This window comes from Bos javanicus, chromosome 17, assembly GCF_032452875.1.
Source record: "Bos javanicus breed banteng chromosome 17, ARS-OSU_banteng_1.0, whole genome shotgun sequence".
Taxonomy (NCBI): Eukaryota; Metazoa; Chordata; class Mammalia; order Artiodactyla; family Bovidae; genus Bos; species Bos javanicus.
In genome coordinates this window covers 5,678,007-5,966,364 of record NC_083884.1, presented here as the reverse complement: position 1 = coordinate 5,966,364, position 288,358 = coordinate 5,678,007, and the positions used below count along the sequence as shown (strand labels likewise).

Here is a 288,358-nt window from a genome sequence, read left to right as displayed (position 1 = left end):
GAAATGTGAATTTTTCCCAGAAAAGGACAATGAATTTCCTTTGAAGTTTTTACTTGGAGATAATTGTAGTTGCACAGGTACTGTAAGAAATAATACAAAGACATTCTGTGAACGCTTCGTGCTGTTTCCCTCAATGATAATGTCTTACACAGCCATCGAACCATAACCAGGTAATCGACATTGAGACCATCCACCAGCCTTATTCTGATGTATCCAGTTTTACACGCTGTCTCTGTGTTTATGTGTGTGTTTAACTGTATGCAATTTTATTACACAGCAAATATTTTTGAAGAGTAATCCAGTCAACCCCACCAGGTAAAGTTCAGTTCAGTTCAGTTCAGTTCAGTTGTTCAGTTGTGTCCGACTCTTTGTGACCCCAGGAATCGCAGCACGCCAGGCCTCCCTGTCCACCACCAACTCCTGGAGTTCACTCAAACTCACATCCATCGAGTCAGTGATGCCATCCAGCCATCTCATCCTCTGTTGTCCCCTTTTCCTCCTGCCCCCAATCCCTCCCAGCATCAGGGTCTTTTCCAATGCGTCAACTCTTTGCATGAGGTGGCTAAAGTATTGGAGTTTCAGCTTCAGCATCAGTTCCTCCAGTGAACACCCAGGACTGATCTCCTTTAAGATGGACTGGTTGGATCTCCTTGCAGTCCAAGGGACTTTCAAGAGTCTTAGTTAGGAAAATTTAACTGGAAAAGTAAGGCTGACAATCTCTTCATTTAGTATCAATAGGATTCATGTCTTTGAAAAATGTGTTTATGGAGAACAATGGGACTAACCAGAGAAAACAAGAAGTTTTTCATCTGTCCTGAGGAGTCTATGAATGCATTTGTAGATTTGGCCTCCCAGCAGCCATCTCATCTTCTGATGGCAGAACTTGTAATTTGCTTGGCAAAACCTTCCCCACCGGCTACTCTCAGGCCACATGTGCAAGTGGTTGACCCCATTCTGAGCTTTGAGGGGGAGCGCTTGGCTCAGACTTGGCCTTTTTATCAACACTGGTTCAGGGATGGGCACAGTAGGGGCAGGCCACCCAAGGTGACTGTTCTCTTACTTTCTGTCCACTCCCTGCCTGACCAGTGCCTGTATCCCCTGCACCCTAACTCACATGGCTGACCTTCCTCAGTACTTGCCCCAGGCAAGTATTCCTCTACTGGTTTCCCTGGTAACCAAGGAGCCAACCTGATGTCAATTCCTCCCTCTATAACTTGTAACGTCCCTCTAAACCCAAGAACAAGGCCTGCCTACCTCATCCTATCTCCTGTCCACCACACACTGGGGTGTCGCTCCAGGACCTTGCTTTAGACTTGTAAGTTCCCCTATCCATTAAACCATTGATATCTCTCTCTGTTGCTGGCTCTGAGCTCTTTCTTTGACCTTGAAGCTAGGCAAGCATAGGCCTTGTAAGCCTGGGGGTTCAGCCCAACAGAGACCAAGCTGAATCCAGGACTTTTTACTAAATCTATTGAAAACAACACTCTCCTTTTACTGGAGTGACTGAGCTGGTAAGTGACTACGCTAAGACCTTCTGGGAGCCACCAGGTAAAGAAAGTCTGGCTGAGAATGAAATCAACACTCAAAGACCAAGAAAGGTGACCAAGCCTTGTGGCATTGTATGATTATGATCTCCTGTCTAACCTTGCCTGAAACTTCACAACTTTTAGACTCTTCAGTTAAAAGAGCTAAAGAGGTGTGACTTTTTCTTTTCATTGTTGTTTACACTGGTTTGAATTGGGTTTCGTAACACGTGTTCCTAAAGTCTTTGAATCCTGGCTTACCATAATTCCCACTGCTAGAGAGGTGTGTGCTTATTGCTCTGTCATGTCCAGCTCTTTATGAACCCAGGGACTGTAGCCCTCCAGGCTCCTCTGTCCAGGGTTTTTTTTTTCCAGGCAAGAATACTGGAGTGGGTTGCCATTTGCTCCTCCAGGGGATCTTCCAACCCAGGAATCGAACCTGTGTCTCCTGGGGCTCCTGCATTTCCGGCAAATTCTTTACTGCTGAGCCATCAGTGAAGCCCGGACACCCAAAGGAGGGTAGGGGTAGTTCTCCTCTTCCAGAGTGTTCAGATAGGTGCATAGACAGGAACACACATGTGCATATACACACATATGTGTGTGCATATGTATTTTTCCTACCTACCTAAGCCCTGTTCAGAAACTACCTAAAAAAATCAGACAACACTCCCAAGAAAATGGAATAAACCCTCTTCTTATCCTTTTCTTTGTTTGGTTTCCCCATACCTGTAAAAGAACTTTCAGATCTGAAAAAAAAAAAAAAAATTGTGTAGACGGACTGCTGCTGCTGCTGCTGCTAAGTCATTTCGGTCATTACTAGGCTCAAAATTTGCCCAGGAAAATCAGCTGTCTCACGACTATAATGCTTAAGATGATAGAGCTGATTTTACTGGGCAAATTTTGAGCCTAGTAACTAGGAAGGCTGTAGAGAAGGCTCAAAAATAAACTTTATTCTCAGTTTTGCAGTGTTATTTTGTCTCCAAGAGGTTTCCAAAGCAATCTAAGTTTTCACACGGTGACACAGGCCAGACTGATATTTTTTCATTCTTGAAAGAAAACCCATATGTGTGTGGGATCGATAAAATATGCAAACAAAGCCTCAAACTTTGGAGCATGTAGATGCGGTGTTTTAACTTCCCTTGACGTGACAAATGCAGCTCTGAGAGTTTCTTTGGGAGTTTTGTTGAGGGTTGTTTGCAGAGAGTAGGAACTTGGGCAGGAATTATCCCAGGAGAGGGGAGTATCAGCCACCAGCCCACAAAGACCCTTCCTCGGAGTTCAAGGAGGCTGCAGAGTGCTGGAAAGTGTCAGCATCAGCCACCTCCAAGCACACACAGATCCTCCCAGAAAGCTACTTGAGAAATGTAAAAGTGAGGTCTAAACCGTGAAAGTACACTTTGTTCTTCCACTTGCTCTAAAGAGCAGATATTTGGCTGCTATTGTGTTTTTGAAACTCACTGTAAGGAATGTTTATGCCACTGTAAACTTAAGTGTGGCCTGTTTTGAAGACACATCCTTTTGTGGGAAATTACAGCTGTGCTTTCTGAGTCCTGCCTTCGATGCTCCGTTACTTCGGCAGGGTTTTTCTCCTCAGCTGAGCATCGGAGTGGAGGCAGCAGTGCTGTCATGGCAGGTGTGCAAGGCCCATGGCCTGAGGATGCCCAGGCCCAGCCTGGCTTTGCCACTTTAAGCTGTGTGATCATGACACGCTGCTTATCCTTGTTTTCCTTCTATCTTTTTCTTCAAAATCTGTGCCAGGACATTGCAAGGATTTGTTTTTAATTCATTTATTCTTAATTGAGGGCTAATTGCTTTACAATATTGCGTTGGTTTCTGCCATACACCAACAGGAATCAGCATTCATTTTTTGAGCCTTGATTTTCTTATGTGTAAAATATGTTAATAATACTAATACCTAACTCATAGTTTTATGGTAAAGATTAAGAATAGCAAATGAATTCATGATCCTTTTGTAAACAAAAAGGCACCATAGACACATGAGATATTATTTTGCAGACCCCTAAGGTCGTGTTGTAGAAGGTGCCTAGCAGATTTTCATACACACACACACACACACACACACACACACACACACCATGAAGCATGTGATTTTCTATTATGGAGTAAATTGACTAAAAATGTAATGGGTAGGGACTTTCCTAATGGTCCAGTGGCTAAGACTCTGTGTTCCCAATCAGGGGGCCTGGGTTCGATCCCACATGTGGCAACTTAAAAAAAAAAAAAAAAAGGATCCCATGTACCACAACTAAAGCACAGTATAGCCAAAATAAAAAATAAATATTTTAAAAGATACATATATAGTAGACTTTCATATACCTTAAGGCTTATCTATTGAAAAGAATCCAAAAAGGACTCAATTTTGAAGGAGCAGAAGGATGCAAAAGGCTTCCCTGGTGGCTCAGATGGTAAAGAATCTGCCTGCAAAGGATGCAAACGATTTTGAGTTCTTCCAAATGCTGAAAAGGACTAGAGGAAGTTTTGGAACTTACTCTTGTGTTCCTTGTTGCTGGCTAGCTGTAGAACAGTTGTGAGTGCACAATTTTTGGAGCTAGAACAACCAGAGCTTGAATGCTTGCCTGTGTGGTCTTAGCACATTTCCTTCTATACTGACTCTGAGCTGTTTTCTCATCCGTAACACTGGAATTCAAATACATACCAGTGAGGGTCAGTGTGAGGATTAAGTGAGATAATGCAGGGAAAGCTTTTAGCTCAGTGTTTGGCAAGAAGTAAATGCCAAGAATGGATATTGTGTGAGGAAACTTGGGATTTCAGGAGAGTTAAAGAGAAGTAGTTTTTCCAAGGCAATGGAGAAAATAGAGACACATAAAATCTATCCAAAGGTTGTCAGCAGATTAAGCTCTATCTTTTCTGCTTTTGAGCTACTGATTATTTTCTCTCTCCTTCATTGTCCCCTCAGCTGCATGTTGCTCTGATTTTCTATAAACCCTGGATCCCAACAGGGGTGCCCTGTGGAAATGAAACACTTAATGATATGTCCTACTTTCAGAAGGACTTCAGTGAGGGCGGCTGTGTTCTGAGTGATGCTCTGCGTTAATCTGCTGGATGAAGAATCTATTCCCAGCATTGAGATTGTTAGAGGAAAGATGTGAACAGAGGAGCAGGCTAGGGAAACTGGATGGATTCCCAGATTCAACCGAGTCAAGTTTTTCCAGTTCTGCTTCATCATGTTGTTTGAAATAAATTCCAAGAACATAAGATGCTGCCACACTTTTTAAAAAAGTCTCAGAGTCCCATATAAATGTTACTTGACTGATCAGCTTCTTCTTTTTTTATTTGATCAGCTTCTTGAAGATGGTCAGAGCTTTTTTTCCTTGCAATCAGGGAGGAAATAATCAAGAGTTGATGCTGGTTAAATGGGGAATATTTTAGAAATTCCATAAACAGGATTTCTAGCATTTAATCTATCCCATTTTAGGACGGCCAAATATCATCTCACTTGCTTGCTTTCTCATGCCATGAATGAGCTAGACATCAAATTTATATAGTAAAATTATAGGTCTCCCCAGTGGTTTGAGGAGGAATGAAGACTGCATCTTATTCTACCTGATATGCATAGCCCAGCACAGTTGCTCGGATGGATAATAATCTGTGTAAGCAGATAAAAGAATGGTTTTACCTTCAACAAAAATACTGTTTAGAAAGAGTTGTATACATGTAAGCATGTGTAGATGACTAAAAGAGTTCCTCAAGCATTTATTGAAAACCTACTTACTATGTGCTACAAGTGTGCCAAGCGTTGCATGCATACATGCTAAGTCACTTCAGTCATGCCCAACTCTTTACGACCCCTTGGATTGTAGCCCACCAGGCTCCTCTGTCCATGGGATTCTCCAGGCAAGATTACTAAAGTGGACTGCCATGCCCTCCTCCAGGGGATCTTCGCAACCCAGGGATCGAACCCGGTCTCCTACGTTGGTAGTTGGGCTCTTTACCACTAGCGCCACCTGCGAAGCCTGTGCTAAGTATTAGGGATGCAGAAACAGATCTGGCGTGGTTCCTGCTTTCGTGAGGTTCAGTCTGATAGGAAAAAGGTCAAGGATCTTGGTTGCAGACAATATGATCCACTGTAGATAGTTTAAGCTGAAAGGGGTTAATTAAGGTTTATAAATATCTCACAGAATCATTGGAAAGAAACAAGCTCCGGGCTGGGCTTCCAAGACTCCACCAAAATAGCTTCTGCTAAAAGACAAGCTATCATTGACACAGACAAGAACCTCTGAATTGGAAAACCATGGCCACCACTGCTGGCTCTCTCACCACATCCCATCTGTCATTATTCGAAGCAGTAGAATGAATGGCCCGTGTTCTGCTTCTTGTCCCGTGAAAGTTAGATCCGAATCCAAGTCTTGCAGGAGCGTATCCGACTGGCAGGTTATAAATCAGTAGCTGTACTCTAGTGCAAGAGCTGGGGAAATGTAAGACATCCTTTAATGAGACATTGAGGTTTATACCAGGGGGAAATCAGCAGAATATGGAGAAGCAGTTCAAAAGATCTGAGGTCATTGTAAATGACAGTTGCTCACTACAACGACTAAATAAGCCACGACAGGACAAGCGGCGAACATGTGATTGATGCTCACCCACAATGCACTGGGGCTCCAGAGAAGTTGACATGACCTTCTCAAGTTGAGATAATGATGGAGGAGCATGGAAGTTAATCTGCTGAACTGGGCTTTGACTGAGCAGGACTTAGCCAAGCACAGAAGCACGGGGAAAAAACCTTTCAGTGGTGTTCAATATTCCAAAAAATATTTCCGTGAATGCAAACCAATGGGTTTTGTTCTATAAAATAAGGAGAGTTGGAGGACCCACGCCTGGTCCTGATGGACTTCAGTCTCGCATCTCTCTAGAAAACTTGAGTGTTCCTGACATGGACCTGACTAATATCTGGGACCTGACTAATGGTACTGGGCTTAGGGAGATGCCAAAGATGGCTTTGTTGTCTTCTGACCTAACTGTGGAGTGGGTGCTGGCCCAAGAATGGCTAATCCATATGTTGGACTGTAACCTCTGAGCTGGCCCAGAGCAGAACATGTCCCAGGCAGAGACTAGTGACCAGCTGCTGAAATCTGAGTATCTCTTTGCCAGGATTCAAATGGGGGAAATGAGATAATTCATCAGTGGAGAAATGGAACTGATGCCAAATCCAGGCTCTATACCCTGACATCGAATTAAATCTCAGAGATTAAATCTCAGGGGTGCCTCAGTGGTGAAGAATTCATCTGCCAATGCAGGAGATGCAGGTTCGATCTCTGGGTTGGGAAGATCCCCTGGAAAGGAAATGGCAACCCACTCCAGTATTCTTGCCTGGGAAATCCCATGGACAGTGGAGCCTGGCGGGCTACAGCCCATGGGGTCACAAGAGAGTTGGACATGACTTAGAGACTAAACAACAACAATAAGTGAAGAATAGCATTATTGCTTTGTCAAGCAAAGGTGGCCACAGCAGGCTAATGCTCTCAAAACTGGAAGGGGTAGCGAGAAGTTTTATTATAATGGTTCAAAGAGGAGGCTGTGATCAGCTCGTGGACATTTTTCTGATGGATTGGCGGTGAGGTTAGTGGGAGACAGCATCATCAACCTTCTGGTTCCAACTCGTCTGAAGTCCACATGCTGATGGGCAGCATACAGTTAACTTCTTCCACCTGGTGGGAGTTTCAGTATCTGCTGCTGCTGCTGCTGCTAAGTCGCTTCAGTCGTGTCCAACTCTGTGCGACCCCGTGGATGGCAGCCCACCAGGCTCTGCTGTCCCTGGGATTCTCCAGGCAAGAACACTGGAGTGGGTTGCCATGTCCTTCTCCAATGCATGAAAGTGAAAAGTGAAAGTGAAGTTTCTCAGTCGTGTCTGACTCCTAGCAACCCCACAGACTACAGCCTACCAGGCTCCTCCCGCAGAACAGCTCCAAGATATTGTTACGTGTCCCTTGAGGGGGAAAGAGGACCCCGCTCCAAGGCTGCACCACAGTTTCTTGACTGCTTCTCCCTAGTCTCTGCATCCCTTCCCTCCCTCGTTAGCAACTGTTTGAACCTGCCCATTGGAACTCAGGGAAGGTCATGGAGGCTGAAGGAAGCCTATCTTCTGTAATCAAGAGATGGAGGAACACAGAAAGACTTTGTGCCCAGAAGCCCCACAGTCTCAGAACCAGAAGCAGAAAAGATTGATCTGCACATCACATAGCTGGGACTGAGAGGCCCAGGGAAAACCCAAGTTAGCATAAAGAAAAGACACAAAATATGTAAGGTATCGGCTCTCCTGGCCAGAGGGCATGGGAATTCAAGGGAAAGGCAGGAATAATAGACACCGAGGCAGAGTCGGGCTGTCAGTAAGGGCAGAGAATCAGGAAACTCCTGCTGAGTAAGTGGCAAGAAGACCCAGTCTCAAGAGCTGTGCTGGACACTTCATGTCCTGAGCTGCCTTCCAGCATCTGCAAGGCTTGGCTGTGTGGCTGTGCCTGAGCTTCAGGGAGGTCCTGTCTCTCTAATTCCCACCTGCGTCCTTTCCTGGCCATCCTGGGAGGTCGCTTTCCAGCATCTCTGTTCCTTTCATCAACGAACACAGTGGAAGTTGAAAGGTCTGGAACATGGCCCATGCAGCACGCAAGGGTGAAAAGACTTTTCTTCAAGTGAAAAAGGAAGTCAGAGTTAAATATTAATATTACATTTAGTTTTAACTATATTGAATTGGCACCTCTGTGTTTATCTGTACCAAAATGCTGTATCATGTTTATTGAGTTGATATGAAAATGTTACTAACCAGGAGTCGAATAATGTGTGCTGTGATCTCATTCTCCACTCCACTATCTTTAGACCCCTTGCCTTTTCTGGAGAGGATATTCAAGTGTATAAGGGAGCTGGGGTCACCAGTAAAGTAGAGAGCAGGAAGACATTTTTATTCTAAAATTGTAAGGGAAACCTTCTTGATATTCACAACAATACAGTCCATCTTTCTTACCCTCAGCCTTTAGTGAAATGCTGAACACACATCTGGTGCTCTTAAATGCACATTGTTTGATAATGTTTAAAACCAAAGGACTTTCAGATAAAAGTTTTTTGCTTCTGTGTGAAGTTAGATGGAGAAGGAAAGGCTCCGGGTCGCTGTTCTAAACAGTGCGGCCTTACTCCACGCCCGGCCCTTTTTCCTTGGCAGAGAGTGTGCATTGATCCTCTGCCATGACTGAGCTCAGCCTGGCTGCCTGGCTCCCACTGTTCCCCAGAACCGAGGCCGTGCGGGTCCCGGTGGAAAGCTGGGAGGTGCACATGGGGAAGCAGGAGAGACGAGGCCCCCTCTCCCTGGAGGAATCAGAGCCCAAGGGACAGAGGAGAACGGAGCAAGTGGGGACCCAGCAGGAGTTAGAATGTGGAGCTGGGCAGTTACTTTTTGCATTCATTCATTTACTCAGCAGGAACTAAAAGACATCACCTGTTTCGAGTTGTTAAAAAACAGGGATCTGGCCATCAGGCTGATCTATATGAGGGGACAGAGAGGAAGGGTCTGGCCTTGAGAAAAGGTGAAAAGATTGCGCTATGAGATGACACTTGGCGGGCTTGCTGTGTTCGTGAACAGGCTTCCGCATATCTGAGAGCAGCCGGTGAGAGAGAGCTGAGTGGCAAACAAGACAGCAAACAGGTGCCAAGGATCCCAGACGGAAGACAGTCAGGACAGGTCAGTTACCATCATCATTATTAGCTATCAGTTTAGTTCAGTTCAGTTGCTCAAATCGTGTCCGACTCTTTGCGACCCCATGAATCGCAGCATGCCAGGCCTCCCTGTCCACCACCAACTCCCAAAGTTTACCCAAACTCATGTCCATTGAGTCAGTGATGCCATCCAGCCATCTCAACCTCTGTCGTCCCCTTCTCCTCCTGCCCCCAATCCCTCCCAGCATCAGTCTTTTCCAATGAGTCAAATCTTCGCATGAGGTGGCTAAAGTACTGGAGTTTCAGCTTCAGCATCAGTCCTTCCAATGAACACCCAGGACTGATCTCCTTTAGATCTCCAACACCACAGTTCAAAAGCATCAATTCTTCAGCGCTCAGCCTTCTTCACAGTCCAACTCTCACATCCATACATGACCACAGGAAAAACCATAGCCTTGACTAGATGAACCTTTGTTGGCAAAGTAACGCCTCTGCTTTTGAATATGCTATCTAGGTTGGTCATAACTTTCCTTCCAAGGAGTAAGTGTCTTTTAATTTCATGGCTGCAATCACCATCTGCAGTGATTTTGGAGCCCCAAAAAATAAAGTCTGACACTGTTTCCACTGTTTCCCCATCTATTTCCCATGAAGTGATGGGATCAGATGCCATGATCTTTGTTTTCTGAATGTTGAGCTTTAAGCCAACTTTTTCACTCTCCTCTTTCACTTTCACCAAGAGGCCTTTTAGTTCCTCTTCTAAAACTTTCCTCTATGACTTTCTGCCATAAGGATGGTGTCATCTGCATATCTGAGGTTATTGATATTTCTCCCTGCAATCTTGATTCCAGCTTGTGCTTCCTCCAGCCCAGCGTTTCTCATGATGTACTCTGCATATAAGTTAAATAAGCAGGGTGACAATATACAGCCTTGATGCACTTCTTTTCCTATTTGGAACCAGTCTGTTGTTCCATATCCAGTTCTAACTGTTGCTTCCTGACCTGCATATAGGTTTCTCAAGAGGCAGATCAGGTGGTCTGGTATTCCCATCTCTTGAAGAATTTTCCATAGTTTATTGTGATCCACACAGTCAAAGGCTTTGGCATAGTCAATAAGACAGAAATAGATGTTTTTCTGGAACTCTCTTGCTTTTTCGATGATCCAGCGGATGTTGGCAATTTCATCTCTGGTTCCTCTGCCTTTTCTAAAACCAGCTTGAACATCTGGAAGTTCACAGTTCACATATTGCTGAAGCCTGGCTTAGAGAATTTTGAGCATTACTTTACTAGCATGTGAGATGAGTGCAATTGTGTGGTAGTTTGAGCATTCTTTGGCATTGCCTTTCTTTGGGATTGGAATGAAAGCTGACCTTTTCCAGTCCTGTGGCCACTGCTGAATTTTCCAAATTTTCTGTTATATTGAGTGCAGCACTTTCACAGCATCATCTTTCAGGATTTGAAATAGCTCAACTGGAATCCCATCACCTCCACTGGCTTTGTTCGTAGTGATACTTTCTAAGGCCCACTTGACTTCACATTCCAGGATGTCTGGCTCTAGGTGAGTGATCACACCATCGTGATTATCTGGGTTGTGAAGCTCTTTTTTGTACAGTTCTTCTGTGTATTCTTGCCACCTCTTCTTAATATCTTCTGCTTCTGTTAGGGCCATATACCATTTCTGTCCTTTACTGAGCCCATCTTTGCATGAAATGTTCCCTTGGTATCTCTAATTTTCTTGAAGCGATCTCTAGTCTTTCCCATTCTATCGTTTTCCTCTATTTCTTTGCATTGATTGCTGAGGAAGGCTTTCTTATCTCTCCTTGTTATTCTTTGTAACTCTTCATTCAAATGGGAATATCTTTCCTTTTCTCCTTTACTTTTCACTTCTCTTCTTTTCACAGCTATCTGTAAGGCCTCCTCAGACAGCCATTTTGCTTTTTTGCATTTCTTTTCCATGGGGATGGTCTTGATCCCTGTCTCCTGTACAATGTCACGAACTTCCATCCATAGTTCATCAGGCACTCTGTCTATCAGATCTAGTCCCTTAAATCTATGTCTCACTTCCACTGTATAAACATAAGGGATTTGATTTAGGTCATACCTGAGTGATCTAGTGGTTTTCCCTACTTTCTTCAATTTAAGTCTGAATTTGGCAGTAAGAAGTTCACGATCTGAGCCACAGTCAGCTCCCAGTCTTGTTTTTGCTGACTGTATAGAGCTTCTTCATCTTTGGCTGCAAAAAATATAATCAATCTGATTTTGGTGTTGACCATCTGGTGATGTCCATGTTTAGAATCTTCTCTTGTGATGTTGGAAGAGGGTGTTTGCTATGACCAGTGCATTCTCTTGGCAGAACTCTATTAGCCTTTGCCCTGCTTCATTCTGTACTCCAAGGCCAAATTTGCCTGTTACTCCAGGTGTTTCTTGACTTCCTACTTTTGCATTCCAGTCCCCTATAATGAAAAGGACATCTTTTTTGGGTGTTAGTTCTAAAAGGTCTTGTAGGTCTTCATAGAACCGTTCAACTTCAGCTTCTTCAGCGTTACTGGTTGGGGCATAGACTTGAATTACCGTGATATTGAATGGTTTGCCTTGGAAATGAACAGAGATCATTCTGTCGTTTTTGAGATTGCATCCAAGTACTGCATTTTGGACTCTTCTGTTGACCATAATGGCTACTCCATTTCTTGTAAGGGATTCCTGCCCACAGTAGTAGGTATAATGGTCATCTGAGTTAAATTCACCCATTCCAGTCCATTTTAGTTTGCTGATTTCTAGAATGTCGACATTCACTCTTGCCATCTCCTGTTTGACCACTTCCAATTTGCCTTGATTCATGGACCTAGCATTCCAGGGTCCTTTGCAATATTGCTCTTTACAGCATCAGACCTTGCTTCTATTACCAGTCATATCCACAGCTGGGTGTAGTTTTTGCTTTGGCTCCATCCTTTCATTCTTTCTGGAGTTATTTCTCCACTGATCTCCAGTAGCATATTGGGCACCTACTGACCTGGGGAGTTCCTCTTTCAGTATCCTATCATTTTGCCTTTTCACACTGTTCATGTGGTTCTCAAGGCAAGAATACTGAAGTGGTTTGCCATTCCCTTCTCCAGTGGACCACGTTCTGTCAGACCTCTCCACCTTGACCCGCCCATGTTGGGTGGCCCCACACGGCACGGCTTAGTTTCACTGAGTTAGACAGGCTGTGGTCCGTGTGATCAGCTATAGGCTATGTTTTATTGGGCCCTTCCTCTGTGCTGGTCACTGTGCCAAGCACTCTCTGTGCTTTTCTCACCACCACCCTGTGAGGTGGGGAGTTAACAGGGGAGGGGCCCTGAGCCCAGGCGGGTGAGGTCACGAGTCAGTGGCACACAGCCTGCCAGTGCTCAGGCAGGAGTCTCCAGGTCAGGCAGGCTCCCGTGCAGCCCCTGGCCCCACGGGCCTTTAGAAGCACAGCTGGTTCTGATCCCCACTATCTGGTGAAAACAGCTACAGTCTGAATATGCTATGGTTACAGATGGGCTTCCCTGATTGTCACAGAGCCTGGGATCAAGGGCAGCAGCAACTGGGCTGGGCAGGAAGCATGGGACAGTTTTCTGAGGTCTCAGCTCCTGTCGTCAGTCTGCGCAAGATGTTCTGAATGTTGTGGCTTTGAACTGCATTCAGCTGGTCAATGCAAAGCAGAGGGTTGAGGAGGAGCCTAAAACAAGAAAAGTTGTTCTCACTTCGCAGGATTCAGAGGCTGCCTTTCAACAGTTCCATTCCTGAAATGAAAGATCAAAGTGACAGAGAAGACTGGGGAAATGCAGACTCACGTTGCTGCACAGCACATGGTCAAGCAGCAGAAAATTAAAGGGCTCAGTGTTAATTACACCAGAGTCCCCAACCTTTTTGGCACCAGGGACTGATTTTGTGGAAGATACTTTTTCCGTGGACCATGGGGTGGTGGGGAAGCGGGTGGGGAGAGATGGTTTGGGGATGATTCAAGCTCTTTACATTATTGTGCACTTTATTTCTGATCTATTGCCACTGCTGATCTGACGGAAGTATCAGTCCGTGGAGGTTGGGGACCCCTGAATTACACAAAGGAGCATCCTGCACGGGTAGCAGAAGGAAGCAGGGGGATGACCCCCTTGGAGGGACACAAGTCTTAGAGACGTGCATGAATGCAGTTGGTTTCACCCTTAGCAACGATCATCTTCACTGAACTTTCCTTCTTTCCTGCCATATTCTACTCCATCGGGATATTTTATTGAATGCCCACTGTGAAGAAACAGGCATATTTAAATAAAATTTAACATTAATGTGACAATTGATCTTTAAACTGGGAACTCAAGGGCCAGTTTATCTTGGTTGGTCATGCCGGCATTCAGATGCTAACTTATTTCTGTGCTTTTTCATTCTCTTTCTCTCCAGCTCCAGTCTAACTAACGCTCTTTGCTAGGATTTCTTATCTGCAGCTCCTGCATCCCAGCTGTGTTCATCCTTTCTGTGGCAGGTTCCATTGCGGGGCTGACAAAGGTGACTCCCACCCAGATCTCCTTTCCTAGAAGTCCAAGAGCTTGGAACAGGATTCAGACGGAATGTCGTGGGCATTGGGCAAAGGGATGGTCAGGGCGGACTTCCTGGAGGGGGAGATGATCATTAGGGAGACCCTCCAGGGCAAGAAAATCAAATGTAACGGCAGGAGGAGAGGATGGGAGAAGAGTGGGGAGCTTAGCGGGAGGGACCGGGGGGGCGGGGGCTAGAGTTCAGGGACATGAGCGTTTCAGGGCTGCCACTCGCTCTGGCCATTGGATTTTTTTGTTTTTTGGCTGCACACACAGCTTGCAGGCTCTTAGCTCCCCCACCAGGGATCAAACCCATGGCCCCTGCAGTGGCAGTGCTGAGTCCTAACCACTGCACCCCCAGGGAATTCCCTTGGCCATTGTGTTCTGAGTGTGCACTTGGGCCTCTGAGGACAGAGGGGTCAACAAGTTCTTTCGCCCAAGTCTCTCCCAAATGGAGCTCCATCAGAATGCTTCTCGCTTTTTTTGGTCACTCCTAGTCGCATCCACACATTTGTTTTCTAAAGCTCTTAGCAATTCGCTGTAGACTGCAGGCCACGCAGCACATCTGATTTTCAGACTCAGCAGGTCTGAGGGAGCCATGATGTGCTCTTCTGACAAGTTGATCCTGCTCGTCTGGGACACCCTTGGAGAAGCACTGCTCTGAAGTCTCCTTAAAGAGGATAAGGATCAACAAAGGGTCTGAAGAAAAATTATCTTTGTTTTGTCAAGATAATAAATTTATTAGTCTTTTTAAAGAGATCTCATGGAATTAGATAAGCCAACTGAAGTTCCAGGACGTCCTAATCCCACCTCCAAATTCTCAGACTTCGGATGACCAAGTTGGACCTAGAGCGCCTCTGCCAAGTGGAGAGGAACACCTGTTGGCCGGAGCCTTTGAGCCAAGCAGGGCAGGGTGCCCTGGAGTGCAGCCGTGCTCTGCAGCCGCTGTACTGGGACAGCCCCATCCGCCCATAGTGGTCAGCAGTAAACTTAGACTTAAACGCCTCCAGCACCCAGGAGGCAGGGGCGGGGCACCAAAGAAGTTGCCAGAAGCTGTGTTGTGTCTGGGCCACAAGGCCGCGCTGGGTCCTGAGCGGGGCCGACGCAGGCCCTGTGAGCCCATCTGGAAACTTGCCTGCTGCCCACCGAGGTGGAACCCCTGCCCTCAGTCGCCTTACTCTGCTCCTGTCCGCACGGTCTCCCCAGATCCATCAGCCTCCGGGACTGTTCCCGCAGATCTGATTTTCCTTCTACGGTTGTTCAAGACAAGAAAGAATCCTTTCAGAAAAACCTCCCAGAAGCATGGAAGCGACGGCCATCTGACAAGTCGTATCTGACAAGTCATGTGATAAAAGGAAATCTCTGAAATGTCTGATAAGATGGTCACTTCCTTCATGTTTATCACAGAGAACGTTCTCTAAAGCTGTCAGGTTCTCTCTTTCTCCAGTAAGTTCATGAATCTTCCACACGCGTTTTATTTGGAACAAATGAGTAAAGGAGGTGGAGGGGGAGGGCTTGGGAAGAAAGTTCCTTTAGAAATCATATTTTGAAAAGATGACATATGTATATGCCAAGGAAAACCACTAAGTATGTAGATTATCATGTTAGTCGTCCTTATCTCTGGTGGTGGAATTCTGTGCGTTTTTTAATTTCTTCCTGGCTCTGTGCTTGTGTGTATTTTGCAGTCAGATAAAAATAAAAAAGTGTGTTTTTAAAGTCAGTCTTAGGTCCCAGTGTCTTTGGGGTACGGTGCGTGAAGCAGCCCAAACCCGCAGGCAAGAGGTGGTGAGAAAAGAAATTTCAAATAGGAAAAGAGGGCCCAGGGCAGAGTCATCCACAAGAAATGCGTGCCTGCACATTCCTCAGACGAAGCACGAAATATGTCCAGTTCTACTTCTGCAATGAGAACTGGCCTTTAGCCCAGGAGAGGCCGGTGTGGAGTGTGAAGTTTGGGGGGCTTGGGGGCGGTGGGCTGGAGGTGCCCTCTGACCCCCAAGCTGCCCTCTTCTCCTCTGGAAAGGATTGGCTTTCTTTTCTTTCTCTCATCTGCTTCTTCTGTCCTTTTGAGTCTCTCCACAAGGAGGAAACGCACCATTCAGTAAAGCTTCCCTCCTTCGTGTCCTGCCCTTTCCCCCTGGGCTCCTCCCTTGCATGTCCCAGACCCGGCTCCACGGCCCTGGGAGATGATGCTCTCGCCTGACTCCCCTTCTCGGCTGGCAGGCGCCCGTCGCCGCCCAGGCTCCAGGGTCGGGCTCCTCTTCTGCTGGGTGTGTGTTTGTTGCCAGTGTCCTTTGTGGACGTTTCCTAACTCGTGGACTGCTGCTGCTGCTGCTGCTGAGTCGCTTCAGTCGTGTCCGACTCTGTGAGACCCCGTAGACAGCAGCCCACCAGGCTCCCCGTCCCTGGGATTCTCCAGGCAAGAACACTGGATCGGGTTGCCATGTCCTTCTCCAATGCATGACAGTGAAACGTGAAAGTGAAGTCGTTCAGTTGTGTCCGACCCTCAGCGACTATCAGCCAAGAAAGAAAGTAAAGAAAGTGAAGTCACTCAGTCATGTCCGACTCTAGCGACCCCATGGACTGCAGCCTTCCAGGCTCCTCCATCCATGGGATTTTCCAGGCAAGAGTACTGGAGTGGGGTGCCATTGCCTTCTCCGAATTCGTGGACTAGAGGTAACCTATAAAGTGAATGATGGCCAATCAATGACAAAGTGAAGGCACATTAGAACAATGAGATCCTATTTCCTACCTATCGATTGACAAATATTTTTTAAAATTTATTTTATTGACATATAGTTGACTGGCAAAGATTTTTAAATGATCAAGTGTGAATTCGTGGGCAACCCTCTTTTCATGGGCGTGTAAATTAATGCAATGTTCTTGGAGGGCAATTGGCACTGGTGTTTAAAGCTTTAAGACAACATCATACCACCTGACCTAGCAATTCCATTTCTGGTTATTAATCATAAGAAAATAAGCAGAGATGGACACAGACAATTATGCACAAGATGTTCATCATACCATTATTTATAATTATTTTTAAAAAGGACAAAAATAGGGGACTGATTAAGTAAATCGGCATTAAATGCATACAATGGAGTACTATGCAGTGATTATAAATCATGCTGTGAAAGCATATTTGATGACAAAGGAAATCATTCTTGTTAAATTGTCAAAGAAAATGCTGACTCCTGCCAGGCTGACAGGCCACAAGCCTGTCCTGAGCAAGCTGTCACCAGACATCAGCAGCCGCTTGCACGTGTGACATGTGATACTTCCTCCCTCCCCTACTACTCTGGTCCAGAAGATTGTGCTCTAGAAAACTAAGACAAAATCAGTTTTCCCCCAGTTGGCTCTTTAAAAAATTGCTGGCGAAAGAGAATCCAAACCAAACAGGCTTAGGAACAAAACGTATTTAATTGGCTAATCACCCAATCAATGGGTCAACAGTGTCACCTGGTTTCTTTCTGGGGAAATTATCTTCTCTCCTCCCAGTTTTCCTTTTGAATGGCCTCTGAGTTGGTCATTGACAGGGACAATTGCCACTTTTAATCTCTGCTGGGAACCTGCGGAGTCATCTGATATTTCATTACCCTTAGTTGGGTGGGACACAGAGGCTTTCTTTTCTGCCCTTGTGAGAGTGGATGGTGCAGATAGGCTGATTTTCACTTCATGGCTGCAGTAATTGTGTCTTTACTTCTCTTTTCTAGTGGAGGAGAGAGGAGCGAGAACACCTTTGGTGAGCTTTGGACAGGTTCTGGAATCAATGTCCTCCTTTGCCCCAGTTCTGTCACGAGACCACCCCTGACCCAACCACTGACTTCAAGGGGATGGAAAGGGGCACCCCAGCTGGCTGGAGCCAGGCTGCCTAGGGAAAAGGAAGAATCTAGGCAGAAAAGGGGTCCACCAAACATGTTACATAAAGGAAAAATAATCAAGTGAACATGGAACATGTCAAGTAAAGTTACTTAGATTGGAACTTCCCTGGCCATCCAGGGGTTGAGACTTTGCCCTCCATTGCAGGGGGTGCAGGTTCGATCTCTGGTCAAAGTGCAGGTTCGATACCTGGTCAGAGAGCAAAGATCCCACATGCCTCATGGCCAAAAAACCAAAATAAAAAACAGAAGGAATACTGTAACAAATTCAGTAAAGACCTTAAAAATGGCCCACATCAAACAAATCTTTCGAAAAGTTACTTGGATTTCTTTTCAGCCTTTAATATGCTAATGTGACTGTAAACCACCAAGAAAGATGTAGGAAGGCGAGGATATAAAATGTAGTGTTTCACACACACAGCACGTTTGGAAAATGCTAGAGTAAATCTAAGGAAAATCAGTAGCCCATAAGTAGGGTGACCATACAGCCTAGTCTGTCCGGCACAGTCTTGATTTACACCCATTACTCTGGCTCCATTACAATCAGCCCTCATATTCACTCTCAAGAGGGTCCCAGCTGGAATGCCAAATTATATGGTCACCTCCAGTGAGCTGGATGGAAGATTCCATGTTGCTTCATGTTGAATGGTGAAACACCAATCAGATCTTCTCTTGGAGGGTTGTGATTTTGAGACCTAGGAAGAGAGACATCGGGAAAAAAGCAAACAGAAGCATAAGCAGTCATGGCAGAGATGGCGAGAGGCTGAGTCCTGAGTCCAGTGGGCCGCTAGAGGAGGAACAGCAGAGGCATGCTTTCCTAAGACTGATAGGGGCTAGAGGGTGGCGGTGCGTGAGGAGGACCTGGCACTCGACACACCCTGACTCCCCTGACAACTGGGCTGCCGGGATGCCTTCCAGGAGAACTTACTTCCTGGGATGCTTGCACAAGTCTCATCCTCAGAGCTCATCTGAGCTCATCTGAACAGATCATGATGGCCTTTCTCAGTGTGGCTCTCAACTCTGGCTGCACATGAGTTTTTGAAACTCATGAAATCCCCTGCCCCTGGTTTTTGATTTACAAGAAAAAATGTCTCCAAAATATTTTGAAATCAGGTTTCAAAAATCTGGTTTACTCTAGATGAAGAGATTATAGCATGTTTTAACATATTCTTTTTTGTTGTTTATTGTATTTTCCAAAACTTCTGTGGTGAGCAAATATTTCTTATGTAACAAGAAAGTAACAGTTATCTTAAAATGAGGAAGTAGAAATAAACCCTTACATTTATGGTCTGTTGATCATCAATGAGAGTGGCAAAATAACTCAATAGAGGGAAAGAATAGTCCTTTCAACAAAGATGCTGGGGCAACTGGATATCCACAAGCACTGGAATGAAGCTGGATCCATACCTCACACCATACACAAAAATGGATCATAGATCATAACTTAAAATGGATCATAGATCTAAATGTAACAGCTAAAATTACAAAACTCTTAGCAGAACACATAAACAGAACCTTTCATTGTTGTTGTTCAGTCACTAAGTCGTGTCTGACTCTTTGAAACCTATGGACTGCAACATCCCAGGCTTTCCTGTCCTTCACTATCGCCCAGAGTTTGCTAAAACTCATGTCCACTGAATTGATGATGACATCCTACCATCTGATCCTCTGTTGCCACCTTCTCTTCCTGCCCTCAATCTCTCCCAGCATCAGGTCTTTTCCAATGAGTTGGTTCTTCACGTCTCGTGGCCAAAGGATTGGCGCTTCAAATTCAGCATCAGTCCTTCCAATGAATTTCCCGGGTTGGTTTCCTTTAGGATTGACTGGTTCGATCTCCTTGCTGTCCAAGAGACTCTCAAGAGTCTTCTTTAGCATCACAGTTAAAAAGCATCAATTCTCTGGTGTGAGCCTTCTTTACGGTCTAACTCTCACATCTGCACATGACTACTGGAAAAAACATAGCTTTAATCATACAGAGATTTGTGGGCAAAGTAGTATCTCTGCTTTTTAATATGCTGTCTAGGTCTGTCATAGCTTTTCTTCCAAGGAGCAAGCATCTTTTAATTTCATGACCACAGTCACTGTCTGCAATTATTCTGGAGCCCAAGACGATAAGATCTGTCACTGTTGCTACTTCTTCCCCATCTGTTTGCCATGAAGTGATGCAACTGGATGCCACAATCTTAGATTTGGAAGTTGAGTTTTAAGACAGCTTTTTTACTTTCCTCTTTCACCCTCATCAAGAGATTCTTTAGTTCCTCTTCACTTTCTGGCATTAGAGTGATATCATCTGCATATCTGAGGTTGTTGATACTTCTCCCAGCAATCTTGATTCCAGCTTGTGATCCATCCAGTCCAGGATTTTGTATGATATACTCTACAGAGAAGTTAAATACACAGAGTAACAATATACAGCTTTGACATACTCCTTTCCCAATTTGGAACCAGTCCATTTTTCCATGTCTTCTAACATTTTTCCTTCTAATTGTTGCTTCTTGACCTGCATGCAGATTTCTCAGGAAACAAGTCAAGTGGTCTGATATTCCCATCTCCTTAAGAATTTTCCAGGTTGTTGTGATCCACACAGTCAAAGGCTTTAGCATAGTCAATGAAGCAGAAGTAGATGTTTTTCTGGAATTCCTTTGATTTTTTAATGAACTGATGAAAGTTGACAATTTGACCTCTGGTTTCTATGCCTTTTCTAAAGCCATCTTGTACATCTGGAAGTTCTCAGTTCACATACTACTGAAGCTTAGCTTGAAAGATTTTGAGCATTTCCTTGCTAGCATATGTAGTTGTATGGTAGTTTGAACATTCTTTGGCATTGCCCTTCTTTGGGATTGGAATGAAAACTCAGCTTTTATAGTCCTGTGGCCATTGCTGAATTTTGCAAATTTGCTGCCATATTGAGTGCAGCACTTTAACAGCATTATCTTTTAGGATTTTAAATAGCTCAGCTGGAATTCCATCACTTTGTTCATAGTAATACTTCCTAAGACCCACTGGACTTCACACTCCATTTTACATTTGCCAACTTTATTTCCTTTTTAAAACTGTGGCTTCAGATAAGACTATTCAACTGCACAGATATGTGGTTTTTTTTCTTCTGCAGAGGTATAAATCCTTCATCCAGAGTAGTGTAGGTATGAAATGTAAATCATTTGGTGTAGGTATGTAAAGGTAAGTTATTCTACTTTCTTTAGAAAGTTAACTTTAGTCCTGTTTCTGTCACAGAATGATTTTCATGAACCATAAAACTATTCTAAAAAAAAAAGATATTTCTGGTCTTTGTGCTTTACTAATGCGTAAAATTGCCACAGAATTTTAATCAGTAGCAAATCATATAACAAGTTTGTCTTTTTAATATAATGTTGTGACTTCAATTATTATTTGAGTGTTCTAGGTGAGTGGCTCTAGGTGAGTGACCACATCACTGTGGTTATTCAGGTCATTAAGACCTTTTTTGTATAGTTCCTTTGTGTATTCTTGCCACATCTTCTTGATATCTTCTGCTTCTGTTAGTTCCTTGCTGTTTCTGTCCTTTACTGTGCCCATCTTTGCATGAAATATTTCCTTGTTATCACCAATTTTCTTGAAGAGATCACTAGTCTTTCTCATTCTTTTGTTTTCCTTTATTTCTTTGCACTGTTCACTACGAAGGCTTTCTTAACTCTCCTTGCTGTTCTTTGGAACTCTGCATTCAGTTGGGTATATCTTTCCTTTTGCCTTTCACTTCTCTTTTCTCAGCTATTTGTAAGGCCTCCTCAGACACCATTTTCTGTGACGTTGGGTTCAGCAGTGATTTATTACATACAACACATATAGTATGTGTGCATGCTAAGTCACTTCAGTTGTGTCCAACTCTTTGAGACCCCCTAGACTGTAGCCTGGAGAAGGCAATGGCACCCCACTCCAGTACTCTTGCTTGGAAAATCCCATGGATGGAGGAGCCTGGTAGGCTGCAGTCCATGGGGTTGATAAGAGTTGGACACGACAGAGTGACTTCCCTTTCACTTTTCACTTTCATGCATTGGAGGAGGAAATGGCAACCCACTCCAGTGTTGTTGCCTGGAGAATCCCAGGGACGGCAGGGCCTGGTGGGCTGCCGTCTATGGGGTCGCACACAGTCGGACACGACTGAAGTGACTTAGCAGCAGCAGCAGCAGAAGACTGTAGCCTGCCAGGCTCCTCTGTCCATGGGACTCTCCAAGCAAGAATACTGGAGTGGGTTGCCATGCCCTCCTCCAGGGGATCTTCCCAACCCAGGGATCAAACCCTTGTGTCTTCTGTCTCCTTTATTGGCAGACATATTCTTTACCACCAGAGCCACCTGGGAAGCCCAAGTACATAAGTGAAAGTTCAGTTGGTAAAGTTCATCCACCTGCAATGAACGAGACCCCGGTTTGATTCCTGGGTCAGCAAGATCTGCTCGAGAAGGGATAGGCTACCCATTCCAAGATTCTTGGGCTCCCCTTGCAATTCACCTGGTAAAGAATCTGCCTGCAATGCAAGAGACCTGGGTTCAATCCCAGGGTTGGGAAGATCCCCTGGAGAAGGGAAAGGCTACCCACTCTAGCACTTTGGCCTGGAGAATTCCATGGACTGTATAGTCAGACACTGCAAAGAGTTGGACAAAAGTGAGCAACTTTCACTTTCACCAAAATTGAAAACTTTTGTGCTTCAAAGGACACTATTTAAAAAGTGAAAAGATAACCCATGGAAATGGAGAAAATATTTGCAAATTGTATATCTGATAAGGGACATTTATATCCAGAATATACAAAGAACTTTTATCACTCATCAATAAAAAGACAATACAATTTTTAAATGGATTTTTAAATGGATTTAAAAGGATTTAATAGGCATTTCTATAAAAAAGAAGAACAAATATCCAATAAGCCCATGAAAAGATGCTCAACATCTGGAATGATGGAGCTGTAATTGGCTTGGTTGTGATCATTATTTCACCATTTTTATATATATATTAAAACATTAAGTTATACATGTTACATATATATAAGTTTATTTGTCAATTATACTATGATAAAGTTGGGGGAAAGAAGGTATTCAACATTAATAGTTAATAAAGTAATGTTAATCAGAATCACAATATGATTCATACCCACTAGGATGGGTAAAGTAAAAAAGACAGACACTAACAAGTGTTGGAGAGGAGAAATTGGGACCCTAATATATTCCCAATGCAAAGTCAAGTGGGCCTTAGGAAGCATCACTACAAACAAAGCTAGTGGAGGTGATGGAATTCCAGTTGAGCTATTTCAAATCCTGAAAGATGATGCTGTGAAAGTGGTGCACTCAATTTGCCAGCAAATTTGGAAAACTCAGCAGTGGCCACAGGACTGGAAAAAGTCAACTTTCATTCCAATCCCAAAGAAAGGCAATGCCAAAGAATATTCAAACTACCACACAATTGGATTCATCTCACATGCTAGCACAGTCATGCTCAAAATTCTCCAAGCCAGGCTTCAACAGTACATGAACCATGAACTTCCAGATGTTCAAGCTGGATTTAGAAGAGGCAGAGGAACCAGAGATCAAATTGCCAACATCCACTGGATCATCAAAAAAGCAAGAGAGTGCCAGAAAAACATTCACTTCTGCTTTATTGACTATGTCAAAGCCTTTGACTGTGTGAATTACAACAAACTGGAAAATTCTTCAAGAGATGGGAATAACAGAACACCTGCCCTCCCTCTTGAGAAATCTGTATGCAGGTCAAGAAACAATAGTTAGAACTGGACATGGAACAACAGACTGGCTCCAAATTGGGAAAGGAGTATGTCAAGGCTGTATATTGTCACCCTGCTTATTTAATTTATATTCAGAGTACATCATGTGAAATGCTGGGCTGGATGAAGCACAAGCTGGAATCAAGACTGCCAGGAGAAATATCAATAACCTCAGGTATTCAGATGACACCACCCTTATGGCAAAAAACAAAGAACTGAAGAGCCTCTTGATGAAAGAGAAAGAGGAGAGCGAAGAAGTTGGCTTAAAGCTCAACATTCAGAAAACTAAGATCATGGCATCCAGTCCCATTACTTCATGGAAAATAGATGGGGAAACAATGGAAACAGTGAGAGACTTTATTTTGGGGGGCTCCAAAATCACTGCAGATGGTGACTTCAGCCATGAAATTAAAAGACGCTTGCTACTTGGAAGAAAAGCTATGACCAACCTAGACAGCATATTTAAAAGCAGAGACGTTACTTTGGTGACAAAGGTCCGTCTAGTCAAAAGCTATGGTTTTTCCAGTGGTCATGTGTGGATGTGAGAGTTGGACTATAAAGAAAGCTGAGTGCCGAAAAATTGATGCTTTTGAACTGCAGTCTTGTAGAAGACTCTTGAGAGTCCCTTGGACTGTAAGGAGATCCAACCAGTCCATCCTAAAGGAAATCAGTCCTGAATATTCATTGGAAGGACTGATGCTGAAGCTGAAGGTCCAATACTTACTTTGGCCACCTGATTTGAAAAACTGACTCATTGGAAAAGACCCTGATTCTGGGAAAGACTGAAGGTAGGAGGAGAAGGGGATGACAGAGGATGAGATGGTTGGATGACATCATCAACTCAATGGACATGAGTTTGAGCAAGATGCATGAATTGGTGACGGACAGGGAAGCGTGGCATGCTGCAGTCCATGGGGTCACAAAGAGTCGAACAGGACTGAGCGACTGAAGTGAACTGAACTAAATATATTCCTGATTGGATGATAAAACAATGCAACTACTTTGGAAAACAGTTTGCAGCTTCTCAAAATGTTAAACACAGAACTACTGCATGACCCAGTAATTTCATTCTTAGATATATACACAAGAGAAATGAAAACATATCTTGCACATAATTTGCACATGAATGCTCAAGCAATATTATTCACAATAGCCCCACAGTGGGAACAACCCAAACATCCATCAGCTGATGAATGGATACACAAAATATGATATATCCATACAATCATATACTATTTAGCCATAAACAGGGAAGCAGTCCTGATGCATGCTACATCACAACTGGACCTTGAGAACTTTATGCTACGTTAATCAAGCCAGTCACAAAAGATCACATACGGTATGAAATGTGTTTATGAAATGTTCAGAATAGTCAAATTCATGGAGTCAGAAAGTAGATTAGTGGTTGCCACAGTGTGGGGATTGGAGGGAGTGACTATTGATAGGTATGGGATTCTCTTTGAAGTGACGGTAATGTTTTAAAATTAGTAGTGATAGTTATGCAACTCTGAGAATACATGAAAAATAACTTAATTGTATACTTTAAAATAGTGAATTTGGGGGTACATGGATTATGTAGCAATAAAGCCATTATTAAAAAAAAAACAAACCATCAATCAAAGAAGTCAGTGGTAAAAGAATGAACTGAGGGCATTTCCAGCATTGCTGAAGTTGAAAGCATGGGAAGGGCTGGGAGCAGATCATGCTGAGCGGAGATGGAAGTGTGGGGGTAGAGTCCTGCCTTGTTGATCCACTGGCCTGAATTCCTTTAACTGTCGTGGTGCTCTGGGACAGCTTTCGAAATCAAAAGATAATTGAGGGACCAATTATATTTTGCTAACTCATCTGCTCTATTTTTTAAAAATAAACTATTGTTTTTTAAAAGTTTTAGATTTACAGAAGAGTTATGAAGATGGTACAGAGAGCTCCTGTCTACCCTGCACATCTTAGTAACAGATTAGTATGGTACATTTGTCACAATTATTAAGCCAATATTGATACATTATTATTGACTCAAGTCTGTACTTTATTCAGGTGTCCTTATCTAGTGTCCTTTTTCCAATCCAGGATCCTTCTAGGATCCCACAGTTCATTTTACCATTGTCTCAGTTTCTCAGGCTTCCCTTGTTTTTGATGACTGAGACAATTTTAAAGATTACTGGTCAGGTGTTTTGTAGAATGTCCCTCCATTGGGATTTTCCCAAAGTTTCTCTCATAATTGGACGGTTGTTATAGGATTCTTGAGCAACATCACAGAGGTGAATGCCATTTTTATCACATATCAAGGGTACACATCATCCGCACGACTTCTCACTGTTGGTGTTGACCTTGATCGCCACCAGGATGAGGTATTATGCAGCAGTTTCTCCCTGTGTAAAGTATTGCTTTCCCCCTTTTCCTACTGTTCTCTTTGAAGAAAGTCACTCCGAGCAGCTGGCACCAAGCTGGGGCGGTGGGGTTATGCTCCACTCCTGGAAGACAGAGTAGACATTAACACGTATCAGAATACTTCTGCTTGGAATATTTATCTCCTCTCCGCATTTATTTATGCATTCAAACATTTTAAAATATCAGTATCAGTTCGGTTCAGTTCAGTCCCTCAGTCGTGTCTGACTCTTTGCGACCCCGTGAATTGCAGCACGCCAGGCTTCCCTGTCCATCACTAACTCCCGGAGTTCACTCAGACTCACGTCCATCGAGTCAGTGATGCCATCCAGCCATCTCATTCTCTGTCATCCCCGTCTCCTCCTGCCCTCAATCCCTCCCAGCATCAGGGTCTTTTCCAATGAGTCAACTCTTCGCATGAGGTGGCCAAAGTATTGGAGTTTCAGCTTTAGCATCATTCCTTCCAAAGAAATCCCAGGGCTGATCTCCTTCAGAATGGACTGGTTGGATCTCCTTGCAGTCCAAGGGACTCTCAAGAGTCTTCTCCAACACCACAGTTCTAAAGCATCAGTTCTTCAGTGCTCAGCCTTCTTCATAGTCCAACTCTCACATCCATACATTATCACAGGAAAAACCATAGCCTTGACTAGATGGACCTTTGTTGGCAAAGGAATGTCTCTGCTTTTCAATATGCTATCTAGGTTGGACATAACTTTCCTTCCAAGGAGTAAGCGTCTTTTAATTTCATGGCTGCAGTCACCATCTGCAGTGATTTTGGAACCCTAAAAAATAAAGTCTGACACTGTTTCCACTGTTTCCCCATCTATTTCCCATGAAGTGATGGGACCAGATGTCAGTATATAGACTTAGAGAAATTTATTTTATACTTTCAATTATAATCTAATGTTACTTTTCTTTTTCTCAAATTGTTCCAACTTTGGCCACTGGGAACTCTTTCAGTTAGCCTGATTCCATAATTGATGGTGTTTTGTTTTGTTTTTCTGAGTCCTTCTTTACTTTCTGACAGTATAAGATGAAATTTCATTTTTTTATTATTACCAAAAAAACTCAAACAGAAGAGTGAATATTTATAGTATAAAGAAACTTCACATACTCACATTTTAGACTAAAAAACTGTTAACATTTTTGACATATCTACCCCACCTGTTTTGTTTTTATTTTTAAATCTAATAAAGACTGAAAAAACATAAACATAATATCACTATCACACCCACCAAAAATGAATACTGATGCCTGAATATCACCTCTTACAAGTCAGCGTTTACTTTCCTCTATTTAAACAAACAAACAAAAAAGCATTTTTACAGTTAGTTTGTTCAAACCACTGGATTTGGTTAATTGTATCTTCATGTATTTTAAGATGACAAATACATGTATCTTCAGTGTTTCTTATAGAGTTAGATCTAGGAACTTGATTATATTTCCCCCAAAGATGACAGCACTATTAAGGAGGAGTTTGCCTTGACTCAGACTTTTCGTGTTGATAGAACTTATCTCCAGTGGGAGCAGACACCCTCTAGGACCTGTGTTTAGAAGGAAGTGAGCGCCCAGGAGGAGGGCTCAAAGGCTCGCTTTGAGGAATCACAGCTGGGGAAGCTGTGTAAATGCCAAGAGACCCACAGCCAGGTGCGTATTGTATGAGGGTTGTGATTGTTTCTGCTAGTGGTCTGGTTACCAAGTTCCGCAGGTTTTTTCAGACTGCTCCAACTCTATTTTTCCCGTAAGACTTATCATTCTTATAGCTTGCCATCTTGTAGCACTCAGGGTTTTTAGCAATGCATACATGACGATAGAGCAGAAATGTTGGTGCATTTGACTGAAAAGAATAATAGGGAATTGGGACAGTCCTGGGAATCTCAGAACACTCTCCCTATGACCAAGATGCCTCTGTTTTTTTTCCTCCTCTATAGCTCCTGACTGTCTTCTTGAGGGTCTCCTTTGCCAGTGGTTTCCTGGCTGGTCCCCAGGGAGGGGTTCAGGCCGGTGATGTGCCTCAGGCCCTACTTGGGGTCCCTATCCCAGCTTCTCTGGCCTCTCCTGGTTCTACAGGCCCCCAGTCCTCAACTAGAGCTGCAGGACTGGTTTCTTGTACAAAACACGATGAGTCAGCTGCCTGTCCTGATTCTGTCCTATTGCCCAGGACAGCAAACTGAGCACCCTCATCTGGTACGAAAGGGCCTTTCAGAAATGATGCGATGAGGCAGACCCAGCCCGAGAAGCGCTCGGGCGTGATAGGTGCCGCTGGTCCCAGGCCAAACAGCAGGTACGTGGCTGCCTTGGGAACTGTCTTAATGATTCATTTATAGAACTGGGAGACAGGACGTTTCCTTTGTCTTTTCCTTTGTCTCTTTTCTACTTCATTCCCCTGCCTCCCTGCTTACCCCCATCAGCATTTCAACAAGTGATTCCAAACTCTGGGTTCAAGGCTCTTGAGAGTCACTGAGAAGAAATTTAAAATATACACTTTAAATGAGACTTCCCTGGAGGTCCAGTGTTAGGATTTTGTGTTTCCACTGCAGAGCATGCAGGTTGGGGAACTAAGATTCTGCACAGCTTGGCCAAATATACACACACAAACATGTGTATATATATACTTTATAAAACAAACAAAAAAGTTTATGATGCTCTTAGGTAGAGGGACTTTGGTTGGAATCAAACCACCATTTATGGACAGAGCTCCGCTTTCTGTGGTCTGACCCTGGCGGATCCATTTCCTCTCTGTTCCTAAGGCCGGCATGGCCCTATCCCAGGGCCTTCTTTAAAGCATGGAGTCAGGTCCACAGCCCCTGGGCATCAGGACGGCTGCCTGGGGCTGTGAGGCAGCATCAGCAGGGAGCGCCCTCCTGTCCTTCCAGGGAGGGGAAATTTGGAGAAGAGCGTCTCAGGCTCCAGCTGGGGTTTAGTTGCCAGGCCAGTGGCCGCCACACTGCCCCGTGTACCATGGTGGAGGAATTTTTTCCTGGTTTGTGCGGTGTCCCTTCAGATTCCAACCAGGCCATGGTCCCCATACTCAAATCTCCAGAAGGTTTCTGAAGTTCTTGACTCAGGCAAGATCAGGAGCAGAAGCAGAACTTGGGAGCATGAATTTCCGTCCCCTCCTGACAGCGCATGCTCTCCTTGAGAGCCTTCCTTCTTTTCATTCCTTCCTCACTTTGCTGAATCTCCACTTCTTCCATTTTTCCTCACATTCTGCTGCCTCCCTCAGAGATCATGTCCCAAGTTTCTTCTTGTGTCTTGAAAGTGAAAGTGTTAGTCACTCAGTCGTGTCTGACTCTTTGGGACCCCATGGACTGCAGCCCACCAGGCTCCTCTGTTCATGGACTTCTCCAGGCAAGAGTACTGGAGTGGGTTGCCATTCCTTTCCCCAGGGATCTTCCTGATCCAGGGATCAAACATGGGTCTCCTGCGCTGCCGGCCACTTTGTAACTGTCCGAGCCACAGTGTTTCCCAGGTTTCAGAACTTTCCAGAACTCTGCAGGGGTGGGGGGAGTCAGCTTTAGTTTCCTGGGTGGGAGGCTATCCTCTAAGCTCTACTACCCTCTGTTTGGGAGACTTTAGGCAAATGGAAGGTGTGTACTTTGCTTCTGTTCATTCATTGGTGAAACAGAGATAAAACCCATCCACTTAAACTCACTGTAAAAAGAAGGTCTTGGAGAGGTAGCTATGATGCCTGGGATTATTTTAGTTCCCATTCCTGGCTCATTCAGTCACAGCAGCATCTTTCCTACCAAGTCCACGGCCTGCCCCCCTGGCCTTCTGGTCTACCACTGCCTTCCAGCTCCAAGGGAGGGACTTTCCCAAGCCCTTTCAACTCCCAGTGCCTGGGAAGAGCTGATGGGAGAGGATAGTAGATTGGGGCATGTTCTATCAGTGCAAACACGACTCAAAATTTCTAGTTCAGCTGCCTGAAAATGAAGTTTTATAGGGTAGTGGGAAAACTGGGTATTTCATTCCTTATAAAACTCTTGGAGCTGCAGGGTTGGTGCTACAATACGTCTCTTTGAGACCCCATGGACTGTAACCCACCAGGCTCCTCTGTCCACATAATTCTCTGGGCAAAGATACTGGAGTGGGTAGGCATTTTCTTCTCCAGGGGATCTTCCTGATCCAGGAAGCGAAACCGGGTCTCCCACGTTGGAGGCAGATTCTTTACCCTCTGAGCCACCGGGGAAGCCCTACAATGCGTTCCATGATATCGATCTTCCTCTGGGAGCTCAATTCCTTGTCTGTTTCCCTCAAGTTGTGCCTGGAATCCAGGGCAGCCCACACGGTGTCTCAGGAGCCACTGAGAACCACATTACTGCAGGGTGGCTGGGTGCAGGGGACAGGGAGCGATGTTTTTTTTCCAGCCAAATTGATTTTGCTTGAAGGATAACATCACTTCCCATCCTCTGATTTCCAGGAAGGTTCTGTTGTGGGCCCCAGCAATTTAGCGTCCACTTGGTAAAAATAGCTTTTTAATTTATTGACTGGCAAAATACTCTATTTATCAACCCATTCCGGGTCCCTCTAAAGATAAAATGGAGGTAAAACCCAAAAGGAAAATTAAAGCTTTAATGCCGCCTTGCCGGCTTCTGCTTCATTTCATTGTAAATTGAGTGCGATAAAACACAGCGTCGGCAGCCTGCATAAAAGCAGCTATATAATTTTCTTTTGTGGAAGGAACTAATTCCGAAGTATAAGATCTCACCTAAAAGAAGTCACACGATGGAGGATGGCTCCCGTGCACTAATTATGTCTTCTTTTATATCTTTGGCTTGAACTCTAATTTGCTTACAGTTTAATGAACATCAGTTTCCCGCAGCGAAATATCTAAGGCCCTCTGAGATTGAACACTTGGGCAGTCAAATGCTCTCATTGCCAACACTAATCTTCAAACCCTTCGCATTCTCAACAGACTTCTAAAGGAGTGTGGCTCTTCAAAGGCTGGCGACTCACTTTGGAGCAGTAACCGCACACTTAAATTAAAAGCCATGATCGGGAGGAGACGGGCTGCGCTGAAGAAAATAATCATCATTTTTACAAACCACTTTACTACTTTAGGTGCTGGCAGTTCTTGCCAGCTTCCATCATTGTGGCATGCAAAAGCTGCACGTTTATGACCGTTTGTTTCCCCAACTTTGCTTCCCTCAGAAAGTTTCATTACTTTCTTCAGGGGTTTTCTCTTCATCATTGAGAGTTTAGAAAATGAGGAACAGTAGAGGCAGGGGAGAGGGTTCCTGTCTGGACCTTGTGGCTCATTTCCAAGGTCTAACACTTTCCTCCTGGAAGCGTGATCCTGGAGCCACTTGGATGGCAGATGATCTGACTTCTATAATTATCACTAACAGTGATCATGTGTTTCACTTCTCACTTTTCGGACTTCAGTATCTCTCATGAAGGACCTTTCAGGTGAGTGCCCCCAAGGTCATTCGGGTGCTGATCCGCGTGTGTGGGGTGGAGCCCAAGGCCCGCATCTCGGAGCGGCTCACTGGCCACGCTGCTCCTGCTGGCCTGAGAACGCCGCTCTGAGTCTCTTCACAGTGATTCCTTGACATCCTCTTCATCACAACCTTTGAGGTAGATACCCTTTTACAGACGAGGCCTTTCAGCACAAGGAGATTAAGGAATATACCCAAGCTCACCTGGCTGTAGACAGCAGAGCCCGGTTCAGTCACCATCTGAAGCCTGAACTCACGGTCGCTGAACACACTCCCTCTCTTTTTCAGCGGGTGTGCTCATGAAGAGAAAGATAGGAAGTGAATGTGATACCTTGATTTTCATCCAGAGAGTTCTGTGGTGAGCCCTTGTTATAGAAGCCATGACGTCGTCTCTGCGTCATCGACGCTGGCAGTCAGCGTCTGCCTTCATCCAGCCCCGGCCGTGACGCACCGAGGCCACACGCCGGCCGCCAGCTCCAGGCAAGGCAGGAAGAATCAGCAGACATCAGACAGCTCCGGTCACGTCTCAGTGACACTTTCAGCAGCCCCCACAGAAACCGATGGTCTTTTGGGGTCAGATTAGTCAGAAGTGATGGCTGACAAGAGGTCAGCTTATGCACGTCAATTTAAAGGTTTCAAATGGCACAGTATACCTTCTAGATGTTGCTTCTCCATTTTGTGGAAATAACCCACCATCCTCTATTGAGTTGAGCCCAGTGGAAAAACGACATGTGGCAGTGAAGTCCTGCCAGGCTTCCTCAGTTCAAATTCTGACTTAACTAGTTGTTAGGGGCTCAGCCAGTTTGCATAATCTCTTAGTGCTTCACCTTGCAGAGGAGAAATGATGATGTCCACTGTCTGGGAGGAAGACTTATTCCTCTACCCTCCTAGCATCTTCTGGCTGATCTAACAATTAAACTGATACAAGACAGATGAATAGGAGAAAATCACACCAAAGTTTAATAATATTTATACATGGGAGAGACCCAGAGAAACTGAGAATCTCATCAAAATAGCTGAACCCCTCACATCAAATACCATCTTCAGCTAAAGACAAAAGAGAACGTTGGGGCTACAGGCTTGAGACTTCAAAAGAGGGAGGCAATTCACGTGGAGATGGAAAAGCAACTATTTGGTAAATAAATGTTTGCTGGGGCCTGCAGAGAAAATGGGACACAGAGTGGATCCGGATTTCTAGGTCATGCCCAAGATTTTGCACCACCGCTGCTGCTGCTGCTGCTGCTAAGTCGCTTCAGTCGTGTCCGACTCTGTGCGACCCCATAGACGGCAGCCCACCAGGCTCCCCCATCCCTGGGATTCTCCAGGCAAGAGTACTGGAGTGGGGTGCCATTGCTTTCTCTGATTTTGCACCACACCTCACCCATATTCTTGGCAGAGCTCTCAAGAAATAGTTCTATCCCAAGATGGCCCTCTGTCTAGATTTCTTTAGACAGTTAAGGGAAAGGTCAAAATTTCTTTCTGAGTCTTTGGACCTTGATTGTTTTAAACTTGAAATAATCTGCATGCCCAAGGGACATTTTAGGGTGGCAAGTTTTGCTCCCTACACTGCCTCCTAGGCTTATTGTAAAGACTACACAAACTGCAAAGCAGGAGACCACCGTTCAATTCCTGGGTCGGGAAGATACCCTGGAGAAGGGATAGGCTACCCACTCCAGTATTCATGGGCTTCCCTGGTGGCTCAGATGGTAAAGAATCCACCTGCAATGAGGGAGACCTGGGTTTGATCTCTGAGTTGGGAAGATCCCCTGGAGGAGGGCATGGCAACCCACTCCAGTATTCTTGCCTGGAGAATCCCCATGGACAGAGGAGCCTGGTGGGCTACAGTCCAGGGGGTCACAAAGAGCTAGACATGACTGAGCGACTAAGCACACAAATGCAAACTAGGGATTCGGAGATTCCCTGTTGGCTCAGACAGTAAAGAATCTGACTGCAGTGAGAAGACCTGGGTTTAATCCCTGGGTTGGAAAGATTCCCTGGAGGAAGGCATGGAAACCCACTCCAGTATTCTTACCTGGAGAAGTCCATGGACAGAGAAGCCTGGCGGGCCACAGTCCATGGGATTGGAAAGAGTCAGACACGACTGAAGGACTAACATGTAGACTAATTAATTGGAGGTGTCTTCCATGGGCATGGGAGAAGGCAATGGCACCCCACTCCAGTACTTTTGCCTGGGAAATCCCATGGACGGAGGAGCCTGGTGGGCTGCAGTCCATGCGATCACGAAGAGTCAGACACGACTTCACTTTCACTTTTCACTTTCATGCATTGGAGAAGAAAATGGCAGCCCACTCCAGTGTTCTTGCCTGGAGAATCCCAGGGACGGGGGAGCCTGGTGGGCTGCCATCTATGGTGTCGCACAGAGTCGGACACAACTGAAGCGACTTAGCAGCAGCAGCAGTAGCAGCCATGGGCTAATCCCTCAAGATATGTAAGCTGCCACTATTCACAGAGACCTGGAACAGCCTTGCTGAGACTGTCCCCTGAAAATATAGGTGATGTTCCTTTTTTCCTGTTCATATATTTAAGGCCAGGTAGCAATGGCACCCCACTCCAGTACTCTTGCCTGGAAAATCCCATGGATGGAGGAGCCTGGTGGGATAAGTCCATGAGGTCGCTAAGAGTTGGACACGACTGAATGACTTCACTTTCACTTTTCACTTTCATGCATTGGAGAAGAAAATGGCAACCCACTCCAGTGTTCTTGCCTGGAGAATCCCAGGGACAGAGGAGCCTGGTAGGAGGCCATCTATGGGGTTGCACGGAGTCGGACACGACTGAAGCGACTTAGCAGCAGCAGCAGCTAATTTTACAGATTCTTCTCAACAGGGAATTAAGGGGAAAGACCTGCCGCTCGGCACTGTCCAATCTACAACATCTGAAAAGAACTGGCAATACAAATAGTCCAAAGCAGAGAGAGTGGAAAATGTATAGATGGATGCTAGTACTTGTATGAATTATACTTCTGTTTACACACTGAGTCTTGAGGCCAAGACCGTGTTAGAAAACAAAATTCAACTGAGTAAATTTCAAAGATCTTACTGGATTTAATCAACAATTCATGAATCGGGCAGCAACCCAGCTAGCAAATAGAAAGCAGCTTTGAGGAGCTGTGTGAACGGAGACATTTATAGGCAGAAGGAGGCGGTCAAGGAAGTTTTCTAGCAGACTGGATTGTTCCAGGCAGGGTCCCAGGGGCGGCAGGGGTCTATCAGGTGAATTACCTCACTAGAGCCGACCAGGAAATTCCAGACTGACTTGGTTAAGATTACTTTGCTGCCAGAGGCTGAAACTGCAATTAGATTAGGTGTTAAGTCTCAGTTTGGTAGGCTTAGCACAAGTGACTCCATTTAGGACCTGTTGTCTGTTTTTTTAACAGCCTTCTCCTCTGACTACAGCTGTGTAGAGGTGGTACTTACTAAGCTCAGCTCCTGTGCTCTCAGTGCAGGACCAACATGCAAACATGCTTGTAAAGTGGAAACACACTTTTATTTCCTGAGGGCCCTGTAATCAAGGCAAAAGCTATTACTTGATCGCATAATTAACCTTAGAAATAGAAGTGTAAACAGCACAATTCATGAATTTGTTAATTGGTCTTTCCTGCTACTGATATTAGCCCAAGTTGATCTGTTATTCTCCTCTGTTGATTATCTTAAATGGGAAGTTTTCTAATTTGGATTTCTCCAGGATAAGCGAGGGGAAAGAGTGAAATCAGCTTTTCAGCAATCTGCGTCTGTCCTGTAGGTGTGTTTTTTCCCTTAGAGATGGATACAACTTGAATTGTTGAATGCCACCCTCCACCTTGGCAGATTTGGACCTCTCTCCAGGTTTCTGTTCTGTGTGCTGATTAGCCAGATTGCTGGTTACTGATGTGGGAGGCCAACCCCCGGGCAGTGGAGACATAAAACAACCAGTAATGCTCATCGGCAGTCATGCTTCCAGGACTCTGAATCTCTGTCTCATTTAGTTCTAATTTATTTTCCCCATTGCAGTGACTCCTTAGCTGAGTGGAAATAAATAGGAGCACTAGGGTGTGTGGAGGAGACTCAGGCCCTGTGGATAGAGTGTGTATGTGTGTGTGTGTGGAGGGGGGGTTGTATGTGTGTGTGTGGGTGTATGTGTGGGATGTGTGTGTGTATGTGTGGGTGTGCATTGGTGTGTGTGGGTGTGAGTGTGTGTGTGGGCAGGTGGATGAGTGTGTGTGTGTGTGTGTGTGTGTGTGTGTGTGTGTGTGTGTGTGTGTGTGTGTGTGTGTGTGTGGGTGTGTGTGGGTGTGTGTGTGTGTGTGTGTGTGTGTGTGTGTGTGTGTGTGTGTGGGTGTGTGTGTGTGTGTGTGTGTGTATGTGGGTGGGTATGGGTGTGTGGGTGAGTGTGGGTGTGGGTGTGTGTGGGTGTGGGTGTGGGGGTGTGTGTGTATGTGTGTGTGTGTGTGTGTGGGTGTGGGGGTGTGTGTGTGGGTGGGTGGGTGTGGGTATGCATGTGTGTGTGTGTGTGTGTGTGTGGGTGTGTGTGGGTGTGTGTGGGCAGGTGGATGAGTGTGGGTATGTGTGTGTGTGTCTGTGTGGGTGTGGGGTTGTATGTGTGTGTGGGTGGGTGTGGGTATACGTGTGTGTGGGTGTGTGTGGGTGTGAGTGTGTGTGTGTGTGTAATCAGGGATGCGATGGCTTTTGCCAGCACAGTACCAGGATCCACTCCCTAGGAGTTTTGAAGACTTGTCCTCTCCAAAGCCAAGGAACTGGTTTCTAAGAGAAGTGGAAACATCACCGGTTCTCTCGCTGTGGTTGTTTCTTTCCCAACTAGCCACACCTGTGTGGGAAGTCAAAACTGAAGAGAGCCTTTCACTGGAGCCCGGTTATGAAGCAGAGTTGCCTAATTAAATTATACCCCAGGCCTCTGATTACAGTGGTCATTTAAAATAAAAAGCCAAAATCTTCACTGAGGGTAGTAATAGTAGGCCCTATCTGTTCACATATCCTTAACGTTTGAGGATGCAGCCTATGAAGCCCCTGATGACTTCAGAAAAGGAAGGAGTCACCCACTGCAGCTGACAGCTGGTTTCAGTTGTCAGTAGATATCACAGCTCTCAGAAAAGAAAAGCTTGCTAATGGTTGAGTTGCTTTGAAATCTCCCAGAATCTTGTGGGGTGAGAGTCTAGATCATCAACCAGAAAGCCACCATAAAATGTACCCCAGTGACTAGCCTGGAGCTCAGGGTCTGGGTACCACAAGCTGCCAAGTGCGGACATGCAGTTGCGAGGCTTTCTGACCATCTGTGACATGCTCAAAAGGATCAGGTGGCCACCATCTGTCACGTGAATCTTAGGACTTAGCCTGAAGAGGTGAGCTGACAGGAGCCAGCCCATACCCCTGAGTCTCAGCCCCTCAATCCTGTGCTTCTCTGAGACTTCCACTAGTTCTAGAGTCTTTAGAGAGAGCAGCCAGGGCTGATGAAGAACTCAGGGCACTGCTGCTGTCTGATCCGGGCAGGCTTGGGAGGCCAGGAGCAGCTCCCAGAGACCACACACCTGTCACAGCTGTGCTGGGCCCAATACACACCCAGACTGATTCCCGCTGCACACTACCAAGGGAGGAAAAAGCCTTTGGGCTTAGGGGGAATCACACTCATCCTCAGTTCTCCATTTAGCAGGACATAGCTCAGTTGGTAAAGAATCCGCCTGCAATGCAGGAGACCCCAGAGACCCTGGTTCGATTCCTGGGTTGGGAAGATCCCCTGGAGAAGGGAAAAGCTACCCACTCCAATATTCTGGCCTGGAGAATTCCATGGACTATATAGTCCATGGGGTTGCAAAAAGTTGGACATGACTGAGCGACTTTCACTTCACTTCACTTCAATACACACACGAAGTCCTTCTGAATATTCATTGCAAAGACTGATGCTGAAGCTGAAGCTCCAATATTTCAGCCACCTGATGCAAAGAGCCGACTCACTGGAGAAGACTGAAGGCAAAAGAAGAAGTGGGTGGCAGAGGATGAGATGGTATTAGATAGCATTACAGACTCAACAGACATGAATTTGAGCAAACCCTGGGAAATAGCGGAGGTCAGAGGAGCCCGGCACGCTGCAGTCCCTGAGGTCGAAGAGTCAGACACAGCACAGCGACTGAACAACAAATCCTCCCAACTCAACCTTTCTGCTTTTTTTCTGGTCCCTCTCAGGCCTTTTTGAAACTTTGATCTAGAATTTTAAGGGAAGGGCAAAGTTTCCAAAAGAGATACTCTGGACTTCACATTACAAAAAGTTTAGTCATTTTTGTTAAGAGTATTTCCAAGTAGAGAAAACACTTCAGATACCTGAATGGGAGAATTTGGAAGTAAAACCCAATGCAAGTTAAAAAGAGACGATGGAAAAGCAGGTTGGGAGGGAAAGAGGGCTATGTACTTGGGGCTCCAGAAGCGGCCAGTCCTCCTGATATAAGATACGGGGGGCCTCAACTCAGCTTACCCATCCATCCTGCTCAAAAGTCAAAAGCGCTGGATCCCACTAGTCCCAGATCTTAATGGAAGTTAGTTTTCACCTTGAAACACAGGTCAGGTGATAAAAATAAATCCTCTTTAATAAGAACTCATGAGCCTGGGACTGCCTGTAGTCCATGGCTAAGAGGTCTCCTTCCAATGCAGCGGGTGCAGGTTTGATCTCTGGTCAGGGAACTACGATCCCACATGCCTCATGGCCAGAACTCCAGAGCAGAAAACAATGGAAGCAATACTGTAATGAATTCAATAAAGACTCTTAAAACGGTCCACATGAAAAAAAAAAAGAATCTTCAAAATAACTCTGAGCCAGAGACTCTGCTGGACACATGACATGCGTCATGTCTTCAGTCCTCCAGCAGCCTAACAGTTGGGCCCCTCACTCCAACAGCCTTATCACTGGGCCCCTTTTACAGATGAAAATTGGGGACAAAGAGAACCTAGGTCTTTTGCCCCTTCATAGTTCTCACCCTGTGAACCTCCTCCAGAGGAGCCTCTTACACCCCTCTTTGTGCCATTAAACTAGTAATTCATGGTGACCAGCTTGATCAGTCCCTTGTCAATGGATGCTGGCTGACATGAGTAAAAATTTCCATGGGTTCTGAAATCTGCCCTATACATTTTTTTTTTAGCGTTCTGTTAAAAATATATATTTTTAGCAAAATAATGCAAAAAAGTAAAGCGTATCAAAATGCTGCACTCACCTCCTTTCTCTGTGAGCACAAAAGCAAACATCTGTAACTCTTTTAGCTAATTCTTCTGGTAGCCATCTCTTATTTTTTCATCATATGCTTATCTTCTTATTTCTTAGGGGTTTTCCCCCTCATTTTACATATTGCTACTGCTGCTGCTGCTAAGTCGCTTCAGTCGTGTCCGACTCTGTGCGACCCCATAGACGGCAGCCCACCAGGCTCCCCCGTCCCTGGGATTCTCCAGGCAAGAACACTGGAGTGGGTTGCCATGTCCTTCTCCAATACATGAAAGTGAAAAGTGAAAGGGAAATTGCTCAGTCGTGTCCGACTCTTCCCGACCTCATGGACTGCAGCCTACCAGGCTCCTCCATCCATGGGATTTTCCAGGCAAGAGTTGCTGGAGTGGAGTGCCATTGCCTTCTCCGAATTATGACAAAGGATTTAACAATCTTTCCCTCCATCCCACTTCCCTCCCCTCCCCCACATGCATTTTATCACAGTCATCCATCAGTATTTACATTTTTATAGCTGTGTGAATATGGTTTACTGCAGGGCTCTGCAGTGTACTAACTAGGCTTCAGCTTTTTCACATACTATTTTGAACTAATAATTGCCTCATCTTGATGTGTTGCACAACTTTTAATGTAAGAACCTTTACAATTTTTTTCCAAATTTATCATTCAATGTCCTGAATTCTGAGAAGCGTTTCTTGCTAAACACTCCATCATAATAGTGAGATGATCTATCATTTCCTTTTGTATTCCTGGGGCATTTCTCCTAACTCTGTCCCTGCTCACACTTCAGCTGGTAGTTCTTGAGCCCAAATGTCCATCTTTCACCCTAAACTCCCTCTCCTGTGTAGAAATCCTGATTTTCTGGGTACTGTGTTTTCCTCTTTTGTGGTTTATTTCATTGTTCTGTTGGAGCATATTGTCCACAGCTTCTTAAGAAAGAATTTATCAGAGGTAGTGTTGAGTCCTTTGTCTGGAAGTGTCTTTATTCTTTCTCTCTCTCATTTGGTCAATACTTTGGTTGGGTGTACACCGAAAATAATTTGCCTGTAGAATTTCAAAGATCTTTGTCTTCTAGCGTCTGATGTTGCTGTTCGTTACTGTTGTTCGGTTGCTAAGTCATGTCTGACTCTTTTGACCCCATGGACTGCAGCACACCAGGCTTCTCTGTCTTTATCTCCCAGGCTTTGCTCAAATTCATGTCCATTGAGTCGGTGATGCCATCCAACCATCTCATCCTCTGTGGCCCACTTCTCCTCCAGCCCTCAATCTTTCCCAGCATCAGGATCTTTTCCGATGCATCAGCTCCTTACATCAGGTGGAAAAAGTATTGGAGCTTCAGCATCAGGCCTTCCAATGAATATTCAGGGTTAATTTCCTTTAGGATTGACTGGTTTGATCTCCTTGCTGTTCAAGGGGCTCTCAAGAGTCTGCTCGAGCACCACACTTTGAAAGCATCAATTCTTCAGTGCTCAGTCTTCTTTATGGTCCAACTCTCACATCCATACATTACCACTGGAAAAACCATAGCTTTGACTAGATGGACTTTTGTCAGCTAAGTGATGTCTCTGCTTATTAATACACTGTCTGGGTTTGTCATAACTTTCCTTCCAAGGAGCAAGTGTGTTTTAATTTCATGGCTGCAGTCAACATCTGCAGTGATTTTGGAGCCCCCCAAAAAGAAAACCTGTCACTGCTTCCACTTTTTCCCCTTTCATTTGCCATAAAGTAGAGGAACCAGATTCCACGATCTTAGTTTTTGGAATGTTGAGTTTTAAGCCAGCTTTTAAACTTCTCTCTTTCACCCTTGTCAAAAGGTTCTTTAGTTCCTCTTCACTTTCTGCCATGAGAGTGGTATCATCTGTAAATCTGCTGCTGTTGATATTTCCCCCAGAAATCTTGATTCCAGCTTGTGATTCATCCAGTCCAGGATTTTGCATGATGTACTCTGCATAGAAGTTAAATAAGCAGTGTTGCTTTTGAAAAGTCCGAAATTCTGATTCTCATTCTTTGTAACTCTGATTTTTCCCTCTACGATTTTTAAAAAATGTTTAATTACTTATTGACCACACTGTACCACACATAGGATCTTAGTTTCCCAACCAACACTGAACCTATGGCCACTGCAGTGGAAGGCCAAAGTCTTAACCACTGGACTGCCAGGGAAATTCCTCCCTTCACAAATTTCTAGGGCCTTCTGTTTAGCCCAGGTGTTCCAAACTTTCATAATGATGAAAAGTATATATTATTTCATAATAATGATGATATGGAGTTTTTTTCATTCATTTATTCAAAGGCCCTTTCAATCTAGGGGTTTTTTGTCCTTTAATTCGGATATTTCTTTCTTACATCAATTTTTGAATAATTTATTCTGTGCTATTTTCTTTTTTGAAAAAAGAATAATATTTATAAGTTATATGTCTCAGACTGATCCTGTCTTTTATGTTTCACTCTTTTCCATCTTTTCTTTTAACTTCTATTCGATTTGCTCAATTTTATTTTTATTGAAGGTTTTTCTTTTTCTTTTTGAATTTCCATCACATTTTAATTTTCATGAGGCCTTTAAAATATTACATCCTGTTCCTGTATCATAAGATGCAGTATTTTATCTTTCTGAGGGTATTAATTACTATTCCAAGTTTATTTCATAGGTTTTGGGCATCATTTTTCAAATTGGAGTTCTCCAGCGTTTGGTGATTCTTGACCATCTGCTCATATTTAAGAGACAGACACTGAGAATTGTTGAGGAGGCTCTCTGCTGGTTGGGGTCACTAAAAGAGGAGTTTCTCCTTTAATTGGGTGGGGAGTCAAATTTCATTGGAGGAACTCTTGTCTCTACTGCCAGTGCTGGTACATAGAGACCTTTTCCCCTGTTGATCACTTTTCTGGGAAAGCATCCTCTGGTATATGCAAGACTGTTGGCCTTCTGAAAGGTGGGGGAGAACTGCAGACTGTAATTTAGTCTCCATTTTCATTTCTGAGCCTCACCCCCACTGCCTCTGCCTGGGTCTGGGTACTCAGTCTGGGTCATCTCCCTTTATGTGCTGTGCTCAGCTGATTCAGTTGTGTCCGACTCTTTGGAACCCCATGGACTATAGCCCTCAAGGCTCCTCTGTCCAAGGGATTTTCCTGGCAACAATACTAGAGTGGGTTGCCATGCCCTCCTCCAGGGGATCTTCCCAACCCAGGAACTGAGCCCATGTCACTTACATCTCCTGCATTGGCAGGCAGGTTCTTTACCACTAGCGCCACCTGGGAAGCCCGTATCCCTTCATAGTCCTTATAAATGGTGTGTATGTTGGCGGGGAACTTTTGAGTGAAACCTTTGATTTACTTGGCTCTCCTCTCCTGCTCCCATTTTAGGATTACGCTTGTGTAATTTCTATACTATTATTTATTAAATAGGTCTTTCAAAAGAAAAAGAGAGTGGTCATCCTAAACTGGATTACTTTATAACAGGGGAGATGCTCTCTTAGGTACCTGGTGTATTTTGGATGGTAGTTGGGCCATAGTGTTCTAGAAGACTTAGAGGTCTGCTCTTTCCAGATTAAGCTTGAAATGATGCTCTGAAACGCAGTCACCATTCTCTACACTTAGAGGTAGAGATGAATCTAAAGATAACTGGTGTTCATTGAGTATATAATTACCCAAGACTGTTGTTTTCAGTCACTAAGTTGTGTCCGACTCTTTGTAGCCCCATGGACTGTAGCACACCAAGCTTTCCTGTCCTTCACTGTCTCCTAGAGTTTGCTCAAACTCATGTCCACTGAGGTGGTGATGCCATCCAGCCATCTCATCTTCTGTCATCCCCTTCTCCTCCTGCCCTCAATCTTTCCCAGCATCAGGGTCTTTTCCAATGAGTCAGCTCTTCACATCAGGTGACCAAAGTATTGGAGCTTCAGCTTCAGTCTAAGTCCTTCCAATGAATATTCAGGGTTGATTTTCTTTAAGATGGACTGGTTTGATCACCTTGCTGTCCAAGGGACTCTCAAGAGTCTTTAGTGTCACAGTTTGAAAGCATCAGTTCTTTGGCACTCAGCCTTCTTTATGGTCCAAATCTAACATCTGTACATGACTACTGGGAAAACCATAGCTTTGACCATACAGACTTTTGTGGGCAAAGTAATGTCTCTGTTTTTTAATAGGCTGTCTAGGTTTGTCATAGTTTTTCTCCCAAGGAGCAAGCCTGTTTTAATTTCATGACTATAGTCACTGTCCACAGTGATTTTGGAGCCCAAGAATATAAAATCTGCCACTGTTTCCATTTTTTCCCCTTCTATTTGCCGTGAAGCCAAGACTGTACCAAGTGCTTTATGAGTTATCTCCTGTAACCTTTACAACTTTTTTCTCTATAGAAGATGACAGAGGTTCAGAAAGATTAAAAAGAAATCTTTCAGGGTCACACAGTGGCTAAGATGGAATTTGGCTACAATTGTCTTTCTTGATAACAACAACAACTGCTAACATTTGTTGAGGATTTGCATTGTATCAATCCTGAGAGCCAGTCCATAGTTCTTCTGGCACTCGTCTATCAGATATAATCCCGGGAATCTATTGTCACTTCCACTATATAAAGGATTTGATTTAGGTCATACCTGGATGGTCTAGTGGTTTTCCCTACTTCCTTCAATTTAAGTCTGAATTTGGCAATAAGGAGCTCATGATCTGAGCCACAGTCAACTCCTGGTCTTGTTTTTGCTGGCTGTATAGAGCTTCTCCATCTTCGGCTGCAAAGAATATATTGATCAATCTGATTTCGGTGTTGACCATCTGGTGATGTCCATGTATACAGTCTTCTCTTATGTTGTTGGAAGAGGGTGTTTGCTATGGCCAATGAGTTCTCTTGTCAAAACTCTGTTAGCCTTTGCCCTGCTTCATTCTGTACTCCAAGGCCAAACTTGCCTGTTACTCCAGGTATTTCTTGACTTCCTACTCGCACATTCCAGACCCCTATAATGAAAAAGATATCTTTTGGGGGTGTTAGTTCTAAAAGGTCTTGTAGGTCATCATAGAACCATTCATCTTCAGCTTCTTCAGCATTAGTGGTTGGGGCATAGACTTGGATTACCGCAATATTGAATGCTTTGCCTTGGAAATGAACCAAGATTATCCTGTCTTTTTTGAGACTGCACTCAAGTACTGCATTTTTGGACACTTTTGTTGATTGTGAGGGCTACTACATTTCTTCTAAAGGATACTTGCCCACAGTAGTAGACATAATGGTCATCTGAATTAAATTTGCCCGTTGGAATTGGCTGTGGGGAGAACTGGGTCTTGCTCTGGTGGGCAAGGCCACGCTCAGTAGATCTTTAATCCAATTTTCTACTGATGGATGGGGCTGTGTTCCCTCCTTGCAGTTTGGCCTGAGGCCAAACTTTGATAAGGGTAATGGCACCCTTCTCCAAAAGGACTTACGCCAGCATGCCACGCCTCCCAGGACTGCTGCTATCAGATCAGATCTGACAGAGTGCCAAAAGAAATGTGGGTGGGAATTCGTAACATTGTGCAGAAGACGGTGATCAAAACCATCCCCAAGAAAAAGAAATGCAAAAAGCCAATATGGTTGCCTTACGAATAGCTGGGAAAGGCAAAGGAGAAAAGGAAAAGCGTACCCATCTGAATGCAGAATTTCAAGAACAGCAAGGAGAGATAAGAAAGCCTTCCTAAGTGACCAATGAAATAAATAGAGGAAAACAATAGAATAGGAAAGACAGATATCTCTTCAATAAAATTAAAGATTACAAGGTAATATTTCATGCAAAGATGGGCACAATAAAGGACATAAATGGTATGGACCTAACAGAAGCAGAAGATATGAAGAAAAGGTGGCAAGAATACACAGAAGAACTATACAAAAAAAGGTTTTAATGACACAGATAACCACCATAGTGTGATCACTCACCTAGAGCCAGACATCCTGGAGTGTGAAGTCAAGTGGGCTTTAGGAAGCATTATCACGAACAAAGCTAGTGGAGGCGATGGAATTCCTGCTGAGCTATTTCAAATCCTAAAAGATGATGCTGTGAAAGTACTGCACTCAATAGGCCAGCAAATTTGGAAAACTTAGCAGTGGCCACAGGACTAGAAAAGGTCAGTTTTCATCCCAATTCCAAAGAAGGGCGATGTCAAAGAATATTCAAACTATTGCACTCATTTTACATGCTAGCAAGGTAATGCTCAAAATCCTTCAAGCCAGGCTTCACAGTACATGAACCAAGACCTTCCATATGCATACACTGGATTTAGAAAAGGCAGAGGTACCAGAGGTCAAATTGCTAACATCCATCAGATCACAGAAAAAGCAAGAGAGTTCCAGAAAAACATCTACTTCCACTTCATCAACTACGCTAAAGCCTTTGACTGTGTGGATCACAATCAACTGCGGAAAATTTTTAAAGAGGTAGGAATACCAGAACACCTTACCTGCCTCCTGAGAAGTCCGTATGCAGGTCAAGAAGCAACAGTTAGAACTGGACATGGAACAGTGAACTGGTTCCAAATTAGGTAAGGAGTATGTCAAGGCTGTGTACTGTCACCCTGCTTATTTAACTATTATGCAAAATACATCATGTGACATGCCAGCCTGGATGAAGCTCGAGCTGGAATCAAGTTTGCTGGGAGAAATATCAATAACCTCAGGTATGCAGGTGACACCATGTTAATGGCACAAGGCAAAGAGGAACAAAAGAGCCTCTTGATGAAGGTGAAAGAGGAGAGTGAAAAAGCTGGCTTAAAACTCAACATCTAAAAAACTATGATCATGGCAACCAGTCCCATCACTTTATGGCAAATAGATAAGAAAAAAAACCAGAAATAGTGACAGACTTTATTTTCTTGGGCTCCAAAATCACTGTGGACAGTGACTGCAGCCATGAAATTAAAAGATTGGGAGAAAAGCTATGACAAACCTAGACAGCATACTAAAAAGCAGAGACATCGCTTTGCCCACAAAGGTCTGTATGGTGAAGGCTATGGTTTTTCCAGTAGTCATGTACCAATGTGAGAGTTGGACCATAAAGAAAGCTGAGCGCTGCAGAATTGATGCTTTTGAAGCAGAAAATTTTTAAAGAGGTAGGAATTCTTGGTGCTGAAGAAGGCTCTTGAGGGTCCCTTGGACTGCAAGGAGATCAAACCAGTCAATCCTAAAGGAAATCAACCCTGAATATCCATTGGAAGGATTGATACCGAAGCTCCAATACTTTGGGCACCTGATGTGAAGAGCTGACTCATTGGAAAAGACCCTGATGCTGGGAAAGATTGAGGGCAGGAGGAGAAGGGGATGACACAGGATGACATGGTTGGATGGCATCACTGATTCAGGGGACATGAGTTTGAGAAAACTGTGGGAGATAGTAAAGGACAGGGAAGCCTGACATGCTGTAGTCTGTGGGGTTCAAAAGAGTCAGACACAACTGAGCAGCTGAACTACAGCAACAACAAAAATCCTGAGAGCCCAAAAGCTTGCTTCTCATTTGCCTAGTTGTTCTGGGGCATATCAATGGTGAGTCATAAAAAAAAAATTCCTGTATAACTAAAGTGTCCATCTTTTGTAGAAACAACGTATTTTTCCCCTAAATGATCTGGAAACAATGTATGTGTTTTAATAATACACTATTTTATCCACTTTTCCTATAGTCTCATTATATGACCCTCTTATACAAAGTCTTTCCTTTTCAGACGACTCGCTCTCTTTCGACTCTGCAATTGGAAAAAGTGACTCTAATTTCCAACAAGAAGGTATTCGTTATAGCCAAACCATAGCAGGAATATACTATGCACTGTTCTTCGGGTCTCCCTCGGTGAAATCCAGGCTCACGCCTGCTTCTGCGGCTTTGTCGGTTCCCAGGTCAACAGGCTGGGACTGAGACTGCATCGTTTTCTGGTTTGATCTATGGCATATTACATATTCCCAAATTTGCAGGGCAGTTGTGGGTCAATACATAATAATGTGGTTAGGAGCTTGGCCTCTGTGGCCACACGCCTACCTCTGAACCCAAGTTTCTCCAAGTGTTTTTTCTTCTTCTTGACTTTGTGGCCACGAACAAGTTCCTTGACATATTTGTACCTACTTCCTCGTCTGTAAAATAGGGCTAATGATGAGATGTCATGGGGCCATGGAGAAGACTGCTGTTCTACTGTTGTTCTTGTCCTTTCAGCCCTTGTTTGTTAACCTTTTGGTTAAGTTCATGTCTGTTAAGCCCCAACAGTTTGAAGTAAGGCTCATGATGACCAAGGAATTGAGCCCATCCCAGGAGAACGTGGCCCAGGTCCCCACAGGTCCTTGGACCAGTCAGCGAGGGACTTCTGAACCTTGAGGGTAGCTCAGGTCTGCAGTCCTTGTCCACCAGGAAGAGCCTCAGAAGAAGAGAACTCAGGCCGCTCACCCTTTAAGAATAAGGGGCGTGAGACAGGCTGGGACCTGGGTCCTCCACCACAGCGTTGCAATGCTTGGACACAGCTCTCCTCAAGCAACAAAATTCAAAGAAACTATACGGGATTGAAAATAACATGCCCGCACAGTTGGACAAATTCTGGACAAAAGAAACAGAGAGACCAAAAAACCCAACTGCCACTGCTGCAGAGCCTAGAGCAAAACCAGGGTACTGCACACGCTCCCTGAACACAGCACCACCTAAGCCATCCCTGGACACACCCCTCCCTTTACCCCATATAAGGAACCAGCTTGTCTGCCCCCTCCTTGGGGAGTGAGCAAGTGAGGGAACTGTGGTGTGTTCTCCCTCTTATGCAGCAGGGGTCCCTATAAAGCCTTGCCTGAAAAAAAAAAAAAAGAATAGTAAATTATTTTTAATACACGTCACCATGCTGAATTTTAATAAGTGCATGACAGCAGCGAGCTCTCATGATCACTGGTGATATCTAAAGCCCTTTAATGAATCCTTACTGCAGACCAGGTACGGTGCTAAATGCTCAACATGCAATGTTTCCTGTAATCCCCATGACATGTTACTCCATTTCCAGATGAGGGGATTAGAGTTGGGGGAGCTGAAGAGGATTTTCCCTGAAACTGATGAGGCTGAGCTTCAGGCCTCCCACCTGACCAGATCCCTGAGAGCTGGGGGGTGCTGGGAGATGGAGGGTGGCGGGGGTGGGGAGAAGCCAGGCTACAGTCAGAAGCACTTCCATTAAGCGATTCTGGTGACTTCCTAGAGTTCTCACAAAAAAGGGATCCCCTTTACCAAGTCCTCAGTGAGTTGTTACAGTGTTTATCATGCTAAATGTTCATTTTGGGATCTATAATTATGTGAGATGTTTCTTTTCTTTAAGAAGGTTCTTAAGTTTATGAGCTTCAGTCCCCCAAACCCAGATTTGATGCTCAAAAGAGGTGCGTTTGGTCTTAATTTCTGTTCCACATTGTATCCTTGCTAGATTGATTTAAGCTACACAAAGCCACTTTACAGGAATGGAGAGAATCCTCAAATTGAAAGGCTCACGGTAGCACGGAATTAGACTGTCTAGCTGCCTACATTTAGTAAGGCCTAGGGTTTGGTGAAGTCTTAATGGGCTTCATCAATACAAGTTTAAAAAGTCTTGCAAGTAACCTTCCTCTTATGGTGAGCAGTGGTTTGATGTCTCTTTTATAATCTATGAATCTTCTAGAAAAGTGGTAAATTGGCAATATATTTCTGTGCTCTGTTTGAACATTTGATTTGCAAGAGTGATTTCAACATAATTTTCCTTTTGCAGAGCATGACTGCTGAAGCAAAACAAAACCCAAAGATAAACAGCCTTCATAGGTTTGACCACGATAGATTTTCCAAAGCAAAGAATAAAACATCAAAATGTCCGCTCAGTGGTTCCTTGTCCTTAAGAATCCTGGGGAGAATCAGATCATCTGAAATAGAAACTCTGCTATTTTTACACCCAATTGCAAACTGGGAAGTTGCCAGGCTTTGGTCTCAGCAATGAGTCTTCCTAGGAACTGGGTCTAGAATTTATTTATACTCTACACTTTGGAGAAAGGTACACTCTGAGTCGTTTCAGCTTTTGGTACTTTTACTTTTTTTGAAGAATCTTTGAAATTAATTTTTTATATTTCTGGTCTCCTCCACCTAGAAAGAGAAGGCAGCAGAGGAGTGAAACTGGCCAGAACCTCCCTTGGCGGGGCATCACCAGTATCAATGAATGGACAGTGGTGTGCGTGAGCCAGTCAACAGTGCCACGGTATGCTTGATGGCAACTCAGATGGACGGCTGGCGTGCCCCCAGAAGCAGAGCTGGGTGCAGGCCCTTTAGATCTGACTTAAAAATCCATCTCCTGGGCAAGAGATGCCAAAATGTAAAACTGTGCACCACCTTCTCAAATTACCATATGCTATTTAATGCAGGGCTCCAGGAGCACTGTGTGCACTCGCTCCCTTCACGCGGAGGTCACTGAGCTATCACAGAAGTCTTAGCACATCTTCTCTCGGCCACTAACATCTTCCCTTCACATGGCCCGTTCTTTTTTTTTTTCCATGGATGAACAAGAGAAAGGCTTAACAGAAATATAAGTTTGCATCACTGAGAACAAGGGCCTCTTCCCAGGTTCCAATATAATCTTTTATTTTTGCCATGGTGCATGTGATCCTAGTTCCCTGACCAGGGATCAAATCCGGGCCCTGGGCTGCCTGCAGTGGGATCATGGAGTCTTAACCACTAGACTGCCAGGGAAGTCCCTCCAGTATATTCTCATATGTTGTCTACACACACACACACCCCTCTATCTCCAAAACACAGTGAGGCAGGGGACATGAACGCAACTTGCGTCAGAAGCATTTATTCACATTCAGTCGCCAGCAACACTAACCCACTTTCACTATTGGTAGATTTCCAGATGGCTTTATAAACCAGTAGGTTCTCTGAAAATTGCTGCAAGGGACAGGTTGAATCCTCTGTTGCCAATGAAGCCGATGGAGTAGAGGTTACAATGTGGACTAGTTATACTGGGGGTGGGCATGACTAACAGAAGGAAAGTGAATGAAGCTGTGTCTGAGGGAAGGCATCAGTCATTGTGATGTGAATCTAATCTCCTCGTGCTACGCCAGTAACCTGTTTCTGGTTTCTATTAATACGGGTTGTTAGGAGTTACAGGAGCCAGGATGACGCCGGGCGGGCGCTGCCAGGCAGCTTCTCCGTCCACCTTAGTGTCTTCATTTCACAAAGTGTAGGGATTGCATCAGTGAAAGTGTGTGGAAAACACGGCCCAGCCTGGATCTAGGGACGCCTTCCCGGATCCCGGTTCACTTCCAGGAAGGGCTAGGCACAGAGGTCTTCGTTGTTGTTATTTGATTGTAGCCTCCAATCAATTCAGAGAAGCAGAAAGGAGACTGAACAGGCTAGTTCAAAAGGCAGAGAGAAAATGGCTTAAACGTTAATACAATGAACTAAATGTCCATTACCTTTTGAAACGAAACAAGTTAGGTAGGTTGAAATATTTACTTCACCAATTGGTGTGTACTAGCTGTTGCAAATTAATGAGATAGCTTATGGTTCTTAAAAAGCGATAAGGGAGCTTCCAAGTGTCAAAATTATGAACAATTCAAAACAATAATAATAAAATAATAAGCCATTCTACTGGAGATCAGCCCTGGGTCTTCTTGGAAGGAATGATGCTAAAGCTGAAACTCTAGTACTTTGGCCACCTCATGTGAAGAGCTGACTCATTGGAAAAGACTCTGATGCTGGGAGGGATTGGGGGCAGGAGGAGAAGGGGATGACAGAGGATGAGATGGCTGGATGGCATCACTGACTCGATGGACGTGAGTTTGAGTGAACTCCGGGAGATGGTGATGGACAGGGAGGCCTGGCGTGCTGCGATTCATGGGGTCGCAAAGAGTCGGACACGACTGAGCGACTGAACTGAACTGAACTGAACTGAAGCCCTCTTTGCTCAGTTCCACAAACATTTACTGAGCACCTGCTCTGGGCTTTTATGGGTTACTCTGTGTCCTAATTTTAGTTTTAGTTTCAGGCATTGTTTGATCTTTGGGAACTTGTCACATCTAAATTTGGGGGCTGCCTCTCTTCTGGTATAAACAACTGAAAATTCACAGTTATATAAGGTGGTGAATTTCTTCATTAAGGAGGCCACAAGCAGGGCTCCCTTTATGACCTTTCTTATTTTAATTCCTTTGGGATGAGGTTAAGATTTTCCTTTTCCTGGAACAGATTCACTGTAATGAAGATTATTCATTTATTCATAAATAACATTTAATGAACATCTAGGTATATACAAGAGCTCCATATTTGCCTTTTACAAGGTTTCTGTAAGACTCAATGAGAAATTTATGTGACTCCACTTAAAAAAAAAAAAAGTAAATTGCTATATAGAGAGAAATGCTATTTTTATTACATACCTGAATGAGTCACAAATACATTCAACTGCTCCCAAATATAGCAAGTTAGAGTTATCTGGGTCTATTTTCTTAAAGTTGTAAGAGTAGCTACCACTGAGTGCGATTGGTATGCTTCATAATATTTAATTTAATCCCTACAATAACCTTGGGAGGTAGGATTCTCTACCTCCTAGAAGATGAGGAGACATGAGGTCAAGTGATCTGATGAAGGTCCTGTATTTAGCAGACCTGGGCTTTGGATTCAGACCTATTTGTGAACTCATTCTGTCTATAATGCACATTCATTTTTATAGATGATGCTGTGCTTCAAGTGTATTAGAGTCAAGCCACATTCACATTATGAAAAATCAAGCAGTTTCAAGACTACCCAGCAGAGTCACAGCTTCTTCTTGATCACAGAGTTGTCTGTGTGAACAGCAGCTGTGGTGCTGGGCTAGGCCATGCTCACCCTGCAGCAGGCTGGGCCGCTCGCCTGCACTTCACAGCCTAACATGATTTTTGCCTTGGGTTTTAACCATGTGGTTTTCCTGTCTTTTCCCTTATCCTGTCACTTCTCTCTGATGTCCCTGTGCCTGTGATGTGCTGGGGACTAATACACCAAATAACTAGAGCAGCGGTTCTCAGAGCTGTGTCCACAACCTACCTCGTGAGCTAGTTTACATGCAGATGCTTGGGTCCCCTTCATTCCCAGATGTTCTGATTCAGCAGCCTTGGGCAAGTGAGGCCCAAGAACTGCTGCCCTAGGAGTGAAGAACACATAGTTCACGACTGTAAGAAATGTATCCTCTAAGTAGCCTCTGTATTGTCACCTTTCCAGTGCTCATCTCGGGCCTGGCTAGATGGGATTCCTGGAAATACACTCATGGCAGAAACCTGCCATCGGAGAGGCTACGTAATCGCAGTGACTGAACTTCATTTTTCTTCACTTACTGTAAAAAATGGTCGGCTTACTAAATAAGTCACAAAGAGCCTAAAAGTACCACAAAAATGCACCTCATCCCTAAAACTTTGCTTCAGTCTGTCGAAACTCTAGGTTTGTTTTTCCTTAAAAGGCATGGGTGTGAGTCCTGGTGCTTGGTTGGCCCAGTACCTGGCTCCTGGCAAACCCCTACCCCATGTGAGCCACAGTTCTGTGGAGTGGGGAGAGAGCTGACTACTTCCCAGGGGTGTGGGAGCTTCTGAGAGATGTATACGCAAAGTTCCTGGTAAGCAGTCGACATGTGGTCGGACTTTAACAATGAACTTGCCACAGGAATTCTAGTTGTAACCAGCACGCAGGCGTCTGGGAGCTCTGTGAGGGGCCAGGCTTCACGCGTGCTCAGCACAGCGCATCAGAGGTGAGCGCGGGCGCGTCTTCCCGGGCAGTCTGCCTGCGAGAGAGATACAACTTGCTCCTTGTGAGCCCTGTTCCCACTCTGGCTGCAGAAAACACAACATGGGGGATTAAAGAAATCAGGGCTCTGCTCTTTCATCTATTAGAGACAAACCCTAACTACTGATAATGAAGTGCTATTACCTCAGTAGAAGAAACAGGCATACTAACATGAAAAAACACATTTTATTGCACTTAAGTTATAAGAAAATAAAATTTCTAAGTGAATCAAACCATAGACACAATCCCTTTAAAGGTTGTTTTCCTCCATCATGTCAGGTTGTTACATAACTAAAATTAACCCACTTGAATCTGATTGTTTTAAATCAGACTATAAATAAAACAAACAAAAAATAAACAGGAGGAGGAAAAAAAAAAGATCACTAGGATACAGTGTTAAACCACTTTCACAGTTCAGCTTGAGTTGTGGCTCCTGGAAAATGAGGCAAACCATTTGACTTTTCCATTCATTTCGCTTGTTTGCACGTGACGCCTTTACTACAAAAACGGGATGGTTTCTGCTTTGTCAGTTACTCAGAGCAATCAAATGTAACAGTTGTTTTCCCAAATACTGTAAAACACTAAGACTGACCAGCAACTTTATTTTAATTTTGTGTTTTATATATTTTTAAAATATTTTGTCAGTTTTACTATGCACGTTCATCCATTCACCACAGCCCTCAAAAAGAAAAGTTTCTCCGCAGAACAGGCGGCAACAGCTCTGTTCCAAGGAATGTGTTTTAATTTTTGCCCAGATAAAAGAAAATAAGCTTTGCACACACTCTCAATTCCTTACTTGCAGGCAAACTTCACTCTTTATTTTCTGAAACTCTCCCATTCTCAGCCTCTTAGAGGCACAGATGGTTCAAGTTTCAGTGGCAAAAAGTCTTTTTTTTTTTTTTCCGTAACCAAACTAGAGCAAATTTGGAATTCAGTCTGGGACTAAAACGTCACAGCAGAAAAAAAATAAAAAAAAATAATTTGCTTTTTTTTTCTTTCATTTAGCAGCATAAATAAGTTTGGCCACTGGGAGTACAGTACAGGGGTGGGACACGATCCCATATTTGAAGACCTACTTCTAGCACCAGCATCAAGAATTAGATCCATCTCGGGACTCACAGAACCCAGGACAACTTGCCACCTTTGAGCAACATAGGCATTAAAGAGTGTATGTGGAAGCGACAGGAATAGATTAACAGAGGCTAATACTGTGATTGATTGACATTGGCAATGGTTTGGCAAAAAAAAAAAAAAAAAAAGCTTTTCATGATAACTGTACAAAAACAATTCACAGTAATTTTTTTCCTTTTTAGCTTTTCCACTCCAGAAAAATAACTTTTTTTGTTTCAGATGCTCTCTGGTGAGACAGTCCACTTGGTACTGTGTGGGTGTTATTGCAGCTTCTTTCTAGGTCTCAGTGGTAAAAGAACAGGCCAGCGGAATCTGTAAGGACGTCTCAGCAGTAACGCTGCCCAGCGACCACTGGAGAAGAAAATCAAGAAATAATTGCACCTGGTTTGATTTCGAAAGTCTCGTGTTGCAAAGCTGCCCTCAGTCCAACGTGAAGCCTCTTCCGGGAAGAGCCGGCAGGCGCCTCTCCTGTCAGCTGCGGTCTGTCATCGCCTCCTCTTTTCCTTCTGCGTCTGTAGGTCTTTTCGCTCTGTTGCCCCAAGCCAACATCCTGCACCACTGAGAACAAGGGATATTTTTTCTTTTTCTTTTTCTTTTTTTTTCTTTTGCAGGGGGAAGGGCAGGGAGTCTGTCGCCTACGCGTGGGGACAATGCCCCCTTTCCTGCTCCTCACTTCATGTCCACATCAAAATCCAGCACCAGCAGCTTGGTTTCCTCCGTCCCGTTGCGACTCCCGACAGCACACACCAGCTTTGTGTTCGAGGCTCTGATTCGCCACACAACTCCCCCGCTCCCCCCACTCTCCAATGTGACTAGGTTGCGAATAAATTCACCCGTTTTCAAGTCCCATAGTTTTACAGTTCCATCATCTGAGCTGGTAATTACAAAGTTCTTGTTGAACTGTAAACAGGTCACAGCACTCTGATGCTTGTTGGGACCTAGGCAAAACCAAAGGAATTTCATTACTGGTTAGAAATCATGGTTTCAGGTCAGTTAGATTGTAATTTGTGGAATCTACATTGGAACACACAATAAATGAAATATTTTAAACACTGCACATTTAGAAACTGCGTTCTGAGTATTTTAGAATCAGCAGGGATGTAGGAAAATCTGGTAGCTATTTGTAACTGGAATGTTAGTCTTTGAGGGTTCTGTCTTTCAGGAAGCGTGCTTCACTGCCAGGCACACATCGTGTGTTCTGGGTGTTGAAGAAGCCCATATTCTGCTTGTGGACCATCTACTATACTACCCTACCACTCTGAACTGACCAATCAAGGCAAAGGCTGAATGGACCCTATTCCAAGACTCTGAGAAAGAGACAAAAATTGTCAATGAGAAAAATGCTGTAGTACCACCTACCAAACGGCCCCACTGAAAACTAACACTTTCCAAGGGCTCTGACCAATAAAAAGCAGTTAGTCACGATAGAAGAAGTTAACAGCTTCGTGCCTCATTTAGTGCTAGTGGCTTTCAGACGTTTCCTCCTCTAGTTGAGTGGGCACTGTGATTCCCTCCCATCCTACTTAAGCAGATGGTTAAGGGTCTAAGTCAAGGCCAAAGCAATTTCCTATCAGATTAGAGGCTCCCCCTCCCCCCACCCCCAGTAAGGCAGCTCTTTAATTTAAAATTGGACGACAAATTCAAAATAAATGATCACTCAACAAATACTCAACAAACAAGCATGCTGCTTCTGTGATACAGCTAAGATCTCTCTTCACATTGTTCTTTCAGGTTAGGTAGAGTTAACCATACCTGTAGGAAGTGATTAAACACTTTTATATTAAAAACACAGTTTAAAACACTTTCTTAGGGTAGCCTAGTTCTGTCAGTTCAGAGTGGAAATGCTCAAAAACTTATCCAAAATCAGTTTTCCTTTTGTATGAGGTTAATCATTCTGTGACACAGAAGTTCCGCACTTCTCTTCTGACCACCTGTCTCATTTCTAAGGGACGCAACTAAAGGTGAGGAGCCAGTATTTACCTTGCAATGTTTGTAAACACTGTCCTGTTTTGATATCCCAGATTTTAACTGTAGAATCTGCATTCCCAGAGACAAGAATGTTGTCTTTGAGTTCCATTCCACTTGTTAACGACTGGTGTCCTGTTAACGTGTGAATGCAGTTCCCTGTCTCCACATCCCAAACACGGATTGATGTATCAAGGGATCCACTCACCACATGGATGCCATCAAACTACAACAGACACAGTTTATTAGACTAGAAGTGTAGATATTCTTGATATTATCTATTGACTTTAATCCTAAAAAGGGAGGGGAGCAAAGCATGAGAAACAGATAATGCCAGGAACAAAATGAGGTACCAGGATAAACTGCATGCAACCAACAACTCTCCAGTGTGTGTTCTCAGAAGCTTCTATCAGAAACGTGAATTTTTTATGACCAGTGGCTTCAAACTAGATGCAGAAACAATTTTTAAAGAAGCACAATGAACATATTATTGTCAGACCATCTGGCCATACTTGGTAGCTACATATTATGAATGATTCGATACGGACTACCATTTGAGTTTCACTTCCCAACAGGAAGGTAACACTACTGATGTGATTTATGATACAGGGTGTGCTCATCAACATCCAGGGCACAAAAAGAGCGATACTTCAAAGCAAATTCCATTAAACTGTATGTAAAATAAAAATTTCATTTACAGGAACCTAATGCTAGGTAGGAACTGTGCCAACAGATAATTAGAATTAGAAGTGGTGGCATTTTGATAACCAAAGCAAACTATCTATAGTACTCTTCTTCAGCTTCCCTGCTAAACCAGAAGTCAACAAACATCTACCAATTCCCAGACTGATAATAAAGTTCCTACCTATTTTCTCAATCTAAGGGTTTATTTAAATGGGCTACACATCACAAAACATACAGACAACTGCAGCCAATTCCCTCTCCTCCAAATTAATAACCTTTTCTAAGTTAACAGACATCTTTATTTTACGTCAATATTTTATGACATAGACATAATCCCATGAAGAAACAAATACTCCAAGGACTGAACTGTGAGCCCTAGGACCATGTACTAATTTGCTGATCACTAGTGGGCCGTAATTGGTAAACAAGCTGTGTAAGTATTAATAATAGGAAATACAGCTGACCCTTGCACAACATGGGTTTGAACTGGGAGGGTCCACTACACTTACAAATTTCTTTTGCTCAATGTCTACTATGTTTCTACACAGTCCCAGGTTGGCTGAACTCTTGGATGTGGGACTGCAGACATCAAGGGCCAATTGTAAAGTTACGTGAGGATTTTTGACTGGAGTGATGGTGGCAGGTAGTGCCTCTGACTCCTACACTGTTCAAGAGTCAACTGTATTTTTTAATGGAAAATGCTGTCTTTTCAGGAAACAAAGCAAGACCTATTTTTTAAACCTGCTAATAATCCAGTTACTTATGTCAAAATATGGCAATCTATTCTAGGATATCAGGTTCAAACAAAAACAAACCAAAAATGTTTAAGACAAATTTCCTCCTCCATGACCACAACCCAGCAGCCCTGTAACAGCTTTGTGCCGAAAGCGCCACTTCCACTTTGAATTGGGACAGAATCACAATTACGTGGTCCATCAACTTCCAGCTATCAAGGCAAAGGGGCAGCTTCTGGCCAAATTAATCCTGTGCTAAGGAGTTTATTAAAATCCAGGTTATTTTCCTATGAGACTATCTCCCCATTAACTAACACAGGAAAATTCAGAGCCCCCAAATCTCAGGTTCCAAGACCAATATTTGTATTTTAGAGGAAGATGAATCACAGAAAAATGGAAACATCATTTAAATAATTTCAAAATGTATGCTTTCTTTGTGCCAATTTTAAAGTAAATGTAAACAGCAGAATAATTAATCTGTTTCTGGACTGTACTGGATCAGCAGTTTGACAGTGATTACGGAATAAGACAACATTATAACTCGTTACGTAGCACCGCAGGAGTGAGAGAGCATGGTCTCTTACCTGTAGTGAGTAGACCCTGTTGGTGTGGCCCTGCAGCGTATGCAGACAGGTCTCTGTCTCTGGGTCCCACACCTTCACCATGAAGTCATACGCTCCGCTCACAACCCTCCTGCCATCATACTGAACACAGCGGACTGCTGCTACGTGACCCATCAGCACATGTAAACACTGGCCTGTCTCAATGTCCCAAACCCTAAGGGTGGCATCTCGAGAACCGCTAACAACTCTGTGGGTATAACAGGAAAAAATGTATGAGAACTTAAAATCATGGGAAAACAATACATACAAAGTCAGTGGTCATTAAAACTTCTTTTCTTTTTCTTAAGCAGAAACCAGCTGTTTTCAAAATAAATACACGCTATGGGAACTTGGAAAGCCTTGGAATTCTGCCTGTTTGGTTCCCCCACCTATAAGGGACCCAGGAGCACCTTGGCTTCCTGCGGTTTGAAGACTACTGTATTATAGCTAGATACAATGAAGATGAAGCAGAGGAAGATAAAGATAAAAAATTAGTAGAACACATGGCAAACTCGAAATACATACAACAAGATCTTGATTTTAGAAGTAAGATGCCAGTGTGGGCAGTATGTATAAAATGTTAATAGGTAGTAACATTAATATTTTAAAATTTTTAAATTTTTTCTTTATTCTTTCTGCCATTTCCCCAAATTCTAATATGAACACACATTCCCTTTATGACTAAGGAAAAAATTCAATAGAAGTGTCTCAACAAAACAAGCCAGAATTTGGAATTTAAACTGCTAAAGATATGTGCTTTATACCATATACTCTGGTTAAATTAACCAGTTTCAAATAGGTCCTCAAACAAAGGTTGCTTATGCTTATATTTTAAAATATTCAATAGGCTATGAGGGCACTAAGATATAGAGATTTTAGAAGATACACATGTAGAAGCAACAGAAATCCCTTAAAATTTTGACCCAAGATTATTAAAGTGATACTCTTCTGAAAACAAGAGTGATACAAATACTGTAATCACCTTTGGATTATAAAGGAGAGCTGAAAACTCAGCTGTCTTTAATGTTATTCCTAAGAGATAAAGAAAGACCACTTTCCATGTTTGAAGAGTAGAAAATGGAAGCATTGAGACATTTAAGTCAGCACATACTGAAAACTGAAATGCAAGGTCTCTTGACACTAACTCCCCCAGTTTTAATAGTAGAGCACTGTTAAAAGTAGATTCAAATCACAAGTGAAAAAGGTACTTTTCTTCATGTATTACAAACCTAGAGTGAAATATGCCTAATGTAATGGTTCTTAATGAAGAATGCCATGGACAGAATGAACAGTACAAACTGGAGTGGATTCACTCTAACGACCCTTCAGAGAGACTTTTTCTGACAAAATAGGTAGAAATCACATCTGTTTAACAGGAGTACCATGAAGACATGCCAATGGAAAACAAAAAGGACTTTTAATAGGAAGGCTCTGTAGCAGGAATTAAAAGCAACAGCAAAGATGCTGAGAAGAAAAAGGCTAGCACTGGCTGAAACTATTCGGAAAACTGGATTTCTTCCTTAATTCAGAGAGCAACAGAAGGCTCCCAAAGGCTCGTGGTCCTACCACAATCAGAGGAGGTTCTCAGCTGTGTGCAAGGTGACCAAATACGAAAGCTCAGTCACCAGTTCAGGTGCCAGGTAATGACAATGAGTTAAAACCCACAGCCTCACTCAGCTTTTCACTGGACACAGGGGAGACAGTGGAGACGGGGAAGGGTGGTGGGTGGGTAACTAGAGAGACTCAGAGGCTTGAAGCCTGAATAACTGAATTTGTCCTCCCAACAAAAATATATCCTCCCACCCCAAATATTTTTTTTAACATGATGAGTCATCAAAGATTTAGAACAATAAAGTCTAAGGTATCAGTCAAGATCACAGAACAAGGCGTTTCAAAGTGGAAGCCACCACCACCATTAAATGAGGAAGGAGACTTAATGACAACTGCCCGATTTTAAGGCATACCCCACTGCTTTCCTAGCAGAGAAACATCTGAAGCTGAATAATTAAAGTCTAATTTAAAAGCACATTAGCACTCACCCTCTACTAGACACAGTAAGTATTGTATAACCGAACTCCGCACAACAGGCCCCAGGTTCACAAGTGACAGAGGAAGCACCCCAAGTGCGACAGGACCCCACCTTTTCTCATGGAGGTGCATACAACGCACGGTGGACGTGTGGCCGTACAAGGTGTGTATGCACTCCCCCGTCTCTGCGTTCCACACTTTGAGAGTCCGATCCGTGGATCCACTAATGATAATGTTGTCTCTCATCTGTGATGACCACACTCCACCTGTGTGTCCCACTAATGTCCTCAGACACTGCAAAAACACTTAAGATGATTACTTTGAGGTAGAAAGAAAAACAATGTAAATGACATTTTAGTAGCTCATTAAAATCTGGATTAAAGTTATTTACTCAACTGGAATGTCTAGCACATCAGAAAATAATTTTCACACCAGAATAACATGATCCCATCACTATTTCGTTTGCTTTATTTACTTGGCAGCACTGCATTTTATACACGCACACATAAGTTAGGAGCACGGATATAGAAAGTAAACCTTTCTGACTAAAGTATGACAGCTCTGGCCTGGCCTCTTTGATAATAATATTAAAATTGCAACTTGGTTTCTTCCATGGGAATGGATTCAATGAAAGAATGCCAACAGGGTTGGGTGTGGCTACATACCACATTTCATCTGAATCTGCCCCAAGGCAGTAGTTAGGAGCCAGGCAAGGTACTTCTAGACAAGTAAAGACAAGCAAAACTAATACAATTATGTAAAATTTAAAAATAAAATAAAATCAGAAAAAAAAAACAGACAGACATTAAAACTCTGAAATAAATCCAAGACTAATATTACACTATGGAAATATGAAACTGTTTTAAAAAATTGTAACATCTGACTTGGAATATTTAGAAGATTTTTGCCCAAGAATCAACATTTTAAAACACAGGTTTTCCCCCTGCCAACACTTTTCTTTTATTATTTTTTAGGTGGTCAATTACTTAATTCACGAAAATATTTTCCATTGGACAGATAAAAATAAGTGTTCAGAAGAGAATCTTTAAAGAGTAACATTATATGCAGTGAGCCTGGACTGCTTTGTTTTCTTCAAACTCTTATTTAACTAAACAGCCCGCTTTAACTTCTAACTTATAGGGTTTGACATAAATCAAAATTAACACGATTTATTTAACTTTTAAACTATAGTTAGGTTATCAACAAAGTTTCAAAGGAAAAATACCCCTCAATCATATTTTTGGAAAAGATTAAAAAGGAAGAAGATATAACTTAGATGGTTAATAAAAGTGGGAAAAATTAGGCCAAAAAAAAAAAAAAAACCCACACCACCACATCTGTAAAATCTTAACCTAAGTTACAAACATAGACCAACTATTTAAATGAAGAAGAAACTAATGACATCCCTACCTTGAGAAACATCATTTTCATGCCAAGGAAAAAGCTAAATTAGAAGCTCTGATACTTGCTATCAAACTAAGCTAGAGTCAAAAACGAATCTTTGTTTTCAGCTCACTGGTTGATCCTTGCAAAGAATATGTACCAAAGAGTGACTTTATGAAGTGCAGAAAGAAGGAAACTTACTTTGCCTGTGACTGCTGACCAAACTTTTAAAGTGTTGTCATCAGAACCACTAACGATTCGGTTACCACAAAACTGCAGGCACGTGATCACGTGATCATCATGTCCCTTCAGCACCTACGACACAGATGTGCAGATCAGAAGCACGGTAAACACCGGCGGAAGGAAAGCGAGGCCATGAATAGCAACGGGAATGCACAGTCTACTTCTAGAACAAAAATTTATGCAAAATGCGAAGTATCCTTCCTGGCAGATGAATCAAGTATCAAACATCTTGTTTCCGTATTCTACTACCTATACATGAGACATCAACCACTAAAATCAGTCAAAACCTCATAAAGATGGTTTGAATGCAAATGTCTTTTATACCATCTATTTTATCTTTTCAAACCAAAAGAATATGCACTTCAGTTGTGCAATTTTGACACACAAAAACAAAAGTACCTACTAAGTGCAGAAAGACAATACTCACCAACCTTTTCAACTTAAAAAGTCTGTCATAACATGTATGTATTAATACAAAATGTCTCCCCAGATTGCTTTTATTCCAGTTAAAAAATACAGCCAAGAATTTCAAGCATTTTTGCCATTCTTTATATACTTGAAATGTTACAAGGCAGAAAATCAGAATTAGGCTTAAATTTATAAAATTAAAACACACAAAAGCTACCAAACAAGCCCCCCAAACATGCTGCTGCTGCTGCTAAGTTGCTTCAAGCATTCCTCAAAAAATCATGCTTGGTCAGAGAGAACAAATTCTTAGGTATAAGTATGACACAAAATTCAACAGGATATTCAGAAATTTTCATTTACATGCAATAGATAGAACAGGTAAATCAACTCATCTTTTATTCAAGTACAATTAGTCGTCAATTTTATTCAAGTACCAAGTACAATTAGTTGTCAGACTAGAGAAAAATTAGTAAAGAGGAACACTGTCAGTTACATTTTCTGTTATTTTAAAAATATATTGTTTTCCTTGTACAGAAGATGGGCTGTCAAATCACACGGCTTGCCAGGGAAAGAGCGCACTGTGTACCACAGCACTGATTAACGGTTTCTGTTAGACTGCACTGCGTTCAGTTACCTTAGGAGACTTGAGTTCTCCCCGCCTCCAGTTCGTATCAATTCTGTGCTGTCTGATGTATGCACTTTTCCAAGGACTATGGATGAAACCCGGTTTTATTACTTTTCTTCTCTTGATGTGCAATGGTTCATCAATACCTGAAATGTGGAACATTTAAAGAGTATAACTGCCTTTACCAATAATACAAATTACACATTTTATAATGTATCTAATTTTCTCCTATGCTCAAAACCACCGAAATGCAGAACACGAACACTGTTATGACAAAACAATCATGTAAATTTTGCATTCTGTATGGCATGTTGTATATTAACTGTTTAATTTCTCTCTTAGAATAATTCTATAAAATGTTGGTGAGGATGTGCATAAATTGGAACCCTTGGGCAATGCTTGTGGGAATGTAAAATGATATAGCTGCTATGAAAAACAGTATAGCGATTCCTCAAAATAAACATAAAATTACCACATGACCCAGCAATTCCACCCTGGACACAACACCCAAAAGAACTGGAAGTAGGGACTTGAACAGTTATTTGTCTACCCACGTTCACACCATCGTTCTTTATAACAGCCAAGAGGTGGAAGCAACCCAGTGTCCACAGATGGATAAATGGAGGGAAAAAGTGGTATATACATACAATGGAATGTTTAGCCTGAAGAAAGGAGGAAATTCTGACACATCTGGATAAATCTTTAAGACATTATGCTAAGTGAAATAAGACAGTCACAAAAAGACAACTATTGTATGATTATAATTACATGAGGTCCCTAGGGCAGTCAAATGTATAGAGACAGAAACCAAAATGGTGGTCTCCAGGGCTGTGGGGAGGAGGAATAAGGAGTTACTGTTAAATGGGCATGGAGCTGCAGCTGGGGAAGATGACGACGTTCTGCAGATGGATGGTTGTGACGGCTGCAGGACCAAGTGCAATGTCAATGGACTTAATGCCACTGCAACGTACACTTAAAAATGGTCAAAGTGATAAATTCTATTTGTGTGTAAATTATCACAATGTTTAAAAGGGTCATTAAAACAATGATTCTATGAGAGAAAGTAAAGCGACCATAATTAATCCTACTTTATGATGACTTGAGAAGGAAGGGTTTCCTGGGCAGTCCAAGGGGGTTCAGGGCAGAGGCAGGATGAGAAACCAAGGACTCTGGATCTTCACCTCCCAGCCTTACTAACCATCGGTGTTGCCCACTCCACTATGATCTCCGTGAAGTGGAGGAGAACCGACACTGCATCTGTCTTACCCTCTATGATTCTTTCTTAAAAAGTTTGCTTGTCGAAGGCAAATAATATTTTAGCATAGTTTTTTTCAAAAATAATACTTTTCTAGATGCCTGCTGGAAAAAACATGCTCTTTTTTGAATTAATATGGATGATACCTACACCATTAGTAAGAAAGGGGATTTTTTTTTTAATAAGTCTCAGAATACAAGCTCCATGGTGGGAAGATTACGGGAGTGATCTAGCACGTAAGAGGTGTTTAATCAATATTCGTGGAAGAAATGAAGAGACTACAATTTGAGTATTTAATTGCTAATTTAATTTGGGGGTTATGTTTATATTGTCTTCATCTTGACTTTCTCACTGTTTATTAATTCTACTGGAGACCGGGAAGCAAATCAGATATATTTCACTGTTAGTTACAATGCTCATTAAAGGGGTTAGTGCCAAGATTTGGCTCATCTGAACATGCAGAATAACCTGTGGGTTTTATATATTAGGTGAATGTAAATGAAGATGCAGTCTTGATTCCTTGATAGGCTGCCAAAGTTCTTTTTTAAATTGATTCACCACTTTATTCTACAAGCACAAAAAACTTACTATTTTTTTGTTGTGTTTTGTTTTCAGAATCACTCTGCTTTTTCGAACCACAAACATTTTCTCTCTGTGATTTTGAACCTTACCCTCTTCTTTGCATTTTTCTCTCCAGAGAAGGTTGTCTTCAGCCAAAATTCTCCAGTAGCGGCACGTCTGAGCCGCCTGCAGCAGGTCTTTGGGTTCCAGGAATGAGAGCACGTAAAGTGCCAGCTACGGAAAGAAAAAGCACAGCGTACCCGGCGCCTCTTTTTAATTAGGAAACACTCTCTGTAGGGCAAAGTGCCTATAGATAAACGCAATGTAATTTTACATTCTAGTTACTAATACTATGGAAAGGCAGCACCTCCTAATATTCAATTTTAACAAACACACACCAGACTTTAAAATATACTATTGATCTTTATGAACTTGATCCTAGTAACGCCTCACTTCTTCAAGGAATACTTATTAAACCCCTCTGCCTTTTCTCCTCCCTTTGCTCTGTGAGCCCTGACTCAGGAATTTTATCAAATCTATTTATATATATTTTTACTTTATTAGTTCTTTAAATGTTAACTTTTTCTGTCCTTACTAAAATAAAATTTCACTTAAAATGAAATTCCTATATACTCTGTGTGGCATGATTTCAGAATCCTTTGAAATGAGATAATTCATAGTTCTTTATCATATCAAAGTGTTTATATCAGAATGATGAACTTTTCAAACATTTACACCCTTTACTTGTAAATGACAAAGGCTTATAAAAGTGATTGGGTTCTCATTCCTTTATATTGCTTATGGGGACTTTCTTGATGGGCCAAATAGGGTTGTGTATTTGAGCTAGGTCTTTGACATATCATTGATTTAAAAATTTTGTTTACAATACTTGCAAACCATCAATTTATTTCCAGTGTGTAAAGTCAAGTAGAATAAATAAAAGAGCAGGAAAAGGGGAATGGCAGCTTCTGACTATGCTCATTCAATCAGCCTCACAAATCACATAAAAATTCAAATTACAATATTAGGACAGAATGAACTAAACAGAACAAAAAAGCTGACTTTTCATGTAAACTAACTTATAGATTAAGATAAATTATCATTTAAAGGGCCTAGGCTCATATAGGGAGTAAAAACATATTCTGAATAATTTTTTGATGTTAAAGAGGAATTACATGAAATAAATTACACTTTCCCAATGACTTTTTATATATAGAGTTCATCATTAATCACATATTTATTGAGTACATTCTTTATAGAAAGTATTTCAACCAGTCAGTATTCAATTTAATACTCCGATGGACAAATGACAGTGAAAAAATTTTTGTGGAATAATTATTTTTGGTCTATCAAAAAAGACCATTCAGTATTATATATGGAAGTTCATTTAAAATAAAAAGGCATAACTATATTCAACAATCTATATATATGTGCATGTTCATATATATACACTGCTGCTGCTACTGCTGCTAAGTCGCTTCAGTTGTGTCCAACTCTGTGCGACCCCATAGAGGGCAGCCCACAAGGCTTCCCAATCCCTGGGAGTCTCCAGGTAAGAACACTGGAGTGGGTTGCCATTTCCTTCTCCAATGCATGAAAGTGAAAAGTGAAAGTGAAGTTGCTCAGTCGTGTCCGACTCTTAAGAGACCCCATGGACTGCAGCCCACCAGGATCCTCTGCCCATGGGATTTTCCAGGCAAGAGTACTGGAGTGGGGTGCCATCGCCTTCTCCAATATATATATATACACACATATACAAATACACACATATATAATTTGACAATATATTTTTAATGGATACTCCATAAACCACTTAATTTTGAAATTATCAATCAATCAGCCTAGGCAAGTTTCTCAGTGTCAGTCTAATATCATACTATTAGTCTTCTATGTGAAATTGACATTTAACACAGAAATTATCAGGTACAAAGTTATATCTGTGGAAAAGAAATGCTTAATGCTCAAGATATTTAGAATAGTCAAATGAAAAAGTCTATACTTTAGTCATCTAGCTGAAGCTGAAAACAAGCATTTTACAGAAACATTCAATGGATCTTAAATGCTAAGAAACAAATCCAGAGTGGCTCAGATTTCAAAAGTTTATCTGCAAATTAACAGACAAAATTTCCTTTATTACTGGTGATTAAGATATCATCTAGTCCAGTGTCTGAATGCATTAAAAAGAAATGTAAAGAAACACTCAAGTGCTAAAGAAAGTTGAAGTGCTAACTCCACAGGTAACTGGCACCCATTCCTTTTAAAACAGCAAAGGCCCTAACTCAACAATGAACTTCAACTTATTAAATGCTTGTCTATTCCACCAAAACATCCTGATGTTATAGAAAACACACATAGCCAAATAGAAAAATATTAATAAGAAAATCAGAATCAGGAAAAATATAAATCAGAAAACGTTTAAACTACAGAAGAAGAACACAAAATATATTGGCAACAATATTCTACATGGTTTTTTAATTAGGCTGCCAAGCAAAAACAAAACAATAATTAGTTATACCAGTTTCTCAAAGAACACAAGGTTTTGGGTTCTTTATGGGAACAGATAGTGGGCAGTGTCCCAAACTACTTCTCTACAACACTGAAGAAGAGGGGTTACAGGCTTCTGGGAGTCACATCAAATGGTCTAGCGAATGCAATTTTCTATTCATTTGTATTAAAGGTAAACTCTGGAACAGTAATTCTTCCTAAGGACTACTTCTACACAAGAGAAGCTCTTAAACTGAAGATTTATTTCAGGTAATTTTATTTTCCTCGCCCAAACTTGTCATTTCAATTAGAGTTGCTAATTTTTGTTTTTTGCTATAACTTATATAAAAGACCACCATGTTATATTTAAAAAGTGGATAATACTTTCTCAGAATTGCTATATTTCAGTGAATTAAACTAATTAAAAAAAAAAGGAACAAACAAAATGTTGGCCGATTCTGTATTAAAAATTTAGGTTTTGTTGTAGATCATCAACTGTTACCATTCTGCTCTTTTTGGCATTTACTTATAAACTAAGGATAATGGTCTTTATCACAAGTCTCCCATGTGAGACTAGTGAGATATTTTGTCAAGGTTTTTGAGAGTAGTAAGTAAGTGTTGGTAAAGGACTTTGAGATCTTTTGAAAGGAATTATAAAAAATTATTATAAGTTCACTTCCTGACATTATTATTATTATTAAATAATAATAGTACTTAGTCTCCAATAAGATGTTAGTCTCCTTGACGACTTTAGATCTATACCATTATTTCTTTATATATAAAATAAAGCATTTTTAAAAATAGAAATTTTTTTTTTTTTAGCAGTTAAAATTATACTCAACATCTTGTGATAAGCCATAATGGAAAATAATATGAAAAATAATGTGTATGTATGTTTAACTGAGTCGGTTTTCTGTATAACAGTAATTATCACAATGTAATTCAACCACACTTCAATAAGAAATAAATTAAAGAGGGTGGGGGGCAGGGGGAGACAGGTGTCATGCTAAGCCAGGCTCACTCATTCTCCTGTCTAGCAACACTTCTTTGCCCTCAGGCAATCTCTCAAAGAACGCTTAATCCAAGAAAATCTTTATTGCCATGGTTATCAATAAACTATACTTTTTAGATTCTTAGCAATTTTTATAAATCATATTTTTTGTGTGTGTTACGAAGCTACTATAGAAATCAAAATAAAGCAAAAAGCTCACAATCTTTAGAGATAAGAGGAAAAACTAGACTCAGAGAGAAGTCTATATTAACAAAAATACTACCTTCTAAAATATGGAGGATTATCAAGGAAAACTATGACAAATATATCAAAGGTGAATAAATTCACTTTCAGTCAAATACATATTAAAGAGTTTCCCATTATTAGCACCCTTCTGGAAGTAAAGACAGTCTATGTCACTTTCATAAGCCAAATCTATCCAAAGGGTTCAGTTTTAGAATGAGCCAGCAAGAATACAAAATTTTTTTCTGGAACAATGTCATTTAAAAAAATCACTCCAAAGTAGCAACATTTCAGGAAAATGATGTTTTTTTCCACTTTGATTTTTCCTGGAGTTACACTTAATTTCATCCATTAACTATGATGGAACCAATTTTATAAATATCCAATGTGAAATTATCATCAGGACTATCTTTAATACCCTTAAGATATGTAGAATGGTTATCTGAAAAAGAAATCAACTTCCTTTCTCTTCAAATTTGAAGTTTCAGGACTGTTTGCATTTGTATTTATATGAACATAAATGGTATTTTATATTGTCTTCTGGCTGATCTATAATTGCTGCTGCTGCTGTTAAGTCGCTTCAGTCGTGTCAGACTCTGCGCAACCCCATAGATGGCAGCCCACCAGGCTCCTCAGTCCATGGGATTTTCCAGGCAAGAGTACTGGAGTGGGGTGCCATTGCCTTCTCCAGCTGATCTATATAAAAATTTTGTGAAAATATAAATCTTGGCAGCATTGATTAATGTTATTTCTGTTTGCTGACAAAAATGGAACTATGATGCCTACAACCTCAATGAAAGAACTACATCTAAACCATGCCTTATTTATGTAGTCAGGAATGCACATATGATCACAGTCTATGATACAGAAACAAAGATGCTTTATATTATACAAAGATATTAAAACAAATAGGTATAAGTAATTCTAAAAGAAATGCTCTAAGAAATGTAATTGGAATGGGAAATCTGTGATTTTGCATGTGTGTGTGTGATGGGGTGAAAGCGAGATGAGTAACAGAAGATACACATGTGAAATTTTATATATTTCAAAATAATCACATAATGTAACTCACAGAGAAGTACAATCCAACAGAATTATGAAACTATTACTCTTAAAGAGACTTAGGATAAACAAACAACAAAATAAGAAAAAATACTGCTGTTTTAATAAAATAAGAATAAAAAAAAACCTACTAATGTAATGAATACACCAAGACAATTAAAGGTAGGACTTCAAATCAGCTGGGAAAAAAATCTTGGTAAAGGAACAATCAAATTAATAAAACTCAATAGCTTGGTCTCATGTATGACTTCTTCCAGTGGTGGAGAGAAGATACTTACTCCGTAAGTATACTTTAATCGAAAATTATGCTAAACTATGGCAGCTTATCATTTACAGCCCCCTTTAACACTAATTAAGTGTTAAATTGACAATACTGAATACTGTAATTAGCACAACAACATCTAAAGAGGGTAGCTGTTGGTTTATATTTTCAAATAGCACCAGTGAAGAAGATAACTGACAATCCTTACCTCTTTAGGGAGCAAGGAAATGAAGTCTCGTTGAAACTGGGGTTCTATCACTTGCATCATGTGTTTTACCTGGGTTGGTTCACAACTATCAATAAGTTCATCTAAAGCAAGCAATTTCTCTGGTCCACTCCAGCTCTATCAAAGAGGAATTAGAAATTCTTATTATTTTAATAAATGTCTCAAATTATAAACTCAGAAAGGAAAATCAACATCTACACACAATATAAAAAGTGGCTACTTACAAGACACTGAAGTGATAATCACTGAGCCTCTTCAAATTTACTAGCTATCTTTATTTTGTAAAAGCTTTGAGCTTGACAGAAAAATACTTTTGCATATTATTATAACTGTGATATGTTCATCTACCACCAAGATACTGGTTGAGAAATCAAAATTTTATTCAGAAACATTGGTTTGGGCTATTGAGTAAAGAGAGAATTTTGAGAGATGATTTTCCTTTCTTCCCTTCCTTTCCAGTGGGCACCATAAAACTTCATGGTTTTAGTAAGGCACTCATCTGAGAGCAGACTAGCAGCATCGACTAGAGAAAAATTAATAACTGGCTCGAATGCCCATCTGACACATATTTTCCACAAATTAAAAGGGCTTTGATTTGCTATGTGAAAATAATTTCAAATAAAAAACAGCAAATAACAGTAAATGGCAGCTGACTTAACAGTAAAATCAGAATATGAAGAAAGGTTAAAATGAAAAAGAATAAGAAATAAAGTATATATTATGGAAAAACAAAAACAATTATACCTCAAAAATATGAGCTCCATTAACCTATACTAAGGGGGTTGCTTTAATTTTCCTTTCCCCTCAGTGAGGAACACCTGCCCAGAAATGCCATGATTCTTAAAAGGAAAACCCAGACAGACATGTGAATCATTTAAAATGTCAGGGCTCTCACGCACAAAAGTCAAAGAAAACATTTAAGTAACTCCGAAACACTTAAATGAAAAAACATTCTTGAGCAAGTTGATATAGTACCTTTATGAATTATTATATCCATTTTGGAAATGGGAGAAGAGAGAACAATATGTGAGGTTTGGAGCTAGAAAAATCTGGATTTTGACATTCCATTTTTCGCTCAAACTAGGAACCTGGATTTTGTCATATATGAAATAGACAACAGTTGAAAACTGAGATATTCTGAGGTCACTGAACACCTTTTTAAAGTATTTCTTAAAATATTTACCCGTTCAGAATCTGCAATGAATCCTCTCTCTTCTATCTTAAAGTGTAGACTAAACTAATAACTAGCAAACACTTCAGTAGTGCTTCCATAGTACTACTACATAATAATGTCACAAACATTATCTCACTTAACCATAAAAACTCTGGGGAGTATCTCCATTTTTACCTTCAAATATGAGGAAGCAGAAGCTCTAATAAGCTGTATTTTTTCCTTTTACCTTGACACACATACCCAGAACATTCTCCTGAGTACTCACTGTGTATCCTTTTTGGTTAGGGTGAAGATTTATACATAGAAATTAAAAATATCCATATATGTGTATATGCACATACATGACCAATTAAAGGGCTTCCCTGGTGGTTCAGTTGGGAATGAACCCCCGTAACGTGGGAGACCTGGGTTTGATTCCTGGGTTGGGAAAATGCCCTGGAGAAGGGAAAGGCTACCCACTCCAGTATTCTGGCCTGGAGAATTCCATGGACTGTATAGTCTATGGCCTGCAAAGAGTTGGACACTACCGAGTGACTTTTACTTTCTTTCTTCCATTTGACCAGTTAAAAGTAGTTAATTTGAAGTTTATTTCACTCTGTTTTCCTCACACAGCTTCAAATCCTGGCTCAAAAATTACCTCTTTGACAAAACTTATGCTGATCAATTGCCACTCATCCGTGACTTAGTAACAGTACTACAAACTCTGAGTTATTGATTTACATTCCTCACGGGAAGAGGTCGGTTCTTATAATATGCTGTTCTTCTCTATCTACATGATTAGGATTCATGGACACTAGTATAAAAACATGCCTTTTTTAGGTAATAGATAACTGCTGACTTGTTAATATACTACGCATGTTTAATATTTTTCTTTCCTTCAGCTAACGTATTATTTACTGTTTGTAAAAAAGGAACAGAAGAGCGGTATGAACACTCAGTATCTAAGTGCTGCGTGCATATGTGCACACTCAGTCGTGTCCAACTCCCTGCACCCCGTGGACTGCAGCCCGCCAGGCTCTTCTCTCCATGTAATTTTCCAGGCAAGAATACTGGAGAGGGTTGCCATTTCCTTCTCGAGGGGATCTTCCCGACTCAGGGATTGAACACTCATCTCCTGCAAAGTTCTTTACCACTGAGCTACCAGGGAAGCCTCTAACAACAACAACAACAACAACAAAAAATATATATATATACACATATATATATATATATCTTTTCAAGGATTTTAGGGGCTGCAGTATACAATGATAAAAGCTAGATTAGAAGATAAATAACTAATTCAGATCTTAGGTAAATGTTAGAAACTGTGCCACGACCTTAAATATATATTTAAAGCAAAGGCCATGGTGAAAATAATGCCCATATAGCAAAATGCTTCTAAGACTTAAAATATTTGTTTTAAAATATTTGATAAGTTATATAAAATTTAAATTATATTTCAATTTGAATTACATATACATTCAGCAGATGTTACTTTATGACATTTTACTGAAACAGATACTACTAACAAAGAATTAGTAACATAAGCTATAAGCTACAAATAAATGAGACTGTTTTCAAGGACCATACATATTTAACCTTCCAATTACTTAAGTCACATCTCTTAGACAGTTCCAACAAAGGTCTGGACTACACAGGCCCTAGATTTCCTCTCTCCAGCCTGGGTTTCTTCCCTGAATTCCAGACCTGTATATAAAATTGCTTATTCAACATATATTCTTGGGTATGTGATAGAGACTATATCCATGATCTTGCTCTTCAAATATGCAAGACCACAATCCTCCTCATTTCAGTAAAATGTTCTTATTAAATTAGTTTGGCCCAAAACTCTGGAGTCATCCTCAACTCCCTCACTCTCACCATCAGACAGCTCTGATCCATCAGTCTATTCTACAGTCATAAAATGCAAAACGTATCCAGAATCTGACTATTACTACAGTGGTACCTGGGTTACTCCTGTTTTGCCCTCCTAGTTCTATTCTCCACAGAACAGCTGGAGTGAGAGTGCTGAACGTCAACTCACTCTCCTGCTTGCAGCCCTCCCGCTTCACTCACAGTAAAAACCAAAGTCCTCAGGGTGGTCCACGAGGCTCTAATTTTCTCTCTCTTTCCCACGTGTGCTCTGCCTTAGCCAGAGATCCTCTTTCTGTGCCTCAAACACACCCAGCATGCTCTGCTTCAGAGCCCTGATTCCTAGACTATTCTTTCCCTAGGCACCCACATGCTTTCCTTCTATAACACCTTCTCTGTGCAATTTCCAAAAATTGCAAACCATTTCGAAACCCCCTCCCTTTCCTGACTAAAGTTTTTCAGAAAAGGGTTTTTATTTATTTTATTCATTATTGTATCCCAGATTCAAATTAGGGCCTAGCACCTGACAGTTATTCTGTAAATATTTGTTGAATAAATGAATGAATCCCCAAAGAGTCAGGAAACACTGCACCAATGCTATCTCAAAACTCTTTCCACAGAAAGCTTCTATTCTGTATACCGGATTGTATCACTGGGACTTGCTTGTTTAGTCTGCCTCCAAGATTGGTTCCCAATTTTGACACATATGTGGTTTACTAGCAAGGAAAGGATGAGAACTTTGCAGTTAATGAATATATTAAAAAAATAACAACAACCTACATGGATCTTTAATGAGGTCTAGAGGAAAAAATACGATATTGGGGATCAGGAAACTGTAATTTTGGAGAAGATATTGCCACTAATTAGGCATCCAGTCACATCACTTGATGGCAAATAGATGGGGAAATAGTGGAAACAGTGGCTGACTATTTTTTGGGGCTCCAAAATCATTGCGAATGGTGACTACAGCCATTAAATTAAAAGATGCTTATTGTGTTGGAGAAGACTCTTGAGAGTCCCTTGGACTGCAAGGAGATCCAACCAGTCCATTCTGAAGGAGATCAGCCCTGGGTGTTCTTTGGAAGGAATGATGCTAAAGCTGAAACTCCAGTACTTTGGCCACCTCATGCGAAGAGTTGACTCATTGGAAAAGACTCTGATGCTGGGAGGGATTGGGGGCAGGAGGAGAAGGGGATGACAGAGGATGAGATGGCTGGATGGCATCACTGACTTGATGGACGTGAGTCTGGGTGAACTCCGGGAATTGGTGATGGACAGGGAGGCCTGGAGTGTTGCGATTCATGGAGTCTCAGAGTCAGACATGACTGAGCGACTGATCTGATCTGATCTGATTCCTTGGAAGGAAAGTTATGACCAATCTAGACTGCGTATTAAAAAGCAGAGACATTACTTTGCCAACAAAGGTCCATCTAGTTAAGGCTATGGTTTTTCCAGTAGTCACGTATGGATGTGAGAGATGGAAGATAAAGAAAGCTGAGTGCCAAAGAACTGATGCTTTCAAACTGGTATTGGAGAAGACTCTTGAGAGACCCTTGGACTGCAAGGAGATCCAACCAGCCTATCCTAAAGGAGATCAGTCCTGAGTGTTCACTGGATGAAGGACTGATGTTGAAGCTGAAACTCCAGTACTTTGGCCACCTGATGCGAAGAGCTGACTCATTTGAAAAGACGTTGATGCTAGGAAAGATTGAAGGCAGGAGGAGAAGGGGATGACAGAGGATGAGATGGTTGGATGGCATCACCGACTCAATGGACACAGGTTTGAGTAAACTCCAGGAGCTGGTGATGGACAGGGAGGCCTGACGTGCTGTGGTCCATGGGGTTGCAAAGAGTTGGACATGACCGAGCAACTGAACTGACTGAATTGAATTAGGTTATAATGTACCTCTGCTAGAGCTTTGCCAAGAGAACTCACTGGTCATAGCAAACACCCTCTTCCAACAAAACAAGAGAAGATTCTACACACTGACTTCACCAGATGGTCAACACAGAAATCAGATTGATTATATTCTTTGCAGCCAAAAATGGAGAGCTCTATACAGTCAGCAAAAACAAGACTGGGAGCTGACTGTGGCTCACATGATGAACTCCTTATTGTCAAATTCAGACTTAAATTGAAGAAAGTAGGGAAAACCACTAGATCATTCAGGTATGACCTAAATCAAATCCCTTATGATTATACAGTGGAAGTGACAAATAGATTCAAGGAATTAGATCTGATAGACACAGTGCCTGAAGAACTCTGGATGGAGGTTCGTGACATTGTATAGGAGGCAGGAATCAAGACCATCCCCAAGGTAAAGATATGCAAAAAGGCAAAATGGTTGTCTGAGGAGGCCTTACAAATAGCTGTGAAAAGAAGAGAAGCAAAAGGTAAAGGAGAAAAGTAAAGATATACCCATTTGAATGCAGAGTTCCAAAGAATAGCAAGGAGAGATAACAAAGCCTTCCTCAGTGATCAATGCAAAGAAATAGAGGAAAACAATAGAATGGGAAACACTAGAGATCTCTTCAAGAAAATTAGAGATGCCATGGGAACATTTCATGCAAGATGGGCACAATAAGGGACAGAAATGGTATGGACCTAACAGAAGCAGAAGATATAAAGAAGAGGTGGCAAGAATACACAGAAGAACTACACAGAAAAGATCTTCATGACCCAGATAATCACAATGGTATGATCACTCACCTAGAGCCAGATATCCTGGAACGCGAAGTCAAGTGGGCCTTAGGAAACGTCACTGCAAACAAAGCTAGTGGAGGTGATGGAATTCCAATTGAGCTATTCCAAATCCTGAAAGATGATACTCTTAAAGTGCTGCACTCAATATGCTAGCAAATTTGAAACACTCAGCAGTGGCCACAGGACTGGCAAAGGTCAGTTTTCATTCCAATCCCAAAGAAGAACAATGCCAACGGATATTCAAACTACCACACAACTGCACTCATCTCACATGCTAGCAAAGCAATGCTCAAAATTCTCTAAGCCAGGCTTCTACAGTATGTGAACCATGAACTTCCAGATGTTCAAGGTGGATTTAGAAGAGGCAGAGGAACCAGAGATCATATTGCCAACATCCGTTGGATCATGGAAAAAGCAAGAGAGTTCCAGAAAAACACCTATTTCTGCTTTATTGACTACACCAAAGCCTTTGACTGTGTGGACAAGAACAAACTGTGGAAATTCTTCAAAAGATGGGAATACCAGACCACTTGACCTGCCTCCTGAGAAAATTTTATGCAGGTCAAGAAGCAACAATTAGAACTGGACATGGAACAACAAACTGGTTCCAAATCGGGAAAGGAATATGTCAAGGCTGTATATTGTCACCCTGCTTATTTAACTTATATGCAGAATAAATCATGAGAAATGCTGGGCTGGATGAAACACAAGCTGGAATCAAGACTGTGAGGAGAAATATCTCAGATATGCAGATGATATCACACTTATGGCAGAAAGCAAAGAAGAACTAAAGAGGCTCTTGATGAAAGTGAAAGAGGAGCATGAAAAACTCAACATTCAGAAAACGAAGATCATGGCATCTGGTCCCATCACTTCATGACAAATAGATGGGAAACAGTGACAGACTTTATTTTTGGGGTTCCAAAATCACTGCAGATGGTGACTGCAACCATGAAATTAAAGATGCTTGTTACTTGGAAGAAAAGTTATGACCAACCTAGACAGCATATTAAAAAGTAGAGCTGTTACTTTGCTGACAAAGGTCCTTCTAGTCAAAGCTATGGTTCTTCCAGTGGTCATGTGGATGTGAGAGTTGGACTATAAAGAAAGCTGAGCGCCAAAGAATTGATGCTTTTGAACTGTGGTGTTGGAGAAGACTCTTGAGAGTCCCTTGGCCTGCAAGGAGATCCAATGCATCAATCCTAAAGGAAATCAGTCCTGAATATTCATTGAAAGGACTGATGCTGAAGCTGAAACTCCAGTACTTTGACCACCTGATGCGAAGAGCTGACTCATCTGAAAAGACCCTGATGCTGGGAAAAATTGAAGGCAGGAGGAGAAGGGGATGACAGAGGATGAGGTGGTTGGATGGCATTACTGACTTGATGGACATGAGTTTGGGTGGACTCCAGGAGTTGGTGATGGACAGGGAGGCCTGGTGTGCTGCAGGGTAGTTGCAAAGAGTTGGACATGACTGAGCAACTGAACTGAACTGAATTTACTTCTGTAGGCCTTAGTTCTGATAATTAATTTATTTCTGCTCTGAAAAGTAGCTGTTCTTATAAAGAAAAAAGCATTTTCCTTTGGTCTCACATGGCAAAATTAGTGGAAACATATTGAAAGGGATAGGAAAAACATTCCAAATTCAGAAAGGATCAAGATAAACAGAATTTAATTTGTGTACAAAATTAAAATGCAGACTTGAAAATTCCCCATGAAAGTATTATTTGATTTCAGGTAATTAGAGAGTACACGAAAGTAGTAGAGAAGAGTAGAAGGAGCCCTGAACTGTAATCAGGGGCTTAGTTACAGGGAAGCCCCTTAATTAGTCTGCGTCTCAGAGACCCCACCTTATGTATAATGAAGGGCTTGGCCAGACCAGTGGTTCCCAGGTGCTGGCTGAGTGTTGCAAGAATCAGGGAGTCCTCCAATGCACCATCCAAGAGGTGGTCAAGGTGGGGCTGAGGGCATGTTATGTTTTAAATAACCAACGTCTCCAGTAGTGATGCGGGCGATTCACAAGCGAGCAGTGGTCATCAGTGGGGATGATCCTTGGCAGCATCTCATTCAGATATACATATTCTATGCTTTTAGGCAGTCCAGCGCCTAAATTTCATGTGATGAAGAACTCACTTCTCTAGTACCTCCAGAAGATGGTTATCTAGTCTGTTTGAACAGTTTCAGGACTAGAATACTTAGTATCTCTATTCTTCTCTGGGTCAGTTCTAATTGTTAAGTTCAAATTTACATCAAAATCCAACTCAAAGAATATGATCCAGGTTTTGTTTGCTGAAGAAACCAATAATCAGTCTGATTCTACTTTTACATAGAAGTCTTCAAGATGTTAGACAGAAACATTTTCCCTTAGTCCTCTCTGGCTACATACATGACCTTCTTCCACTCTTTCTCACCTAACAGGGCTTCTTGATTGGACAGTTTCAAATACAACAGCAAAGCAGTTCTGCATTCATTTACTTCTGGCACTATTCTGTTTTAATATTTTGTTGATTAGCAAATAAAAGAGATCCAAATAAGTTAGAAAACATGTACGATTTCTAAGTGTTACCATAAAACCTAAGTCCTCCAAAAGAGTAGTTTTTACTCCACTTTTAATTTCAAAACACAGAAGTATTTTCTGTTTTATTATTGAAAACATATTAAGGAGTGTAACAGGTATTTTCGAAGTACATATAGCTTTAATACAATACAAATATGCTTTGACTAAAATAATGCTGATACTGTTAATCTGATGACATTGGTGTGAAGCTAGTGTTAACAGCCTCTTCTCAGGCCTGAGAAAACTGAGGCTCACAAAGGATACTTCTCTTATTGAGTTCCTACTGTATTTTCAAGTATAGCTTTAAGCACATTTACACATTTTCTCTCCTTTGACAACTTTTTAGTGTTGTATCTGTTTCAAGGAGGATAAGAACAATGGCAAGAGTGGTTACATAATATCAATGAAATTACCCAGTTATTAAGAGGCAAATCCAGAATTGGTACTAAAAGCTTCTCCTTCTAAGTCGAAGTGCTTCTCATTATATCAGGATACTTCTGAATATCAATTTTAGAGAATGTTAATATACCTTTACCTAGTCTAACATCTGCAACTGAAAAACTATATATTAACACTCAAATGACATGAAACAAAAAAATGGCCAATCCTCTGCTCCCAAATTAACAATCTGAAAGCATCAATCTGGTGTTGCCAAAAAAAAAAAAGAATTAATGGCAACTGAAAATTCAAACAGTACAAAATTTTTGGACTTTTTTACTTTTGTTTCTAATTGGCGCTTCTATTTTAGAGTGGCATTCTGTTTCAATTTCCTTTTATCTAAAATGGTGTATCATTTGTTCTTATTCAATTTATAAATTGAGTACAGAGTACTTTGTCAGAATAGATGGAGCTGGACCAAAACAATGCTGTATCACTGTCTTAGGAGCAATAGCAGAACAGTAAGGGGACAAGTTCTCCCATTTTGCTTGTTATGCCACGGAAAAGGCCTCATTAAATGCCCCACAGCACATCTGTAGAAATCAAGCCAGTTTAATTATCCTTCAACTATACTACATAGGTCAACTCACGACTCCCCCACTTTACTATGAAATTATCTCTCTCCAAGTTAAGCATTAAAGCATTGCAAGCCTTTAGGCAAGTGATTCATTCCTAGTTACTCTGGCACCAGCCCTGAAAATAAAAGGCATGAGGCACCACAATGAGGCCATGGGTGTGTCAGGCAGACAACGTACTCAAAGGATTAAGGTCTTGATCTATCTAGCTAGCTGACCTTCTGCTGCTAGTAAATTTTTTTACTACAGAATAGTTATGTGAAAAAAATATAGTATTAAGCCTTCAGGGATAATTCTATATGTTAGTTTACTAAATACCATTGATTCAGACAAGTTTTTTTTTTTTTTTTTAATTTACAATTAACATTTCTGAAGTTGAGATGCATCTAATAATCTATGGTATCTCAGATCTGATGACCTCATGGTAACATGAGGACATTTCATTAAGAAAAGCATGAATGAGCTAAATAAGCAAACACTGAACAAAGGATTCCCTAAAACACCCTCAGTGCAAAATAGAGCATAAAAGCTCCCTACTATATAGATCAGCATTTGAGAGTGTTCTCTTAAAATTGGTAAAAACTACATAGCTAGCAAAGAATATTCTGGAACTCTGAAACACTGGGGGGGAAAAGGCCCATACTACATACAAAATAAGTTACAGTCTAGACTCCCTTCTGATAAGCTTTGCATATAAAGTAAATACTCTGCAGGGCATCTACACTGATGATGAAACTGTTACTGACAGTGTAATTTCCCATCGTGTTGGGACTTTCCTATAAAAATCACATGAACACCATGTTCTCGAGTGTTGTACTGCTCACACTGTATGTGAGTGTAAGCATGACAATGCACACTCATGTTCTGTCTCCTGGGCTCAATCAGAGATGATATAACCGTTAAAGCATTTCTTTAAGGCATTATAAGTGTTTGAGTTCTTTTTCACCTCTAATGGGGGGGAAGGGGGTGGATACACCTCTTTTTAAAAGAATGAGACAAAAAAATTTAGAATTCTGAGGGCATGTTTAGGAAAAGATTAAAATAAATAAATCATGAACCTAAGGTAAAAGAACTTAGATGAGGGGAGAGAATAATTCTTATGAAAGGTAAGTTTAATTAACAAATGACTATGAAAACAAAACAAAAAGCTTTGTAATTGTAGTGGTTCATAACATCTTAACAGTAAAGTGCAACTTTCATGCCTCGAAGCCATAGATTCTCAAGTTCAGTAGCTGCTATTCTGGGCTAGATTACTCTGTGTTGAGGGTGGCTGTCCTTCACACTGACCCCACCCATCAGATGCCAGCCGTGTCCTGCACCCCAACCTCGGCTGCAACGGCTAAAAATGTTTCAAGCACAGGAAAATTTGCCCCCTGTTGAGAAGTGCTGTTCTAACCTTTCAGTTATCAACTAGAATAAAAAAAGGTTATTCTAGTTTCTCTGAAATTACCTGAAGAGTAGAAAACAATTTTAAAAATCCATTTTAAAGAAACATTGCTTCAAGTACATATTCCAGCTACAGAAGAAAAAAACTGGGACATTCAGTATTTGCTCAAGTATTTAAAATATTGGGATTTACATAAATAAATAGGCACTTAAAAATCAGAAATAAATAAAATCCATAAAGTATCTTCTTTTTCAACCATTATTCCCCTAGGATTCAGAAAATACCATCAATCGAACAGTCAGACGTAAGGAAATATATCCATTTACACTAGTATGGTGAGTATAATCAGGGATACCTTCACTTTACATACTTTATATTATTTACTATTTACAAAGAATGTTTAATCCATACCAACGACTTTGCTAAATACTTGATTTCTATGCATTATCTCACTAGAAGAAGAGATCAATTAACTTAATATCACTATCATGAGTTAAAAAATTCCTAAGATTCAAGGTTTGGTTGTAACCAATCTTCCTGGTAAACTTCCCCAAACTTTATATGCTAGTAAAATACAGCAATCAGAATTCTGAGCACAATAAGCTACACACAAGCATGCCATCTATGGAGAAAAGCTGCATCAGCTCTTGGAGGCTATGAGGGTAACGGTGATGGATAAGTTACTACCAGTGACTAATACTCCTAACTGCTTAACTTCCAAACCATGCTGTTTAGAAAACAAGTACATTCATTAACACCAGAAATCCAAACACAAAAGAGAAAAGAAATACCTTATTATCTAGAAAGCAATGAACAGTGCAAATGGACACTTTACACAAAATAAGGATTGGACCCTCTTGATTAACACAGTTAAAATTTAAAGTGAGTTCCCTTGTATTTAATAGCATTTTTTAATTGAGATATACTTCACAAACATAAAATTCACCATTTAAATGTACACTTCAATAGCTCCCCACACATCCATCTTGTGTAACCATCACCACTGTCCGATTCCAGATCACTTCCATCACCCCTGAAAGAAGCCCAGTGCCTACTGGCAGTCTACCCTCCAAACATCACCTAGCGATCACTAACTATCTACCTTCTGTCTCCCATGGATCTGTCTGTTCTAGATATTTCATATAAGCACACATCATGTGGCCTTTTGTGTCTGACTTCCTTCACTTCGCATATGGTTTTGAGGGGTCATCCATGGTGTAGCATGTTCCTTTTCATGGCTGAATAATCCCTTATTGTCACAGCAACTAAGTGAAGCATTTCAAGTACTGTGTTTAGACATGTCACCTGAAACATTTTCAGCCATTCCTGGAGGCCTGTAGGTGGTTGCACAGATGTAATTCGGCGTCGTTGTTGCCCTTGACCATTGGCTGCTCTCAGGTCTCCAAAAGTTGTTGGTGTTGCTGAACATGGTACAAGCCCAGTGGTACTACAAAAATACAAGGGTGGAAGCAAAGACAGATGTTTATTAAGAATTATGGGCTCAAATAAGAATGAGATGATACGGTATATTTCAAACATCAAATTTTATTTTTACTTGCTTATTCCCAGAAAGCAAGGATACACAAAACCTATTCTGCTATTCTTAGGTAGGTTTCCTCCCTCCTACATAACCAGCTGTTTTTATCCCAGCACAGCTAATTGCAACCAAATGGTAGAATCTCTATGGCAAAACTTCAAGTTGTTGATAACATACAAATAATGTGAAAATACTTTCTTAGAAGATTCAGGTTCCACTTGTCCTATGACTGGTCTTTAGAACATTATTAAACAAAAGTTTAAATTTCTTTCATAAAAAGGTGTGTAAGACTTATTAATGCTCTAAAATATGGTTAAGTAGTAGTACGTTCAAAGGCTTTAGACATTTCACTGGTAACATTATTCCTTAAGTTTGCCCCTGATGCCTTCTAAATTATTTTGTATTTGTCTATGCTTCTCTAATTTTCTATTGTTATTATTAAGCTTAGTCTAGATAGTATAAGGAGAAGGAAATGGCAACCCACTCCAGTGTTCTTGCCTGGAGAATCCCAGGGATGGGGGTGCCTGGTGGGCTGCCGTCTATGGGGTCGCACAGAGTTGGACATGACTGAAGTGACTTAGCAGTAGCAGCAGCAGATAGTATAAAGAGTGAGCCTTGATTAGAAATGTATTTACTCAAACAGGTAGGTAGTGAGCACATATTATATTATAAGCAAAATTAAGTGAAATGAGATCATCAAAATACTTTTATCCAATAATTTAAATTCTGAGACAGTAAACACACACACACACCACAAATCTGAAATTCAATTAATTCTGCCAACTAATAAAATAAGTAAATACTCTATTTTAGAGACGTGTGGAAAAAAGGAACAGGAAGATTCAATTAACAAAATTACATTTGCAAAGTAATCTTCAGTTTATTGAGCTAAGACAGTACAGTGTTTAAAATCCAAAGAACATATAAATTGTATCCTGACAGTTAACTACTAAGGTCTGAAAAATTACTAATGAAGTAACCCCAATTCTTTTCTATCTAGCATAGCTCATTATTTTGCTTAAAAATGCATCTGTCACCAGAAAAATACAGAAAAATCTTCATATCTACCACTTTTAAATCTTTTAACCTTATTCATCGAAGATGGTCTCTTACATAAAACAATTAAATCTATTTTTTCTTCTATCAAATTTTAAAGGTAAGCTCTATTTTCTCCTCTGAAATGAAATAGAATGTGATTATAACTTAAATTTTCTAATAAAAATAATGAAAAATCATAGTCTCATTTTATTATTAGAAAATCTTTCAACAAAATTAAAGAACATCAAATATACACTGACCAAGTCTCTAAAAAGACATGGCAATCAATATGCTGTCTGGTTTTCTTTAGTAAGACTGTTAAAAGGTTAAAAATAAAACTTTCTCCTTTGCAGGTACTTTCTTAATAGAAAAAAGTGAGCGACGGAAGAAAAACTTTACTAAAACGTGTTCTATGGTAAAAATTCAGCATTCATTTATAAATGGCCTTAAAAACAACTGAACCATTTAATACTTCTGCCCCGGTATTGGTCTTATTAATAGAAGACCAAAATTATATGGTTAACTGAAATCTGTACACTAAAAAAATAGCTTACTTTAAACATTTAAACTCAGCATTCTCATCCAAATAACAGTTTACCAAGACCAATAGAAAAAAGCAAAAATGAAGTGAACAGTTTCACCTATCACTCCACAGCCTCTGGTGAAAGTGCCAAAACACAGTGAAATTGTCAGAAGGCAAAGCATAAGTGAGAGAGGGGGACAGTTAACATAGGAAAATCACAACAAAAAGCATTTTCTGAATAAGCAAGAAATAGCCTTATTGCTCTCTTCTGTATCATTTTTGCATTTTTGGTATATAAAACTGTTCTAATTATCATGATTTCTAAATTTCAACAAAAGGCATCTGAAAGGAATATTTTCCAGAACTGAATGAAATAAAAGTATAAACTGTTCCCTGGAAGAAAAGAGATGCAATCTGTGACAATGTTCAATCACAAGTCTGAGTAATGTTAATTTTATTGCATTTTAAAGAATAACTCTAAATAAAAATTTTGAGGGGAAAAAAAAGAAATGTCACCATCACGAAGTTCTTATGGTTTCTATATCTAATTTTCAATCATTTGAAGTGACAAATATGAGCCAACAAGACTCATAAAAAGCCCTTAAGATGCTTTTGTCATTTAAATGTTAAAACACCACATTCCAAATGACATACAAAGCCATTTTTAATTGGCTGAGTAATAGATACTGTGCTTAAGTTAGCCTAATTAGTGTGAGAAAGGAAAAGTTTTATACTGATGCAAAATCCAAAAATGATGGAATGGTGCAGGAAACAAGACTACAATTGTATTTAGTTGTTATGGAAACTATGCTACTGGTGTAGAAATGTATGTGTTAAAAACATAAGGCTTACAAAGCAAATAAAGGGTGGTTTCTAACATAGTAATCTCATGAAATAAGATTTAGTTAGTAACTGTGAGGTCTACTTCACTGCTACTAAATGTATCTTCAGTTACCCATGTATATCTATCTACCCTCCAACAGCTGTTGCTATAGAAACAAGATACATTTGCTCATATCCATATCAGGACTTACTTTTTAAGAATTTCTTCAAAATTATAATTTAAAACTTTTGTTGATAAGAGAACTTCTGCGTGTGTCTTACTTCAATGTATTAGTAACAAAATGTATACCCACAGTGGTAGTCATTCTTCTCCTTATTTAAAATGTATGTTTCCCAATTTTCAGTGATGGGAAAATGTGCTAAATAGTCAACAGTACTAGTGACATTATAACTCTATGAGAATAAAGTGAATGAAAGCTTTCCAGAATCATCAACTCTTTAAAGAAACATGAGAATAGGGAGAGAATCAAATTATACTTAATATTACCTTGTATATTCTGAGACTTTGCATGGTTTCTTTCCCAAAGAAAAAGAGCGGACCTCAGAACCATGGTCCAACTTTCTTTTCATCTATAAGGTAAAACAAATGAGATATGTTAAAAAAAAAAATCACCTGTCCAATTATTAAATCTTAATGTTAGCATCAGTAATACTGAAAAGAAAAAGCCCTTAAATTTTCGTATGTCTGCAAAATTAATTAGGCATAGCTAATTCATATAGAAAATAAATGTTTCTTCTATTATTTCTACTTTGTTTTACTCTTTACAAGACTGGAGAAGTGAATTTCTCCTCCTAATATTTGTGCAGAATAGGGTACGGTGATTTAAAAATTGAAACCCATCGTACATATTCCTTGAGAGTAATATACCTTTCATATTTTCTGGTTTAAGGACCAATACACGGGAATATGTCAAGTTAACCCACACAGAAAAGAACCTTATTCAACATGCTGTTCTTAGTGATTTTCATTTTCCTTTAAAAGACATATTTAATTTCAAAATTAGAATGGAAGTAACAGTCAGTGATTTAAAACACATTATTACAGAAGGGGAAAGAGAATAATGTAAATAGAATGCTCTTGAAAAGTAATTATGATAAGGCATAAAAAATGACTGTGGGCAATGAGGACAGTACAGAAAGTAAATCCATAGTAAGAGGGAAATCTAGAGATCATACAGGAAAGGTAGGAAAAGCCATCCATTGATATTCACACAGAATATACAGCTCTACTGACTATATATTATAGATACTCAGGACAAAACAGTCTAACTTGAAAACCAACAAGAAAAACAGAAAGATTTTAAAAGAATGAGTTATGCATCTTTGTAAGGTATATCCAACATTTGTAGTTTTAAAGTATTTCATTATGCTACATAGATATGTAATACTGTAAATATATTCAGAATTACATTGTCATCAATATTGAAATATCTTTTTATATTTTCCTGTTGGTTAATGGAGGTCATCTTACTATAGATATGTTATAAAACTATATAAAATAGGATCTGATGAGATTCAACAACTTATATTTTAGTAATCCTAAGATTTGTGCTTGCTAATTAATTACTATACTACTGAAAATGACGGGAAGCGGGGGATCCCCAGAGTGATAGAAAGTTATCCTCAATTTTATAATAAGGTGAAAACCCCTGCTTTGCAGTAGCCTTATTTTCTTACCTACTGCTTCACATGGGAACATAACACAGCATGCTACACTGTAAATACTAAAAAGAACCAATAAGACTCTAAAAATCTTTTTGAATCATATTCTAGATAATAAAAACTGTGTTTTTATCATCATGAAGAAAGTCTTCTAGAACACAGGGATTATTTTACAATGTTAGAGGCAAGACATGAGGGTATGACAAGCTCATCCCCAATTTATACCTTAGTTCACAAAAATACCGACTGAAGGAAATGGAACTGGTCTTATTTCAGCCCTTCAGAAGTTTCTGTACTTATAACATTGTTCTAAAGTGACTCCTCTCAAAACCCATTATTTTCTTTCTCCAAATAATTTTAATAAAAAGCAAAAATAAATGCTTCAATACATAGGGGTAGCCACGTGTTTACACGTATATAAATTATAGACATACACACACACACAAAAATTTATTCATCAGGAAGGTCAGTACAGATTACCTTAAAAATCTATTTTTTATAACTTCTATGGATCCTCATTTTCAAAATTATGTTGATAAATTTTGATATTCATTGTAATTAAGTTAGGAATACTGGCTTTCAGAACTTCCGGGATATCTTGTAAATACATTGGTGCAAATGCCATTTGCCACTAAAGGCAAACTTTATTTCCATCTTAGAAATCCTTCAGTGAATAAAAATGCCCGAAATTCATTTCAAGGGAACCACTGAGAAACGATTTTCAAATTTAGAATATTTGATAAAATAAAGCACTTTCTGTATGACTATGTAAGTCTTTTTTATTATATTGTTTACTAAAAATACTGACTTTAGAACCAAAAATTAATTCTGCAATTTTGAAGGGATGCAGAAAGTCAGTAAAATCTCTTTAAACATAAATCCCTAATATTCTAGTAAGAGAGGCAACTAAAGGGAAAAAAAAAAAAAAACCCACCCTAGATACAAGGCATAGAAAAATTAAAGGCAAAAAGGTTCACTGAAAGCTAACTAAGGGTAGAGTATTTCCAGGTCAGCATTTAACAGAGCCACGTTTCTAAAGTACGAATATATTTTTAGAGGAAAAATTCTCAGATTAAAATACTCATTTTATTTTAAATGTAAAGCTTTTTTCAGCTCACGTTGTCTTTCCATTATTTGCTTACATTCATGATATAAAACAGAATACCAGACATCCAGCCACCCACCAAAATTAGAGGATACTGCAGCCATCTCTGATGATACAGATTTTCCTTCTCAGGCAGGCATACACACACACACACACAATCATACAACACAGGAAGAAAACAGCTTACTTACTTTGTAAAAAATCATTTTTAGTGTGCCGTAGAAACCCATATTTTCTGGATTTTTCCCCTTCAGTGATTCTGTGCCCCCGTGTGTCCGGCTGCTTGGCAGTCTCTGACAATATAAACCTTTTTCAGGTAGGTATGTCACAGATTCTAATGTGGACATGCTCAGGCACGTCAGAAAAGGAAGATTAGGGAGCAGAACCGGCAACAAAACTCCACAGTAGAGGCAAATGCAGCTCAGTATCAAACCGCTTCTCGGGACACACATACATACATGCAGCTTGACTGAGGAGAACTCGAGGGAATAATGAGAGAGAACCGAGAAGATTATTGGAGGAGACTCTGCCCTGTCAAAGCCTGGACTGGAGAGATTCCTCCCTCAGCAGCAGAGGGATCAGATTACATCTTCCCTTGAACACAGAATGGTGCAGTCCAGGATTCAGCAATGCAGACTGCACATCAATTATATGGTGATCCGCTCCAGGGAACCCGTAAGCACACAGCGCGCTGAGCAGAGGGAGGAGGTGGGCAGTCAAGGAGACCGCCCCCACGCCACAGCCCCCCTCTCCCCTTTCAAACTTTCAGGAGGTTATTTCTACATTTTGTAAAACCTGCATAGTTGAAGTTTTAAACGGCAAGCATCATTTCTGCAAATGAATCCTTTCAGAAACATTTTGAAAATGGAATGTATTTTCATCTGGTCCTCCCAACAGAAGCCAAGCAGTCTATGTTCACTAACTGCTGCCCTATCGCAGTCCTGGCATAGGCTGATCAGATTTGTCAAGTAGCTTGGACAGTCCAAGATGGGCAGTTGCAGAGGGAAGAATGAGAGAGTCTTTGAGGGCAATTTACAGAAAGGTAAACCAGTTTGGAACATACCAGCATTTGCAGAAATTATGTAATAAGTTATATTTCAACCTGCATATTTCTTATATTAACATTTAATATAAATATTCCCTATGCTTTTCCATCCCATTCATTTAAAACACAGTCTTTAAAAAAAATTACCATACACTGTCAGTCCTTAGTAATCCTGAGAGTATCTTTCTATGATTAACAAACTAAGTATATAAAGTCTGGCTACACAGTTCTATTTCTCCAAAGAAAACAAAAACTCTGCTCATTGGAGAGTCTTATAATTACGTGTTCATTTAATTTTGAGTAAACAGGAGGCACTGGACTTCCACTTCCAAACTTATCTTTACAGTGTATACTGCGTGTCATTAAAAACGTTATTTTATATAATAAAAGGCATCAAAGTTTGCCTGAAGGCAACATTTTTCTTAGAATGACTACTACACACAAGTCTAGATATTTCATCTTGCAACCTGCTACAAAACTAGCTTCCGAGGCAATTATGAGATTCTTTGGAGTAGAAAGGCCCATTATTAAGGGTCTAGTTAATTAACTCCTACCCTCCCCATTAATGTTCTTTATTACAAGAAAACTGTGTCCCTTGAGTTATTTAAGCACTTAGAAAGTTTCTTCAGGAAAAAGGAAATAACATCCTGACTTACTACATTTTAATACTTTCTGCTATGGTAATAAATGACTTATGTTAGAAAAATGATTCTAAATGATGCATAAAGTAGTATCATTTTTTAAATAAATGTTTACCTTTTTAATTAAGACATTAAGTCAGAAAAAAAGGAAATTAAGTCAGCATAAGGTCTTTCTCTTTAAAACATAAATAACCTAAAATTTTATGAAAATGTATATCCTGGGTCTTCTCTTCGAAGTTATATTCTACATATTATTATTATTTTTTAATCTCCTTACTGGCTCTTAAACTAATTCTTACCCTCAGAAACAATATGTACATGTACTCAACAAAAGTTGGTCTTCTAAATAAACAATTAACTTACTTCAAAGGAAACTTCCTTTTAAAAAGAAATGTTACTCTTGTCAAAAAAAATTCCAACTATTAAGAATGGACTCATGAACCCTTTTTTTTTTTTTTAAAGCTTCAGAGCACTTGATTTGAAAAAGAATAAGAACCTCTCCCCATTCTGGGCTATCTGAAGGAACTAACTGTAAAAGGAACACCTGAAATGTCCTCTGAAAGCCTGTCAGATGACAAAGAGACTATCAGTCATGTAACAGTATACTCCGGGACTACAGTTAAAATCATGTCCTATCTCTAGCTGAACTAACCTTTTCAAATAAAGTCTACTCAACTGAGAACACAGACCAACTTTAATAAACCAGGAACACTGTCTCAAAATCTTGGACAGTTAAAGAAAAAAACATCTTAACTTTGTATATTCAATGGAATGCTCTTCTGGTTTTATGACTCTATGTATGGCTATGAAGTTACAGGAAAACCTGATTCCCACAAAAGTATGTTTATATGTAGGTATGTATATTCATTCACTTTTAAAATTTTTTAATAGGCAAAATATTTATATAGCTCAAAAATCAAAATGAAATACAAAAATAAACACTGAAAAGACTTTCCAACACTCCCAACCATCTATCTACCATGGTTTCCATTTGGAAATGATTTTTATTAGTTTGTTTATCCTTTAAGTGAGAATTAAATGTTTGTAAGTACTCATGAAGACTTAACATTTCCAGATATTTAAACAGGTTTCCCTAATATCTTGTTTACAATGCTGATTTGAACTAAAAGAAAGAATTTGTCAAGCAAAAGCTAGTCAACGAGGTCTTCAACTAGATTTCAATTTAACAGAATAAAAATGAATGATTTTCAATATTCTTTGAAGTACTAGTAATAGGGCTTCCCAGGTGGCTCAATGGGAATCTGTCTGCAATGGAGGAGACTCAGAAGACGCAGATTCGATCCCTGGGTCAGGAAGATTCCGGAGGAGGGCATGACAATCTACTCCAGTATTCTTGCCTGGAGAATCCTATGAACAGAGCCTGGTAGGCTGCAGTGCAAAGGGTCATAAAGACTCAGACATGACTGAAGTGACTAAGCACATATTCACTGAAGTACTAGTAATGAAAATTGTGATCTATTACATTATTTTCATCAAAACCTATTTATGAACAAAGCAAATGAAATCATTCTCAAATTCCTATTTCTAAGAATTCTGGCTAAAATACAAAAGTTTAAAACTTTATCCAGAGATTTTTTAGTAATACTAGTTTAACTAATAAGTGAAATTAACTAGTAAGTGAATTAGTAGTAGTAATTAACTAGTAAGTGAAAAAGCCAGAAAATACTTGTGTTTGTCACCCACATTTTTAGAATATCTCAAAGTAGTCAATAATTATTTTTTACTACAATAAACTAAATCTTCATATATCAGCTAAGCAATAAATTCCCCATTCTATAAAATATTATTTCTTGTGCTGACTGACAAGTTATAAACCTTACTGGAAATCTATTAGCAAGGGGAATAACTGACACCGAAGCCCTGGATTATAGCCTATCTGCTAATTCAGATCCAGTGCTCATCTCAACACAGATCCAGGGAACTAGGTGTATGAGGAGTGCATGAGAGCAGCAGTAAACACTAAAAACCAGCATAAAGATATGAAAATGTACTGCCCCGGAGTATAAGCCTCTGGGGAAACAGTGGTAGAAGAACGATTAACCTCTGAGCTACTGCAAGAGAAATGGCTCTTTCCAAGCAATGGGTGGCGATGACTAAGTTTTCAGAAGGGCAAGTTGTGGTTGACTAAGTTTTCAGAAGGGCAAGCTGCGGCTATCGGCAGAAACAAAAACTGACCTAGGGGTATACAGTGTGAAAAACACAGATAGCAAAACAGTCTTCACAGTACCATGTATCTTCAGAGAAAAACGTATCTATATACAGGGTGCCAACAGAGGAAAGAGTAGTTAAAAGATTACTTTTCCTCACCTTGACTCTCAGAGTTCATTATTTTCATTTAAAATACTTTCTTCCATTGGACTTTTATCATACCTCATTGTAAGTATTTTTATACTTCTCTCTCCCCTACCATGTGAAGGTTCACAGTTTTCTAAGACATAGTACAAAGATGATACAAAACAAATAAATAATAATTTTGAATAAATGGCCATTTAAGCAAACCATTAGAATAAAAACTTTCTAAAGCATATATATATACAAGCATATATATACATACCTAATACTAAATTATACTTGGTGCTAAAAAGTCCAACTGTTATAATCAGTTGATGACACTGTAAATACTATTGGTACTTTGCACTACTTTGCCAACATTTAAAATTTCATTTTCATTTTATAATAGTAGGATAATGTATTTATATAGATATATCAGTGATTTTCTTTATGACAACATTCTTCACTCTGATGTTACATTAGGAATACCACCTACCACAGTTAGCTGTCTTGCCCAAGCACAGAATTTAGATTAGAGAGAGTTTGGGATTTCAACATCCAAAAAGGAATGCCAAGCATGTTGAGGTTGAAACTAACTTTGGAAATCTCACTAACCCACTATCATTAGGTTTCTGGGGTACAAATTCTTATTAAAACATTCACAATTGATACTGGGAAGTTAATAACCCTGTTCTATCACAGGTATATTATCTATTAAAATAGGATGTATCCTTAGTACCTACATTTTCCCCAATACAAGCAGGTGGCAGTAGTGATCAATAAGCTATTTTTCACATTTATTCATTCATTAAGCATTTACACCTACTGTGTGTCAGGCACAGGATAGCACATAATTTAAAGAACTTATTTTCCCCTCCATTGAATTTATGGTCAATTTAAGACAGAGAATAGGGTTAGTTCCAAAAATTTTTTGAGAATATGTAAATATGTAAAATCAAACAAGGTAAGCCAGATTTAGTTTGAAATTACCATCCAAGGAAGCATATATTAAAATACTACTACATTAAAAATATCCAAAATACTATATACTGTACTATATAACAACTTGGTTTAAAATAACACTTGTTGGGAATTGAGGGGATGCTTATATATAAAATCTTAACCTCAGTAAATCAAAGTATCATAGCTCAAATTGTTAAAAAATTTTTAACATAATTACAATTGTACAAGTGGTACTTAATTTTTTTTCTTTTCCCTTAAGTTTAAAATATTTATAACTTTCTTTATAAAAATGCAGCCCCTGAGGCTCTGACAAATAAATTACAATAGAGATTCAAGACAAAGGTTTTTTTTTTAATCCCTTCAGTTCAGTCACTAAGTTGTGTCTGAGCTTTGCAACCCTATGAATCACAGCACGCCAGACCTCCCTGTCCATCACCAACTCCCGGAATTCACCCAGATTCACATCCATCGAGTCAGTGACGCCATCCAGCCATCTCATCCTCTGTCGTCCCCTTCTCCTCCTGCCCCCAATCCCTCCCAGCATCAGGGTCTTTTCTAATGAGTCAAATCTCCGCATGAGGTGGCCAATGGAGTTTCAGCTTCGGCATCAGTGCTTCCAATGAACACCTGATCTCCTCCAGAATGGACTGGTTGGATCTCCTTGCAGTCCAAGGGACTCTCAAGAGTCTCCTCCAACACCACAGTTCAAAAGCATCAATTCTTCAGTGCTCAGCTTTCTTCACAGTCCAACTCTCACATTCACACATGACCACTGGAAAAACCATAGCCCTGACGAGACGGATCTTTGTTGGCAAAGTAATGTCTCTGCTTTTGAATATGCTATCTAGGTTGGTTATAACTTTCCAAGGAGTAAGCATCTTTTAATTTCATGGCTGCAGTCACCATCTGCAGTGATTTTGGAGCCCAAAAAAATAAAGTCTGACACTGTTTCCACTGTTTTCCCATCTATTGCCCATGAAGTGATGGGACCGGATGCCATGATCTTAGTTTTCTGAATGTTGAGCTTTACGCCAACTTTTTCATTCTCATCTTTCACTTTCATCAAGAGGCTTTTTAGTTCCTCTTCACTTTCTGCCATAAGGGTGGTGTCATCTGCATATCTGAGGTTATTGATATTTCTCCCGTCAATCTTGATCCCAGCTTGTGCTTCTTCCAGCCCAGCGTTTCTCATGATGTACTCTGCATATAAGTTAAATAAGCAGGGTGGTTTGGGCCAAATTACTGATCTAACATATACACAAAATGTATATATCTACCAATATATGAATATACACACATACAGAACTTCACACAATAATGCAAGTTACGAGTTCTATTTATAACAGCCACAGAAGAAAACAATGAAAACGGCAGCTTCGCCTATTTGCTCTTTTAAATTTTATATTGTCATAGAGCTGGCAGAGACAATATGCGTACTAAAACATTCCTTACAACACTCCTTTGTAGACAAGCAACATCTGTAATAACTTGACAAACTTGTAAGTCACTCTGAAGTTTATCCTGAATTATCTAGAAAGCAATTAGTCTTTAAATATCATGTTCTAAACCCAAAATAAATTACCAGTAAGCATCTTGAATTCATATCAAAATTTCCTCTCAAATTTTCATTATAAATTTTTTTGTAGCAATCCCTTCAGTAAAGTAAAAAAATATCATGGGAAATTATTTTAAAAAGGTTCCAGGAAAATACAACAGCAAATATGATCCAGGAATGAATTTAATTAACATGGAGAAAGAATGAAATCAATTTTCCTTCCATGTGCTGTTAGAACCACATTCACTCTACTTTCTTTATCTAAGTTAATATTTACTGCTGCTATTTGTAAGGTTCAAATGTATTTACATGGCTTGAGAAAAGTTTCCTATAGATATGGTATATCCATCTTGCATTTTAATATTAAGATAACTTTTCATTTTAAGGACTGCTTAAAATTCTGAAACTAATTTATTAGCTATTAGTCCTCACTGAAAAGCTTTGAGAAAAGATATAAAGACTAAGAAGTAAAAAAGTTATATCCATTGAATCAACGAAAAACAAATAATAGCAGGAAGCCATACAGTGCAGAACTTGAAGGGAGCCTGGAAATCATCTAATTCTCCTTCATTTGTGGAATGAACCTAAGTTTTGGAATCAGAGTAGTCTGAGTTTAAACAACAGCTATGTCATCATTAGAGTGTAACCTTGGGAGGAGTTGTCTGACCACCATGACTTGTAGTTTTCTTTTATTTGTGCAAATGTAGTTGTAATACCATTTACCTTACCAACCTAAGTGTCACTGTGTCGACACAGAGGTGCCTGGCACAAAACACACTATGAAATAAGAACTATTACTTATAGGTGAGAACGGAGAGGCAGAGAGTTCAGTGTCGTGTTCAGGGTTATACAGCTACTTTAGAGCCACAGACTCCAGGCCAGTTCACTACTCGTAAGTGATTTCCATTATATACGTGATGGCTCAGGTTGAGCTAAATAAAATTAGACATTACCAAAGAAGGAAAAAAGTACTATATTTTGCAAATAGCAATTAAATATGCAAACCACAACTAAATCTTGATTTATTCAATTCATGGAATGATTATCTAGGTCTATATAACTGTGCTTCTGCTACACATGGCAAACTGGGGGCAAAAAGATGGTAACTGGGGGAAAAGTAACAGAAATAGAGAGATTTAGGGTAAATGGAATCAATCAATTAAGAAATAATCAAGATCTGCAAGGTGCTACTGAAGTCTAGTAAAAACATTACAATAACCCTCCACCCTTAAGATATTTAATATCCAACTGTCAAGACAAGAAGCTAATAAAGAAGGGTATTTGAATATCAAGGGCCAAACTGGGTAGTGTAAGAAGTCAGAAAAGGGAGAAATCATTTAAATAGTCATTTAAATAGATACAGTATTGCTTCTAAGTTTAAAAGACTGAGTCTGATAGATGTTGAAGAGATAGAAGGGAATTATCTGTGGACCTATGATACAAGTGGAAATGCCACCATCATTAACTTGAAGTACTGACAATATCTCTAACACTTCTAGCAGTCACTAGTCTTTATAAGGCCTATTTAGTATTATTATCTCCTAATTCAAATACTTAATACTACAGTTAAAATAGTCTTTAACTTACTAGTAATGGTTTCTTCAAAAGTACTTCCTGCCGTGATACATACTTCCATTTTAGGGCTCCATTTTAGGGCTAATATATGTCTTTCTGTACAAGGAGAACTTTACTGTGTGGGTGTGAAAACTTTAGACTTTTTATTTTAGTTACAAAGACTAAGAAGGGGTCCTTCTGTTTCCAAAGGTACTTACCAGAAATCCTACATAAAAGCAGGTCATACTCTTGAATGGGGGGTGGGGTGGCGGAGGGCAGGTGCATAGTAAAGAAACAAGAGAGTTCTTAAACATTCAAATGTTATATTCACCAAAAAACTTTATGAAAAGACAATAAAAAAATGTAACTCAGGGCCAAAGTGGACACTTGACTCACTGATTCTCACCAACATGTAGCCTCTACTACTGAAAAATGCAGCTCCCTTGGAAAACGAGCTACTTTGTTGGTCTTGTTCCACACCCAGTCCCTCCTTCCCATGCCCTGCCCCTCCAACCTCTAAACGTGAAGCCTCCTTCTAAAGAATAGATTTCAGTAGAGAGCATTTTCAAGTCAAAGAAACTGTTCATCATGTAAGAACTAAGAGAAGGGTTATTATAAGGCAGAGGATGGGAGATTCAAACACATGGTAAAAAGTACGATCCTTTTGAAAATGTATACATACATACATATACATACACACTTATATATAAGTGTGTGTGTGTCTGTGCACTCATGCATGTGTATGGATGGGCAAAGTCTACATAAATATAAAAAAATGTGCACAGTGGTTATCTAAGTGGCTTAATAAGAGATTTTTTTTCTTTTTCTATTATCCTGTTAATAAACAAGCATTTCTTACTATGTGCTAATAACTATTCTAGGCACTGGGTATAAGACAGCAGACAATGCAGATGAGGTCCCTGGTCTCATATGCTTGACATTCTAGAGTGGGGAAAAAATAAACTTGCTGTTCAGTAGCTCAGTTGTGTTCGACTCTTTGTGAATCCATGGAATGCAGCACGCCAGGCTTCCCTGTCCTTCACTATCTCCCGCAATTTGCTCAAATTCATGTTCCTTGAATTGGTGATGCATACTAATAAATGAGCTAATAAATGAACAAGGTAATTTCATGTAATTCTAAGCTCTACAAGAAGGCTGAATGCCGAAGAATTGATGCTTCTGAATTGTGGTGCTGGGGAAGACTCTTGAGAGTCCCTTGGACTGCAAGGAGATCAAACCACTCAATCCTAAAGGAAATCAACCCTGAATATTTATTGGAAGGGTTGATGCTGAAGCTAAAGCTCTAATACTCTGGCCACCTAATGCGCAGAGCTGAGACCCTGATGCTGAGAAAGACTGAGGGCAGGAGGAGAAGAGCGTGACAGAGGATGAGATGGTTGGATGGCATCACTGACTCAATGGATGTGAGTTTGAGCAAACACAGGGAGATAGTGAAGGGAAGCCAGGCGTGCTGCAGTCCATGGGGTCACAGTGAGTCAGACACGACTTAGCACCTAAACAACAGATGTGCAAATGAACTGCAAAAGGACATTCTCAAGTGGCTCTATGTTATTTTTTATATTTTCAAAAATGTATATAAAATTGAAGACCAATCATAAAGTAATTCTCACATGTTGAAATTTGATATACAGAGAAAATGAATAAAAATCTTTTCAATTCTTTCATGTACAATTACTTTTCTATTTCTCTTATCACCCATCACCTCAAACTAATTCTCAAATGTAGCACCCATTCCAAAAGATTCCTAAGGTTGGAAAAGAAGAGGATTGGAGTTGTAGGTAATAATTATTCTGTGCCATGCACCGAGCACTACTCTAACACCTTTGTATCTCGTAACTCAGTCCTGTAAGAATGAAAGGGCATCCACCATATCATCCCTCTATTTCCTTGCTCTTGCACTTTCTATGCCCTGATTCTATCTTTCCATTTGATAATTTGCTGTTTTTCAGAAAGAGATAGATTCTGGCCTCAGATCTCTACAGACTGTTAATGTATCTGCCAGCCTTACTTTAGCAAATGTCTACCATGGTGAAAGATGTGGTTACCCTTAGTTATTGGAGGCAAAATGATTTTACCCATGGTACACTTTTAAAGACTGCTTCCTCGTGATCATAAAGAAATTCAGAACATGATCACAGCATCTCAAGGTTGGAAAAAGCCTTCAAATAAATTTTACTACAGCCTCGGGTATGTTCTTAGGTAAACGTTCACTAAAACTCACTAGTTATCCAGGATCTTTAACCTAAACACATGTTATTCTGAACTCTGTGATCCTGGATCACTCATTTTGATAACTATGTTCAATTATAAATATTTGACTAGCAGATACATAAAATCCAGATTCAAACTTATTGTACTTTTTAAAACATAACATCTCTTCTCAAGTACCTTAAATATTTTACAGAAGAATTCAAAATAAGAAGGGAGAGCTTAAACCAATCTTTTAAAACTCTAGTTATGAATCAAGTTTATGAACTTGAACTTATTTCCCTTATTTAAAAACATTTATTAAGTATCTCTTCCATATTGGTGCTAGGCCAGGAAGAAACATAAAACACACTGCATTCTTCCTCTAGAAAGTGTACATCATACTGATCTTTAATCAATTCTTTACTTATTTTAGAGTAGCTTGCCTGCTCTTTAAGTATTCAAGTGTTTGATGTAGCTGTCAAGTGAGTAGGGAAGAACCTAGTAATCATGCCCCCACTACATTTAAAAAGGAGGATTCAAAATATTCATTTTAGAAACATCAATTTACATTTTAAAGCAATTACTGTATATATAATTTAACAAACTGCATTCTTTGCTTTGAAACTATCAGGAATTATATGACTAGCATAACACGTACATGATCCCTTACCATTTCAGGAGATTCCAAAAGGCTTGAAGAGTCCGTAAATAAAATCTGAGTACAAAGAAATACTGCTGGAAGTAGTCACGAGTGGGGTTTGACAGATTCTGCCTGTCGTGGAAACATTTTCAGAATAACTATTAATCTGAAAAGGTATGTGATCTACAGCAGTCCTTGACTGGCAGTGAACTAGAGGATTGATGTTTAGGAGCACGGTGATATCTTGGCAACACTACTATAACAGAAATATTTTACTTATAAGTTTATTTTATTAAAAAGTTCTTTAATATTTAACACGTAACTTAAAAAAATATTTATCTATAAATACTCAAGGTCTCCAAATGTTTACAAATTAACTTTCAAAGTTTGTCACACTCGACACATGACTCTATAAACATTTCTTTTTGTAGAATGGATATCATTAGTTTCCCACCAGTTACAAGGAAGCATGGTATGTAATGATGGCATGATGACTGTGAAACAAATCTGCATACAACAATTATGAACCGCTCTATGCCCACGACTTGTCTGTTGAAAACTGCTACATGGTGGTAGGAGAACATTTAAAAAAAAACTAAATCTAAATTTTATTTTTATTGAGTCAGTGCGTGTTCACGTGTCTACAACATGGAAAAAAAAATCCTGTAAGGAATAACTTAAGTCTACCAAAGGATATAAAGTCAAAGATAGCAAAAAGATGCTGAACTTTAGAATATTCTTAAAATTGTAGTATTTTTTTAGCTCTTGTGATAAAGATACATACAACCCTCTTCATTTTAAACTTTTCCTTTAAAGTTATTCTATCAAGACACAAAATAGCAAATCAAGAACTTAAAATATTTTTCAAGAGATGTTAAATGAAGACATATTTATCATCATGATCACAATATAAAAAAGCAAAGATTAAAATTAGATGGCCTTTTCTAATACTTTTACTCAACTAGCTTTTATTAAACAATTATAATAAATAGATTTCATTAGGCCAAGATATATAATTTACTCCTCACCAATTAATTTCAAAGACCTTAACTTTGTGAAGTTCACTATATTTGTTTATACAAAAGTAACAAAGGAAAAGGAAATTACTGTGAGGAAAATTTATGGTGATCTTCTAACCCCAAATTTCATTTTAACATTATCAGTGTCATCCAAATGAATCCTGAGTTGTAGAATGGTTCTCTACTTTCTAAACAATGGAATAAGAGGGAGAGAAAACTAAATAGTGACTTAAACATTTTATTTTTATAGATCTAGACTACCACATTCTAGAAATAGTTATCCAGAGATACTGAAAGCCAGACTCTAAGCAAAAAGTATACAAAACTGAACAAGATGCAGTCCCTATCCTGGAGAACTTCCCAACTGAGAAGGACAGACAAGCCAATAAAAAAATGACAAATCAATGTACCTGATAAATAAAACTGCCCAATTTCTATGACAACACCTAGACTAGAGAGAGAAAAAAAAGTTTGCACCCATGGCAAAATTTTAAACCAAAAGAAAGAAAAAATAAACACTAGATTTTAATCTGACTTGAGTGCTCCTTCAGTGCTATCAAAAATATTCAACTTTGAATAAGCAACGTGAAAAAAAAAAAAAGATGTTCTCCTAAGAAAATGAAGTATACAGGGAAGAAAACTTACTATATTCCAGGCACTCTTCTCGGTACTTTACTTATGTTAACTCAGTAAACTGTGCAACAACCCTATGAAGTAGGTATGATTATGACTTCATTTTACAGATACGGAATAGGAACAGTGAATTTAAGTAACATTCCCAAGGTCACACAACTATTAAATTGGTAACTGAGATTTAACCACATGCAGAGCTTGGTCTCCAGTTTACATAGGGTTTTCTATATATATATATAAATAAGAAGAAGTATTGTTAGTTAAGAAATCTTTAGGATGCTTCCCAGGCTATCTCAGTGTGCAAACACATGATGTGTAGATGAAGTTTATGTTAAGACTCACAGTGGGCACAGAGAAAGAAAAGACAAACTACACAGCTAACCGTGACTCTGGATATACTTTACTGTGGGAATTTACTAAGAGCAGCTAGCGAAAGAGTTAACATTCTACTGCTGATACTTCCTTGGAGGAGAACTGCTCCCATCATCTCGGACGCTGTACTGAGGCTCCACAGCCATCAATAGGCAGACAGGCAGAAAGTCTGATGGAAGGTGCTCAACAATACATGAGTTTTGCCTCCTTTTCCCAAATCCCTTAAGAACTTCTAGCTCCTGACCCTATTTCTTCATATTCCATGCTTTATTTCCTCCAAATGTGAAACAATGAAAAAGAGCTGAGAAGAGAATATGCAAAAGTATCTCCATTGGAAGGTCGTTTCAAAGAGACTACTGGGTTTTTCACCATTACCATAATGATGTGGACACTACAGCAAAACAGGCAAAAGTTATATATCATAGTACTTACCTAAGAAACTGCTTCAAGTGGTCTTTACTATTTACTCTAACCCAAATACACTTAACAGGGAATTATGACTTTTTCATTTTTAATTTTTTAGTTCAGTAGACAGCTTAAAAACATTTATTAACCAAGTAATGTATATGTGTGTGTGTGCATACATACAGATGTACGTATGCATATACACGTGCATATGTACACATGCACACAAACACAGCACTTTCCCATGTGAGTACATCAGAACATACTCTTCAAGACGTGATTATCACTCTGGCTGTGTTTCTTAATTTCATCACACGTGACCTTTTTCTAAGAGCCAGTCCATCTTCAATAACTATCAGTTTGATCTGTGTGTGGTTATCGCTTTCCAGCAGTAAACATCACTGGGGACACACGCATATCTCTATGAGTCTATCCTACATGTTATTCTTTCGACTGGCTCTAATTATCTATATTAGATATACTAGGATACATAATTATATTATCTATACTAGGATATGTAATTACAACAAATTTAGATTTATATGGTTATTTTAATGACCAGAGACACTCATTCATCCAGCATTCACTTGGTTGCCTATTCTCCATAAGCTAAATTAAGTACAGTGGCTGCTTCACGACTGGCGTTCACCATGTAGCAGGGGAGGAAGACGATAAAACAGAGCAGAACAGAAACCAGTAAGTAGGGTTTTGATTTAGTTTGGGGTTCAGAGAAGGCTTCTCTTCTTTAAAGGAACAACTACGCTGTGTGGTGGGAAGGGGCACGCATAGGGCTGCGGTACACAGAATAAGGATACCATGGCAGGTGCAAGATGAAGCTAGAGAAGTAGAGAACGACCAGACTGTGTAAGACCTCATACAGGATTCTGGTCTCTGTAATAAGAGTAATGAAAATATTAGTTAGTCAAGATAAACCTGCAATACTGTTCTGAATGTAATGTTAAGACAGAATGGGGAAGTGAGTGAGGGTGGATGTGGAGAGACTGAGAGGAAGCTATTCCATCAGGCCATGCAAGAGGAAATGCTGGCCTGGACTAGAGAGATGGATAGAAGTGAACAGTGAAGGTTTCTTACACAATCGGATGGAAGATGACACAGGATGCTGAACACGGTTAGTGTTCACTTCTGTTTTCTAGCGCAGGGAGGATCACAAGTTCTACTTTCAGTCTTATTTGGTTTGAGGTGTCTTTGTGACATCTAGGTCTCAAGTCATTATCACGTTCCAATCAGCTCTGGAGCTCAGAAAAAAGGTCCAGAGAGAAGATACAATGTGGGAATTACCTGTGCATAGGTCGTCTCTACTTCCCTTCACAGAGCCACCTCCTCCCCATTGTAAGGCTATGAATCACAGGGCCTGAACCCAACACCCTGTCACAGTGTGGACACAGTAATTGTCTCTCTTCCCCATTAGACGGTAAGTTCCATAAAAGCACTGACCATATCTATTTTGATTCCTATTGTACCTCAGCTTTTCACACACTTCCTGCACATATCAGAATATCAACAATATTTATATGAAATAATTAAGAATGTAAGATATCTAAGATGGCAGAACTACAGAGATTAATAATTGAAAAAGATTAATTTTCAGCATAATTTGAAAAACTCATAATTCAGAATAAGGCAAGATGATGTATAAAACACGTCATATATTTATTATTTATTTAGTATTGTATTATACATATTATTACTTATAATATTTTATATGTTTCTCCTCTCAGGAAAAATAAAAATTTCTACATATTTATCAGTTACACAATTTAAGTATAAATTAAATTGGAAGAAAATAATACAGTTTGATATGAGATGAAAATGTAGTTATCTTTATTGCCTGTGTTTAAAAGGCAACGTGGTTTAGAACTCCCTATACCTTTAAAAATGCACAATAGAATATAAACTTTTACCTGTAAAGGCATCATACAGTTTTAACAATATTTAGTACACCATTTACGACAGATCTCACCTATCAAGCGTTCTATTGATTCACAGGTATTAACCTAACAGATCGCATTTTTGTGTGTCTATTTTACTGACAGGAAATCTATAGCATGAAAGTTTTTGAGAGTTACCAAAAGCATTATAACTAATATATGCTTAAAAATAAAACCTTTGGCAATATGTATCTTAATCTCTATGAACAGAACAACAGGCTTTTCATTAATTTTAATTAAATTTAATTAATTTTAATTTTTCACTAAAATTGAATCGAAAACTGAATATCTTACATATAATTGCCTAGCCTTACGTGGCTTTACCTGCTTTTTATCACCATCTCCCATTGAGACAGGATGTATCAAGAAGCAGTATATTTAATCAAAGGGGTCAAAACACTGAGATCCTACTGAAATATCCTTTAAAGACTACTGATATTTTTTAAATTACTACTTTATTCATTTTGGTTTTGTGAATACGAAAAATATACAAGTACTAATTTTAACAAAAGATACATGTGGGGCATTCCACCACTTAATTTTGAATACAGATAGAACATATCTCATCTTAATCTTCAATGCGGTCAACACTACAAGCATGGATTTCGAAATCCTCTTTCGTTTTATTCTTCTAATCAAATTCTCATATATCAAAACTGAAGAATGGCATCACATTGCTTAGAGAATGTTTACATGTTCAGAGCACAGTATCAAAACACTTTTGTATATAAACATACTCTGGGAACATTAAATATATTTGAAGACTACAAAATAAAGTGCAAGATGATGGAAAACACTAGCTAACAGTACTAGTGCATTTCAAATCAGATTAAAAAGAAACAAAACACATTAAAATTTTAAAAAGGAAAACCGATAAAGAAAATTTTGGAAGAGGTTGTGGTTGGCCATTTATTACTTTTTTGCATTAGAGTTAATTAATATTCTAAAAAGGTCTAGGAAAAGCTGAACAACCTCTCAAGCTCTGAATTCATGGCACTGACCTTAGACTTTCTCAGAATGATTTTTAATGCATTCTGTTATTAGTAAAACCTGTTCAAACACATGCCCCATCTGCCAGCACCCCATCTGCAAGAGAGCTTCTTATTCTTGTAGACAGTGCAACTTCTGCTTGCTTCCTTCTCGTTTCTACATACCAGCTGTATGGTAATGAGCATGAGCAGCTGAAAATCCTGCATGATAACAAAGCTAATATGAAAACGGCAGAACAACAACTTCCCCTCAATGAAGCAGTTGTCGCATGAACAGAGCAGATAAGCTATTAAACAGGGAGGTGGTGGTGATGAGAATTTTATTTGTATGTATTTGTGGGATGTGTATTTGTGCCTGTGTATGCACATGTGTGTTAAATGTGGGGTTTCCACATAACTGAAAAATAAAAAGAAATAAGACCAGCACAGGATACTAAAGATAGACCTAAAATTTCTAAGTACTTTTGTTAAGACCTGTGAACCCATTCTTTAACTTTTTAAATCTCAATTCTTATATAGTAATAATATACCAGATGTCATTTGGAAAAGCCAGTTTTCAAAGATTTTAACAAGTTATGTTCCATTTCTTAATTAACATATTTTGGGGCCTTAAGGGAAAGAGAGAGAGACAGAACTTAAAAACCATTATGTAAACTTTTTCTTAGACATTCTAGCCACTAACATGTGAACCAACAAACTATGTTTTTAATTTTTATATAGAAATTTAATTTTTCAAAAGTTTATGATATTTGAAGCCAACACATTTGAAACTCTAAACAAAATACTAAGATGGCACATGTTACCTTCTTAATTCAGGAAGGCATATTGGGGTTAAGTTTTATATACATGAGAGTCACACTGAATGAATCTACGGAATATAAGTAGATACAGAGCATATTAATTTTTTATGTGCAGTATCTTTCCATTTAGAGATTAACAGTCACTCAGGAAACTGTTTAAGAAAAATGACCATTTAAAATTGGTGTTATGCATTTTCTCTCACAATCTAAAGAAACTAAAAATGAAACATATTTAAAATACAAACCATAGTGAAAGAAGTAAGTGCTATTACATGAGAATTAATTACAATTTTTACCAGCACATCTAAATATCTCTTATGTGGACTTCATAACTGTTCCTAAGCTCTTATCATATAACTATACTTTCTATACATTATTTCATTTAACCCTTAAAACAATCCTATGAAGTAGGTACTATTATTATCTCCATCCTACAGAGGCTTAATAAAGGATGAAGCTAAAAACTTCAGCCCAGTCTAAATGACTATCTCTATGCTCTTAAACAGTCTACCACTCTGATATTATCTCCATAAGGCCAAGGATTTGAGTCTGCTTCATTCATTGTTGTACTCCAAACGTCTAAAGAAGTTCTTGGCTTGTAAAAGTTGTTGAATAGATGGAATAAATAAATGGAATGGATAGAAGAGATAACTACTCAGTTGTTGCTTTTTAATTATTAAATGTAGATTGCCTTAAGTGGAAAAAAAAGCTACTATAAATTTTATAACAACTCAATCATTTTGTTATTGAAAAATTATTTACATAGTAAGGAATCTTAAAGTAAGTGTTTAGGAGTTTTAAGTTTTGTTTACTTACCAGGTTGAAAAATTAAGACTTAACTTTTAAAATTCTCATGATTAACCATTAATTTTGAAAGGCTGGTACAGAATGAATAAGAACAAAATTGCACTGATTTTAGTATTTCTGTGAATCTACTTGTCCTCTATTTTATTGTCTAACCATAAAAATGCATTTTCCCTGTTAACTAGCTTAACACAGTCTTTGACTTCAAATATAAATCAAGGCCATGAGCTTATATAATATAAAAGCTTTTTGTATAGTATAGTGTGTGTATATATATATATATATATATATATATAAAAGAACCCGAATTGAAAGAATAGTCCCAACTTAATAAAAGAGTACCAATTATCCTTTAAAAAATAAGATATGAAGTTGTACCTCCTCAAAGAAAAAGCTTCTAACAACACTTAAAAGATTTTTTAAAAACTCACAAATTCAGACAAGATTTATAAAAACAGTACTATACTGCCCCTACATGTTCAAACTAGTAGTAACAATGACATTTTAAAATCTGAACTGATAATGTAGAGATATCTGTGGATTATTGAAAAGCTGCTTAAGCTGTTTAAATTGCTCCCAAGTGAATAATCTGAGATCATCCACACATAAAAATGTAATTAAATATAGGAATAACCCACAGATTTCAATTTTCATTTTCAAGACTAGTAAGGAGAACAAGTTTAAGAGAATTTCATCCAACATTATCATATATATTTTTTTTCTCTCAAAATAGATTTCCCCAACATTACATGTAGTGTTAGTTGCCCAGTCATGTCCGACTCTTTGTGATCCCATGGACTGTAGCCCGCCAGGCTCCTCTGTCCGTGGAGCTCTCTTGGCAAGAATACTGGAGTGGACTGCCATTTCCTTCTCCAGGCAATCTTTCTGACCCAGGGATTAGACCCAGGTCTCCTGCACTGTAACTCGATTCTTTACTGTCTGAGCTACAGAGAAGCCACAACATTACATGGTCAATAAAAAACATAAGTAAATAAACAAATGGCTAATAAGCTATGTGCATTTGAGGTCAATACTTGTATATTAATGTCTGAGAAATACTGTTGAATTGTTTCCCCCAGATCTAAAAAAATTTCAATAAAGTTCATAAACGTATACATAAACACTTACACACATAGACATTACCAAAACCACAAGAAAAACTTTTATTAATCTAATCTTAGATTTACTTTTAAAAAACCTACTATAATTATTTTACCTTTTACCCATTGTAGGAATAAAGTGCTATATATGCAAATAAAGAGATGTGTTGCATTGCTAAGTTCTTGTAAAAGAAACTAAGAATGTCATTGGTTTTACCACAAATGGTAGTCCTTTCTAGTATTACTCCTATAGAAAAACATACCACATTTTTTAAAAATCCTACATTATAGTATCATTATTTACATCTGCCACAATTATATCTACCATTATTTAACTGATTTATATGTGAGACACATTCATTTATGCAAGTTTCCATTAAAAGGTCAGGGATAGGGTCAAGAACTCTAATTCTGACTTAGGAACAATCCAGGAAGAAATCACTGTGGCGAGCCTGATATTAAAGACTACAGTTTTCCGGCAAAAACATGAAAAACGAAATAGTATGGCATCATATTTAATTTTTCAGAGCCTCAAGATAATATTCTATGCTGGATACTACCCAGCAGTATTTGAAAACTTATAGATCATAATATTTTTCAATTAAGTTACCAACATAATGCTATCAAGTAAGGCAGAGTGTGTGCATATGTATTAATATGTATGTGTATGGAGGCATCCTTATATACATATGGAGAAACCATAACACAAATAAATGATCACCAACCCTCTTGGAAATGTGAAGTACTGATGCTGCTGCTGCTAAGTCACTTCAGTCGTGTCCGACCCTGTGCGACCCCATAGACGGCAGCCCACCAGGCTCCCCGGCCCCTGGGATTCTCCAGGCAAGAACACTGGAGTGGGTTGCCATTTCCTTCTCCAGTGCGTGAAAGTGAAAAGTGAAAGTGAAGTCGCTCAATCCTGTCCGACTCTTAGCGACTGCATGGGATTTTCCAGGCAAGAGTACTGGAGTGGGTTGCCACTGCCTTCTTCGAAAGAGAAGTACACAACTGAATAAAAGTGTCTGGTGACACACTCTATCCTGAAGCAGACCAAACATAATGTCCATAAGTGTGCCTGTGTGCTCAGTCATGTCCAGCTCTTTATGACTCTATGGACTGGAGCCCACCAGCCTATCTCCCATTCTTCCTCTAGGGATCTTCCTGATCCAGAGATCAAACCCACGTCTGTTGCATTGGCAGGCGGATTCTTTACCACTGAGTCACCTGGAAAGCCCATCCTGTCTACACTGAGGTGGAAATCTCAGGGTCTGAAATACTAAATTATAAAAAAAAACAGTATGTCTTTTTTTTTTTTTCTGTTTTGTTCAATACTGTATCTAGAACTGCGCCTGGAAACTAACAGATGCTTATTTACTGAATAGATTAATTAATCCGTGTTCCTCTGATTTTGATATGTGACCATGGAAAGGAGAAAATAAGGTAAGTCTTTCAGAGACAGAAAAGCTTCAGTGGCCTTCTTAAGGGAAGGTCTTTGCTGCCTCATTCATCTTTGTTACATTAGCATCACACGCAAGGAGGATGTATATGCCTAATATGCATTAGCAGAATGAAAATTAATTTAGTGGTGTTAGTATTTAGCAGAAAACTGAGAAAAATAAGCGGCTGACGTACTCCTTCCTCACTTCAAGTCTGCTAGTATGAGTTGCATTTAATCACTGAAGAAAAATAATACATAAGCTCTGAACTATCATCATACTATATGGAGCTGCCCATACTTGGGTTAATAAAATTTAGGTATTAATGTAAAGCATTTAAATATGAATGCAGACAGACTTAAGATAAGGCTTAGGTTACTTTGGCATTTCAAAGTATATTCCATTTTTTATATGTGGATGATAGCTGTCTGCAGTTAGTGCCACAATTTTGGAGAAAGCTGTGTTCCTGATTTCAAAACTTTCTGGAGTTTAGAAGGTAACATGGGACATATGCTGTGCATGGCAGAACACTTCTAGTATATCACATATGAACATTTCTGTAGCAAAATATACAAATATTCAGATAAACAATAAACATGAGTGTCTTATGTTAGTCAGGGTTAGATTTGGATAACTTGTTAAAGCATTTTGTTTTCAGGGCTTACTGGACTCTTGGTCTGCAGACAAGGGACCACAGGTTTATTTCATACTTGTTTACCCAGCCAGAAGCTTCGTAACCTGTTTATTTCTAGCATATTCTTCATCTGTCTCCCATACTCCACATCTTAAACTAAGTTAGTTTCTGTAAAATATGACCTACAAGTTTAAATAGGCTTGCCCTGATTGTTATCAACAAAAGGGGGTAACAATTCATGGCAGTTATTTCTATGCTGTAGTTGTAGATTTACAAACAATAATTTTCTTTGCATTAATATCTGACAACTGAGGCACAACATAATACTTTGACATCACAAGACGACAAAAACATCTAGAAAGCAATGTGATTGAGGTCATCATAAATTGTGAAAACAAAATATGAATTCAGTTCAGTTCAGTCGCTCAGTCGTGTCCGACTCTGCGACCCCATGAATCCCAGCACGCCAGGCCTCCCTGTCCATCACCAACTCCCGGAGTTCACCCAAACTCCCGTGCATCGAGTCGGTGATGCCATCCAGCCATCTCATCCTCTGTCGTATTTTAAAATCTAGGATTACATGGCCAAAGTTAACCCTTGAAACCATTCCTTCAACAAATCACTATCCAGTCAATATACCATAGTTTTTAATGATGCTGTAGCTAGATACCCAGGTTAGAATCTTAGCTCCATCATCTACTAGCTCTAGGGCAAGTCAGCTAAACTTCCTACACCTCTGGATCCTATATCTACAAAACAGGGAGAACATAATGCAGTCTGTTACTTCATGAAGTAATTGTAAGGATTAAATGAGTTCATATGTGGAAAGTACTTAGACCAGTGTCTTCCCTGCATCCCATTAGACCCTATTATACTGTTACCCTGTTTTAGCAACATCAAACATTAGCATTACTTTCCTGCTTCCCTGAATTAGAATCTAAGCTCCATGAGGGCATGGCCTTTGTCCATCTGCTTCACTGTTACATCTACAGATTCTAGAAAAGTTTCCAACCCTGTTCTAAGTTAATACATATTTCAGGACTCTTATTACTATTAATAAATCTCATATCCAGAAATAAGTGAATAATTTGCAGTATAATTAATGTGAAAAAAAAAAAAAACCAATATGTGAGACCAAGCAATAACACAAGTTTCTTCTGTCCACTTCTCTGATCATCTGCTTAGCAAACAACATCCTTCCAGTTTTAAAGGTGCTGTGAAGCCTTTCCTGAGCCATTGCACTGAGACCAAGGTGGCCCTCTCATGCTCCTACAGTATTTGGTGTAGGAGTCCATTTAAGTAACTACCCTTTTGTACTATAAGGGTTTATTTATGGTTTAACCACTAACTATAAAACGCTCAAGAGAACTGTGATTTTTCACTTTTGCATATCCACAGGAAGAAGGGAAGAATCATCTTTTTATTTACAGCTACTGCCTTGCACAATACAAAAAAATAAGACCACAAGAAAATTTAAGTTTATATTCTGCTTACTCATCTTCTGCATGATGTAGGAAACATTCTTAAGAAATTGACAGGATTTAAAACAAAATCTCCTGATATGTGGTAACCAGTTAATTCTTTTATTGATGAAATACAGTGACAGAAAAAGATATCAGGTGATCTGGAAATGCCAGTTTTTCCCCAAGTTCCAGTGGAATACATGTGTGGATAAAACTTTAGAAAGCTCCATTTTAGTTTATGCACTTAAAAAAAAAACAAAAACAGAGAATCTATTAAAATCACTCTCCAAACTTGCTCACAGCACCACTCTGTTCTTCTTTCTTTCCAAAGTTTTGTAATAGTTTTCATATTTTCTGACTTTTTTGGCTATGGCAGACTCTCATAAGTGCCATCTAAATGAGTATACCCTATGTTTGTTTCTCCTTCATTTTCAAAACTGCTAAGTAGTAATTACTTTTAAGATTAAGCATCAAACTGTATCTGAGTTTAGTTATATTTAGAAAATGAAATATTCAAAATCACAGCTGCACAGTCATTTGAAAGTATTTAGTAAACAAAAACATGTCATATTCTAACAGTATCAAAACTCCTTAAAGAATTTTCTAGACTTAACAAAAACTTCAACAAATTGGTCATACATAAAAAGATATTAAAGATAATTTCTGAAGTCTAACAGTTTATAGCCTCAAGTGAGGAGACAAGACAACTAAGGGAAACTTTCAAATACCACCACTAGACAGTCCATGGAAGTCTAAGAGCCAAAGGTAACGGCCACAGCTACAGTATGCTCCCCTCGTGGGCGAGGACAACGGTGGGAGCATCAGTGCCGGGAGGAAGGTTCCACCCAGAGAGAGAAGCTTGGCTGTGAGGTCATGGAAAGGATTTGGAGAAAGTGGCACAAATGTAACTGGCAGATACAGAATAGACCAGTATGGGGGAGGGGAACATGATGCTGGCTTTTTAAAGGTTTCATTATTTCTGTAGGTTAAGGAAATATCCAACTATTTCCTCTTGACTAAGAGTTCCATGAAACAAACTTTGAGTCTCGTGAAATCTCTTTTGGGCATCAAGACATTTTAGAAGAGCAGATTTGCTACAACTACTTTAAAAAAGAATTAATCATAGCTAGACTAGAATTAAAAAATAAAAATAAAAGGTAAACCTGGATTGGGGCAAAAGGCAAAGCTATGTCAGAAATGTAAGACCAAGTTGTAGTGCTTTAAGAAACAGGCAAGTATTTCTGGCAGCTGCGTTTGCTAGCATGAAAAGTACTCCTGTAGTAGAGATTATTAATAGCAATATACTTTGGGAGAGGCTGTCATTTAAACTGTACAAACATCACACTAAAACTCAGAAATATAAACGTATAAACTAAGATGACAAAAACTGAGATAACCATAAGACAGTAAAAATATATAAATCAATGATAAATTATAAAACTACACATATGGATCATCTGTGCAGATAAAAAAAGACAATAGCTTTAAAACTATGGGAAGAGTAGAAGAAAATTATAGCTAAAAATAATATACATGGCAGGTCAATAGAAAATATTATTTTCCAGAAATAAGTTTTTAAAATCACATTAGCAACAAATAATTTCTTGTTCTATTTGTATATTTTCCTATTGAAGTTTTAAGTATAACATATATAATTATTTTCTCAAAATGAAAAAACATTCCTTCAATAGAAAACTTAGAACAATAAACACTGAAATATATTATCAAGTAAAATCCATAAAACTTGGTCATACTAGAAATAAATTTGCTTAAAATATGATTTCTTTCTCTTGTTAAACAACATTGGAAGTCCCTCATGTTGGTTTTGATTTGATACAGTCTTTCTGGAAAACAATTTAGTAGTATTTATCAAGAATCTAAAAAAAAATTCATACTCCTTGACCCAATAATTCTACTTCCAGAATAAAGTGTATAGGGACATTAAAGATTTATATATAAAAAAGTTCAAAGCAGGTCACTGACCAAATTAGCAACAGTAGGAAAATGATGATACATCCACTTGACAGATTATAATACACTTTTGAATAACTACAGCCATAGAGAACTACCAGCGATACCTTAGAAATGAATTAAAGTATCAATTAAAAAATTATCTCCCTATAATTTTTATTGTGGCTATTTGTGAACAGTGGAATTACTGATAATTTAGGAAAATGAAAAGAAACACTTCTGTATTTTACATACTGAGCATATCTAATTTTTATAAAGAGAAGTAGAAGATATTAACTATTCCAAGAAAATAAAAATTCTCTATATCATCACTCAACTCAGAGGATTTAGGGGATTATCAAACTTCTCAGGAAGGTAGTACTTCACTAGTTTGCTTGAACAACAGAACTTATAATGGCTTACAAAATCTTCATACAAATGAAAATTATACTGTAGAGTAAATAATTAGAGAGGTTGTTTTCTGAAACAAAGGCAATACAACTGTCTGATAAAACTGGCAGATATTTGCTGAAAAGTCTATTAAAGGAGCCTAAAAAAGTATAGATAGCTTGAACTAACTGAAGATTATACATATAAAACAACAAAATAGATTATGCCTAAATGAGAATAAAATTTTGAATACAGGGTATTCTTAAAAATTAGTATCGTCAATAATTCAACAATGAAGAAAAAAACTTGAATCCAAGAGAATACAGAAGCTAAGAGACATATAATGTTATTTTAAATTTTTGTCATCACAGGCAAAAGTATTAATTGAACAAACTGATGAGAATGGAACTGCACTGCAGTTTGAAGATGGTTAATCTGTCAGACACGCTGTTCTGACTGGTTGCCTACCAAACACAGACCCGGCAGTATGACAAAGGTTCTCTCCTTAACCAAACTCTATAATCAGGCTCCTTTGAGCTCTTTTTCAACGAGGCCCTGCCCTTGGGCATGTTCTCAAGAACCAAATTTTAGCAAGAATCCTGCTAAATCATATTAACCAGAATTCCCCACCCTTGATATTGATCACACTCGGGACCCGAACCTCCCCTCCGTATCTGCTGGGTTCGCCAGTCTCCCGTCCCCCAGGTGATGTTTGACCACCTTGATTAGTTCATTTAACCAGTGTCATCCTGTTAGCCCTGATATTTTAGTAATTATCTACCATCTGACCTTCTAACCTGCTTTATGGCTGTAAATTCGTACTTGTAAGAGTTGAGCCCAATCTGCCTCCCCTACTGCAAGCCTCCCTAGTAGGAGTCCCTTCCCAGGTGGCACTAGCAGTAAAGAATCTGCCTGCCAATGCAGGAGATGTAAAGAGATGTGGGTTCAATCCCTGGGTTGGGAAGATACCCTGGAGAAGGCCATGGGAACCCACTCCAGTATTCTTGCCTGGAGAATCCCATGGACAGAGGAGCCTGTCAGGCTATAGTCCATAGGATCGCACATAGTCGGACATGACTGAAGCAACGCAGCATGCACAGGAATAGTCACAGTCCCTACATGTACCACGACAGTCCTCCTGAACATCTGTCTTGATTTTAACAAGGATTATGAATAACTTTTTCTTTATCAGGTACCATCCCTCAGCTTATAAAGACAATAAACATATATACTCTTTGAATATTTCTAGTTTTTTATGACTATAATCACTGCATCATCTGTGGGATAACTTTACAAATGAAACATTTTAAAAAGAGAGTACACAAAAAATACTCAATCTATAAAAATAATATGCTACCAAAGTTATCTTTAGGTCAATTATTTGAAGCTTTGAATGATTTTGTCAAAGAAACAATGTCAACATTGATATGTTCCCAGGCTTACCCTTCAAAATATAAACAGTGGTTGAAAACAGTTTAAGTTCATTTTAAAAAGAAGGTCAAAAAACATAATAGAAAGAAAATAGCTACTACCTGTAGCACTGGAGAGTCCTGAGGTTAAACACCAGCTTTACTATTTACCAAGAAAATTGGGGATAGGTAACTTGTTTGAGGCCTGGCTTTCAAGTATACCAAGTGGAGATAATACCTAACTTACAATATTAACAAACATTTAAAAATTAATTAAAGTACATAAAATGGCTGGAGAATACACAGTATATTTAGTAGGTTATTTTACAATGATAGCAAGGCTTTCCTGGGGCTCAGTGGTAATGAATCCTCCTGCCAATATAAGAGATGCAGTCTGATCCCTGGGTTGGGAAGTTCCCCTAGAGAAGGAAATGGCAAGCTCTCCAGTATTCTTGCCTGGGAAATCCCATGGACAGAGGAGCCTGGCAAGTTATAGTCCATGGGATCACAAAAAATTCAGACACAACTCAGCGATTAACCAACAACTGTATATTGAGAAGGTAAATTAATAAGTAGTATGTAAAAATTCTAGTGATTAGGCACATAAACATTTTTTTCTACATAGCTACAAAAGAATTAGAAGAGAGAATCAACATTTCTAAAGGAATGAAAGGCTTATGGCTCTAACAATCTTTCTAAAACTTTACTGTTAACTGAAACTTACATTCAAACAAAAAGATGTATGCACAAGAAGATTTACTATGGTAGTACTGTAATCCTAAAAACCTATGTCACTGTTTCATGAATAAAGTTTTATTAAAACACAATCATGTCCATTTTCAAACAATGGCAGCTACTTTCAAACAATGGCAGAGCTCAGTAGTTCTATAGTGACTATCTGGTCCACAAAGCCCAAAATAGTTGCCGGCCCTCTGCAAAAAAAGGACCCTTGTGGACCCTTGACTTAAACTAACGCTAAAGAATCTGCCTGCGATGCAGGAGACATAGGTTTGATTCCTGGGTCACAAAAGTCCCCTGAAGGAGGGCATGGCAACGCACTCCAGCATTCTTGCCTGGAGAATCCCAAAGACAGAGGAGCCTGGTGGGTTACAGTCCATAGGGTCACAAAGAGTCAGACACGACTGAGCGACTGAGCATGCATGTATGCAATGGTAACAATACACAGAGTGATATTAACTCAAATATTTTCTCAAATGACACAAATGTTCTATTTTAATTTTATCTCCATTTTCATTTTAAAGCAAAGCATTTATTTTTAAACATGGACATGGTACTTTAAACAGAACTTGGTATAGAATATAACCACTACAAAATTATTTTCGACTGTCAGAAAACTAGTCCTATATCTCATCGTTGCCTGAGATATATGGTCCATATATCTCATCCGCACCATACTGCCTGCCACTCACCTCCCTACAGCTTCCACCAGCAGTTTGACCCCATTCCCTTACTCAGCTCTGCTGCTGCTGCTTATGCTACACAACTGGCATGTGGTTCAAATCCAAGAATATAAATGCACTCTCAAACACATTTTTCTATAAACCAACAGTCAACCAGGTATCTTTAAAAGCCTGGATATAAACCATGAATTTCATGTCATTTGGAAATTTCTACCAAAAAGTAACACTGAAGAATACCCTCATGAGAACATTGTAAATGCTTAAAAGTCTCCGAACAAAAACAAAAAGAGTTCAAGATTTAAGCCTTAAAGTGAATTTTCTTTCAACATACTATTATTAATTGCAAGATACTATTATTTCTCTTATCATCAGAAAGCAAAAAATGGTGCCAGATAAGCTATGAAATTCCAACAAGACATATCCTAATTTCATATATGTTTAAAATGTAGAAAAATAATGTATCTTAGGATTTGGAAATACAGTATTACCATATAGGCATTCCAATTTCAAAGAAAAATAGAACAATTTTCCAGTGATTTTATAAACCAAGTTTTTCTTGTAAATTTTCTCTCCCTTTAAAGGATGATCAGTTATTTTAGAAACCAAAATCATTTACATAATAATAAATTAGACTAGCAGTACTGATAGTACTTAATGATGGAGTAAATTAATTCCGTGAAAGTATTTCAAGAGCTATAAATTGAAGTTGTAGTTATGAAAACTATTCCAAAGAATTTTTCACAATTTAAAAAATTATTTTATTGTGCAAACATTCAATAGATCAACACCTATGATGAATGGAGGGGCAATATCATATTTTTCAACTTTTAACGGGTCAAACCTACACAGAGTCTTGTAAGAGGTCACACAGTATTATCTCACTACTTAGAAGAAAAAAATGGCCTACAAAACAGAGAAATCTACACACATGTGGTCAGTGTATAATAATCTGATTAAAAATGAAAGATATACTGGATGTTAGATACAAAATATGATTAATTACATATAACACCAGAAGTCTTTTCAAAATCTTTGATAAAAAATACATTTAAAGTGTCTATCATTAACATTACTAAGGGAAAATAAGTAAGTTAAACAACAAAGAACATGTGAATCAATTTAAAGCTACTTAACCAGTTGCAAAAAGGAGGGGATGGGGATATAATTACACTAGCCCTCTAATATTTCTAGTAGTCAGAGTCAATGAGTTATGCAATAGTAAATTATTGGCAGGCAGTCTAAAAATGAGTGTGTTAATTCTGTTTTCTAACTATCTTCCCCTAATTTAGAATGATGTTCTAGTTCGAATTCTACTTTTCAAATTTAGTACTCTTCTGTAATTACAAATGCCAGGCTATAATTTAACGTTAACAGTAACCTAGAAAAGTCGAACTGAATAGTGACCCTAGGAAACCCTCAAGGAAAGCCTTCAAGTTGTCTATTAAATTTTCTTAATGGAATCTGCTCCTGATTCTTTTAAGTTTCATGTAAAGATGAAGACAGAAAACATGCATTGTGACATAATGAAGTAATCCGTCATACACTGTACTTAAGTTTATTAGAAATATTTAACAAGAAAAAAATTATCTGATTGACAGTATCTTAACCCCTCAATTAAAAAATTCCAATTTATTTTCCTTAATTTGATGGTTTACTTGTATTGATGAAGTATTAAAATAAAAAATAATTTATTAATGACCTTAAAGAGGCTACTAGAGGCCTCTGTGTAAATGCTTAAATCAGAGCAGTGACCTCATTCAGAAGTTATAAAAGTGACAAAGCGAAAGAAGAAAAGATTTAAAGAAAAAAAGAAACACTTTCTGAAAACATAGTAAAGAAGAAAATGAGGGGACAGAGAGATTTATATTTTATATTCAATGTTTAATTTGTATTACATTTAAAACCTACTTAAAATGCTTTTCAACATGGCTACCACTTATTTGGAGTAGAAGTAGAAACAGTTCAAAAACTAAAGTAATTAGAAAACGTATTTTTACAAAGACTATTTAAGTCCCAGCAAATAAAGAGGAAAAATATTTTTCAGGTATTATAAGTTAACCTATTTGTTTAATAGAATTATTTGTCTTTCAGTTAAAAGAAAAGAGGAGAGAGTTAAAAAGGACTAAAACACTAATAGTACGGATATGTGCATCTCTGACAGGTATTTTTTGGTTTAATGTATTCAGGATCCTAAACATAACTAGATCTAAAATATATTACTCTAGTTAATAATTCAAAATGGCAATATGAAGTAACTCAAAAAATACAACAAAACCATTAATTACAGGGTCAAAACTTGGAGGGGATGAGAATGTTATCCTGAAGAACATACAGAAAATCATAACCTGATTACAGATTAGTACAAATTCTACAAAATGTTTGTTACTTCAGGATTGTCTATATATAAACTATATCGTAACTGCCACACAACAGCACACTAGTTTTATTTTACATAACAGCAAAAAGTAATGTCTCTATTATGTTAAGTTTAATTTAAAAAATAGTGATTTAAAAATAATCTAGCTTCAAGTGCCAGATAAACTCTTTATAAGAGCTAGATACTGTAACTCCCATGTTAAAGGACAGTCCCACCAGCTCTTTACTTTTCCCACAAAATAAACACAATAAATTTGGGTTTTCAGCATTTGCCAACATATTTCAAAACATGGTTTTTAAATTTACTAATTTTAAGTAAGTTTAAAGAATTCTAACACCATAAAAATAAATGAGAGAGACAAAAAGGTAAATTAGGTAACCTTGCCCTCAAGACTCTCTATCATGTTACTAAAACTGTCACTTACAGAAGTTTTCAGGGGCGACATAATGCTCCAATAGTTTTAGTTATAAATATCAATTGAAATTTGAAGCATGTTTTCACCAAAAGAGGCAGAAGTAGTTCATTTAAACAAATATTCCTGTTTTTCAAATGTGTGAGACTTACCCGTCTTCGACAAAAGGGGAGGCCTTGGGCAATGATGCTAATGCTAAATATCTTCATCACGGTTTGATGTGGTAGAGGCTCTTTTGCACTTTTAAGATCAACAGGAACCAAGCCATGGTTTAGAGTAGCCTTTCCCGGTTTTGACATTTTAAAACTCCTCTTGGCTGATGAATACTCTCTACATGTAATACAGGCACATTACTAAAAATTCTAACCACCAAACTAAAATACAACTTTCTAATTAAAAAAAAAAGGCTGAGAACCCAAGGCCTGCTGCTTTTGTCTTTCAACCTTCTCCTACCAAATGTCCTGACCTGTCTGAGGCTTGGTGAAGTGCAAACTATCCTAGAATAGCCAGGAATTATAAACTACTGAAGTGAAAGCTCCTGCTCCTGCCAGTCAAACAGCTGGTGAACCTCCCTTACAAAGTCAGTAAGACAACCAGAGCAGGGCTGTGCTACAAGGTCCCTTTGAAAACTTCTCCAGTGACTAACCTAGGTATAGTCCCTAGAAAGTGAAAGTAAACTTTTCTCTATAAAAATCCAAAAGTTAATCACTGTATTTTCTTTAGAATATTTATCGCCTTTCTTAAGCAAATATCAGCATTATTATTTTAGGAGTGTTTTGAACTGTGCTTCAAATTTAAGGGCAGTATTTATGCATGCTCAAAAACTATAAACATACATTTGTCCTATCTTAGAATGTTCTCATTCAGAATGAGCACTGTATCTTCAAGTGTTTGTCTTTAGTAAGCTCTTTTCCTCTTCCATTCTTTATCTCATACTCACTAAGACATTAAATCAACTCTAGTTCTGGATAGTTAATAATAAACACTGCAGGTTAGTCTTAACACGTGACATTTTAGTTGTTTGCAAATTTCAGTTCAAGCTCTATAATTCTGAAATACTTAGCAATTCCACTTGAAAGTATAACAGTGCCGTGACTGATTAAATATATTTTAAAACCCAAATATTTATAAATATAACCTGTGGTGTAACTAAAGTAAAATGAATACTGACTAACCAGCTCATCACAAATACTTAGGGCCTAATTTCTCTGATATACCACAGTCAGATATATCTTTCTAAAACATGGAGATGGAATGTGCTATACAATCCACTTCTCAACAGCTCTGAATGGTTCCCCAATGCCTAAGATAAAGTTTGGAGATGAAAACTCTCCTCCAAGTGGCCCCAAACTCATCTTTCTAGCATTATCTCAAATAGTTTCCTAAATTAACCACTTATGCCACGTTAATCTTTATGCTACATTTCATATGCAAGCCCACAAACTAAAACGTTATGAAGATTTTAAAAAATCTTAGTGTGAGAATGGGTAGTAGTTTTGAAACAGATGATCGATAACAGATGTGAACTATGCATTCACAATGGTCAACCACTTAGCCTGTTCTCTCCTTCCATTCTATTTTCTTCTTCCAATAGCCAGTCATCTCACTTCTCGCTCTTCTCAACTATATTTATAGATTTTTAGAATGTGATATGGAGAGAATTAGAAAAGAGAAACGTCAGAAATGGGTGATTTCTTCTTTGATTCTGGAGAGACCTATCTTACTAAATATTACCAAGTGGGTTGCTGGGAAGGCAATCCACATACAAGAAATACCCCTGGTCCAGCCATGATGCTATTTTCTTAAAGTACACCCTTCTTTGACATCACAATTTAAAATGAATTAATACTTGAAAATGCAAAATCATTAGCAGAGGTGACATTTTTAGTTATACAAAAGTAAACAACTGCATTCATCCAAGTAGATAGATAGATATATCGGAGAAGGCAATGGCACCCCACTCCAGTACTCTTGCCTAGAAAATCCCATGGACAGAGGAGCCTGGTAGGCTGCAGTCCATGGGTCGCTAAGAGTCAGATATGACTGAGCGACTTCACTTTTACTTTTCACTTTCATGCATTGGAGAAGGAAATGGCAACCCACTCCAGTGTTCTTGCCTGGAGAATCCCAGGGACCGGGGAGCCTGGTGGGCTGCCGTCTATGGGGTCGCACAGAGTCGGACACGACTGAGGTGACTTAGCATAGCATATATATATATATAGACCAATAAGCACATGTAAAGATGCTCAATATCACTAAAAAAATCATTAGGGAAATGCAAATCAAAACCTGACCCACACTGCACATTCATTAATATGGTTATTACTTATACACACACACAGAAAAATAAGAGTTAGCAATGATGTGGAGAAACTGGGACCCTTGTGTGCTGTTGGTGGGAATGTAAGACGGACATAGCTACTGCAGAAAATAGAGAGATTCCTCAAAAAATTACTATATGATCCAGCAATTCCACTTTTGGATATACATCCAGAAGAACTAAAACCAGGGCTCACACAGATACTTGTACACCCGTGTTCATAGCAGCATTATTCACGAAAGCCGAGAGGTGGGGAAACCACCTAAGGAGCCACTGATGGACGAACGGGTGCAAACAAAGAACATCATTCAGCCTGAAGAGCAAGAAAATTCAGACATAACATAGGTAAATTTTGAAGATAAGTGAAATAACTCAGTCAAAAAGGAAAAATATTGTATGATTCCACTCATATGTGGAATGAGGAGCTAGTGTTCAAAGGGTACAGAATTTCTGTTGGAAAAGATAAAAACAATTCTGGAGATGACAGTGCTAACGGTTGCACAACACTGTTAATGCACTTAAAGCCACTGAACTGTACCCTTAAACACGGTAAATTTTATGTTATAGGTATTTAATCACAACAAAAACAATGTTTTAATAAAAAAGTAAATGACTAAGAATACTACTATAATCACTGGGGGAAAAAACCAATAGAGATCTAGGGATAGGAGAGAAGGTACTAGAAAACTGTAAGTTGATACGACAGAAAAAGCTGAGACTGATATCTAAGAAACACGTCTACGGCCCCACTGAACTATTTACTACCTTGCAGAATGAGTGTCTCTAGCCTCATTCTAGTCTTGGCATTTCATCCGGTGCTCACTTTATTTCTTAACACAAGTATAATCTTTAAAAAAAAAAAAATAAATAACCTTCAGTCGTATAGTGTTTTTTTCTCCTTATTAGGAAAATCCCTTCGTTGAAGCTGCTCACGCAGAATACCCTCCTCCAAGTTACTATCAGTGTCTACTTTGTTAATACAGCTTTATGCAGACTGACATTATTCTTAAAAAAAAAAAAAAATCTCTCAGTGATATCTCTGAAATTAGTTAATTAACCCCTCAAAATTCATTTCTTAGAACCACACAGAAGATATACTTTAAACTATGGTGTTATTTCAATCCAGAAAAATTAGAAGAGTGTACTACATTCCACTTGTTTAACTGTTTTGTAGAGAAAAACGAATCAGATCAACTCCAATTTCAACTTGCACTTAATAAAGATACCATAATAAAGATGAAAATCAGCTTTCCCTTTTCTATCCAAAAACTTTGTAATCACTGCATTTACAGGTAGATAGCTTGAAGGTAAGGATGACATGAAGTTCTCTAATCTTCTTGGATTCTGATCCTAAAGCCGGGAAAGGGGAGGAGATTTGGAATTGTAAGGAATTTGGACTGGGGAAATTAAAACTAAAATAAACAGGGCTCATTTTACTGCTTTTAAGAGGGCAAAATTATTAATTTTGATAATTAAAATGAAAAATGAAAAACTAGTTTTACTTCATCAGAAATTATTTATGGTAATAATAGAAATGAACATTAAAGCAGTTTTGTATATCACATGTTGTGTTTTACACTAGATATCAAGTTTTGGTACACACAAAGCGGTGACATTCTAATTTAACTCATTTTTAAAATCAGGAAGTAGCTGCCCTCAACTGGATAGTATGGAGCACTGCAACTCAAGCAAACACTTAAATTACGTGTCTACAATACACTTCTGTGAAAAAGAGACAATATTAGTGATTGAGCACAGTGAGTACTAATTCCCAAACTACTGTTTCATCTTTTTCCTGAGCAATCAGGTTAACAGTACTTGTAAAGCAATGTTCTAAATCAGCATGTGTGTGTGCTCAGTCGTATCCGACTCTGCAACCCCGTGGACTGTAACCTGCCAGGCTCCTCTGTCCATGGGATTCTCCAGGCAGTAATACTGTAGTGGGCTGCCATTTCCTTCTTCACTAAATCAGCATGGAAATGACCAAAATACAAAACCTTCAAATACAGAAGAAAACCCTAGTCAATGAAGGAAACTGTAGACAACATGTAGTAAAATCCCAATGGCTAATATTTTAAAATGCAGCTGGTTCCATGTGTTCAAGAAAAAGAATTTTTGGTCTAAATTATGCTTTTAGAAACATTAAAGATAATCTTAATTATGAACCCCCATCCAAACTGGGATTTTTCAAAACAGACAACCTCTTTTTAAAATGGTATCAAATATTACGGAAGTATCATAAGTCAGTCGAAATATTGATGCTGGAGTCAAACTGCCATAGTTCAAAGCCGGGTTCCATCACTTGTTAGTGCTATGTCCTTAAATTGATGCCTCTATGCTTCAATTTCATCTATACAGAACTTACCTCACAGGACAGTTATCAAGATTGCATCAGTTAATGTAAGCGAGACACAGAACAATGCTTTACATTAGTAAGTGCTCAACACTGCTAGCTGCCATTGCTACTAGGATAAAAAAAAAACCATAGAGCTTTGTGGATTACATTTCAACCTTAACAATCACTAAGAAAGCAAAGATGCAAAATCCAGCTATGATAATTTTGGACTAGAATGTTTTAAAACACAATCCTCAACAATTTTTACAAAGACTTCTTAAATTTTTTCAAAATTTTATTTAAAAACTAAGCTGGAACATCTTAGTAGTTGTGTTGTAACATTTTAAGATTCCAGATATCACTATCCATCCAAAAAGAACTCAATATTGGGGAAGCTGTGATAGAAGATTCTCTATTCAAGATATTTTGCCTGCTTATCACTCTCTGATTATCTTTCTTCTAAACATTTGCATTAGCCACAGATTATTAAAATATAAATGCTATATGTAACAAAATACCAATGACATGGTATTTCTAAAATGTATTACAGTTCCATACATTCCAATTCTCTTACAACAATGATAAGATTTACAGCAGCTTATTCTGGATTTTGACTGCTTCTTTCATTCATTATTATATAGAAGGCCTGTGATTTAACTGCTCCAGACCAAAGTCCACAGCATATGAGCAGCATAAAGATTTTCTATTTTTCATAAACTATTCTTGAATCAGCTAAAACAAATCACTTGGGAAGATACAAATTAACCTGTAAGTATTTCTAATTTTGTACCGTAAGTTTTCAAAGTCTCATATCAAAAACAGGGAAACTATCATTTATTATGTCTGTGAATTTAAGCAACAAGTGACTTACTCTTTCGTATGAACAGAAACAGAAAATTTCCAGATTCCAAAAATTATACTACCACTGAGCACCGAAGAATTGATGCTTTTGAACTGTGGTGTTGGAGAAGACTCTTGAGAGTCCCTTGGACTGCAAAAAGATCCAACCAGGCCACCCTAAAGGAGATCAGTGCTGGGTGTTCACTGGAAGGACTGATGCTGAAGCTGAAACTCCAATACTTTGGCCACCTCATGCGAAGAGTTGACTCATTGGAAAAGACCCTGATCCTGGGAGGGATTGAGGGCGGGAGGAGAAGGGGACGACAGAGGATGAGATGGCTGGATGGCATCACAGACTCGATGGACATGAGTTTGGGTAAACTCTGGGAGTCGGTGATGGAAAGGGAGGCCTGGCATGCTGCGATTCATGGGGTCACAAAGAGTTGGACACAACTGAGCAACTGAACTCAACTGAAAGAGGAATAAATCAGAATCAATATCCTTTGGAGATGAAAATATGGTATTATAAAGCATATTCATTTATTCTGGGATACAGAGTGAGGCAGATTACTCTCTGTATCTAAGTCATTGTTTTTTAGTCTTTCCTAACCGTAGGTTGTTCTTGTTTAATCACTATGTCATGTTCGACACTTTGCGACTGAAACATCAGGCTCCTCTGTCCTTCACTATCTCCCAGAGTTTGCTCAAATTCATGTACACTGAGTCAGTCATGCTATCTAACCATCTTATCCTCTGCCACCCTCTTCTCCTTTTGCCTTCAATCTTTCCCAGGATAGGGTCTTTTCAAATGAGTTGGTTCTTGGCATCCAAGCCAAAGTCCTGGAGCTTCAGCTTCAGCATCAGCCCTTCCAACAAATATTCAGAGCTGATTTCCTTTAGGATTGACTGGCTTAATCTCCTTGATGTCCAAGGGACTCTCAAAAGTCTTCCTCTTCAGCACCACAGTTCAAAAGCATCAATTCTTTGGTGCTCAGCCTTCTTTAAGGTCCAAACTCTCAAGTCCATACATGAATACTGGAAAAACCATAGCTTCAACCATACCGACCTTTGTCAGCAAAATGATGATTCTGCTTTTTAACACGCTATCTAGGTTTCTCACAGTTTTCCTTCCAAGGAGCAAGCATCTCTTAATTTCATGTTTACCAAACTGGCATAAATGGTGATATTTGGAGTGCATTTGACTTTTTTAAATGAGTAACTGACTTTGGATTTTGTTCCCATATTTTGCCTTAGAACTTTAGGTTGTTAATATCAAGATGATACTTTTCCTCACTATTTTCATTAAACGTTTAAAGAAATATTTGTGATAAAACAAAAACCCAACTCTTGGGTTGAATTAAGTATTTCAGAAATGTCTAGTATGAAGTTCTCAGTGACTATAACATAACTTGCCTCAAGATCAAGTTCAACTCTTATAGTCTGTGCTGGGTTACCCCAGCTGTTAAAACTGGTCTTATACAGCTGCTCTCCAAGAATTTAGCAGATGATTATTATAGTTACACCTTTAAGTCAACAATGACAAAAATGACATAGTAATTACAGGTATTTCAATCATCCAAAAACTTCATGTGATGATAGAGTAATTTAAAAGCAACTTAATTTTCTCCAATTCACAAATAAAACTTTAGTACAAGAAAGAAGACAAAAACTTCTTTAATTTCAGCTTTTCAAGGTCCATAATTTAACTTACTTTCATGAACAAGTTTAAGCACAAAAGTTTCATTAATCTTTCAGTTAAACTAAAGACATTTTATCAACCATTTATTTCTCTCGTAAAAACTCTGAAAAATGCTACAGACCAGGGAGTAATAAATAAGGACATAATACTATACTTCTTTAAAGTACCATAAGTAATATAGGGTTGTTGTTTTTTTCTATACCTTAAAAAAATTAAACTGAGCTATAATGCAGAAGTTCACCAAATTGATGACTTAATACATTGTAGGAATTTATCCTATGAAAAATAAATATAAGGTATTTGACAGTGTTAACAATTTAAGAAATTAAACAGTAAGGAGGGGGGAGATAATTATATTTCCTACACTGTTGAATTTTTGACGTAATTTTAAGTAAAAATCAGTTATTTTGAGTGAGGTAAACATAGTTCTATGATGTCAGTTATACAATTTATAGTAATATACTATCACAGCATCTGAGATTTAACAATATTCACTGAATAATTTATTCATTATAAATATTCACTTATCAATATTCACCTCAAATTTAAGTGCAGAATTATTTTGAGTATAGAAAATATTTTAATATCTTGAACGGGTTGACAGCTGATTCCATCAGCCCCTTTACACTGTCAAAATACATAGTCAACAAAATCATCATCTGATAAACATCAACATTAATTTTATAGCTGAAGTTAAACTAAACTGACAGCTCAAGTTTTCATTCTTCCCAATAAATAAAACACTGTTTATCAAGAAAGATTAAAAGCAAAGAAAACGACAAAATTCAGTCCCTACAGTAATGATTATGCCTGAAACAGAAAGCTCTCAGGATGGAGGGGGGCAGTCGAGGGGTGCTAGGAGACTCTGAGATCAACAGGAGAGCTAAAGGAAGTTTGCAGCTACAGAGCCTAGAAAAAAATATACGTATTAATTCAGAGTGGTACAGTGATGTGAGGGAAGGATACAACACTGACTTGAGTTCCTTCCTAGTAGGCCGTGATTTCTTTCACTTAAGATCATGACAAGACTGTGAGGTATCATTCACTTATATTTTAAGGAATTACACAAAATACAGATATTACATATGAAATCTGTTTTAGTTGAGTCTGATTTTTATGAAGTACAAATGAAAAACATAAAGTTATAAAAGCAAAGAAATGACCTCCCATAGCACACTGGGCTTCTCAAAGGTGGCCACAGCAATGCCCCCCATCTTTGCAATCTGTTCTGACAGCATACTGTGACACTACTTCAATGAGAAGTGAGTCTGTTTCAACCAAGACAGAATGTGATTTCCTAGGATAGGCTGTAAGCAGGAGACTCCATACCCCTCTTGCTTGCTGGAATACTCACAAGGTAGCTCTGCTGTAAGCAGTCTGACTGCCCTGAGGCACCATACCATGAAGCAGCCCAAACTAACCCAGGGGAAAAGACTGCATCTGGGTAAGTCCTGAGACCACACGAGGAGGAAAAGACTCTTGGCTAGCCCTCAGCTGTTCCAGACGCCTGGGATTTCATCCCCAGCTACCATCTGACCTCAACCCTAAATCGACAATTCCCAACTGAGCCCTTTCTAAATTCATAACCTACAAAAACAATGAGAAATAATAAAATAATTGTTATTTGCAAAACTTTGAGGTGCCAGTTAGGTGGCAATAGATAACTGAAACATCTTACCGAACAGGGAGCTCCAAGAACACTGGTTTACTGTTGTAACACGATAAATAGTCATCCTAGTAGAACTTTCATTTCAAAATTTAATGAGAATGGAAAAGATACCACGTGAGCTAGAATGAAAATTTAAATGAGTAAGTATTTGGAGATTGGTAAAAACTTTGGTGACAAATTCCCACCTTGATAATGCCCATTAGAAATGTGGCATTTAGCAAGTCTCTGGTTATTTTAATAATAAACTTGACAAACTGTTACATATTGGAGAAGGCAATGGTACCCCACTCCAGTACTCTTGCCTGGAAAATCCCATGGACAGAGGAGCCTGGTAGGCTGCAGTCCATGGGGTCGCTTCGAGTCGGACCCGACTGAGCGACTCCACTTTTACTTTTCACTTTCACGCATTGGAGAAGGAAATGGCAACCCACTCCAGTGTTCTTGCCTGGAGAATCCCAGGGATAGGGGAGCCTGGTGGGCTGCCATCTATGGGGTCGCACAGAGTCGGACACGACTGAAGCGACTTAGTAACAGCAGTTACATATTACTTTGACTTGGACTTATATCCAAACTAGTTTGATATGTGACTAAGAAAGGAAAAATCAACTCACTTTTTCTGTTTCCTACAATCACGCCTTTGTCTTCATTCTAAGCAAAATTCAAATGCCTAGAGAGGCGTGCAGGTAAAATAAAGGAGAGAAACAGGTCAGGGTTAAGGACTAGAGAGGCCACTTAAAAGGTATTTTAACTGCTGTCATGTAAACACATGAACCCAGTGAGGCCAGACAGTTTACATTTGCAAAAGAAGGTGAAGGATCAATATTTTCTACGTGAACTTTACAGACTTTCATGTATTTGCAACATATTTAAATTTGTTTTAAAAAATCACTACATAAGATATTAATTTGCAATCTCTGCTCTGTTCTTTTCTAAGGAAACATAAAAATATAATAAAGATTAAACATAAGATTACTGATTTCTAAATGATAAAGAATAATGATTCTAAATGTTTTAATCTTCTTTTCTATAAAAGGTAACAGAGAGAAATAAGAAATAAACCAGAAAACTGAAAATTTAAGTAATAAACATTATAAATGCACCTCAGCATATTTAAATTTTTTACCCATTAGACCCTAAAACAGATGGTGGTATATTGGTAAAGTACAAACAATTCATTCCTGACAATTAAATTTATAATGTTGACATATAACACCAACATCTATAGCTAACCAAATGAACGACTCTTGGCACTTAGTTCTTAAAATTGACCAGTATTCTCTTCATATGTCCATTTTTCATTTGCATCTGATTTCAAAACCTAGAAATTGTCATTTAAGGCCAATCAGAAACATGGGGGAGGGGAGAGCATTTTTCACTTTGAAAGTACAGCATCGTCTAAAAGCAACTGTTATTCTAAAGCACAGAAGTTATCTTTAATAGTAGCCTTAGCAAAGACCACTGAACAGAAGAACATGGTACATTTCAATGAAATATCCTTTTCTGGAACCATCCCGCTCAATCTTATACATTATTTTTAGCCCTGGTGACCTATAAATATAATCATCATTCTTCCATTTACACTTCATATAATTAGAGGTTAAAGTTTACAGGCAAAGTGCTACTCTGACAATAATTCTTATCATTAGGAGGAATTGAATCTATGTTCTACACCAGACACATCTAGTAGCTTACACCAACACTTTACAAAATGTGTTTGCTAAAATAGATTCTAAGGAGAGACCATTTTTACTTAAATTATTCTTCCATTAGTAAAGACTACTTTACAAAATGTGTTCACTAAAATAGATTCTACGGAGAGACCCTTTTTACATAAATTATTCTTCCATTAGTAAAGACTGCTTTTGTTTGTTTATAATAATCTTTTTCTTTTTTTTTAAATTTTATTTTATTTTTAAACTTTACATTAATCTCTTAACTATGAAAAATAAAGATATTTTCTATAGTATCAAGCAGTAATTCTAGAATTTCTACAGAAGTACCAAAGAGAATTTTCTCTTGCATATATTCCAGTTCCAGCTATTCAATTCAGGAACCTGCATTACTGAATACAACTAGTCCTCATCTGAGGACTCAAAGCCCCAGGATTACGAAAAGTACTTTTGGGTTTTCTTTCAAATCCCTTCCAAGTTTACCAACCAAATTAGGAAAACAAATACCTATCAGGGAGCAAAACCACTTTACAGTTAGTACTAACAAAATTTACAATATTTACAATATCAAACAGCTGAACTCTATGCTAAAAGTCAAAATAACTTAGACAAAAATTAGTGGAATAGTTTCAACCCACCTAAGACAGCTGATATCTTTTAAACTAAAAATATTTTGCAGAGTATTTTCTAGCCTGTACTAGTCTGTTAAGCTAGCCTTAGCACAATCTTTTTACATTACAATAGATCTTAGGAAATATAATACTAAACACTTCATTAAGGATTTATTATCTGCCAGTTACTTTCTAAGTACTTTACAAACATTATCTCATTGAATTCTCTTAATAATACTGACAATTATTATTATTATTAGTATCATAAAAACAACAGAATGAGAAAGACTAGGGATCTCTTCAAGAAAATCAGAAATACCAAAGGAACATTTCATGCAAAGATGGGCTCGATAAAGGACGGAAATGGTATGGACCTAACAGAAGCAGAAGATATTAAGAAGAGATGGCAAGAATACACAGAAGAACTGTACAAAACAGATCTTCACGACCCAGATAATCAAGATGGTGTGATCACTGACCTAGAGCCAGACATCCTGGAATACAAAGTCAAGTGGGCCTTAGAAAGCATCACTATGAACAAAGCTAGTGGAGGTGACGGAATTCCAGTTGAGCTATTCCAAATCCTGAAAGATGATGCTGTGAAAGTGCTGCACTCAATATGCCAGCAAATTTGGAAAACTCAGCAGTGGCCACAGGACTGGAAAAAGTCAGTTTTCATTCCAATCCCAAAGAAAGCCAATGCCAAAGAATGCTCAAACTACCGCACAATTGCACTCATCTCACATGCTAGTAAAGTAATGCTCAAAATTCTCCAAGCCAGGCTTCAGCAATATGTGAACCATGAACTTCCTGATGTTCAAGCTGGTTTTAGAAAAGGCAGAGGAACCAGAGATCCAATTGCCAACATCCGCTGGATCATCGAAAAAGCAAGAGAGTTCCAGAAAAACATCTATTTCTGCTTTATTGACTATGCCAAAGCCTTTGACTGTGTGGATCACAATAAACTGTGGAAAATTCTGAAAGAGATGGGAATACCAGACCACCTGACCTGCCTCTTGAGAAATTTGTATGCAGGTCAGGAAGCAACAGTTAGAACTGGACATGGAACAACAGACTGGTTCCAAATAGGAAAAGGAGTTCATCACGGCTGTATATTGTCACCCTGTTTATTTAACTTATATGCAGAGTACATCATGAGAAATGCTGGACTGGAAGAAACACAAGCTGGAATCAAGATTGCCAGGAGAAATACCAATAACCTCAGATACGCAGATGACACCACCCTTATGGCAGAAAGTGAAGAGGAACTAAAGAGCCTCTTGATGAAAGTGAAAGTGGAGAGTGAAAAAGTTGGCTTAAAGCTCAACATTCAGACAATGAAGATCATGGCATCCGGTCCCACCACTTCATGGGAAATAGATGGGGAAACAGTGGAAACAGTGTCAGACTTTATTTTCGGGGGCTCCAAAATCACTACAGATGGTGACTGCAGCCATGAAATTAAAAGATGCTTACTCCTTGGAAGGAAAGTTATGACCAACCTAGATAGCATATTCAAAAGCAGAGACATTACTTTGCCAACAAAGGTTCGTCTAGTCGAGGCTATGGTTTTTCCTGTGGTCGTGTATGGATGTGAGAGTTGGACTGTGAAGAAGGCTGAGCGCCGAAGAATTGATGCTTTTGAACTGTGGTGTTGGAGAAGACTCTTGAGAGTCCCTTGGACTGCAAGGAGATCCAACCGGTCCATTCTGAAGATCAGCCCTGGGATTTCTTTGGAAGGAATGATGCTAAAGCTGAAACTCCAGTACTCTGGCCACCTCATGTGAAGAGTTGACTCATTGGAAAAGACTGTGATGCTGGGAGGGATTGGGGGCAGGAGGAGAAGGGGACGACAAAGGATCAGATGGCTGGATGGCATCACTGACTCTATGGACGTGAGTCTGAGTGAACTCTGGGAGTTGGTGATGGACAGGGAGGCCTGGCGTGCTGCGATTCATGGGGTCGCAAAGAGTCGGACACGACTGAGCGACTGATCTGATCATAATAGTAATTACGATACTACCATCATCCTTAACACTGTATAAGTGCTCGCTTCAGAAGCACATATACTAAAAACACTGTATAAGAGAGGTTAACAGTTTGCCCAAGGTCAAAGTGCCATGAAATGACAGACCTAGTACTTAAAATCTTCACAGTCTTGACTTCAGAGATCACAATCTTGTGCTCAGTTGCTGAGTCCTGTCCGACTCTTTGCAGCCCCATGGACTGTAGCCCACCAGGCTTCTTTGTCCATGGGATTTTCCAGGCAAAAACACTGGAGTGGGTTGCCATTTCCTTCTCCAGGGGATCTTCCTGATCCAGGGATTGAACCTGCATCTTTTGTATCCCCTGGACTGGCAGGCAGATTCTTTACCACTTTACTTACCAGTATTTAAAAGCATTGATGTGTTTGTTATAGATGTTATGCTATTGAGGGCACTGCCTACTGAATCACTCACGAACCCCATGTGAGTAATTCTTTTTATATATTATTAGGGAAGGGGGTTTGTGTGTGTGAGAGAGACCAACATACTTTCCCTTGAGAGGACTCAGCACTTTCTCCTCTTAATTTTATCATAAGGAAGCAGACAGACTATCCAAGGTTACACAAACTTCAATCTGCATTAAAATCATGTAGGAGTTTGTTAAAAATACATATTCCTTGGTTAAGTAGTTCTGGAGTGTAACCCAGCAAGTTGCGCTTTTAGTAAGCATTCCAGATGTTTCTGATGGATCACACTTGAAGGAATACTAGTCCTTATGAGTGGCCAGTTTAGTTCAGTTTAATTGCTCAGTTGTGTCTGACTCTTTGTGACCCCAAAGGCCAACCTGTAACAGCTTAGTCCAACTCATCATAACCCACTCCTTACCTCTTCTCACAGCTTTGTCTTTAGGGTCTACTCTGCTATTTTCCCTGGTTCTGATCGTCATGTACACTTGATTATTGTATGTGTTTATATATATATGCCACATAAAATTCCTTGTGAAAGTTAGGATACAATTTCTTTTAAACAGGGCTAATTCATTTGGCAGTTCACTACCTAAAAAGGTCCTTGGGTTCCTGCTAAGACCCTGTGCTCTCTATATGGTGCTCTTCTGCTCCAGCCAACTCAAAATGTCCTTAACGGATGAAAACTATTTTAATTTTGCAATGACTGATTAACAGCACACTCTTCTTCCACATATCATGTCCACTGGAAATGGGTGTCTATGGGTCAAACCAACTCACAGAAATGCTTCTGAAAAATCTGGATGCCAACATACAAAAAATTAAGAAATTATCATTGAAAAATCTGGAATTACAGTGCAACTTGAAAAACTGGAAAATAGGCAATATTAGGATCCCAAGTTTCAGTCATCCCCTTTATTTAAAGATGTTTTGGCTCCCCAGGTAGTATACTTAGGCTATTTCATTAATTTCATTCATTTAAATTACCTTTCTGGCCCCTATACCTCAAGTCTGTGCCTCCTATAAACTGTGATGGGAGAAATGAGGTTAAAAAGATTTTTTGGAAGAAAATCATTTCAGCATAGTCAAGGAATCACTGCTGGAAATTAGTTACAAGACAAGTAAATATTATTATAGAAACGTTTCTAGTAATAATACTAACCTGATTTTCCCAAACCTTCTGACTTTTTAGAAAATCAGAGTAATCTTAACTTTACACCCTCAACCCCAGACTTGTCCCACCCCCACCACCCTTTTTGAAACATAATGCCCTTATAGCAGATGCAAGCACTTGCCACAGCAATATGCCCCCATGCCTTCCTCTCCCTACTTCCTTAAAAGCCAGTGTTAAATTGTGGCACATCTTAGAAGAAAAATGGCAATTCTTCTGGGGCTCAATAATATTGCTAAATTGAACCAAATTTTAACTATAAGCTAATGTTTTCTCCAGATACATGTTAAAAAGTTTTAATGTCTTCATTCCATCAATAGAATCTAATATCTCTCATTCTCTAGGAAGGAGATCATTTCCAACTGTATCGAGACTGATCTGTGTTTTTCTTTTTTTTTTTTTACACTACTGACCAATTAACAGTCACCAAAATATTAGCATAATTTATTTGGTAAATGTAGCTAATTTCATAATCAGAGAAAAAGATCAGAAATCTAGCTCAGTGTTCAATCACTGAGGCTAGTATCAGCCTGTTAAAATACAGCATTAAGTGTAATTTTCAAAACATGGTAACGATCCAAAAAACAGCAAACATTACACAAAATCTAACTTTATCAGAGAACACTGTCTATCAGAGCAGTGGCTAAGTTGAGAAGTTCATGAGGATTCAAGAGGACTAACTCCTCAGTATAATTTAAAACTAAAGATCAAAGTTTTTTCACTTATTTATAGTAACTAATTTGAGGAAATAACTTGACACTAAAATTAACAAAGATAAGGAAGAGAAACTAAAAAGATAAAGTTCTTTGAAGACTTGAACTGTATGGTTGCTCCTTCTCTGTCACATGATCAGACTCTCCTCTAGGGGTGTGTGTAAAAGTCACTCAGTCGTGTCTGACTTTGTGACCCCATGGACTGTATAGTCCCCGAAATTCTCCAGACCAGAATACTGGAGTGGGTAGCCTTTCCCTTCTCCAGGGGATCTTCCCAACCCAGGGGTAGAACCCAGGTCTCCCTCACTGCAGGCGGATTCTTTACCACCTAGGCCACAAGGGAAGCCCGAGAATACCGGAGTGGGTAGTCTATCCCTTCTCCGGATGATCTTCCTGACCCAGGAATCGAACCAGGGTCTCCTGCATTGCAGGCGGATTATTTACCAACGGAGCTATGAGGAGGTAAACACTGTTTTTCCCCTGAGTTCACACTAATCTTCCATTACAAAAAAGGAAGCATCAATAGTAGCTGAAGAGAAAATACTCCAAATATAATATAGAAATTAATAGTGACAGTTCAGTTCAGTCATTCAGTCGTGTCCAACTCTTCGACCCCATGGACTGCAGCACGCAAGGCCTCCCTGTCCATTACCAACTCCCAGGGATGACTCAAACTCATGTCCATTGAGTTGGTGATGCCATACAATCATCTCATCTTCTTTCGTCCCCTTCTCCTCCCACCTTCAATCTTTCCCAGCATCAGGGTCTTTTCCAATGAGTCAGTTCTTCGCATCAGGTGGCCAAAGTATTGGAGTTTCAGCTTCAGCATCAGTCCTTCCAATGAACATTCAGGACTGATTTCCTTTAGGATGGACTGGTTGGATCTCCTTGCAGTCCAAGGGACTCTCAAGCGTCTTCTCCAACACCACACTTCAAAAGCATCAATTCTTCAGTGCTCAGCTTTCTTTATAGTCCAACTCTCACATCCATACATGACCACAGGAAACACGATAGCCTTGACTAGACAGACCTCTGTTGGCAAAGTAACGTCTCTGCTTTTTAATATACTATCTAGGTTGGTCATAACTTTCCTTCCAAGGAGTAAGCGTCTTTTTATTTCATGGCTGCAGTCACCATCTGCAGTGACTTTGGACCCCCAAAAATAAAGTCTGTCACTCTTTCCCCATCTATTTGCCCTGAAGTGATGGGACCAGATGCCATGATCTTAGTTTTCTGAATGTTGAGTTTTAAGCAAACTTTTTCACTCTCCACTTTCACTTTCATCAAGAGGCTCTTTAGTTCTTCTTCACTTTCTGCCATAAGGGTGGTGTCATCTGCATGTCTGAGGTTATTGATGTTTCTCCCAGCAATCTTGATTCCAGCTTGTGCTTCCTCCAGCCCAGCATTTCTCATGATGTACTCTGCATAGAAGTTAACTAAGCAGGGTGACAATATACAGCCTTGAAGTACTCCTTTTCCTATTTGGAACCAGTCTGTTGTTCCATGTCCAGTTCTAACTGTTGCTTCCTGACCTGCACACAGATTTCTCAAGAGGCAGGTCAGGTGGTCTGGTATTCCCATCTCTTGAAGAATTTTCCACAGTTTATTGTGATCCACATAGTCAAAGTCTTTGGCATAGTCAATAAAGCAGATATAGATGTTTCTGGAACTCTCCTGATTTTTTGATGATCCGGCGGATGTTGGCAATTTGATCTCTGGTTCCTCTGCCTTTTCCAAAACCAGCTTGAACATCTGGAAGTTCACAGTTCATGTATTGTTGAAGCCTGGCTTGGAGAATTTCGATCATTACTTTGCTATGACTTTGGTCACAGCAAATACCCTCTTCCAACAACACAAGAGAAGACTCTACACATGGACATCACCAGACGGTCAACACCGAAATCAGACTGATTATATTCTTTGCAGCCAAAGATGGAGACTGTCTATGCAGTCAGCAAAAACAAGACCGGGAGCAGACTGTGGCTCACATCATGAACTCCTTATTGCCAAATTCAGATTTAAATTGAAGAAAGTAGGGAAAACCACTAGACCATTCAGTGAAGTTGCTCAGTCATGTCCGACTGTTTGCAACTCCATGGACCATTCAAGTATGAACTAAATCAAATCCCTTATGATTATACAGTGGAAGTGAGAAATAGATTTAAGAGACTAGATCTGATTGACAGAGTGCCTGATGAACTATGGACGGAGGTTTGTGACATTGTATAGGAGACAGGGAGCAAGACCATCCCCAAGAAAAAGAAATGCAAAACAGCAAAATGGCCATCTGAGGAGGTCTTACAAATAGCTGTGAAAAGAAGAGAAGTGAAAAGCAAAGGGGAAAAGTAAAGATATACCCATTTGAATGCAGAGTTCCAAAGAATAGCAAGGAGAGATTAAAAAAAAGCCTTGCTCAGTGATCAACACAAAGAAATAGAGGAAAACAATAGAATGGGAAAGACTAGAGATCTCTTCAAGAAAATTAGAGATACCAAGGGAACATTTCATGAAAGACGGGCTCAATAAAGGACAGAAATGGTATGGACCTAACAGAAGCAGAAGATATTAAGAAGAGGTGGCAAGAATACACAGAAGAACTGTACAAAAAATATCTCCACGACCCAGATAATCACAATGGTGTGATCACTCACCTAGAGCCAGACATCCTGGAATACAAAGTCAAGTGGACCTTAGGAAGCATCACTACAAACAAAGCTAGTGGAGTGATGGAATTCCAGGTGAGCTATTTTAAATCCTAAAAGATGCTGCTGTGAAAGTGCTGCACCCAATATGCCAGCAAATTTGGAAAACTCAATAGTGGCCACAGGACTGGAAAAGGTCAGTTTTCATTCCAATCCCTAAGAAAGGCAATGCCAAAGAATAGTTTAAAGTGTTCTCTAAAGTATGTCTGAAGGAGCAATAAAAATTTAATCAAGTTTATACTTTATATTTAAGATGTTGAATTTCCTTTTTAAAAGCTATCGAAGGTAATAGCAATTTGGAGGTCAAATGTGACTCAAGGTCAGTGTTTTTTGGAGCCTGCACAATGCTTTTTTTTTCTAACTGAAATGTTAGTACCTTTTAGGGCAGGCACGTGTCCTGCAGTTCATAAGAACATGAACAATCTTACAGGCTCAGTCAGGACTTTGTTCACTCATTCATACCACCTGTCTAGGAACTGTACATCATATTTCTTATTTCTTCATCCCAAGTGACTAAAAGAAATTAAGGAAGAAGAATCATCTGCTCAAATATTCTTTAGTTCAGGATGATCAGGCTATGTGCAAGAATATTACCTTCTATGTTAACAAAAGAGGAAATCTGAACAAGAAAGATAGCCTTTCAGAGGGATCATTCTTTTCTCACATCTACATCGAGGATGCCCTGAGCAACGGTGATAGGACGTTAGTTGTTAATACACTTAACTGCGGATATTTGAGAGCTTTTCAAAAAACATACACATATTCCCAAGGCACAGTAAGTTTGGGCACATATGTATTGTCATCCCAAGGCTCACTGTTCACTTTTTGTTATCACTGTTGTTTTAAAATAGCAAAATGAATATATGATAGCTTCTGGTTAAAAAAAGAAAGGGAACACTAGGTATCTCACATATTATATGACACTGCACACAACTACTCCAAATATTAATTTCTAATTCTGAGCAAGAAATAGTGTACTAGAACACGAAGTGTAAGATAAAAAGCACCTGCCAAGTATTTAAACACATTAAAAGCAGTAATAAGGTACCATATGGCCCTCTAGTGTTCAATGAAGAAACAGATGAATTTATATATGACATTTCATAGTAAAAAAAAAAAATACTTTCTCTGATTTACTAAGTATACTAAACATGTTAATGTATGACTTCTACAAAAATCCAAACAGGTTTTATTTTCTGTGGCTTTATTTCTACATGCTTTCTTTTGAACTATCATTTATGTTTAGACTATCCAAAAGATTCTGAAAGAACTGTGAAATGTTTTCAAAGATTTTCCATAAATCAGACATAAGAATAGCCCCTTTCCTCCCAAAAATTCCAATCTTAAACAGAGAAGAAACAATGCCTCTCAATTAAAACTAAACAGTATTAAATTTAAGGACATTTTCAAAGAAGAATCAAAATAATAGTGTCATGACTACAAATTAGGTAGGTATTTAGAACACAACTAATTCAAATTCTCTAATAGCATTTTCTTTTCTCTGTATTCTACTTCTATAATTCATCCAACTTGGTTTTCTCTTATCATAATTTACGGATGGCAGACATTCATCACAGCAGCCAAGGCAACGACACACATGGAAACTGTCTTCCCCAGAAGACACGTCACGGATGGGACCGAGATTCAGGACAAGAGTCAAAGTAAAGCAGCAGACTCACAGGGGTGAGTCTGCATATTTATCAGTTTGAAGAAATGAGGCACTGGGAATAGGAGAGGGGAGGAAAAGCACCGGTGACTTCCTGGGAAAGCAGTTTAGCATTGTATTTTAAAAGACAGTCTCTGAAATTGCTTCATCTTAAATGCAAGATGAGATGCATGCTTCAGGGAGAGCCAAACGTGCTGTCAAGGGGTACTCTAAGTAACTCTCTGAAGAAACCATATATTAAACAAATGTCTTAAAAACAAAGATACCATCATCCTAACTGCTAAGTCACTTCAGTCATTTCCGACTCTGCATGACCCCATAGACGGCAGACCACCGGCTCCCCCGTCCCTGGGATTCTCCAGGCAAGAACACTGGAGTGGGTGGCCATTTCCTTCTCCAATGCATGAAAGTGAAAAGTGAAAGTTAAGTCGCTCAGTCGTGTCCGACTCTTAGCGACCCCATGGACTTCAGCCCACCAGGCTCCTCTGTCCATGGGATTTTCCAGGCAAGAGTACTGGAGTGGGGTGCCATTTATCATCCTAACTACTACTCCTCTAATAATGTGGTAAGATGACCATAGCGAATTGCCAACGTGGCGCCTGAGTCCTAGAGATGTGAAGAATTAGTTTGAAATCAGGGTGTGTGACATTTCCACCTCTGTTCTTCTTTCTCAAGATTGCTTTGACTATTCAGTGTCTCTTGTGGTTCTATACAAATTTTAGGATTGTTTGTTCTATTTCTGTGGAAAATGCCATTTGAATTTTGTTAGGAATTGCACTGAATTAGTAGATTGCTTCCAATAGTTCGGACACTTTAACAATATTCTTCCAACTCATTAGCACAGAGTACCTTTGTATTTGTCTTCAATTTCTTTCATTAACATTTTGTACTTTTCAGTATTCATGTCTTTCACTTCCTTGGTTAATTTCTAGGTATTTTATTCTTTTTGATACAACTGCAAAAAATGATGGTTTTCTTCACTTCTCTGATATTTCAGTATTAGCACATAAAAATGCAAGAGATTTTGTGCAGCGATCCTCTATTCTAAAATGTTACTGAATTCATTTATTCTAAACGTTTTTTTAGTAGAGTCTCAAGGGTTTTCTACATAACGTGTCGTCTGAAACTAGTGGCAGTTTTAGTTTTCCTCCCCACTATATTCAGCTGCATTTTCATGAATAAACTACATAATGTCCTTCCTTGTGAGAGATGTCTTTCCATCCAGTCTTCCATTGGCACATTATACATTATGGAAGCTATCCAAAAGAACTAAGTAGAACAACAACTGGTTTCTAGTAGATATAGTTTTTCTCCCAATAAATAATAGTAATATACGTCTGTTGTAAGAAGCTTGGGAAATTCTGAAAACTATATAAGAAAAAATAAAAATAATTCAACCACATTCAGAGATAATTTCTAACATTTGATTTAATTCTTTCTGACCTTTTCCCATGCATATATAGATTACTATATGTTTGTTTCACAGTTAGAATCATATTATATACATAGCTTTGAGTTCTATATTTTAGTAAATATATTTATAAAGTTTCCTGTTATCTAATTTCCTTTAAAAACATGATTTTTAATGACTGTATGAGTTACCTTCAATTGATTTCTGCATCTTCGCAACATGGTTCTTAAATTCTCAGGGGACTCAATTGCTAATTGCAATATTAGTTAACTGCTAAATGTAATTGAAAATTACAATATTCTTCAAGGTAACCATCTTCGTATTGAATATCTGAGTCTTAAGCTAAACTTAAATGGCATGCTTATTTATAATTTATACTTTAATTTGGGTACATATTAAGAGGTGAAATGAGAATTGCTCAAATTACAATTTATGAAATTTCAATGTTCAACATGAATCAGCACTAGAGACAAATACATCAAATTTCTACTGTTCAAAAAATAAAAGAAGTAAATATCAACTCAAGACAACACTGACCCCAAAAGTTACAAGATAATAACACCAAATGAACTGCATAATGTAGAGAGCAAATAATGGGTTCAAGGAATTGAATTTTCTAGTTCTAGAAAGGTGTAAAGATAGAGACAGAATTCGGCCTGGATTCTGAAAATCTGGCTAGAGTTCATTAAAGGCAAGGGGAGAAATGGAGATGTAATCAAGTAGAAAGAAATTGGTAAGATTGCGAAAATCTTCAAATGTTCACTATGGATTTGGCTTCATCAGTGGGAAACCGAGAACCAGATATTTAGATTGAGGTTACTGATCCATAGAGAACTAAAACTGATTTTTGAAAATTCACCCAGTCAGGACTTCCCTGGGGGCTCAGTGGTAAAGAGCCAGCCTGCCAGTACAGAAGACACGGGTTCGATCCCTGATCTGAGAAGATCCCAAATGCCACACAGCAACTAACTAGGCTCATGTGCCACAACTGTTGAGCCTGTGCTCCCGAGCCTGAGGCTGCAGCTACCAAGCCCGCGTGCCTTAGAGCCCACGCTCTGCAACAAGAGAAGCCACCATAGTAAAAAGCCCGTGCACCACAATGAAGAGAAGCCCCTGTCACCGCAACTAGAGAAAGATCCATGCACCAATGAAGACCAGCACAGCCAAAAAGAAAAAAAAATTTTTTTAATTCATCCAATCATTCATATTGCCAAAACACTTGTCAAGGACATGGCATTATAGCTTGGTGGCAAACAGAAACATTAAGTAAAGATGCTCTTGAGATTTTTAAACCTGATTCTTCAATTTTTATCCTACAAATGCCTGGGGGTAAGAAAAAGGAAGATCAAGTGTTCAAATGTCTTAAACTCTTCACAGATCCACAGAATTAGATAATAAGAAAAAGTCAATTTTTTCACCCAATGAATAGAAAGCTGGGATGTTAAGAGACCAGAAAATCTGAAGAGGAAAATAAGAAGTTGGTAGGAAGAAAGAAATAGTAGTTTTAGTTTTCAGAGGACCACTCAGGTGACATTGTCCAACACGCAGCTAGAAATGCAGGACTGAGGCCTGGGTGAATAATGGGCCCTTGAGACATAATTTTGGAGTTACCTACCAAAGTAAAAACAGAATCCCGTTAACCTCTTCATACCATCTTCCCTATCACCAACAAAAACATTAATAAAGATCATTCATTTTAATTAAATACATATAAAATAACCTGCCTCAGGAATATTTTAAGTAAAACTATCTGTGGTATTTGTGCATACCTCAGAGAAGTTTTGGAGAAGGCAATGGCACCCCACTCCAGTACTTCTGCCTAGAAAATCCCATGGACGGAGGAGCCTGGTAGGCTGAAGTCCATGGGGTCGCTAGAATCGGACACAACTGAGTGACGTCACTTTCGCTTTTCACTTTCATGCATGGGAGAAGGAAATGGCAACCCACTCCAGTGTTCTTGCCTGGAGAATCCCAGGGACGGGGGAGCCTGGTGGGCTGCCGTCTATGGGGTTGCACGGAGTCAGACACAACTGAAGCGACTTAGCAGCAGCAGCAGCAGCAAAGTTTATCATTTGCATAAAGTACAAATCAATGGAACACTATCAAAAGTTTTTTAAATTCTCCATTCTGTGGAGAGATTCATTTTGGTCTACAATTAAAATCAATAATTAATTAATTATTTTCAGCAAATAGGATACAGATTTAAATATAATCAGCATTTAGAGCTATTATAGTTTAAAACAATGTTAATAAGTATTTTTTAAATTGCACAAAGAGGAGAAGGCAATGGCACCCCACTCCAGTAGCTTGCCTGGAAAATCCCATGGATGGAGGAGCCTGGAAGGCTGCAGTCCACGGGGTTGCTGAGGGTCGGACACGACTGAGCGACTTCACTTTCACTTTTCCCTTTCATGCATTGGAGAAGGAAATGGCAACCCACTCCAGTGTCCTTGCCTGGAGAATCCCAGGGACGGGGGAGCCTAGTGGGCTGCCGTCTCTGGCGTCGCACAGAGTCGGACACGACTGAAGTGACTTAGCATAGCACAGCATAGCATAGCAAGAGGAATTAGTCAGAAACTGACCATAAAGTTCATTTCGGCATCCAGTTGTAAAATTCACAAAGCATTTAAGTATACAGATGTTTGAGAAGAAGAAAATTTAGAGAAACTGACAAATTCTAATAGAAGGAAATGATACGTACTTATCAATTAGGAAGAGCTGTGAAAAGCATCCACTGGGAAATGGGTTCTATTTCTATTAGAGATGGGCCCAGCTTATTATAGTATGCTCCCACTCTTCCTGCATATCCTTTTAAAAGCATTTATCTGTTTCTCTATTAATAACTTTTTCCACTAGAGGGTGATATGATAACTGAATACTAAAGGTCATAAAAAGCACACAGATTGGTATCTTGCGTGGCAGAATGAAGTGTATTCTGAGAGATCAGGGATGAGGGATAACAGACAGACAGACAAAATGAGGGTGCAGGCTTACATCTGCAAATGACCTGCGTGTCCCAAGCACTACACTACTTGCTTCACGTAAATCATTTCACTCAATCCTTACAAAAAAACATGTGAAGTAGGTGTTATAGTCTTATTTTACAGATAAAGCAAACAGTTCAATGAGATTGCATATTTATGGCCATATAATGAGTAGCAAAACCAGAATTCCAGCTCAAGTCTGAAAAGCTCTTTTCACTCCACTATGGTAGGCAAAACTCATCTCCTCCGGTGTGTCCCCTTCTGTCTGCTTTCATTATCCTCTCCACACATTTAAAACTGGATTATAAACTGGGCTCAGTGAATGTTTTCCAGTCTGTCATCCTGCACAAATGGAGGAGGCATGGCTATTTGTTGGGCTGCTTCCCAGTATATGTTATTCAATATACCTGTCCTCTGGACCTCTCTCCAACTAACAGAATTTGAAATTCGGTTCTTTGTCTTACATGAAGACAAGGTCAGGGACTTCCTGATGTGGTCATTGTTTTCTAGAACTCTCCCTAAATACAGGAGAATTCAGAGCCCTATTAGATTTCAGATGTTAGCCACACTGTCCTACAAAGTTTGCCACTTACTCTGGCTCAAGGGAGTAGTTGGAAGATGCTGGACTAGAAACAAAACTGTAATTCTGATTCCCTGACTGGCTAGTGATCCTTGTACCTAGCTCCCTACTGTTTAGAACCTAGAGACAAGAAAATGTCTCAGGCCCCTAGACATTAGACACACTGCTTCTTTGAAGATAGATAGATAGATGTAGATATATACGTATTCAAAACAGTTATGTCTTTTTTGAGGGGGAAAGAACTGAAAAATAATCTGCTTAGGGACTTCCCTGGTGGTCCAGTGGTTAAGACTCTGGGATTCCATCGCAGGGCACAACTCAGGTTTGATCCCTGGTTGGGGAGTTAAGATCCCCCATGCCACATGGAGAGGGCAACACAGACACACACACCACTGCTTCACTACCAGGAGAAATCTAACAATCAGGACGGGGAAAAGGCAGATTAGAGGTGAGGAATGAAGCTATGTGAGAACAAACAGAAGGCGCTATGACAGGCGTGGGAGAAGCATGAAGCAGTGCTCAAACGTGGCTCTCTTCACAAAGGTCAGGACGGTACGAGACCTGGTCCGAAGGTAATCTTATTTGCTTTTCATTTTAGTAGAAAATGACTTGATACTCTACCTTAAATATGGGAAAGGAGTCTTTTGTATGGGCTAGACATCTCTTCAGAAAATGAGTTCTTGTTTTTTAAAAATATGGTAAGGCTGTTGACCCAGGGAAGAGTCGGGCATTCCTACCTGGCATTCCTACTCCTACCAAGTTGAATTTAGAATTTGCAAGTAGACTAACAAAATTCACAGAAAGAGCACACAACCCCTAATTAAGAAGCACATTTGATGGACTCCAGAGAGACTGGTACATTATCAGCTTCAAACTGTCACTTCTTCCTGTTACAAATTTAGCCCTGAGTCCTCGTAAGTTCAATACTCATTAAATATCACAAAGGAAAGCACCTAACTAAGCAATCTGCACTCTCTAAAGGACAGGTCTGTTGATTTAAAATGTGATATGGTATTAGAAAGTTACCACACTCCAGAGTCTAGAACCTAAACACATTTGTATTCTGAAAATCTTGTTTCGTAATGTTTGCCAAATTCTACCACAGGAGTCAGCATAGCACATGGAAAGAAAAGGGCTTTTTTTTAATTAGGCAAATCCGACTTAAAATCTCTTGCCACTTACACAGTGAAATTTTGACATAACTGTCATAGGAACTTGCACACAAGATGGACATAATAAACACCAATCTCTTGACTGCTACTACCCTTGACTTTTAACATTACGAAAGTCTGGAATTTTTAACTTATATGATGGATATAGGGTCCCATTAGAATAAATCTTTGGTGACTAGGCAGAAAACAGATTGTCCTAGGAGTTTTGATAGTTTCCATTATGCTTTAAAAAATCAATGCAATGAAGCACCAAAAATGGCTTTTCTCATTAATATCATATTTGTATATATACAGCATGTTCAGGTATGACAAATAAGTAAGTCTAGTGGTCCAAAGGTTATGTTTAAGAAACTGCTCCCCACCACACACACACAAAAAAACATTTGAAAGATACGCTGGGTAAAACTGTAATGGAATTCTTAAAATAACTATTACATCTCTACTCTTCTCTGAAGTCATGGTTTAAGAAGATTTCAAAGAAACCGTGGCTTAGGGTAATATCTGTAAAAGTGTCTTGTGTTATAATGTGTTTAAAGTGTCATGTTTATACTAATCAGTAATTAAGAGCTGCTCAAAAATAATTTTGAAATAATGAGAGTTTTCCCCTATTTACTATATTTAAAGGATTTATACACATGAGTGACTGATATTTTCTTTTGAAGCAACATAGTACTAGGTGATGCTTTTAAAATGTTGTTTAAAAAAAAAGTGTTGAGAATGATCTTGAAGAAGTGTTTCAAGAACAAACAAAATGGGAAAGAAGCTAATTTCAGACTGACATCCTACTTTGTAGAAGGGTACCTCTGTCTTGGCAATCAAATAGTTTTACATTTTTCTTGCCATATTTATGAAGGCAAATGACCTAAAAATGAATGGCATATCAAAAGCATGTTACACAAACACAGACACACTCTCTCTCATATACACACAATCACATCTAGCCCTACTGTTGTCACTCCTGTGGCCTTGTGTGTACAACACAATGATTTGTATTCACAACTCAAGAGTTGTAAGGGGAAACAGACTTGAGTTCAGTATGTTTGTTTTTAAGGAGGTAGCTACTGTATAAGACATATCTCAAGTTCTGTTTACCGTTTTATCTTGAAGGGAAAGGAAAGATAAAGCACCCATCAAATCTGTGTGCTGCAAGTTCTCCTACTGAACATTATGATGACTTCTCCTTTAGGACAAGGGTATGTTTCGTCTAGCTGCTTTTCTAGTTTTTCATTTAAAATGCAGCAGAACTCATTGATGGCTGTGCATTGTTGATAAAGGCTTAGCTTTGATTAAACTTCTTTCTTAAATAAGATAATGCAATTAAATACTAAACCCCTCTTCCTCCAACTGAATCCTCAGAAGGTGATGTACATAAACTCCCTCTTTTAAGACAGTAACCTCAAGGAACAGAGATCCAGAGATGGGGACATGAACTGAGCAAACTGCACTCTGAAAGATCTGGGCCTTACCAGCAAGGTGGGGCTGCGCTAGCAGTGTTCAAGCCAAAGCCCCACTCCAACACCTTGAGACAGGGGTGGTAAGAGGCATGAAAACCACCAGCTGAAGCCAGTTCCTTCTTAGGTCAAACCAACTAAACAGAATGTAAACCTGCAGACAAGCTAGGGAAATTAGGGATAAACATATTTTAGAAAGAGTTTAAAATTCACAAGGTGAAGCAAAAATGATATAGCAATGAAAGCATTTACGTGTCTAAGCTATTTCATTGCCGGTCAAGTCAGGTTAAAGAGGATGATGTTAAATCTGTTTGCATGTTGTTTATGGGCGAAATAAAATTTAAAAGTAAGCAAGTAAGAGTGTGAGGATAAACTACTTCAGTCAATATTTATTTTTAATGTCTGTAAAATAAGTACAATAATGAGTTAAAATGCTCCTTTCCAAAGATATGTTTAACTCACAGTCTATTCTATATGGATATTCATGATTTTTATCTAATTTTTAAGTAATAAAGAACCAGAAAGCATGCAAACATAAAGATCTATAAGCAAAGAAGCCTGAGGGGAAAAACAGGATAGAAGTTATGTTACATACCTCATTCATTCTGAGTATAATTCTTCTTAGTTTCTCTCCTCTTTATATAGACCATTAGATAGCAACACTGCCTAAAATATTGATTAAGATATATTCTAACTCCAGCAGAATGCATATGATGTCTTATTGAATTTCCTGTAAATTCAATAGCACCAAAATATAGAGAAAATAAAATTCAATGCAGAAGAGAAGTCAGCACTTTGTTGACTTAGGAGATAGTCAGTAAGACCAAGGTACGTAAAGAAAACTTCTATTTTTCAACTTTGGGTGTGTATGTATTCATAGTCTTTACAACTTAATTTTTATTACAGAAAACTTCAAACATACTTTGTAAACTACATAGAACAGCCACGAACTCCACGTCCCTGTAAACCAGCTTCAACAATTAGCCACTCATGGCCAATCTATACCCTCCTTCTTTTTCTTCCCTTTGGTATTATTTTGAAGCAAAGCCCAAATACTGTATCATTTCATTTTGACTATAATTTGATGGGGGAAAGGGAATGTAACAGAAAGACTGGGAAGTGAGAGAAATGCTGCTTTCTCTCCACAGTCCCTGCCCGCAATTTTAAGTGATACACCCAGGAATGTTTTGAGGAAATAAGCCCATATGCCATGGCAAAGAATTGGCACTGGCAATTCCTGATTTACTGCAGCTTCCCAAACACTTGCCCCTTGCCCTCAGACAGCAGCTCCCTGCCTATCCAGCAAGGATAATGCTGGGAAGCAGCGATAGTTGTGGATAGTAGGAGTGTATCCAGTCTCTAACTGGCACAGCCTCCAAGGACTGTGTAAAATGGAATTGTTGTCCTCAGCACTAGATTAGTTAAGTCCCTGAATTGATAGGATTCCTCCAGTTTAGACAGGAGTATAAATGTTCACCTTATAAAACATGTCTATGATTGATTTCATGAGCTACCAACCAACTAAGTGGGATAAGGAGGCAGATACAACAGAGCTATCTCCCAGGAAAGGAAAGGAAAACTATAAGCAAGGGAAACAGTGGCAGAAACTTGACAGAAAGTTGGGAATCTAAGTGTATCTTCATATTATCTCCTATTTTTCACAGTCAAATGCCAACCAAAATGGTGTAGTTACCCTATGGTTAGTATTCAAACTGTGTGGAGAAGCAAATGGAGTGCTCTGCTAACATGGAGTCAAGAAAAAACCCAATTCCTCTGGGGTTCCGAAATGTTTTCATTTTAATAAAATAACTAGAAGAAGAAGAGTAGCGAAGATAGCACCATACATTCTTACTGTTTTATAATGCAGAAAACACATTTCATAATCTTAAACATGCTGGTGTCTAAAGTATTTTAACTTTTGAAAATACTCAGATTTCCTCAATAACCAAATACTAACATTCAAACAGCAATTTCATCTTGTTTACATAACAAAGAGAAAACTGTTTACAAAGAATATACCTTAATAATTACCATAAGAAAACCAATTTGACGTAACTTCTGGTAACTTGTGCCGTGGGGTAAGGCCTGTGAGTACACAGCCCATCAGACCAGCTGCACTTGGTAAATGAGACCTTCACTACTTGATCCACACAAATCATGTTTCACTCCAACCCTCTGCACTGCACACAACCTATTAACCCCTGTCCCAGGGACAAAATTGATGATGAAATTTGGTATTAATGATTTTTCATAGTAATAGGCGCCTTCTCTCCATTTAATAATACTGCCCCATTACCAGGATTTCTAATATCTTCTGTTAAAAAAAAAAAAAAGAAAAACTGGTTCATTTTATTACTATACAACCGAATATTAATTTTGCAAAGATACAAAGACTGTGAGGAAAGTTTCACCACAATTAACACGGATATGTAAAATTTCCCAGGTGAAGAGCAGACTGAAGGTACTCACTTTTGTGGTCTTTGTATAGAACGGGGAGGAGCGCTGGTGAATAGGCAGGTCCACGATACTATTAGAGTTTGTGACACTGTTCCTATGTGTGTGTTCATCTTCCCTGCTGCTGTCATCAGACTGATCAAAGTCATCACTCTCCTGGTCCATTTCCTCTTCCTCTTCATCCTCCTCATCTTGTTCACCAGCATGTTCTTCGTCTTCCTCTTGTTCTTCCTGGTTTCCAGAGGAGTCCTCATCTACGGAAATAAACCGGTTGTTGTTCTCTTCCAGCTGCCCTTGCTGGGGATCGTTCTGGTCTCCAGGCCTAGGCTCCGCTCCCACGACTTCCCCATTCCTCGCCGCGTGCTCCTCCTCCTGGTGTCTGGGCTGCTGCTGCTCCTCCTCCAGCACACGGTTCATCTGCTCCTCATCAGCCTGGCTTGAGGAAGGGTTACCTCTCAGAGAGCCTCCAGTGCGTCGTCTTTTGCTGCCCACAGAGAGCAGTTCCTGATTCATTTCCAAAAGCCAGCTTGCTACTTCTTGGACCTTGGCTAGGCTATCAGAAGATGCAAAGGTTTTCACATTCTGTAGAGAAAAATGAGGGGGGAAGAAAGGTTTTTAAATCTACATTATATTCTACTTTCATGTTGTATGTCTGTACTCCAAATTTTAATACAGATTGTAAAAAGATTAGATGCCATGCAGACATTAAAATGTTCTTTTGAAATCAAGAGAAACTTTAAAAAGTTATGAGACTTTATAAAGATACACAAAAGTCATATAGTAAATAGCTTTATTTTAATCTCCTTTTAAAAATAATTTTAGAACGAAGGTTTATAGTTTATTTGCTTTGACCAACACAACACAATCTAACCAACAAAATATTCTTAAATTTTAGATCAGTAGCTCATAAACTATACCCTTAACCAAACTTCCACAAAATGTTAAAAAGTATATCAGAAAAAACCTATTCAATGCTCAGTTAAGTACAGGAAATGCTGAGATAAACCAAGATTAAAAGGCTTTTTTTTTTTTTTTAAACCTTAGGAATTTCCCAAACTTTTCTGATCACAGAAGTTTGCCTTTAGACAGTTTTCTGAGTTCCAAATATAATCACTATGATTTTTGTTTTTCATAATGAATATAAATCAACCAGACAGCAAATAAATTAAAAAGTTAATTTCAAAGAAAAGAAAAGAAAAAAAAAATTCATAAGTTCATACCCTCTGACCCAGTCACTCCACTTCTGGCAATCTATCCTAAGGAAGTATTCCTAAAACAGAAAAAAAAGGTGATGCAGAAGATACTCACTGCAGCTTTATCCACAAAAACAAAAATAAACATAAATGCAAATTAAAAGAATCAAAACCCAAATTTTCAAGACAAAGGAGCCCATGAGATGGGATATGTTTAGTATATCTAAACTAAATACCTCTAAACATGTTGCTCATAAAAAAACTTGTGAAAACATGGATGTTATACTATGTGAAGGGCAAAATGCAGGACATTATACGATCACAGAATGATTTTCAAACTGCATAATGACTAGATTGAAAACAATATTTCAAAATATAAACTGCATTTAGGCAGTGGTATGATAGGTGCTTTAACTCAATTTTTACTGTATTTCTCAAATTTTATGTGTCAAGCATGTTTACTTTTATGCTTTTAACAGTGGCTTTAAAATCTGATCTGATATAGAATCTTTCCATAACGTTCCTTCTTAGATTTCATCCTTTGCAAATATCTACATGGACATAACTGAGGTTACAGAAAATAATGCCAACACGTTACACAAGTCCATATAAAATCCCTTTAAAAAGTATCTTTAAGGATTTCAAGAGAAGGAAATACAATATTCATTTTCTATCATGTCCCAAGAGTAACTACTTTATGTTACAATGATCTTGAAATAAAACAGCCTTATCCACTTTCCCAGTCCTTGCCAATAGATGGTCACTCCCCCAAAGGTCCACAGGTCTCACTGCAAGCTTTAAGATGGGGTCAAGAAAGTCCAAAAGATAGTTTTAAAACAGCAGTATTTCATTTTCTTTTCTATAATCAATCATTTCTAAGAAATAAGCTACAGTTGGGGGGAAAATTCTTGCATTTTAATTACACTAGAAGTTCAAATAAAGAAAGAGCTTTAAAGATGGACCCCTGAGACACTCCATCATCCTAAAAGAAGAGGAATATCCAGCAAAGATGACTAAGTAGGAAAACCAAGAAAGAGTAGTACTGGTGAAGCCAAGTTGAGAAAGCTTACCCAGGAGGAGGAAGTAAATGATGACAAGAATGGCTATGGATGAAGTAGGACGACGACAAAGAACTGACCACTGCATTCAGTAACACACAAGTCACTACTGTAGAAGCAGTTTCTATTAGGTGAAGTCTGATACTGATAAAAGTAGAATTAAGAGACTGGGAAAGCAAAATAGTATTAATTAAATACTTTAAATTTATCTCTTTCACCACATTTCTTAATGTGGGAACAGTTGGAAGGAAGTCAGATGAAAAATAGCATAAAAATGAAAAACACACACACACACACCTGCACGCACACATGCAGTACCTCTGTGTACATAACGGGAAATCTGCTATACACAGGTTTTCTTCAAAGCTAGACTCAAACTCTTGCTTTAGTAACTGTGTCTAAAGTTTAGCTCTCCTAACACTAACAAGAACATTTTGTACTTGGATATTGATGCACAGAACAACATGAAGTAAGCGACACTGCCTGATATAATGCAAGTTCCAAAAAAGTTGCTCTTTGTGTACCCAACCTAACAGGCGTATTTTCACAAGATTAAAACAGGTTAAATGACATATTAAGAACAACTTACCAAAATAAAAAAAGAGAGAGAGAACAAAGGTCATAAAACAAATCATAAAGAATGTGTGTAAAGAAGAGAGGAGACTGTTGGTAAGCAGTTTACCTATCAACAAATAGAAAGTTTATAACTGGCATTTCTAAAATAGTATCAGTATTGATCAACAAAGAACACTTCTCAATTATGAATGACAACACAAATGACTATCGTTGTATAACTTGAGTGTTATATTGAGAACAGAGAAGAAACGTGTTAAGCCAGCAAAAGTTACTGACGCATACTTACAGTGAGGCATGTAAACAGATTTCAAAGTAATACAGATTCTTACAGATCAATAATGGTATATCCAAGTAGAAGAATCAGATTTAAAGAAAAGTCAATAAAAAACATGTAATAACAAAGTGGAAAGTCAAATTACAAGAATTCTAGAATATCTAAAGAGGCTGAAAATATCCAATTAATAGATTTACATAAAAATTTCTATGCATCAAATTTTATTGGATTGGATTTTTCTGACTCATTTTGAGAGTGGAAAACAGTAATAAATATATAGAAATTAAGAGAAAAAAATTTCACTTTCTGTTGGTATTAATTTAAAAAAACAGTATTTTAGGAAATTCATTCTTTCTAATAATAATCTATTAAATAAACCAATGACCAAATTAAAATAATAAATATCTAATAACTAACAAAATCAGAATCAACTATTAAACACTTTTAAGGGGGAAAAATTTTAAAGATAGTTAAAATAGTTTATTAAAAAAAAAAAAAAAACTTAAGCACCCATAATCTAAAACTTGAAAACTGCCATACAGGAAATGTTCATAAATGGGGTATTAATAAAAGCATATTTTTGCTTTTCAAAATTCTAATTTTAAACTTTTTTAGAGAAAACTTCTGTATGATTTAGGACACTTGTGTCATATGTAACACAACCACCAACAAACAGAATCCTATGTCCTAAAAAAAAATATGTAAACTTTAAGAGTGTTCTTTTATTTCTGAATCTTACCAGTATATGATGTCAAGATATATCAAATACATGACTTACATTTTTACCAACAACCAGTGAGACTGAACTTGAGGTCGATAAAACAAACTCTGATGGCCACTATATTTTGACATTAAATTGCATGATTTTTTTTGACAACTGAGCATGATGAGACTGGAAATGATTTAAGGTCAAGAATAATACTGATAAAAGAAAATCATGGAAATTTTAAATTGAAAACGCTCCGCACTTCACAGACAAAGTGAAAGAGTTCAAAGAGATTCAGTATTTCTCAAGTTTGCTAGCTTCAAGCTGCTGCTGCTGCTGCCAAGTCGCTTCGGTCGTGTCCGAGTCTGTGTGACCCCAGCAAAGCAGGAACCAGAAGGTGACATTCAACTGGGCTTTCTTTCATGTGCCTCAGTCTGCATAACTAAATATGCCAAAGTCCTGACACTGACACTGGCCTCTTCTCCAAAACCGGAATCACTACAATGCTAGAAGATTATTACTCTAAAACACTCACTGAGCACTCAGTATATATATTCCAGGCACAGATTAATTTTCTAGAGCATGTGTGCTCAGTCGTGTCCAACTCTTTGCAACTCGATGGACTGTAGTCTGCCAGGCTCCTCTGTCCAGGGAATTTTTCAGTCAAGAATACTGGAGTCGGTTCTCATTACCTTCTCCAGGGGATCTTCCCAACCCAGAGATTAAATATGCATCTCTTGCATCTCCTGCATTGACGGGTGCAATTTTTACCACTGAGCGACCTGGGAAGCCCCTAATTTTCTAGAGGATAATGTTTAAACATGTCAATCAATGACTTTTAACCTGAACCTATGGTAAAATTAAATTTTACAATACAACTCTTTATGCATGTATTTAAACAAATCTGAAACAATGGTTTCAGAGAGAAGGAATGATGAAATGGTTAAACCTAGAGTCTCTATAAATCACTATGCTTAATTAAATTTTATTATTCACAGTAATTGTGTTCTATAAAGTTGTCATAAATACCAAACAAGTGTTTCCAACAGAAATACAAGACTAAGTTCCTGCAAGCCTCTAGTCACGTTTTTGCCAACTGATCAATACATAATCTTTTCCTATGTGTATTTCTCAAGACGTGCTATTCATTAATAATATATAATACATTCATTAACACTGAAGTCAGTCAACTGAATGAAGCTTATCTAACAGGTATGCTCTCCATAAGGCACATCACAACACCAGGCAGCACCTCAAAGCAGCGTAGGGATCATCTTAAACAGCAAAGTCACCGTAACAAGTACAGCAAGCTTGTAGTGAAAATATTTCACTAAACAGACCACGAAATGGACACTTGTTTAGGATATGAAAGCTGAAACAAGAAAGCAGAATGCCACCTTGTTCAACCTCAGATGGGAAAGTCCATGAAGGTGACTCAAATACTTTGCCACTCTATGCATGCAAACATCTACAAATTACTGTGAAAGCACCATAAGTACTGAATTTTGGTGCTACAAATAAATTTTAATGAGTAGGCAAATTCACAAATGAAGACCCTTCAAATAATGAGGCTGGATTTACGTACTGTATCTAAATCCTGTAGATAGTACACCGATTGTGATTCAAGAGCCACACAGTATTCTGAGATATCTACCTGTGAAGAAGCCACAGCATTACTTATTTCTTGCTACGGTTCTGGTAAACTACAAAGGATAAATGACCAAAGAAATTAAAAGCTCAGTATAGGTATTCATCACTAAATTTTTCACATAGGAATCAAAAGAGAAGATAGCCCATATTAAGACTTTGTGTACAATAATGGCTGGAGACAGAAAAGGGAGCAGGGCTACCACTTCCCCTCCTATCAAATGGGGAGCACAGGCTTCTCCTGGCAACAGCAAAGTCCAGAGAGGCCTGAACTAAGGGCATCTAAAGGAAGAGATGCTCGTCAAAGCTACGGTTTTTCCAGCAGTCATGTATGGAGGCGAGAGTTGGACTATAAAGAAAGCTGAGCACTGAAAAATTGATGCTTTTGAACTGTGGTGTTGGAGAAGACTCTTGAGAGTCCCTTCGACTGCAAGGAGATCCAACCAGTCAATCCTAAAGGAGATCAGTCCTGAATATTCATTGGAAGGAGTGATGCTGAAGCTGAAACTCTTAATACTTTGGCCATCTGATGCAAAGAAATGACTCACTGGAAAAGACCCTGATGCTGGGAAAGACTGAAGGCGGGAGGAGAAGGGGATGACAGAGGATGAGATGGTTGGATGGCATCACGGACTTAATGGACATGAGTTCGAGCAAGCTCCGGGAGTTGGTGATGGACAAGGAAGCCTGGTATTTTTCAGTCCATGGGGTTGCAAAGAGTCGGACGTGACTGAGCAACTGAACTGAACCGATTATGATAACTGCTATTCAAAAAAATTCAATAATTAGGTTACTGAGATAAAAGAGAAATACTCTGACTTTCCCCAAGTTCCAAAAAATATAGGTGACTTTTAGTCATTATAGCTGGTTAATTTAACAGCACTTCAGACCTAATTTCAGTGTTTTTTTTTAAGTTTCTCATGAACTTTTAACAGATGCTTATGAACACTGTTTCACAAAAGACGTTTGATTATTCATAACCATTTGAACTGCTTATATTAGGCTGCCTAAAGGAGTTATAAAGCAGGCACAGTATAGCTGTTAAAGTGAGCTCTGAGAGCCTATCTCAGAGGGAATTAGAGTTGTGAGCCTCCAAAGAAGATTCTCAGGCAAAGACTAACTTTGAAATCACAGTAGTCACTGAGGAATACTGGTTACCTGACGTACAGTGGGTGATCTAAGAAATCTGCCAAAGCCTCCAAAGGACTGTGCGATACTAACATTTTCAGAAACCACTATGATTGATCTACAGGCATTTAAGAAGTTTTAAGACATAGATGGCAGGAAAAATCAACCAAACTGTACTCATCATCAAAGCTTGGAATCACTTTCTGTAAGCAGGTTCGGTTTGTCCCTGAATCCTAAAAGAGCCTCCGTAATCACCAAGATTTCTTCTCTGACCACACCACTTAGTAAAACTCCAACTTCATATTCTGAACTCTCTATATGACAAATTAATATTTATTATTAATCACTATGCTCAAACTGATTAAAAGTAAGTATCTGGAAAACATACTAAATACCACTTACTTAGTATCACTCTGCTACTCAAAATCCACCAAGAGTTTCCCATCTCACTCACAAAGAAAGTTATTTTTTTTAATTGTTGCCTGTATGATATATGCCATCCCATCACTCTGAGCTCATATTCTGCTATTCTCTTTTTCACTTTGGCACTCTTTCTGAAAGAGGAAAATATGCTGCTGCCTCAGAGTTTCTGCACTGGATAAAGCTTCTGCCTGAATGCTCTCCCTGACATATCTGCATGGTTCTTTCCATCATTTTCTTTAGGACTCTTTTCAAACAACCTTTAATAAACTCACTTTTCCTAATAATCTTATTTTAAATAATCATTTCCTTCAGTTCAGTTGCTAAGCCGTGCCCAACTCTTTGTGACCCCATGGACTGCAGCACACCAGGCTTCCCTGTCCATCACCAACTCCCATTACTCAAATTCATGTCCATCAAGTCAGTGATGCCATCCAACCATCTCACCCTCTGTCAGCCCCTTCTCCACCTGCCTTCAATCTTGCCCAGCCTCAGGGTCTTTTCCAATGAGTCAGTTCTTCACATCAGGTGGCCAAAGTATTGGAGTTTCAGCTTCAGCATCAGTCCTTCCAATGAACATTCAAGATTGATTTCCCTTAGGATGGACTGGTTGGACTTCCTTGCAGTCCAAGGGACTCTCAAGAGTCTTCTCCAACACCACAGTTCAAAAGCATCAATTCTTCAGCACTCAACCTTCTTTATAGTCCAACTCTCACATCCATACATGACTACTGAAAAACCATAGCTTTGACTAGACGGACCTTTGTTGGCAAAGTAATGTCTTTGCTTTTTAATATTCTGTCTAGGTTTGTCATAGCTTTTTTTCCAAGGAGCAAGTGCCTTTTAATTTCATGACTGCAGTCACCATCTGCAGTGATTTTGGAGCCCAAAACAATAAAGTGTCTTACACATTCCATTGTTTTCCCATCTATTTGCCATGAAGTGATTGGACTGGATGCCATGATCTTCGCTTTCTGATGTTGAGTTTTAAGCAAACTTTTTCACTCTCCTCTTTCACTTTCATCAAGAGGCCCTTTAGCTCTTCTTCACTTTCTGCCATAAGGGTGGTGTCATGTGCATATCTGAGGTTATTGATATTTCTCCCAGCAATCTTGATTCCAGCTTGTGCTTCATCCAGGCTGGCATTTCTCATGATGTACTCTGCATATAAGTTAAATAAGCAGGGTGACAATATACCGCCTTGATGTACTCCTTTTCCTATTTGGAACCAGTCTGTTGTTCCATGTCCAGTTCTAACTGTTGCTTCCTGACCTGCATACAGGTTTCTCAATAGCAGGTCAGGTGGTCTGGTATTCCCATCTCTTTCAGAATTTTCCACAGTTTGTTGTGATCCACAAAGTCAAAGGCTTTGATGTAGTCAATAAAGCAGAAGTAGATGTTTTCTGGAACTCTCTTGCTTTTTTGAAGATCCAATGGATGTTGGCAATTTGATCTCTGGTTCCTCTGCCTTTTCTAAATCCAGCTTGAACATCTGGAAGTTCACGGTTCGCGTATCATTGAAGCCTGGCTTGGAGAATTTTGAGCATTACTTTGCTAGTATTTTTCACTCCCTTGCATCACATTATTCCCCCTTCCCCTTTGCCCTGCTTCATTCTTCTCCACAGTACTGTATCAACACACTGGAATATTGTCTGTTATATACAGGGCCCATCTATCTATCCATTAATTTCTTCCTACATTATCTGCCTCCTCCCACTAGAATTTAAGCTACATAAGGAAAGAGACTTTCCTTTTTCACCAGTATTTTCAGGACCTACAAAAATGCTTGGCTTAGTAGGTCCTCAACACATTTACTGAGTAAATAGTTATTAAATCTTGTTAAAGCCAGCCATGTGCTGAGCAATTTTTCCTCATTAAAGAAGACCTACAAGCCAGATACAAAAAAGTACCAATTATTTAAAACACAGTATTTAAAGTTGTGATCTGTACTGAACAAGCACTTACAGTACTCTTGAAATTGAGAGGATATAAATCTAAAACCTTAACATTTTTTATAAATTATCATCCTCTAAGTCATAAAAATAATTTTTACCTTTATCAATTTTTTTGCTATTTTCAGCACATGCTATAAAAAATGTGTGACTAAAAAGATTACTACTTCAAAAACACATAATTTGTTGAGTATTTCTAGTTCCACATCTCACATAGTGCAGCCAACTGGGAAATCATATGTGCAGCTTAAAAGTGAAAGTGTTTTAGGGACTGCAAAATGGGCTGAACAGATTCTCAGTGCTGTAGATTAACAAGATAAACAACACAGGGCACATCATACAAGTATTCATATAAGCAGCCAGTATTCGTTAAGTTTTAGGGTTCTGAACTGAACATTTCAAATTCACACGCCTCATCAATCACATGCATCTTCACTAGAAAGGATGCATAACTATTTCTCAGCTCACATGACAATATCTACTTTTTATATGTTATTTAACTTACAGTACATATTTCTGTCTGGCCACATTTAATTCCTCATCCCCATTCAACTCCACTACATCTGCAATCTGGGTTTACTAAACTGAAACTGAATTTCACACTGGTTGCCAAATCCCACTGGGTCTTTTGCCATTTTTGTAGCTTTTTACAGGACTGGCAATGACTTCCCCTCTCTTTACAACTCTCACGCCTCTTAGTCTCCCTTGAGATCATCCTTTCCTTGGTATTGTCCCGCAGGCAGCTCCTTTGTTCTTCACTGCCAGCTCCTTCCTTCTCTGAAATTTCTTTGCAACCTTGGGTTTTAAGTATCACACAGAAGTTAATGACAACCAACTCCACTCTCTCCAGCTAAACTCCTCCACTGAGTCCACTAGCTATATCAAGATATCCCACAGTTGCCCCAAATTCATTATTTTAAAACCCAAATTCCTGTGCACTCTCAGAATTCTTAGATCCTCTTCCTATTTTCTCTCAGTGAATGGAACTGTATTCTAGTCAGTTGCAGATTTAGAAAATCTGAATGGCTTGCCCTCTTCAACTTCCTTCTACTATCCTCTCCCCTGAGCAATTCAATTCTAAAGCCATAAAGTGGAGTCAGGTGTGTGGGGGGGATGGTGGGAGGAAAGAGCCTGACCATGAAGGCTGAGGAGGGATCCAAACAGTGGAGAAGAAGGCAGGAAGGTGTCAGAGCCCACAGGGATATTCAGGGTGTGGGGGCCACTGCTCAGATACCCCTTCAACAGAATCTGCTATGGGAGCAGAGCTGCTCCATAGCCCCCAGGTACCTCATCCTGGAATCCACTCTAACAGTAATACCTGCCACGCTTCCTCTAGGCTTCCCCAGCAAAACAAATGACGGAGCATGGCAGGAATGCCCCAACAGCTAACTCTGTCTGGATGAGACTTCCTGCACATCTGTTTCTCTGGGGAACCTGACCTGACACAGAAGGTATTCATGTACTGTTGTCAAAAACACTTAGGATGATATAAAAATGTTCTGGAAGACACCACAAAATGGTTATCTTCATTAAACAAAGGCCATTTCACTCTAGAATATTTAAAGAATATCATCTGCTATGTAAAGAAATCCAGTGGCTTAGCTAAGGAAAAGTTCTCAACAGGGTATGTGAGCTGAAAGGGGTCCTTTTAAGACAACAGAAGAACAGAGTTTGTTTTGTAGTAATACTGTGAAGATGAAGAATGGCTGCAGATTTCACACTCTTCAGTCTCTAATGGTTTTGACTTCAAGGGACAAGATTTTTGGATTTAAAAGGAAAATGCCCTTCTGGAAAACACTGTGTTACAAAAAGGAAACTTGAAATGTTTCCACTGCTGCTGGAGCTCCAGTGAAGAAGATACCAGCAAGTCTCAAGTCTCATGAGAACCACCTGGGGAAGCCGCAGAATACACTGAACTCAGGTTCGTTCCCTTTCAAAACAAGTGTATCAATGAACAGGTTCTCTTTTCCTGAATCATCTGATAGCGAGAAACTGACTTGAAAAAAAAAAAAAAGAGTAAGCAGCAGCAGTCTAATACATTCAAGATGAGTTTTACTGATCTGCACAGAAAAGTTCTGGATTTCTGCGAAGAAAAGAATATCCTGCTATTCATAGGAAACAATGAACATTATGCTGTGGTTTCAACTTCTCATACATTTGAACAATCTTTTATTTATTCAGTGAACATTTAAAATAGTAAGCTAAAAAACTGCTCTCATTTCAGTTGAAAGAAAAATTTGTATGCGCTTGCTTATCTCATGTTTGACCCTGAATGGTATTTCTAAAGCAAAAACCAAGCAAAAGAGGTAAATATAATTTTTAAGATTCAAAAACAATACTTTCAGCATATATGAGCCTATAAAAGAAGTAATTTTCTAACTGTTTGGCCTATATTTGAAATAAAAGAAGTAATTTTCTAACTGTTTGGCCTATATTTGAACTTGACCATGTCACTGAATAAGCAAATGCTTTTTCAAAGTTTTATATAAAATTGTGTCTAGACAATATTTTCATTCATATTACTTTGGCTTATGGTTTTGGTTGCTTTACTATTCAACACTGTCAATAAATTTTCATGTTGTTAAAATTAATTTACAACCTTTATTTAAATTAAATCTGCTGAGTCTACATTAAGAAAAATTAAGTCCCATTTTGGTTTAAGCTAGTTACATGAAATGTATTACGTTTCTTATGAGTTCTCAAAATTCATGGAATGATAAGAGATTAACCTCTCTTTTCTTTTTTTGGCCACACTGTGTGGCTTGTGGGATCTTCGTTCTCTGACCAGGGATTGAACCCAGGCCCTCAACAGTGAAAGCAACAAGTCCTAACCACTGGACCACAGGGGAATTCCCTAAAATAGGTTAAGTTAAAGTAAGGGAAGCTTAATTACCAGGGTGTTGTATTTTTCCCAAGAAAAGTTGGCTAAAATGTTTAGTCCTGAATACTGGGGCAGAAAGGAGGAATGCTCTTACATGTACAGTAGCAAAAATCTGTGATAAGGCCTATTTGGACAAGGTTAAGAAGGTAAAGTTTAAAAAAAAGAAAAAACGAATTTCCTCTGTCTGCTCAATTAACTTGAATTGGAGCTGACATCCTTGGTAGGAAGGAAGAAACTACACAAAAAGAAGAGGTTAATAAATTTGCCAAATATAAACATGTTCACAGGGGGGAAAAAGCATCCTATACTCAAAAGAGCACTGACAATTATCAATGAATCACTGTATCTACATCTTAACTGTTCAAGCTACCGTGAGTCATTGATAGAATAAATTTTAAGTGTTTCCCCAGTGTAAGAATACTGAGGAAGGCTGGAAGTGAATATTAGTGTTAGGACAAACTGAAATTACGCTTACTTAATAGGAAGCAATGAGAGCAACACAGCATCACTCCTGGGATATTCCTGTCAACAAATCCATGAACTGAGTCCACAAATGAGGAAACAGGAAACAAACTCAAATTAAGGGTCCTAGTTCAAAATGGCCTGCAATCTTCAGGAGTTAAAGGGATGGGGGGAAAAAAAAACAGATCAGGGACTATTCTGGATACATGATCATAAATGCAACACATGATATTGAATGGACTCTTGTCCTTATACGAGATACTGTTTGAACAACTGGTGAAACTCAAATGGGGTCTAAAGAACAGACAATCTAATATACCAACATCCTGATTTTAATGGCTATATTGTGGTTATTCAGAAGAATGTCCCTGTTTATAAGAAACACATACTCAAGTGTCTGAGGGTGACAACATCATTTTGATGACTTATCAAACGGTTCTGGGGCAAAATAAATTCTGAGGACTGTACTTGGAACTTTTCTGAATGTTAAATAAGGGGGGAAAGGAGAAATCTGGATACTATCTTGCTTCCCATCATCTGTTACAAACTACCCTTGCCTGTCCCCACATCTCTGTCACCCACTTAACTTCATCCCTAAGTCTACGTGAGTCCACCTCTTAAATAGCCTTACACTGGATCCCACCTTTCTAGTACTGCTTAATAAGCACATGCTATCTGCTTCTTCCCCAAACGATTTGAATAGCGTCCCTAGTAATCTCCCTGTCATTGTCTCCCGCCCCTCTCATCTACCCTCTATACTGCTGCCAGAACAGGAAATGTCAACAACTTAGCAGCAGTTGCTAAACTTTTTACATGCCGAACTCTTTGTTCAAATGAGAGAAAAGCATTGAACAGGTGAAGAGAGAGCAGGGGAGAAGAGAAACAGCGTGCACAGAGAGAATCAGCAACCCTCGGGTGACTGCAGAACTTCTGAAAACTACTGCTCTGTAGGATAGATAAACCTAAACTCCTAAGCACAGTACACAAGACACACCTAATCTGGTCTCACTTCCATCCAGCTTCAATACACACTGGTCTGCCTTTATATTCAATAACTTTTCTCACAGCCTATAAACTAAAAAGCTTGGTGATTACAGATTTTTAAAACATAAAACTATAAGTGTCCATCTAAAGTTGTTAGTAGATATTTCTATTTCTTTGTGATAGTTTAAGACTGAAGTCTACTGAAAAAACTCGACGACTGTGCAGAATATCTCCTACAAGTCTTTCGGTGCTTCCCTTGTGGCTCAGTTGGTAAAGAATCCATCTATGATACGAGGAACCTGGGTTCAATCTATGGATTGGGAAGATCCCCTGGAGAAGGGAATGGCCACCCACTCCACTATTCTGGCCTGGAGAACTTCATGGACAGTATAGTCCATGGGGTTGCAAAGAACTGGACACGACTGAGTGACTTGCACTTCACTTTCACAAGTCTTTTAAGAGTGGTTATCATCACTGCTTGAAGCAAGAAGGGTGTCAGGTTTGGATATGAAAGCTGAAATCTGGGTTAGAAAGGTAAATGATCACAGAATTCAGTCAATATTGTAATTCAGCTGTTCACCATTCAAATATTTTAAAAGTGGAAAAAATGGGTAAAACACAAATAGTTGACTATTTACCCTCTATTAGTTGACTATTAGACAGTTGATAAACATATGAAAATGTACTCAATAACATCAGCCATCAAGGAAATGCAAATTAAATCACATGCAAAAACAACTTCTCATTCACAAGAATTACTAAAATTAAAAGCAACCAAACACCACCAAATGTTGGGGAAACAGGAAACAACTCAAACTCTTGTACTTGGCTCCTGGGCTTATAAAACGGTCTCACCGCCGGAGAAAACCCCTTGGTGGTTTCTTATAAAAACACACACTCTTTGGGCTAGCACATACACTCCTAGCTACCTAACCAAGAGAGATGTCTACCAGAAAGGTCGGTACAAGAATGCTTGTATTATAGCAGCTTTATTCAGAACAGCCAAAGCTGAAGACAACTCCAATATTCACCAGCAGAAGAATGGATATACTGAATTGTATCTGTACAATGGAATAGTACACAGAGACAAAAAAGAACGCACTCTGATACATGCAACAACACGGATGACAAACATACTATGTTGAACATAAGAAGTCAAACAGAAAAAGCAACACTATGTACTTCTACTTATATGACATTTACAAATACACAGAACTAATCTACAGTGATAATAATCACAACAGTAGCTGCCTAAGTGTGGACTGAATGGAATGAGCATGAGGGAAATATGGGGAGTGATAGAAATATTCTATGTCAAAATAGTTACATATACATAAGTATATACATTCGTCAAAATTCATCTGTACATTTCACTTTAGATAAAAGCACCTCAATTTAAAATGTACAATTAACTGAAGACAATGCAAAAACCTTTCTGCCTTCCTTGACTCCCAATATCAGACTGTTAGAGGCTGAAGAAGGCTTAGGTCTTTGCTCTGGGCCCATAGTTGATAAGATAGCAACAAATCCTGAAACATCCTGTGGCAAGTAGAGAGAATTTGGATGAAGAATACGATGTGGCCACATAAGCAACCACACTAGAGGAAACATCTGAAGCCACCACCTACAGAGCCAGTGATCACAGGATCAAAGAAAGCCAGAATCTGCTAATTTCAGAAATAACTCAGCATCTTTAAGAAAAGTCTCAACACCATCACAGTGAGCAAGCACCAACTCAAATCTTTTAACTTTGGCCTCTACTCTGCCTCACTATCATTTTTACAAGGTTTTAAACTTCAGAAAAAGCATACCACTATAATATAGAAAATGGATTGTCTATAGAAAACTAGTGAGTCTGTTTTTTAAACAGGGTTCCCATCTTGGAGAGCATATTTTTAGCATGGCAACTGTAGTAAACCACACGTGGTAAAGAATGTCATCTTGTTATTTGCTTTTTATAAATTTAGGGATCCTGCTCTCATCTGCTGTTGCTTGATCTCCTCATGCCTGGGTCCCTGGGAAGTTCCAGTCAGTATCTATGCAATTAGAACCCAGGTAACTCTTGCCTGGATTTCTTTTCTTGCTCTCAGGCAAAACAATGACCTCCTTTAGATAAATTTGCCAGAGAAACACTATTCACAGGTAGACTCTCAGAAACAATCACTCCATCTTCTTCTTCAAATTCCTGGCAGGAAGGCTAAGTGGACACAGTGGGGGAAGATACTGCCTGACTGCACTGCACACAAGGTGTCTTCACAAAATGTGTATTTGAACTGAAAAAACACAAGACTTAAACTCTAACATGTGCCAGGCACTGGGGATACAATGCTGACCAAAGACATAAACCATGCATCTAAACAACAGAGTGAAAAAGATACTATTTATAAAAAATGAGGCAACCATCTGCTCTAGCTAGACCTTTGTAAGATACCTGGATTAAAAATAAACAAACTTCTAAAAGTTACATAATTATAGTTGAAACCAGGTAAAATAAACTTCATTCTAGCCTGTTTGTATCACTGCTCACCAATGTCTATGCTGCTGCTGCTAAGTCGCTTCAGTTGTGTCCGACTCTGTGCGACCCCATAGACGGCAGCCCACCAGGCTCCCCTGTCCCTGGGATTCTCCAGGCAAGAACACTGGAGTGGGTTGCCATTTCCTTCTCCAATGCGTGAGAGTGAAAAGTGAAAGTGAAGTTGCTCAGTCGTGTCGGACTTCTAGCGACCCCATGGACTGCAGCCCACCAGGCTCCTCTGTCCATGGGATTTTCCAGGCAAGAGCACTGGAGTGGGGTGCCATTGCCTTCTCTTCACCAATGTCTATAGTGACTGAAAAGGCAAAAAAAAAAAAGCAAAAACCATCACCACTACTGATACCAAGAAACAAAGAAACAACAGTGAAAGTGAAAGCACTCAGTTTTGTACAACTCTTTGCAACCCCATGGACTATACAGCCCATGGAATTCTCCAGGCCAGAATACCAGAGTGGGTAGCTTTTCCTTTCTCCAGGGGATCTTCCCAACCCAGGGATCGAATCCAGGTCTCCCGCATTGCAGTGGATTCTTTACCAGGTACGCCACCTTAATTACAAGAAGCAGCCCAATCATAAATTCAAGAAGAAACAAATATAATTCACTCAAAACCATTCTTCCTTTTTTAGTAATGATTAAGCTATTATTTTTTAAATAATAAGAAGTATGATTTTCTTACAAAGACCTTTTCTGTGTACATGAAAATAAAGCAACACTGTAATAATGATTAAATCAGTAAACTAGAGCCTTACGTAATGACCTGTAATTTTTCAGACAAGAAATTTTTAAAATTTTTCAGGTTATAGAACAGCATTTCTGGGCAAACCTAACAAGGCAGCAGTTGTACAACATTCTCAAACTTCCAAACACCCTCAATTTCAGTACAGACAATGCTGTGTTGTACACTCAATCTAAAACTAAGAGGCAGCCTTGTGGCTTAGTCACAACTCGAATTCCTTATCACAATGACGACGGAATAAGGATTTTACCACTAAACTCAGCCATTCAAATAACTGGGAAGTCAATAACAATGGTTATCACTGCTCTCCAGAACTACTGATTTTCAGATTTATTTGAAGGAATGTTTCTTAGAACTTCCAAGTTCCTGGATAGGAATCTTTCATACTGAAGTTATTCCTTTCCCCTAGACAAAAGTAGAGGGTTAAGTCAAAAGAATAGTAATAATTAATTGAAAGCCATAAAATATGTCTTTGTTCTTCTACTATAGCAATTCAATTACTCCAGATATAAAAAATAAAATATTAGTAGGGAATCTTACAGGTTTCTTAAGAAGCCTGTTTTGTTATTTTTTTTAAATATTCAAATTAGTAAAGATACTTCCACTACATTCATGTCATCAGCAAACATTCCCAGAGTGTTTGCTGCTGCTGCTGCTGCTAAGTCACTTCAGTCGTGTCCTACTCTGTTCGACCCCACAGACGGCAGCCCACTAGACTCCTCTGTCCCTGGGATTCTCCAGGCAAGAATACTGGAGTGGGTTGCCATTTCCTTCTCCAATGCACAAAAGTGAAAGTGAAGTCGCTCAGTTGTACCCGATTCTTAGCAACCCCATGGACTGCAGCCTACCAGGCTCCTCCGTCCATGGGATTTTCCAGGCAAGAGTACTGGAGTGGGGTGCCATTGCCTTTTCCCCCAGAGTGTCTACTAGGAGCTAATACTATGCTATGTACAACACATTCATTTACTCTACAATCCTGACATCACTATTCCCATTTTATAAAATAGGAAACAGCCTTGGACTAAGGTCATTTGCCTGAATATTTACAGTCAGTAAGATTTAGTAACATGTTTGAAATTCAGATTATGTCTGAGCCAAGGTTTATGTTCATTCCACTAGACCGACCTCCAACATAATAAAAATCCTGAAGCACCAAGAAAAACAAAAAGGTCACAAGTGACAGTAACACAACACATTACAACTATCTCCTCAATATAAAAGCCCTTCTGTGCTCACTTCAGCAACACGTGTACTAGAATTGGAACAATACAGAGAAGATTAGCATGGCCCCAGTGCAAGGATGGCACGCGAACTTGTGAAGTATTCCGTATTTTTAAACCCCAAAGTTAGCAGAAGGAAAGACATCATAAATATCAGAGCAGAAATAAATGAAAAAGAAATGAAAGAAACAATAGTAAAGATTAATAAAACTACAAGCTGGTTCTTTGAGAAGATAAACAAAATTGACAAATCATTACCAGACTCATCAAGAAACAAGAAAAAGAGAAGAATCAAATCAACAAAATTAGAAATGAAACAGGAGAGGCTATAACAGACAGTGCAGAAATACAAAGGATCATAAGAAACTATTACAAGCAACTACATGCCAATAAAATGAACAACCTGGAAGAAACGGACATATTCTTAGAAAAATTCCTCCTGCCAAGACGGAACCAGGAAGAAACAGTAGCTATGAAGAAGCCTCACAAGCACCAACACCGAAACTGTGAGTTAAACAATCTCTCAGAACGCAAAAGGTCAGCACCAGCTGGCTTCACAGGTGAATTTCACCGAACATTCAGAAAAGAGCTAATGCCTATCTTTCTCAAACTCTTCCAAAAAATGTCAGAGGAAAAAACATTTCCAATCTCATTCTACATGGTCACCATCACCCCGATACCAAAACCAGATAAAGACTTCACAAAAAAAGAAAATTATAGGCCAGTATCACTGATGAAAATAAACACAGAAATCCTTAGCAAACAATTCAACAACACTAAAAAGATCAAGTTGGGTTTATCTCAGGTATGCAAAGATTCTTCAATACATGCAAATCAATCAATATGATACACCATATTAACAACTGAAAGATAAAAGCCATATGGTTATTTCAATAGATGTAGAAAAGCTGTCGACAAAATTCAGCATCCATTTATGATAAAAGCTCTTCAAAAGATGGGCACAGAAGGAACCTACCTCAACATAATAAAGGCCATATATGATAAACCCACAGCAAACATTCTCAATGGTGAAAAACTGAAAGCATTCCCTCTAAGATCAGGAACAAGACAAGGGTACCCACTCTCTCCACTATTATTCAACATAATAAACTACTATTATTGTAGTTTCATAAGTCCTAACTACAACAATCAGAGAAAAAAAAGAAATAAAAGGAATCCAGATTGGAAAAAAGAAGTAAAACTCATTTGCAGATGACGTGATACTATACATGGAAAACCCTAAGGATTCTATCAAAGATTACTAGAGCAAATCAATGAATTTAGCAAAGTTGCAGGATACAAAATTAATACACAGAAATAAGAACTTGCATTCTTATACACTAACAACAAAAAATCAGAAAGAGAAAGTAAGGAAACAACCCCATTTACCACTGCAACAAAAAGAATAAAATATCTAGGAATAAACCTACCTAAGGACACAAAAGAACTGTATACCAAAAATTGTAAGACATTGATGAAATAAATCAAAGACAACATAAACAGATGGAGAGATATTCCATGTTCCCAGGTTGGAAGAATCAATATTGTGAAAATGACTATACTACCAAATGCAATCTACACATTCAATGAGATCCCTATCAAATTACCAATGGCATTTTTCACAGAACTAGAACAAAAAATTTCACAATTCGTATGGAAACACAAATGATCCTGAATAGCCAAAGCAATCTTGAGAAAGAAGAATGGAGCTGGAAGAATCAAGCTTCCTCACTTCAGACCATACTACAAAGTTACAGTCATCAAGACAGCACAATACTGGCACAAAAACAGAAATATAGACCAATGGAACAAGACAGAAAGCCCAGAGATAAACCCACACCCTATGGACACCTTATCTTTGACAAAGAGGCAAGACTATACAATGGAGGAATGATACGCTCTTCAATAGTGGTGCTGGGAAAACTGGACAGCTACATGTAAAAGAAGGAAATCAGAACACTTCCTAACACCATACACAAAGATAAATGTTATCAAAATGGATAACAGACTTAAATGTAAGACCAGAAACTATAAACCGCTTAGAGGAAAATATAGCAGAATACTCTATGACATAAATCACAGCAACATCATCTATGGCCCACCTTCTGGAGTAATGGAAATAAAAACAAAAATAAACAAGTGGGACCTAATTAAACTTAAAAGGACAGTAAAGGAAACTATAAACAAGGTGAAAAGACAACTCTCAGAATGGGAGAAAATAAGAGCAAATGAAACAACTGACAAAGGATTTATCTCCAAAATATACAAGCAGCTCATGCAAATCAATACCAGAAAAACAAGCAACCCAAACAAAATGTGGACAAAAGACCTAAACAGACATTTCTCCAAAGAAGACGTACAGATGGTTAATAAACACATGAAAAGATGCTCAACAACACTCATTATCAGAGAAATGCAAATCAAAACTACAATGAGATATCACCTCACATCAGTAAGGACAGCCATCGTCAAAAAAAATCTACAAACAACAAATGCTGGAGAGGGTGTGGAGCAAAAAGAACCCTCTTGCACTGTTGGTGGGAATGCAAATTGATACAGCCACTATGAAGAACAGTATGGAGGGTCCTTAAAAAACTAGGAATAAAATCACCATATGACCCAGCAATCCCACTACTGGGCATACACCCTGAGAAAACCATAAACAAACAAGACACATGTACCTCAATGTTCGCTGCAGCACTATTACAATAGCTGGGATATGGAAGCAACCTAGATGCCCATCAACAGATGGATGCATAAAGAAGCTGTGGTACATACGTGCAATGGAATATTACCCACCCGTATTTAGAATGCATTTGAGAGAGCTCTAATGAGGTAGGTGAACCTAGAGCCTGTTAGAGTGATGTAAGTCAGAAAGAGAAAAACAAGTATCATCTAGTAAAGCATATATATGGAATCTAGAGAAACGGCAGTGATGAATCTATCTGCAGGGCAGGAACAGAGATGCAGACAGAGAACAGAGTGGTGGGCATGGTGTGAGGAGTGGGGGATGCGCCGAGACAGCAGCATGGAATCGCAAACACTACCGTGTGTGAAACAGCCAGCCAGTGGGGATCTGCTGCACGACGCAGACAGCTCAAGCCCAGGCCCTGGGACCCGCTAATGGCTGGGATGGGGTGGGAGGTAGGTTCAAGAGGCAGGGGACATATGCATACCTATGGTTGATTCATGCTGAAATACGGCAAAAACCAACACAGTATTTGTGAACCAATTACCCTTCAATTAAAAATAAGTTAATTAAAATGTTTTTAAAACAAAAAAGCCCCTTCTTAAGATAAGGCCCATTCTCCTTTCTCATATTTCTTCCAATTAGGAACAGGAATAGTGAGTGGGTCAGCTGTCCATTTGGTCAAAGCCAAATCGACAGTGAAAATAGCTGCGTAAAACTGAGGTCATAAACCCAGTGGTTAAGAGCCCATGTTGAGCAGTAGATGACAATACAGATTTTACTTCCAGCACTAGTAAGCTATGTAAACTTGGACATATCACCCAGTGCCTTTCCCTTCTCCAGGGGATCTTCCCAACCTAGGTCTCCCGCACTGCAGGTGGATTCTTTACCAGCTGAGCCACAAGGGAAGATCAACTCAGAGGTAAAGAGTTACTTAAAAGAAAGGATGGAGCTATGACTGCGTCAGGGCACATGGAGGTGCTTCTGGGATAGCTGACAAACTTCCGTGTATTGCGCACAGAGTCGGACACGACTGAAGTGACTTAGCAGCAGCAACATGCATACAAAAAGATGCTCAACATCACTAATGCTCAACCAGCTTTACACCCTTCAGGAAAAATCCTTTGTGATTGGATGTTTAATGTCTGCCAGGAAACTGGTTACCAAGATGTTGAAGCTACAGTTATTTTATGATAGCACATTTCCCTTATCTGCCTCTTTTTATTTCGTCACTGTTTACCCTTATTTTAAAATATTTTATAGCCATACTTATGATGCTCTTGATTTCTTGATTCCACAAATCAATTTCATTCAAATCCAAAGAGTGCCAAGTCCTTATGTATATTTTGTATCAAATTAAATTAGAAGACAAAAAAATTGAGCTTTCATAATTGCTACAAAGATAAATAATGGAGAAATTTGGTGCTAAACAACATAATACAAAAAATATATATTTATTAGCAATATACAGTATAACTAATAAAACTACCTGAGGAGTGTAATGCTTATTTATTTTTTGTGTATCTTTGCAATCTATTTTATATATATTGACAAAAGAGACTGTGAAATATTTAGCCATGCAGAATATATGCCTAGACCAGAGCACGTGTAGGAAGGCATTTTGGTAATCATTAACTGCCCTGAAATGACAGACTACAAGTTATGATGTGTGTCATCTGCACTTTAATCGTGAATATTAGCAAATCTCCAAATGTTAGCCACATTGGTTTGTTTCCCTTGGACATTCTTTATTCATGATATTTCAATGCTGTAACTGGGTAGTCCTTTTTAAACAAAACATTTGCAAAACAGAGGGATTATTTGTTTTTAAAGCTTTTGTAAATAAAGGCTTCAGAAATGTTTTCTTACCAAAAAAAAAAAAAAAATCAGACAAATGCAAATCAAAACTACAATGAGTTAACACCTCACATCTGTTAGAATGGCCATCACCAAAATTCTACAAATAGTAAAACACTGGCAAGGATGCGGGAAAAAGGGAACCCTAGCACACTGCTAGTGAGAATGTAAACTGGTGCAGTCAACTATGGAAAACAGTATGCAGGGTCCTCGAAAAACTAAACATAGCAGTACCATGTGACCCAGCAATTCTAGACCTGGGTATATATCAAAAAAAAAAAAAAAGACTAATTTGAAAAGATATATGCACCAGCATTATTTATAATTGCAAAGATATGGAAGCAAGCTAAGGGTTTATCAACAGATGAATGTATAAAGAAGATACGGAATATTACTCAGCCATAAAAAAGAAATTCTGCCACTTGCAACATCATAGATGGGCCTATTTAACACTTAGTGAAATAAGACAAACACTGGATATACATGGAATCTAAAAAATAAATGAATGAATATAACAGAACAGAAACAGACTCACAGATGAAGAGAACAAACTAAAGGGGAAAGAAGCAAGACAGGGATGGGAGATTAAGAGATACAAACCACCAACTATTAAATACATGAACAACAATGAAATATTGTATAGCACAGACAAATACGTTATTTTATAATAATTTTAAGTGGAGTATACTGTATAAAAATATTGAATCACTATGTTGCAGACCTAAAACTAAAACTATAAATCAAATGTACTTCAACAAAAAAGTATATATCATCTTAATGCACTGCTGCTGCTGCTGCTAAGTCACTTCAGTCGTGTCCGACTCTGTGCGACCCCATAAACGGCAGCCCACCAGGCTCCTCTGTCCCTGGGATTCTCCAGGCAAGAACACTGGAGTGGGTTACCATTTCCTTCTCCAATGGATGAAAGTGAAAAGTGAAAGTGAAGTTGCTCAGTCGTGCCCAACTCTTGGCGACCCCATGGACTGGAGCCTACCAGGCTCCTCTGTCCATGGGATTTTCCAGGCAAGAGTACTGGAGTGGGGTGCCATTGCCTTCTCCATCTTAATACACTAAAGTATATATTTATTTTATATAGTTACCTGTATCTATAATTTATTTTACAATAAAAAGAACAGCTTAAAAACTAGAAGATTATAGATAAGATTTGTTTATTTAATAAAATTCATCAGCAATGGTCCAGTGTCATCTGAATTATTTTCAACAATTTTCATTCCAAACTCTTACAGTAAACATTTCAAAATAAAAAGACAGAAAATTTGACAAAGTGTGTTAAAATGCCTGTGATTTAGTTGCTAAGTTGTGTCCAACTCTTGTGACCCCATGGACTGTAGCCTGCCACACTCCTCTGTCCATGGTATTCTCCAAGCAAGAATATTGGACTGGGTTGCCATTTCCTTCTCCAGAGGATCTTCCTGACCCAGGAATCGAACCTGGGTCTCCTGCACTGCAGGCAGATTCTTTACCGACTGAACTATGAGGAAAGCCCTAAAATGCCTGACGCGTATCTTAATAATTCTAAAAGAAACTACTTAGTACAATATCCACTCATTGCTCCTGTAGCAGTATAACAGCTGCCAAATTTGGCAAATTTAACAAATTTGGGGATGCAGCACATAGCTTGAAGCCAGTTAATTTACTCCTAGATACCTCTTCATTTCACGATTACACAAGCAGTATTCAAAATAGTAATTCACTTATGTAGCTGGGTAACAAGCTACAGCTGCCAGACTGTTGGGCTTTTCTGGATTTCTTCTACTCTCAAAAAATCTAGAAAAGTCACCTAAATTTCAGATAGTAATTTGAAGAAACCTTTGATATCTCATTTTAGAGTTACAAACTTTGATCATATTCCTCTAAAATTCAAAACTCCTGATTACATTAAACCATAATCATATAGATACTCTTTTGAGGTGGATGTGCTACTCATTTTTTCCTGCCATTCCAAATTAGCTTGAATTAATCAAGAAATTACAATACATTACGAAGTACCTGATAGGAAATGAAGCAGATGTGACACGTAAAGAAGCACTCTAGCCCTCAGAGAGCCTGAATCTAGCTGTCGATATAAGTATGTATTACTGTATGAAAGTGAAAGTGTTCGTCTCTCAGTCCTGCCGACTCTTTGCAAATCCATGGACTGTAGCCCACCAAACTTCTCTGTCCACAGAATTCTCCAGGCAAGAATACTAAAGTGGTTAGCCATTCCCTTCTCTAGAGGATCTTCCCGATGCAGGGACTGAACCAAGATCTCCTGCATTCAGTTCAGTCTACTCACTCAGTCATGTCTGACTCTGCAACCAAATGGACCGCAGCATGCCAGGCCTCCCGGTCCATCACCAACTCCAGAGTTTAATCAAACTCATGTCCATCCAGTCGGTGATGCCATCCATCTATCTCATCTTCTGTCATCCCCCTCTCCTCTCGCCTTCAACCTTTCCAAGGATCAGGATCTTTTCGAATGAGTCAGTTCTTCCCATCAGCTGAGCAAAGAACTGGAGTTTCAGCTTCAGCATCAGTCCTTCCAGTGAATACTCAGGACTGATTTCCTTTAGGATGGACTGGTTAGATCTCCTTGCAGCCCAAGGGACTCTCAAGAGTCTTCTCCGACACCACAGTTCAAAAGCATCAATTCTTCTGTGCTCAGCTTTCTTTATAGTCCAGCTCTCACATCCATACACGATTACTGGAAAAACCATATCTTTGACTAGATGGACCTTTGTTGGCAAAGTAACATCTCTGCTTATTAATATGCTGTCTAGGTTGGTCATAACTTTCCTTCCAATGAGCAAGCGTCTTTTCATTTCATGGCTGCAATCACCATCTGCAGTGATTTTGGAGCCCTCAAAAATGAAGTCTGTCACTGTTTCCATTGTTGCCCCATCTTTTTGCCATGAAGTGATGGGACTGGATGACATGATCGTAGTGTTCTGAATGTTGAGTTTTAAGCCAACATTTCACTTTCCTCTTTCACTTTCATCAATAGGCTCTTTAGTTCTTCTTTGCTTTCTGCCATAAAGGTGGTATAACTAGCCAACCTAATCACACAGACCACAGTTTGTCTAACTCAATGAAACTAAGCCATGCCATGTGGAGCCACCCAAGACAGAGGGATCATGGTGGAGAGGTCTGACAGAATGTGGTCCACTGAAGTAGGCAATGGCAAACCACTTCAGTATTCTTGCCTTGAGAACCCCATGAACAGTATGAAAAGGCAAAAAATAGGACACTGAAAGATGAACTCCCCAGGTCAGTAGGTGCCCAATATGCTACTGGAGATCAGTGGAGAAATAGCTCCAGAAAGAATGACAGGAGGGAACAAAAGCAAAAAGAACATCCAGTTGTGGATGTGACTGGTGATAGAAGCAAGGTCCGATGCTGTAAAGAGCAATGATGCATAGGAACCTGGAATGTCAGGTCCATGAATCAAGGCAAATTGGAGGTAGTCAAACAGGAGATGGCAAGACTGAACGTCAACATTCTAGGAATCAGTGAACTAAGATGGACTGGAATGGGTGAATTTAACTCAGATGACCATTATATCTACCACTATGGGCAGGAATCACTTAGAAGAAATTAGGTACCCATCATAGTCAACAAGAGTCCAAAATGCAGTACTTGGATGCAATCTCAAAAATGACAGAATGATCTCTGTTCATTTCCAAGACAAACCATTCAATATCACAGTAATCCAAGTCTATGCCCCAACCAGTAACGGTGAAGAAGCTGAAGTTGAATGGTTCTATGAAGACCTACAAGACCTTCTAGAACTAACACCCAAAAAAGATGTCCTTTTCATTATAGGGGACTGGAATGCAAAAGTAGGAAGTCAAGAAACACCTGGAGTAACAGGCACATTTGGCCTTGGAGTACAGAATGAAGCAGGGCAAAGGCTAATAGAGTTTTGCCAAGAGAACACACTGGTCAGGGCAACACCCTCTTCCAACAACACAAGAGAATACTCTACATATGAACATCATCAGATGGTCAATACAGAAATCAGACTGATTACATTCTTTGCAGTCAAAGATAGAGAAGCTCTATACAGTCAGCAAAAACAAGACCGGGAGCTGACTGTGGCTCAGATCATGAACTCCTTATTGCCTATTCAGACTTAAATTGAAGAAACTGGAGGAAACCACTAGACCATTCAGGTATGACCTAAATCAAATCCCTTATGACTATACAGTGGAAGTGAGAAATAGATTCAAAGGACTAGATCTGATAGATAGAGTGCCTGATGAACTATGGATGGAGGTTCATGACATTGTACAGGAGACAGGGAGCAAGACCATCCCCAAGAAAAAGAAATGCAAAAAAGCAAAATGGCTGTCCGGGGAGGCCTTACAAATAGCTGAAAAGAAGTGAAGCGAAAAGCAAAGGAGAAATGGAAAGATATACCCATTTGAATGCAGAGTTCCAAAGAATAGCAAGGAGAGATAACAAAGCCTTCCTCAGTGATCACTACAAAGAAATAGAGGAAAACAACAGAGTGGGAAAGACTAGAGATATCTTCAAGAAAATTAGATATACCAAGGGAACACTTCATGCAAAGATGAGCTCAATAAAGGACAGAAATGGTATGGACCTAACAGGAGAAGATATTAAGAAGAGGTGGCAAGAATACACAGAAGAACTGTACAAAAAAGATCTTTATGACCCAGATAATCACAACACTGTGATCACTCACCTAGACCCAGACATTCTGGAATGTGAAGCCAAGTGGGCCTTAGAAAGCATCACTACGAACAAAGCTAGTGGAGGTGATGGAATTCCAGTTGAGCTCTTTCAAATCCTAAAAGATGATGCTGTGAAAGTGCTGCACTCTGTATGTCAGCAAATTTGGAAAACTCAGCAGTGGCCACAGGACTGGAAAAGGTCAGTTTTCATTCCAATCCCAAAGAAGGGCAATGCCAAAGAAAGCTCAAACTACCGCACAATTGCACTCATCTCACACACTAGTAAAGTAATGCTCAAAATTCTCCAAGCCAGGCTTCAGCAATACACGAACCATGAACTTCTAGATTTTCAAGCTGGTTTTAGAAAAGACAGAGGAACCGGATATCAAATTGCCAACATTTGCTGGATCATTGAAAAGGCAAGAGAGTGCCAGAAAAACATCTATTTCTGCTTTATGACTATGCCAAAGCCTTTGACTATGTGGATCACAACAAACTGTGGAAAATTCTGAAAGAGATGGGAATACCAGACCACCTGACCTGGCTCTTGAGAAACCTGTATGCAGGTCAGGAAGCAACAGTTAGAACTGGACATGGAACAACAGACTGGTTCCAAATAGGAAAAGGAGTACGTCAAGGCTGTATATTGTCATCTTGCTTATTTAACTTGTATGCAGAGTACATCATGAGAAATGCTAGGCTGGAAGAAGCACAAGCGGGAATCAAGATTGCCAGGAAAATTATCAATAACCTCAGATATGCAGATGACACCACCCTTATGGCAGAAAGTGAAGAAGAACTAAAGAACCTCTTGATGAAAGTGAAAGAGGAGAGTGAAAATGTTGGCTTAAAGCTCAACATTCAGAAAACTAAGATCATGGCATCTGATCCCATCACTTCATGGCAAGTAGATGGGGAAACAGTCGAAATAGTGGCTGACTTTATTTATTAGGACTCCAAAATCACTGCAGATGGTGACTGCAGCCATGAAATTTAAAAACTCTTGCTCCTTGGACGGAAAGTTATGGCCAACCTAGACAACATATTAAAAAGCAGAGACATTACTTTGTCGACAAAGGTCTAGTCAAGGCTATGGTTTTTCCAGTGGTCATGTATGGATGTAAAAGCTGGACCATAAAGAAAGCTGAGTGCTGAAGAATTGATGCTTTTGAACTGTAGTGTTGTAGAAGACTCTTGAGAGTCCCTTGGACTGCAAAGAGATCCAACCAGTCCATCCTAAAGGAGATCAGTCCTGGGTGTTCATTGGAAGGACTGATGCTGAAGCTGAAACTCCAATACTATGGCCACCTGATGTGAAGAGCTGACTCATTTGAAAAGACCCTGATGCTGGGAAAGATTGAAGTTGTGAGGAGAAGGGGACGACAGAGGATGAGATGGTTGGATGGCATCACCGACTTGAGTTTGGGTAAACTCCGGGAGTTGGTGATGGAAAGGGAAGCCTGGAGTGCTGCGGTTCACGGGGTCACAAAGAGTCAGACATGACTGAGCGATACAACTGAACTAATAAGGGTGGTGTCATCTGCATATCTGAGGTTATTGATAATTCTCCCAGCAATCTTGATTCCAGCTTGTGCTTCATCCAGCCTAGCATTTCTCATGATGTACTCTGCATATAAGTTAAATAAACAGGGTGACAATATACAGCATTGATGTACTCCTTTCCTGATTGGAACCAGTCTGTTGTTCCATGTCCAGTTCTAACTGTTGCTTCCTGATCTGCAGATTTCTCAAGAGGCAGGTCAGGTGGTCTGGTATTCCCATCTCTCTTAAGAATTTTCCACAGTTTGTCGTGATCCACACAGTCAAAGGCTTTGGCATAGTCAATAAAGCAGAAGTAGCTATTTTTCTGGAACGGTCTCGCTTTTTCGATGATCCAACAGATGTTGACAATTTGATCTCTGGTTCCTCTGCCTTTTCTAAATCCAGTTTGAAAATCTGGAAGTTCACGGTTCATGTATTGTTGAAGCCTGGTTTGGAGAATTTTGAGCATTACTTTGCTAACGTGAGATGAGTGCAAATGTTCGGTAGTTTGAACGTTCTTTGGCATTGCCTTTCTTTGGAATTAGAATGAAAACTGACCTTTTCCAGTCCTGTGGCCACTGCTGAGTTTTCCAAATTTGCTGACATACAGAGTGCAGCACTTTCACAGCATCATCTTTTAGGATTTGAAAGAGCTCAACTGGAATTTCATTACCTCCACTAGCTTTGTTCGTAGTGATGCTTCCTAAGGCCCACTTGACTTCACATTCCAGGATGTCTGGGTCTAGGTGAGTGATCACACCATCATAATTATCTGGGTTGTGAAGAGCTTTTTTGTATAGTTCTTCTGTGTATTGTTGCCACCTCTTCTTAATATCTTCTGCTTCTGTTAGGTCCATACCATTTCTGTCCTTTATTGTGCCCATCTTTGCATGAAAGATATGCCCATCTCCCGCACTGCAGGCAGATTCTTTACTATCTCAGTCACCAGGGAAGTCCCTTTAATTACTTAATTTTTTTTAATGCTCTGGAAGTTAGACATGACTGAGCAGGCAGGTACTTTGTATATAATAGAAACTCCAAGGAGGAACAAATTTTATGCGACTTGAAAAGTGACACAGGTCTGCACATGAAAAGCATTCAATAAATACCAAAGGAAGCAAACAAATCAACACAAAGAATTGATGAAGTTATACATATATAGAGAATTGCATAGGGTCTCAACAACCACCAACATAAAATTTGCTCCTCACCAAAAAAGAGCCCTAAAATCTGAAAACACACACACCTGAACATTTCATAGATTCAAAATGTCACATTTTTTTCATATCTTAGTTTCTCTGAAATTGATAGCATGTCGTAGTTTAAATGGTAGCATTTTTTCTTCTCTAATAGCTAAAGTAATTGTGAACCTCAAGCTTCTTAGATTTGATCAAATATATAAATTGGTTCTAAGCAAAAATATGTACCATGACCTCAAAATTACTTACTTACTTCATGCAAATTTATATATAGAATTATAATTTTATTATAAATAACAATTTTAAAAAGTAATGAAAGCCAGATACTTTTTACTCTCAGGTCAAATCCTATGAGTTCTGATTCTTAAAATTTCAAAACATAAAAAAACGTAATAATGGCCACTACAAACTCATATAGCACATATTCCATAAAATATACAGCATGTATATTCTCTAACATCACTGCAAATGGTACTGTGAGGTAAGCAACTTCAGGTAAAGTTTCTCAGTTACAGAAATATTGAAGATACTCTTTCTTTTTTACACTAAAAGGCAGCAAGCTTGGGAAAAGAAAATAATCTTTGCAACTATATTTTTATCTATAAATGGAAGAGTAAAGTAATGACCATATTAAAGAATAGAAATTTTACTGAAAAATAAATAGAAAGGGAACAAAAGAGGGGTTATTTTCATATTAATCAAATTAACTTCATATTCACTTTTAAATTACTCCAAAGGAAAACTCATATGTTAACATAATGCAGTAGCATAAAACAAGCAATCTGGTGTATTTTGTTTTGACTGGGGGAAGATTCCATGTTTTTTTAAAAAGTAAGCAATGCCTTACTTTTAAAAAGTACCCAATGCCTCTCACCGTGTAGCTAGGGAAACAGTTTACAGTCTACTGGAGAAGTGCAAACAGGCATGAGTAAAACTGCTGACACAGAGGCTTAAGCACAGCATCTTTCACATGAAAGCATCACCAGTCTAATTAGAATATGAACTTACATCAAGTAAAGACCTTCCCTACCAATCTTTTACCATTATTGGCATCAATATCTAACTAGGAAAGATTGAAACTAATGAGATATCAATCAATTAAGGGAAGAATAAACCTTGAATCAGTAGGAGAATCTTTATGTATGAGTGCACTCACAAGTATGTATATATGCTTGTAGAGGAATTATGAGAGTCAGGATAGGAATGAAGAATTGGAATTACAGTAGTCGATGAATCTGACTTTTGCTACAGAGGTAAGTAACCTCAGAAAAGTCTTTGCAGCCTCATGTTGCCTCATTAGAAAAGGACATAATATTTGTTATTGCTTTATGCCAGTCACCGTGCTAGATGTTTTATGTGAATTCTCTCAATCTTCAAAAATATCCTATCAGATTAATCAGTAATATCCTCACATAATCAAAATCAGTCACTCAAACTTGACTTAATTTAACAAGTTAGCCTAACTCCAAAGCCCCTTTCCTTTACTGTACACGGTAATATACAAATACAAACTTGAATGTACACAAATACAGTCCAATACATGATTGATGACAAAGCAATGAAACAACTAGAGACTACTGTCTATTTTTCTACAAAACATGTTTTTGTAGTTGAGAATTAGTTCATTCATTTATCATTAAGGGATGAGGTCAGTATAATGTGAAAGTCACACTGGTCCAGAAAGAATTTTCTCCAGCACAGTAATGTTTTAAAGCCATTAGGGACAGGCATTCGCACAGAGAGAGCCTTAGCAACAGCAATATATGATGACCCAAAGGAGAAAAGGCTGTAGTAGAGGACAGGCAGAGGCCAGTTAATGACTTCAAGAACTGCCAGGAATTCTACAACGTTAAACTATCTGGCCAAGCTACAGATAGATAAACCATGAAAATATTTTCCCCATGTTTACTTTTTCTGAAGAAAAAGGGGGTTAGGTAGAGAGGACTGATAAAGAAGGCTACATCTTGGATCAGAATTTTTAATTTGTCTTAAATAGAACTGAATGCCCTTGAGGACCTACATTTCAAAGGTGAAGACTAACTAATTTTATTAGACTTGTTACCAATAAAGACAAAACGTGTTTTGCCTTACTTTATATAAAGGTCAAGACCTAGTAAAAATTTTAAAAATTGAGGCATGTAAAGAAATATTTAAAATTATCTATAGTCTCATCATCCAGAGATAATCACTTTATAAATTTGTTGCATTTGCTTCCAGTCTCCCTCACTACAATATGTAACAAATACGTATTTTCAAAACTGATGTCATGGTAGGTTAAACTCCATGAAAATGCTGACATTAAACCAACAGATCTACAAAAATGGCAGTTTCACACAGTTCAACTTAATATCATATGAACTATATATGTATGGACATATAAATACAATTTTATATTCTTTTTTTGAGACTTTATATTAAATCATGATTATTTTTTACATCTTCAATATTCTTCCCAAATATGACATTTTAAGGCTGGAAAGTAGCCCAAACAAATAGACGTAACAAATACTTTTAACCATTTCCCTGATATTTGAAATTCAATTATTTCCAGTTTTTCACCATTACAAATGATGCCGCTATGAATATCCTTGTGCCTAAATCTTGTGCCTAAATAAGTCTCTGACTTACTTCCTTAAAATAAATTCCTAGAAGCAGGCTTACTAAAGAATCAAGTTCATGAACAATTTAACAAGTTCCTAAAAAGCCTACCAACAGAAAATTTACATTACCAATTTATATTTCACCACTAGTGTATGAGATTGCTCATCCCATCTCAAAACTGTTTTTAACACTCTGAGAAACCTATAGTTTGCAAACCAACTTTTAGAGAAAGGAAAGCTGACAGGCAATACACAGAGGCAGAGTAAAATCGGAGCACATTTCCAATGTTCTCAAGACTTGGTATACATACAAATCACCTGAGCAGACTGTTTAAAAATGAAAATCCCTAGACCCCATTTTAGTGATTCTGTCAGTGGGTCTGATGTGTATTTGTGCTTTTAACTACCATCCTGAATAACACAGATGCAACTGATCTCTGAAGCACACTCTGAGAAACATTACTGCAAACTGACCACAAATGCTTTAAATGAATAATTACTGCAACAATGAAAAGTATATTCTAAATAACTGAATAAGAGGGTAATATACATCACTTTCTTCTTATTCAAGACACAAATATTAAGTAATCATATAATGTCTTTAGACAAAAACTTGGCTTAATCTCTGCAGTCACTGTTTAACTCAAAGTGCAAATACTTTGAAAACATATCAAAGTATGGTATTTTAATTATCACCAAAAACAAAAATATGTAGGTATAAGTTTAAACATTGATTCTGCTATTTTCTAGCTGTATGATTTAAGTTACATAACCTCTGAGTCTCAGTTTCCTCATCTTTAAAAATGACAATAAAAATATCTATCTCATAATGACATAATTAACATAAGACTGCTTAGCATAGCCTCTGTTCCAAGTTAAAGGTTCCATAAGTGTTTGTCATAATTATTATGATATGATCACCACTTCAAATGTACCTAATTCAATCAACCCACAAATCACTTTGCCCAGGCAACAAAGAGGACTGTGTTCAACTTATATGATAGGCCATACATGGAAAAAGAAATAGCAACATAAAGGCTACCTTTAAAATAAAAATGATGAATAAAAAATATGCTAGGTACTGAAATAAACTCTTTAACAACATTACTTTTGAGAGGATAAGAAAAACTGGCCGCTCTAGAAATGAATCCCAAATTTGTTTTTTTTAAAATGAGGGTAATTATCTAGAATATTGAATTTCAAGAAGATAAAAGTGTTCTTAGAAAAGCAAGTACCTCTCCTCATGCCTCCCCCCATCAAAAAAACATGAAAAACATCAATATCACCTAAAACCTGATTAAGAAATTTCATCCTTCCTCCTAACTTCAACTTGCTTCCAGGTCAAGTATTATAATACCTCACACTGGAATGAGTAAATTGATTTCTTTTTAGTGGACATTTTAGAAGCATGCTTAAGGAACCTTAAAAATGTTCGAGTATAAATTGATTAAGGTCATCAAGTAGATCAGTGACAGGAGCCTGACTAAATCCAAGTCTTTTAATGCTTGATCTAGAGCTCTAATAAAAGGTAGTTCCACTAGGGTTAGAACTTCACCAACTGAATTACCTATTTATTTTACATGAAATACTGTTGAATTACAAAGCACGCTTACCTCCTATCTTTTATAACCAATCTTCTAAAAAAGTAGTCAACACTTTGAGTATTCACTGCCTTTCCTCCTATTTGCTCACCCCATTGCAAAAAAAAGCTTTAATGTACACCGCTTCAGTGAAACTTACATCAATGATTGATTTGTTGGTAATCCACCATTCAACATTTCAATATACATGAAATTTCAACATATCTTTGACGAAATCTCATATGATATTCACATACTTATCTTCATGTTATCAGTGTTCATAGAGGTTTTTGGGAGGCAGGGGGCAATAAACTTGTTACCATTGAATAATAAAAGATTATAAACTCCAGTGTTTAAATTATATTACCATCTTCCATAATTAAACTTTTAAGTATCTGGATTTAGGATAAAGTACAGAATGATACTGGAAATATTTTCATCTTTCAAGGGCAAATATTTAAGTACATTACAAAGAAAATCTGCCTTCCCAGGGAGGTTTGACTGTAATATACAATGGCAATTTTATGCTCAATTTCTTCTATAGCAAATTACTAACATTGATTAATTAATGTAAATGTTTTAGATGTGGCTGAAAGAAATAGCATCTCTATCATGGCAAGAACAAAAACATGGTTAAATAATGTAAATTAGGGAAGGAAAGAGAATTCAGCACTTTTATATATCAAGTTCTGTACAAAACACTTAGTATGTCAGATAGTTAGACAGGTAGAGGAGTTATTGAGGAATGTAGAGAGGGGAGATAATTTTCTTTCCTCATGTAAAGCCCTAAGCAGAATTCTAAAGTCATCAAAATCTTCGGCACCAGTTTCTTAAAGTCTTTTACAGAACACTAGTTCTATTTTAAGCTTTAGTCTTATACTTCTATATTTATAATCAATTATTTAAAATGCATAAAAAATGAAAATAAAGATTATTAAACTATAATCACTAAAAATTCATAATTGTGGATAACAGGTTTTTAAATACTTATATCCTTAAACACTACTTTAAAATAGCTATTATGTTTCCATCAACATTCCTTAGAATTGGTCCAACTCAGATTTTCTAAATGGTGTTACATCTATGAGAACACTAAGAAAGCAAAAGACCAGAAAAGAATAGACAACTCTAACAAAGCAGGAGTACAAGAATTACCACAATGCCATTATCATAATTATAGCTAGAGTTTAAAACTGATGAAATTTACAAATATGAAGAATATTCTGTTTCACTTAGATGACACAGGTTAACATAAATTGTTATATTTTGAGATGTGTTCTCCTGATCAATACAAAGTATGTTGAAACATATGTTGACGCTCAACTAGGAGTAGGGAGCAGAGATTATATTTCATTATATTCAAGGTTACTTTTGATGAATTGATGGATGAAATAACACCTAATCTCTAAAATTTCATGGGGGCACTCAAACTAAGTATAAAATTTACTGAGGTCACCCAAAACTTAAAGCAAAGGAAACAAAAAAGAAAAACTCACTATTCATTTTAAAAAGACATGCTGCTGCTTTAAGTGGCCAGCAGTCTCACAGCAACTCCGGGCTGCAATCACAACATCCATTAGAGTGCTCCACTGCTCAGAGCGAGCAAGCAAGTGGTTGTCAGTGCAGCTAGTAAATCACCTGATCCTATTACAAAATCAATTACTGCAGTGCATTTCCATTGCTACACAATCTGATGATGACAAAATGATATTGGATAGCTACTGCAAGGTCAAGAAAACTGCTAAGAACATCTTTAATTGATCTTTTATTTTTAATTATTTGGTCCTAGTTATAAGGCATCCATTTTAATTGCATATTTTTATTTGAAATAAATCTATGTAGTTACCTTTGGTTGTCTAGGACATTCGGTGGATAATCTCTGCAACTGGTCTGATGTATGGCTACCCGAGAACAGATCGGAGCAGCAGGTCGAACGGCTCAACCTCTTCATTAAGGAAGAAACAACGCTGCAGCCACAGCCACACATTGACTTGTTCATCAGACAAGAATTTAACTTAAAAAATCAGAACTAGTAATGTCCCATGTATGCTCAAAACTGGCTAACTGCCTCATTCTGCAGCCCTCTGGCTGAAAGAAACACTGTTAAAAAAGAATAAAACAATAGCTTCCCTACAGAAGATACCAGCCACAAACTCATTGTCAAGAAGAACTCAAAATTAAAAACAGAAGTCTTCCGGCTACTCCTTAGAAAGAAGGTAAGGTGCTTTAATATTTCAAACTGTTTTATATTAAAGCCCAAGTACTTAATAAAGGAGCAAACTCAAGATAAAATACCCCCAAATTATACTAACCACTCTTTCTGTCTTCCATCAGTTTAGATCTGTTTGCCTACTCCTCCGGCTCAGCCTATCCAACCTGTTCCCTCTGTAAATGCCCACTGTCTCAACAACCAACAGGAATGAGCCCCACCCCTGCTTGTCCCCATACACTCGGTTCAAGAACCGCTCAATACCTGGAAAAGAACTGCTGCTGCATTGCTTTGAGAAACAACAGGGAGCAAATTACTGGACGGATTCTTTAACTTACCAATCAGAACTGCTGACCCTTTCTGACTCTACGATTCAGGAAGCCTGCCAAAAGCTCAAAGTAAGAATAACAGCTGATTTTACTTCTATATTGTAGATTAATTTATAGGATTGTTTTCAATCTTGTTATTCAATCTAAAATAAAAAAGACATAGAAATAACTTTTTTAAACAAAATTTATTTTTTTAACAAAATTTAGACAGTAGCTAATAATAATCTTTGAGTATGGCTTGAAGAGGGCAGGATGTGGTTGATAGGCAAAGTAAAAAAATTCCTTCTGAATACTGCACTTAAACTTGAGAATTATGGAGCAATAAAATACTATATCAAAGACAGTGGTGTCAATAATGATAGAACAACTAAGAGAATCCAAGGAGGCCTCTGCTATCATAAATGTTAGAAGAGTTAAAATGAGAAGGAAGGAAAGGGTGTGTGACTTTATAGACAGGTATTGATAATAGATGATAAGCCACCAAAAACCTGGTTGCTTTGATACTGAATCTTCTCCCACCTGTTTATCTGCATCTCATTAAAAAGATTCAAAAAACACAAACCACCCTGAAAACATAAACACTATTAAGTATGTTAGCCATCCTCTAGGATCTTTTGCCAATAATATATAAAGATATATACATATATACACACCATGTTATTATAATCCACATTATAATTTCTAGGACAAGAAAGGGTTACATTAATAAAAAATCTTTATAGTTTCTTCCCAAACAATCAGACTTCAAAACAAATGTAACTTCATGAACATTCATAGACCCACAATTATCAGTCTTTGTTAACAGCATCCTTTTTGAGGAAGAAGTCTAAGAACTAAAAAAAAAATCTAGTATTAAAAATGTATTTAAAAATTGTAAAATTATTTAAAATTTTTTTAAATGTAAAAAAAAAAGCATTAAAAAACTTCCTACTTTCTGTAGGTTCTTTATTTGCATATGTCTCATGCTCAATTTCTTCTTTGGTTTAAATCTAAAAAGAGCTAGTATCGCCTCTTCACCTTGCACTGCCCTTTTGAAATTCATGTAAACTTAAATCAATTTCCAGAATGTCTAAAAACGGGCATGCACTTCACACTGCATCTTTACAAAACCTTTTGTAGATAAAGGCTATGAAAACAAACAAGCAAATAATGCAGTAACCTTTTACTCGCCTGCTGGAGGTACTGTCTGCTGCACAGAATTTTAAATCCTCATCTGCAGATGCAATTGAGCTGGGATTGCCAAGAACCCTGCTTTTCCCGTGCTGCTGCCACACAGCTATTCATCGAAAGAGCATGTTACATGGAAAATGTGAAGTACTATCAGTTTAAGTTTCTTACATGATTTAACAAAAGAACTTCTAAAATCTAGCTAAAGCTCTGCTCTATCGCATTTTCAGAGGCATGTCAGACACGCTGGGGAAAAAGCTCTTACTGCTGTTAATGCACTCCTCCTAGCAAACATGTGAGATTGGGAAGCTTAGAGAGGCAATGAAAAAAATTAATACATATCCTAATGTAAGAACAATGTATTGAGTGTTAAAACCTCATGCAATTTATATCATCAACAAATATATAGCATGCCCATAACAAACCGAGGTTTTTCATTAGCTTTATAATTAACAAAGACTTTAAATAAATCATTGTGACTAATATTACAGACAAGCATGAATAAAAATCCCCACCAAATGATGCTAATGAAAGTAAGTTATTTTACTAACTACTCAGCATCAGTGTTGCTTCTAAACAAAACCATGAAACAAAAGATGCAGAAGTATAGATTACTACTTGTGAAATAACCTGATGTGCAGTGCTCCATTTCCCTCATTCCCCATCAATACCCTCTGGATCTTACACTATTTATAACTAAAAGAGAACGTAAGCAATAAGCGCTATTTTCATTATCTATTATTTTTCTTTCCAGGTCAGCTAATTTAATGCACTATTGATTCTCAGGTTGCATAATGACGGAGGCAAAAGGCAAACCAACAAAGAGAAAGCTTTACAAACTGTCAGAAAAGAAACACAATTTATGGGGAAAAAAGTTAATAATTATCTTTGGCCATAGTTCTATTTACCAAGAGATAGAGAAACAACATTAATATTTGCTCACTAATGACACTGAGCATCATGACTACTTTTTAATAAATTGATTGCATTTCAAAATTGTGCTTTCCCCCTTAATTGCAAGTAACTCTGAATATCAAAAACTTGTTTTAAAAATTTTAACCATCTATTACCACTGAATTAATTTCTAATTCTCTAAGAAATAAGGTGACCATTCTACTACATGGTAAGCTATAACATGAAATCTATAAACAACCCTGCAAGTCAGGGCTGCTGCTGCTGCTGCTGCTAAGTCACTTCAGTCGTGTCCGACTCTGTGCAACCCCACAGACGGCAGCCCACCAGGCTCCCTCGTCCCTAGGATTCTCCAGGCAAGAACACTGGAGCGGGTTGCCATTTCCTTCTCCGATGCATGAAAGTGAAGTCGCTCAGTCGTGTCCCACTCCTAGCGACCCCATGGACTGCAGCCTACCAGGCTCCCTCGTCCCTGGGATTCTCCAGGCAAGAACACTGGAGTGGGTTGCAATTTCCTTCTCCAATGCATGAAAGTGAAAAGTGAAAGTGAAGTCGCTCAGTCGTGTCCGACCCTCAGCGACCCCATGGACTGCAGCCTTCCAGGCTCTTCCATCCATGGGATTTTCCAGGCAAGAGTACTGGAGTGGGGTGCCATTCACACTTCCTCAATGCCCAAACATATTGATATATATATAAGTAAGTACCAGCTAACTTCAATAGCTCCCCTAAAGTAAAACATATGGAATAGAAACACTCAATTGATCCTATCATATTTTTAAAAATTTTTTCTTTCATTTAAAAGACTGTATTGCCCCGTATAGTAGCCCAGTGAGAAATTATTCCAGCAGTTCTCAGAATATGGACTTAGGGGTGGTCTTAGAGACTCTCACATGATCTGTCAAAATTATTTTCATAATACTAAGATGTTATTTGTTTCCTTCACTCTCAATCTGTCATGAGCACACGATGGAAGTTTTCCTTAGACTACATGGTTTGTAATATTTTAATAGACTGAATGCAGAAGCAGGTAAGAGACTTCAACTGTCTTTCATTAAGCCAGATGTATTTGCAGAAACGTAAAACAATGTCATCTTTCTTATTAACTTTTTTTGCTTGGAGAAAATATAGATAATTCCCTCAAAATGTATTAATTCCATGAACATGCCAATTAACAATTACCAATTATTTTTAAGTGAATTTAAAGAGCTAATACAGTACTTTTAAAACTTCTCAGTTTTACTTTCCAATAGGATAAATATTGAGAAATATAACCCAAATAAATCAAAGCTCTTTGGGGTCCTAAATAATTTCTAAGAGTGCAATGTGGTTTTGAATCCAAAAAAGTTGAGACTCCTTGCTCACATTTTTCCTTCAGTCAAAGCTTATAGTTTGGGGTTATAAAAATGACTTCATCAATTTTAAAAACAAGTCATTTTTAAAACACTCATTCTAGAATATCAAATATAAAAAGTTTCTGAATTTTCACTGTTGTCATTTTTAATACTCAACTTGAATTATTTAACACTTTAATTATTAATTAAATAATTATTTAATTAATACTCAACTTGAATTATTCATCTTAATTATTGAGTACAATTATTATCACCTGTGTGTCATAGTAACGTTAAAAACTAAAACAAATTTTTAAACATAGTAGATAACTGATCATTATGATGCTCATACAAGATATTAAAATCTAGTTTGAAACACATATACATAGAAAAAAGGAGAAAATCAGTTATTAGAAAAAGGAGAAATGTACGATTATATATTTTTAACACAAAAAGAAACCGTAAGAACAGTTTCTAAAATTCATCTTGCCCATATAAAATTACTAGTTTTAAATAATTTTTTTTTCCTGAGAAGAAATACATAACCTTTACATAAAACACAGCCAATCCTCCACATGGACAGAAGCGGAACCCACAGATACAGAGGGCCGACTGCATTACATCATTTACATGAGGGACTCAGCATCGTGAACTTTGGTGTCTGAAACAAATCCTGCAGACACCAAGGGACAGCAGTCCATCTCAAGACGTAATAATAAATCGATGACTGACAGAGGGGAAACTTTAAAGACTATATGAAAGACAATTACAGTAAGATAGCAATTACTTTACTACAGAAATTAATTCTAAGGTAACAATTTTACTGCTGTTACACAGTAAGGTAACAATTACTTTATAGCAACTTTTATTGCTGAGAAGATGTTGGATATTTGATACATTAAGGCTTTACAGTCAAACACGGAAGAGATGGCTTATCACCTTAAATTTTAATGTACTAGGCCACATTTTCCCCTCTTAAGTCCCATAAGATTAACTTTCAAAAGTTCTCTTTAGTTCTGTCTTTGGCCAAACCCCATGTCCCTAGTATTCAAGAGCTTTAGTTCCCGTTCGTTCATTCAGTCATTCAACTATATACGAAGCACCAGCCATATGCTAGGTAGGGGTAGGTAATGAAGAAGATGCAATGCACAAAACAGATAAAAATCCCCCCTACCCTCATTAAACTCATATTTCAGCAGGAGAAGACACATAACAACTACACATATTTACTAAAGGAAATGGTGTAACCCATAAGAAAAGGGGGGAAAAAAAAGAATGAAATGGTCAGAAAAGCCTCATTTTTCTACCAGAAATATACTTTGCAAGATTTAGGAATATTATTCAAGATATCATTAATATTGCTATATTTGTTATTTTATCAGGTAAATTCCAGATATCATGTCACTCTCCCCACCACACACACATATCTTTAATTTTATCCCTGCCTTATATAATCATAAAATCACCGTATCACATATCAAATTAAATTTCCAAGGTATTAACTAATATTAGTCAATACTCAAATTTCCAAGACTGCCTCAAAATGTCTATTTTAGGTAATGTGATCTAAACAGAATCCAAAAAGAGCTACTCTTGATAAGTGGTTCTAGGTTTCACACATCTCTTTGACTTGAGAGCAACTCCCCTGCTTATTTTCACACCACTGACTTGCAGAACCTTTTTAGTTTCCCTATATCCTGAAACAGTCTGTATGCTGCTTCGCTATGTCATTTACTTTCTCCCCCAATCTTTCCTATTTCCCACAAATAATATTTGATAATGACTATTCCAAATTCCAAACTCAATAGAAATATGAGAGATTTAGGTGGCAGACATTCTAATTCCAGTAATTTTTAAACACTGCTGAAATTAATTTGAAACATTTAACATGGTGCAATAGCTCTGAAAAGACAGAAGAGGGAACTATAATATTTAGTAATTCTACATTTAAATAGCACTAACTTTTGTTTTAAACTTAAACATTGAGTTTCAACTTGGCAATGGTTAAAAATATAGTAGTGATAATTGCTTTATACATCCTCCTTCCAAAAACAAAACTAACACAAACAAAAAACCATAGATTACAGAAGAAATCGATTTGGAAGAACAAAGACTGAATGCACAGATATTTATAAGTTGTATCACACTAATAAATAACAACCATTAACAGAAGCTACCATTTAAAATTACTCTATCAAACAATGCATTTCCATTTTCTAAATTATTTTCTTAATAATAAATGAGCACACAGAGTAAAACCAGTGTATGTTTTATAATAATAGTTCAGTTCAGTCACTCAAAGTTGTGAGACTCCTTGCGACTCCACGGACTGCAGTACGCCAGGCCTTTCTGTTCATCACCAACTCCCAGAGTCTGCTCAAACTCATGTTCATTGAGTTGGTGATGCCATCCAACCATCTCATCTTCTTTCGTCCCCTTCTCCTCCTGCCTTCAATCTTTCCCAGCATCAGGACTTCCCTTGTGGCTCAGCTGGTAAAGAATCTCTGCCTGCAATGTGGGAGACTTGGGTTTGATCCCTGGGCATTCTGGTCTAGAGAATTCCATGGACTGTATAGTCCATGGGGTTGCAAAGAGTTGGACATGACGGAGCGACTTTTACTTTCACTTTGTAATACTAAGTTTAGTTAAATATGTTTTAAAAAATAGTTTTCTTGAAGTCATAAGGAAAATCCAGAAATTAAGGGTTTTACAGCAAGTTATTTTTATATATCCATTTAGTCACAGGGAAACAGCAAAAAGACTTTAGTAATAATGACATTTCAAGAATAAGCATATTCTACTAAAATGTTTGCTCTGAAAAATACTAATATTTTATTAAAATGTAAATTTCATTTATATAAAAATACAATCTGTCACTTTAATTAAAGCTGAAGTACTTTATGCAAGTACATAAAAGAGCAAAATTTACACACACATGACTGCTACTCTACTAAGACAAGACACAACCGAGTTAGCCAGGTAACTACAGGGCAAAATTCAGGCAAGCCTTCTGTTTCAATCTAACAAGGATCTCCTTTCCTCCAGTTTCCAATAACACATTCATTTCCTTTGAAACCCCCACCAGCAGCATCATTAACGTTCATATTTCCACCAAAATTCTTTTTATGACAACTTAGATATTTCTTTAAGAAGCTACAGGCTTTCTTTGCCACTCTCTTTTCTTTCTTCTGAGTCCTCATCTTCAGCATCTTTAATGTCCATATTTCTGTCAACAGTTCGTTCAAGGCAATCTAGGCTTTTCCTATCATGCTCCACAAAATTCTCCTCGCCACAATTTCAAAGCCACTTCTACATTCTTAGGTATTGGTTATAGCAGCGCCCCCACTTCTGTATTAGCTTCCCATGTCCGCTACAGCACATTACCACAAACCTGGGGGCATATAACAGAGTGAAGTTTATCATCTTGAGGTCAGAAGACCAAACTCAGTTTCACTGGGCTAAATATCAAGCTGCTAGCAGGGGTGCTCCTTCTAAAGGCTCTAAAAGAGAATCTGTTTCTTTGCCTTTACTAACTTTTAGAAAGCTACCTGACTCCTTGTTCCTGGTCCTTTCCTCAATCTTCAGAGCGTACCACTCTAACCTCTCCTTCAGTCTCCCAACCTTCTTCAGCCCTCACCTTCTTACCTCCCTCTTGCAAGGAGTCTGTGATTATACGAAGCCCACCTGAGTAATTGAGCGCCTGAACAACCACCTGAGTAACTGAGCGCCTGAACAACCACCTGGGTAACTGAGGATCCTTAACCACATAAGAAAAGTTCCTTTCGCCACCTAAGAGACTATTGTCACAGGTTTTGGAAATTAGGACATGGATATCTTCAGGAATACTACTCAGACTCCCACAATGTATCACAAGAAGCATGAACTATAAAAGAAAAATCGGGCTTCCTGGGTAGCTCAAACGGTAAAGAATCTGCCTGTAATGCAGGAGACCTGGGTTCGACCCCTGGGTCGGGAAGATCCCCTGGAGAAGGGCATGGCAACCCACTCCAGTATTCTTGCCTGGAGATTTCCACAGACAGAGGAGCCTGTGAGGTCTCCGGTCCACAGGGTCACAAAAAGTTGGACGTGACTGAGCGACTAACCCAACATAAAAGAAAAAGATATAAACTCAGCTTCTTTAAAAAAAAAAAAAAAACTTTTGAACTTCAAAGACACTGATTTAAAAAAAAAAATGAAAAGGCAAGCCACAAACTGGAAAAAACCCGTGAACAGTTATCCAAAGAATTTGTTTCTTACAAAGGTTAACATACACCTATTTTTTGAATCCACTATTCCACTAGCAGGAAACACCAAAGTGCATGTCCACATAAAAAACTGCATGCAAATATTTATAGCCAATTTGCAATAGCCAAAACCATTAACAATACAATGCAGCAACAGGTAAATGGAAAACAATTTGTGATATTAAAAAAATATACACAGTATTTCATAATAAAAAGGGACAAAGTATTGCTAGTCCATCCAAAAATATGGATAAATCTCAGATTTATTAAGCTAGGGGAAAGAAGTCAGATAAAAAAGGAAACATTATATAATTCCACTTATACATAAGAATGTTCCAGAAAATTCAAACTAATCTGTGTAATGACAGAAAGGAAAATCAGTTTGTCTGGAAAGTGGGGGAGGTGAGGAAGGAATTGACCGAATTATAACGAGGGTCTGGGGGTGACATAGTCATTATCTTGAATGTGGTGATGGCTTCACGAGTACATACATGTGTCAAAACTCAAATTATGTGTTTACCTAAATAAAACTAAATTTTTGTTTTAATTTAAAAATCAGGACATGGAAATGAAGCAGAGAAATTAAAACCTGAAGCCTATTTTCCTTGTAGAATCTTAATAAACTGTCTGGAGACAAAGTAAAGAATCCCAAAGACAACGTGAAAGATAAAACGAGGTAACACCGACACTACAGTATAATTCAAAATACACACAGTATATATATTTGTCTTTGGCTCCAGTTTCTGGCAAAAGTCCTTAACTTTCCTAAGTGACAGAAATGTCTTTTGTTACTCATTCTCTGACACCAACCAGGTGTCCTACAATTCAATTCTGATAACCAGAGTTAGCTTCGGAATGCGCAAATTAAACGTACAAATCTTCAGTTTTGACACTAACTCTGCCAAAGTCCCTTTTCAACCAGGAGTGACTCAAAGTGGAATCTACATAGCTTCAGGATGGGGGCTGGTCACCAGAAAACCTTTCCATTCCACCTCTCAATCTCCAGGGAGGGGAGAGGAGCTATAGACTGCATTTAATCACACAAGCCAAAAGTTTAATCAATTACCCGTAACTACTGAGTTGCTAATAAACACTAAACTCTAAGGTCCACAGATGCACCAATATGGTAGGAGGCATCATGCTCAGAGAGCATGAGGAGAGGGCATGGAAGGTCTGTGTGGTCCCTACCCCCACCCCAGACCTTGCCTATTCCTCTCTTCCATTTGGCTGTGTCTGAGTTGTATGCTTTATAATAAAAGTGTAAGTACAGAGGTCTCAGTGAGTTCTGTGAATCATTCTAGGGAATTATCCAATATTCCAGTTGTAGAAACCTCTGAATTTGTAACCAGTTCAGACAAAAGGGCAGGTAGCCTGGTGATCACACCTGTGGCTGGTGTCTCAAGTAAAGGCAGTTTTGTTGGGAACCTTGCCATTTGATTTGTGGGACATAATACTAACTATAGTTAGTGTCCAAACTGAATTAAACTGAACTGTAGGTGACCAGAAAACTGGTGCTGGAATATCGACATTCAGTTCAGTTCCGTTCAGTCGCTCAGGCGTGTCCGACTCTTTGTGATCCCATGGACTGCAGCACGCCAGGCCTCCCTATCCATCACCAACTCCATCGAGTTGGTGACGCCATCCAACCATCTCATCCTCTGTAGTCCCCTTCTCCTCCCGTCTTCAATTTAGACATTAAATGTGGAATTTAGAAAGATTTCTGATGAGAGAATTAAGGGAAAGGGTAGTGGCATTCAGTTTCCACTAAACTTCACCACCACTCCTATCCTCCCCAACACACAAAAAAAGAAAGTTCAGGAGATTTTTTTGTAATTTGATGCTTAAAATAAACTTTCTAAGCAGACTGATAGAGTAGTCAAAAAAACTTTACTAGTTTATGAAGTACCTTTATTTTCACCTTCTAAAAGAGTGTCTAATGAATTTCTGACCTTAAAAAAAAAAAAACATTTTAACTCTCAGATGGTAAGATATACACCTACTTAGTCAGCCAAAAAGAATGATCCAGATGTGCATGATCCATCATAACACTGAGACACTATCAGGAAATCAACACATCTGGACTCTAGGTCAGACAAACCTCAGTAGGCAACACTATCTTCGGCAAATCACCTTCTCACTAACAGCCATTTACTCATTTTAAAATGACAGCATAATAATCTAATCTCATGCTGGATGGCTACCCTAGTCCCATCTCTGAGTAAACTAGCTCCAATAAGAGTCAACTGACTGTAGCTGGAAAGAACTGCTTACAGTGTGGATATGACAAGAAACCAGGCCAAAGAGAAGGGAGAGATGTAGAGAAAGACAGAGAGACAGAGGAAGGTGGGAGCTTGTAACTAGAAAACTAGCCCGGTTCTGTTTGGTTTGCGACCTCACTTCTGTGGGTCACAGCAAAGTATTAGCATGTGGTGACAGGTAAGAAATTCAGTCTTCTCCACTTTTTGGCACAGCCAAAAGCAAAACCAACACAGCCTGAACATAACTAGCCAACCACAGTTAAAATGTTCCCCAACTGGTGTAATCAGATTACGGAAATTAGGATCTAGTTACTCCTCTGCATGTTCACCCCAAGGTGAAGTGAAGTAGCCCCAAAAGAGAGGCGAGAAGCCCCTTCTAGGAAAGTGATATTCTCTACTAAGTCACTAGTCAAAATAGTACAACCAGTTCAGGCTACAATACAACTTTACTACCTAAAATAGCAAACAATATATCATCAATGCCGTAAGAAAAATAGTCAAGCCAGAAAGAAGTCTTCAGGATTGTCATATTCTCAAAACCATCAGCACATCCACTTATTCCAATCAAGCGTTGGGGCAAATCTCTTTGAGGCAAATGAGGTGATACAACACCGTAGCCGAATTATCTAAAAGAGTATCCAAAACATGCAAAGGGAAAACCCAAGAGTCATTTCTAAGATTCTGTTTATAGACAGTAGTTAATTCAGTTAACCCTGGTGACAAGTGGGAAATCATATCACAGGCCTCCTGAAGTGAAGAGCCAACTCATTGGAAGAGACCCTGATGTTGGGAAAGACTGAAGGCAAAAGGAGAAGAGGGTGGCAGAGGGTGAGATGGTTAGATAGCATTACCCACTCAACAGACATGAATTGGAGCAAACTCCAGGAATGGAGTCGCAAAGAATTGGAAATGACTTGGCCCTTTAACAACCCACAGTCATTCCAAACCATGGGAGGGGCAGGGCAGGAAATGTAGTTTGAAATCACACAGTCAATACTATAGTAAAAACACCAATTTTCTTCGTACTACAAAGTTCAATATGTAATACTTATAAATCCCTAATACTACCACCTTCCAACTGCCTGTGGATAATAACAGGCATAGGTAGGGTAGGGGTGGAAACTTCTGCCATAGCTATAAAATGGAGTGTAACAATGGTTTTGGTAAGTATTAAAGGAGGGGAAAGGAGGGTATGTGGAAAGAACAGCCTAGGGAATGACATGTCTATTTCAAAAAGTCAGAGAAGAGTTAAACTGCAAATTCTCTCCAATGGTATTCCTGTTTAATAACCGTGATTCAAGTGGGAAACCCTATGTTATCAAAAAATAAACTATGATTATGATATGCTACATTTTAAAAAGCAAAGTATATGATATATTAAAACAGTCATATCAAAATATTGAAAAAATTTTCTTACTCTTCAGAATATATTCTGTGAAATTTATATATTTATTTTGTATTTATAATAAATAAGGTTTTAATTTTATTGGAGCTAAAATTGCTAATTTCTATAACAAATATATTTAGAAAAGTTAGAAATACTTAAAAGCAAGATCTGGGGTGTAATATAGATAAATATACATTATTATATAAATACATACTATGCCTATCTTACCTTGAGAATCCCATGAACAGCATGAAAAGGCAAAAAGATACGACACTGAAAGATGAACTTCCCAGGTCGGTAGGTGCCCAATATGCTACTGGTGATCAGTGGAGAAATAACTCCAGAAAGAATGAAGAGATGGACCCAAAGCAAAAACAACACCCAGTTGTGGATGTGACTAGTGATGGAAGTAAAGTCCAAAGCTGTAAAGAGCAATACTGCATAGGAACCAGGAACGTTCGGTTCATGAATCAAGGCAAATTGGAAGTAGTCAAACAGGAGATGGCAAGAGTGAATGCTGACGTTCTGGGAATCAGAGAACCAAACTGCAGTCGGACACAACTGAGTCGGACCCAACTGAGCGACTTCACTTTGATTTTTCACTCTCATGCACTGGAGAAGGCAATGGCAACCCACTCCAGTGTTCTTGCCTGGAGAATCCCAGGGACAGAGGAGGCTGGTGGGCTGCCGTCTACGGGGTCGCACAGAGTCGGACATGACTGAAGCGACTTAGCAGCCAGCAGCAAAATATCACCCACAAGTTACCATAAACAGTAAGGGAGAAGTAGCTTAACAATGAAGAAATTTGACCATCACCACCTTGAGAAAATGATCAAACTTATCATGAATAATAATGAACCAAACTGGCATGTGTGATACATGTGAAAATATACTAAATACTGATACACTGAAAAGTATACTCTATCAACTATGTTGTAGTACTGTCAAAAATGTTTTAACCTGAAGCCAGTCATGAGGAAATACTCAGAAAAATCTGAGAATGTGGAACTGTCGACAAGGCAACTAGCTGGATGCTTTAAATAAAAAGGCAGTGTCATAAAATACAAAATAAAGGCAAGACAGTGTTTCAAATTAAGAGAGATTAAAAAAAAAACCATTATAGCTAAATATAATGAGTGATCCCAGATTAGATCCTAGACTGGGCAGGCAGCAAATGGGGGTGGGGATTATTAAAAAAAAAAACTTTAGAAAGCAATTAGGAAAATTTGAAAATGGACAGTATTATTAGATTTTTATCAAATCAAGGCTAATCTTCATGGGTATAATGATGATACTATTGTGATACATTTAAAAAAATTTTATTTTTACATCATACATGCTCAGTATTTGGAAGTTAAGTGTTAAAATATTTAAAACTTTTTTCCTTCCAGTTTTGAGATATAGTTGACATTAGTATCATAAACACCATAGAAGTTTAAGATGCACAGCAAAATGATTTGAGTTACATACATCATGAGATGCTTACCACAGTAAGTTTCGTGACCATATACCATCTTCTACAGTTGCAAAATTAAAGAAACAGGAAAAAAAATTTCCTTCTGATGAGGACTCTTAGGATTTACTCGCTTAACAATTTCCATATGTAGCACACAGTGACGTGTTAATTATATTTATGTTATACCCTATACCCTTAGTACTTGTTTATCTTATAACTGAAGTTTATATCTTTTGACTGCCTTCATCCAATTAGCCTCCCCACCTCTGGTAACCACAAATCTGATCTCTTCTATGTATGTATGTTTATTTTTGAAGTGTGACTGAACTACAGTACTATGAACATTCCTTTCAATACATGAATCAATATTTCTATACATTTCAGAATGATCACCATGTCAGTCTAGTTACAATATGTCACCATACAAAGATATTACATAGTTACTGACTATATTCCCCACAGTGTTCATTTCACACCCATAACTCATTTACTTTACAACTGGAAATTGTACTTCTTAATCTCTTTCACCTAGTTCTTTCCTGCAACCCACTCCCCTTCTGGCACCCAACTGTTTGCTCAAAATTTACTTTCTAAATGTGTAACCAAAAGAAGATTATATGTATATATGTAAATGTAGATATGGATATGAAGAGAAAGAGAGATACAGGCTAGAAAAAAATGTGGCAAAATGTTAACAATCGGTTGAGTCTATGTGAAAGGTATACAGGTTTCATTATAATAGTTTCTCAACTGTAGGTTTGAAAACAATTATTTTAAATGAGAAAATAAATGAACATCAAAATTTTTTAATCTAGAAAACTTTAGTCTATAGAATCTATACTTTTGCTTCCACAGGGTAGTTTGGAAACCAGTAATATAATTTATCAAAAGTTTCCATTTCTATATTGAACAATATTAAACACCATATACAATATAAAATACCATTTAAAAAGAATTTAACTGGCAACAAACTGGGACAATGTTTTTGAAAGTGACATAAAATCCAAAGTATTAAAATGATAGCCAGATTATATTTTTGAAAGACAATTTTAATAGAAAAATAAGAATATATAGACAGTTCACAGTAGAAAAAATTACCAAAAATTTACAAAAAGATATCCAAAACTTACCCCAAAAATGTATCTATCACATTTTTTTAAAGGCTTGTTATACTTTTTGTTAGCTATCCTAATACTGAAGTAAATGTAACAAGGTTTTGCCAAATATCAAAATGAATCTGCCACAGGTATACATGTGTTCCCCATCCTGAACTAATACATTTATGTAAACTTAAAAAAAAAAAAAAATGTAACAAGTTGCTTATTGCAGGTTTGTTTATGATATTGCTGCTGCTGCTGCTAAGTCGCTTCAGTCGTGTCCGACTCTGTGCGATCCCATAGACGGCAGCCCACGAGGCTCCCCCATCCCTGAGATTCTCTAGGCAAGAACACTGGAGTGGGTTGCCATTGCCTTCTCCAATGCAGGAAGTGAAAAGTGAAAGCGAAGTCGCTGAGTCTTGTCCGACTCTTAGCGACCCCATGGACTGCGGCCCACCAGGCTCCTCCATCCATGGGATTTTCCAGGCAAGAGTACTGGAGTGGGGTGCCATTGCCTTCAGAACTTCAAAATTAATCTAGCAATAAGAGGATGGATAAACGTCAAACTACAGTACAGCCTTCATATGGAATACGAAGTACAAGTCAGAATAAATCAGATTCTAGATCCTTAATACCTAAGTATTAATGTGGTAGTGACACCAGCTTTTCTAACCAAAATTCACCCTCACCTTCCATAGTAAAAGCAACATAGTAGGGCACATGGATCCCTTACAACTACACCTGAAATTCTCATCAAAGGAAAATGAGTTTTAGAAACAACGTGTGCCCTTCTACACTGGGCCTTTTAAGAGAGTGGGTATGCAGATTATTTCTCCTTCCTAATACAGTTGGGACATGAAAACAAAGCACAAGGATGAAGAACTGAAAAGATGAAAGCAAACAGGTCCTAAGTAAGCACTTGGAAAAGTTTCACTGCCAATGTGAAAATGTGAAAACTTCTCCAATCAATATCTAAATTCCTTAAATTTTTATCCAAACCATTTATAATTGCTTTCAGTATATAATTGCTTTCCTTTTCAATATCATGTCCAGTCACTGGGCTCCAACCTCATAGCCTTCTCTTAATAAGCGTAAGACTTATCCCCACAAAAGGCTTTAAACCTATGGTGCGCTTCCTTGAACTGCTCTCTCCACCAAACACTCACAGGGCTCTCTCCATGCCTTTCATCAGGTCTTTGTTCAAGAGCCACCTCTTCAGAAACAGTCTCTCAAAACCATTCCCCACCAAGCCCATCAGACCCTTGCATCTGAGCTCTACCCCCTTAATATGGGCATATCTAAGCTTCAAGGGTCTTGAAGCTTCTAAAACTTAGAGGATTGAAAAGAAAGGATACAGAATTGTAAGTATAAAATTAGAAATGAACATGAATACATATTAGAAATCTGAAAAAATTACAAAATATTAAAAAGACTGACAAATTTCATAAATAAATCCAGAAAAACAGCATTTTAATTAAATGCCTGACAACTCTGTTATGCCATAGTTCCTATATTTTTTGGTTGAGTACTCTTTCCTCGGGGCTTCCCTGGTAGCTCAGCTGGTAAAGAATCCACCTGCAATGCAGGAGATCCCGGTTCAATTCTTTGGTCAGGAAGATCCCCTGGAGAAGGGAGAGGCTACCAGAGAGTAGAGAATCCAGACGGAGACCTGGGTTCGATCCCTGGGTTGGGAAGATCCCCTGGAGAAAGACATGGGAACCCACTTCATTATTCTTGCCTGGAGAATCCCCACAGAGGAGCCTGGCAGGCTACAGTCCATGGGGTCACAAATAGTTGGATATGACTGAGCGATTAGACACAGCACAGCACTCTTTGCTTGGCTTTTCACGTGACAACAGCTTATAATGTTTCCTATACAGACATTAGGAGGATATAATTTAGTCTTTTCTCTAGCACAGTTGATCAAAATTTATTTTTTATTATTCAGGCTTATAAACTTCAAGTTTCACAACCTGTTCCCGGGAATGTCAAGTAAATTTTTGAGAGAGCCAACAAATAGTAGGAAACTCTATCAATCCTCTTTCATATATAAACTTGAGATTTTAATTCAAGTTTTCTTGTGCAGTAACTAATCTTACATATCCTAAATTTAAGGCATTCAGAGGTGATAAAACAATCATCAATGTCATTTTTGGTGGCTTATGAGTTTTATGCTATATTCACTGATCAGAGAATTTGTTTCAAAAAAGTAAGTCATTTAAATATTTTTCCAGTATTTTCATATGATTGTCTTTTTCATGAATTGTATTATCAAAAAACCAAAAGCCTATTACTTTTGTTTATAATTTTGTTTTTCTTCTTAAATGAATTACTACTTTTGCATGATCAGAACATTTTTATGTCACAATTCACTTTACAATGTCAGAATAACTTTTTAATTATTCATGGCACAACCTTAACCATTTTTGTTTCATATTCCATTAATTTAATCTTAATTTTATCTTAACTCTTAAATAAATGTAAATATAAAAGAATACACCTTTAACTTTACTTTCAAATCAGAAGTCTATCATTTCACACTTGCTTTACTAAAGTGCTCCAATAAGCAGATGAAATCACATATTTTAATTTGATTAAATATGCTATTTCAACTAAAATCAGAAAAGATTTGGTGATTATACAATCATACATATTATATTATCAATTATTTGCTATACAGAAGCACCAACATACTGAATGCATAGGATGAAAATGTAATCTTACAGTTTTAGATAGGTATAATCTGCAAACGGTTCCATAGACTTGATTCCAACTGTGTACATTTCAAATCTCAAACCTGGTGTCTCCTTTGCTACTACTAGTATTAGTGTACTCATACTTTTAGCAGCGGCCATCAGGACACTTTCATACTGTCTACGCCCTCTATGTATATTTCATACTGTATATGCCCTTCATGTGTATTCCTGTCATGATGCCCAGAGCCACTGGAGATAAGGACACCTGCCTACAATGGGAAACTTACCAGTAATTTAACAGGGGCATGTTAAATTTAACATGATCATGACTGATCTCCATCTAAGTATATACCACTACACTTACAGTAAATGAAATATACCCCCAACTCAGACTTTTTTAGCCAAAACCAATTATCTGCTAATTATTCCTACAAAAATCTTTAAATTTGTGTTAAAACATCTTTTCAGACATTTGCCAGGCAATAACTACATAACTGAGTAAGAGAAAGAAGTGGTAATATTAAAAGAATTACCCACTATTGCCACAGTTTTGTCCCAGGAATTCAAATCTTATGTGACATTAGGAGAAGAAGGAAAAAAAAAAATTACTAACAAATTTCAAGAAGTGTAACAGCACATAAAGAAGAGATCTAAAGATTTAAACTTTCAAAAAAAGGTTTTAAAAAGTTTTTAATTTCAATTAGAAAATTGAAATTTCAAAATAGGCAGTAACAGGAATTTTTTAAACTTATTAAACTACTGAGAACATATACTAAATAATTATTTTTTAATGTTCTGGGTATTTTTCAAATTTCCCTACTGTGTATACTGTGAGTTAGGTTAAAACTATTGCAGATCATCATAAGTTCACATTACAGTTTACGGAAGAAATTAGGCTGTGCTGGGGTCGCAGTAAACGTAGTGGGCAGGGGCGGGGAGAGGGGGTGTCTGGCATCCACCGACCTTAAATCAAACAAAATCAAGTGTTTTATGACAAGACTATACTACAACATAGGACCCCCCCACCTCCACCACCACACACACACAGAAAGCTACTATAAGGATTCTATAGTACAAAACGACAATAAACTAAAGTCCTCCTTAGCATTGATACCAAAATATTAAAACATACTTTATTTTTAATCTGAATCTCAAAATTCAAAGAAATTCAAAATAAATTCAAAACCTAGGTGACATATGTGTGAACAGAAGACAATTTATATACATATATATATACTTTAAAAAAATCACTAAAGCTTAAGATGTAGCTCTCTTCATTAGTTTAACCCAATGAAACTAAATGAGTAAAATTACTATTTTAAAAGAGAGAAAAAAATCCAATCCAGTAACCAGATTACATAACAGAAAAATGGATTAACTATGAAAGCATCAGTTACTAAAACAGCTGACTTACCTATAAAAAAATCAAACCATTAAGAATTTAAAAATCCATAAATCTAAAACCTCCCATCAAAAAATACTCTTGACCAAGATTATTTCACTGGTGAATTCAGTTAAGGAAACAGTTAAGGAAACAGTTAAGGAAAACATATACCAGATTTATACAAACTATTTGGCATACAAATATTCCAGTATTACACAAAATAGAGGAAAAGAGGACAATTTCCAGTTCTGACAAAATTTTCAGCAAATCAAATTCACTTATATATAAAACCAATAATACATTCTGACAAAGTAAAGTTTATCTAGGAATATAGGGTTAATATGAAAAATAATTAATGTAATTCAACCACATTAATAGTTTAAGAGAAAACCTATATGATTGTGGCAACAGATGCAGGAGTCAGTGATAAAACCAAATACCATTAATGATTTAAAATAGACAAAACCAAAAAAATAATAATAATAATAAAATAAAATAAAATAGACAAAACCAGTCAACAAAGAACTTTTTCAGCCAAAGAGTTATCTATGAAAGTCCTATCTATGATTATCAAAAAAAAAAAAAGACTGGAAGGAAGTAAAACTGTCTCTGTTCACATGGCTGTTTCTGTTTATGCACAAAATCCTAAGGAATCTGCCCCTCAAAGGTACCAGAGACAGGAAATAGCGAGCACTGATGAGGGTGTGGAGAAACTATAACCCTTGCAAATCACTGATGGTAATGTAGAACAGGGAAGCCGCCAAGCAAATCAGTTTGGCAGCTTCTCAAAAAGCTAAACAAAGAAGACCCAGGTACTTGTAACACCAGAGTTCACTGCAGAATTATTCACAACAACCAAAAAGTGAAGAGAAGTCAAATGTCCAACAATAGACGAAGAGATAAATATAATGTGGAATATTGCAATGGAATATTATTCAGCCATAAAAAGGAAGGAAATTCTAACACATGTTCCAACATGTACTTCGAAAACATTACGCCAAGTGAAACAAGCCCAACACAAACAACAAACACTGCAGGAGATTCCACAAGTACGAAATATCTAAAATAGGCAAATTTATACAGACGGAAAGGGCAGTAGCCTTTAGTTTTCTGCGGTTCACTTGCTTCCAGGATTTCCTTCAATAAATTTCCAGCTGCTTGGCTAGGTCTAAGTTCTGGCCTGTGTGACTGGAATTACACAGGAGGCTAGGACGCAGTCAAAAGCAAGGAAGCCACAAACATACCACTCAGAAACATTTTCAGCCTTTAAAGTACAACTTCTCTTCTGACTTTTACCTACTTTCAGTCATTTTCTGCTGCTTTTAGTTTTTCTTTCACTATTTTATCAGCATTTGATCATTGCTACAGTTTTCTGTGAAAACCATAAGACATGTGATGACATCACTTTAATTTTCAATTTCACCATTACCTGTGAAATTATAAGCAGATCACAGCCTCTGTGATCCTTACTTCTACCATCTGCCTCATTAGCTAAGCTTAGGACCGAAGTATGATAACTAATATTAACAGGTACAGACAAGAGTTGATCAAAGACCTTGATACTGAATGGTTAAAACTGTTGTCTTAAAAAAATAAAATAAAATAAACAGATTGGGAAACTTAATAAGAATTTCATTTACTACTTCAACAACTATTTACATGCATGCATCAACGCAGTATTGCAGAAGACAACAGAGAAATGAGTGGTAAGAAGAAGCAAAATACCAAATAATGGAAAAGGCAGAACAGGATGAGAAAAGGAAAGACACAGATTAGCAACTGGAACTTAGTCATATCTTGGGGATGATAGAGAACACTCTCATCAGCCTAACCAATGTCTACCTACCTGGGTAAGGTAAGAAAACTGGCTTAACTTCATTTGAGGAAGCAGAACTCTAACAGAAACAACTGTCAAACTGCAAGGTAAGTTGACTAGAAACTGAGAAATTGGATATCTAGAGTCAATTATAAATCAAACAAGTTCAGCGAGAATGGGAAGGACAGAGAAAGAGAAGACATTTTTCAAGGTAAGTGTGGTAAGGCAGAGAACCTGTCATGAAGTAAGTTCTGAAGGAAAAAGCTTTTAGGAAAACTTCCCTGCATAATGTGGTTACTACAGTAACTGTATTGGGAGAAAAAAACAGTCAATACTACTGTGTGATAGCTTTCAGACATTTGTGCAAAAAACAGTGTGACATTTAGAATAATTCAAGTCCAGCTGAGCTTTCCTGAGTAAGATTAGAGAGCAGTGAAAGGCCCTTCTGATAAGAACAGTTTATACCCATATAACCCTGACCATATCTCCAAGGTGCTATTAGAGAGCAGCGGAGGGGCAAACTCTAGCACGTGTGCTGAGAAGCTGCCCCTGTAGAATAAGGCTGCCCCTACTGACTTCAGAGACAAATTAATGGATTAACTAAAGGGCAATTCTTAAAACCCTTGTAAGAATAAGATGTCTCTACGAATATTAGAACCTCATTTCAAGTATATATACTAAAAGAGAATTAATATGTATTCAATGATCATGCTAGTAAGCTTAGAGAAAAGAAGGGAAGGGGGAAAGAAGAGTGTACAAAAGCCATTTTGCCTTAATTCAGTCATAAAAGACGTCATCAAAATCCTCTTAATCACCATATTTGACATACAACCATAGGAGGAGTTAACTCAGCTAAATCTTTTTTTCTTATTTTTTATCACAATTGAAATTTTAACACCACTATGAATGAGATGTCAGTTTTTATTTCCTTTTCCATTGCAACATGTCAGTGGATAGTACAACACAAACTATAAACGTAAAGAAAAGAATCACCCATCCAATGGGCACTTAAGTGACTGTTCAGCAATGAACACTATGATTTAAAATCAACTAACAAAAAGAATATAAATAATCTTAGCTCTATAAAATTTCATTAAAATAGACTTTTATTTGCAGTTAACATAAGTAAGTAAGTAAGTAAGTGTTAGTCGCTCAGTTGTGCCCGACTCTTTGCGACCCCATGGACTGCAGCGCACCAGGCTCCTGTGTCCATGAGATTTTCCAGGCAGGGATACTAGAGTGGGTTGCCATTTCCTTCTCCAGGAGATCTTCCCAACCCAGGGATTGAACTCGGGTCTCCTGCACTGCAGGCAGATTCTTTACCAACTGAGCTACAAGGGAAGCCCTTAGAATAGTACTAAATAATAAGGAAGATACAAAAGTAAATTCCCCAAATAAAAATTACTTGTTACACTGTATTACAATCTTGCCATTATACAGAAAGCCAATCTACTAAGAGTAGTGACACTCCATTGTTACATGCATTTCTCTAAAAAACTAAATTAGACAACATTAGTACTTTTGGCTAGAAAATCCCATGGACGGAGGAGCCTGGTAGGCTGCAGTCCATGGGGTTGTGAAGAGTCGGACACGACTGAGCGGATTCACTTTCACTTTTCACTTTCATGCATTGGAGAAGGAAATGGCAACCCACTCCAGTGTTCTTGCCTGGAGAATCCCAGGGACGGGAAGACTGGTGGGCTGCCGTCTATGGGGTCGCACAGAGTCGGACACGACTGAAGCGACTTAGCAGTAGCAGCAGCATAGGCTAATACATTGTGAAATATGCATTCAATTGATTAAAAAAAAAAAACCCATAATGTAAAAAAGTAAAAAACTAAAATGGTTCCATAAAAATTAAAAAGGCACATACTCCATAAAGGAGAAGAAAAATATATATGCTCCATTTGTAGATTTACAAAAACATCCAAATATCCCTGCTACAAATAACTTGCACAAGATTAAAATCAATAAGATTCTCAAAATCTACTTTCTCCTCATAGGAAAGATTAAAATAACCCTGATAATATTCTTAGCCTAAAAAGCAGTGATTTATTAAGGTATGAAATCAAATGTGCAACAAATACCATGATAAACTATTTAGTTCTCCAATCCAAAATACTATGAATTCATGAGACTTTTATCAATATACATATCACACACAGATAACGTTTTCATGGCAACATATGAGATCAAAACACAATGTTTTGCTTAAAACAATTAGCTGAGGAACTGAAGCACAAATACAAGGCTAATTGCTTGCTTTGGGATTTGGTTGTCAGACACAAGAAATGCCAATGCTTTACAGTCCTGGGATAATTAAAACCTTGTCACAAACCTATACTATCAAATGAATATTTAAATATAAACTTGAAGTATGAAACCAAAAGCATAAGCAACTAAAAAAAAAAAAAAGATAAATTAGACGTCATCAAAATTAAAAATTTTTGTGCTTCAAAGGACACCAGAAAGAAAATGAAAAGACAATCCACAGACGGGGAAGAAAGTATTTACAAATCATATTATCTCATAAAGGGCTAGTTTCTAGAATATAGAAAGAATGTGTATAGTTTAACATACAAAGACAACCTAACTAAAAAATGGACCAAGGATTTGGACAGACATTTCTCTAAAAAATACATGTAAATGGCCAATAAGCACATGAAATAATGCTCATCATTAGTCATTATGGAAATGAAAATCAAAAGCACAATGAAATGCCATTTCATATCCAACAGGATGGCTAAAATACAAAACCAGATTGACAGCGTAACAATCAATGTCTGCAAGAGTGTGCCGAAATTGGCACTCTCACACACTGTGGTGAGACTAACTTCCATTTTAACAGTTCCTCAGTTACACACAGAGTTACTACACTAACTTGTACTTCTGCCCCTTATAAGCATACACCCAAAGGAAATGAAACTCTAGTGCACATAAAAACTTACATAACAATGTTCACTGCAGAAGCACTCCTAATAGCCTAAACACAGATACAGTTCATCAACTGATAGGTGGATAAACAAAAGGAGGTATATAATGGAGTATTTTTTGGCCATAAAAATGAAGGATACACACTACCACGTGGGTGAACTCTGAAAATATTAAGTGAAAGAAACCAGACACAAAGACAGACACCGTATGATTCCATTTACAAGAAACGTCCAGGGACTTCCCTGGCAGTCCAGCGGTAAAGGCCCAGCGCTCCCAGGGCAGGCGGCCAGGTTCAATCCCCCGTCAGAGACCTGGAGCCCACATGCCGCAAATAAAAGAGTTCTCGTTCAGCAACTGAAGACCTTGCACACCACAATTAAGACTTGGTGGGAGGGGGAGAGAGATGAAGAAAGAAAGTCCAAAATAGGCAATTCATAGAAAAAGTATATTACTTGTCGCCTAAGGTGTCAGAGGAGTGAAGATGCTTCTAAAACTAGACAGCAATGATGATTACACAACTCTGAAACTCTGAATATACTAAAAATTTGCTAAAATAAAATATATGCCAAAAATACATACAATACAAAGATTGCTTCACTCAAACTAACTCAAATTATTTACATCAATGGGGAAAAAAATGGCCATAAATTACTTCTTCTGAAGCTTAATGGGAAAGTGTTAGTTGTTCAGTGGTGTCCAACTCTTTGTGACAAAGGACTGTAGCCCACCAGGCTCCTCTGTCCATGGAATTCTCCAGTTAAGAATAATGCAGTGGGTTCTTTTCCCTTCTCCAGGGGATCTTCCTGACCCAAGGCTCAAACCCAGGTCTCCCACATTGTAGGCACATTCTTTACTATCTGGGCCACCACGAATTCTTTTTTTCTACTTAATACATCTCCAGAAATCAATTACCACATTTTAAGTAGCAAAATTTTGTATAAGAGATTTTTGTAGCATCATTTGCTCCTTACAATGTTACATTTATTATAAATATTCAACAGAGTAGTATAATTTGTTGAATACTTATATCAACTATGATTATTATTGAAATTTTAAAATATAATTTGGTTGAAAATTTATTTTTTCAAACACATTAAAAAGTATAAAAGAAATCAATGCTTATCATTAAATATATCTTCATGTATCTAGGAAATTTTCTTAATCAAGATACTAATTTTCTTAGTATTCATTCTTAAAAATATTTTATTGACTATATTAAAATAATCAAAAACTACATATGCCACTTGATTAGCAACCAATGCCTCAGTACTTCCCTCTCATTGTTGACGTATATCTAACAATTTTTAAATCTATCATCAGTAACCAAAGCATTGTTAAATGTCTATATAGTCACCATAGCACAAAAATCTAAAATACTACAATGAAGTAAAACACATTCTGAGATTAATTCTACTTTCACTCAAAAATAAAAAATGTAAAGCACCATCTCGTGAAATCAAAAGTTTATGATCTGATTTACAGGCACCTATCAAATATTCATACTAAAATGTTATCACTAAGAAATAGTGTAAGGTCTGATCAGAGTCTTCACATTGACTTATTGTGATTAACTGGACCTAAGGTAAAGAGTAAAGTAAGGTATAGCTAAAGAATCTTGGTGTTTGTACTAGTATTAACAGCTACTAACAGCTATTACAAAAATCTTATGAAAGGAAAATCCTGTTTCATTCACAAAATATATTAGTATGTCTTTCCATGAAGACTATTAATTTCTTTGAATTCTTTTACTATTCAGCCTGCACACTAGAAGAATTTTCTTGATACAAAGAAAGAATCAGAAGAAGATCAGAATAAGTATAAAGAGAAAAAATTCAAGAACCAGGTAAAAATTAAAAGAAATGTGTTATAATTTACACAGGCTATTATTATAAATGTCATTAATGTAATATACATGTAAACTTAAGTAACATGCAAAGTATTTAACATGGAGAATACAGACTTACCAAATATTTGATAGCCTTTTAAAAATCTCACTGATGGTTGAGACTCCCTAAAATAATAAAAAAATAAACAAATATATGAAGAGTAATTTCTCAACTTCAAAAGTTACCCCTGATCTATAAAGTCTACCCAGGAATTCCATTTACATAATAGCAATTTGTTTTTCCACACTGCTTTAAAATCCAAAGCACCTGCTGAACTTTGCCAAATGATTAACAACATTTTTCCTAAACTTATAAATAATTCAAGGTTTAAATGGAGAACCTAATGAATTACCAGGATATTGACAGCTCTCTAACAAATCAGATCTTAAAAATTACAGACCAAGACAACAGCATACTAACAATTTCTTAGAAAAGCATTCATATGTTAAATGGTCCCTAATTATCACATACAATGTCAGCTCTACATTCTAGTATCTAGTTACCAACACCTTTCTAAGTAGCAGCTGCTGCTGCTGCTGCCGCTAAGTCACTTCAGTCGTGTCAGACTCTGTGCGATCCCATAGACGGCAGCTCACCAGGCTCTCCCGTCCCTGGGACTCCCCAGGCAAGAACACTGGAGTGGGTTGCCATTTCCTTCTCCAATGCATAAAAGTGAAACGTGAAAGGGAAGTCGCTCAGTCGTGTCTAACTCTTAGCGACCCCAGGGACTGCTGCCTACCAGGCTTCTCCATCCATGGGATTCTCCAGGCAAGAGTACTGAAGTGGGTTGCCGTTGCCTTCTCCGAGTAACAGCTAGAAAATGTAACTCTAGCACCTACAGAACTAGGGACAATAAAATAGAAGGGGCTTCCCTGATAGCTCAGTGGCTAAGAATCCACCTGAAAATGTAGGAGACGGAGGTTCCACCCCTGGGTCAGGAAGACCCCCTGGAGAAGAAAATGGCAACCCACACTAGTATTTTTGCCTGGGAAAACCCACTGACAGAGGAGCCTGGCAGGCTACAATCCACGGAGGTTGCAAAAGAGTCAGACATGACTTAGTGACTAAACGAGATAGATACTTTTTAAAGTATTAAATTTTATTTTAAAAAATTAGCATAAGTATTTTAAAATCTACCCTATGTTGATACTAAAAAAAATTAAAAGATTTCAAAGAAAGGCATAAACTTACAAATTAATTTTATGACTTACAAAAGTTGTAAATAATTTTATAATAAACACAGGATGTATCTTTTCTGTCAAATTTCAAGTCAAAATAATTTTCAAAACGAAGTTCAAAACTTCAAGATTAAGCACTAAATATTATAGTGCTCTTGTTATTTGCCAGGCACATCGCTCAAGATTTGAAAAAGGTTGTATATCTCTTTTTTAATCACCTTATTCACTCTCCATTTCACAGATTACAAAACCAAGCTTTACAGAGATTCATTCACCTGCTTATATACGGTAGCTGTCATTGACTGCACAACCCAACATCTTTAAAGCATCAAACAGAAAACAAATAAGACAGAAAATGACATAGTATACACTAAAACTGATTGCCTCTTTTAGAATTAGATTTTAAAAAGATGTTTTTAAATTCCTTTTAAAAGAACCAACAGAATAAAAAAATCATCTACTTTAACTAGCAGAAAATGTTACCATTCAAAAACTACAATACCATTTTCTATCACCATTTGTATCATTTGTTTTCTATCACCACTACTGTTAAAATCAAAATCAATCAATCAATCACATCCATCCACAAGCCATGGAAAAGGAGGAAGAAAAAAGTGTGTTCGAGACCCAAACAATGAAGTTTAGAACAATAAAGCTGTGAGATGACAGGAGAATGTCATCATGACTTTGAGGCAGATGAAGATTTCTTAAACAAGACAAAGATAAACACAGCAAACTGGACTTCCTTAAAAAGTTGTGTTCTTAAAATGAAGATGCAAGCTACAGAGTAGGAAGGATATTCTCAATGCACATGTCCAAAGGTACAGGTACAAAATATTTTTAAAAAAGAGAGAAAAAAAACCATTCTAAATCACCAAGAAAAAGACAATCCGATTTTTAAGACGAAGACGAAACAAAATTTTACTAAAAAGTAATTTCAAAATCCAACAAACATACTGAAACGGTCCTCAACATCACTAGTCCTCAAGAAAACACAGATAAACAACACAAGATACTTCTACCCACCAAAATGACTGGGTTTTAATAAAAAAATCAGGGAATACCAAGTATAAGCAAGCATGTGCAGCAAATGGCATTCTCATGCACTGCACAGAGAAATGGAAATTGGTATAACCAGTATGGAAAATTATGTGGAAATATCTATTAAAGGTGAAGGCTTTAAGGGCTTCCCTAGTGGCTCAGATGATAAAGCATCTGCCTGCAATGTGGGAGACCTAGGTTCGATCCCTGGGTCAGGAAGATCTCCTGGAGAAGGAAATGGCAACCCACTCTAGTACTCTTGCCTGGAAAATTCTATTGACGGAGGAGCCTGGTAGGCTACAGTCCATGGGATCGCAAAGAGTCGGACACAAATCAGCAACTTCACTAAAGGTGAAAATACATATACCCAATGACTAAGCAATACAACTCCTGGGTATATAGTCAATAGAAATGTGTATATTTGTGCACAGAAAGATATGTACAAGATTTATCACAGCAGCATTATTTAAACAGCCCAAAACTACACGTGACCCAAATGTCCATCGGCAGGAGAAGGGAGAAATAAACTTTAGCAAATTCATACAAGGGTATCCTAAACCTCAGTGACAATGAGAAAACCAGTGCCATACGCAAAATAGGACACATGCACAAACAGGACACATCGCACAAACACAGTGCTGTATGAAAGAAGCTGGGCGGGGGGAGAAGCAGCGCACATCTAATTCTAGCCTATCAAATTCGAAAACAAGCCAAACTAATCTCTGATCGCAAAGTCACAGTAGTAAACTGCGGTGAGAGAGTTACTTGACCAGGACAGGTCACGGGGAGGCTTTAATTGGTATCTTGAACTAGGGTATGGTTACAAGTTTGTGTGTGTGTGTTCACTTTGCAAAAGTTCATCAATATCCAAAAGCTCATCTGTACTTTTCTGTATATAAATTATACTTCAATTATTATTTTTAAGCTTATTTAAAAAAAAATAGATGAAAAATCACTTCTCAGTTAAGTAACTCCAGGTCATCATACTAATGGTCTGTAACTCAATAATTTGAAAATCTGGATCTCTTAACAATGTATTTATTTATATAGGCTGCATAAAAGTAAATTAAATACATCTAGTTATTTTGTATTAATAAGTTTTAAGAACAGTTTCAATGTAAAAATAAACTTTACCAAGAAATGATTCCTTATGATTTTCTACTAATAGCAAATGAAGTTTTGCATGAAGTCCTGCTAATGAATATTTCTACATAGGCTCAACTTACATTCACAAATGTATAACTTCACGCATATTAAAAGTGTTAATGGCTAACTCAGAAGTTGATTCTAAAAGCAATCAGATGGCCAAGCCAGGAATCCATAAAAACTCATAAAACCTTTAAGGCACACTACTTGGCCCGGTTTTTCAGAAACTTTTAAGACTTTTAAAAACCAATAACCATTTGAAGAAAAGTCTTTCGGGTAATCATTCCTACATACCTAAAAAATTTTACATTGATATTTACAGTGATACCTTCTTTAACTAAAACATAAAGTTTTATCTGTATGTCCTTTTTATCTATCTTTCCATTATATTTACCTAAATAACTTTTTTTAATCTTACCAATTTCTCTCTAAATTAAATATCATTATTTGGTCAGATCTGAGAGCTTTTATCATTGATGGAAAGCCATCTTATTACTCACAACAACCTATTTGTCTTTAGCCATGGGGTAGAGTTGTCATGTAAGTCTCAAGATAAAGTTCGCAGGAACAGAACGGCATAGGCCCCAGCAGGTCAGGTCCCTGAACAATTCCCAGAGGAATCCTTTGGACAAACTTTACTGAAGATGACTCACTGAATCCTTACAGTAACTCTGCTCAGTCTTGGGGCGCTTCACCTGTGAGTCCGGCCTGATAGAGACCTCTCCAAACGTCCAGTCAGCACTGAACTGTGGCTCTGAGACACCAGGTGGCACAAGCAACACTTACCCGAAACTGACTGCATTACTCAACCCACTCTCAGGCCAGAGCCTGCTTCTAATTCAGAAACTTACGCCTCTGAACTGCAAGTTTTCACTAAGAACAAATTAAGACACACAGTTGCCACTTTGGGTAACTTTTGAAATGAACAGAAGAATTAACTTGAGAGGCACTTTAGAACATACACGGGGGGGAAAAAACCTCCCTCAAGAGAAGTTTGTCTTATCTACCTAAAAGATAAAAACCAAATTACTGAATATAAGGAGATGTCCCCAGAGGTCACACATCTCACCAAAAGAAGAGAGACAAACACGAACAGAAGGACCTGAATCATCCCTAAGGGTCTATTTTGAAGCAGAGAGCCAAGAGATCTCATCCTAAATCTAAAGAACCTTCAGGACTAGACACAGGTTCACTAGAAAACTCTCTAGCTTTACAGTCTCTGGTAACATGAAACATCCCAGAGAGGACAGTAAAGGTGTAAGCAGAACAGTCTCCCCCTAAAACAAAAGGGGATTCAGTGAATTCAGTGACTACACACTGTTCAATCAGCAATAAATCTAATAAAAATTGCTCATGAATGATAACTATATTTACATAAATACTGGTATTTGAAAAATTAGCATCTTTAAATAGTGCTAATGATATGTCTTCTTAGGATTCTGTTATTTTTCATTGTTTTCTACTTTAATTTTAGAGGTGGAAAAGTTAGAGCCAGATTGGTGAAAAATATTTAAAAAGCAAGGTTACAGCTAGTCAACAGTTGTAAGTTGTAACATAGATATCAGATCTTAAATTATCTGAAACAAAGTGTTTCAAATCACTTTTCAAACTGCCCACCACACATTCAATTTAGCCAAATTAAAATATTTCACAAACCAACCCAGTCCAAATTAATAGTTTACCCCTACCTTATAGAGAAAGGGAAAGAGAAGTCGTTCAGTCGTGTCTAACTCTTCGCGACCCCATGGACTGCAGCCCACCAGGCTCCTCCGTCCAAGGGACTCTCCAGGCAAGAGTACTGCAGTGGGGTGCCATCGCCTCCTCCGAGAACTAAATGCTTATAGAGAACTAAATGCTATTTTATCTTCTAAGTATTCAAAAAGCTTCAACTATTATAATTTTTTGTAAAAGACGTAAATTTTTACTTTAAAAACCTCATGCTGCACTTCTATTTCCATAATAAAGACACAGCACTCAGTACTTATCCTCTCAAGCTTCTTGCCTGACGACTGCAAAACTGCACAGGATTGCTTACACAATACCTCAAGAAGTTTCAAAAAAATCTCTCAATGTTCTAATGACAGTCTCATAGATATTACCAACAAATTTAAAGAGAGACTCAAAAACATCTTCCTTTCCCCAGTTATTAAAAAGTGATATGATGTAAGTTTCAGTACAACTCACCTGCATTTTTATAATCATATTCACTACACAATCATACCTTCATAAAGTTATGCTCTGATCATTTTTCTTCAACATTTCCACAATCTTCCAAAGTATTTCTAAAAGTATTCACAGTTCTAGTCAACTGCCAATTTTTACAACATACTTCTTATTAAGCCTGGGTCTTATATCTTTCATATCCCTTAAATCAACACAAGTCCCAGTTGATCATTTTATTGCAGTAACATATAACCACTGTGGAGAATGTCCTCCTTTTGCAGTTCAATTGCACAGCTACTGTTTAGTTGCTAAGTCATATCCGACTCTGTGATCCCATGGACTGCAGCACGCCTGGCTTCCATCCTTCACTATTTCCCGGACTTTGCTCAAACTCATGTCCATTCAGTCAGTGATGCCATCCAACCACCTCATCTTCTGTCACCTTCTCCTGCCCTCAATTTTTCCCAGCATCAGGGTCTATTCCAATGAGCTGGCTCTTTGCACCAGGTGCCAAAGTATTGCAGCTTCAGCTTCAGCATCAGTCCTTCCAATGAATATTTAAGACTGATTTCCTTTAGGATTGATCGATTTGATCTCCATGTAGTCCAAGGGACTCTCAAGAGCCTTCTCCAGCACCACAGTTCAAAAGCATCAATTCTTCAGCACTCAGCCTTCTTTATGGTCCAACTCTCATATCTGTACATGAATACTGGAAAAATCATAGCTTTGACTATCTGCACCCCTTTGTCAGCAAAGTGATGTCTCTGCTTTTGAACACGCTGTCTAGGTTTGCCTTAGCTTTTCTTCCAAGGAGCAAGCGTCTTTTCATTTTATGGTTGCAGTCACTGTCCTCAGTGATTTTGGAGCCCAAGAAAATAAATTCTGCCACTGTTTCCATTTCCCCCCATCTATTTGCCATGAAGTGATGGGACCAGATGCCATGATCTTCATTTTTTGAATGTTGAGTTTTAAGCCAGCTTTTTCTCTCTCCTCTTTCACTTTCATCATCTCTTTAGTTCCTCTTAGCTTCCTGCCACAAGGGTGGTATCATCTGCATATCTGAGGTTACTGATATTTCTCCCAGATTATTTATTATCAATAATAATTGATATTATTCCAGCTTGTGACTCATCCAGCCCGGCATTTTGCACGATGTCCTCAGCATATAAGTTAAATAAACAAGTTAACAATGTACAGCCTTGATGCACTCCTTTCCCAATTTTGAGTCAGTCCATTGTTCCATGTCCAGTTCTAACTGTTGCTTCTTGATCTGCACACAGGTTTCTCAGGAGACAGATAGGATGGTCTGGTATTTCCATCTCTTTAAGAATTTTCCACAGTTTGTTGTGATCCACACAGTCAAAGTAGCAACTATAAAATAAACATGGCAAAAACCACCTTTTTTGGTAATTACCTAGCTATACATAGGAGAGAGGAAACAAATAAAAATACTACCAACACTGTAAAAGCTCCACAAAAAGGAAAAGTTAACTGTAGTACAATTTAGTTTCGGTACACTATTCATCCCTTTTGGGCTTCCCTGGTGGCTCAGATGGTGAAGCATCTGCCTATGATGCAGGAGATCCAGGTTCAATCCCTGGGGTCAGGAAGATCCCCTGGAGAAGGAAATGGCAACCCACTCCAGTGTTCTTGTCTGGAAAATCCCATGTACGGAGGAGCCTCGTAGGCTATAGTTCATGGGGTCCCAAAGAGACAGACACGACTGAGAAACTTCACTTTTCACCTTCTTTACTTCATCCCTTTTATGGATCACAGTCTTGTTGTGGCAAAAGGGCTTGCGTAACTCAATGAAGCTATGAGTCATGCTGTGCAGGGCCACCCAAGACAGACAGGTCACAGTGAAGAGTTCTGACAAAACATGGTTCACCAGAAAAGGAAATGTCAACCCACTCCAGTATTCTTGCCTGGAGAACCCCATAGACAATATGAAAAGGTAAAAAGACATGACTCCAAAAGATGAGCCTCCAGGTCAGAAGGTGTCCAGTATGCCACTGGGGAAGAGCAGAGGGCAATTACTAATAGCTCCAATAAGCATGAAGCAGCTGGGCCAAAGTGGAAACGATGCCCAGCTACAGATATGTCTGGTGCTGAAAGTCAAGTCCTATGCTATAAAGAATAATACTGCATAGGAACCTGGAATGTTAGGTCTGTCAATCAAGGTAAATTAGATGTGGTCAGACAGGAGATGGCAAGACTGACCATCGGCATCTTAGCAATCAGTGAACGAAAATGGATGGGAGCGAGAGAATTTAATTCCGATGACCATCATATTGTTGTTTAGTCACTAAGTCACGTCCGACACTTTTGAGACCCCATGGACTGCAGCCTGCAAGGCTCCTCTGACTATGGGATTTCCCAGGCAAGAACACTGGAGTGGGTTGCCATTTGCTTCTCCAGAGGATCTTTCAGACCCAGGGATCAAACCCACATCTCCTGCATCTCTTGCACTGGCAGGCAGATTCTTTATCACTGAGCAACCAGTTGGTACAAAAGTAACTGTGGTTTAAGACTGCAAATTTTAAATTATCGTAATTAGGTTACAAAGGGTCAGACATGACTAAACAACTGAACAACAACGAGGCTCAAATACATCTTTATTAATCAAAGAATTCATTACAATCAACACATTTTTGCCAACAACAAAAAGTTGGTTTATTCCTGTAGCTTAAAAATCCAGGCTTCTCGATTCAACGAACTCTTGGAAAGCATTTTCTGCCTCCTGCTGGTTGTGGAAGTGTTTTCCCTGCAAAAAAAGTTGTCAAGATGCTTGAAGAAGTGGTGGTCAGTTGGCAAGAGGTCAGGTGAATGTGGTGTATGAGGCAAAACTTCATAACCCAAGTCATTCAACTTTTGAAACCCTGGTTGTGCAACATGCAGTGGGCACTGTCATGGAGAGTTGGACCCTTCCATTGACCAAGACCGGCTGCAGGCATTTGCAGCATGTCATCAATTTGCTGAGCATACTTCTCAGATGTAATGGTTTCACCAGGATTCAAAAAGCTGCAGCGGCTCAGAACATCAGCAGATCACCAAACAGTGGCAGTGACCTTTTTTTGGTGCAAGTTTGGCTTTGGGAAGTACTTTGGAGCTTCTTCTCGGTTCAACCACTGAGTTGGTGGTTGCTGGTCATTGGATAAAATCCACTTTTCATCTCACATCACAATCCAGTCAAGAAATGGTTCACTGCTGTTGCAAAAATAAGAGAAGACAACAGATGAAGATAATGATTTTTTTTTTAATCAGCTCATGAGGCACCCACTTATCAAGCTTTTTCACCTTTCCAATATGCTTCAAGTGCATAATGACCATAGAATGGCTGACACTGAGTTCCTTGGCAAATTCTCCTGTAGTTGTAAGAGGATCAGTTTCAATGATTCTCTCAATAGGTCGCTATCACCTTCCTAGGGCCGGCCACTGCACTCCTATCTTCAAGGTTCTCGTCTCCTTTGCAAAACTTCTTGAGCGACCACTTCACTGTATGTTGGTTAGCAATTCCTGGGCCAAATGCACTGCTGATGCTGCAGGTTGACTCTACTGCTTTACGACCCATTTTGAATTCAAGAAAACTGCTTGAACTTGCTTTTTGTCTAACATCATTTCCATTGTCTCAAATAAATATAAAACAAACAGCAAGCAATGCCATTAACAACAAAAAAATACAAGAAATGCATTTTAAAATGATGTGTTAACATAACCATGCTTACTTAATGTATTCCAACATCAAACGGCATATTTCAACAATGCAAAAACTGCAGTTACATTTGCACCAACCTAACACATAAAACGGAGAAGGAAATGGCACCCCACTCCAGTACTTTAGTCTGGAAAATCCCATGATGGAGGAGCCTGGTAGGCTGCAGTCCATGGGGTCGCTAAGAGTCGGACACGACTGAAGTAACTTAGCAGCAGCAGCAGCAACACATAAAAGTTGTAATGCTGAGCCAAGAAATGAATAGATACAGCAGACAACACTAATTTTAAACGCTACTGTAAGAACACAGACATTCCAAGTCCAAATACTCTAGCTAATGAAAACTCTAACCAAAGGGAAAAAAATCCACAAAACATAAACCTATAAAGTAATATTCCAAAATAAATCTGTAACAGCCTTCATACATATCTTTTAACATAGTGAACCAAAAATCAAAACTATAAATGGACAAAACATAAGATATTAAATAAGAATTGACTGCACTCAGGCAGAGGGAATGGAGAAGAAGACAAATCACTTTCAAAATAAGTAGCAAAAGGACCTCCCTGGCAGTCCAGTGGTTAAGACTCCAAGCTTTCATCACAGGGGTTGCAGGTTAAATCCTTGGCTGGGGAACTAAGACCTTATCCACAAGATGGTATGGCCAAAAAATAAGAAATAAAAAGGAAGGTTGGATTCAAGTAAAAATACAAAGGAAAATAAGAAACAAGAGATCAGCCAAGAGAATAAAAATACTGAAGAAAAAATGACCGGAGAAAAAAATTAACATAGATCTGTAAAGAAGCTATAACAAATGTATAACAGAAAACTCTGAAGAATAGAAGTAAAATAAAGGAACTAATATTTAAAACTATAACTTATAAAGTCTCTCCAAAACAAAAACAAATGTGTATTTACTTGTATGCTGTGGTGGGCAGGAAGAACTACAAGGTATGTGAATTGTAGCAACAAACATACTGCATACTTGGAAAAACCCAGAATAACAAACTACAAAACATAGCCTAGTAAAACTTCAAAAGAAGTAAGGAAAAAAATCTTTGGATCCTCCAGAAAACACACCAAGCCTCTTACACAGGACAGAAAGCAAGGCTGGCATCTGGTTTCTAAATAGCAACATTCAAAGTAAAGTAAAAGTGTAGCATCTTCTTCAAGAAACCCAAGTAATGAAAGTATAAACCAAGGATTTTATATCCAGTCAGGTACCTTTATAACTACAGAACTAGAGATTTAAACATGCAAGAACTCTGGGAATGTATTATTCAGAGCCTACTCAGAGCAATCTACAAAAGAATGAGATTTACCTCATTAAAAGTAGACAGTGAAAACTTTGGCAAAAACTTTACTAAACAATGGGATAAACACTGAATATATTTAATTTTAGATATATTACTAAAACAAAAATATGGACAAAGAATGAAGATGGGTATTTAAATATTGTATTCTCTGACAAATTTTAATGGAATTTTTTTTTAATATGAAGAAAACAGAAGTAAAAAACTAAAGAATCTGCTCACTGGCATTGAACAGGTAATAACTGAATGTCAGAGGATATTCATTTAATGCAGACAAAGCAATTATCAGCAGTCTAAGTTCTTTGCCTAAAGGGACCCTAATGATATAAGAAAATATTAGTATAAAGTTAGCCATTAAAACAAAAATATCAACTAAGAAAATAATCTTCAAAAAGAGTAAAGAAACAGCCCATAGGAAAAGAAGAAAAAAAGTAAATACAGCATAAAGCAGTAAAAGCAATGTAAAAACTAGAAGAAACACTGTCATGTCAAGATATAAAAATAGGCTTCACTCTATTTCCCAGGTGGCTCAGAGATAAAGAATCTGCCTGCAATGCAGGAGACATGGGTTTGATCCCTGGGTCAAGAAGGTGCCCTGGAGAAGGAAACAGCAACGTTTACGTTAAAAGCATCTGCCTACAATGCAGGAGACCCAGGTTCGATCCCTGGGTGGGGAAGATCCCTGGAGAAGGAAATGGCACCCCACTCCAGTACTCTTGCCTGGAAAATCCCATGGACGGAGGAACCTGATAGGCTACAGTCCATGGGGTTGCGAAGAGTCAGACACGACTGAGCGACTTCACTTCACCAGTATTCTTGCCTGGAAAATCCCATGGACAGAGGGGCCTGGAAGGCTACAGTCCATGGGGGTCCCAAAGACTCAAGCAACTAAACAACAGCTCTTCTATTAAAAGGAAAAAGCTTCAAACTACTTATTTGAAAATAGTATTTACAAAAAGAACAAATATATATATATACACATATACAAACACATATATATATTTAGGATTAAACATAAATGTGTAAAATTTCTATTAGGAAAGCTATAAAACACTTCTGAAAAATACAAATGAAAAGACATCCCCTATTCTCTTGGAAAGGATGACTAAGCTTCATAAAGATACTTCATAAAGACAAATCACTTTCAAAATAAGTAGCAAAAGGACCTCCCTGAGTTCCCTAAGTTGGGCTTCCCTGGGAGCTCAGTTGGTAAAGAATCCACCTGCAATGCAGGAGACCCCATTTGATTCCTAGGTGGGGAAGATCCCTTGGAGAAGGGACAGGCTACTCACACCAGTATTCTTGGGCTTCCCTTGTAGCTCAGCTGGTAAAGAATCTGCCTGCAATGTGGGAGACCTGGGTTCACTCCCTGGATTGGGAAGATCCCCTGCAGAAGGGAAAACCTACCCATTCCAGTATTCTGGCCTGGAGAAGTCCTGTATAGTTCATGGGGTCATAAAGAGTAGGACATGACTGAGTGACTTTCACTTTCACAAATTAGTGATCAACATTATTCAAATAAAAATACCAACAAATGTTTTCCTAGAGCTCAACAAGCTGACGTTCAACTTCACTCATACAGAATATGTACACACGGTATTCTGCTTGTATAAAATAATAATAGGAATAAATACACAAACAGCAATGCATGAACATATAATATTTTGTTTATAATATAAACATATAACGCTTACTTTTTTTTACAAAAGGAAACACAAGGATAAACCAGAAACTAATGAAATTGGTAACCTACAGAGACTGAAAAGAGAAAACAGGGAAGGAGAAGGAAGGAAGGCTTTTCAGAATGCCTTTTTACATAGTTTTGACTCTTAGCCATTTTACTATTTTGCAAGTCTCAAAAAATTTTTAAATGACTCAATGATGGAGGGAGGGTTAAAACCAAACACAAGCAAAAAGAAATAAACCTTAGGATTTATCAAAGTAGTGATATAAAAATATTTAATTAATTAAGATAATTTATGAGCACAGTACTCTGATATACACCTTCACTGGGGAATGACATGAACAACACTACACAGAAATCTTAAACTTTCCCTCATCACTAGGTTTGCTGTTGGCCGTGGTTTGGTGTGCCAATTTCAATATTATTATACCATGTACATTAGAGGACAAAGTAAATGAATAAATGTATATTGATGTGACTGTTGACCAAGATCCTCACCTTGGGAGAGGAGAGATCCAAACAATAAACAGGAGAAGAACCTTGGGTACTGGGTACAATCAGTACCCAAATATTAGTAGTTTTTTTTTAGTATAATTCCTGACTTCCTGTCCCATGAACAGACTCCCCGGAAGCCTGACCAGTAACATATAACACCTCCTGACCTCACAAGGCAGTTTGTAAGTATTTAAGAATAGGGATGGGGATTCCTGGACAAACAGCTGTTTCCAGATCTAGGGGCAGCAAAAGCAAAAGGTAGTAAGAATGGAACACTTTGTTGTGCCAGAAAGTAAACAGTGCTCTAAAGCCTTCCAGGCTCCTCCATCCATAGGATTTTCCAGGCAAGAGTACTGGAGTGGGGTGCCATTGCCTTCTCCCTCTAAAATGATGGGACATATCAAAGAAACATAAAAATCAGATTGAATGAGTTCCTACTACTAAATTTTAACATTCTGAGACTTGAAAAATAACAGTAATAGATCTCAAACCCACTGAACAAAAGAAGAATCCATGAGCCCACAAATGACAGTGAAAAAAAGGAGAGCACAAGCTCTGCCAGCTAATAAATGTGGGAAGAATAACAAACTAGACAATCTTCATTTTTTAAGCATCAATATAAACAATGGTTTAGGTAAAAATTAACAAAGGATATTAAAATCACTGGCTAAAAGATTATTTAGAAACAGTATTAATTTAGCCTGAAGGCATGGATTAATCACCAAAGGGAAAAATACCTTTGTAATACCTTTACAATAGAGAAATTTGGCAGTGCCAGATAAACCAAATAATCTACTTTAATCACAAATAATGGGACAAATTAAGAATACAAAGGTTAAAAAAAGCAAACTTTAAATGCATACATGTATCAACAGGCTTCCCAGGTGGTGCTAGAGGTAAAGAATCCACCTGCCAGTGCAGAAGACCCAAGAGATACAGGCTGGGAAGATCCCACGGAGAAGGACATGGCAGCCCACTCCAGTATTCTTGCCTAGGAAATCCCGTGGACAGAAGAGCCAAGAGGGCTACAGTCCATGGGGTCGAGAAGAGTTAGTCACGACTCACTGACTGAGCATGCAATAGGCACACACGTGTATCAACAGGACTCAATCTTGCAATGAACACTGAGTGAAAAAAGCACAAATGTATATAAACAACATGATACTATTTATTTACATTTTAAAACCAAATCAATACTACTTTATACAAATGTGTACATAGAAGTATAATAAACTTATATCTTCAGACTAGCAATTGCAAGTAAAAGAATGAGAGTGGTAATTTTCAGCCATCAGTTCAGTTCAGTCACTCAGTTGTGTCTGACTCTTCGCGACACCATGGACCACAGCACGCCACGCCTCCCTGTCCATCACCAACTCCCGGAGTTGAATCAAACTCATCTCCATCGAGTTGGTAATGACATCCAACCATTTCATCCTCTGTCGTCCACTTCTCCTCCCACCTTCAATCTTTCCCAGCATCACGGTCTTTTCAAACGAGTCAGCTCTTCACATCAGGTGGCCAAGGATCGGAGTTTCAGTTTCAGCATCAGTTCTTCCAATGAACACTCAGGACTGATCTCCTTTAGGTTGGACTGGTTGGATCTCCTTGTAGTTCAAGGGACTCTCAACAGTCTTCTTCAACACCACAGTTCAAAAGCATCAATTCTTTGGTGCTCAGCCTTCTTTATAGTCCAACTCTCACATCCACACATGACCACTGGAAAAACCATAGCCTTGACTAGACAGACCTTTGTTAGCAAAGTAATGTCTCTGCTTTTGAATATGCTATCTAGGTTGGTCATAACTTTTCTTCCAAGGAGCAAGAGTCTTAATTTCATGGCTGCAGTCACCATCTGCAGTGATTTTGGAGCCCCCAAAAACAAAGTCTCTCACTCTTTCCATTGTTTCCCCATCTATCTGCCATGAAATGATAGGACCAGATGCTATGATCTTAGTTTTCTGAATGTTGACTTTTAAGCCTACTTTTTCACTCTACTCTTTCACTTTCAACAAGAGGCTCTTTAGTTCTTCTTCACTTTCTGCTATAAGGGTAATATCATCTGCATATCTGAGGTTTTATTGATATTTCTCCCAGCAATCTTGATTCCAGCTTGTGCTTCATCCAGCCCAGCATTTCTCAAACTTGTATGTACTCTGCATATAAGTTAAATAAGCAGAGTGACAATATACAGCCTTGACGTACTCCTTTTCCTATTTGGAACCAGTCTGTTGTTCCATGCCCAGTTCTAACTGTTGCTTCCTGACCTGCATACAGATTTCTCAAGGGGCAGGTCAGGTGGTCTGGTATTCCCATCTCTTTCAGAATTTTCCACAGTTTATTGTGATCCATACAGTCAAAGGCTTTGGCATAGTCAATAAAGCAGAAATAGATGTTTTTCTGGAACTCTCTTGCTTTTTCCATGATCTGGCAGATGTTGGCAATTTGATCTCTGGTTCCTCTGCCTTTTCTAAAACCAGCTTGAACATCTGGAAATTCACAGTTCACATACTGCAGAAGCCTGGCTTGGAGAATTTTGAGTAGATCTTTATTTTAAAAGTTCTGAAACAATTATGTGTGTGTGTATGGTAAGTCACTTCAGTTGTGTCCAACTCTGTGCAACCCCATGGAATGTAGCCCTCCAGCCTCCTCTGTCCATGGTATTCTCCAGGCAAAAATACTGGAGTAGGTTGCCATGCCCTCCTCCAGGGCATCATCCCTACCTGGGGATCAAACCAAGGTCTCTTACATTTCCTGTTTTGGTAGGTGGGTTGTTTATCACTAGCCCACCTGGGAAGCCCCCTGAAACAATTACAGCAAAATATAAGTATCCGTTAATTTGGTCAGTATGGATACATGAGTATTTTACATTCATTTCTGTAATTTTTACACTTTAAAGTATTCCATCATTTAGAAATGTAAAATTTTAAATGAATTTTTACTATACAAAACTCTGAATTCTTTCACACACCTATACAATACTTAGCTCTGTAATTCTTGTTGTTTAAAATACTGTTCTCAAGAACTTTAATTTCGAAACAGGCTCCCAGTGTCTCCTTCTACTTTATTATCTGATGTAAATTAACAGGAGCAAACTAGCCCTTTCAAAATGATTCTTAAAAGCAAAATGCATTTCATTTACCAGAATAAAAAATAACTTGGAAGATACGACATCTGAGTGGCATTACACCATCTCTAAAGCTAAACAATTTCTGTAGCTCATATTGCTCTCAATATATATCACCCTTTTGAGAACTGAAAGTTTATCTATTCTAATAATTCAGTTTTTTAAATCATTTTGACCTAAATCTACCTTCCCATCCTATTAAAGTCATTACTTTAAATACCAATCAGTAAGTCCAAAAAAATCTACTGTTGTAAATTGGTGCACAAAGATTTTGAAAATTCAAATTTTACGTGATTTGATAATAAGGTAGTTCCTCATCACATTCCTTATAATGCTTTCATCTATTTGTAAAAACTTTCTATTTTTTGCTTAAGAGAAGGTCAACAGCTTTCACTTCACTACTCCAAAATAATCATGAATTGAAATAAGAACTCTAAGCACTCTGGGCCGACAAAGCTACCAGTATGCCTAAGCCAGTGAAGCAATTCGTTCATTAATGCAGCTAATAAAGCAACCTTTTGTTAGTCTATGAAACATCAGAAACCTCAGAGATCTAACTTTGCAATTTTTTCCTGTTTTTGCTGTATGAACTTGAAAATTCCCTTACATGCCATTTGCTTTAACAACTAAAACTTAATCATATGAGAAATTTGACCTTCCATTTGAGGTAATTTAATAACGTATTAGTTCCAACTTCAGAAAGCGGTTCCTAGATGAAACTACTTTTCTTTTCTTTTATTTAATTAATTACTGTCTTCTGTTTTCCCATAGAGCCAAGTTGTGTAGACATCTGTGTCATCTTCTCATAAGCAACTAAGCAACAACCCCTATAAATATTCTCCAAATGAAGAACAAAAATGTTCATTTACCCAATCAGCATTAATCAATCAACTATAGTAAGCAAGGCACAGATGATACTAAGATTAATATATAATCCTTGCCCTCAAGCACTTAAAGGAATGAGACAGGCATCTTAAAAAAACTACTATAACATAGCTTATAACAGTATTAACTACTAAATAAAATAGCATGAGGGATATAATTCATTGAGCTTAAATGAGATAAAAAGCCTACCAGTGTGGGGACTCTTGAAGCTAAATAAAGGAAAGTATACTTTAGGCTTAGTGAATAACTTATATACAAAAAGATACATGAAATAGCACAGTAAATTCAGAAATTTTTAATTAATGTAGTAAGGCTAGAATGTAACATGCATGTAGGGAAATGCAATGCACGTATGCTCTTGAAAGGTCATGTTTCTATTCTCTAGAATTTAGACTTCATTCTATGCAATGGGTAGACATTAAATGATTTTAAGAAATATAGAATTGTAAGGCATATGGTGTTCAGGACTTTATCAGAAAGTTTACTGCTAAGATACATGAATGACCAAAAGCTATTTTCAACAACTTTAGAATATATAATGCTTTGGGGCATGCAGGGTATCCCAGGAATATAGGAATGCTGTTTTCCAATGCAATTCATGCTCGGTATAATGCTCTATTGCTGCTGCTGCTGCTGCTTAGTCACTAAGTCGGATCTGACTCCTTGTGACCCCATGGGTTGTAGCCTGCCAGGCTCCTCTGTCCATGGAATTCTCCAGGCAAGAATACTAGAGTGAGTCGCCATTTCTTTCTCCAGGGGATCTTCCTGACATGGGGATCGAACCCGAGACTCCTGCACTGCAGTCAGATTCTTTACCCCTGAGTCACAAGAGAAGCCCATAATGCTCTATTATGTACTGTTAATTTAACTTTAGCATTTTCTAAACTAATTACTAATCAAAGAGAACTACTGATGAATAAAGTTAATATTTTAATAGTATTCTAATAATAAGCATTTAAAACCCCTTCAAAGTATTAGAAAAACATTAGTTTTCATATACTGTAAAGCAATGTTGTTGGTCAAAATTGTAAGTTTCAGTTGAAGTCAACAGATTGCATTTAGAATTTATAAAGTAAGTAATGAAATCTGGCCCACTGTAATCCTGAGTGCAAACACTCATGGTACTATCTGCCTAGCATCCTTGCCTTCTTCCAAGCACTATCTCTCATCCCTACTCCCCTCATTTCACACACATCCCAATAGCTACCTTGAGAACTGAGTTCTCTTACATGATCCTGGAATACAATGAATTAGTCCAACTTGATCAAGCCATATCAGAGAGTCTATTAAAGCTTTAACCTGGGGCTCAAAAGTAATCAGAACCTCTCTAGAGACAGATGCAGTAAGGTAAAAAATTCAGACTGGCTCTTTCTACAGGTTTCCCACCATGCAGAAGAACCAGTCTATGCTGAAAAGCATGAAGGAAAAAAGTTTATTATACAATTCTGTTTATATTGTGCATGTTTGAAATTTTCCACATAACAAGTTTTTTTTTCCTGAAAGTTATGAAGATACATAAATAGTACCTATGTTCTCACCATCAGCTTAATAGATAAAACTTTACCAATGTAATTCTCTTCCCTATGAACCACACCCTGATTCCATCCCCCCATCCCACAACCACTATCCTGAAGCCCTCCTCTCTCTTCAACATTCTCCAAACATCAGTCTAAACATCACTTCCCTGGGGGAAGGTCTTTCCTGACTTAAAACACTCAGAAGGTTAAGTGTCCCCGTTATGTGCTGTACCATCACTTCATGGGAAATAGAGGGGAAACAGTGGAAGCAGTGTCAGACTTTATTTTTCTGGGCTCCAAAATCACTGCAGATGGTGACTGCAGTCATGAAATTAAAAGACGCTTACTCCTTGGAAGGAAAGTTATGACCAACCGAGACAGCAGATTAAAAAGCAGAGACATTACTTTGTCAACATTGGTCTGTCTAGTCAAGGCTATGGTTTTTCCAGTAGTCAGGTATGGATGTGAGAGTTGGACTATAGAGAAAGCTGAGTGCCGAAGAATTGATGCTTTTGAACTGTGGTGTTGGAGAAGACTCTAGAGTCCCTTGGACTGCAAGGAGATCCAACCAGTCCATCCCAAAGATCAGTACTGGGTGTTCATTGTAAGGACTGATGTTGAAGCTGAAACTCCAATCCTTTGGCCACCTGATGCGAAGAGCTGACTCATTTGAAAAGACCCTGATGCTGGGAAAGATTGAGGGCAGGAAGAGAAGGGGACGACAGAGGATGAGATGGTTGGATGGCATCACCGACTCAATGGACATGGGTTTGGGTGGATTCCAGGAGCTGGTGATGGACATGGAGGCCTGGCATGCTGCACTTCATGGGGTTGCAAAGAGTCGGACATGACTGAGCGACTGAATTGAACTGAACTGAACTATGTGCTTTCACAGCTTTGACCATACCTATGATTTATTTGTTTGTATACTTTATAACAAGCTCTCCAGTAAACTTACTTCTTCCATAAATTCAAGAAAACCTCTGTTCAATTCTTAGCTGACTACTCAGCTAACTGAGGAGAGACTTCAATGGCTTCACAACAAAGAATTCAGAGTTTACAAAATTAGTTGAGAAAGATCATTTTAAGAGAACAGTAACAAAAACAAATCTTGAGAGGGAAAAGAAATTGATTTCCTGAGTTGCCATATTATATAATTTAAAACGTCCAATTTCCAAAAAAACTTACAAAACATGCAATGAAACTTGAACGTATGGCTCGTGCACAGAGAAAAAAGCGGTCAGCAGCACCTGGTCCCACGGGAGCCCCTACACTGGACTCACTAGACAAAGACTTTCAATCAGCTCATGCTCGTGCTCAGTCGCTTCACCCATGTCTGACTCTCTGCAACCCTGTGGACTGTAGCCCACCAGGCTCCGCTGTCCATGGGACTCTCCAGGCAAAAATAATAGAGTGGGTTGCCATTTTCTCCTCCAGGAGCTCTTCCTGACTCAGGGATTGAACCTGCGTTTCCTGCAGCTCCGGCACTGCAGGCAGATTCTTTACCTCTGAGCCATAGGGGAAGCCCTTCAATCAGCGATTTTCAATATATTCAAAGAACTAAAGGAAAGCATGCCAAAAGAACTAAAGGTGAGTTAATAGTATCTCAAAGATAAAGAATATCAATAAGGACAAAGACATTTTTAAAGGAACCAAATAAAAATTCTGCAATTAAAAAGTACAACAGCTGAAATGAAAAAACTCACTAGAGGGATTTAACAGCAGAATTCCGCAGGTAGAAGGAAAAAAAAAAAATCAGCAAATCTGAAGACATATCAATTGAGATTAAGCTACCTGAGTAACAAAAAAAGAAAAACATCAGCAGAAGTCTCAGAGAACCTTAGGACACTACCAAGTTTCAGTTCAGTTCAGTCACTCAGTTGTGTCCAACTCTTTGTGACCCCATGAATCGCAGCACGCCAGGCCTCCCTGTCCATTACCAACTCCCGGAGTTCACCCAAACTCATGTGCACTGAGTCAGTGATGCCATCCAGCCATCTCATCCTCTGTGGTCCCCTTCTCCTCCTGCCCCCAATCCCTCCCAGCATCAGGGTCTTTTCCAATGAGTCAACTATCAAGTTTACTAACATACATAAAATGGAAATTCCAGAAAGAAGTATAAAAAGAAGCAAAAAGACTATTATAAGAAATAACAGCCAAAAACTTCCAAAATTTTATTTTTAAATATATTATTTTATTTTAAATTTTATTTTAAAAAGTAATCTAAACAGAAGCTCAATGAATTCCAACTAGAATAAACTCAGAGAACCACACTTAGCTACACTATTATCAAAGTGTCAAAAACCAGAGAGAGAATCTTGAAGTGATTCATCGTGTTTAAGAGATCCTGAACAACCTCAACAACATATTTATCATCAGAAACCAAGGAGGTCAGAGTGCCAAAAGAAAGACTATCAACCAAGAAAGAAAGTAAAGAAAGTGAAGTCACTCAGTCATGTCCGACTCTTTGCTACCCCCTGGACTGTAGCCCACCAGGCTCCTCCGTCCATGGAATTCTCCAGGTAAGAATACTGGAATGGGTTGTCATTTCCTTCTCCAGGAGATCTTCCCGACCCAGGGCCTGAAGCCGGGTCTCCTGCATTGTAGGCAGACACTTTACCGTCTGAGCCGCCAGGGAATATCCAGCAAATTTATCTTTCAAAAATGAAAGAGAGATTAAGGAATTCCTAGATAAACAAAAACAGTTAATTCATCACTAGCAAACCTGCCTTGCAAGAAGTACTACACTAAATCTTTCAGGTTGAAATGAAAAGTAAAGGTTCTCTTCATGTGAATGCAAGTTACTAAGTGTCTTTTATGTCAACCTGAAGTGACTGAACAGATATCCATAGAACACCTCACCCAACTGCACTACAGAATACACAGTCTTCTCAAGAATTCTACTTACGTTAGCCCAAGAAACAGGTCTCAAAAATTTCAAAGAGAATGAAATCACATAAAGCATCTTCTCCAATCAAAAGAGAATGAAAAAAAAAAAAAAAAATCAATGGCTACAATACATGCTACAATATGGATGAACCTTGAAACTGTTATGCCAAAAGGATAAACATATGGTTCCACTTATACGTGGTTACCATTTAAGTCAAATTCATAGAGACGGAGTAGAATAGTGGGTATCAGGGACTATGCAGAGGGGAAGATGGAACTTTAGTGTCTAGAGAGCTTTTTTTTTAGCGGTTTGTGTTTGGGACAATGAAAAAGTTCTAGAAATGGCCAGTGGTGACAGCTGCATAACACTGTATTTACTCAATGCCACTGAATTGCATACTTAAAAATGGGGAAAATGGTAAATTTCTGTTTTACGTGTATTTTACCACAATGAAAAAAAAGTGGAAAAGGTTGTATTAGGTTCCCCAGAATGCAAAAAGTAGTAATTATCTAAGTATCCGTCACTATCCACACCACCACATACGATTTCCACAACAGTGCTGCCAGGTGCTATTAACATGCTTTAACGATTAGGAAACTGAAGCACAAAGCCAGTAAGTCATTTACTTCAGGTCACACAGCTAGGAAACAGTGGAACAAGAACTCAATACTTTGGCCACCTGATGCAAAGAACTGTCGCACTGGAAAAGACCCTGATGCTGGGAAAGACTGAAGGCAGGAGGAGAAGGGGACGACACAGGATGAGATGGTTGGATGGCATCACTGATTCATGAGTTTGAGCAAGCTCCGGGAGTTGGTGATGGACAGGGAAGCTGGGAGTGCTGCAGTCCATGGGGTCGCAAAGAGTCAGCCATGACCAAGCGACTGAACTGACTGAAAAACTCAAACCCTGGCAGTCTTTCAGAGACATCAAAGCTTTAAAAAAAAAAAAAATAGCAAACTGCCTAATTATTCATGTAAATATGAAACAGCAGAAGTCAAAACACAATCCTTCCCCTCCCATATTTTAATGTGCATGCATTAATGGTAACATTTAATGATACCATTATACACAAAGCATTTTTATCAACCTTTATTAGTTCATACTGTCATCTGGCTGTAAGCCACATCAAATTTTAAAACACACAGTATCAGTATAAAAAATAAGAAAACAACAAGCTTTTAAAGATCATTATCCCTGACAAACACCAATAAGCAAAGGAGGAAGCACATCAGAGAAGAGAAAAAGAAAAGGCATTTAGAAGTATCTTTGTAAATAGTCTTTCACTCACATGGCTTCCAAGTAAGAAAAGAGACATCATCATAAAGCTCAGGCGCTTTTGGGAACTAGGCGGCAGGCCTTTTGGACATGGTTCCAGACTTCAGGACACAGTACTACTGCTCCTTTTTATCTGGTGCCAATAAAATCAGAAAGAATTACCAGCTATCAATCATTCTCTCACACTCATAACTTTTTATAACAGACTGATCCAACAACCTAAGGATGTAATAATAGAACAGTTCGTCAATTTTCAAGATACTTTTATAAAAAAGAAAAAGAAAAAAACTATACCAACATTTAATAAATTTATCATGCTATGCACTAAGACAGAAAAAAATAAATATACTCTGCCCTCTGAAAACTGGAGAGATTAATATGGAGGACTCAAAAAATCACAACTGTAATGCTATGAAAACACACAACAGGGACACTTAACTGAGTAAGTGTTTTGAGTCAGAAAAGACCTTTCCCCAGGGAAGCCACACTTAGGCTGATGTTTGGAGAAGAGAAGACGGCTTCCCTGGTGGCTCACACAGTAAAGAATGTGCCTGCAATGCAGGAGACCTGGGTTTGATCCCTAGGTCAGGAAGATCCCCTGGAGAAGGGAATGGCAACCCACTCCAGTATTCCTACCTGGGAATTCTATGAACATAGGAGCCTGGCAGGCTACAGCCCATGGGGTTGCAAAAGAGTCGGACACAGCTTAGCAACTAAAACACACACAGACACTAATACAGGAAAACTAGTAAGATTACAGGCTGACAATGCTTCCGTCCTAGGATGGGTTATTAGTCTTAGCCTATATATTTGGCCTTTAATTCACATGTAGGGATTGTAGATGAGAATTTTGGCCTTTGGTGAGAGACTTTAGAACTCCGATCCTCCTTCCTCTTCCATACATTAACATTCATATACAGCTAAGACCCATGCAGGGCTGCAATTTTATTAAAGGTGTCCTGAATAGCTCAGTAAGAAAACTAAAGAGGGTTAGGTATGGAGAGCAACAAAAACACCATTATTCTTTGTTGATACAGTTACCAACACAGGGTCCTCAGGAGAATCTAACATTAGAATTAGAGTTCAGCAAGGTTGCTGAATCAGCACACAAACAGCAATTTGTTTCCAATATCAATTGGTTACTGGTGGTTACTATTTTGTAACCACCATTTGCAAAATGCCTATTTATAAATATATATCATTCACAATACCAAAAATTCATTTCAAAACTCTAAGAATAAATCTAATAGAAGACTTTCATGAAAACAATACAACTGTATTGAAAAATATTAGAGTATGTCAGTAGAGATATACATACACCACAGTCATCCAATAAGATGACTACTATCCCCACTGTAAACCTGTAAATTAAATGAAATTCCAATCACAAGCCCAAACAGGGTTTGGGGATTTTTTTTTTTTTTTTGGGGGGGGGTCAGATTTTCTTTGAGGTGGAATGAAATTTGACAAACTGATGTAAAATTCACTAAGAAAGAGAAGGTGCCTTATCAGACATCAAGACATCAAAACTGTTGTAATTAACACAGTATGACAGTGACATGAAAGCAGACAAATCAAATAAGACTGCAGTACAGACCAAACTCTAGAAATTATCCCATGAAGTAAATTTAAAACTTTTAAATAAACTTAAAAACAATCCAGAACTAGAAAGATACTTTCAATGCATATTACCAAAAACATTAATATCCACATTATAAAAAGAACTGCCACAAATGAATACAAAATCCAATTCCTACCAGGAAAAAAAACTGCGAAGGATACTGAGAAAAGATTCACAGAACAGGAGATCAGAATGCAAAGATGTTCAACTCCACTAAAAATACAGTGATGAAAGTGAAAACTATGGAACTCCATATCTTATCTTTCAGAGAGGCAAAAATTAGGAGCTAGATAAAAATAAAAAGTCAGTAAGATGGTGGGTACACGCTGGTGGGTACAAAGCAGTGCCTCTACTTTGGACTGGAGCTGGTTTTACTCTGTGAGATAAAGTGGCACCTATACCCTGTAATCCAGCGAGTCTGGCCCTGCTGTCTGTACCAGATAAAGTTACTTGCAGACTAGGTATCTACGTACAAGTCTATTCCTTACAATACTGTTGCCAAAAGGCAGGACCCAGTTATTTCTCAGGATAAAACTGAGTTTCATTAAACATGGACTACCAAACAGCAGTTACAAAGAATGAACTAAACCTACATGTCCAAGTGCAGCACGGAATGGTGCACCAAGACCTCAGGATAATGGGTACTTCTGAAGGAGGCGGGAGAGGATGAGGGGAGAATATAAAGGAAGAGAAAAAGCAAACAAGGGAGAAAGTTAACGTGCTTCAGGCCAGGCACAAAAGTGTTTGCTATATTACTTCCTGTAAAGCTTTTGTATGTTTGAATTATTTCATAATGTATGCAAAATTTTAAGAGATGAGAAATAGCTTAATTATGAACAGCAATTTCAGAGGGTACAATGGAAGGAAATAGGAAAGAAATACATAGAAGGCTTTTGTCAAAGCAAACAAGTATAAAACATTTTTAAGATGGTATTTAAAAGATATGGCCACCTACTGATGAGAACAGGGATGAGAGGCAAATCTCAGATCTCTTGAGGAAGACAGAAACTGGGCCTCATGGCCAGACAATTCTGTCTCGCTAGGACAAGATAAAGTAAGTCTAATCAGTTTGCTATCTCAGCTCACTTGGCCTGGCATCACTGTGATTCTCAATAACTCTATGAAGCATTATGAAAGTGACCATGCTGAACTTTGACTCTAACAGGTACAAGGCATTTCGCTAGATAATGCAAGGGACAGAGAGAGGTATGTTACCAGTTCTCAGGAAACTGATCACCTAGTGTGAGAGCTACGACCCATACAGAAAGAAAGAAACAAAATCTGACGCTTAAGGCCTAAACAAGTGCTACTGGAATTCAGGGAAAGAAAAGAATCCATCAGGGTGCTGGGATTTAAAAGAAAGGTTTCACCAGAGCAGTGGAACTCAAATTGAGTTGTGAAGGACAGGAAACAATTTAGAAGGTGCAAAATGTGGCCTTCTAGGTCCTGGTAGAAAAAAATGGTAGACCTCCAGGGAGGAAAATCTAGAGTGCAAGCGCTCGGTAATTTTTGGATCTTAGAAGAACAAAATACTTCGACAATAAACAAACTCTTTACAATCAGTCAATCAATCAGTTTTTACCTACAAACAACAGAATCTATTTCCAGTAGTCTCATCAGAAAAGGAATTTATTAAAAACACTTTAGGTGACACACAGAATTCCCTTTTGCAAAGAGCCAAAGAATCAACTTGGGGGTATACAGCCAGAAAAATATCTGAGTCTCCTCACCAGTTATTTCCACTCTTTGAACCCTTGGTGCCATGAGGGTAAAGCCTCAGACATAAGACTCACCAGAGAGTTTGCCACACTCCCTGTAAAAGCCCACCGTCTCAGTCCCCAACATCCACGTCAGGAAGCAACCCAAGCAAGAGCGGCTGCCCTGCAGGTCTCCCTTCTGAATTCACGTCTTCCAGAGACGCATCTCATCAGCAGAATCTAGGTCACATGCTCATGTCCTAGATGCAAGGGATGTTAGGAAACTGAGTCCTGCCTTCTACAATACTCCAAACAGACCGATTTCTCCAACAGTGAGGGGTTATTTGAATTAAGACCAAATACAGAACAAGTCTTGGCTATCGAACAACGTACATATTTATTCCAAACTTCAAGCACCAAACAAGACTCTCAAGCCCGATAGATTATAACCAAGCCTCGTATGAACAAAACTCTCTCTGTTCCTCAAAGGGAGACGACACCCAGTCTCAGCAGTTGCTGTGCACAGCTCCAGTATCAGAAGCTACAGGCTATGTCACCCTCCCTTTCGATTTCTTTGAACTTATAGACTAAACGGCAAAGGGGGTGGGAATGGAAATATAAGTGAAAGTATTTTTAAATACATAAACACACAAAGAAGGAACACTTAACACGTTCTACAGACATGACCTGGGTCTATGAACTGTGTGAAGAACTACAACTCACTCTCAGACCTCCATTTGTGAAACCTAAAATTTTTGGTTATACAGATCTAGTAGAGCCCTTAACAGTCTGCCCATCTATTTTAGATCTAGAGATTCCATGATCATTTGGCCACAGCTAAAAAGAAGCACTCATGTCATTGCATCTCTGATCATCAGGCCAGTCAGGCTACCTTAGGAAAATGACACCCCCTTTGCCTATGAAAGAAAGAGGCATCCTAGACTCCCACCATCTGAAATCAGACAGACAATTTCAATGAATTAAATGTAGGTAGGTCTCCCACCTACAGACAACAGCAATTACACTGCTTTTCACAGATGTTGGCGCTGTCCTGAAAGTATGCTTTACCTCTGAGGTGAGTAAAATGTCCTCTGGACCTCTTAGTGGACAACAGTGGACAGAGAATAAACAGGTGAATAGGCACGAAGAAAAACCCACTCCATCAATCCCATGACCCTTGATCTCTTGACTTCTTCCTCTACATATTACCTGAGTTCACAGGCTTTCAACTTTACTAACTATAGGCCAATGCTGAGACTAATCAAAGAAGCAAACAATTATCAATACCTCACTGGCTGCTTGACCTGGAATACTGAATCCAGAATCTCTGGTAATTGCACGATGCCAATACACTCTGCCAAATGTAAAAGTATGTTTCATTTATACATAGAACCAACATCTATATATAGAACCAACATCTATACATATTCCAGTTTTTGCTATGTTGGCAAAAAAAAAAATTACATTGACACATAATCCCTTTCTTCTCATTTTGACTACCCAAAATCACAGCATGCTACACTCTGACTCCAGTTACAGATCTGGAAACAATGAAAATTATGGAAAGGAGTATGAGGACACCGACGTCCTTTTGAATAGTAACTGTTATAACCAAGATTTGACAGGTCTTCAAAGAAAACAGGGACAGACTTCTGCCAGCAAGAGAGACTTCATCATGTTTGGAGACTTTACTTGTGTTTATAATTCTCTACATAAAGAAAATGTATTCAATAGATTACTAGGAGCCATAAATAAGGCATATGTCCAAAAAAAGAGGGGCATATGTTATACAAGGCTGTTCTATCTCCTGAAGTTTTCGTAAAATTAGACAAAAATAAGATTTCCCTATTTTACGTTGCTATGTACTTAGTATTTATCATTTATCATTATAGTTTGTGCACACTAAGACAAGGCAGCATTACAGTACTCAAATTCAAGAGCAATTAAATTTATGCCTCTAGAGGGCAGCATTTCTCATAGGATAGACAGGTTAAACAAAACAGGAGTTCCACTGTCCAAGTTCAAGAAATACAGGGTAAACAAGCTTTAGCAAGTTTCTTTCTTGTAAGATGTCTCAGAGTCTTTCACATATCACCGTGCATTGTGAATCTTCAACAGACCATTATTATGGTATACAGTATTTCTTCAACCTTAATCACAGAAACCATTCTGCAAGAACCCTCTCTAGTGACTACTTCCACAGAACACATTTGGACAAATTCTCTTAAGACAAGCCTTACTTCCTTTTTAATTCAGAGACTTGCTCCTCTGGTCTTCAAAACAAGCCTTAAGATATCCCTTTGTATTCACAGATCATAACCAAGAAAGGAATAAACACTGGCATTCGTTTATTTTGCAAAAATGAGAAACGTGGATAACTTACTACTTGGCTTGTTCAAAGGATAACAGCTAAAAAAAAGAAGGAAAAAAGCTAGATACGTCCTCTCCTAGCTTTAAAAACCACAAAAGAGTTGAAGTATACTTACAAAGGAGTTGAGGTATACTTAATAAAACATTTTCATATTTACCCAATTCAGAATATTCATTAACAATTCATTATCTTTCCATAATCCATGTCAACTGAAATTAAATTTCATAATATAAAGATATGTTGTAAACCTGATGAGACCTTTACATATCTCTATAGATGAAATGTTCTTAATTTTTTGTGAGGGAGCAGTTAAAATAGTTCCCCTTTTTTTTGTTGTTGCTGTTTGGTCTTTTCACCTAAGTGATGGAATAGTTTTAAGAACAGAGACACGCTCTCATTCTCCAAGTACTCTTGGAGAATACTTGAAGAATATTGCAGAATACTCTTGAATAAGAAAGGGGGGAAGGAGAGGGAATGATTTCATATATAATACATGTATCCAAGTGTGTGTTTACTAAGTATCCTTTAATCCACAAACAATGTTTGAAATATTTTTCTTTTTAAGAAAATGCAAATACAGGCATACCTCAGAGATACTGCAGGCTCGGTTCCAACCCACCACAATAAAGTGAATATCACAATAAAGCAAGTCACACAACTTGACTGGTTTCCCAGTTCATATAAAAAAAAGACTGGCTCAAAACTGGGAAAGGAGTGTGTCAAGGCTGTATACTGTCACCCTGCTTATTTAACTTATATGCAGATTACATTGTGCAAAATGCCAGGCTGGATGAATCACAAGCTGGAATCAAGACTGCGGGGAGAACTATCAGTAACCTCAGATATGCAGATGACACTACCTACTACCTTAATAGCAGAAAGTGAAGAGGAACTAAACAGCCTCTTGAGGGTGAAAGAGGAGAGTGAAAAAGCTGGCTTAAAACTCAACATTCAAAAAACTAAGATCATGGCATCCAGTCCCATAACTTCCTGGCAAATAGATAGAGAAAAAATGGAAACAGTGGCAGATTTTATTTTCTTGAGCTCCAAGATCACTGAGGACGGTGAATGCAGCCATGAAATTAAAAGATGCTTAGTCCTTGGGAGAAAAGCTATGACAAACCTAGACAGTATTAAAAAGCAGAGATATCACTTTGTCGACAAAGGCCCAGATAGTTAAAGCTATGGTTTTTCCAGTAGTCATGCATGGATGTGAGAGTTGGACATAAAGAAGTCAGAGCACCAAAGAACTGATGCTTTTGGACTGTGGTGCTATAAGGGGCTCTTGAGAGTCCCTTGGACTGCAAGGAGATCCAACTAGTCCATCCTAAAAGAAATACTGAATATTTTTAATATTAATATTTCCTGAATATTCATTGGAAGGACTGATGCTGAAGCTATAATACTTAGGCCACATGATGCGAAGAGCTGACTCATTTGAAAAGACCATGATGCTGGGAAAGATTGAGGGCAGAAGGAGAAGGGGGCAACAGAGGATGAGATGATTGGATGGCATCACCAACTCAATGGACAGGAGTTTGAGCAAACTCCAGGAGATGGTGAAGGGCAAGGAAGCCTGCTGTGCTATAGTCTTTTGGGTCGCAAAGAGTCAGAGACATGACTTGGCAACTGAACAGCAACATTAAGTTCTATTTACATTACAGTCTATCAAGAGTGCAATAGCATTATGTCTAAAAAACAACAATGTGCATACCTTAATTTTACAATACTTTACTGATAAAAAAATGCAAACCATATCTGAGCCTACAGTGAGCTGTAATCTTTCTGCTGGAGGAGGGGCTTGCCTCCGTGTTAGTAGCTGTTGACTAATTACAATGGTGGTTGCTGAAGGCTCGAGTGTCTGTGGTAATTTCTAAAAATAAAACAATGAAGTTTGCTGCATTAATTGACTATTCTTACAAATGATTTCTCTGTAGCACGCAATACTGTCTGATAGCATTTTACCCACAGTAGAACTTCTTTCAAAATTGGAGCCAGTCCTCTCAAACCCTGCCGCTGTTTTATCAACTAAATTTATTTAATACTCTAAATCCTTTGTTATTTCAACAGTCTTCATCAGGAGTATATTCCATCTCAAGAAACCACTTTCTTTACTCATCCGTAAGAAGAAACTTCATGTGTGTGTACTCAGTCATGACCGACTCTTTGCAACCCAACAGACTGTAACCTGCCAGGCTCCTCTGCCCAAGGGATTATTCCAGCAAGAATAGTGCAGTGGGTAGCCATTTCCTCCTCCAGGGGATCTTCCATACCCAAGAATCAAACCCGTGTCTCCTGAATCTCCCGCACTGCAGGCAGATTCTTTACCACCGAGACACTGGGGAAACCACAGAAGTTACAACCAACAGCATAGAAATACAAAGGACTATAGTGGTGGTGGTGGGAAGTCGCTTCAGTCGTGTCCGACTCTTTGTGATCCCAGGGACTATAGCCTGCCAGGCTCCTCTGTCCATGGGATTCTCCAGGCAAGAATACTGACACAGGATCCCACGCCCTCCTCCAGGGAATCTTCCTGACCCAGGGATGAACCCTGAGTCTCTTATGTCTCCTGCATTGGCAGGGGGCTTCTTTACCACTAGTGCCATCTGACTGCAATTCACATCTTCAGGCTCCACTTTGAATTCTAGCTATCTTGCTATTTCTACCACATCTGTTCCTTCCTCCAATAAAGGCTTAAACTCCTCCAAGTCATTCATGAGGGCTGGAATCAACTTCTTCCAAAATCCTGTCACTGTTGATATTTTAATCTCTTCCCATGAATCACAGTGTTCTTAATGGCATCTAGAATGGTGGATCCTTTCCAGAAGGCTTTTTATATACTTTGCCCAGTTCCATCAGAGGAATCACTATTTATGATAGCTATAGACTTATGAGATGTACTTCTTAAATAATAAGAATTGAAATCTACATTGGTCCTTGATTTATGGGCTGCAGAATGTATGTTGTGTTACAGGTATAAAAGCATTAACTTCATTGTACATCTCCATGAGACCTCTTGAGTGACTAGGTGCACTGACAATGAGCAGCAATATTGTGAATCTTCTTTTCTTTCTGGGGAGTCGTATTCAGTAAACCATGTTGCACAGAGGTGCTGCCATTCAGGCTTTGTTATTCCATTTACACAGCAGAGGGGAGTAGACTGAGAACGATTCTTCAGGGCTCTACAATTTTCAGAATGGTAAATGAGCAATGATTTCAACTTTAAAGTCACCAGTTACATAAGACTCTAGGAGGAGAGTTAGCCTGTCCTTTGACGCTTTAAAGCCAAGCACTGACCTCTCCTCTCTAACTAGGAAAGTCTTAGATGCATCTTCTAACAGAAGGCTGTTTTGTCTACATTTGAAAGCCTGTTGTTCACTGTAGTCACTAATTATCTTAGCTGGATCTGGGTAACTTTCTGCTGCTTCTACATCGACACTGGCTGCCTCACCTTGCACTCTTGTTTCGGAGACAGGGTCTTTCCTGACTTATCTCATGACCCAACCTTGGCTAGCTTCAGACTTCTCTCCTGCAGCTTCCTCACCTCTCAGCCTTCAGGGAATTGAAGAGATTTAGGGCCTTGCTCTGGGTTAGGCTTTGGCTTAAGAGAATGAATGTTGTGGCTGGTCTGACCTTCTCTCCAGACCACTACAACTTTCTCGATATCAGCAGCAAGCTGTTTTGCTTTCTCATTCGTGTATTCACTGGAATAGCACTTTGAATTTCCTTTAAGCACTTTTCCTTCCCTGACAACTTGGCTCATTGACTCAAGAGGCCTCGTTTCCAGCCTATCTCAGCTTCAGGATGTCTTCCTCACTGTGTTTAATTGTTTCTAGCTTTCGATTTAAAGTGAGAGACATGCAAGTCTTCCTCTTCACTTCAACACTGGAGTCATTGCAGGCTTATCAATTGGCTGATTTCAATACTGTTGTGTCTCAAGGAATAGTGAGGCCTGAAAAGAGGGAGAGAGGTGGGGGAATGACCAGTCAGTGGGACAGTCAGAACACACATTTATCACTTAAGTTGCCATCTTACACGGCTGTGGTTTGTGATGCCCCAAAACAATTACTTCAGAGATCACTGATCACAGATCACTATTACAAATAAAATAATGAAAAAGTTTGAAATATTGCAAGGATTGCCAAAACGTGACACACAGACATGAGGTAAGGAAACACTGTTGGAAAAAAGGCACAAACAGACTCGACTGACTCAGGGTTGCCACAAACTTTCAACTTATTTAAAAAACGCACACATGGAATCTACGAAGCTTAATAAAGCAAAGTGCAAAAAGCAACTCTTTCCAGGATTCTTAATTCATAAGTCCTTCTGGTACGCCTCTTATATTAGCATTATCCAAAAAAGACTAATTCTTGGTCTCAAATCAAAAGATTTTAAGCAAGTATATAACCAACTCTCAAAGTTTAATTTCCAATATATTAGTCATTGGCTGCATATACTAGTGAACATCTAAATTGTGACTAGCATTACTGAACAACTCAATTTTTATTTAATTATTAATTTTATCTAAATGTAAAAGCTGAAGTGATATAAAATGTCTATTAAAGAAAAGTTTATTGTTTTGATCTAGATAGCATCAATTAACTATTAAACTGTAAATTTTTTTCTACATATCAATATAATAGTAGTGTAAAGCATTTGCTTAAAGTTTTTTTTGTAAAGATCACAAGTTGCAGTGATGCCTATGTAAATCATAACTGACAGTCAAATGGAGATACTTTTTCATATTAATTTTTATTTTTTTAATTTTAATATATTTTGAATATAATTGTTTTCTTTTAAACAAAATGGATGAATGGTTGGTGAGGTGAACAAAAATTTTAAATGAAAACAAAGGCATTCTACTCATGAAGAATCAAGTAGAGATACAGAAGTTAGCACTACAACTAGAACAATAAAGTGAGACTGGAAGAAGGTAATCCACAATTCTGACATGAATAATAATCACAATTAGCTGCAGTAGAGCAAAATCAAAAAGTTGTTTCCTGCGCAGAAAACTTTTCAAATCAAAAGGCAGACAAAATTAAGACACATTTTCAGCAAGTATATAATTTTTATAAGAGGTTTTGTAAGTCAAAATAGAAGCAACAAAGTTAGTCACCTGGTGTAAGAATTAAAAGTCCCACAGACTTTTTTAGAAGATTCTTTTAAGGACCTGGGCTTATGACTCTGGCAAGCTATAAAATGTGTTGAATTCTAAGAAATAAAGGAGAAAGAAGTGGGGGGAGGAGGGAGAAAACCATATTTAAGTGGAGAGAAAGTAATCATTTCAATTACAGGCATTTTGTTAGAAAATTATGAGGAATACTAAAAAGGGTATTTTACCAAAAGTGAAAGGTCTTCGTTTAAGCCACAAAGCAACTGTTTATCATATAGAAGACCATTCTAACAATATCAAAATCAACAGAGTTTGAGAAATTACTTTTCTTTTACCTTTAGATAAACCATGTGATACAAAAGACACTGCCAAATTAAAATTTTAGACATTTTGTTTGAAAGGACTTCTAAATTTAATAAGAAATGTCAATATGTAGTTTAAAAAAATCAAAACTGTGGCACAGACTGTTTCTCATCTTTTACTTCTGTCAAAGAATTTCAGCTATATATTAAAAAATTAGTTTCTATCTCAACAAACAGCTCCAACCATATGAGGTCAAAAATTCAGTTACTGGAATTTTAAAAGAAACCAGTGCTTCTCTTATTGTTTTGTTCCACCATATGATATACATTAAAAATATTTGTGTTTAGCTTTCTAAAGTTAACTATGAAAAGTGTCATGGACTTAAGCGTTTAAAATTGTCAAGTGTGTACACACAAATAATATGAATCCTAGCCAGTTTACACAGCTGTTGAAAAAACAGAAGACAATACATTTAATAATCTTGTATTATTTGTCAGTGATTGAGTAATGGAAGAATTTCACAAAGGTTTACTGTATTACTGTATTAACTCTTATTCAAAAAATATTGCTTTATATTCAATAATCGGAGACAAAATAGTAGTATTTGTTATGTTTTTTCATCGATATCTCACTATATATAAATACGCTTAATCTAAGTATCAAAAAGTTATTTATGACCTAGCTATAAGGTATGGAAATCTGTGCGTTTTGAAAGTTTTCATAAAACAAATCAACAAAGATTTTACACTTTTCCATAACATGAATCAATAGAATATTTTAGTTACAATGGATAACATGTGAAAACTGCAAAAATAATAAGAAATAGTTGAACACTTTGATACTGAATTTAGAGTTGCTTTTCAACTTCTGCATTCTTCAACTTAAAGAATCTGATGTTAATAGTGAATTGACACAAGAGTTGGTGAATTTGCTTAGTTTGAGTAGCACAGTTTTGAAACTGTTAAGCTTTTGCTTCAAAGTCTAATGAATTCTACTTAAAAAAAAAAATGAAACCGTTTTATCAGTTTGGATGTAAATACTAAAAGAAATTTATTTTTTAGCAGTTAAGTTCAGATACTGAAGGGCTTTCCTGATATCTCAGCTGGTAAAGAATCCGCCTGCAATGCAGGAGACCTGAGTTTGATTCCGGGGTTGGGAAGATCCTCTGCAGAAGGAAAAGGCCACCCACTCCAGTATTCTGGCCTGGAGAAATACATGGACTGTATGATCCATGGGGTCGCAAAGAGTTGGACATGACTGAGAGACTTTCACTTTCAGATACTGAAAAGCATAAATCTGTTTGGAACAACTTAGGTATGTGAATCTACTTTTTCAATCATAAATTTTACAAAGTCTAAACAAAGACCAAGTATTTCTGATTAAAATTTGGTGATCAAATCAAATAAAACACCCACCAGGTTTAGGAGAATCGATCCAAAAAAAAAGGCAAAATATCTCAATATTTTATATTATTTACATGTTAAGATGATAATATTCTAGATAAGTCAGATTAATTAAAATATATTACTCTTTTCTCCTTTTTAAAATGAGGCTCCTAGAAACTTTTAAATTGCATATGTGGCTCAAATTATATTTTTATCACACAGTGATATTCTAGGGAAGATTAACAAAATTCAGTTCTTACAAGAAGAGCACGTTCTTTAGGACGTCACTATCGACACCTAAAAATTCACCCTGAAGTTCACATGACAACAGCCCATCACAATACATGCACAACTCACTATTCAGCAAATAGCGCTGGGACAGCCACACTTCCACACGTGAAAGAATGAAGTTCCTCCCTACGTCACAGCATGTGCAAATGACAGCTCAAATGGACCAACGATGTAAACTTAAGAGCTAAAAACCACACAACTGTTACACAAAGACACGTAAACGTATACGGCGTCACAGTGGGTTCTTAGATATGATACCAAAGTACAAGCAACAACAACAACAAAGATAAAATGGGCTCCATCAAATTCAAAACTATCATATGTCAAGGTATTGTTAATAAAGTAAAAAGATAACCTCCCAAATGGCTAAAAATATTTGTAAGCCACGTATCTTAATAATGGTTTAATATCTATTATATATAAAGGATCCCAATAACACAACAACAAAAAGACAAACAACCCAATGTTTAAATGGGCAAAAGATGTGAACAGATATTTCTCCAAAGGAGATATATAAACGGCCAAACAAGCATATGAAAAAATGCTTTACATGGTTAGTCATGAGGGAAATGCAATCAAAATCATAGCTTCACAGCTATTAAGAGAGCTATAAATACTTTTAATTTTTAACAAATTTTTTAAAGGGAAAAAACACTTAAGTTGTAGCAAGGATATGGAGAAACTATACACTGTTCGTGGGAATGTGCAATAGTGCAGCCACTGTAGGGAACAGTTTGGCAGCTTCTCAAAAAGACAAACAAAATCACCATATGACTTGAAATTCCATTTCTAGGCATATCAAAGAAACGCATATGCAGGTCAGGAAGCAACAGTAAGAACTGGACATGGAACAACAGACTGGTTCCAAATCGGGAAAGGAGTACGTCAAGGCTGTATATCACCCTGCTTATATATGCAGAGTACGTTATGACGAACACTGGGCTGGAGGAAGCACAAGCAGGAATCAAGATTTCTAGGAGAAATATCAATAACCTCAGATATGCAGATGACACCACCCTGATGGCAAAAACTGAAGAAGAGCTAAAGAGCCTCTTGATGAAAGTGAAAGACGAGAGTAAAAAAGCTGGCTTAAAGCTCAACATTCAGAAAATGAAGATCATGGCATCCAGTCCCATCACATCATGGGAAATAGATGGGTAAACAGTGGAAACACTGACAGACTTTATTTCTTGGGGCTCCAAAATCACTGCAGATGGTGACTGCAGCCATGAAATTAAAAGATGCTTACTCCTTGGAAGGAAAGTTATGACCAACCTAGATAACACATTAAAAAGCAGAGACACTACTTTGCCAACAAAGGTCCGTCTAGTCAAAGCTATGGTTTTTCCAGTGGTCATGTATGGATGTGAGACTTGGACCATGAAGAAGGCCGAGCACCAAAGAACTGATGCTTTTGAACTGTGGTGTTGGAGAAGACTCTTGGGAGTCTCCTGGACAGCAAGGAGATCCAACCAGTCAATCCTTAAGGAGATCAACCCTGAATATTCACTGGAAGGACTGATGCTGAAGCTGAAACTCCAACACTTTGGCCACCTGATGGAGAAAGCCGACTCACTGGAAAAAGACTCTGATGTTGAGAAAGCATGAGGGTAAAGGAGAAGGCGGAGACAGAGGATGAGATGGTTGGATGGCATCACCAACTCAATGCACATGAATGTGAGCGAACTCCTGGAGATGGTGAAGGACAGGAGTCTGGCATGCTGCATGTACTCCATGGCGTCACAGAGAGTTGGACATGACACAGCGATTGAAAAAAGAAAAAATAAACCCAGGAGTTGAAAAAAGGGGCTCTAACACCAACGTTCATTACAGCTTTATTCACAATAGCCAAAAAGGTGAAAATAACCCAAGTATACACCAACAAATGAATGGATAAACAAAATATGATATACACACCAAAGACTACTATTCAACTATAAAAAGAAGTTCTGATATAAATGCTACAACAGGGATGGACCCTGAAGTCATTATGCTGAGTGAAATAAGTCAGACACAAAGGTCAACTACTGCACGAACCTGCACTTATGTGCAGCATCTGGAACCGACAAGTTCAGAGAGACAGAAAGAAAATCTGAGGTTACCAGGTTCAGGAACGGGAGGAGAGAAGAGAGCTAAACTTCAAAATATCTCAATACCCCTACAAACTAGGTAAAACAGATAATGTAACACAGAAGACAGATAAACTGGTACTCTATTCTCAACCTCCAACAAAATCCAAAACAAATTACAGAAATATAGACAACAGTGTTTCTCCTGTATCAGGATCACCTAAAGGGCTTCTTAACAGACTACTTCCTCTGGGTGGATCCTAAGAAGCTTACATTTCTAACTAGTTAAGCTTATTATGGACTTCCCTGGTGGCTCAGAGGGTAAAGCCTCTGCCTACAGTGCAGGAGACCTGGGTTCGATCCCTGGGTCAGAAGACCCTCTGGAGAAGGAAATGGCAACCCACTCCAGTACTCTTGCCTGGAAAATCCCATAGATGGAGGAGCATAGTAGGCTATAGTCCATGGGGTCGCAAAGAGTTGGACATGACTGAGCAACTTCACTTCACTTCACTTCAAGCCTACTAATGATAAGGGACCACACTTTGAGACTCACTGATAAAGACAATTTAAAGATAAATTCAAGATGAAATCAAAGGACACTATGAATGAATTCTGTGGGCCAAAACAACACAGTCTAAGAACATGAGGTTCTAATGCCTCCCTTAATTAAAAAAGCTCAGATATCTAGGAGCTGATGGCTTATAAATCATGCTTCACGTTTTGTTCTTTTCCAACCTTCTTGAAACTGCAAACTTAAAATTATAATCTGTGACAGGGATCTAATGTATATTGTATAAGAGCAAACACTTACTTTAGAAGTTAAGTGATCAGCAAAGACTGAAATCTTTTGTGATATTGTAAACTCTAATAAAAAAATGTACCCTGGAGAGATGGTTAACGCACCTTGTATAAGGGAACTAGGACACTACTTAAGGCAAAGGTGAGATTTTTCTTGAGGAGAAAAAGTTGATACCACTATACTGCTGCTAAGTCACTTCAGTCGTGCCCGACTCTTCGACCCCATAGACGGCAGCCCACCAGGCTCCCCCATCCCTGGGATTCTCCAGGCAAGAACACTGGAGTGGGTTGCCATTTCCTTCTCCAACCACTATACTAAACAGAATCAAATCCCCTACAATTATACAGTGGAAGTGACAAATAGATTCAAGGGACTAGATCTGACAGACAGAGTGCCTGAAGAACTACGGACAGAGGTTCCTACCATTGTACAGAAGGCAGGGATCAAGACCATCCCCAAGAAAAAGAAATGCAAAAAAGGCAAAATGGCTGTCTGAGGAGGCCTTACAAATAGCTGTGAAAAGAAGAGAAGGAAAGGCAAAGGAGAAAAGGAAAGATATACCCATTTGAATGCATAGTTCCAAAGAATAGCAAGGAGAGATAAGAAAGCCTACCTCAGTGATCAGTGCAAAGAAATAGAGGAAAACAATAGAATGGGAAAGACTAGAGATCTCTTCAAGAAAATTAGAGATACCAAGGGAACATTTCATGTAAAGATGGGCTCAGTAAAGGAAAGAAATGGTATGAACCTAACAGAAGCAGAACACATTAAGAAGAGGTGGCAACAATACACAGAACTATACAAAACATCTTCACAACCCAGAAAATCACGATGGTGTGATCACTCACCCAGACCCAGACATCCTGGAATGTGAAGTCAAGTGAGCCTTAGGAAGCATCACTACAAACAAAGCTAGTGCAGTGATGGAATTCCAGTTGAGCTATTTCAAATCCTAAAAGATGATGCTGGGAAAGTGCTGCACTCAATAAGCCAGCAAATTTGGAAAACTCAGCAGTAGCCACAGGACTGGTAAAGCTCAGTTTTCATTCCAATCCCAAAGAAAGGCAATGCCAAAGAATGCTCAAACTACCGAACAATTGCACTCATCTCACATGCTAGTAGGAGAAGGAAATGGCAACCCAGTCCAGTGTTCTTGCCTGGAGAATCCCAGGGACGGGGAAGCCTGGTGAGCTGCCGTCTATGGGGTCACACAGAGTCGGGCACGACTGAAGCGACTTAGCAGCAGCAGCAGCAGCAGCAGCACACACTAGTAAAGTAATGCTCAGAATTCTCCAAGCCAGGCTTCAACAGTCCATGAACCGTGAACTTCCAGATGTTCAAGCTGGATTTAGAAAAGGCAGAGAAACCAGAGATCAAATTGCCAACATCTGCTGGATCATCAAAAAAGCAAGAGAGTTCCAGAAAAACACCTACTTCTGCTTTATTGACTATGCCAAAGCCTTTGACTGTGCGGATCACAATAAACTGTGGAAAATTCTGAAAAGAGGCAGACCACCTAGAAACTAAGTCAATCCTCAAAAAAATGACGGATGAGGAGCATCCTTCAGAAGAGGGTTCCCAAGGGCCAAATCTGGAATAATTAGAGCACCAGGATGTATAATGGTAATAGATTAAATCCATAGAATAAAAATTTATAAGTTCATGTGATAAGTAGAATAGAAAACCATGAGTTTGTTCTGATATAAATTTTAAAATTGAACACATACATATGAAGGAAAAGCTTTTCCTTACAGGAGAATTCCAACGGTTGGAATTTGAAAGGAATGATGGAAAAAGAAAATCACCATTTGGCAAACACCATAGTAATAATTATTTCAGGTAAGAATAATCAATGTAAGTAACAAGTAGAGAGTATGATGAAAAATGAAAAATAAGATAATTGCCTGGTCACAAAGTATCTTCCCACAGAATACCTGTTACTTACAAAGGAAAAGCACAACTAGAGCAGACAACTGTATCACCTTGACCAAGAAACAACATTACCATCACTGGTAATTGTATAAATCAGTATTATGTGCCTGTTACTAAGCTTAATAATGTCACTCTATAGTATCCTTAGCCAAAAACATTCAGCATTAACTGAATCATGGGTAAATCATACAAATCCAAATTGTGGGACATTCTACAAAATTACTGGCCAGTACTCTTCAAAGTGTAATGACATGAACAGCAAAGATTTTGTAATTGTTTCAGATTAAAGTGACTTCCCTGGTGGCTTAGACGGTAAAGCATCTGTCTACAATGTGGGAGACCTGGGTTCAATCCCTGGGTTGGGAAGTTCCCTGGAGAAGGAAATGGCAACCCACTCCAGTACTCTTGCCTAGAAAATCCCATGGACTGAGGAGCCTGGTGTCCACGGGGTCGCAAAGAGTTGGACACGACTGAGCGACTTCACTTTCTTTCTTTCACTTTCAGATTAAAGAAAACTGAGCAGAGACATGATAACTAAAATACAACTGCATTAGATCCTTGACACTGCTGAGACAACTGGTGAAATCTGAATAAAGCCTGGGTGATGGTTTACTTGCTAAGTCTTATCAAACTCATTGCAACCTCATGGACTGTAGCCTGCCAGGTTCCTCTGTCCATGGGATTTCCCAAGCAAGAATACTGGAGTGGATTGCCACTTCTTCCTCCAGGGGATCTTCCCAACCCAGGGGTTGAACCCTCGTCTCCTACATTAGCAAAGGGAATAAAGCCTGGAGATTAGATATCAGTATTATGTCAACATTAATTTCCTGATTTTCATGACTGTCATTGTGTAAGATGTTCAGTTCAGTTCAGTCACTCAGTCGTGTCCAACTCTGTGACCCCATGAATCGCAGCACGCCAGGCCTCCCTGTCCATCACCAACTCCCGGAGTTCACTCAGACTCACGTCCATCGAGTCGGTGATGCCATCCAGCCATCTCATCCTCTGTCGTCCCCTTCTCCTCCTGCCCCCAATCCCTCCCAGCATCAGAGTCTTTTCCAATGAGTCAACTCTTCGCATGAGGTGGCCAAAGTACTGGAGTTTCAGCTTTAGCATCATTCCTTCCAAAGAACACCCAGGGCTGATCTCCTTTAGAATGGACTGGTTGGATCTCCTTGCAGTGCAAGGGACTCTCAAGAGTGTAAGATGTTAACATTCGGGAAATCTGGATGAAGGCTGTATGGGAAGTCTTTGTAGCATTTCTGTGATTTTTTTTTTTCTCAGTTTGAAAAAAAAAAAAAGTACAACAACCTGTTAAACAAAGTTAATAAATCAGAACACAGTCTTTCTTTTATATCAAATTATTAATGTATCTGTGAAGAAACTATAATGGTTGACCCAGACTTTCATGGGAATAATAAACAAAATAACAAGTTCTAGGTTAGATACAGAGGTCAAATAACTTTAACTACTATTGCTTCTTGCTAAAAGAAAGAGGAGATAAAGAAAAGCCAATAAAAATCAGAAATAATCTTATATAATTCCTGCCCAAATTTTTTACAATAGTAGTTTTCAACTGGGAGCAGTTCTATCCCCTTAATAACTGCTGAAGTAGCTTTTTCAATCAGGAACTATACACGGTTGTAGCACAATGACATCACAATGGAGAAGGAGACCAGAAAATCATGGGACTGTCTCACCGATGGATTGGCTTATCCAAAATACTAACAGCACCCTTACTGACACACGCTCCCTACGGGGCAGTAGAGAATGTGACGGTGGGCCACAAGGAACAGTGCATGTGTTACAGCTGTTAAATGTCAGCCTGAGAGGCCCAGGCTGCAGAACCTCCTGCTCAGGAAGTGCTTGTCATAAAGTCACACACCCAACTGGACAACTAGCTGTGATTAAACTGTAGTCCCCTATGCTCCCTCAAGTATGAAGGGGGAAAAATGTGAAGAAACATTCTCAACACTCATGAATGAGTAGCATAAAGATGTTCACTGCAGCATTTTTTTATACTTAAAAAAATAAAAAAAAAAAAATAGATACAACTTAAATGTCCAGTAGTTAAATTATAACATACCTCACCATTTTGCTGGAAGAGCTGGAAAAAGTTTAACAGCTCTCTTGTTCATAAACATTAAGTTATAGAGTATAGTTTTTCTGAACTTCTATCAGAGCCAACAAGGAATTTTCATCTCTAATGAACTCACCTTTCACACAAAGTTGTGCGAGTGTATCTGTAGTACTAAATTCCTGGAAGTATAACTCCTGAGTCAAAGGGCACATGAACTTTATTTCCACACATGTCAAACTGCTCTCCAAAAAGGCTGCATAAATTTACACTCCCAACAACAGGGGAAGCCATCCAAAGCAGTATCAGAGATCCTGGTCAAGTCTAATAAGGGACAAGAGAAGAACTAGACCTTTTCTAACTAAAAGAAAAATACGGGGAAAGCTCTGAGCTTGACCTGAGATGATGTTAAGGGGCACTTAAATAAAATTAAAAAGACACTGATTGGGAAAAAAATGAAACTTTCACGACTATACTCCCTGGGTTCAGTCTTTTTAGTAAAGGGTGATGGACAGGGAGGCCTGGCATGCTGCGATTCATGGGGTCGCAAAGAGTCGGACACAACTGAGCGACTGAACTGAACCCCCACAAAGCCTCTTTATATTAGCATTTGTTTTAATTTTTCAATTACTTTTATGCAAAGAGTAAAACAATGAACAGTTGTTGTCCTGTTGTTGTTCTTGTTGCCAAATGATTAGAAAGTCGTTGCAACGTAAATTACCAAATCAGCCATCTTTTCCCTCCCAATTTGAAATGCTGCCTGTGATAAAGACCTACGTACACTGGGGTCTCTTTTTAAGTACTTTCTTCAAATTCATCCTAGAGTGTTTTTACTATCATTTCAGGATATTTCTTAACATCAGAAATAGTTCTGAAAATTGAAAAGCACACTTGCAGGCTTCAAAATGCAAAGCTTTCTTAAAGGCTGCTGCTGCTGCTAAGTCGCTTCAGTCGTGTCCGACTCTGTGCGACCCCATAGACGGCAGCCCACCAGGCTCCCCCATCCCTGGGATTCTCCAGGCAAGAACACTGGAGTGGGTTGCCATTGCCTTCTCCAATGCATAAAAGCGAAAGTGAAGTCGCTCAGTCGTGTCCGACTCTTTGCAACCCCATGGACTGCAGCCCACCAGGCTCCCCCGTCCATGGGATTTTTCAGGCAAGAGTACTGGAGTGGGGTGCCATCGCCTTTTCCTTTTCTTAAAGGACTGATCCCCAAAATAAAGTTTGGAATTCTATTTCTCTCCAAAAAGAAGTTGGCATGACTTATCTCCCCTTTTGTTCATCAAATGCAATACAGATATAACAGAACGGTCAGGAGCCCTGTTAAAATCAGAAACATGTATATTAGCCACCTGACCTTGCACTGGTGTGTGACCATGGGCAGTTACTTAAAATTTCTGATCCTTCACCTTTTCATTTGTAAACAAAGTCCAGAAGTCCATTAATGGTCTCCTTTTTCCCATTTATATTCTCTTATCTCTTTTGCTAAGTATAGGTAATCAAATTTCAAATGGATACACTTAGAGCTAGTAATTTCACTTTGAAGAAATTATTTTGCAAGGAAAAAAAAGAGAGCGTTCTCAATGTATTACTATGAAAAGATGTCTAGGATATACTGACTTTTTTTCATAGTCTGTATACTATGCTCTTTTCCTATGAACTGGGAGAGGACACCACTATACATCCGTGTGTGTGTGCCTGTGTGTACATGCACGTGTCACATAAAGACACTCTGGAAATAATTTTTAAGTGGATGTAAAAGCATTTTATTTTTACTATTTCAGATATATTAAAGGTAGAAAAACACTGACTCTATCTAGATAAGGAGGAAAAAAAACTGATGCCCCCCCCAAAAAATAATTGCTAATAGTACTAACCAGAAAATGAATGATCTGAATGAGTTCCAAGTATCAGAGGCTGATTCAAATTCTCACATTATATGAAAATGAATAGATCACTGACATTACGGACAAACCCAGGAAAGGAAAATTCTCTGTTTTACTATAATGTTTCTCTTTGCTCTGTTCTAATAAGTTGCCTTTCTAGAATTCTCTAAACTATCTGTCTATCTAAAATCTGTCAACAAAATTGTCATTCTCAAAAATTTGCATCATTTTAAAATGAATTCAACTGACAGATTTATATATATATATATATATATATATATAGTCTACATAATCTATCATCCATAAGTAGCACATATTTTAGAAATGTAAAGCACAACACAATGGAAAAGAAAGCGGGAAAAGAAAGTAGCCTAAGGACACACGTTGTAAGAGTTTTAACACAAGCTCAGTATCTCAAATTATGTTGTATAACCAATAGGGAGCCACTCCAAGAATGAAGGATGATATGAAGAAAGTAATGTTCTTGGAGAATGAGAATGAATACAATCTCAAAACCTGGGGGATTATTTTTAATATCAGAAAATTGGAAACAACCCAAATGTCCATCAACTGAAGAATAGATAAACAAAATGCAGTTGGTTATCTCCATACAACGGGATACTATCTAGCCATAAATAAGAATGAAGTATTGATACATGGTACAACACAGAAGAACCCTGAACAGTAGGCTAAGTGAAATAAGCCAAACACAAAAGGCCATATATTATATGACTCCACTTATATGAAATGTCCAAAGTAGGCAAATTCACAGAAATAGAAAGTAGGTTGGTGGTTGCCAGGAACTGGAGAAGGAAAATGGCAACAGGCTGCTAATGGGCAAGAGGTTTCTTTTGCGGTGACTAGAATGCTATATGCTTAGACAGTGTGATGGGTGCAAAACTTCAGGAATACACTAAATCCCGCTACACTGTATATATTTCAAAAGGGTAAATTTTCTGCTATGTGAATTATATCTCAACAACAACAACAAAAGCCAGGGGCGGGGATGTAAAAGACTGCAGGCAGGAAAAATAGAAGGCAACTCTATTTGTTTAGTCATGAGGACATAAAAGCCATCAGGTTTCTATTGTTAACCCCAATCTAGGGAGCAGCATTCAGGCAACTGTGCTCCTCCGGAGTAACACTCAGAGGACCCGTAGCAGGGCACAGCCCGGGACTGCGAACGAAGAAATGTAGGCAGAGAGGCAAGAGGACTGCTGACGATTCTTAGTAAATGTCTGAATGTGAAGAGGAAGAAAATAAAACGAAGAAGGAATCTATTTTCTCTTTGGTTTAAAGTGAAACATTCAAAAAAAAATAAAATAAAATAAAGTGAAACATTCATAAAGAGGAAATTCAACAAAAGTTTAATATTTGTTATCTTTAGATTGAAGAATAAAGGCAATTTGTAGTCTCTTATCCAGACTTTTCCGAATTTTCAACAATGAGATTACCTATATAATGAAGAAAACATATAAAAATATATTTGGCCTTATAAACAAACAACTTTGTATCTCAACCACAGAAACCATTCTGTAACACTCAAGCCCTAACTTACTAAAGAGTGAAGCTTCGTTGATGCCAATTTCTTATGGATTCCACATACTACTGTCTCTAACAAGAAAACAAAAAAGAAGTTCATAATCTACATCTGCACTGTTCAGTGAGCACTCGAAACATGGCTAAGCCCACAATGAGATTAGTGTAAGTATAAACTATACACCAGATCACAAACAATTAGTACTAAAATAAAAATCTAAAACATTTCATTAAGAAGTTTTCATAGTTTTCATATTGATCACATGTTAAAAACATCATTTTTATAATTATGCTAAATAAAATGTATTATTAAAATTAATGTCACTTGTTTCTTTTTAGTTTCTTTAATATAGCTACAAGATTATTTAAGTTTATATATTTGGCTTACATTACATTTCTATTAGACAATGCTATATTCAATGGCAGCTACATGAGCTTTCTGAAGGCTTCATGAGTCCCTTCTCAATTCCCTCTTTCTCAAGAAAAAGAAGAAATACTTTTCCCAGAGTGTTCCCTACACTGGAAAACACTGCAGACACCAAGCAACATAAAACAAGCAATAATCCCAAGAAGTGACTAGGAGGAAAATCTCTAATGTTTCCTAAAATTCAAATTGTACTACATGAATCTTAAGAAAAATTGAGCTAAGTACATTTTGAGATTCCCTTGAGAGTTAGGACTATCCTGAAAGTTTCAGATATAAATAACAAAGGGAAATATGTTGGGACGTAGAACTTAGGACTTCTAGTTGAAAACTGCTTCTGTTTATGGTCCTTACAAAGACCGTAAGTAGAAAAGAGGACCAGGGAGCCATGCAAGCACATGCGTGGTTTAGGCGAGCCAAGCATGCTTATGCTGGGAAAAATACCCAAGGAAAGCAGGAGTCAAGAACCCCAGAATTTCAGTCAGGAAGGTTTGAGGAAAATCATTTTACACTCACAACGAAGGAATAAAACTAAGACCTAATAAAGAAACTATTTCTCTAACAACGAGAGGGATCCAAAGAAAACACAAAAAGTAAGAATCAGATCAGATCAGATCAGATCAGTCGCTCAGTCGTGTCTGACTCTTTGCAACCCCATGAATCGCAGCACACCAGGCCTCCCTGTCCATCACCAACTCCCGGAGTTCACTCAGACTCACGTCCATCGAGTCAGTGATGCCATCCAGCCATCTCATCCTCTGTCGCCCCCTTCTCCTGCCCCCAATCCCTCCCAGCATCAAAGTCTTTTCCAGTGAGTCAACTCTTCACATGAGGTGGCCAAAGTACTGGAGTTTCAGCTTTAGCATCATTCCTTCCAAAGAAATCCCAGGGCTGATCTCCTTCAGAATGGACTGGTTTCTCTGAATTCTTTTTTTTCTCACTGCTTAAAATACCAGAAAAATACCAGAAAATGCTAACTAATCTACACTAACAAAAAAACAGATCAGAGACTGCCTGGGGCTGACTTTTTGAGGCTGATGGAAGCATCTTAACTGATAATGGCTTCATATATACACTTGTCAAAATCCATCTAATGAAACACTTTAAATGGATACAGTTCACTGTACATATTATACCTCAATAAAGCTGATTGAAAATATACAGGAAATGAAAAGAAGCAATCGCCATTTGCCCTGCAGCAATCACAATGTAAGTGCCATTCCCTGTGCATGTGGAAATTCAGTCATGACAGTTTCTACCATCCTAATTTTTACTGAATTCTATGTACTTTTGGTACACACATGTCAAGTTTACTTCCCAATTTTAAATATCCCCTAAAAGACTACACTGATTCAGCTTCCCTGGTGGCCGAATGGTAAATAATCCACCTGCCAAAGCAGGAGATGCGGGTTCCACCCTCGCATGGGGAAGATCCCCTGGAGAAGATGGCAACCCACTCCAGCATTCTTGCCTGAAAAGTCCCATGGACAGAGGAGCCTGGTGGGCTACAGTCCATGGAGTCACAAAGTGTAAGACATGACTTAGCAAATAGACAACAACAACAAACAATGATTCAGCATTAAAACAAAAAAATTATGCTTGCAAAAAAGAGCAGAAACACAGCAATGGGGGTTAAATCTGACATTCACGAAACAAGTATTTTTGCTGAGAAGAAAGACCAGAGTACCACTTTTTCTTTAACAAGGCCACATCCAAGTACTAATGCATTGTATCATATTTTAAGCTAGCATTTTCTTCCTTAGTTTTACATAAAATAACAATTTGCCTTATAATTTATCACATGGTAGCAAGAATTCTAAGATGCCCCCAAGATTCTAACATGTTGGTATACACATGTTTTCAAAGTTATTGAACCAAGTGAAGTGAAGTGGCTCAGTCGTGTTGGACTCTTTGCGACCCCATGTACTATAGCCCTCCATCCATGGGATTTTCCAGGCAAGACTACTGGAGTGGGTTGCCACTGCCTTCTTCAGGGGATCTTCCTGACCCAGGGATTGAACCCAGGTCTCCCATATTGTAGGCAGACGCTTTACCCTCTGAGCCACCAGGGAAGCCCAAATATTGATCTAAATACTGTTGAGAAGAGATGTAATTAAATTCCTAATCAGTTCACTTTAGATTACTGGGATTATTGTAGTAGGTCTGACCTACTGATGTCTTTCATCAGTTCTAAAAAGAAAGCAGAAAGTGTCTTCTACTATCCTTAAAGTACTAAGCTGCCCATACAGAAAACCGCATGGTGAGAACCCAAGGGTGACCTCCAGGAGCCCCTAGTGGACTGAGAGGTCCATGACAGGCAGACAGCGAGAAAACAGGGGCACCATTCCTACAAATGCAAGGAAAAGAATTCTGCAAACTACCAGTGAGCCTGGATGAGGACCCTGAGCCTCAGAGAAGACCACAGCTCTGGCTGACAGCTTGATTTAAGTCTAGTAAGACCCTGAGGATAGAACCCAGCTAAACTATGCAGACTTCTCACCAAGAGAAACTATTAAACTGCTAAAAGTTGTGGTAATCTGCAATGCAGCAATGGAAAACCAATACAAATGCCTTCTTATTTTAAGGAATAGTTTACATTATTTGTCGTAAAGATTGCTAATCTGTTTCTCTCATCAGAACAGTGTCTTGTATTTCACATTATTATGAGTGTTATTATTCAACTTCACAAGTCAGTAGGATGAGGTAATACTATACGAGCAAAACTTTACAGACAAAAAAAAACTTTATAACAAGAATTTATTTCCGTCATCAACTGGGCACACAATTTAGTATATTTGCTTCTGTCTCTCTAAACCAATGACATACCATAAATAAGTAAATATCTCAGTCCTTATCCATTTATAAAGGAATGAAAGTAAAGTTGAATTTGTGGTGATTAAAAACTAATCTTAAGATGTAGCAAGGCCATATCATTTGGGACAACCATCTAATTTCTAAGAACCTCAGGGAACTCAGCTATCAAAAAAAAAAAAAAGACTAACAGAAACCTAAACAAAGTCTGCCGGCTAATTAATAGAAGACAAATATACACACTTGCATAAATGGACGGTAACACACGCTCTGCCGACCTTACGCAGTGTAGGATACTTAATTAAATGCCACTGAAAACAGCCTGTACCGCTACAGATCTCACTGTGTGCCAGGCCCTGCTCTATAAATAGTATACAAGAAATACATGTACAGACAATACATATAATATAGAATAGTGAACCACTACTAGCATCCAATTAAAATGCATAAATTAATAAAAAACAAAACAAAAGAATAGTGATCAGGATCCCAGGCTGTAGAACCAGAGTGCCCAGATACAATTCCGGCTCCACTACTAATTAAAGGTGAGTTCTTGAGCATGTTTTACTTCTTAGGGCCAAATACGAACATTAACAACACTTAACCTCAGTGGCGGAGAAGGCAATGGCACCCCACTCCAGCACTCCTGCCTGGAAAATCCCATGGATGGAGGAGCCTGGTGGGCTGCAGTCCATGGGGTCGCTAAGGGTCGGACACGACTGAGCGACTTCACTTTCACTTTTCACTTTCCTGCACTGGAGAAGGAAATGGCAACCCACTCCAGTGTTCTTGCCTGGAGAATTCCAGGGACGGGGGAGCCTGGTGGGCTGCCGTCTAGAGGGTTGAACAGAGTCGGACATGACTGAAGCGACTCAGCAGCAGCAGCAGCCTCAGTGGGCGACAGTGACGACAGAATGAGTTAACATACACAAGGAACACAGAAGAGCGCCTGGCACACATTAAGCACCCAAATGCTGACATCGATATTATTTTCATAATAATATCATATTATTATAGCAGTTACATCTACAAGCAGCAAACTGTGTATTTGACAAGGATACTGCTGTCCCCCTGTGGTGACTTCTAGTTTTATTTAACTGGATGAGTCTGCCAGGGCATGGTTTAAAATTATTACTGTATTTTTTGGGCTCTTCCCTGGTGGCTCAGTGGTAAAGAATCTGCCTACCAATGCAGGGGACGGGGGTGTTTGATTCCTGGGTTGGGAAGATCCCCTTAGAAGGAAGTGGCAACTCACTCCAGTATTCCTCCCTGGAGAATCCCATGGACAGAGGACACTGGTGGGCTACAGAACAAAGGGCTGCAAAAGAGCCCGACATGACCCAGCAACTAAACAACAAGTAGCAACTGCAGTTTGTAACCTTAATGACATGTTTACAGGTTCAAGTATTATGTCTGCTCCTGTGTTAAATGCTAGTTGAAACTTAAATGGAAACATTAAAAACTGACATTGTAGGGCTTCCCTGGTGGCTCAATGGTAAAGAGTCAGCCTCCCAATGCAGGAGACATGGGTTCAGTCCCTGGTTCCAGAAGATCCCACATGTACCACAACCACTGAGCCTGTGCTCTGGGGCCCGGGAACCAGAACTCCTGAGTGCACACACCATACCTAGAGAGTAGACCCTGCTCGCCTCAACTAGAGAAAAGCCTGAGCAGCAGTGAAGACCAGCACGGCCATCAGTCAATCAATCAAAAGGAAAAAAAACTAACATTTGGGGGCTTTCCTTTGCAAAATAGCTTTGCAGCCACAAAATCAGCATCACCTAGAGGCCTGTTAGAAACGCTCAGTCCCAGAAGACCCAGTGCATTTGGCCAAAATAGTTTGTTTCTTTTCATGGAGAGGATAACGTTTGAGGCTTATTTTTTTCTTAATACTCAGTACTTCCTTTTCTGTGCCTTTAAGGTTCCTGGATGCTATTCAGTCTTTTCAAAGCAGGTACAACACTATTTTTCAGGATATTTTAAAGAGAATAACACATTATTTAGGCCACAGAAGTCTTTCAAACAATATTTTACACAAACCAGATACTAAAATGCAATATTCAAATCCAAATAAATACTGGTTTATACAGCTAATGTTGTTGCTTTATAATCAAAAAATGGTAGAAATCACCAAGGAGTGGGATCAGGTCACAACTGCAACATGAAAAACTGATTTTGGGACATCCTGGTGGCACAGTGGATAACAATCTGCCTGCCAGGGACACGGGTTTGATGCTTGGCCCAGGAAGATTCCACATGCCAAGGAGCAATTAAGCCCATGTGTCACAACCGCTGAGCCTGCGCTCTCGAGCCCATGCTTCACAACAAGAGAAGCCGTCGCAATGAGAAGGCTAAGCACTGCAACTAGCAAGTAGCCCGCATGTAGCAATCAAGATCGGGTGCAACCAAAAACAAACAAATAATAACCTTTTCTTTTAATTGATGTCTACAACTGGGTACTTATTTCCCTTGTGGCTCACAGGGTAAAGCGTCTGCCTACAATGCAGGAGACCCAGGTTCAATCCCTGGGTAGGGAAGATCTCCTGGAGAAGGAAATGGCAACCCACTCCAGCATTCTTGCCTGGAAAATGCCATGGACAGAGGAGCCTGGTAGGCTACAGTCCATGCGGTCGCAAAAAGTTGGACACGACTGAGTGACTTCACTTTCACTTTCAATTAAGGTTACAAGATCAAGGCCTTAATCTGTGTATTCAGGGTCTTGAACTTTTAAAAATTAGTATAATGATAATGCAGAGAAGGCAATAGCACCCCACTCCAGTATTCCTGCCTGGAAAACCCCATGGATGGAGGGAGGAGCCTGGTGGGCTGCAGTCCATGGGGTCTCGAAGAGTCGGACATGACTGAGCGACTTCACTCTCACTTTTCACTTTCATGCATTGGAGAAGGAAATAGCAACCCACTCCAGTGTTCTTGCCTGGAGAATCCCAGGGACGGGGGAGCCTGGTGGGCTGCCATCTATGGGGTCGCACAGAGTTTGACACGACTGAAGTGACTTAGCAGCATAATGATAATGATTCATTAGTAAAATAATACAGTGATTCTCAAAGTTTGGTCCCTCGATCAATAGTATCACTTATGAACTTGTAAGAATTATTTATTACATTCCTGGGTCTCACCCCAGACTTATTGACTCAAATACTAGATTTGGGGACCAGCAATTTATAGTTTAACAAGCCTTCCAGGTAATCCTGATGCACGCTAAATTTAGGAACTCCAACAGTGGTTCTGGTAATAAGTTTTTCATCACTAGCTTGAATTCAGTTCCACCTGATCAAGTGTGAAGACGTATGAATGTTGGAAATAGGACACTAAGATACTGAAACCCAACCTTTACGCCTGGAGACAAGTGCACCTATGACCAAGCCCACGAATTACAAAGAAACTATGTGATTTACAGCTGATGTAGTTCAAAGTTATTGCACATTTACTTGACTATCTACTATGCATGGTTGCAGGGTTATTTATAAAGTTTGTATAACTTTAAACTTTTTACAAAACAGCATTTTTTATAATTATGCAAGCTTGCAAAGTGAAAATAAAGCTTGTTTGTCTGAAAAACAGAAAGAAAGTCAACCTGTGGTAGATAATGTGAAAGGAGAAGTTAATGGCACCCCACTCCAGTACTCTTGCCTGGGGAATCCCATGGACAGAGGAGCCTGGTAGGCTACAGTCCATGGGGTCGCGAAGAGTCGGACACAACTGAGCAACTTTCCTTTCACTTTCACTAATGAGCCTAAGATCTTAAATCCTAAAATCTTGACATGATTATCTGATTCCCTGTATTCCAACCCTAAATTATTTTTTTAATTTTATTTTTAGTTAGAGGATTATTACTTTAAATATTGTGATGGTTTCCAACACAGATTCAACACGAATTAGCCACATGCATACACATATCCCCTTCCCTCTCAACCCTAAATTCTTATTTACCAGAACTCAATTTCACTCAGGCATTTTTAATGGAACATAATTCAGTACACTGCTCTTAAGTGTTTACATGTAATTTTTGATAAAATTTTACAAAGCACTGAATTATATAATTCTGAAAAGAGCAAAGTTCAAATATATGTAACTATGGTTACAAATACAGTATTTAAAACACAGTCAAGAGAAAAGAGAAATTCTTTTAGGAAACTTTTTTAAGACCAATATCCAGGTTTAGCTCTTTTTAAGGTAAAAAAATAAAATTTAAAAGTATTTAACTTCCGTAATGAGTAAAAACAGCACACAGATGTCAAGACTGTGCTCTCACTATACTGATTAAATGTAACACATCTCTAAATAAACTAACTGGGTAAGGAACATTCCTGTACATAGTATGAGAAGGAAGGAGAAAGTAATTTTTTTTAAGTAACAAACTATCTCAGGAAACAAAAACTTTAAGAAACCACATAAAAATAAACTAGATATCAACTTAAATAATTTATATGTTAGAGATTAGGAAGTGTTGACTCTCAAATTATCTGCTATACCTTCCAGGCATACTAAATCAAAAGTTTTCAAGTCCTAAACAACATAATTTTGAGGCTCATCCCCTAAACAAGACTCTCTTTCAAAAGATTTAACTCTTAACTACAAAACACATTTTACACATAGAAAAAAACTAAGAATCACTTTGCTCCACGATATTTTTAGATTTTACCTATATTGATTTCTCCTTCTGCTAAAGATGTATCTAAGACACCTGCCCTGATGGTAATACCAAGAGCAAGATTAAACTTAATAAAAGAGGCAGGTTAAGGCAAGCTACTTAAATCACAAGTTTAAATTCTATAATTATTTTGTATAAGGAACATAAACCTGGGAATTGCTTCTCCACGAGTCTATCTGGCTCCTTCCTTCCAACATCTGTACAGGCTGAAATCCCATGACCTTCACCTCCTACCTCAGCACTGCCAGTCACTCCTCCGCTGAAACTCACAAGGCTGTGTCACAGCAATTAGAAGCAGAGGCCACAGAGCTGATGGATCTGGATTTGAAACCCAGGTCTGCAAGTTCAAATTGCTAGCTATATGTTCTTAGAAAATGTTGTGAAGCTGTTTCTTCTGTCATGAAACTGGCTTATTACTACCCATGCATAGGGACTGTTGTGAGGAATAAATTTAAAAAGCAGTAAAAATCCTTGGCACAGTGCCTGACATATAGCACACATTCAGTAAATGGTAACAATGATAATCAAAACAATGACTGTCAACAGAAAGACAAATACCACATGCTATCACTTACATATGGAATCTAAAACATGACACAAATGAACTTATCTACTAAAGAGACAGACTCACAGACATAGATATCAGACGTGCGGAGGCGGCGGGAGAGGGGATGCACTCAAAGCTCAGTGTTGGCAGATGTAAACTACTGCACACAGAACAGAAAAACAATCAGGTCCTACTGTACAGGGAAATATAGTCAATATCTTGTAATAAACCACAATGGAAAAGAACATGAAAAAATAAATATATACATACATGCATAACTGAATCACGTTGCTGCACAGCAGAAATTAACACAACATTGTAAACCAACTAAACTTGAATAGAGTAAAAAACAAAGGTGACAAAATAATATTCTTTTCATGTAGAGCCTATTAAAAATCTTCCCAGATGATTTTTCTCTCTTCCACTCATTTTTTAACTTAATATACACCTACCAGGCTGTATAAATTGCCAATATCCATTGGATCATAGAAAAAGAGAATTACAGAAAAACATCTACTTCTACTTCACTGACTACGCTAAAGCCTTTGACTCTGTGGATCACAACAAGCTGTGAAAAATTCTTTAAAAGATGGGAATACCAGACTACCTTACCTGTCTGCCATGAAACCTAAATGCAGGTCAGGAAGTAACAGTTACAACCCAACACAGAACAAAGGACTGGTTCCAAATTGGGAAAGATGTGTGTCAAGGCTGTATATTGTTACCCTGCTTATTTAACTTACATGTACAGTACATCATGCGAAATGCTGGGCTGGATGAAGCACAATCTGGGATCAACATTGCCAGGAGAAATATCAATAACCTGAGATATGCAGATGAAACCACCCTCATGGCAGAAAAAGAAAAGCTAAAGAGCCGCTTGATGAAAGTGAAAGAGGAGAGTGAAAAAGCTGGTTTAAAACTCAACATTCAAAAAAAATGAAGATCATGGCATCCAGTCCCATCAGTTCAGTGCAGTCGCTCAGTCGTGTCTGACTCTTTGCAACCCTATGAATCGCGGCACACCAGGCCTCCCTGTCCATCACCAACTCCCGGAGTTCACTCAGACTCACGTCCATCGAGTTGGTGGTGCCATCCAGCCATCTCATCCTCTGTCATCCCCTTTTCCTCCTGTCCCCAATCCCTCCCAACATCAAAGTCTCTTCCAATGAGTCAACTCTTTGTGTGAGGTGGCCAAAGTACTGGAGTTTCAGCCTTAGCATCATTCCTTCCAAAGAAATCCCAGGGCTGATCTCCTTCAGAATGGACTGGTTGGATCTCCTTGCAGTCCAAGGGACTCTCAAGAGTCTTCTCCAACACCACAGTTCAAAAACATCAATTCTTCAGTGCTCAGCTTTCTTCACAGTCCAACTCTCACATCCATACATGACCACTGGAAAAACCATAGCCTTGACTAGACTGACCTTTGTTGGCAAAGTAACGTCTCTGCTTTTCAATATGCTATCTAGGTTGGTCATAACTTTCCTTCCAAGAAGTAAGCATCTTTTAATTTCATGGCTGCAGTCACCATCTGCAGTGATTTTGGAGCCCCCAAAATAAAGTCTGACACTGTTTCCACTGTTTCCCCATCTATTTCCCATGAAGTGATGGGACCAGATGCCATGATCTTCGTTTTCTGAATGTTGAGCTTTAAGCCCATCACTTCATGGCAAATACAGGAGAAAACAATGGAAACAGTGACGGATTGTTTTCATGGGCTCAAAAATTACTGCAGATGGTGACTGCAGCCATGAAATTAAAAGACGTTTGCTCCTTGGAAGAAAAGTTACGACAAACTTAGAAAGCTTATTAAAAAGCAGAGATATTATTTTGCTGACAAAGGTCCGTACAGTCAAAGCTATGGTTTTTTTCAGTCGTCACGTATGGATGTGAGAAAGTTAGTTGCTCAGTAGTGTCTGACTCTTTGCGACTGCGTGGACTGTAGCCTGCCAGGCTCCCCTGTTAACGGAATTCTTCAGAGAAGAATACTTAAATGGGTTGCCATTTCCTTCTCCAGGGGATTTGCCCAACCCAGGGACTGAACCATTTGAGCCACCACGGAATCCCAAATGGAAGTGAGAGCTGTACCATAAAGAAGGACGAGCACCAAAGAACTGATGCTTTTGAACTGTGGTGTAGGAGAAGACTCTTGAGAGTCCCTTGGACTGCGAGGAGATCCAATCAGTCCATCCTAAAGGAAATCAGTCCTGAATATTCATTGGAAGGACTGATGCTGAAGCCAAAACTCCAATACTTTGGCCAGAGCTGACTCATCAGAAAAGACCCTGATGCTGGGAAAGATTGAAGGTGGGAGGAGAAGGGGACGACAGAGGATGAGATGGTTGGATGGCATTACTGACTCAATGAACGTGAGTTTGAGCAAACTCCAAAGGCTGGCGTACTGCAGTCCATGGGGTTGCAAAGAGTCCAACACAACTGAGTGACTGAGCACACACGTGGCAGCCAATGTTAGGTAGGCATTTAGGGGAAGGAGATACTTCTTGGATCCTGTGTGGATCACAGTAAACTGTGGAAAATTCTTCAAGAGATGGGAACACCAAACCACCTGACCTGCCTCTTGAGAAACCTATATGCAGGTCAGGAAGCAACCGTTAGAACTGGACATGGAACAACAGACTGGTTCCAAATAGGAAAAGGAGTACGTCAAGGCTGTATATTGTCACCCTGCTTAGTTAACTTCTATGCAGAGTACATCATGAGAAACTCTGGGCTGGAAGGAGCACAAGTTGGAATCAAGATTGCCAGGAGAAATATCAATAACCTCAGATATGCAGATGACACCACCCTTATGGCAGAAAGTGAAGAACTAAAGAGCCTCTTGATGATAGTGAAAGAGGAGAGTGAAAAAGTTGGCTTAAAGCTCAACATTCAGAAAACGAAGATCATGGCATCTGGTCCCATCACTTCATGGGAAATAGATGGGGAAACAGTGGAAACAGTGTCAGACTTTATTTTGGGGGGCTCCAAAATCACTGCAGATGGTGACTGCAGCCATGAAATTAAAAGATGCTTACTTCTTGGAAGGAAAGTTATGACCAACCTAGATAGCATATTCAAAAGCAGAGACATTACTTTGCCAACAAAGGTCCGTCTAGTCAAGGCTATGGTTTTTCCAGTGGTCATGTTGGATGTGAGAGTTGGACTGTGAAGAAGGCTGAGCGCTGAAGAATTAATGCTTTTGAACTGTGGTGTTGGAGAAGACTCTTGAGAGTCCCTTGGACTGCAAGGAGATCCAACCAGTCCATTCTGAAGGAGATCAGCCCTGGGATTTCTTTGGAAGGAATGATGCTAAAGCTGAAACTCCAGTACTTTGGCCACCTCACGCGAAGAGTTGACTCACTGGAAAAGACTCTGATGCTGGGAGGGATTGGGGGCAAGAGGAGAAGGGGACGACAGAGGATGAGATGGCTGGATGGCATCAATGACTCGATGGACGTGAGTTTGAGTGAACTCCGGGAGTTGGTGATGGACAGGGAGGCCTGGCGTGCTGCGAATCATGGGGTCGCAAAGAGTCGGACACAACTGAGCAACTGAACTGAACTGATACTTCTTGAAAAATGAGGAAGAAAGAATCCTTGTCCTCAAAGAACTGACCAACCAGGAAAATAGAAATAACTATGTTAAGTGCTATAAAAGCCACATAGATACCATGGGTAACCAGGAGAAAAAACATCTTGTCACACTAACCAGGACAGGTTTCCTAGAAGAGAAGGTAGTTCAGTCTTAGATAAGTGTTCACAGATGAAATGAAAATAATACTCCAAGCAGAGAAAATAGGAAGATGCAGAGACACTCATAAAAGTATATACACATGTACACATACACAACACACAAAATGCATAAATATATACACTGCACACAACATCAGTTTTTAGTTACAATTTTTAGTTACAAGTGAAGGAAGTCAGTATTTATACAGAATCTAACTAGCAAAGTACCTTATACTACAAAGATAATAAACAAAAGAGAAACTGCTTAATGATAAAGCAAGATTTCCCAACCTTGGCCCCACTGACCTTTCGGACCAGATAATCCTTAGTTGCAGGGTGCTGTCCTGCACCATGACTACACCTGGCCTCGACCCACTGGATACTAGAGCACCCCCTCACACACGCCTCCCTGGCTGTGATCACCACAAACAACATCTAGATATTGCCAAATGTTCCCTGAGGCTACTGCTATGTGCTAAGCAGTGTTCTATGCTTCTCATCTATTATCTCATTTAACCTAACAACATAGTATCAGTGAGGTAGTTTTTATTTTCTCCATCTTACAAATGAAGAAACTGAGGCCGAGGGTTAAAAAGCTTGCCAAAAAATCACACAGCCAGCCTGCATGGAACCCTACACAGAGCTCCGGTCCCTACTATAAGCACAATTCCATTGTCTCTTATTCACGTTTCAGCCTTTTTCATCTGATACTTGAAAATATTATCTGGAAGTAAAAACTATAATAATCCACACAAGTGTAAGTTAAATAAAAAGACTCAACCTCAACTCAGGACAAATTAACAAGTATTTTTTAAGCACTAACTGTATGTATGCACAGTACCAACTTTAGGAACTAGATATGTGCTATTAGGGTGCTCCTGCCACAAAGCCTCTGAAGCACAGCAACAGGAGCAAACACCAAAGACCCACAGGTGAAGACCCGCAGGGCTGGTCAGTGGAGGCTCAGACATAGGAGGCCAAACACCGAATTTCACAGGATGAGAGACGGGTCATCTGCTCTGCTTTTACGTATTCTGTACCCTTCAACCAGAATGGAAGCCTCAAGAGGGCACGGATTATAATGTTCTGTTCACTTAGATCAATGCCTGGCACAGTAAGTGTTCAATGAACATCACTGCTGAATAAAAGCAGTATTCAAAGGAGTGACATATTCAAAAACAAAGGTCACAAGGGCCTTGAGCAACACAAAAATAACAATAATAGTATAATATTTATTACTCTTGCAATAATGACCATTTATTGAGCACTAACTCTGAGCCAGACACTGTGATCCATTATCTTAACCCTCTTAACCTCTAAGAGAGAGGTACTATTATCATCATCTCAGTCTTACAGGTTCACATACTGAACAAATAACTTGCCCAAGGTCACAAAGCAGCTCAGATGGAACCTGGGGCTGTTAACTCCAAGGCCTACCTCTCAGCTACTCTGTCACATACAGAGAATCACAAATACCCTTCTTGGGCAAAGCTAGGGAAATGTGGCCAATGAGGGGAATGTGGTCCATGAGGAAAAACAATGAAACAGAACAAAAAGGAAACTCCAACATACTCAAAAACTGTATGTCCGCCCCTCCTCGAGCAGGTACTATGGAAATTTTCCCACCCTAGAATACACAGATTATCCCACACAGATAAGACTTCAATGGTTTAAATAATCCAGATGTTGAAAAACTAGGAACTAGAGTCAAGCATCTAATCGACATTTCAAAGGGTGGTAGATAACAAGTGGTAACACCCCACGTCCACAACCCAGAGAAATAACAGGGTGTGGCCTCTGACTAAGGCTCATCTCAACAAGTCCTGGGCCTTCTCCCCAACCTGCTGCTTCGTTCCCTCCTTCACTGGGTGTCTCCCCTCCTCTGCACATCCCATCTCTCCTCTCCTCCTAACAGGCCTTTACAAAACTTGTAAATCTTTTGTTTCCTACTCTAAATTTCTAATATAGTGAGTTAAAATTTCCATATTTCTCTAATTAAAAAAAAAGCCTACCTATGTAATATTCAGGTAGAAAAAAATGTTCCCCATTTATTACAGCTGCATTCCAAAGGTTATATTATCAAAGTCACCCCATCAATGAAGAGACCACCAATCATGCAAAAGAAAGCTAATGACCCATGTATTTATTTATATAGCCTCTGATATTACAGACATAATAAACAAACAGGAAGAAATTAAACTCACTAGGAAGACTATGCTCTTCTCCCACCTATCCAGTAACCTATTCATAACCATAATTCTTTCTGAAAATGTCTAAAATGGAAAGAAGCATAACTCCAGAATTAAAACTCCAATTGCAACCACCAAAGAAAAATATTTAAGAGATTGAATTTGTTTAAAAATTAAAATATTCATTAAATTACTTAACCAGAGATCCACTAATATATGTCAATCTAATTTCTGCATGAGAACGAGGACAACAGTTGGCAAGAAAAACAGTGCTAAGGAACGTATCTCAGTCTTTTCTTTCTGCCTTCAGATTGTTTTCATACACTTATCTTAAACATACAGTTCTATTAAATAAACAAACTATGAAGATATAGGCAAACTGTTCTCAAAATAGAAATACTTTCCAAATACAAAAAACTATCAAGAAGCATTTATTTCTTGAACTGGCCAATAGAAGAGTGATTCTGCCAAGTAAAGGAAAAGTTATTTCTGAAAGCTGATCCTGCATTTAATAAATATTAAGCATGAAAAGGGAATATCCCTTCCTCCCTCTCATCATTTTAGAAAAAGAAGAAAGCTAAAAATTTAGTTAAAACAAAATCACCTAAATAAAATTCCTTCCATCTTAATTTGAGATGTACTGATACAAATAAAACTTATTAAATTTCATGATTTTTTCAAAGTTTTTTATTCTCAAGTGTTAGAGATGGACAATTAAATGGCTTGATAACCCAATTACATACTGCTATTTCTAAATGGACAATATAAACCATAGTCACTTTCAGACATAATCAATAAATTATTCCAAAAAGAGTCCTTTCTAATCTAAGCACTATTGAGGTCTTTAGGGATAAATTCAAGTTCTAGTTATGTTTAAATAAGTCTTTCTTTTCTATAAATAATAAGCACAGCAGTTCTGCCATTTCTTTAAGATTTTTTTAAATAAAAATGTTAATGAATCATACACTGTTTCAGAGGCTTTTGAAAACACTGCAGAATTACTTTAGAATAATTTGTTAAACTCAAGGCTGAATTTAGTGTTGGGCAATATAAAGCCTGACATTAGCCTTCTGTCTATGTTATACTTTAAAAGATCTTTACCTTTTATCTTTTATACTTTAAAAGATAGTAAGTTAACAGTCATGGGTCATCTTACTATATGCCAGGCACTGGAAGAGCTTCGCATATGTTTTACATTATCCCATTTAATCCTAACAACCACCCTGTGTAAGACACATCCCCATCAACAGGTGATGAAGTCGATAGCAAAAGGCTAAGTAAGCTTGTCCTAGGCCACAAAGGTAAGGAAAGTATTGCCTAACTAACAGGGCTTCTGCTTCCAGAGCATCAATGTATTTTATGAGAGAAATGAGAAATTAGCAACATGTTGTGTGTTTCAGGTATGTATAATAGTTTCTACCATTAGACAGTTCTAAGTTACCCACCATTGTAAGTGGTGCTGGAGAAGACTCTTGAGAATCCCTTGGACTGCAAGGAGATCAAGCCACTCAATCCAAGAGGAAATCAACCTTGAATATTCATTGGAAAGACTGATGCTGAAGCTCCAATACTTTGGCCAGCTGATGCAAAGAGCTGACTCATTGGAAAAGACCCTGATGCTGGGAAAGATTGAAGGCGGGAGGACAAGGGGACGACAGAGGATGAGATGGTTGGATGGCATCACTGACTCAACGGTCATGAGTTTGAGCAAGCTCCAGGAGATGACAGAGGAAAGGAGGACCAGCGTGCTGCAGTTCGTGGGGCCGCAGAGAGTTGGACAAGACTGAGCGGCTGAACAACAACGTTAGTGGGGCAAGTCCTTCTCAGACCTAGAGATGTTGTGCAAAGGTCTATTACTACCCGCTAACTGCCTAAAAAGCATGCCATCCTAAAAGTCTCACTAAGATACATACTTTCTTCCAAAAACAAACCAGCAATTTGTTTTGACACTTCCCATCTGGCCTAACATATATTGATGGGTTCAGGATCTTGTCCTATGGTGAATCTCTCAGAAGAACGCCCAAGTGATATTAAAAATACTTTGCACCACTATCTTTTTAATAGGTCCTAAATTCCACAGCAGCCATGAAGGAGCATCTAGCATGACTCGTGTGCACACAGACACACACACAGCTCATGCAACCTCCTGCCTAAAGCCACCAGATTTCCAGTAGCTAACCTTCAGCTGGAAAAACAGGGCGGAGGCGAAACAGCACAGCAACAGAAACTGCACAGTATCTGACTGAGCTACAATCCATCCCTTAGGTGAAGGGGAAGAGAGCAAAAAGACAAGATACCAAGCAATAACATCTGTTGCATTTTGTTCATTACTTTTCAACATCCAACATCCCAGGATAATACAACACAAACATATTTTCTTCTATTAGCTTACAGTTTTAGAGAAATCAGTTGTTACTCAAAACTTTTTAAGGGAACATTTTAGAAAAACTGCTATACATTCTGTCACTCAATATCCAAATCAAGCACAGATATTCCCTCAAGTATTTCGCAATTCTGATGACAGACTAGGACGAACTGCTAACTATACATGTGTGTAAAAGTGTAATTATTAGAAAATATATATCCCATAGTGTTCAGAAAACGTCCAGCAGATTTAGAAAACACTCTAAACCTGTTGTAAAAGGGATGAGGATACAGTATCAATGAGGTATCACAAGAAAGTAGCCAAAATCTACTACACTGAGGCATCAGACAGACTGGCTTGCCACTGGGTAGGGAAAAGACACAAAGTAGAAATGTTTAACAGCAGGAGTCCATTATTTGGAAACAACTTTACTCATCTGTTGGTAATGACAATTCAGCTACAAGTAAAAAAAAAAAAATTATACACCTCTCTTCCCTAGTCCACTGAAAGTGTCACCAATATAGAATATTTCTATTTGGAATATTTGCAGATAGGAGACAGACACCTTGTGTCTTTTAAACTGCCACTAATCCTTAAGCTTGAAATAAAAGGAAGACTTGAAAAGAGCAAAGAAACAATCCTCTCCTAATGAATGAGAAAGCAAGGTCACAGTAACCTTCTTTCTAAAAGGTATACTAAAATTGTCAGGCTGTGTAAAATTGTCAGACTCCTTTTTTAAAAGAAGAGGAACTGAAGTTATCAATTACATGTAGAAACATTATGTAAAGTAAAAGCAGGTTTGAAACTAAAAAGTGGTCACTACTGCAAGAATAATCCCTTCCCCTGCCTGAGATAAAAAAGTCCTATGAAACCAGGGTAAAAATATACCACCATCCAATATTAACAAATGAAACAAAAGTTTTGATATTAGCTATGATGCAACATTGAACAAAATGAACTGTCCTTGCTAAACAACACATTTGAGATTTATTTGTTGGGTGAATCTATAACCCATGCTACATTTAACCTTAAGAACACAGCAAAACTTTTTAAAGTACACAATTAAGTGATTTAAGTGATCAGTTAAGACCTAATACTTGAAATTAACAAAAATTGTGGAGCCAGTAATTCTACCCACTGAAGGGCACTGCAAAAAGATCACCAAAGCTTTAAGAAACAAGAAGGGTCAAACTTTAAGGATCTTAAGGTTTGATTAGCACTTTCACCTGATTCAAACAAACCATGAACAATTCTAATTTTACATCTAAAGTAAATGCTCTACAGCTTATTTTCAGAACCTTTCAAAATTATACTCACAAGTTTCTTCAAAGATACTTCAGAGATGCTTCTGGCCCCGATACACAGCCAGTATATCACCATATGGCACCTTATATGCTATGGTGTCTTTGAATGAGAAATTCAGCAGTCCCTACTCTTTGGTTGCATCCCTTTACAGATGGCATTGCCTCCACTCCTCAGCCCATAGGTTTCATCACTGTGGAGGCAAAAGGACCTTTGAATAGAAGACTCTGCAGGATCATTTTAAGACAGCCTCCAGGAAATACATCTCATTGAGAAAGCAGAGACCAGCTAAAATAGCCAGTCCCAGCTCTGTAGTGGAAGGAAGCTCACACATGTCAGTGGACTTGGCAGTGTTTTATACCAGGGATCCCTAAACTACCAGCCAAACCCAGTCTACCTGGTTTTTATGTGTATGGTTTTATTAGAACACAGTCACACACATTCACTTATATACTGTCTGTGGCTGCGTTCACACTTCAACAGCAGAACTGAATCTTTGCAACAGAGCCCATATGGTTCACAAAATCTAAACTATTTACTAACTGGCCCTTCACAAAGAAAAGTTTGCCAACCCCTCCTCTGCACAATGAGATGCTGGAGGGAAACACAAGGTTTCTCCAAGAACCACCTTCAAGTATGCGAATTGGGCTGCTGCTAACTACATGTGGGCTTGGGATCACCCAATGTTTAAACACACACACACACACCTCTTTTATTCATCCCAAATGAGTCCCAAAGTTGCTAAGGCAGAGCACACTCCCTACTACAAGCCCCATCTTCCCCACTTTCTTTACTAGTAGATCAAGTCAACCCAAAAAGGCCCTTTAAAGTTCATCAAAACACGACTTCACCTGCAGAAAAAATGTGGAAACTAGAGGGTGAGAGGAGAAGGCAATGGCAACCCACTCCAGTACTCTCACCTGGCAAATCCCATGGACGGAGGAGCCAGGTGGGCTGCAGTCCATGGGGTCGCTACGAGTCGGACACGACTGAGTGACTTCACTTTCACTTTTCACTTTCATGCATTGGAGAAGGAAATGGCAACCCACTCCAGTGTTCTTGCCTGGAGAATCCCAGGGACGGGGGAGCCTGGTGGGCTGCCATCTATGGGGTCGCACAGAGTTTGACACGACTGAAGCGACTTAGCAGCAGCAGAGGGTGAGAAGAGAAGGCACACACGGCACACATCCCAAGTCCTGGAGCCACCTCAGATGCAGTGCCCTGCCTGAACAGCTACGGCCATTCCCACTACTGCTCTGAGGAAGAAGCCAAAGAAGCTACTAAGACGGTGATCAAACGAAGGAGCACAAAAAAGCGCCATAATGTATTTCCTACCTCGTAATCCTTAATCCTTGTTAGATGCTGATGATGCTGTGCTGTGCTCCGTCGTGTCCAATTCTTAGGAGGCCCCACAGACTGTAGCCCACCAGGCCACTCTGTCCATGGCATTTCCCAGGCAAGAGTACTGGAGTGGGTTGCCATTTCCTTCTCCAGGGGATCTTCCTGACCCAGGGATCAAACTGCATCTCCTGCATTGGCAGGTGGATATTCTCTACTATTGCATCACCTGGAAAGGCCTTGTTAGAGAATAGCCTATATGCAACTTTCACTGCAAAAATTTTTAATATTTTTAATTTCTTAAAGATCAGTCTTCCAGTGCCTATAAATGCTTCGAAGATGTCTAAATTCTTTTAAGTGCCAAATTGGTTTTCGCTTGTTTTTTAATAGAAAGGTTTTTAAGGCATTTTCAGCATGCTGTGCCAACACAGGGATACCCCCTCCATTGTATGGGACACAAAGACACGCACCAACCGCAGCAGGGGAAGTAGCCTTCTCTGCCAGCTATTTTTAGCACCACTTCATCATGTTAAAGACCAAACTTAGGATAATAATGAAAGGCAAACTTTTAAAAAGATGAATTTGATGAAACAGATCTGTCCCTTCTTGTATAAGTTCCTTCAAACTGAAATTTTATATATTCTTCTGAACTTAAATCTCAAAGGACCTATATAGCCTATGAAGAGCTTGTTAGCTATTTCAAAGATAACCATATGCCCTAAGACTGAACTAGCGGCCATGTTTAAAGCTCATTCCTTCCTTTTCAATTTCAACTCTCATTCACTTTCAGTCTCATCCATTCTTTGTTCTTCCTGTATCTTTGCTAACAAATTCCCCTCCTCCCAAGTAAATGTACCCATTTTTCGGCTCATTCTTTCCACAAACACTATAGAGAGACCATAGTACTTAATAATGACTCCAGTTTTCAGCATATTACTCACCATTGTACTGTTTTGAAACTGCATCGGTATCCAACTTGAACCCTAAAATGTAATGTCCAAAATAAAGTCCATTGCCCCATTTTAAATTACTGTTTATAAGAAACCACTAGTACCATACTAACATACTGGGAGCATCTTCTCCTCCACTCTTGCATCTGTTACAGCCCTTCGGTTGACTGTGGTGTAAAAATGTTAGTTGCCTAGAACACTAAAACCCTAATCCAAGTGCAATGCCTCTTGGCCTAAAATACAATTTATCCTCAATGGTCTAAAACTACCCTCTCAAAAACACTACTCTCAATTCATTCTTCGGACTGTAAACGTGTATCCACACAAACTGGCCCTAAGCCTACTCAACAAATTCCCACTGTATTCCCCTAAGTTAACTTCCTAATTACATGTGTCCCTCACACCCTCCAGTTCCAAGAGTTCAAAACACTTTATCTCCACCTGTTCTTTTCTTCCTAAAAAAACACCTTCCCCTGACTGAGATACTCCAGTAAGTTCTGTATAGTCCAACATCAACATCTAATGAAATCTGTCCAAATAAATTTACATCTATAAGGCACCAAACAGCAGCCAACAGAGTGGTCATGGATGGAAACTAGTCCATTCTCCCTTTCCTACAATTCTGTGCAAGTTCCATTGCCTCTGCCGCCCAGACACAAAAGCATCTCAAAGGCAGAGACCCTCAAATATTTTGCTGTTTTTTGCTACTCAAATATGCAATAAAATACCATGATTTTTAACCAATGTATAGTCAAAACAATACAAGTCTTAAAGTTGTAAACAACTTTCATGGAGTATAATATATGCTCAGATTAGTTTGTTGCTCTGTCCTCCTTTCCGCCCCACCAAAATAAGCCTATGCAAAACTACATTTCTCTTCCTCCTATCTTTCTAAAGTATGGAATATATGACTTCCTTAAGGTCACGAAATAACAGATCTACAGACATTCGATCCTGACTCCACATCTAATACTACATACACTGCTCAATATTTTGATGTCAGTATCTATTTAAAAGAGAATTTAAGACTTCTAACAAAAGCATAACAAGAACAAGGCATACAAAGAGAAACAAAACAAAACACCTGGAGAAGTCCCAGAGGAGGGCAAAGTGATGATGAGCGTGGAAGAAATCATTCTAAGACAGACAAAAACCAGGAAAGATGATGGTAAAGAGAAGCAATCAACATCTACAAAACCAGGAAAAGATGAACGCCAGCTTGTTCTAGCAGTTCTCAAAACACAAATTTGGGATGTGTCTTGAAACTTGAGACAGGTTTGGGAGAAATAAATGAACCGTTACATAATTCAGAGGCTAATAAACTTGTAGAATTCATTTCTTCAAAAGACAAACAATTCAGGATGAAAAGTGTTTCGAGAAAGTTTTTAAAAAGATCCTGAATGAAAAGAGCATAGATAACCGCATTCCCACAAACTTTCTACATTCATTCCCTCTAAGCCCCTCTCAGCAGTGGCTTCAGAGAGTGTGAGTTCACACAGCTGTCTGGAGGGGCCCTAATTCTTAGTACTGCCTATGTTCCGTTAAATAAAATTCCACCGTACGCTTATGGTCTGTACAAATATATGAAATGTTAATTACTTTTCCTGCACCTTAATTTGGCACACAGAGAGGATATCCAAATTACAAATAAAAGATTTTACAGACTTCACTTTTAAAATAAAGGAAGAGGAAAAACATTCTTCAAAGAATTAAACATCATTAGTTTCTCCTCACTGTATAGAGAAGCATGAGATAAATAAGCAAAGCTTCAAGTCATCAAGTAGGACATATGCTACCAAAAAAAGCGCTTAAGGAAAAATTTAGTAACTTTTTTTACTGGTTAAAGTACTAAATTCTCTCCCCCAAATCAGTTGCGATTCATAAGAACCCAGAATTTCCTGAGTAACTGCAATCTGTTAGTATCCTCCGGATACACAGGAATTACACCCAGGAAACGAGAAGGTAAAAAAAATAACTCCTATACCAGTTGCTCCTGAAATGAAATCTCTCAAAGAAGACTGACCAAAAAAAGTTTTACTTTCAGGGGTTCACAGTGTCAGAGCTTCCCCCTTGGGAACCCAAATGAGTTGCCCAGAGCCAAAAACTACAGCGCAGTTTCCCACCCGGTGTACCAGGAAAAGAGATATTACAGAGATGTCCTTTGTGCGCATATAGACTCGGGCTTCCTCAATTTCCTTTTGCTAATTACTGGCCAGAAAGGTGCAAGTGTCCACTTTGAAGAAAGAACTCCTCGAAGAGAAACCTGTGCGTATTCCACGTACCCAGCGCTAAAGGTCACAAAACACAGGGCTGCCGGATGCCTCTCCCGGCAGCGAGGACTAAGGTACCCCTCTCATCTACACACTCCCAACACTCCTGGAAAACATCGGCCAAACTCCAGAGGACGCCCCAGCATCCTCCCCATTTCTACACCACCACCGCCCCCCAACTCCCCTTCCCGGGGAACTCACACTTTAGAGAAGAACCGGCGGCGCTGAGAAAGCGGGCTGTTTCCTGTCCTCCTAGGGACCGAGGCGGCAGCCGCGGCAGCTCCGGCGCGTTGCTGAGCAAGAAGCGGGGCTGGGACCGCCAAGCCGGGCGGCCACCCGGGTCTCTTCCGCGCGGCCGGAGCAGAGGCGGCAGCGGCGGCCCGGCTTACCTCCTCTTTTCCTCTTCCTGGGTCTCTTCAGGCTGGGTCTTCTGCCCGTCCCGGGCCACTTCTCCCCGACAGTCCCGTTTGGGAGGCTCCGGATTTTTGTTTTATAAAGTTTCTTCTGGGCGGAGGCTGCGGCCGGCCCCCCGGGTCCCCCCCGGCCCCGCCGCCCTCGGGGCTGGGGCAGGGAGGGGGCTCTAAGAACTCCTCCCGGAGTCCTTGCCGAGGAGCCGGGGGGCCGGCGACGGGCCGAGAACGGAGACCCCCCGAGGGGGCAGAGGGGCGGGGGAGGGAAGGGAAGGACGGCGGCGTCGGTCCCGCTGTCCCCGCCGCCCCGGCCGCCGCTTCACATCGGGGTCCCCGCCCCCCCAGCCGGGGGGCGTCTGCCCGGCGTGGAGCCCCGGCTCATGCACTCCGCGGCGAGATGCTACGGCCCCGGGCGGGTGGCCGAGGCGGCGGCGAGGTGGGGGACCCGGCCGGCTCCGCTCGGCGCCGCCCCCGCTCCCGGCTCCCGCATGTGTCGCTGCGGCTGGGACCCCCGCCCTCCACCTTGGGGGTCCCTCGCCCCGCGCCCCGGGACCAACAGAAGCTCCGGCCCCTCCTCAGCGTCCTCTCCCCGCGGAGCAGCGGACTAGTCCCGGTCCGAGGTAGCCACCTCCCTGCCCCCCAGCCACCGGCTCCGGCTCGGGCTCCGGCGTGTGCAGCCGCGGCTGCCGGCCGGGAAGGTGAGGGGGGGAGAAGAGAGGTGGCCGCGGCTCCCGCCGGCCCAGGTCAGGGCAGAGGTCCTGGCGGCGGCCGGTGCACGGGCGCTGGGTCTCTCAGATGCTCCCTGGCTCTCACGCTCGCGGCGGCGGCGGCGGCGGTAGCGCCCGGAGCTCAGCTCGCTGTCTCCCTCGCTTAGTGCGGGGCTCTCGCCTCACTCCAGAGAGAGGGGCGGGAGGAAAACGGCGCGCAACAATGACGCAAGTCACCTAGCAACCGCTCTCTCCCCCACCCCCTCCCTTCTCTCTCCGCTCGGAGGCTCACTCCCCTAGTCTTTTTTCACCTTTCCTACCACCCCGCCCTAGGCGCCTCTGGCGCGCTCTGATGACGCTCCAAGGGAAGAGGAAGTCGGGCTCGGCGAGCGGGTGGGTGCGCCTCGGGCCGCGGACTCGGTGTCGCTGCCGCCGCCTCTACGGCCGCGTCAGAACAGAAGAGAGGAAGGGGAGGAGCCGCGTGGAGCCTAAGCTGCCGCCTGAGCTTACCCCTGACCCGAGGGCGGTGGAGAGAGCTTGCTCTGTAGCGGTTTCCTTCAGAGCAGGTGGTGACTGCTCCTTGGGGAGCAAGGAGGAGGCCCAGGCCGCGCGGCCATGCTCGGGCGCGCACCACCCGAAGGTGAGGCATTTGGCCCCAAACGGGCCTTCGGAAAGCCCAGCTGCTCGAGAAGTTATCTTACAGCTTGATCTGCCGCACCTGCTCGAGGGCGCGAGCGCCCCACCCTTCCCCTGGTGTGGAGCGACACCAGCGCCCGATGACGCGTGGTCAGGCAGAGCAAATGTTTGATGAATGAATGAATGGCTCCCTCACTCGCGGAGCTCAGAGGAGTTTGACGGAAGTCCAAGCTCTTTGTAAACTGCGTAGCATTTGTAAAGATGCGAGTTGTAACACATCCCTCTTACCCCTCTCCCCCCGAAGGAAATGGGGCTGCGGCTGAAATGAGTCCCAACCTGAGTCTTTAGTGAAAAAAGAGGCGAACTGCTGGGACGAAAGAAGGGAGCCGACCTCCCAGGGATTGTGGCAGTATTTTTGACTTTTCAGGAAGAGGATTTAGTACTGATTCCCTTTTAGGAATCATTCATGTTTGTGGCTTGGAGCTTTGGAAAGCTGGTATTGGTTGTTAATCGGTGTCCATTACTGTAATCAAGAAATTTTGGCCTGTGTTTCAGGTCTGACTCAAAGGCTATTTCCTTTCTAAAATAAATATTATTACTATTTATACTGGTTTTCCTACAGGTGTTATCCTGGAAAGTAAATTCAAGTAAAAACTCATGAAGTTGACAGTGTAGTTCTCTAGGACAGGAAATTTTAAGATAAAACGATTTCAGATTCCTCAGAAATCTGTCTTGCACCTGTCCTGATGAATAGTGTGAGAAGGGGATAAAAGCAGGGACGAAAGGAAGCAGATTCCGCAGTTGGGTCTCTGGACCCTGGCGCGCCTTACCTCTTCCGGAAGCAGCGATAGTGACTGTTACGGATCTTTCTACCTCAGGGGATAGGGGCAGGTTTTTATATAAAGATCTGGAGAGCTCAGAGTTTCTGCCCCTGCTGCCACCACCATATGCAAATACATCAAGGAACCTTGTAACTGGGTAAAATACAAGGGCTCGTTTTTATTAAAATGCTGCAGAAAAAGTAATGGGAGGAGGGGGTGGGGACGGATATTGCCAAAGCAAGAAGAGACTGATAAAGTAGCTCTTGCCCGTTCATCCAAGTTCTAAGAGCCAGGTTAACCCTCCTGTGTTTAAGTTACCCTAGATTTGACTCTCATGACTGGTCCCTGCCGGATCCTTCCAGATAAGACTCACAAGGAATCTGAACAGCAAGTGATGGCCCCACATGGCTACATGTGTAAATCATTTGGGGTTTTGCTCCTCTTCCTAATTTTTTGATGGAAATTGAAGGAATAAAATACACAGATTGAGGGGATTTTGTAAAGCCTAGCACCACAGATTTCTGTTAACTTTGGCTAGAAGAAATGCAAACATCAGAGCTCTGCAACCCAGCAGAGGACACCTCCAGGGCAGTGTGTAACCAACCACATGGAGCTTTTCAGCAGCCTGATTGGTTTTCGTTGTCAGTGGTTCCACCAGAGAACCTTGGTGCTGAGAGGCAGCGTAGCAGGGAGGAGAGCCCTCAGCCAACTACTGATGAACTTCCAGCTGCACTAGCTTACTAGGCAAGACCCACCCAGTTCACCACCCGGTATGCTGACTGGAGGAAACAGCTGGAACTGGCGGCTGCAGAACAGGAAGCTCCTACATTGCCAACTTGGTCTGCATCTCTTCAGTGCTTTCATTTCTTACTACTCCAGAGAAGAAAACAACTGGTTCATTCGAAATTCAAAAAAAAGAAATCTGAAGTTTTAGGATACAGAGTTCTTTCCCTGGCTCATCAGTTTGTGTATAATAAGGATCTGGGTAGTATGTTAAAATATAACAGAGGGATATTTGTATAGGATTCTTTTCTCCTACACTTGAAAGTGAGCTCGTATGAGAAACCATTTTATCAGCTTCATTATCCCACACCAGTAGTTTTTGCTGTAAAAGATTTCATAAGCTAAATCCTCTAGCAGTATTTCTTTCTAGAAATTCCATCTACAATATTCAATTACTTTTAGTGGTTTGATTGTGAAATATGCATTAAAATGCATAAAGCAGTTACTCAGTAAAAGGAGTAATTGTAAAAGAAGCCTCCATGTAACCAACCAGGTCAAGAAATGGAACATTTCCAGCACCCTAGAAGTACCCCAGTGACCTTCCTGAATACAACTCTTTCCCTCCCTTTTTGAGGTAACTATTATTCTAACTTTAGTGATAGCCATTTCCTTGCTTTTCTCTATAGTTTCATTACAAGCATGTGTATCTCTAAACAACATATTATTTGGTTTTGCCCTTTGTCTTGGAACAACAGTATGTAACCTGTTTTGATTACAGCTTTTGCTCAACATGTTTTTTAACCCGTCATACGTTGTTTGGGTTGTTCATATAACTATAGTTTGTTCATTTTAATTGCTGTTTTATGGTGTTCCATTATAGCAATATGGCATAATTTATTTAGCCATTCTATTGTTGATGAATATCTGGGTTGTTTCCAGTTTGAAATTGTTGTAAATACTGCTATAAATATTTCTTGCATATGTATTCCATCACATCTGAGTTTCTGTATGGTATATACCTGGGAGTAGTTACATGTGTTCTAGATTTGAATGAATAATTCCAAGCTGTTTTCTAAAGTGTTACACTCACACCAGCATTGTATGAACCTCATGTCCACACCCTCAACCACAATTGATATAGTCAGTCCTTTTCTGTCTTGCCAGTCTGGTGGGAGTTTGAGCTTGCATTTCCCTAATTGCTGATGCCGATGAGGACTTTTTCATATATCAACTGGCCATTTGTATTTCTTTTGTGAAATGTGTTATCATTTTCATGCCTAATCACTGAGATACAATTTTCCAATATCCTTATAGTCCATATTTGAATAATATATGTCAGGTAAGGTAATACTACCAAATGAGTTACATTTGGGACAAGTTCTTTCCAAAATAAGAATAATTATATTAATAGTTTGTCTAATTATCTCTTATGAATTTGATGATAAACTTCTTAAGAGTAGGTCTATAAGGCTATATTTTTTACATTCCAAATAATGTCACACTTTGAACTATTAAATCGTTGCTGGAATCCCTCATGGTGCTTTGGTGTGACTTAGTTTTCCTCAAGTATGTAGTCAGATGTTTATTCAATGAACCTGTGTAACTAAACTCTTGCTTTGTATTTTATAGGCAACTATGTAACAAATTGTTTCACCTGCACAAATTTTTTTTCATTTCCATTTTCATTCATTTTATGAAAGTTACAATGGCTTTTTCTTCCCTCCTAGAATTCCTGCTAAAATACATGTTTTCTTTTTCTTTTTAATTTTACCCATTAATATCAAATACATACCATCCATGTCACTACCTGACAAATTTTCCCAAGGTATTCTATTTGCCTATTCTATCATGTTCTTATCTGTCAGTTCTTTGTTTGGAGTGAGTGCTGTTTTAAGATTGGATGAAGAACCACAGAAATTAAATCACTTAACCAGGGTCAGAAGATTAAATAAAAAGGAAGCCTGGACTCAGCCCCAAGTCTTCAAGTAGATTGCTTGCTGTTACATCATACACTCAGGCAGCAAGGGAAATTAGTTCCACTGGTCTATGGAATGTTGTTCACCTCCACATGGCAAACCTCATATTCTACCATTGGATAAGGTTACTTTATTTTAAGCCTAATAGCTCTAGAATCAGATTAAGATTGGTACATATAAAAATAAAAGAATACATTTGAATCAGTTCTAATGAGGTGGATGAAACTGGAGCCTATTATACAGAGTGAAGTAAGCCAGAAGGAAAAACATAAATACAGTATACTAACGCATATATATGGAATTTAGAAAGATGGTAACAATAACCAGGTGTACGAGACAGCAAAAGAGACACTGATGTATAGGACAGTCTTATGGACTCTGTGGGAGAGGGAGAGGGTGGGAAGATTTGGGAGAATGACATTGAAACATGTAAAATATCATGTAAGAAACGAGTTGCCAGTCCAGGTTCGATGCACGATACTGGATGCTTGGGGCTAGTGCACTGGGACGACCCAGAGGGATGGTATGGGGAGGGAGGAGGGAGGAGGGTTCAGGATGGGGAACACATGTATACCTGTGGTGGATTCATTTCGATATTTGGCAAAACTAATACAATTATGTAAAGTTTAAAAATAAAATAAAATTTAAAAAAATAAAAGAATAAAAATTTTAAATATTAATACAAATGATAGTGCTAAAAAGGGGCTACATGGAAACCTGCTTTAAAAAAACAAAACTCCTTCATTGCTTATAGCCAGTCTATCACTTGACCCCTGGCCTCTTCAGAGAATAACCATACTTCCTCAACATCTGAAAGAAGAACTACAAAATAAACCAGTAGTGTCGTATCAAATGATGCAGCAAAGGCCCTTGGATTTGGTGATCAGCTCCTTAATAATATCATAGTGCTGTTAAAAATGTTGGAAGATGCCAGAGCTTGATGACATTGTTAAATACAAGAACACATGAGTCTAGAAAACTTATCAACTGTTTGATGAGATTGTCCCTGTGTGGCCTTCCTCATCATCTCAGTTTGCAAAAAGATTGATTCTGAAAATGAATGACAGTTGACTGCTAGTTATAATGGAAAATTAATATAAATTTGAATCACTTGTTATATTTGATAATTTAGCTTTAAAGTTTCAGAAGAATCTTTCATTTGATTTTGTCATTAATAGTCACTATCTTTAGTAAAGTCTAGCCATTATTTTTAAAATAAAATATTGAGTGAAACAGAGTTAAAGAAAATGACTTCATAAAAATATTAAGGTATGCTTACATGTAACTTAACTCTGAAAAGGAAAGGTTTCTAAATGTTTTGGCTTGAAATTCAAAGTTGATTTATTGAGTTAACAGTAAGGAGTTGCTAAAGGTACTAGATCTATAAATATTATTTGTATATTTTTGGTTTTCCAAGGAGTAACGGTATAGAGAAAACATAAAAGGGTTAGGATATCTATCCAAAGTGCAGAATTTTCACATTTCCTTCCCCATTTGATGAACAGAAATTTACTTATCACCTGTTTCCTAGCACTGGACTAAGTGCTGAACATATAATGGTGAAAACAGTGGTGTCCTGGCTCGATGGGGTTTGTGGTCTGGTGCCAATATGTCCTTGGCTTCCCTGATGGCTCAGACAATAAAGGATCCACCTGCAATGCGGAGACCTGGGTTTGATCCCTGGATGGGGAAGATCCCCTGGGGGAGGGCATGGCAACCCACTCCAGTATTCTTGCCTGGAGAATCCCATGGACAGAGGAGCCTGTGGGGCTGCAGTCCATGGGGTTGCACAGAGTTGGACAGGACTGAGCAACTAAACAGCAGCAGCAGCCAGTGTGTCCCAGGCTTGACCCTTCCCCTCAGCTAACACCATCTAAAACTGTGTGAACTGTCTGATGGTGTATTCTTTCCTTGTAGTCGGAGGAAAATTGCTTCACAGCATGGTGTTGGTTTCTGCTATACAACAATGCAACTCAGCCATAAGTGCGTGCATGTGTGTGTGTGTTAGTCACTCAGTCATGTCCAACTCTTTTCGACCCCCATGGACTGCAGCCTGCCAGGTTCCTCCGTCCATGGGATTTTCCGGGAAAGAATACTGGAGTGGGTCGCCATTTCCTTCTCCAACATATATGTGTGTATATATATATAGGCTTCCCTGGTGGCACTAGTGGTATAGAACCCACCTGCCAATGCAGGAGACATAAGAGACATGAGTTCAATCCCTGGGTCAAGAAGATCCCCTGGAAGAGGGCATGACAGCCCACTCCAGGATTCTTGCTTGGGGAATCCCATAGACAGAAGAGCCTGGTGGTGGGCTATGGACCATAGGGTCTCAGAGTCGGACACAACTGAAGAGACTTAGCACATAGGCATAGACAGATAGATAGATGACTGCTTCATTGTCTTGATAAGCAAATAAGTGATCACAGGCTAGAAACTTTGATCTTACTGACATTTTTCAGGTTTTTCACTATGACAATTTTTTTAAATGCATTGAAAGAATAGTATAACTTCTTTTCATACACCTTCCACCTAGATTCAGTCATGGTTAACATTTTGCTATATTTGCCTTATGTACTTTTTCTGAACCATCTGAGACTAAATTTCAGGCATCCTAATACTTCATCCTTTTCCTTAGGTAATATTTCAGCAGATATCAAGAAAAGAATATACCTAAGCCCAACCTTTAATCAGACCTAAAAAAATTAACAAAAATCTGTATCTAAATTTAATCCCCATTTAAATTTTCCTAATTATCCCAACAGCATTTTTTTCCAGCTTTGGTGGGATATAATTGACAGATAGCATTGTATCACAGTGTGATGATTTGATGTGCCTGCTGCTACTGCTACTGCTAAGTCACTTCAGTTGTGTCCGACTCTGTGTGACCCCATAGATAGCAGCCCACCAGGCTCCCCCATCCCTGGGATTCTCCAGGCAAGAACACTGGAGTGGGTTGCCATTTCCTTCTCCAGTGCAGAAAAGTGAAAGTGAAGTCGGTCAGTCGTGTCCAACTCTTAGCGACCCCGTGGACTACAGCCTACCAGACTCCTCTGTCCGTGGGATTTTCTAGGCAAGAGTACTGGAGTGGGGTGCCATTGCCCTCTCCGTTGATGTGCCTACATACTGTGAAATGATTACCTCAATAAGGTTAACAAAGTCATTACCTCACACAGTTCCCTCTGTGTGTGTGTTGGGGTACTTAAAAGTAGTTTAAGATCTACTTTCTTAGCAAATTTCAAGCATAAAATACCAACAGTATTTTTGATTGCTTGTGTCCTGCCCCCAACTTGATCCAATCCGAGTTAACATATTGCATTCTTCAGTTATATTTAAATGTTTAAATATAAGTATTTTTAGGGAAACTAAAAACTGGACTCTCTAATACTATTTGGCAGTAATTGCTTTACATTGTATCATTTTTTAATGTTATATTTTAAGTCCACTAAGAGCATTCTCTAATCTTAGTAAAAAGGTGGTCTTTTCTTCAGTTGCTTTCCCACTCACCTTTGACTCCATGCTGCTTTAGTAGTTGGGGGAGTCACTCACTGAGGTACTAAGCACTCCCCTGTCTTCCAAAAGTTACCTGTACATTTTCTTAGATGCTGTTTCCTTCCACCTTTGTCCTACCATGCCTCCCCTGGAAGGCCCTGCTCTTATCCCAGCCAAAGCCCTTATTACCTCTTTCTCCTCTCCTTGAATTTGTCCTGACTTTGTAGGCACCCTTTCAAGAGCATCTAACTCTCAGTTCTTAGGTTCTCTTATTCTCTACCTGTCTTTCAGGTTACCCCAACCTCTGCTTAACTCTACCAGAGTCTGCACCTGATTTTCTCCACCTGCACTGGAGTCCTTTGTAACGGAACCCACCACCACTACAACCTGTCACCAGTAGAATGTGCTTAGCTCATTATAAAGCAAGGAAGAACATACGTGACAAGAACCTAGAATGTGCTGTCCCTTCATTTAATCCTCACAAAACCTTTCAAGTAGATGCGAGAGGCCCACGTGCCTTTTTCCTCTTCCTGGTCACAAAGAACTGTTTCCCAGCCTCCCTTGCAGTTAGGCTGGAGCCACGTGATTAGTCTGGCCAGCAGAACATGGACTGAAGTAATGTCTGTCATGTCCAGGCTTGATCCCTAGTTTCCCATGAGGTAATTAGCTCCTCTGTCTATAGGCTTAGAAGCAAAGGATGCTCAGATATTGGCTCACATGCCAGAAGGAGTCCAGATTCCTTAGCTGCCTCTTGGAGAAGCACTATCTGACCCAAATCAAACAGTGAACAGAGCAAAATATAAAGTTAAGTTGTGGAGTTTAATCGCAAGTCCTGAGAATGCAACCCTCTTTTGTTATATTGTTTGTATAGAAATAGGAGTTCTGAGTTCCAACTCAAACTATGAAAGGCCTTTTAGGGAAAAGAAAACAAAAACCCTAGGGATTGACTTTTCTGTGAGAGAATCATATGTGAGACCATCAGTCCCCTCCAGATAGGTGTTCAAGGCTTCCTTTTCAATAAACAGGTTTCCATTTCAAGGATGAAGCTATCCTTAGGTTCTTCAGCCTTTCATTCCAGGATTGACATTTCTTTAAATAACCAAACAAAATGTTACGACCTACCATCTTATATGTTATGAAAAGTTTAGAGCCAGCTGTCTCCACTGTGGCTGGCATCCTCAAATTATTTCAGTGCCTTGCCCCTCACTTGCCTTTCTCATTTCATCAACATAAGACTGTTACATGTAGCCGCCTTTTAGGTTGAGGGGTGAGTGAGTGAAGTCACTCAGTCGTGTCCGATTCTTTGCGACCCCATGGACTGTAGGCCACCAGGCTCCTCTGTCCATGGGATTCTCCAGGCAAGGATACTGGAGTGGGTTGCCATTTCCTTCTCCAGGGGATCTTCCCGACCCAGGGATCAAACCCAGGTCTCCGGCATTGCAGGCAGACGCTTTACCCTCTGAGCCACCAGGGAAGCCCAAGAGCCAACATAGCAGAGGAAACAGTTTCAAAATCAGTGTCTCATATAACTTTAAAAAACTGTTGACCAATTGCAACCGTAGTGGATTTGTCAGTGATTATGTCTTTCCTTAGGCCTCTTCCAATCACCCTGAATTTGCTACCCTAACCCCCATATCCCCTTCACATTTCTCCAGAGCAATCAGTCTCTCAATGTAAGCTTCCTCTTACTTTATTAAAAGCAATTCAACTGTCTTGGGTGTCTACCTTTTATTTTAAAAGTCCATCAAACTTGTTGTTAATAATGTGTACAGATGCAAATAACAGAACCCAACTGGCATAATCAATGTAGAGACTTTACTGTTTCTTTTTAAGAAAAAACCCACTGGTAGGGAGTTCAAGGTTGGCACAGCAGCTCAGTAGCGCTTTCCAGCACCCAGGCTCGTCTCTTTCGTTGCATCCTCATCACCGTCTGTATCATGTTGACTTTTATCATCAAGCCTGTTGCTTAATGAATCACAAATTGGCTACTCTTCCTTGGGCTGTTCTTAGTTGCTCAGTCATATCTGACTCTTTGCAACCCCATGAACTTTAGCCCCCCAGGCTCCTCTGTCCATGGAGAGTCTCCAGGCAAGAATACCGGAGTGGATCTTACCAACCCAAGGATCAAACCCAGATCTCCAGCATTGCAGGTGGATTCTTTACCACCCGAGCCACCAGGGAGCCACATCCACATTGCAGACAGGAAGGAAGGAGAAAGGGTGCTGCCTGTGTGAGGAAAAGCCGACTGATTCTTCTCCAACATTTCCAGCACATCTCCATTTAGGTCTCATTGATAGAGTGGTGCCTTGGGGCCACACATAGATCTAAAGAAGACTGAGTAGTATTTTAGCTGGGCGAGTTGTCCAAGGAGAAGTTGGAGTTCTGTAAGTAAGGCAAGTGGGAAGGATAGACAAGGAGCAGGAAACTAGCAGGGTCTGACCCACTTTGTCTTAGTCTGTTCCGTCTGCTATAACAAATCACCATAGACTAGGTGGCTTGTAAGCAACAGAAATTTATTCCCCACAGTTCTGGAGACTTGAAGCTTGAGATCGGGGTGCCAGCATGGTCGGGGGAGGATCTTCCAGGTCTCAGACTGCTGATGCCTTGTGTCCTCACATAATGGGAAGCAGAGGGCAGCCACCTCTCTCCTAACTGTAAAGGGCACTGACCCCATTCATGAGGGCTCCACCTTCATGACATCATCCAATCCTCATCACCTGGCACCATCACAAGAGGGAAAGGGGAGGGGGTAGAGGAACAGAATAGGATTTCATCATGTGAGCATTCAGTCTGTAGCTCCCTCAAAGACGTTTTTCTTAAAACGACCACCTATCCCAGAGACAAAATGCTGATGTCAAAACCCCAGAAATAACTACTACCCTGGTTTTTATTTTATATAGCAATTTCCCCAGTGCTTGGCATGCAAATATCAGTAATATGTAGAATTTTATTTTTGGTTTCTTATAGTTTAAAAATTCTAGCAATATAATTCAGGTGCATTTTTAATAAATGAATTTGTGATTTCCAGATGGTTGGCTTTTAATCTCTTACATCATCATTGCAAAGCACATCTTATTGGTTGCATTTTAAGCTCTTTTTTTAGACCCAAGTGAATGATTAAATATTCATTTCCCTTTTAAAATCCAAAATAAGCATTATTTGTATTTAGTTTAAAACAATCTGAACTTTACAGAAAATTGCAAATACAATATAAAGAACTTTTTTTTTATCTTGAGCTACCATTTGGGAGTAAGTTGCCAACCAGATGCCCCCTCACCCCCAAATACTTCCTGGGGTGCTCAGTCATTTTCCCACATAATCACAATATAACCACTAAAATCAGGAAATAAACACAGATCATTTATATTACCCAATCCTAACACCCCCTCATTAAATTTCATTTTTCGTCCCACTAATATCTTTTATACCAAACAAAAAAAAAAAAAAAAACCAGTTCAGAATTGTCACATATCCTTAGAGTCCTTTAGTCAAAAATGTTTCCTCAATTTTTGTTTGACTTTCATGACCTTGATACTTTTGAAGACCACAACTTGGGTGGGGCCTCCTTCGGTTTAGGTGTGTTTGTGTTTGGCAGGAATACGACCTAAGTGACGCTATATTCGGACGACTCTCAGTTTTGATTTGTCCCATTACT

The 288,358-nt window shown here is 38.9% G+C and overlaps 1 protein-coding gene, 1 long non-coding RNA gene and 1 other non-coding gene across 12 annotated transcripts in view; 1 reads left to right on the top strand and 2 right to left on the bottom strand.

Annotated features, from left to right (window-relative positions):
* Window positions 1-52,306: 52,306 nt before the first annotated feature.
* On the bottom strand, window positions 52,307-276,460 carry FBXW7 (F-box and WD repeat domain containing 7). 10 transcript variants are annotated; one of them, XM_061383983.1, is made up of 16 exons: window positions 276,140-276,442; window positions 207,900-207,946; window positions 183,263-183,396; window positions 182,562-182,660; window positions 148,002-148,051; window positions 146,797-147,363; window positions 84,141-84,223; window positions 81,018-81,159; window positions 69,009-69,143; window positions 63,869-63,992; window positions 61,952-62,088; window positions 60,868-60,981; window positions 59,396-59,577; window positions 57,238-57,463; window positions 55,251-55,461; window positions 52,307-54,208 (listed from the first exon to the last, which is right to left on the bottom strand). In XM_061383983.1, the coding sequence occupies exons 6-16, from the start codon at window positions 147,292-147,294 to the stop codon at window positions 53,940-53,942; spliced, it is 2,121 nt and encodes a 706-aa protein (XP_061239967.1). In that variant the 5' UTR covers window positions 147,295-147,363; window positions 148,002-148,051; window positions 182,562-182,660; window positions 183,263-183,396; window positions 207,900-207,946; window positions 276,140-276,442; the 3' UTR covers window positions 52,307-53,939. The 10 variants fall into 10 exon arrangements, with proteins under 10 accessions (XP_061239967.1, XP_061239966.1, XP_061239970.1 ...); XM_061383982.1 differs by lacking the exon at window positions 182,562-182,660; XM_061383986.1 differs by lacking the exon at window positions 182,562-182,660 and having other exon boundaries at window positions 276,328-276,410.
* LOC133229317 (U6 spliceosomal RNA) lies at window positions 164,560-164,666 on the top strand. Its single transcript, XR_009730541.1, has one exon. It is a non-coding gene; the product is annotated as a U6 spliceosomal RNA (small nuclear RNA).
* Window positions 276,461-287,199: 10,739 nt separating the features above from the next.
* The window catches only part of LOC133228512 (uncharacterized), a 7,663-nt gene continuing 6,504 nt past the window's right edge, over window positions 287,200-288,358 (bottom strand). The window contains exon 3 of the long non-coding RNA XR_009730232.1: window positions 287,200-287,420. This is a non-coding gene — a long non-coding RNA (uncharacterized LOC133228512). The remainder of the gene's footprint in view (window positions 287,421-288,358) is intronic.

Coding starts and splice junctions, on each gene's coding strand:
- FBXW7 (XM_061383983.1), bottom strand. CDS start 147,294: ATGAATCAGGAACTGCTCTCTGTGGGCAGCAAAAGACGACGCACTGGA. Junction 81,160..84,140: donor AAAGTCTCAGAATATACAAG/GTAATATTAAGT, acceptor GTATTTTTGTAG/TACCACTGGGCTTGTACCAT. Junction 59,578..60,867: donor GGTCAGCAGTCACAGGCAAA/GTAAGTTTCCTT, acceptor GTGTTTTTGCAG/TGTCTGAGGACATTAGTGGG.